Source organism: Chaetodon trifascialis, chromosome 23 (assembly GCF_039877785.1).
Source record: "Chaetodon trifascialis isolate fChaTrf1 chromosome 23, fChaTrf1.hap1, whole genome shotgun sequence".
NCBI lineage: Eukaryota > Metazoa > Chordata > Actinopteri > Chaetodontiformes > Chaetodontidae > Chaetodon > Chaetodon trifascialis.
The window spans coordinates 13,752,892-14,025,391 of NC_092078.1; the positions used below are offsets into that span (position 1 = coordinate 13,752,892).

A 272,500-nucleotide genomic window follows, 5' to 3' on the forward strand; every position below is an offset into this window, starting at 1 on the left:
TATGGTATGTGTATGGTAGAGTGAAACAAACCATTACATTAAATTTTTTCTCATTTATCAAGTCAATCAGTGATGAAGATTCATTTGTTGAACTCTACTGTGAGGAAGTGGAGGACACTCCATCAACACCATGGTCTGACAGGAAGGGTGACTGCCAAAAGACTGGTGCAAGTGGTAATGGTAAGATTTTATGCAATTGATTCTTCAGCAGAAGCTTTAAGTAAAACCTTTATAATTATTAAAAATATTATTCTTATTGTTGTTTCCTCAGTGCCCTGCCCTCCGTTGAAGACAACAGACTATCATATCAGCAGCGTGCAAGTGCCTCTGCATTTGGACACTCCTGATGGTGAGGTGGGGAGCTACACTGTGATCAGCTGCAAGGAGGGAGCATTTGCACAAGAGACGATGGATGCAAACAGCTCAACACTCAGCAACCCAAGGCCAGAGGTCACCCAGGTTTCTGAAGAACCTAAGAATGAAATAAGTGGGCCAGCTAAAACACCTGCAAACACAAGTGAGTAGAAGAGAGAGAGAGAGAAAATACCTATAACAAAAATGGAGAAATTAAGTAAAAGTCCTTCTGAGAGTGCAGATGCACTGACTGCAAAACATTACAAATGAATAATAATGTATAAGAAGAATAGTATGGATAAATGCATACACAAACCTCAAAGTGAAATAATTTTGAGACTGCAGTAGTGATGAAAAGTAGCATTTTGTGTTGAATTTGGATAAAAACCATGGTAATATTAGTTTTATTAAACAATTTCAACTGTTCTAGTCTACTTTGGCGTTGGGCATTGAATAATTTTGATTGCAACTGTATATGTATCCATCCATCCATCCATCCATTGTCTTCTGCTTATCCGGGGCCGGGTTGCGGGGGGAGCAGTCTGAGCAGGGACGCCCAGACTTCCCTCTCCCCGGACACTTCCTCCAGCTCTTCCGGGGGGATCCCGAGGCGTTCCCAGGCCAGCCGAGTGACATAGTCACCCCAGTGTGTCCTGGGTCTTCCCCGGGGCCTCCTCCCGGTGGGACATGCCTGGAACACCTCCCTAGGGAGGCGTCCAGGGGGCATCCGATAGAGATGCCCGAGCCACCTCAGCTGACTCCTCTCGATGCGGAGGAGCAGCGATTCTACTCTGAGCTCCTCCCGGGTGACAGAGCTCCTCACCCTATCTCTAAGGGAGCGCCCCGCCACCCTGCGGAGGAAACTCATTTCAGCTGCTTGTATCCGGGACCTCGTTCTTTCGGTCATGACCCAAAGTTCATGACCATAGGTGAGGGTAGGAACGTAGATTGACCGGTAAATCGAGAGCTTCGCCTTTCGGCTCAGCTCCTTCTTTACCACGACAGACCGATACAGCGACCGCATTACTGCAGCCGCTGCACCGATCCGCCTGTCAATCTCACGTTCCATCCTTCCCTCACTCGTGAACAGGATCCCAAGATACTTAAACTCCTCCACTTGAGGCAGGAACTCTCCCCCAACCTGAAGGGAGCAAGCCACCTTTTTCCGGTCGAGAACCATGGCCTCGGACTTGGAGGTGCTGACTCTTATCCCAGCTGCTTCACACTCAGCTGCGAACCGCCCCAGCGCATGCTGAAGGTCCTGGCTCGAGGTAGCCAACAAGACAACATCATCCGCAAAAAGCAGAGACGAAATCTGCCGGCCCCCGAACCGAACCCCCTCCGGCCCCTGGCTGCTTCCTAGAAATCCTGTCCATAAAAATGATGAACAGAACCGGTGATAAAGGGCAGCCCTGCCGGAGTCCAACATGCACCGGGAACAGGTCCGACTTACTGCCGGCAATGCGGACCAAGCTCCTGCTCCGGTTGTACAGGGACTGTACAGCCCTCAACAGAGGGCCTCCAACCCCATACTCCTGGAGCACCTCCCACAGAATGACGCGAGGGACACGGTCGAATGCCTTCTCCAAGTCCACGAAGCACATGTGGACTGGTTGGGCAAACTCCCATGAACCCTCAAGCACCCTGTGGAGGGTATAGAGCTGGTCCAGTGTTTCACGGCCAGGACGAAAACCGCATTGTTCCTCTTGAATCCGGGGTTCGACTATCGGCCGGATTCTCCTCTCCAGTATCCTGGAATAGACTTTACCAGGGAGGCTGAGGAGTGTGATCCCCAATAGTTGGAACACACCCTCCGGTCCCCCTTTTTAAAAAGAGGGACCACCACCCCAGTCTGCCAGTCCATAGGCACTGTCCCCGTCTGCCACGCGATGCTGCAGAGGCGTGTCAACCAAGACAGTCCTACAACATCCAGAGACTTGAGGTACTCAGGGCGGATCTCATCCACCTCCGGCGCTTTGCCACCGAGGAGCTTGTGACTTCAGCCCCGGTGATGAATGAATCGACCTCCAAGTCCCCAGTCTCTGCTTCCTCTACGGAAGACATGACAGAGGGATTGAGGAGATCCTCGAAGTATTCCTTCCACCGCCCGACAATATCCCCAGTCGAGGTCATCAGCTCCCCACCTCCACTGTAAACAGTGTTGACAGAAAGCTGCTTCCCCCTCCTGAGGCGCCGAACGGTTTGCCAGAATTTCCTCGAGGCCGACCGGTAGTCCTCCTCCATGGCCTCCCTGAACTCCTCCCAGACCCGAGTTTTTGCTTCTACAACCGCCCGAGCTGCCGCACGCTTGGCCTGCCGGTACCCATCAGCTGCCTCAGGAGTCCTATGAGCCAACCAGGCTCGATAGGACTCCTTCTTCAGCTTGACGGCATCCCTTACTTCCGGTGTCCACCACCGGGTTCGGGGGTTGCCGCCACGACAGGCACCGCCGACTTTACGGCCACAGCTAAGGACGGCTGCATCAACAATGGAAGTGGAGAACATGGTCCATTCGGACTCAATGTCTCCAACCTCCCTCGGGATCTGGTTGAAGCTCTCCCGGAGGTGGGAGTTGAAAACTTCCCTGACAGCGGGTTCCGCCAGACGTTCCCAAAAGACCCTCACGGTACGTTTGGGTCTGCCAAGTCTGTCCCGCTTCTTCCCCTGCCAGTGAATCCAACTCGCCACCAGGTGGTGATCAGTTGACAGCTCAGCCCCTCTCTTTACCTGAGTGTCCAAGACTTACCGCCGAAGGTCAGATGATACGACTACAAAGTCGATCATTGACCACCGGCCTAGGGTGTCCTGGTGCCACGTGCACTGATGGACACCCTTACGCTTGAACATGGTGTTCGTTATGGACAAACTGTGACTAGCACAGAAATCCAATAACAGAACACCACTTGGGTTCAGATCGGGGAGGCCGTTCCTCCCAATCACTCCCCTCCAGGTGTCACTGTCGCTGCCCATGTGAGCATTGAAGTCTCCCAGCAGAACAATGGAGTCCCCGGTTGGAGTACCCCTCCCAGGGACTCCAAGAAGGCCGGGTACTCTACGCTACTGTTCGGCCCGTAGGCCGAAACAATAGTGAGAGACCTATCCCCAACCCGAAGGCGCAGGGAAGCGACCCTCTCGCTCAGCGGGGAGAACTCCAACACATGGCGGCTGAGCTGGGGGGCTATAAGCAAGCCTACACCAGCTCGCCGCCTCTCACTGCGGGCAACTCAAGAGTAGAAGAGAGTCCAGCCTCTCTCAAGGAGTTGGGTTCCAGAGCCCAGACTGTGCGTGGAGGTGAGCCCAACTATCTCTAGCCGGTACCGCTCAACCTCCCGCACTAGCTCAGGCTCTTTCCCCCACAGTGAGGTGACATTCCATGTCCCCATAGCCAGAGTCGTTGTCCAGGGTTTGGGTTGTCGGGGCCCCCACCCACGACTGCTACCCATTCCACATAGCACCGGCCCCTTCTGATCCTTCCTGCGGGTGGTGGGCCTATGGGAAGGCGGGCCCACGTCGCTCCTTCGGGCTGTGCCCGGCCGGGTCCCGTGGGCAAAGACCCGGCCACCAGGTGCTCGCCTGCGAGCCCCAACCCCAGGCCTGGCTCCAGGGCGGGGCCCCGGTGACGCCACCGGGTGACGTACGCTTCCTTGATTTGATTTCTTTCATAGGGGCTTTTTGAATGTGTATACATATATAAATAACAAACATCTTCTCTTCATATCCACAGAAACACAACTGGAGAGCTTATTGGAGGATCTGGGGTTGGAGCGGCACTACGCAGAGAAACTGTCCCTGAGCACAATACTTCAGATTGACAAAAGGACCATCAGTGATGAACCTGTCAAATGTAACTCAGATCTTCCGTGGTATTTTCTGAAGAAACTGATGATGGTTAATGTGACAGCTAGGAATGTGAAATGTACATCAGTATGTGAGTCAACCTGTGATGCTGCCGCAGGGAATACAGAGTTAGACATTGATGATCTGTTTGACACTCTACATTTAGGTGACACGCTGAACCCCCTTGACATAATCACTGCTCTCTTTCTGTGTTCTGATGGTTTTGTACAACAGGAAATGGCACTCAAAATGTCGATGTGTCAGTTTTCTGTGCCTCTGTTGCTTCCCAATTGCGATACAAAGCAGTGCACACTCATGCTTTGGGCCATGAGAGACATTGTTAAAAAGTACAGACCTCAGTCACTTCTGGAATCCAAGGGCTTTACTGAAGACAGAGTTGTTGTCTCTGAACTTCCAATGATATCTTTTGTGAGACTGGGTGAGTGCTCCATGTCCAAGTCAGAGATCCTCAATAAGCTTCTGAGCAATTCTCAGCAGTACCATGACACCTTTGTTCACCATAATATGGAGTGTGGTGACAGTCCAAGGAGAATTTCTAATGGACTGACTGAAATCACTTGGTACCTTCCTTGTGGGAACAAAAACATGGATATTTTCAGTGAGCCAGTAGCTGTAGCTAACCTTCGTGGAGACATTGCTTCGTGTGAAACACAATTTTATTTTTTGTGTCAGACATCCGCAGCAGTTTTTGTGTTCTTTGACACTTTGGACTCTGAGTGCGAGCTGCTTACCAACCTACACCACAAGGCGCAGATCTTCTTGGTGGGTAACCATCAAAGCACTCGCTTCAGTAAAGATGCTCTAAAAAATGTGGCAACCAAGTTGAGCTTGACTAAAGACAACATCATTATTAAGACTAATCAGAAGAATGATGCAGACTTTGTCAAAAATCTGCGTAAAACAGTCAGCAATGTAGTTGAGAACTCAAAAATGAAGATGAGAATTGAACAGATGGCTGACATCGCCCATGAGCTGGGAATCTGGGTTGATGAAGACTCTTCAGAGTGTCAGACTGCCAAGGAAAATGCAGATGCTATTGCTGCAGAAATTCAAGATATCCTGAAATACAAAGACGCTCAGCTACCGCTGCAAGGCCAAATATGGAAAGACCTGACTTGCTTAGAGAAGGAAGAATTTCGCCTTCGAAATGTTGGGTCTGAAAACGTAGAAAAGTACAAAAGTGATCTTCAAATACAGAAAGATGACCTTCGAAAACAACAGAACTCTTATGACATATCAAATGCAATGACATGTTTCATCAAGGCAATATCAAGCCCAGGGATAGAGAGGTGCTATTTCCTGAAATGGCTGCGAATGAACCTCGATAACGTGTCTCGAGAAAAACTGTCTGACCTCAGGGAGCAGTACAAAAAGAAATGCAAAGATTCTGAGAACAAAGAGGAGATCAAAGACATTGACAGACAACTTTCCAACAGCTCGCTGGGGACTGAACACTTCTTCCGTGAAATGGGTCAGATCTACGAAGCATCATTGTCCCTTCCAGAAGAAGACAGATCACATCAACAATTACAGCATCTGCCCAAACTGTGTGCAGGATTATTGCTTGATGGCTTCCCCCTTGAGCTTGTAGATGGAGACGCATCGAACATACCTCTCAGATGGGTGAGCGACATTCTCTCTCAGCTCAATGACTTGGTGCCTCCAGAGAGCAAGATCAGGGTAGTCACAGTTCTTGGAGTCCAGAGCACAGGAAAGTCAACTCTCCTCAACACCATGTTTGGAGTGCAGTTTGCAGTCAGCAGTGGTCGATGCACTCGAGGTGCCTTTATGTTGCTCATCAGAATCAATGAAGATGTTAAAAAAGAACTCAACTGTGACTTCCTGATGATCATTGACACTGAGGGCTTAAAGTCACCAGAGCTTGCACAACTGGACAATAGCCATGAACACGATAATGAGCTTGCAACGCTTGTTGTGGGGCTGAGTGACATCACTATCATCAATATTGCAATGGAGAATTCAACAGAAATGAAGGACATCCTCCAAATAGTTGTGCATGCTTTTCTCAGGATGAAAGAAGTGGGCAAAAAGCCCAAATGTCAGTTTGTTCACCAGAATGTGTCAGATGTTTCAGCCCATGACAAGAACTTACGAGACAGAAAACTGCTCTTGCAACAGTTAAACGAGATGACCCAAGCGGCAGCCAAAATGGAACAGAAAGAGGAGAACAAAAACTTCACTGATGTGATGGAGTACAGTCCAGACACTGGGAACTGGTACATTCCCGGACTCTGGAATGGAAACCCACCAATGGCACCAGTCAATGCAGGGTACAGTGAGGCTGTTTATGAGCTGAAGAAGAACATCATCCAAACTTTTGGAGGTTGTGATTCATCTGCTAATAACATCTTGGACTTCACAGAGTGGACGAAAAGCCTGTGGAATGCAGTAAAGCATGAAAACTTCATCTTCAGCTTCAGGAACAGCCTAGTGGCTGATGCATACATGAGGCTGTGCACAGAATTCAACAAATGGGAATGGGAATTCAAAAAGAAAATGTACGCATGGGTTACAGAGGCTGAAACAAAAATTTCCAACTTTGGCAAAATCAAATCGGAGGCATCTGACATGACAGAGTTTCTCAATGATTTGAAAAGTGAAGCTTGCACAGTGTTGACCAAATGGGAGACAAAGATTCTTGAAAATCTTAAAAAGTACTTCAAGCAAACAGAGGGCCATGTCTATCTTGTTGAAGGGTACAGAGAGGACTTTGCAAACAGCGCAAAGAGCCTTCGACGAGAAATGGAGCGCTCTGTAATAAATCAGCTCAAAGCAGCAGCTGACATCAGACTGGGAATGACAGAAGTTGATAGAATCAAGGAGAACCACACAAAAAAATTAGAGGGGAGAGTTTGTGCATTGATTGAAGAATGTCGAGGCAAAAAAGTCAAGATGACAGACAGAGAACTGGATGAAGAATTTGACAAGATGTGGAATAAAACGGTGAAAGAACTGTCCTTTTCAAAACAAAACGCCACCAATGTCATTGCCAGTGTGTCCTACCACTTGAGAGAAAATCTGTCACGAAAGGGGAGTCGTGTGTGTGAATTATTAAGTCAGACAAGGCTGCAAGATTGTGGACTGGTGCCATTCAAATATACAGCTGAAGGATTTTACAACCAGTTTAAACACAAACTCAGCAGGCTCTTCAACATTGAAGACCATGTAATGGCTTTACAAAACATTGCTGACCGTATCATAATGGAGTGCACAGACATCATAACTGAAAAAATGAACAGAAAAAATAATTACCATGACACTTACATCCAGGAGATCCTGCACAAGATTGATGAGAGGCTGCAAAACAATAAGGATGTTAAGAGAGACATTGAGTTTGAAGTTTCTCTAAAACAGCACATCTGTGGAATCGCAGCCAGACAGTTTCAGAAAATGCATGAAGATTTCATCCAGAAGAATGATCCCCAAAGATGTCTGAACCAAAACAAAGAAAAATATCGTGCTGATTTTAAAGATGTGTTCCATAAACGAGACCAGTGCCAGAAGAAGGCAGAAGAATTCACAAAGCGATGCTTGAGACCTGCAGTTGAAGACTTTGTGAACCGTTCCTTGGGTCCTGATATCATTGGTGAAATGCTGTTAAGCTTTGAGTTCAGCACACGAATGTACTTCCAGTATTCAGTTTTACTGGATTTGCTCTCAAAGCGTAACTTTAAAGACTACCTGAGCTTCATTTGTTCATATGAGGATTACGTGACCAAATGGATATTTGACCGCGTATTAGAACACTCTTCAAAGGGGTCTACGATATCAAAGTCTGAGGATCGACATCTCCAGTCAAGTATCAAGAGCATCAATGATGCTATCAAAGGAGCAAAAAGTGGCAACATGAGGGAATTCATTGAAGATGTCTGTCACAAACTCAGTGGTGAACTGGACATGTCCAAGGATGCTCTTGATGCTTTCATGATCCTGAACAATGCTACCCCAGAACAGTTTGCTCACTGGCTCACAGTGTGTGTGAAGGACATGGAACCAGCTCTTAGAAAGAAGTTTAAAGAAACAGACATCCAAGTGAAACTGCAAAATCTATATGTGAAGCCTGAGAAGGAGCTTTTCAACGAAGTGATTGGATGTGGTAAACTGTGTCCATTCTGCAAAGCACCCTGTGAGGCAGGAGGAAAAGAACATAAAGAACACTTCACTTCACTGCATCGACCAGAAGGTCTCGGTAGATCCAGGTGGTTATGGACCGGAGAACTTGTCACTGACATTTGCACTTCCTCGGTCATCAGTGACGCGTCGTTTTGCTGCAATGAAACAAATGGTGAATATCATCCTTACAAGAATTACATCAAAGTTTTCCCAGACTGGAAAATTCCTCCAGATGCAAGTCTTCAGGCATCTGACTACTGGAAATATGTACTGGCAAAGTTCAACAATGATTTTGCCAAAGCATATAGAGCAGAGCCTGCTGATATTCCTGCAACTTGGAGTAATATCACATACAAGCAGGCAGAAGACAGTCTCAAAGTGTCATTTAACGTCAAGTGAGACGAATAACGTCCACTCACTTGCTTTGAGTCTCCAGTACTCAAGATCCTCCTTTCATGGATCGTTTGATCTTTGTTTTATTTGAAACAGAAAATAATCAGAAATAGTAACATAATGTATCTAAGATGACAAAGGTGTAGATATTGTCAGTCCAGATGGACATATTACCACTCAAGCTTATGACTGGCCAAGTCCTACTTGCAAATAATGTTGTAATAATGTGCAATGCAGGCATGTGGTGTGTATGCAAGTGCTTGATAGTGTCATATCAAATAAAAAAAAAAAAATGCTTATGATGCTTAGACCCCGTGAAAACTTTGCTTGCTGCTAAAAAGTGTGTCTACAGCAAAAGCAATAAGACCTAGAAACACAAATTTCGGCAGGTGGGTTGCAAATTCCACCCACGACTGACGCACATATAATGACACACATTGACCTGAAGGTGGCACTGTAAGAATCAAGTTTCCGTTTTCACAGTGAAAAAGTTCCAATCATATAAGCCAATCATTTTTCATGGAAATAGAAAGAAATGTTGTCATGTGAAAGACACCTACTGCTTGTCAGTTAAACACAAAGCCAAATGCTCACAATCTGTGTGGACCCTGATTATTGCTGCTTGCAGCCATATTTCCATTTTTTTTAAATACATCACTCTGTCTGCATGTGATATTAAAACAAAGTATGATGTGTGATTATTATGTGTTTCTGTTTCTGTAAAGTGTCTGATGCAGAATATTTCAGTGTATTAAATGATCAGTCTCAATGCATGCTATACATGACATAAAGTCATATACTCCATTTCCTTGTCTAATGGAGTATAATATGTGATTACCTTATCTCAGAATTTCAGGTCTTTGCTTTTATTTCAATGAGGTATCAGATATTAAATATTAACACTTTTAAAGGACTTAAAATATAATTCAGTCTGGATGTGGTGTTGTCAACATGTATACATTACTGACTCCTATTAACTGATTCAATAAAGAGGCGAAATCGCAGACTGACTATGAGTCTTTAATGTTTCCCAGATCAGAGTAAGTGTACAGTGTATAATAACTTCCAAAGTAAACACGAATGTCTTCACTTATTATATATTTTTACTTTTTCTTTTTTTTTAATTCCATTATTTAACATTTTTCTCCATCTCAAGTCTTGGGTTTCTGAATTCAAAAAGCTAATGCTTTGTCATTTCTGTTAGTTCACTGGGAAAGAGAATCACAGTGATTGATGCTTTCAGTGTACACTTTTAAGTTTCATGATGTTAGTTCAAATTAACATAATTTAAAAGTGGTAATAAAACATTTTTTACTTATTATATTTACTTCTTACTTATCTGGTGTTTTCATGTAAGCTTACGACCCCATTTCCAACAAAGTTGGGACACGGTGTGAAATCTAAGTCGATATATAATGTGATGAACTGTGTTCACAGACAATAGCTTTTGGGAATGTTCCTGGGCCCATGCAGTGACGTCCACTGCAGAATCCTGTCTGTTTTCAATGCAGTGGCGTCTGAGGCCTGAAGATCATCCAATGTTGGTTTTCAGCCCTTGTGCACAGAGTTTTCATTAGAGTCTTTAAAGCTTTCAATAACATCATGTACTGGAGACAATAAAAACCCCAAATTCTTTGCTAGTTTACACTGAGAAACATTGTTCTTAACTTGCTGCACTATTTGCAGTCTGTCAGAGTGGTGAACCCCTCCCCATCTTTACTTCAGAGGGACTCAGCCTCTCTGTGATGCTCTTTTTATACTCAGTAATGTGAGCAACCTGTTGCCAGTTAACATAATCAACTGCGAGATGTTCCACCAGCTGATTTCTGTCAGCATTTCACAACTCTTCCAGGCTTTTGTTGCCACTGACCCAACTTTTTTTTTTGCTGGCATCAAATTCTAAATGAGGGTATAATTTTCAAAAAACAATGACATTTCTCTGTTTCAACATTTGACATGTTGTCTTTTTGATATTTTCAATTAAATATGTTTGTGTGTGTTTTGCAAATCATCACATTCTGTTTCTATTTGCATTTTAAAGTTTTTACACAACTTATTTGGAAATGGGGATGTAGGTTGTCCATTGCTTACATGTCTTACCTGAAAGGAGAGTAATTGTACAGCTAAACTGTTACTTACCTGTAATCCCTGCAAAAGAAAGAAATTTAATTGAGCGTTTCCCCTGGATGTCCAGGAGAAAAAACCTGTGAAAAGACAATTCAGATTAGTCTAAATAATAATGTTTTAGTTGTTATATTCGGTCATGGTGTCAAAGAATAAGTACACACCAGCAGAGTAGAAGAAACTGTCAGTACAACCGTTAACTCTAAAACATCAATAAGGCCAGCCCCTCCCTTCTGAGGGCACATAATGAGTCACCCTGTTTTCACTCTTCCTGATTGAGCAGCTGATCTATCCCAAACCCCCCAGGCAGAGCAACAACAAAAATATCACACACAAAAGGGTGAACTCCTTTCAACAAATCATAATACTATGAAACAATAAAAGAAGCAAATCAAATAAGTGTGTGTTACTGTTAATGCTGGATAACAGCAACCTTTATGACCTTAACTGAGCACATACATACATACATACATACATACATACATACATACATACATACATACAATTTTATGTGTGGTTCTATGCAGTAATCTTTGCTTTGAATACAGTTTCAAAGCTTTTGCTTATTACAAATCTCCTCTTCCATTGTTCCTTATGGATCTTAAATCATTTTTGTTGTGCAACTCTTATTCTGATATGGTTAAAATGTCCTCCTCTTTAAGTTCTTCAGTATTGGGCATATCAAAAGACATAAGGAATCAGTTATTATGGTTCATCTTGAGCGAGATGTGAATGTAGCAGGAACATAGCACACCGGGAAATATGAAAAGGTTTAATGTTCACTCTCACTGACTCACAGGAGAGAAAGACACACTTGTGAGTGAGATGTGCTTTCAGGCTCTGGTTTCATGCACAGTGTATTTGGTTTTGGTTTTCTTTACTGTTGTTTCCACAAAGTCTCCACACCCCTCATTTTGTCAGTCCCAGTACGTCACCGCCACTACCCAACCTTTAACCAGACAAACACACTTTTGCTCTTCCTATATTAAAATGTCCATCATCATTTTAACACAGGTTCAAATCAAATTTTACCATTCGGAGGTTGGACATTATGATAAGTTACTTTATGACATCATATCAGTCAAATATATTGACTTGGAGATTCTGCTAACAGTTACTGTCAGGTTTTTTTTTTTTTTTTGTGCATTAATGTCCTGATCAGCTGCAAAGTGAGGGGACAGAAGGTAAAAAACCACTGGGGTGTGGGATTGGACTGAAACACCTCAACCACACCACCCCCAAAATTTCAACATCATATCAGTGATAAAACATAATGAAACAACTGTGATTTAAGAGCTGGTGGCCATTATATATTCTACTACAAAAACACCTTGCAAACCATTTGCTCCTCCTTCCTTCAGCAAGGGGAGGATACAAATAAGTTTCTCTTTACTGGAAACTGCAACAGTCTGTTTTTGAAAAACAAAACAGAAAGTGATTTCACCCAGCAGAATAAAAGGAGACGTCTGCAGCGGGCTATTGTATCAAGCAGAAGCAAAGGGCACGTGTTGGAGCTTTGTCCTCAGGACAAGTGTAAAAAACACTGGATATTGTATATACAGAAGATAAAAACTCCCGGAGCTACCTTTACCATGAATGAATCTCTCCAACAAAGGTAGGCTACAATCTCTTCATCGTGAGCTGATTACAGTATTTTTTTTTGTTGTTGTTGTTTCAGTCTACGTTTTAGTCTTGCGGGTTGTAGAGCACGTGTAACTGTGTGATGTTTGTGTAATAGCCGTAGTTGTTGGCCCGAAGGTAATACAAGGTTCTTCTCTATGACGTGCAGTGAAAAGCAGTTTGAATAATCTGGACCAAGTGAGTGATGGCTGAGAATGTCATAATGGAAAGCTCAGAGGAGGAGGTAAACAGCTACTTTTCACATCTCTAAAATGAAATAACAATAACGTTACCAGACAAATATATGTTGTCCCATCAACTATTATGAATGGATGTATTCCAGTTTAAACTGTATGTTTTTCTCAATTGCCAAGGACTTCTATGATGCATCTGAGTCCTTCCTCGAGCCACGTGGTGAGGAGGGAACAGACACTCCGCCACAGTCTGACTGTAAGTGTGACTGTATGTAACTGATCCAATTTCTTCTTTATTTATCTTATTATTTCTTCTTCAAGGTCAGCTGGAATAAAATACATATACATCTGTCTACCTGCTTGGCTCTAACTGATCAGCCCCAGTGGACTTTTTTGGATCGTTAATGACTTCATGCTGTAATGTTGAGATACTGTAATGCCCTTCTCTTCTCTTATGACAGATGTTCCTCCACCAGGAGAAATAACAGTTCTTAGTGCTGGCCAGGAGACTGTTTCTCTTGGCTTACCAGTCACTGATTTCTGTGTTGGCTATACACTGCAAATAAACTACTACTGTGACACACTCCTCATGAGAGGCAGTATTGTCATAGAGGACTGCAGCATTGTGGAGGTTGAGGGACTGATTCCTGGTACGGAGTATACTTTCAGCATCGTAAGGATTGCGGACAATGGAAATCGAAGCAAAGAGGCCTTGCTACGTGTCTTTACAGGTAAATCTGGAAAAACAAGTCAATACAAAAAACATGTAGTAAAGTGTTATCTGAATGTAAACTGGAATCATAACGTATACAAATGTACTTCTTATAATGTGGTATGCTCTCAATTTAGAGCCGTTAGCTTCAAATGAAAGAGGTGGTAAAATCTATTTCTACAAATTAAGTACATGAGGTGATAACATGTGGTTTTATCTTTCACCACGCTGCTTTAACTTGGCGGTCAAACAGCACTTTAAAATGCAGACAGTTATAAGTGAAATTGTTCTTTTATTCCTACAGAGCCCAGCCCTCCTGTGCAAATTACTGTTGATGAGGCCAACACTGAGTCACTGTCTCTATGTTGGGACATTCCTGCTGGTGAAGTGGAGCATTACATTGTGACTTGTTGCAGTGAGGGAGAAATTGTGCAGGAGCTGACAACAGACACAAATAACCTGACCATCAGTGACCTGAAGCCAGGGGTGTGTTACTCTCTCCAGGTTTCTGTAAAACTTAGGAATGGAAGAATAAGCAAGCCGACAGTAATATCTGCCCACACAAGTAAGTATAATAAAATCCTAATTGCAATAAAAATGGTTAAGGGTTAGATTAATTAACAAAATGAAGTCACTGCATTGGGGGCAATATAGCTTCTACTGAAAATTTTAACCACGACTCTGAAAATGAATCAAATGAAAGAGTAAGATCAAAGCAAATACAGACCTACAGAAACAATTTAAAAGCTCAATTAAGAGAAAGTTTTGATATCAAAGCCCCTGCACACTCGTGGTCCACCAACACAAAGATCATCTCACAGTGATGCTGGCTTGTAGAGACATGAACTGATGATCAATGAATTCTGAATGACTGCCAGACACAGTATCTAGTAGCATGAACATCCAGAAATCATAGAAATTATGTTAATTCTTATTCCACTGCATTTTTCACAACATAGTTGTGTAACATAGAGTGTTTTTTGGGTCATTGTCCTGTTGAAAAACAGCATGTTGCTGGTTAAGCATGCCTTGAATTTTGAATGAATTGCCAACAATGTCTTACACAGCAATTCAACCATGAAAGCTTGATTCATACAGTCTCCTCCAAATACTTGATGTTGAATTTTCAGTTGCATGTTGTGATGTTTGGGAACCTAAAATGCCGGTTAACCCTGTTCACACGCCAACACATAACCGGTGTTTTAAGAAATCTCCACTTTGGCCACAGTTTTTAAAAAAGATCATTTTCCGTGAAAAAAACTCTGTTTGCATGTGAACTAGAGGCCAAATCGCATGAAAACATATGTGTTTCCCCAAAGTGTAAACGTAGCCTGAGATATGTCTGCTACTTGAACTCTGTAAAGTATTTATGTGGGCTCTTATCTGAGGTGCTGTTAATTGGTGATTTCTGAGGATGGTAACTGCAATGAATTTATCCTCTGCAGCAGAGGTAACTCTTGGTCTGCCTTTTCTGGGGCGCTCCTCATGAGAACCAGTTTTTTCATGGCATTTGAATGCTTCATATTCACACACACACACACACACGCACACACACACACACACACATGCCCTAATCAGGCTCATGCGCCCCAGGTGCACTGCTAGTAGGGTGGAGCCAGCTGAGTGCAGGGACACACCCTGCTAAAACATGGGGAAACAGACAGACAGATTAGGGTCGAGGGATAAAGGAAAGGCAGGGTGTTGGAATGAAGGGATGAGGAGAGAGAGGGATGAATGGATGAGGGGTAAGGTATGGAGGGATGAGGTAATGAAGGGATGGAGAAGAAGGTGGAGGGATGAGGAATGAGGGGATGAAGGGCTGAGGGTTGAGGGATGAAGGGGAGGATGGATGAGCGCAAGGGATGAAGGGATGAGGGGGTGAGGAGCAGGGCTGTGCAGAGACCTTTGGAGGGGTAGGTGCTCAAAGTTAAAAGGGGGCACGTGGAGCATGAATTTGAAACAGGTTGGTGAGGAGGCTGCTGCTGCTGATATGACATTTCATACCTTTTCAAAAATTGTACTATATAGCCACGAATTTAGTCCATTCATAATCTGCCCTTTATTATTCCTAGTGCTAAATTAATAAAATAAAAAATAATTAAATGATATAGAAATCATGTATTTAAATATGTTTGTGCTTTTTTTCAGTTTGACTATCAACTTTGACAGCAAGGTTCTAAAAGTTATATAATTTGTATGCATATTATATTTAATTTGTGTGTAGATGTTATAAACAAACAAGTACTGATATGTTTAAATGAGAGGTTCAGAAAATCAAAATTCAAATTCTTCTATTATTGTTGTATTTATACTGTAATAGTCCAAAATTATGTGAATATGCATATTGCATAGGTTTAGTAAAATAACATAGTCTATGCCTCATTGCCTCTAGAAACATAGGAAAAAACAGCTTGACGGTAAAATAACACTTGATATCTCTCTAATGCACTTTGCCTTTTGACAAGAGAAACATATAGATATAACATATAACCGCTAGTGTGGTTAACTAGCGGCTATAACTTGTGAGAGGTGTGTATCCAGAGTTGGACGACACAGAGGATGCTCATTGCTCTTCACTTCGTCAGTCATCTTGCAAGAATACACTGTGCACAAGCGAATACGCTGCAGAACCTATTTACCAGACCAGTTGTTTACTGCCTCGGGTCTTCTTCGGTTTCGCGAGACTAGCAGTGGCCGTCTCCAGCAGCTTAGTGATTTGCAGCAGGGCGCGTTGGCACGTCAAGGCAGCAACGGCAAAGTGAGGGCACGTTGTGGATCGTGTGACTGACCAAGGTAGATCTAAATTATTATTATTTTGTTTTATTTATTATTATTTTGGGTCACACAGACGGACTTTCGCACACACACTTACACACGCGCGCACGCGCGCGCACGCACGCACACACACACACACACACACACACACACACACACACACACACACACACACACACACACACACAAAATCACTTTGACAAAGGGGCACTTTGGGCATCAAGGGGCAAAGGGGCAGGCCCCCCCTGCACATGCCTGGTGAGGAGTGATTGGTGAAGGAATGAGGGATGGAGGTATAACGGTAGAGAGATTACGGAGTAGGGGGTTGACGGATGGATGGAGTGTGACGATGGACCAGTGTGAGCTGTCAGCATTAGAGATAGGATGGAATTGGGGGAGTTGAGGCTCAGGGTTGGGGAGCCGCCTCTTCGGATGTTCTCAAATTTCAGTAAAAGCTGCAAAGGAACTTCAAGAGAGAAGCTGCTCATGGGCGTTTCTGATATCTGTCTCCAGATGCTTGTGTTTTGCTCTGTCAGCGGTTTGAAAAGTTTGGTTTGAGAGATGAGGGGTGAGGGTTGAAGGTTGGGGTGAGGAATGAGGGTTAAGGGTGAGGGATGGAAGGAGGGATGAATAGATAAGGGGTTCAGTGTGCAGTCGGAGATCATTTTTCAAGCGAGTTACTGTCCACTTGGATTTGTTTGAAGCTGGACAGTGGTCCAGTTTTGTGTGGCAAATGCACATCGTGGTGGTTTCGTCTGTCGCTAAAGAGACTGGACCTAAATCAGCTTGGAGAGTCATTTAGAGCCGAGGATGGAATGTTATTCTGGAGTTTCTGGTTGGTGAGGAACCCATGATGTTGGAGTTGTCGCTGAGTGCAACTGAGTGCACTGGCGGAGATGGATGTTCAGAGATGGAGAGGTCTTTGGGAGTCTGCTGAGCTTCGAGTAGGTTGAATGGAATTGAAGGTTGAAGGGTACAATATGAGCTCTTGGTCCATGGTGTAAGGTGAGCGCTTTGCCATGATGCTCATTTTTCACGTATTGTGCGAAGACAGAGTCAAAGGGGAAATGAATGAAACGGAAGGGGGATGTGTTCAGGGCCTGGTCCTTGTTCCTGAACCTAGTGATTAAATTTCATACATAGAGAATTTAAATGGCACGATAATGATATATGATATATATGATAATGATAAGGAAAAACAAATGGGACCATGGTTGAGATGATTCATACCCACTGTATTACAATTCTTTAATACTTACAGCATCCAAATGCAAAAGCATGCTTGGCTTTACGCTTTGAATCCTCAAAAATGAACATTTTAGTGGAAGTAATTTTTCTCTGCTAATTAGAATTATATTTTTTGTGCAAAATTTTAAATTTTAGGCTGGTTTCACTACCAGATCATAAGTCAGAGGGTCGCCAAAAGATAAGGTTTCATTCCAGAGTGTTGTAAAAGTATCTTCATCTGGACCTATGTGTTGGACAGAGAGACTACTGATTTACTGACTAACATCAACCTAGGCCTTTGCCACAAGTGGGACAACTTGTTATCACTGAGTTCCATGACCGGATTTTCAAACTATTCCAAACTCTCCTTCTGAATGAGGTTTCAGCTTCTTAGCTTTTAGCTCACTCACCACAGAATTTGCCTGTGAAACGCAGTCATAATGTGGTCTTGTGAAAACTGACTGCTGAGCACTCGAACTCTGTTGAAAAGTCTTAACTTTAACCAAGTGCATTTGTTCTTGCAGACAGTTGTTTAGCATGTTTCAAGATGTAATGACAATGGAGATTAGCCTTTTTCATCAAGGTGAGCCTGTCCCCACAAACTAACTTAGGCACACAGGCTTGCCTTTTACTTCAGCCTAAAAATAATGGTTTCAAATTAGGCAACTGAGTATACGGTCAAATTCATTTTGATCCATGCTTGAGAATACTGAAATAACTACTGATGGTTTTAATATACATTGTTTTCATGTCTACAGAGACACGACTGGAGAGCTTACTGGGGGATCTGGTGTTGGAGCGGCACTACGCAGAGAAACTGTCCCTGAGCACAATACTTCAGATTGACAAGAGGACCATCAGTGATGAACCTGTCAAATGTAACTCAGATCTTCCATGGTATTTTCTGAAGAAACTGATGATGGTTAATGTGACAGCTAGGAATGTGAAATGTACATCAGTATGTGAGTCAACCAGTGATGCTGCCCCAGGGAATACAGAGTTAGATTTTGATGATCTGTTTGACACTCTACATTTAGGTGACACGCTGAACCCCCTTGACATAATCACTGCTCTCTTTCTGTGTTCTGATGGTTTTGTACAACAGGAAATGGCACTCAAAATGTCGATGTGTCAGTTTTCTGTGCCTCTGTTGCTTCCTAATTGCGACACAAAGCAGTGCACACTCATGCTTTGGGCCATGAGAGACATTGTTAAAAAGTACAGACCTCAGTCACTTCTGGAATCCAAGGGCTTTACTGAAGACAGAGTTGTTGTCTCTGAACTTCCACTGATATCTTTTGTGAGACTGGGTGAGTGCTCCATGTCCAAGTCAGAGATACTCAATAAGCTTCTGAGCAATTCTCAGCAGTACCATGACACCTTTGTTCACCATAATATGGAGTGTGGTGACAGTCCAAGGAGAATTTCCAATGGACTGACTGAAATCACTTGGTACCTTCCTTGTGGGAACAAAAACATGGATATTTTCAGTGAGCCAGTAGCTGTAGCTAACCTTCGTGGAGACATTGCTTCGTGTGAAACACAATTTTATTTTTTGTGTCAGACATCCGCAGCAGTTTTTGTGTTCTTTGACACTTTGGACTCTGAGTGCGAGCTGCTTACCAACCTACACCACAAGGCGCAGATCTTCTTGGTGGGTAACCATCAAAGCACTCGCTTCAGTAAAGATGCTCTAAAAAATGTGGCCACCAAGTTGAGCTTGACTAAAGACAACATCATTATTAAGACTAATCAGAAGAATGATGCAGACTTTGTCAAAAATCTGCGTGAAACAGTCAGCAATGTAGTTGAGAACTCAAAAATGAAGATGAGAATTGAACAGATGGCTGACATCGCCCATGAGCTGGGAATCTGGGTTGATGAAGACTCTTCAGAGTGTCAGACTGCCAAGGAAAATGCAGATGCTATTGCTGCAGAAATTCAAGACATCCTGAAGTACAAAGACGCTCAGCTACCGCTGCAAGGCCAAATATGGAAAGACCTGACTTGCTTAGAGAAGGAAGAATTTCGCCTTCGAAATGTTGGGTCTGAAAATGTAGAAAAGTACAAAAGTGATCTTCAAATACAGAAAGATGACCTTCGAAAACAACAGAACTCTTATGACATATCAAATGCAATGACATGTTTCATCAAGGCAATATCAAGCCCAGGGATAGAGAGGTGCTATTTCCTGAAATGGCTGCGAATGAACCTCGATAACGTGTCTCGAGAAAAACTGTCTGACCTCAGGGAGCAGTACAAAAAGAAATGCAAAGATTCTGAGAACAAAGAGGAGATCAAAGACATTGACAGACAACTTTCCAACAGCTCGCTGGGGACTGAACACTTCTTCCGTGAAATGGGTCAGATCTACGAAGCATCATTGTCCCTTCCAGAAGAAGACAGATCACGTCAACAATTACAGCATCTGCCCAAACTGTGTGCAGGATTATTGCTTGATGGCTTCCCCCTTGAGCTTGTAGATGGAGACGCATCGAACATACCTCTCAGATGGGTGAGCGACATTCTCTCTCAGCTCAATGACTTGGTGCCTCCAGAGAGCAAGATCAGGGTAGTCACAGTTCTTGGAGTCCAGAGCACAGGAAAGTCAACTCTCCTCAACACCATGTTTGGAGTGCAGTTTGCAGTCAGCAGTGGTCGATGCACTCGAGGTGCCTTTATGTTGCTCATCAGAATCAATGAAGATGTTAAAAAAGAACTCAACTGTGACTTCCTGATGATCATTGACACTGAGGGCTTAAAGTCACCAGAGCTTGCACAACTGGACAATAGCCATGAACACGATAATGAGCTTGCAACGCTTGTTGTGGGGCTGAGTGACATCACTATCATCAATATTGCAATGGAGAATTCAACAGAAATGAAGGACATCCTCCAAATAGTTGTGCATGCTTTTCTCAGGATGAAAGAAGTGGGCAAAAAGCCCAAATGTCAGTTTGTTCACCAGAATGTGTCAGATGTTTCAGCCCATGACAAGAACTTACGAGACAGAGAACTGCTCTTGCAACAGTTAAACGAGATGACCCAAGCGGCAGCCAAAATGGAACAGAAAGAGGAGAACAAAAACTTCACTGATGTGATGGAGTACAGTCCAGACACTGGGAACTGGTACATTCCCGGACTCTGGAATGGAAACCCACCAATGGCACCAGTCAATGCAGGGTACAGTGAGGCTGTTTATGAGCTGAAGAAGAACATCATCCAAACTTTTGGAGGTTGTGATTCATCTGCTAATAACATCTTGGACTTCACAGAGTGGACGAAAAGCCTGTGGAATGCAGTAAAGCATGAAAACTTCATCTTCAGCTTCAGGAACAGCCTAGTGGCTGATGCATACATGAGGCTGTGCACAGAATTCAACAAATGGGAATGGGAATTCAAAAAGAAAATGTACGCATGGGTTACAGAGGCTGAAACAAAAATTTCCAACTTTGGCAAAATCAAATCGGAGGCATCTGACATGACAGAGTTTCTCAATGATTTGAAAAGTGAAGCTTGCACAGTGTTGACCGAATGGGAGACAAAGATTCTTGAAAATCTTAAAAAGTACTTCAAGCAAACAGAGGGCCATGTCTATCTTGTTGAAGGGTACAGAGAGGACTTTGCAAACAGCGCAAAGAGCCTTCGACGAGAAATGGAGCGCTCTGTAGCAAATCAGCTCACAGCAGCAGCTGACATCAGACAGGGAATGACAGAAGTTGATAGAATCAAGGAGAACCACACAAAAAAATTAGAGGGGAGAGTTTGTGCATTGATTGAAGAATGTCGAGGCAAAAAAGTCAAGATGACAGACAAAGAGGTGGATGAAGAATTTGACAAGATGTGGAATAAAACGGTGAAAGAACTGTCCTTTTCAAAACAAAACATCACAGATGTCATTGCCAGTGTGTACTGCCACTTGAGAAAAAATCTGTCACAAAAGGGGAGTTGTGTGTCTGAATTATTAGATCAGACCAGGCTGCAAGATTGTGGACTGGTGCCATTCAAATATACAGCTGAAGGGTTTTACAACCAGTTTAAACACAAACTCAGCAGGCTCTTCAACATTGAAGACCATGTAATGGCTTTACAAAACATTGCTGACCGTATCATAATGGAGTGCACAGACATCATAACTGAAAAAATGAACAGAAAAAACAATTACCATGACACTTACATCCAGGAGATCCTGCACAAGATTGATGAGAGGCTGCAAGACAATAAGTATGTCAAGAGAGACATTGAGTTTGAAGTTTCTCTAAAACAGCACATCTGTGGAATCGCAGCCAGACAGTTTCAGAAAATGCATGAAGATTTCATCCAGAAGAATGATCCCCAAAGATGTCTGAACCAAAACAAAGAAAAATATCATGCTGATTTTAAAGATGTGTTCCATAAACGAGACCAGTGCCAGAAGAAGGCAGAAGAATTCACAAAGCGATGCTTGAGACCTGCAGTTGAAGACTTTGTGAACCGTTCCTTGGGTCCTGATATCATTGGTGAAATGCTGTTAAGCTTTGAGTTCAGCACACGAATGTACTTCCAGTATTCAGTTTTACTGGATTTGCTCTCAAAGCGTAACTTTAAAGACTACCTGAGCTTCATTTGTTCATATGAGGATTACGTGACCAAATGGATATTTGACCGCATATTGGAACACTCTTCAAAGGGGTCTACGATATCAAAGTCTGAGGATCGACATCTCCAGTCAAGTATCAAGAGCATCAATGATGCTATCAAAGGAGCAAAAAGTGGCAACATGAGGGAATTCATTGAAGATGTCTGTCACAAACTCAGTGGTGAACTGGACATGTCCAAGGATGCTCTTGATGCTTTCATGATCCTGAACAATGCTACCCCAGAACAGTTTGCTCACTGCCTCACAGTGTGTGTGAAGGACATGGAACCAGCTCTTAGAAAGAAGTTTACAGAAACAGACATCCAAGTGAAACTGCAAAATCTATATGTGAAGCCTGAGAAGGAGCTTTTCACCAAAGTGATTGGATGTGGTAAACTGTGTCCATTCTGCAAAGCACCCTGTGAGGCAGGAGGAAAAGAACATAAAGAACACTTCACTTCACTGCATCGACCAGAAGGTCTCGGTAGATTCAGGTGGAGGTGGTCAGGAAAACTTGTCACTGACATTTGCACTTCCTTGGTCGTCAGTGACGCGTCGTTTTGCTGCAATGAAACAAATGGTGAATATCATCCTTACAAGAATTACATCAAAATTTTCCCAGACTGGAAAATTCCTCCAGATGCAAGTCTTCAGGCATCTGACTACTGGAAATATGTACTGGCAAAGTTCAACAATAAGTTTGCCAAAGCATATGAAGCAGAGCCTGCTGATATTCCTGCAACTTGGAATAAAATCACACACAAGCAGGCAGAAGACAGTCTCAAAGTGTCATTTAACGTCAAGTGAGACGAATAACGTCCACTCACTTGCTTTGAGTGTACAGTACTCAAGATCCTCCTTTCACGGATCGTTTGATCTTTGTTTTATTTGAAAGAGAAAATAATCAGAAATAGTAACATAATGTATCTAAGGTGACAAAGGTGTAGATATTGTCAGTCCAGAAGGACATATTACCACTCCAGCTTATGATAAGGACATAAGAGAAAATCAATAGTAGTGCTCACCTTGTGGAGATTGTATTCAACCTGTTTCATAAAAACAATCAGCTTTATCTCTAATTTTTGTTGTTGTTGTTGTTGTTGTTGATGAGAACATTTTCAAATGCTTTTTGACACTTTGAGTCAATGTTCACCTTAAGTGCACATGTAAGAAACATGCACGTTTCCAGTTTGATTAAATCTGAGGTGGAATTTATGATTTTGTGTGGCAGGTGAATGTTATTGTGTTGTCACTGAAAAAATCTGTTTCTGAAAAGATCAGAAGGGCAGCAAAGTGACAAAATGTTTTATTTTTTTTTTTCCTTTCATCAAATTAAATTTGGAATCTTGTATTGTTTTGGTTTCTGTGATGTTTTTGATGTTGACTATTTACATTTATTTCATAGACCACTCACTCTGCATGTGGTTTTCTCATACTTACATATAAGATATTCACGTTTCAATGTATTAAAAGATGATTCAGTTGAAATGTCAGCCTGTAGGCTACATGTTTTTTTTCTTATCCAACTGATAGGTGATTTCTTTCAGAATGAACTCATAATTTGAAATCCAAATCCTAAAATTTGAAGTTTTATTTCAATGTGTCTGTTTCCAAGTATTTCTATTTTTAAAGGCTTGATGAAAGATGCATTGTATGTGTGTTGACAACATGCAAAAATGTGACAAAGAAAGTTTGTTGTGATCAAATTAAATATGATATGTGATCTTTTTACTCAGAATTTAAACAACATATTTACATTTCTGGCTCCTGTTCCTAATTCAATAAAGAGACAAAATCGGCAGACTGGCTATGAATGTCTTTAATGTTTCCCAGATCAGAATCACAGCATACAGTGTATAATAACTTCTAAAGTAAACAGAAATATCATCACCTCATTTATTTATATAGTTTTACTATGTTTTTTTTTTTTTTTTTTTAATAATCATCTTTTTTAAAATTCCATTATTTAACATTTTTCTTCATCTCAAGTCTTGGGTTTCTGAATTCAACAAAGAATGTAAAAACAAGACAACAGGTGCAACTTCGCAATGGAGACCAAGCTGAAGATTTACAGTGTGTGAGTGTCACTGTCTGCGTGTTTGCCATTGTGGATGTTAACCATGTGCTGCCATGTGCCACTGAGCTGACACCGGATCTCTAAATAACCTCAGTTTTGCTTGGCTGACTGCAGTTTGGGGGTGTTGAAATAAGAATAAGCCCAAATCCAGCTAACTCTGTGATCCACAGGGCTGCAGTAAGTCACTTCATAACATAGATTTAGATCCAGAATGCTAAGACGATGCTCCACATACATCCAGCTTGACCCAGTGATAAACACACATGCTCAGAGTCTGAAACTGCACTGGACTTTTCAGACTGACTTCATTTTTAAAACATGAAACTCACTGCTACATCACATCAGGTCAACACAACCTCCGTAACCACAATGCAACACAGTGTGTGGAAGGAAAAAGTCTGACCACCTGTGTGATCTCATGAATCCATGAGGATGTGAGGCATCTTATGGTATCAAAGCCCTCATGTCTGTCCCACATGTGATTAAGTGGCTACATGTAAACACTGCTACATGTGAGGTGAGCTAACATTTAATTGACCACACTTATATTTAATGTCTGTCCTGATGATGAATCACTGGCCAGTTCCATCATTACATCTTTTATCAGCGCTCTTATCCTCTGAGATGTTTCCATAAATACTCACACAGAGCAGCAGATTCATCAGGAGTATGGTTGGATTATGATAGATTTCAAAATAAAAGTGTGCGAAGGCTTGAAAAAAGGGGACATCGTAGCTGATCCTTCTACTACAGTCCCAGAACAAAGAGCAATGCAACCACAGACTAAAATAGCTGTCTTATTTAAAATGTAATCACTGGAAACTTGCAAGTGCTCATGACAGCATCTTTGGCCCTCTGCAGTGGAGATGAATTTCTGCTACAGTGACCCTCCTAGTTTAAAATCATGATGCTACAGGATGCCCACACGATAATGGGCAACATGATGACACAAAGTTAAAAAAACGAAACAACAAAACTCATTTTGTAATGGCATGAAACGTGATCTGTGGCATGCATTTTGAACTCACCGGTGAAGTTGAAACTTAGAGCTAGCGACCTTTTTTTTTTCTTTTTTCTTTTAGGCAAACTGCACCTGTTGTCTTTTGTTGTCACAAATTAAGCATTTCATTCATTCCCTCAAAAATAAAAAGAAAAGAGAACAGAAAAACAAACAAGAAACTTAATATTTACAAATATTTTTGTCTGTTTGATTCTTACACTTAAAAATGTACAGTTTTGATCCTCTTCCAGATGTCGTGTGTCTGTCTTTGTCCTGCGACCCAGTTTGGTATTTTTCTTCAACGCATCCAGTTTCGTCAGTGCAGGCAGACTGCTGAATCTGTCACAATGGCGCCCTCCAGTGTTAGCTTATAAAATAGACAAGGAAAAAGAACAGACCAAACTAAATACCTTGTTTCTGCTCTCACCTCCAGTGGTGTCATTGTAGCTGTGTTGTGGTGAGGTTTACTTCACAACCCCTCACTGCATCCTTCTCCTCAGGAGTGAGTGCAAGAGGGTTCATATGGATCTGGTCAGACATATTAGATCCTCCATTGGACAGATCAGCAAGGTTTCCTCCTGGCAAACATTGTGGGTAGAAAGATGGCCATGCCTTTCAGTGTCCTTATTTGCTCGAGTTCATCCTCTCTTTCGAGTTTGATTTCTACATTTAAGGCTGTGAGTCTTTTTCCAATCTCCTCCCAAAGTCTCTTTTCCTTGTACTGACCGTCATCTGTTCCACAGCCTTTATAAACCTGCAGCACGCCAAAGTGGGTTGTTTTGTGTTTTACATTGTGCACATTTCCCTTGCAGTGGGCTTACAAAATCTCTGACAGGAGCAGCCAGGTATATTTCTCCCCTTCCAGCCCTCCCCCACCACCCAGTTAGGCAGTAATAAAATAGAAAACAAACAAACAGGCTAAAGCTAGAGCACAAGCAAAGACAGCACCGGTGACTAATTTCTCTCGTACTGGATGTAGGCTGCCATGTGATTCCTGTGGGCTCAAGCAACAGCACATCAGTTCAGTTAACATACTGCATTCACCAGAGTATTACCCATAATCCATGTTTGAGATCCTTAGCAGAGAATCGGAGGGGGTGGGGGTGGGGGGGCATGGCTGAGCTGTGGGCCTGCACATGTTCACTGGAAACAAAACAGCAGAATCAGAAACAGCAGTTGTCAACTGTGTTGCTTTTACCCTGTTTAGGGGATCCGTACCCCCTTTTCATCGTGCAGCTCTGCACCGCAGGCTGTGAAGGCCCACCGGTTACCCTCAGTGTGCTTAGAGTTTAATTTACAACTGATGAGCTCAAGAAAAGTCACTAGCTTCGTGAATTAACCCTTGAAAGTGACGATAATAGCAGAGCTGTACTGAGGTCAGAAATTGTGTAGAACGGCGCTGACACAGTGAAGTCAGGTGTTTTTGAGTTCTGTGGTCACACCAGGGAAGTTTTGGGTGATCACCGCAATACGGGCATCAGTTTCAAACACAAAGCCAGTGCGCTGACGGAGAGAGGAGACAGGAGGGAGGACGTGATGTTCATATGGAGGGAGATGTTTGTGTACGCAGCTCATTTTGGAAAGTTTTCACCACGGAGGCTGCCTGTCTGCCTCTCTATCTCTTTGCGGTCTAATTAGGGCCTACCTATGCCCATGTGAAACTGCTCTGACATCACGCACACACATACAAACACACAGACACACTCTTTCGCGGGCAAACATCAAACAGAATATGCATGTGCTGGAAATAGGGGTGCAGACAGGAGAAGGAAGGTGTACGTAAAAGAGCAAAGGCTGCCTGTCTCTGCTTTGTTTCTCACCCTCACTGAAATACAAAAATAACTCTGTACAGGCAAGCTACAACAACAGATTTGGTACCTGACGTACCCTAAGAAAACAATCATCTCCACACAGATGGAAAGAGAAAGTAGCCGCTGTAAGAAGATGGGCTTGCTGCTGGCGTGCTGCATTGCCTGGTTGGACAAGTACGTCTAAATAACCTCACGAAGGAGAGAGTGAATAGAAGAGTATGTTCACAGTTGTTACTTTGACCCTAACATCTTCTGAGATTTCAATGACTTTTTCAATAAATGGGTGATGGGAGGTGAAAAGGATTTGTTGGGTTCCTGCAAGATTTTCCGTGATGCTCTTGTTCTGTGTGGTCAAACAAAAAACTAAATATCCAGAGTGGACCGATGTGATTTGATTAGATTTGGGAAACGTGCATTGACAGATACAGTGTCCTTTCCCCCGTCATCATCTTTAAAAATAATTCATGCATAGATCCCCACTGAGAAAACCCATTTATATACTTTCTCCTTTGTACACATTTATATATAACTATATATAATATCATTTCTCTATATCTATATTTTAAGCAAAAATTCTTTCCACAAAAAACAACAATTAAACAAATGCTTGAAAAAAAGAAACAGAAGATGAAAGAAAGAAAAAGAACACAATCGAGGGCCAGTTTGGCACTTTGTCATGAGAACACACAGCTGTTAATTGACAGTAAATAGGAATACTCTAGAATTTTCTTTACTTTTTTCTCCCTCGATGAGAAAGCAAACACAGCAGTACATACTTGGCACCAAGAATGCTGGTAGAATGAAAGTATCAGATATCAGTGTTTTCATCACTATACTATTACTGTATGTACTCTATGCCCCCTCCTATGCTCGGTAGTTTAGGAATCCTTAGAGCAAAGGAGCACTGGGAGAGGGAGAGAATCACATGTCGAATGAGAGGACCAAAGCAGGGATAAGACACAGATGTAGAAAAGAGAACGATATATGCACATAACACACCAGGGAGAGAAAAAAGAGAAGACACCAAGTAAAAAAGGGAAAACAACAAAGGAATGAAAAGAATTCATCCCTTTGACAAATGTCAGGGGTTTTCGTCTGGAAACCGCAGACCTTCTTTGAAAACAGTATCTTTGAAAGATCTAAATCACCCCCAAACTGATCATCTGCTGCTGTGCAGTTCAGTTGCTTCTCCACACACCACCAGTGGAGCTGCTGAGTTTGACAGCACATGATGAAGAAGGTGGAGTTGTTTTTGGAGAAATGAGAGAATAAGAGAACAGAACAAAGGCCCAAATCCAGAGGCCTCCCTTCTAGATCAGTGGCAGAGCCAGTCTTCCTGGTCCTTAGGTGGCACTGTGTCGGGCCAGTCCCTACTATACCCTGGTAGTGGAGTGAGGATGGGGCAGGGTGTTGTTGTGGCCAGTGGAGGGGAAGGTGTTGAAGGCATGAAGAGGCTGCATGCTGGTGATAGTACTGGGGATCATGGTGATGGTGTTTGGTGTCATCAGCGGCACGTCATCGGGGGCACGGCGCAGCGCCAGTGTGTAGTCAGGTGGGCAGGCGGGCCGTAGGATGTCATGGGGCCGGAGTGGCTCCATATCGTGGTGAGCGTCGTGCTCCGAGTGCTTCATCTGCAGGGACATGATCTCCTCCTCCTGGCTGTGAGCCAGGTCGTTGGCAGGTCCGCCCCGCTGAGGAGATAGCCGGTGGCGTCGCATCTCGTGCCGCTTATCACGCTTGTAGTAAAGGGCGGCAAAGGCCAGGATGTTGAGGAAGAGGAGCGATGCCCCTACAGCAACTGTTACACTCAGCTCAGTGGAGTAGTCCCTGGTGTCTCCAGGGAAGAGGTCCTGGCGTGGACGCTCTGAACCATCAGGCTCTGGATCAGAGGGAAAGGTAGGGTAGGGGGGACGAGTGGTGCGAGGAACAGGTGTTCTAGGCCAGGGCCGGTGGCTTCCTGGGCCAGGGCCTGGCGGAGAGCGGGTAGTGGTGGGGAAGAGCTCTTCATGCAAACTATGGAGGTGGGGTACTAATTCCAGCCAGAAGGCCACCTTGTTGGCCCTGTAGTTGTCTCTAACACGAGGTTTTAAGCCAATGTGGAGGTATTGCTTGTCCTTCGAGTTGAACTTGGTCCAGATGACCTCTTCAAAACGGTTGGGCTTGGTGTGAATGAATTTGGTGTCCTGAGGAACTGGCAGATTGGGGTCCCTAGTAGGGGACAGAGGGGACATTTCAGTTATAGGTTTCAAGTCAACGTTTTAATCAATGTGACTCAAAGATTTCTTCATTGTGTTGACATCCAAACACTGAATACACCCTTGTGTTCTAAGCTTTTGTTTATGAAATTAAGGCAAAGTGAAAATAAACTTTAAACAACTGTTGACAACATTTGGTTGGCGAGATCAGCCCCTAACCATAGGGACAACTTTATTATTAACAGGGAAACTAAACCTTCAGGAAGACACTACAAACTCTGCTGCTGAAGAGACACTGCACTAGCTGATTAAACCTGCAGTCGCACCGTAATGAAATAAAATTGTCAGGAAGGCCTACCCAGTCTTGGCAAAGTTGGTCCAGTAAGTCATGACCACAGCGCTTAACATCACATCATTCTTCGAGAAGTTGCAAGGGAACAGGTCTGTGGCACCAATCATGGGCACGCCAAACACATATGGTATCTCATCTCCATGGGCAGCATCGGCCCATTCGGGTCGTGTCTCGGTCTGGCAGTGGTGGTAGAACGTGTAAAAGTAAACTGGGGACTGAAACTCGGCGTGGAGCTTGGCAGTGGCCACTGCTGGCGCCACCCACTGATGGTCTGTAAACAGAGCTAAGAGGGTCTTCCTTCGCATGTCGCCATTGTCCCTGTCTGCCCAGTCTGTGTACATGAATTTAATGGTCTCCCTCAGGATGTCTTTGCCTGGAGGATTACATGTAGAAGGGGAAAAAAGACAAGGAAAAAAGACAAAGGAAGAAAAGAGAAAATTGTGATAAGTTCAGGGGAAAGTAATGACAGAAATAGAACATTTCGAGATGTGAAACGAAAGGGTGGGAAAGATCGAAGTGCACGCTGCTAAGATAAACTGGAATAACAGGAATAAAAAATGAAAGAGGCATCTGTGTTTGTATGAGTGGGGGGTACACCGAAAGGACAGACTGAGCAACACAAAGGGCAATATGCCTTTCAGAGAGCAGAATGAGTGACAGGCACTTGAGAGGGAGCGTGACTGCATTATCCAAATGTGTCTGTATTTTGACTGTGGCCTGCTGTGAGGGGTTTGCGGGCTGATCTGTTTGGAACAACAGTACTGTGATTGGGAGCTGGCTGCCTGGGGGATGATGAGAGACAGCATTAGTGCCCACAGAGCCTCAAAGGCCAAAGCACAGACCCACCATGGTGAAAGATAATCTCGATGATTGGAAATCTCTTTAGTATGCTTGTCTTGATTGATACATTTTGCTGGGCTCACGATCTCTTTTCTCTTTCTTTGCCCAAATAATGTTTTAAACACTTCAATTTACATTGGGAGCTGCAGTTCTGGACAAGGTGTACGTGTATATCATTGTTGCATTGTGATCATAATGTATGTAGATTACTTTTATTTATTCACTCAGTCTTGTGGACCCAGGAAGATTTCATCTTCATCTTCTCAAGAGCACATAAAACAGTGATTCACTGCAAAGCTCTGTCACCTGAGAGGCAGTAGAGGATGTAATATGGAGGCCTTTGAAGCCTGAAAGGAGTTTAATGTTGGCCTTCCTCACCTTCTGGGTAGCCATAGAGGTTGTCTACAAAGTTAGAGATGGTGTAGTCGAATGCTGCAGCCGAGATGCCGTCATTATCCTCGCTGTCGTCCACAAACTTCAGACCCTCTCCCTGGTTCACGCCTATGAGGATGTCATAGTTGAGGAACTCCCCCTGGTGGTGTAATAGGGGAAGAACATGTTGAGTGCTGAAATTGTATTCAAAGAGAAGGGTTTTCAGCCTCTGTACATGTCACCAGTCTAAAATCAGCAGAATCATGCTGCTGAGGGCAATTTTTATTATTATTTTTTCATTTTTTGTACATTTCAATTCTGCCAACAAATGTATATCTGCAGGGTATCGTTGCCTTTATACCACAAGCTCAGCTAGAGATATGATATGCTATCATCAAATGATATGAATGATCTTGCAGTGTTTTTAAAGTCGACAGTGTCAATTAATGCACAACAAGAGCTCAATTAAAGACTTTGGGATGTGGCTAATTTGTCCCATCAAATCAGCAAGGAAGCTTTTGATGCTCAACTCTGATTATTTCTTACAGATTCTGAATTGTTTTGGGGATTTAATAGTCTCGCAGCCTAACAAAAAAGTAGCTACAAACGTCACACTTTCATTCGTCAGCATCTCTAATATACAGAATGTCATTGGACAAATTACAGTTGTTACTTTTTTAGAAACTTTCATTCAATTTGTCTCCTTTTCCCCTTAAGATCTGCGTTATTTCATGAAGTGACTTTCAAATTAGACTTCAGGTATGAGTCATAACAGACCCAATATGTGAAAACAATATTAAGAAAGTGAAAGTATTTTACAGTCAGGAAAAACTGAGTCATGTCCATATATAACATGACATGACTGGCTGTACTGTGTTATAGTCAAAAGTTGTGGTCCCCAAACCTGAAGGTTGTGAACCATGGGTCTAAAATATACCACCAAGGCAATGTGCACCACCAATGCTGCAGCTGTTTTCCACTGTGTCACAGCATTATAAGGTGTAAGTTCACACCAGCTGGTGAACGTCACCGCCAGACTCCAATTCTGCGGAAAGGTCACACTCACACCGACTGCAACAAGTTCACTCTGTCTGGTGTGTCATCACAGCTCAAGTCAGTCTACTTGCATACATGCAATCCATGACAGCAGCGCCACCTTCAATACCGGTGCAAGACTCTCACCTGCTGCATGAGGATCTCAGGATCGTCAGGCACCACGTCTCCGTCCACCACAGGGCCAAAGGCAATGTGGTAGCGAGCCGGCTGGATGTCCTGGTCCACCAGCTCCCTGAAGTTCTTGCGCCTCAGGCAGTCAACCAGGTCGGCTGTCTCTGTGTAGGTGCAGCCCACCTTCCGGGCCAGGATCTTGGTGTACTTGAGGGGCTGGTAGTTCACAGACCAGCTGGAGATGGCAGTTCCACTCTGGGCTATGGCCCTGTGGAACAGACCTGAAAGAACAGATGGAAAAGATGCGGTATTTATATAACTGTACAAAGGGATAAATCTGGCTTTTAACATGCTACAAACGTGGTAAAATGTTGGTGATTTCACGAAATGTCACGTGTATTTCCCACGGTTTTTAGTTTTCGCAGGCAGGATGGAGCTCTGTGAAGCCGTCTGACTGAAGTTCACTTTTGGGATAGGACAGTACGCAGAGAGACTACTTGAAATGTAAATCTTGAATCACTCTCTCTTTTTCCTTTTATTAAAAAAAAAAAAAAAAAAAAACGACCTTTTTCATCTAACCATACTCACTGGAGCAAAGCTGGCAGACACAGGCTGGGACTACAGACCCAAAGCATCTCAGATAGCACATGCTATGGTGCCGTAGCTCGAAATAAAGAAAGAAATAGAGAGAGAAAAGGCAGGAGTGAGAATAAGCTCATCTGAGACGTCCAAAGAGCCATTTTCCTCTGTCTTGTGCTGGCTTTTTCTCCTCTCAGACTCTCCCTCTTTTCCTCTTTGTCTCTCTCTCTCTCTCTGTCTCCTTAGCTCTGCCTGTCCTGTGCTGTTTGAACCACTCAAGTGGCTCGTTAAGGGGCCGCCTGCCTCACTTGTTTCCTCTTGCGCTCCTTTTTTCTTTCTCTTCCCTCTCCTGGGCTGAAGATTGGTCAGTTAATTATTAAGCAGAGCCGCAGAGCCCCCTTTCCCTGGGAAATCAATTATAGTAAGAAGCAGTTTGGAAACAGCTATACACATACCTGTGCTGAGAGAGACAGACACAGAGAGGTGGGAAGGTGGATATTGTTTAATTCGTCTTCAAAATCAGTTTTTTGTCACTCCTCCAGTGCCTCTTGCCTTCATCCCTCTATTTAGCTAATTCCCTTTTCTGATATGCCATATCAGGACATTTTACATCCTCTTCGTTTTCCTCCCTCAACAATGTTATCACCGAACTTCCTTTTACCTTAAACACTGTTAAATGGATATTGTGGATACTGTCTTCCCCTCTGCATCACCCGCACTTCATCATATCAGTATCGCTTGCAACCCCTCCCTCCATCCTGCCTGCCACTTCCACCCAGCCATCCATCCTCTACGTCTCTGCTGTCGCGCTTGATTTGTGACGCTGTGTTGCTGACATGATTGGTGTCCCTTAAGGGTGGGGATGACAGACTCCTTACCTGGCATCCCTGGCGGGGGGAAGAAATGGGAGTATGACAGACAGGTGGCGTCCAGAGGGCTGATGTTACATCGTTAGACGCTGATGAAGACGTGGACGGTGATGACGATGGGGTGATGACAAAGGGGAGGCATGAGAATGGACAGGTGGCAGTGTGAGGGGGGTTTGGTTGTCAGCAACAGGAGACATGGGGTTAATACAGGCTTTTCCCAACGTTAGAGTCCCTCTGCTGCTTAAGTGGGGCTCCCCTGAAAAATTAATGGTTAAACTACAATGACTGTCGATAGTACTGGTTGAAATCTACAAATAAACAAACAAGCATCGGCGGCTGTTCGACAGTGAATGCAGAGAACCAGCGAACAAAAAGTCTGAGAAATAAAATGACTCAAACTGAAAGTGCTGACCTGGGAGGTAATTAGCTTAGCTTAGCACACCATACAGAATGGAAGCTTGTAATTCAAAAAGTTAACCAAAATAACTAGTGCTCACAAATGAACACATATCTTGTTTGTTGGAGACTGGTGCTCCCTGGTGATGCCGTTCACTCTCCCTCCACCCTGGCACCATGGAAAACTACCATTTGTCAGTGTAATGAGTTACTTTGAGACAGACATCAGGTATGCGGTCAAACAAAGTATAAACATACTATTCAATTTCATTTTATAGTGATATTGTGTGTTTAAGGTGTTGCTCGACACTATTTGACAAGTTGGGTCTATCTATGATCGAATTACTTAGCAGTGTGAAATGTGACAACTAGCATTGATGCCTTTTGCCTGTAATGTTGGAATCAGTGAACTTAAAAGAACAGCGCCATCGCACCACAGCAGTTTTACTGCTGTCTCATTGGCTACTTAGTGAATGTTATGCTTTAGCTAGCTCTCTCTGTTTGAGGAAACAGTTAGAGCATCTAAATCCTCCTAAAACCAAGTGTTAATTAGTCCACTTTAGAGAGGTGGTAAGCACATTTTTGAACTTTGGAGAATACCAGGTATGCCATTTAGCTCTGCTTCCTGTCTTTATGATAAGCTCGGCTAACCATCCTGACTCTTAAGGCAAGGACAAGTCAGCAGTATCAGTCCTCTTTTTCCAAAATATGAAAGTATGCATATAGATAATACTTTGTAATACTGAAGGAGTGACTATTCTTCATTCCAGAGATGCTTGGAATTTTAATAGAGCTGATTAGCAGTGCAGAATGGGAGGTCACTTGTAATATTTGCAGTACACATACTTAATTTGTTTTTCAAACAGTCAACATGCTTTGTCTTTGTTATACAAGTCATAAGCATAACCACTATTATCACGACATGAATATGTAACAACTAGGGTCTTGGATGGTGTCTTAGCACTGAGCGGGTCACCTGCCAATAATGGAAAGTAGGTTGGGTATGCCTGTGTTGATATGGAGGGTTAACAGACATCAATAGTAATTACAGAAGCCTTGTTAAATGGACACAGTGACACAGCAGCAGTGCACAGATGCTCATTCAAATCTTGACGACACACATTTGTTCATATGGCACATCTTTGCAGACAGAATTAGTCAAAGTTAGAGGTGCCTCAGACGTCTGCTTGGTGCTTAAGACACACTGATACACACACACACACACACACACACACACACACACACACACACACACACACACACACACACACACACACAGAGCGGTGATTGAAACAGGTGTGTAGTTGTGTGAACACGCTCTCTCTAATCTTTCTTTCTTTTTGCCCACCGTTTCTTCCCTGTTTCTGTCCTGTGCAGTTTGTGTGCGCGAGACGGAAAATGAACAGAGGAGAGAAATATTGAGGGAGAGTCCTCGAGCAGCGTAGAGAACAGAGAAGTTACGATTGGAGGGGGACAGCTTCAAGAACAGCATGATCAAAGGCAGCGAGTGCGTGACCATTTGGCTGCGGGTCGTCAGCCACACTGATCTCAATTCACATCAAAGTCGATTGGTCTATAGGCCTCTCTCTTTTGGTGGTGCAATGTTAACACTTAGCCCTCGGGGTGTGTTATTGGTAATGGGGTGCATGAGGTCAGAGGGATGTAGGTTTTCGACGGAGGGAGAGCCTCTCTGCTGCAAACCAGTGGACTGTTAACAGAGCCAGGAGCGCTGGCCAAGTCAAGTAATGTGGGGTAATGTAGGAGCTCCACTGTCATTTATCCTCCAAAGACATGAACAACATAGCCTGGATCAAACCTGGACTCGCTCATTAGCCACATGACTGCTTAAATTCTTCAGTTCACAGGACAAGAAGTGTTTTCCTTTGAGGATAGAGGTGTCAAGCGAACATCAAGGACTTAATGATTTCTGGCCTGGATGCTGCTAGCTGAGTTTCCGTCTGACCACATGGGGGTATAGCAGGACCTTGCTACTGTGATTACATTTTAAATTAGCCAAAGGGCAAACAAAGGAAAAAATATCTAATATGCTGATCATAACAAAAGTAATTTCAGTAACAAATACAGGCTGATACATTTTTTTAGTTGCAAGTTTCGAAGGTTAAATATAAATATGCATTGAGGCTACTCAGGGTTTAGTGAGTAATGATCTAAGATGAAGACAAAAACATTATTGATCAGGTGGAATTCATCAACGGAGCCCATAAGTCAAGAAATGTGTGGCTCATGAGTGATTCATAGGGCTGTATCCAGACAATTAGTAATGGCAAAAAATTCATACTGTTGCAGGATATCAGATGGCCAGTTGCTGGCACAGAGGCATAAAGAGCGAAACAAGACAAAGCAACAATCGTCAGTTACCTTCTGAGTGGTGCGAGAGGATGAGGAGGTTGACGCAAGACGCCCCAGCTCCGGAGCCGAAGATGGTGATCCTCTCTGGGTCTCCGCCGAAGTGGCCAATGTTCTCGTTGAGCCAACGCAGGGCCTGAATCTGGTCCAGCAGGCCATAGTTTCCTTTAGCGGACTGATCGCCGGTACTGAGGAAGCCTGGGTATTCGTACAAACAAAGATGGGTGTAGGAGGAAGGTGAGGGGGATGTTTAAGAGAGAATGGGGTAGGGATGAGGACAGGTGGGAAAAGAGAGAAAGCAAATGAGGATATAGAGAAAGAAGGGATGCAGAGAGGATAAAGAGAGGAGAGAGGAGATGACGTTAGTATCAGTACCTTTAGTATTTAGTACCTGTCAGGCAAATATTCCCCACTTTGGTCTGTAAATCAGCTTCTGACTGAGAGAGAATTGCGTGACTGCAGAGAGCAAGCGTGTGTGTGTGTGTGTGTGTTTGAGTGTGTGTGCAACACCATCATTCATCAACAAAGAGTGACAGACAGTACACAGAGGAAGCAAAGGGAGCGAGAGACGAGATTGCTTTTCCAGCTCCTCTTTTCATGACTCTGTCTAATGGCGATGAGCAGGGACTTCTCCAAAGAGCCACTTACAGTACTCCAAGAAATACAGGTTACAAGTCACGACACATCATGCCTACAATGTTTTTCTTTTCTTTTTTTGGGACTAACAACCGTCCTTCATCAATATTGGCACGGACATGAAATTTTTGGAAGAAATTGTCTCTCTAACAGCAGGAAACTTTACCTACAGCAGACATCTTGGCTTGTCACAGTGAGGAAAGTGTCACTAATAACATTAAGGATGGCTCTGTTCTATTCAAGCTTCCCAGTAAACCAAGGCAGTGTGACAGTGAGCCAGCATGCACAATACCCTGAAACGGAAACTCAGCCATTGTTCATTTTGTTATTTACACTTGTGCTTTTCCTCCTGTGACATGCCAAAAAAATGTAGAGTAATCTGTATGATGCAGATGCTTAATTTGCATATGTCGTGTGGACTTGACTCTGAGCGTCTGCACATGCAGCACTGTTTGTACATTAATTATTTTCCTGTTTTTCACTGTAATGATAGCTGTTTTATGTGTTTAAGAGAGACAGGAAATGCTGTTTGCAAATCTAACTTCTATTGTGGAATAATGAAGTACTGGATAGTCCTCAAAGCTCCTCTGTAAGACAATTGTTCATTCATCAGAGCATTGTAATAACAGCTCACCCTTTCTGTTGTGAGCTGACATTTGCCTCCCATGATTACTGTTGAGTATCTTCGATTGTTCCACCAAAGACCTAAATCTTTTCTATTTAAGTGCCCATTAACTGGCAGCCTCTCAGATCCTAATGGGACTCCTAATTAAAGCTTTATTAAAGGCAGGTGCACGGGAAAGGTCATCCATTAAGCCTATACAGTAGAGGTTAAACACTAGCATACAGCCAGATGCTGAGATCTGTTGTGAGTCTGCGTGCTCAAGAAAGGATACATAAATTAAAAGCTGAATGGACGTAAACAATACTTAAGAAATAGCCAACTTTTTCATATAAATGTGCAAGTAAACTCCTTTGACAAGCGTTAGTCTGGCTCACACCGCACAAATAAAAATAAGTACAATAACAATTATGGAATGAATATGTAGAGGATGTAACTGTGGCTGAACATTATTGGCATCACAGCGAGAACATGTGAATTGATTGAACATGGCGCCGTTTTAATTAGCGATGAAGCTAGCTGTTAACATTACGCAATTAATGACATTTCTCATATGATGCTAGTCAGCAACAACATACAGCGGGAAAAATAGGAGGTACAGCTCCACACTGAAATGTGGTTATGAAACTAGAAAACTTCTTTACATTAGTCCCACTGCAGTTGTTTGCCAACTGCTGCAAAGAGCTTTTTCTGCACGGGGAGCGGCGGGATACAGCAGATACATATATTGTCTGAGCACTCTTTTGCACATTAGACTGAATTTACATCTGACCAGAAAAGACCACTGTCTGCCTGCAATATGCTGCACTTTGAGGACTTATTACTCAAGTTCATAACATTACTCATTCATTTCTCTCTTCATCCTGCAAGTGCAACCGAAATCGATATCGATCAATATTTATCACCTCAAGTGATTCATAAAAACAAACGGGATTGAAACATTGTCAGTGGGCACATCGCTGGCTTTCGTGCTGCTCGACAGACACCACAAACGCACAAATAAGCTGCATGTTTACGTGCATTAATTAAGCCAAGCACAAACAAAGGTAAATAAGCTGCCTAATGCCCTACTGTAATCATCATGGTATATTAAACATAACCAATTATGCTCATGAGGTCATTAACTGAGTAGCAATACTTCCACGTCAGCGCAGTTTCTTGTGCAAAATATGGGAGCAGTGCCCATATAAAGTTCAGATATTCACATGTGTGATGTAAAACTATCTATTACAATTCTTACAAAAATGTGCATTGTGCTGGTCTGACATCAAAACACTAAATCGACTGAGCACAGAGCCAGCAGACGGCCGAACGTTATCTTGTTACAGCTAAAGCTGTTGTCTTTTCTGCACCTTCACGCTGCGTCCATCTGACTGTGAGTCAGTGTACAACAGCGGGCCACTTCACCCGTCCTCCCCTTCCTCTATAATCTGATAAAAGGCCTGAAAAAACAGAGGAGCCGGTTAAAACGCTGCAATGCAAGATGAAAGTGTGGCTCTGCATGAATAGCCTTTAAAATGGCTGTGGTAAGGAATGGTGGTTGGAGAGAGAGAGAGAGAGAGAGAGAGAGAGAGAGAGAGAGAGAGAGAGAGAGAGAGAGAGAGAGAGAGCAAAGGAAAAGGAGGGAAGGATAGTGGGTGTTCTGTGAGTCCCGGATAGAGGCACAGTGTTTCATCCTGCCTCCAAGACACCAGGGGTTGGCACACACACACACACACGCACACACGCACACACACATCCATACAGATATATACACACTCACAGGGACACTGATCAAAGGCTGACACTACAGAGAAGAGTGCCTCCTTTTCTCTCCATCTCCCTCTCTCTTCTGCACTCACTCACAGACCCACACAGCACATATAGATGTGAGCAGACACAGACAGGGAGGAATAATGCAAATACGTACAGTGCGTACTCTCATTCTCTTCCATCCCAATCGCACATGTAAACAGGGCACACATGCGCACGCACAAACCCTGTGCATAATCATTCAAACATGCTAGCGCCCACACACACACGGCGCACAACCATTTTTATGTGTATTCTGAGCAAACACGCAAACTCTTTTGTGCATCACTCTTGCAGTCACAATGAAGCAGCAATGAGCCTTTTATGTGCCATCAGGGAGCCGCGAGATAATGCTAACAGAAGCCAACACAGGCTGTCTGTGTGTATGCAGCCATACGTATCATAATGATCTGTGTGTGTACGCAGAGGTGCAGGCATCTGTGACTTTGAACGGAGCCATACATGTGATTAGGATTTGTGTGTGGATGACAAACAGTGCTTCTACCACACTATATCCCATGTGAATTCATTGTTAGAGGTTGACATACGTGCCAGTGCGTGTGTGTGCGTGTGCGCGCGCTCCTGGCAGTCATTATTGTCTATCAGAGGAGTGTGCACGTCCTCCAGGGAAATGAACAGATGTGGGCGGCTCGAAGCATCTGAATAATGTATAGGACACACACACATTTTCAACACGACGCACACATACACACCTCAGATTGTGCCCAGTTCTTTCCAAGGTGACGAGAGCCACCTGCCCGTTCGATAGGCTGCACGTTTCCAAACAGTGTCTAAGCGTATTTTTCCAATCGCAGCAGCGTACCTCGCTGTGTATGCCGGTGCCGCCAAACTAGACCCTGCTATCATCCTGCCGCCGCGCTGAACGCTTTGCCATTTCCAGAGGGTCACGCCAAATGACGCAAGCGAGGGGAAGAAGGATACGAAAATGGGAGGAAAGGGGAAATGAGAAACACCCCCCCCCCCCTTTTTTTTAAAGCAAGCTTAAAAAGAGCCTTTTTTCCACAAACACCAGTCTGGCTTAGACACAGCGATTGGCCTTGGGTGATTTGCTCTGCACTTCTCCCTCTTTCTTATTGTGCTCTTTCTCTCTCTAAAGTTGTTATTACTATTGCCTGGCTGTGACAACCAAATTATCCGTGAAATTATTCTGATTTTGTGCCTTCATACTGGGCAGGACCCCTCTCAGTGTGTATGTGTGTGTGTGTGGGGTGGATATGTCGAATGTAAAGCCTTCCCTGAGCTGAAAAACAATGGGATTTTGAGATGCGAACAATCAGCCGTATGAAGGGGAGACCTGTTTGGTGTCAGTAGCAGTCAGCACCTCCTCCTAATCTCCTTCTCTCTTGCCATTTCCCATTTTCTGTTTTTTAAAAAATGACTGTCCTGCTCTTTTTCTCTCTCCCTAACTTCCACATCTTCTTGTCATCTATTTCTTTCTGTGACTTTGACCTTGTGCTTCACAGAGAAAAGAGCAGCGTGTTATTGATTGATTTTTGTAGTGTCCATTCAACGGTTTTTACATTCTGTAATTAAATCTTTATACAGGCCCAGTCATTGTTAGTGGCGGAGTCTGCCATTCCCACAATAGGTTCAAAAGGGATTCCCAGGAAACACTGTATGCATGTAATCTAGCGTTACAGCTCATTGGTATTAGCCTCACTGTTCACTCTCCTAATGCTGTATTAGAGCTGTATTAAGTTAATGCTCATGCTAACCTAACACTTCCTACTACCGCTGTTTCAAATTAAAAGCGTTCAACTGGCAAAACATGGGGTGGCTTTTATTGTGAAGCAGTCACTTAAAAACTCAATCTTTGTCAGCATGATTTGCTGTGTTTATTTGATGTTGCCACCAGTCACCACAAGTGTAGCCAAAATCAACCAGGACAGCAGGAGAAAATGCTTATGGGTCAATTTTTGAACGGTCAAATATTCTTCAAGCTTTTGGACTATTTCCTCGATCTCTCTGTCACTGGTTTTCCTTTTCATTCACTCTTCATTTCTTTATCTCCCTGGTCCCCTGTGGTTCAATCCTTCCATCTTTCAGGGATTGGCTTGGAGCTGAGGCTGCTAGCTTCTGAATGTGTGTGTGTGTGTGTGTGTGTGTGTGTGTGTGTGTGTGTGTGTGTGTGTGTGTGTGTGTACGTGTGTGATTGAAGGCTAGTGGGTGGACTCTCTTTCAAGCCTTGTCACTCTGTCGCTCTCCCTTTAATGAAGTCGCAGGGCCAATTTTGTGTATATGTGCATGTGTGTGCTCACGTCAATATGTTTTGATCTTGTCTCAAGCTGTGTGTTGCCATACTGTATGCTCTGTTTGTGTGGCACATCAACACAGAGATATGGCAATAGCGAGAGAGAAAATGTGTGTGCGTGGATGGAGGCTGGTGTAAGCGAAACCAGGCCAGCTCCCAGCAGAGTACGACCGCGTGTACACAAGTGTTTGTCGGAGTTTCAATCTGCACATGCATGTGTATGTGTGCTTAGCACGGAGGAGTGTGAGTGCTCTCGTTTTTGTCACGGGACAGTCCAAGTTTGTCAGAGGGATGCAGTGGAACACACACGCTCGTTCTGAGAGGGAGGGTGACAGAAAGGTAGAAGGATGAGAGGGGCTGACAGAGACAGAATGAGTCACAAAGGGACAACCAGTCAGAGGAAGTGAGATGATACATGGTCAGGTGTGTGTGTGTGTGTGTGTGTGTGTGTGTGTGTGTGTGTGTGTGTGTCCACAGGGACAAGAAGAAGGACCTGTATCTATTTCACTCTCCTTCTTTAACTAGAGTCTTTATGGAGTGGCTGTGTGTGTCTATCGATCAGGTTTTGTTGCCCTGTGAACACTTTTACAGCCCCAAGGAACAATAGCTCACCATCTTGATCACACTCCCATCATAAGCCTTTTCGTGTGTGTGTGTGTGTGTGTGTGTGTGTGTGTGTGTGTGTGTGGGTGCTCAGAATTGCAAAGCCTTCACCTCCCCTGTCTCCTTTTTAGTATTTCCCTCATCTCTTCCCTATTCCTCATCCTCCTTCCTTCCCTCCACTCTGGTTTATCCATCATTTGGCTCCCTTAGGTGTTGCTGTCCCGGGGGCTTCTATCCAGTCAGAGGGTAATGGCGGGTGAAATAGGGGTACTGGGGGTGAGATCGGACACAATGTATGGCCTAGTGTGGGTGTGTGGATAGCACACGGTAATTGTTTTAAGTCACTGCTGTGATTGAAACCAACTGAAAAGATTTAAACCCCCTCCCGTGAAGCTTTTATAAGATGAGTTATTAAAACAGTATGTATGCTGTGTCTTACCCATAAGACTCAATACCATCAGTTCAGTCCACAAGCTAGAGGTCGTTAGCAAGGTAGTGACACGGCAAAGTGAATGTTGGTGCAAGTGAAAACACAAGTGAAAATAAATCATTTTCAATGTGGATTTTGCCTCATTGTGCTTGTATTTGTTATTGAAAAAGGTTCTGAACTAAGGAAAAATCATTATATGAAAGAGCAGAAGTCAAAATACAAAAACATGTTCAGAAGCTAAAGATTCTCCATTCATTTGCTACTTTAAACTCCCTGAAAACCTGTTTTCACCTTCTTATTACGAGCTGTGTGGTCCTGCTGTTTGGTCCCAAATTGTTCTTTCAACATTAGCTTCATGCCAGATTAACAGCAGTTAATCTTCATCTGTGGCTGCGTGAGGATCCCTGGTGTCCCCTTCGCTGTACGCCAACCTCCCTCGAACATTCTCACAAGGTGTAAAGTCATCCTCACCCATGGACGTAACATGCAGCGTCATAACCAAGTCATTAAGAGCCTCGCCTGTACCCTGAAAAACAAACAAGCTGAAACCCAACTTCCTACCACCAGCAGCATCCAACCCCTGAGGGACAACTACCTTGTCCATGAGGGGGCTAAATTAACCAAGAGCAGCTTCACACCACCAAAGCAAGGCCACCTACACTTGACACCTACGCTTCACAGTTGAAAGCAGCCAATGACTCAGATTTCCTCCGGAGACCGCTACCACCACCCGATGGCCCGATTTGATGATCTAGTCCACTTGTCTCAAAGAAGTCTTCATCATCAATCTCACTGTGCCCTGGGAGGACTCAGTGGGTGAGGCTTACGAGCAAAAACACCTACGCTGTGGCCAGCTAGCTGCTGTGGCACATCATGAGGGCTGGAACTCTGCAGTCTGCCCTGTGAAGGTGGGGTGCAGAGAATTCATGGCAGCATCTACCACCATATTGCTCAGAGACCTGGGATTCTGAGGCCAGAGCCTGCGCTTAGCCATCAAAGCTGCGCCGGAGGCAGCAGAGAGAAGCAGCCAGTGGCTTTGGATGAAGAGGCAAGACCCCTGCTGGGCCAGGATGACAAGGGGGGATTTATGGGATGCCAGATTTCACTGTTGAGCCTTCCAGAGGCTTCATGATAAGGAAGGAGGGCACACACTTGAAGACTCCTCATCATCAGCAGGAAGACGATTTTTTGCTGTTTTACTTACATTACCAGCACCGCCAGTCAAATCAGATCACATCCACACAGTCCAATGACAGTAGACCGAGGTTTTAAGGGTTGGACATTGACTAAATAGCACATAAGAATGCTTGTCTTCCAAAGCTTCACTTTGTTGTATATTTCAGTCTTGAATGTCTAATGTTGCAGAGGATTTGAAACCAGGTTTTCAGGAGTCTTAAAGATTCACTTCACTGATTTAGTATTGCACACTGGGGGACTTGGGGGACGAAATTGGAAGCAGCAGAGGCTGAGGCAGCCTGACAAGCTCCAAAAACACTGGATGCGTCAAGTCAATAAAAAACAGTGACAAAAGGGTCGTCTACTAAATAGATGTAGCATCCAAACCCAAGCTGAGATAGCTCGAGTTGGTGTTGTGTCCAAAACAAACAAAAAAATCCAAAAAGTGCCCAAATCAGCTCGACAAAACCAGTATCCTGGTCCAACCCTACAATAAACTATACAATGCTCCTGAGCAACGGCGGGGGGGCGACAAGTGCTAATGAATCCCCAAACTGCTGTCAATGCCTGCTCCAGCAGCAGTAGCAGCTGCGTGGTGGTCAGGATTTACTGAGCGAAACAAACAAATAGCAAAAATAAATAGATAAATACTCATTGTGCATCTGTAGGGGTGTATGAAAGAGGGTGCATGTGCCTCGGAGTGTGCTCGTCAGCATACAGGTCTTCTATTTGTATGTTTATCTGCAGATGTTGGCCCGTGCGAACGTATGCCTGCGCCATCGTCTCCGCCTTCCACAGCCGCGAGTGGAATGAATGGCTGTTGTTTCTGTGCATCTCTGAAGCTAAAAGTAGACCTCTGCTATTCCACTACGCGCTGGCAAAATGCTGCAATACTTCAAACAGAGCCCATGCTGGGTTGGCCTAGATACTGTAACTCCTCCTCACTTGTTTGCATGGCACTGAATATATCCGGCGTGGTGCAGTTTAGCTGAGCATGGGTTTTGTTCAGCTGGCACTGCTTTATTGGCATCATTTTATTTGCCCATTTCTCGCTGTTCATTACATTCCTAACAATTCTCAGTTTGCAACTTTAAAAATGTGATAATGAAGTGTGGCTCTACCATTCTCTATTATGGTTCCCTTACAAATCAGTATCTTTTAAAAGTTTTCTCCTTCTGTGCTGCAGAGGCAGGACTGGCTAAACTGGGCTTTGATTGAACAGAACGTCTCGGCCTTGCAGGTTTCAAATCAGAACATGCTCAATGAAAGAGGCTGCTCCATTAGAAAAGCCTTTGGATTCATTATTCAGCTGCTAACCTCGCTGTCAACTCACAGGGTCGGCCTCACGCTGGAAGAGCATCTGCGGCGAGATGCTCGTCTCTCTGCTGCATGATTGATACCAAACCTCAACTCTGCTAACACACCACCTCAGTATATGCATCTTTCTCTTTCTCTCTCGCACACACACTGTTTTCCCCTTCCATGGCAGTGTAATTAAAATATGCAAATGATATGATAAAATGCATTTCACTCTGACGCTGACAGTGTCAGTTATGTCAAATGCCTTCAGTGTTGGAAGGCTGTTGTCAGATAAGGCACATCAAAAGTGTGGATGATATGGGCCCGTGTGGCTTTGTGTGTGTGACAAAGACAATTCTCAGCTTTATCTTCAGCGCGTAAAGAAGCCAATCTGACTCGCGCCTTGGAAGTGTGTGGAGGGCAACTTCTCAAATCCCTCTCATCCTGCACGCAAGCCGCTCCCCCAGCGCACTCAGCAAAGCTTTCGATTATTTTGACCTTCCACCTGCATGTATATCGGATAAGCAATTTAAATAAACAGTGTTCTGGAGAAATTGTGCACAAATTGCACTAAAAACTGAACACATGCTTGGACTGTGGAAGAACCCATCACAGTGACAGGATGACACATGGTGATGACACCAAAAGGCTGCTGGCCTCTCGTCTGCTATTTTCGAATGCAGTAGAAGGCTAACAAATAACCCTGCTGAAGGCTTTTACAGAGGTGGTGTTCTCCCTCTTCTTGCCATCACATACAAATGGAAAACACTGGTCCCGGCAATGCCAGATAACACCATTGGTCAACCTTGTTTACTGTCCTGAATGCATGCAGAGAAATGCCCTGAATGAACTGCTCTGACGGAGAGGAAGGAGGCCACGCTCATCTACAATATGATCAACTCACAGGACTCGCCTGTCTTCTGAGGGAAACCCAGTGAAACCTGAAGGATGCTGTTTCCAACAGCAGGGCAATAAGAACAAGTAATAAATGTCATTTCATGCACTATGTAGATAAGCATGACCCTAGTGTCTATGTCTTACCTGCATGAGAAAGCCATACATGTGACATGATAATAACCCATTTATCACCAGAGCTGGACGGGTACTATGAGCAACTGCGGCCAGAGACTGACACAAACTAAACTCATCAGCAGAGACTTCAAGGATAAACTAATAAAAGCGTCTTCATGTCCTCTCTGCCAGCAGACTACAATGGAAAGAAGTGAACAATCTGCGGGGTGAACAGGCACAAAGAGAAAGCACCTGTCAGGCAGCAGTGCGTCGTGTACCGTGATAGGCAGCGTGTATCTCTTCCTGCAATTTTCCACCTCTCTCTCTCTCTCTCTCTCTCTCTGTTATCTGTCCCTCGCCGCCTCTCTTCTCTCCCATTCAGGCAGCTGTGCCCGGACAAGGCCGTGTATTAATGGAACTTTTTGTGTGCGTCCCAGTGCCGTATACAGTGGTATCTCCGGGATTGTCCCTGAGCCGCTGACATCACAACTCTGGTAACAAGCCCGTGGAGCAGATTTCATCTCCTCTCCTCTTCCCTCAGCTCACTGTCATCGCTCCTTTCTCCCTGAGCCTGACTCAACGGTACGGCTGCATGAGCCGCAGCGCGTCACCCGACAAATGATGTGCTGCGCTCAAAAGAAAATTCAATTCACGAGGCTAAACGTTATGATACGAGCTTTCACTAAAAATAAAGATGCCTTTGTCAAAACAGCGTCTCAAATCACTGAAAAGGGTTTCAAACAGGAAGAGCCTTCAGACGGCTGCCAAAGCACGGCTCTTGTAACACTGTAATTAGCTCGACTGATTGCTAGTTGCAGTTAGCTTTGCTGTTTACATCGTGAACGTATCTGGGATCACCTTCTACTTAAAGCTGCTAGCTCATCCCAGCTTTCAAAAAAAATTTTTTTGTGTGTCTTATTTCATTATTGGTCATAATGGCCAATTAAAATAATACATTATTATATATATGCAATATTTAAGTCAGATAACAGTCTAAAAACATGATGGATCCACATGTAATTCTGCTCATACATCCTAAAATTTCAGCGTATTACATTAACATTTAATCAAATCAAGTTCTCTAAACGCCAACATAAGATTTGTTTTTTGAATATGTGGAAGTTTCATCATTTCAGGTGTGCGATTAGTATCAGGCAGGCAGTCAGTCAGCGCATTGGATAAGTCGACCTTGGCCAGAGCATCTCATGTGACCTTCAATTTTGACTGTGCCCACAGCACCAAAATCACAGCACGGTCTGCGCTATCAGGGCTCGATGGTATCTCTGAGATGCCTCCTTCATGTTTATGCTTCTCGGCCTCCTCTAATCTTATTGGATGTGCTCCAAAGGTCAGCAGCAAACAGGGTTTAGGCTCATCCTTTGAACTTGTGAGCGCAGCGAAGAGTTACACAACCTGAGAGGTGGGTAGCTCCGCTGCGCTTTCTCCACAGTAAAACAATGGCTCAAGCTGGTGCTGAGATCTCCCACTGTTCCTGCTTTAGAGAGGGAGAGCTGACAGAGAGAAGAAATGTCAGAAGTAAGAGTCAAAGAAGTGTGTATAGAGTGTGTAGTTGGAGTACTGTCGTGAAATAGAGTGAGATAGATAGAGAAAGAGTGGGAGAGAGAAGTCAAAGTCATTGTGTATGTGCGTGTACCGTGAATCTACAGGCGGACTGATACGACTGCTGAGGCCTTGATGAATAATTCATACAACATAAATAGAAGCAAGGCAACCTGGAAACCAGTCAATGTGCAACATTTTCTTTACAACTCGTTTTATGGTTGTGTACAGCAGAAAATGTCCATTATTCAAAACATTCATCAAAAACCAAGCGATGAAGTCTTTAGGTTTAGCGGACCATAAAAGTAGCAAATTAACAAAAACGCGCTCACAGATTCCACTCTGCCACACTCCAGGTTTTGACAATTATTTACACTTCAGCACAGAGCAGAGGGATTAAATCTTCTGACCCGTCCAAAGTCACAGTTTGGCCGATCAATTTGCTTTTTTTCTGCCTCGTGGAGGTTTTGCCAGCAAAGATTGGCAGTGACATTGCCTCTGCAGGACTAGCACATGAATGAAGATTGTCAATAAGCATCATCTCTTCCGCTGGCAGAGAAACTGCTGCGCTTTGAATGCACACGGACATTCAGCCAACCTGCGACTTCTCGGAGCGCGGATGCTTCCTGCATCCGGGATGGGCCAACGGGGAAAACCAGAAAAAGGAGCTTGCAATTCTTCTGTTTTCCTCTGCTCACTTCCTCACAACCTTTGCTTTCTTCTTCTTAACCCCCACCTCACAGCCCTGACCAAATCCATCAGACTTTTAAGCGAGCCGCAGTCTATCACTCTCCCACAGCATGGGACTATTAGACTTATCTTAGCCAGAGTTGCTCCTAATTTGGCAGCCTCAGAGCAGTGGGAGTAGCGTGTTGAAAGTTATCAGAGCTAGGCCAGCTCCCTATTTGGCAGGCAGAGGGGCAGTGCCACCAATGTCTGTCTGCCAGGTTGATTAATAAGTAGTGGCAGAGCGGCTACGCTAACAGACTGGCCTGCCTGGCCGCTTCCACAGCTCTGCTAAATTAATGCCACACAAACACACAGGAGGTGTGTTTACTCACACAACTACACACGCCGGTACTCCTTCCCTCTCTCATCCACGCGTGTACTCATACAAACACACACACTCAAAACCACAAGCAATAAGGCAGCACAATACGGCTTTGCCGATAACTCAGAACAGACATATCGAGTTGTAAATTAGCATAAACATGAGGGAACAACGCACATATGCACACACCTGCCTCTTCCCTGTCATCTCTTTCAGCAGCGAGGCGTTTGAGTGGCAGCTCATCAGAGCACCGTTATCGCACTGTTGTGAACGCACCATTTCTCTTAAGCAGAGCAGGCAGCCTGGCATAACAGAGTACTTCCTGCTTTTGTTGCCATTAGTTGCCCGCAACATGACACAAGCACACGCAGAGCGTAACATATAACAGCCGATGTGACACAGAAGGACGTATGTGAAATGAAGCTGTTGAGAACACTTGGTTTGGTTTGTTTGCTCTTGTTTTTGGCGCCTGCGATGGCATTGGTTTGTCTGTTCATTTGTCTGTTGGTTTATCCATTCATCTGTCACATGCGATAGCTCAGACGGCACCGGGTGAATGAAACTTGGAGGAATGGCGCGTTTCAGCACCGTGTTACAACATTCAAAAAACATTACATACCAAAGAACCTTGACATATTGGTAAATGACTAGCGACCGCAGACGAGCAGAGCATTCATTTTGAGGAAGACGTGCTCACGGTCGCCTTTTTCGATTTCCTTTTGGGTTTCATTCATGCTGTCATCACAGTACTATCTATATACAGATAATGTAATGTTATATGATATCATTTGAAGTGCCCTCCCACTCAAGGCTATGTTTTGCTTATTGTTACCTCTGTTCGATGTGGAGCTTCACTGTGCAGAATGATGGATGTGCAGAGTTTCTCTGTGCTTGCCTTGAATCTCACTTTGACGCGGACGCACAAACGTGTACGGCGATAATGGACTTTTCAGTGAAGTAGGAGACATCTTGCGTCCAAGTTTTCTATGAGAGGCAATTAATGTAATTTCATGATTTCATTAAATTAGTTATTACATTAAAGTGAATTAAAGCTGCTCTGCACGGACTATCCGTGCCTGTTGTTGACATAACAAAAGGTAAGCACTGTCAGGTGCCTCTTTCTACTCTCATCTGCTGCTACTGAAGGAGCAGCTGGAGGTCTTTTTTCTCCACTCCCACTGTGGGCGTTCGGTGTGTGCGCGCATTTATGTGTGTGTATCAATGGCAGTATTTCCATAAGCTACAGGTGTAAGCAGTGGTGGGTCTCTGTCAAGGTGTTGGCTTGGGGACTAAGAGGGAGCAAAACACGGGCAGGTGGGCTCACACGCGGTGGGATGCACAGATATTCACTTATTCATGGACACAGCATGAGGCAGTGTGGAGTACAAACACGCACATAACTCCAAAACACTGCCTCACTGACATTGACGGCCACATTCCTGGGCTTGGCTACATGGAGTGTGTGTGTTTTTTCTCTTGGCGTGTGTGTGCCACTCTGCTGAAGCCCCTGAGACGGCTGTAAATCTTGACACACATACCTATGCTGTTTTCTCTGTTCTCCCAGTGGTGAAAGATGAGCGCCCTCTTACTGACCTTGTGTGTGTATCAGGGAGAAAGTTGTTTGACATTGGCTACCCACGATTCCTTGCTGCGACAGGAGAGCCGCATCAACTCATCCCCGGCTGTTGTCAAGCACACCGTTGCCTGGCAACTGGCCAAAGGTGGCACATCACAGGAGAAGGCCAGACGGACGAAGCCCTGTCTCTTCATTTGTCTGCTCTTTCTCGTCTCATTCATTCCTGTCCTGTTCCTCCTAGTCCTCCTGCATACCGGTTAAAATGCATCATACAACTGGAGACCGGTCTGACGTGACTTCACCGGCGAAGAGTTCCACAGCAAACTAAATTATAAACTTTTAAAAGTGAATTCAGAACTTCAAACATTTAATATAACTAACAAAACATGAAAAGCAAGACATCCTGCACTGGTATGGATTCTGACCTTGCTGCTGTTCTCTCCTATATTTGTATACTACTCTCCAATTATCCCTCCTCGCTCCCTCCTTTTGTCATTCATAATCTTTTTCTCTCCTTCTCTTTCAAGCGCAATCCTCACCCAACCTTTGTTATGCTCTACTTCCCTTTCCTCTCCCCTTCCACAACCCAAACACGCTTGTGAAGGGGCTGCTGTGCAGAAAACAGCAGACAGAAGCTGGGTTTGCATTTAGCGACTGTTACTCCAATCAGGATGTAAGAAATTAGTTTATGGTGAGAGGAAGTGACATATTTTAATAGCATTTGGTTGAGGCACATCTATCCATTATGAGCTATAGAATTTTAATATCAAAGGATAATAAAAATATGAAGCTGGAATAATAAAAAAAAAATGATATTTAGGTGGTTTAATAATAAGGTGGTTTATAAATAAAAAATAGTCAAATTACTCCAAAAATCCATTAAACATTATTTCTATTATATACAAGAAATCTCACCTATGAATGTTTCACTTTCTACATGATTGCTTTCCCTTATGAACAAGATAATGTATCTCAAGGCATTTCCTGGTAAAATAAAAACAATATAAACATTTTAAACGTTTAAACGCTTCATTTGTAACATCTATAAAGTGCTAAATAAATGTGCAGTAGATGTATTAAAACGTAGGGAAAGATAATGATGAATAATTGTGACACTGTGATCGCGGTCCTGACTAAACCCTCCCGTTTCCTTGTTTCCTTCTCACCCTTCCTTCTTCCTTCTCCTTTCCTTGTTTCTTCCCCATCCTTCTCTCTTCTCTCTGTCTTTCTCTCCACATCCCGCAGACTTGCCTCTCTGGATGCCTGGCTGTGTTTGCGCTGAGGGCAGCACTTTGTCATGTCCCTCATACATATGCAGCACACACTCCAGGTAAGACGAGGGGGGAGAGAAAGAAAACTGAATTGGGGTAATGAGGAGATGGAAAGGTAATGGAGGAAACATGGAAAGGAAAGGCACAGAGGAAGAAGGAGATGGGAGGATATATGGAGATGGAGAGCAAACATTTGACTGGGACGAAGAAATAACAGCGAGAGAGAGCGAGAGATGGAGTGGACAGGAGTCAAAGCCATTAACCTGCAGGCTTGGTGCTGCGTGTGTGTGCGCGTGTGTGTGGTTGGTAGGTAGATGGAGACATAGCTCTATCCCTGGGCCAGACCTGCCAGGTCTCTTGTCGACCCAAGCCCCTCCCGCGCTCTCCACCAACCAAGATGGATGACTGGCAGTTCTAGCTAATCACGCGCTCCGCTGGCTGGGACATATGCACCTGAGGCCAGTGGACACATGCAACTGTACCAGGTAATATACAAGCCTGGGGACAAGTGTGCACCTTTCTGTACCATCCTAACGCAAACCTATGGTGCTTGTTGTTAGTATATGCACTAATGTGTTCTAATGTGCTGAGACAGTAATGAATTCACGCGTGTAGGCCACTGCTAAGCACGCTAATGTTTGCAGCGCCATGAAGTACAGTAAGCGCACAGGCAGATGTCCAGATGTGGTGTCTGTTAAGGCGGGGACACACATTACAAAGGTTCAGTGGATCAGAGCAATGATTTTAGGTGTTATGTCTGATTGAAACAAGTTAGGCAGAGAGTTTGTGGTGCTGCAATGAAAAGTGAAGAAGAAGAAAAAGAAGAAGAAACAAAAGTAGCAACTTTCTCACCTTCACTGCAGAACAATAGTCATTATGTGTGGGGTGTCTGGGTTTTAGTAATACTAACGTCTGTTCCTAGTTTTATTTGCAACAGAAAGTCCAGCAGAAGCAGAATTAATGCAAACACTCAGACTAAACGCGCCGGCTGCTCTCCAAATATATCCACTCACACTTACAGTGCACACTTGTCCCTTTCTCCCACTACCACAGAATAATATTGAGCTTGCTACTGATGGATCTGTGCAGAGAGCTTCCAGAAGAGGCTGATTTCCCTTCTCCTCCTCGTCCTCCTCCTCCCTCTTCCTCTCATCCGTGCAGATGAGAGATTCAAAGTCCCTCCATCCGTCTCTTATTTCAACATGTCAAAACTTGGAGTTATTAGTCTGCTAATTACCTCTCAGAATCCCTCATTTACCCCCAGAATCCAATCACTCTCTGATTATAATGAGAAAATTATGATAGACCGCATTAAAGATAGAATATGGGATTGATTGGTCCGCAACGAGACCGGGGGCGAGAAAAGAGCGGGAGAAGTGGAGGGGATGGAAACAGAGGCAGGGACAGAACATTTCTGGAATAAAGGAGGGAAGGGAGACAGAGATGGGGACGCTGAATGACAAAAGGAAGTTAGACTGACCACAGAAGAAGAACTGAGAAAACACTTAACATGGAGATGTACCTTTAATCTTATACCAGAGCATTTAGCTAACGAACACAATTGAAGAAAGAGAAATAATCCCTAAAAACACTCTAAAAAACACTCACCAATCATCATTATCCTTCTTAATAATATGGCTATGAAAAACAAGCTAAGCTAAGAGACAATGCAGAGCATATATAGTATATATATATATATGTGTGTGTGTGTGTGTGTGTGTGTGTGATAGAGAGTGTCTGTGCTCAAGCCTTGGGACTGAATGGCAGCAAATTGGTTGTGGTGATTTAATCGTAGCTTGTAATTATAGTAAGTTTATTCACACGGCCCTTTATCCTGGCCATTGGCAGGGCTTACACATTTACCATATTCATGAGGAGGGTGGGGGCTACATGTACGCACGCACGCACACACAAAAGAGACGCACGAAACACACATAACCTGTCTTTATCTGACGGTTTCGGGCTAATGTTTCAGCAGCTGAATAACAGCCATAACCACATGCTCGCGTGCACACGCACACCTTTCTTGCTGATGCTATAGATTTCCCATACAGTAATGAAAGTTTGCTATCTCTAAATTCTATAATTCACGCTTTGAATGTGTCTGTGTGTGCAAATATGCAAGGCTGGAATGATATTAGCACGGTGTGTCTCTACAATGGGTGCAGGGATGAAGATTACGGTTTGTAATAGCCGCTTGGAGGAAATTAATCATGTTTTAATGACAGTGTCCATGTTAGGGAAGGCGAGGTTGGTACGGCGGAAATTGACGAAGGAGGTGCTGGCAGTGTTAATGGAAAAGGAGGCTTGGAAGGTGTGTGTGTGTGCGAGACAGACAAAAGCATCCGAAATGGTCTATATGTATGTTTTCAGCCCTGAATCATACAAAAAGAAAGTGTGACGACACTGTGAGGTGTTCCCTGTTTAAGCTGTGAGCTCACACGCTGGAGACAATACATACAATCTGCACATCGATCTCCCTCCCGCCATCCTGCTGAAGTCACCATGTTAACAGCAGCTGATAATAACGGGCCCCCTGCTTTCCGTCTCCCGCTCCATACCTCCTTTCCTCCCTCGCGCGGCCTCTATCACTCTCCCCTCGCCTCCCCATCTTACGATAAGCGAATCTTGAGCACATCTTGACCGCGTTGGGGGGGGGGGGGAAACAAGAAAAACCTGCTGCCGTGGACGTGCTGCCAAACGCAGGGTGGGGATGGAAGTGAGACAACATTGAGATAACACTGGGGAGGTGTGAATGCAGTGTGTGTCGTTTTTTTTTTTGGGGCACGGGTGGGCGGCGGAGGTGGAAATGCTGGGTACTTGTCCGAACAAAAGGCTTTGTGCTCTCATTGTTTTCCTGGCAGGGCAAACAGGGTGTCTGTGGAAAGGCCGATAAGAGCAAAAAAAGCATGATTCCATTAAATAATATCCCTCTCCGACCGGAACCGGAGGTGGTATGTGTGTGTCTACGTATGCATGTTTGTGTATGTGTGTGTGTGACAGAGATGAGAGCATTAAGCCATCTTAATACTGCTGTTTTCTTTGGGGAGTTGGTACCAATACAATGTACATCCACATTTCCATTAGCACATAAGCAGGATTAGGTGTTGTGTGGATGGTATGTCAGTGCAGATAAGATGTCTTGACTGGCATGTTTCATAGGATTACAGCGTACGCTAGCGTCAACCTTGCTTAGATAACCAACCGCTGCCGTCTTGCCAAAACATTACCGTGTGTGAAGTTTGTTCTAAATCCACACAATAGGGCTCCAATTACAAACAACAGGCCAAAATGATTGCAATGTGTGATAGACGCTATTTATTTTTTATTTCCTGCCCGCAAAATGATTTCCGGTGCTGGAGCAGTTACGCTCAGCGTGACCCCGTGGGTGAAAAGATCAGATGGCTATTCGGCACTACGGCTGTTGAAACTGGCCCGTGCCGCAATGGCTATCAGCAGCAGATAACCACAATGATTAAGATGCTAATGATAGGCCAGCCGTCTGTGGGCTGTGGCCTGTGACAACACCCGTTAATCTTGTGCACCGCCAGACAAGCGTCCTTAATCCGCAACAGGTTGGAATGAAACATTTCCTGTGCTGTGGCCTGACACTGTAGCCAAGAGTGATGACCTCACTGTATGGATTGCTTCACCAGGGTGTCCTGTGATGTTGGACAGAGCGTGCTAAAAGGAGGCCGAGACTGCTGAGCCGACGAAAGGATGCAGTCGATGCGCCATTAGACTTGCTAATTGTTTTTGTATCCAGGCCCATGTTATACAACCAGCAGAGGAGCACAGAGGATCACACTTCAAACAACGTGACTGTCTTTGCTTTTGTGCGTGGCCGTTGTTTCTCAAGCCGAGGTGATGAAAAGGCATCTGTAGAGCAGGGCTGGAAATTACAATGCCTATTAGCACGTATTCACTCACTCTGGAAGTGCTCATGTTTTATTGAATCATGGTAAATTGAGTGTGCTTTTGACTGTGAATAAAAAGAAGACCCTTTAATGTGAAGCTGAAAACAGATATCTACAAAGTAATTATCCACTTCATGGTGCAGGTTTTGCAGCAGCACTGACTCAATAAAGAATCTTCCAGATATACGCGCATTGATACGACAATCAACCAAAACCCCTTAACTACACACGTCATCTCCACTGAACTAACGATGTGACTTCTAAAAACAATCAGCGCCACTGGTGATTTGGGAAAGGGGGTGAAGTACAAACATGGATTTTGAGATTTAGATCACTTTGTAGAGATCTGTCTTCTGTTGATCAGTGTGAAAAAAGCCACTTTTAATCGACTTTGATTCAATGTTGTAATACAATAAAACACAAAAACTGGCAAAAATGGCTGAATACTGCTTAGACTCTAACAAAGTGATTTTATTCTTTCACGTTTATTCCTTTCAAAGATGAATGACATCTTGGTCCGGGCAAGATGGACTAGATAAAGCAACATGCAACAACACAGAGGCCCTCAATGTGCTAATTACGTTTGTCGATCCGACTTGCCGACTCATTCTTAGCCTCCGATCAGTCAGCGGGGGCCGATGGGGAGTACGGAGGTTCTTAGGTGTTGTTTTATTAATGACAACAACACATAACAACATGCTTGACTCTCAGGAGGGAGAGAGACAGAGAGAGGTGATCAGGACGCGAGGCCGGCGAACAAGCAAAGTGAAATAAGGAGAACGCGTCGGTTAATGAGAGGACCTGCCATGGTGGGGAAAAAAGCTTTCAGAGTGAAAGAGCTTAGAGGAAGAAACACAGCGGTGTCTCGTTAAGGGAAGCGTCATCAGGTTCACTTAGAACACAATGAGACGGGCCGGCGCTGAACGCTGTCAACCCCACACTCACTTGGGATTGGAGCGTCTGGTCGGCAAAACAAAGTGTTTCAGACGCGGCACATCAGAGTGTTACACTGGACTGGGACTTAATTAGGTAAACATTTTGACCTGAAAAGGCTCTTTTCCGATGTCAACTTGGGGAAACATTCACGCCAGTGTTGTTGCAGCTTGTTCTCGAGCATTTTCTCTGTTCAGCGCTCCAAAATATCTCCAACCTGAGAGGAACTTTGACAGACTCGTCTGTAGGTGCTTTTTCCATGATACCATTTGTCAAGTAAGGCAGCACTGCTCGGGGTGACTCGAGGTAATCTAGTGTCTGGCCGTGGCTGATAGTGATGAAATTTTGACAGATAGTTCGGGCTGTTTTCCAGTGGTTAGTACATTTGCTCAAGCATTGTGCTTACGTAGAAATCTGAGCTACTCGAGTGTTTTCTTTTAATGCCGCTTTCTATTTCGACTTCACTACAATTCAGGGGGAAATACTGTACTTTTCACTCCACTATAGCTTTATTTAGGAGTTACTTTAAAATATAAGATTCTTATACACAAATCATATGCATTACAAAATACTAAAGTACCCAACAGTATGTAAAAATCGAGTTTAAACTACTAATCATTAGCTTGTCTTATTCTAAAAAAAATACTGTTTTTTTTATACATACTTTTACTTAAGTACCATTTTCAAAGCAGTACCATAATAATTTAGTATAATATATATATATATATATATATATATATATATATATATATATATATATTAGTGCTGGCAGGCGATTAAAAAAAAATTAATTAATTACACGATTTGTAATTAATTAATCTAATTAATGCCATTTTAATCTCATATCTGCTAAAGGTCCCCAAATAAAGAATTTGAATGCTAGGACATTACAATTCACTGACATTCACATTACAGCGGGTGAATTCTTTTCATCACTGTAGTTCTCGACGGTAGCTGGAAATTAGAGTCAGATGACTGAAACTGAAACGCCTCTTTTAGGCCCTCGTCTTCCACGATATATATATATATATATATATATATATATATATATATATATAGAGAGAGAGAGAGAGAGAGAGAGAGAGAGAGAGAGAGAGAGAGAGAGAGAGAGGAAAAGGGCCTTTCTGTGTGGAGTTTGCATGTTCTCCCTGTGCTCACCTGGGATTTCCTCCTTTAAAAACCCCCACTAAAAACATGCAAGAAGATCACCACCTGACCAATGGTGACGAAGGAAACTGGGTCCCCGGGCGCCGGTCGGCTGGCAGCCCACCGCTCCTGGTCTGCCGCGGAGGAAGGACAACCAGGATGGGTTAAAAGCGGAAGACAAATTTCACCAATTTGCATGGCGTGCTCAGCGTGCCTGTAAAATGTGAGACAAATAAAGGGGATTGTCCCCCGGATTCTTCTTCTTAATTTCTACCATAGTATTTTCACAGTGTGATATTAGCATTTTTTACTAAAGCAAAGGATATTTCCTTGAGCACTTGCCTATCCCAGCCTGACCTGCCTCCACTCTCTGCCCTCATTACGAGGCAGTCACCTTGTCAGTGAACACACAAAGACGTGCACGCACGCACACACACAGGCAAAATGTCAAACGCACACTGCTCGTCATTGGTGAATTGACGGGGACAAAGTAGAGCACTTTGCCTCAATTTTGTTGATTACACCTCTTTCCTATATTCACTCCCCTGAAAGCGGCTCTCTGTGATGCTATTTTGCCAGTGAACGAGTGAGCCAGTCACCTGGAGAAAGACTGAGGGAAGAGAGGAAGAGGGAGAGAGAGAGAACGTGCATGTCACATGCCACTCAACCAGCCAGTCAGTGGAAAGTTTTTATTAATTCATCAATCCACATTCTGAAATGAATCAGTGGGCAAGGCTGAGGGGCAAACAAATTCCACTCTCAGCAATATTATTATGATTACTAATAATGTGGGATAATTATAGCTATATATTGCTATATATCTCCACCCCTCCAGCGCCTCCCACCCCTTCCCTCCACTCACTGCTCATACCAGTAGAGACCTGAATTAATAAATGGAAAATTAAAACCCGGTGCTTCCGTAGGCGATGTCAACAGCTCACGAGTTTGCCAGGTCTCTCTGCTGCCTGGCTGGATTGACAGTGGCAGCAGCTTCGCCCTGTTCATCCGGGGCCTGATTCATAATTAATGGAGGTTATAATTGCGAGGCGAGAGCATGAGAGACAGACAGCGAGTGAGAGAGAGAGAGAGAGCGAGAAAGAGATGGGAGCAATAATGAAAATTAAAAAACACACACACAGCACAGCTGACATTTTACACAGCTTTCATTTAGCCGTCCTTCCATTTCTTGTGTCATTAACATTTACACACATGTGCACGTAAACATGCACACACACCGTTCAGCGAGTGGCTAATGAAATCACTGTCCTCTGCTCCTCTGTTTGAAGGTCTCTTAAGCAGCGGGTGAGGAGGTCAGCCGCCGAGTGCAAAGTTTAAACTTTGCTCTCAAACAGAAGCTAAACACAAAACCTGCAACACATTTCACTGTCTTGGGGAAGAGACCTTTGCAGCCCAGACAGGAAGTGATTTTTAAGGATTTTGCTCCTTCCATGAATAACCATTCATGAGAGGGATATTATTATCTCATGACGTTGAATACAGGATGCAAAATTAGCCAAACTACACTGCATCAACTTAACTCTGACAACAGCTGTCCTTTTATAGCCATGAGTGGACCTCTAATCTATACAGAGTGACTATGACTGCGAGGGTTTGTTGAGTTTATTACGACCCATTAGCTGTTACCGCGAAGGTATGCAGAGGGGCCTGAACACTATACCTTCATGACGACACGTGTGTAGTTGTATGATCACCCCAAAATGATTTGATTTGGAAAAAATGAGTGTAACTACAGTTACATCCTGCTGAACAGGGGTCGACTCCTGTGCAGTTGCTGTATTTATGTCCATTCGTGAAGGCTGGTGATTGCGGTGAGCATAGCTGGATGTGTGTGTTGCCAAAAAGTGGAAACACACACATGATTACTGAGCTTTTCTTCAACTTCCTTAATGTTGTCTTTACCAGGAGCAATCTCTGCTGCTACCAGAAATGACAGGAGAAAACGCAAGCAGCCAATCACGGTTGTCGCTCCACAGCTGCTGTAGCTCACGTTTGAGGTGGCGCACGTCAGTTATGGTGTTGCCACATAGCCTGTGCACATACCCAGCTTAGGCATGGCTTAACACCTGAATGCAGAAGTAGAAATCCAGCTTCAGACCATCAGAGAAGCCCATTGTTTGAAGCATAGCATAGCTCTAACTTTAAAGGTTATAGAGTGGAATAATAAATACTATCAAACTAAATATATCAGCTTTTTAAAAATACATTCTACAAATGCAAATGAAAAAAAGAAAATCCACAAACACCATGATCTCAAAAGAATATGCCACTGCTGTGAAAACATGTTAAGACAAGAACAGAGGAGGATCGGTTAATTATCACCACGAGAGAGTCTAGTCTCCGCAGCACAATAAAGTGACCTTCGTCTTCCTTGACTTTGCCGTCTTTGCTCTCCCTGAAAGCAATTGAAGGTGGAGACATGGGGGACTTTGGTTAGGATATGAATTAGAGGGATTCATAAGTCATTAGCAACCTTGAGCAGGGGAGACGGAGGTGATGGGAGAATGAGAGAAAGGAGGACAGAGTGAGGGTGGAGGAGTGGAGAGAGGCCAGAGGACACTGATTCCCATCATGTTAGGGTCAGCTGAACACGAACGTGACTCAGACATGGCTAGTTTAGTTCACATCACAGCCTTGTCTTTGTGATTAGAAGTCACCGTGGGACAAGGAGCCAGTGGTAGGGATGTGGAAAGGATGTGTGTGGGAGATGCAGACCGAGCGCTCTGTGCGGCGACATAGATTGAGTGCGTCTCTGTGATTCCAAGACAAGGTAATCAGCAGGTACACATAATTGGGTCAATCTTTCCTCTTTATTGCACCCACTCTTAGTATGGATGGCTGAACTTTGATTAAGAAGCACTCGGAGGCATGTCTCTGCCCTTTGAACAAGATAGGCAAACTCGGAGCTGTCACATTCTTTCCATTACAGCCATAAGCTGTATTTCCACTGGTGTGTAAGGGGTTACAGTGTAGCATGCATGACATGGCGGTGCTGAGATGGCTATGGATGTAAAGCCTGCAACAACAGTGACTGGTCAGCTTGGGGCTGCTTGTGTCTCAACAAGTTTCCAATGTTGGTGGACATTGGACATTGACCATATCAAGCAAGTTGCCAGCAATTACCCCAAAACGAATTGTCCTGCTGCGTACATAGAAGGTTATCTTATGTGAGATTTCATAACAAACTGACCACAAATACAGGTGTATATTCACTTCTTTCCCATCAAATTATGTCAGTCACATCCTCATGAAACAAAGGAAATGGTTATCCATCTACAAATTTACCTCAAGGGGTTTTACAATCTGTACATCAGCCCTCAGAGTCTTCAAGCTCTTGGCACGCTGTTATCATTTTCCCATCCTTTCACTTACTGCTTTGAATTGTATTTGGTGTAAGTAATGAGTTACACACACAAAGGTTGAGTGATTGATGGGTGGACAGATTGGCTGGTACATGCATTTGGGAAAGGAGTGTCTGAGCATTCATTTACTGTCAACAACAACTGAACCAAGCCGAATATAAAACCCGTGCACCATCTTGGCTCATTCCCCCGAGTGGCCTGCAGAGAGACAGAGAGGCGGCGGAAGATATGACACTCCTTTGTATTCTTTGACGAGTGTCTGGAGCGGTTATCTTCCGTCCTCCTGCCCCTCTTCTCTCCCCTTCCCCGCAGATCGATCTTTCCCCTGGGACACCTGAGGCAATCAGGAGGTGTTGATTGGTCTCCCTCCCGCTTGCCTGATCCGTCCTTTCCATTCTCGTCAACTCTGATACTTCCCATACCCGTTCTGACTCTCCAACTCCTCTACTCCCACTGCTGTCCCACATCAACCCTCTTCCCTCTTCCCCTTTGCAATCACTCACTGATAACTCACTCCAGTGGTCCCGTCTCTTTCTTTACCCCTTTACTGTCTGGTCTCTCATGGTCCTCAAGGACCATTTAGCAACATTGACACAAAGCAGAGAGCTCCTTAGAAGTGCTGCTGTTCCTCCACATACTAAATCAATGCATTTATAGTTACTGAAAAATCCTGGGATTACAAGAAACCTGCTTAACAAGCTAGATATCCCCTGGAGAAACATGACTTCTTGGAAAGATATACACTTGTCTGGGTTCCTAGCGAGGTCTGTTGAAGTACACAAATGCAAGACAACGAAAATGTCTGTTGGTTACTGTGGCTCAATTAGGAATTTCTGCCTTGCAATGGGTAACTGCATTTAAAACACGAGTTTCAGTGGAGTTCAGTCACAGGCACACACTGCAATTGTTGCCTTTTCTTATCTACAGAGAGGAAAAAAAAACTCCCTCTTGCAAGTTTGTCTGCAAAAAAAAATAAATAAAAATAATGGACCAAACTGGAATACTAAACCAAATTTCACATCGGTCTTTGTTCAGTGTCTAACTGCTCGATATTAGTATTAGTATATTACAATCCCAATAATTTCTGGGAGAGTAGAATCAATACAGTATTGGTTTTCTCTCACACCATCTTAAACACATTTATCATGAGTTAAAAAATCTAAGCTCCCAAGGTTAGTGGTAAAGGCAAATTTTGCCACTGAGCATGACTCAGGTGTTAATTCTATTTTGGCAGAGGCACAAAAATAACAATCAAAATCCTTTGAACACGATGGTGATGGAGTGTAGTCACAAGGCGCTCAATCTGGCAGCCGCTGTATCAGGACACGGAGACAAGAGACATGACCCAGAAACACTGGATAAAAGAAACACTCTGCCTCTTGTCGGCTCACACCTAAGCTCCATTGGTGGCTATTGATCCTGTGTGTGTTACGTCAGTGTGTGCGCACGTACGTGTCTGCCTGCTTGTAGTAGCTGTCAAGAATACCATGAGACTTAACGGGCAGCTGATTCAACGTGCGCTCCATATGTCATTAGCCGGATTCTCTGAATGAAGGGATAAGGAATCTCATGTTGGTTGCTGTGAAGTGATGCAAGTGTTACATACTCATGTAAACAGAATGTGCTGATGATGATCTCAGCTTTGTATTACAAGAGCAGTGACTTTTGTGTGTGTCATCTGCAAGTGTGGCCTTTCCGCTCGGTGTGTGTTTGAGTGTGTGCGTCGGATGCATAAGCAGAGTGAAATGTGCACTGGTCTGTCGTCCTCTGAGTGCTTGGCTCTCCTCCACCCGGCTGCGCTGTCAGTCACAGTAATGGGAAGGGAAAGCCGAGGCTAAACAGCTGCTAATGGGAGATGACTAGGGAAACCTTAGCAGCGTCCTCGCTAACCGCTAATGCAAACCAATGAAGAGAGAAAACCTAGCACTGTCCCGACTGATGCTAACTGCTAATTCAAAGTAATGAAGAGGGAGATTTCTGGTAATGCTAACAGAAACCAGTAAGGATTGGAAAATTAACACTGTCGGAGCGTATGTTAACCATTCATTTAAAGCAGGGGAAATGTGACACTGGCTAATGCTGGTGTGCGAACTAATGAGGCTGGAAAGAAAACAGCAGCACTGTCCGTGGTAATGGCTGCTGATGACACCAATTAGCATGATAACAATCATGATGTGATGTGTTTTTGCTTCCTCTAAGGAGAGTCTCTTTACTCTTTCCCTTTCATAAGAAAGGCCAGAGGTCAGGGTCAGGTGCAAAACGGTGTAACCTCTTCATTTTTATTACTGTCAGGGGGGCGTTTAAGGCAGAAGGAAGACAAGACTTGATGCAAGCAGCAACAAAGTGGTTATTTTGGGCATCCAGAGCTCAGGAAATAACAGTTGATCTTTGATAAATGATATGTGCCGTTCAGGTTTTTGACAGTGGTTGTGATTTTATGGGGGGTTATGTGCCAGATTAGTTACTGGCCGGGTGCAGCGAATTCCTTCTTACCGTGTCTTTATGCTTGCTAACCATCTCCTGACTTCATATTGAACAGACAGACGCGAAAGTGAAAACCACCCTCAAATTGAATTAAAGACATTGTTTACAAGTGTGAGAAGTCTAGAATTTAAACATAAAAGGAAATGACTCACTGTCATTGTTATGGTTAATGATAACCATAAGAATCATAGGTTATGGTTATTACAGTATGTTTTCTACTCTTGGTTCCGTTAAAAGCAGAGTGAGGAAGAACAAACATCCCCACAGGGAATATGTTGTAAGGTTATGCAGCAAGGTGTATTGAATTATGCTCAACAGTGATTCCATTCCATGTAAAAGTTCTCTTAATTGGACATGTGGACCGATGAATGTTTTTTACAAGGTTTTATCTTTTCCGTGCATTAACTGCTGAAGGCTAAGCCATTGTAGAAAGCATTAATGCTCAATACCTGAAAATAAACACGTGGAGGTAAATCGATTGGGAATATATTTCCTATGGGAATGAGTTTAATCTGAGAAAGAGTGGTTTGAAGTCTGGAGCAGCCAGATATAGAGACAAGCAGATGATAGATAAGATGGAGAGGGACAGGGGGAGTGCTCGAGATTAATGAACAGACGGGCCGCTTGTAATGCAAAAAAAATTAAGATGAACGCTCCCCAGGTTCAGGACGAACAGATCTTTTCATTAGGAAAAGTACAAAAACAGGAGAGAAATGGAGAAAAAAAGATGAGGCGAGTGATGGATGAGGGACAGAGGGAGGGTGATGGTGGTGGTGTGGCACAAGAGGAGAGAGGAGGAGACAGATGAACTGACGGAGACGGAGACAGAGGGACAGCTATTAGGGTTTGAGACATATGCATGGCAACGAGAGAGGACAGGAAGAGCCGGTGATGGATGGGAGGGCCAACGCGGGGTTACATGGGAGGACGAGAAGATGACAACGGCTGGACAGGAGCACGATGTAGCAGAGGAAGAGGACGGTGAAGAGGGCAGGAGTGTGATCACAGTGAGAGAGTAAGGGTGGATCAGGAAGGACTGAGAGGAAGAAGGGTCGGAGGAGGAGGAGAAGCAGGAGAGGAGAGGAAGGTGTATTCACTCGGACAGGCTGTCATAACGGGAGCTGACTGCTCACCCTGACGCTCTGAACTGGCCTGACCCACAGTGTTGAGGACGCAGGGGGTGGTGAAAAAAGAAGGGCATGGAGGGTGGGAAGAGGAGATGAAGATGGAGAGGAAGAGAGGGTGGACATGGAGGAGGGAAGGCAAACTGTGAGAGAAAGGAGGAGGCTTCACTTTGAACTTCTCTGACCTGCCTGGCTTAGGACAACACAGAGAGAGAGAGGAGTATACAGAGGGGTGGACGGGGTCGGCCTGTGTGAACTCATCTACCTCCTTTGTGGCAGAGAGGCAGATAAAGATGCAGTGGAGGGAATTTTCATGTCTTCTTACTTATAGGCTGACGTAAACAGCCATACAGATACACAGTATAATAATACTGGGAATATTCATAGTGTCGCCCTACAGTGGCTCAGGTTCAGCCAGCCACAATGAGGACAAAGTAGTAAAGCAGAGCTACTGCACGCTCTAATTATAGTTGAAGCATACTAAAACAGGACATACAGGAATAGTTACATACTTAGAAAATACGGTGCTAAAATGTTAATTTGAGTGTGAAAGGTAACTCCCCCTTTGAAGACGGTGTGATGCAGCTGAAAGCTCAGAGAAGCTGCTAAGTGAACCTTTGAGCTTAGATTATCTTGTGAAACACGTATTGCATTATGTGTGTGTCATTCAGAGGTCTGTGCTTTACGAACAGGCATTGTCAATGGACAGAAAGCTCAAAGACCCATTCAGGGTTTTAAATCTAGTCCCCAATATATATGTTAGCATATATCATATAATTTCACGACATCATCATCCCTTTATATTTTACACCAGCTTAAGGCAAAATCAGCCTATAATATCAGTCGCGTCAGTGTATCAGTACAGTGTCATGACAGCAACACGCTAGTTGTTATAAAACAGTGGCATTAAATGTCATTTTTGCTGACAGAACCCTCTTTTATCTTTTAAAAAACCTCACTCGTAACAGCAGCTGCTTCAGAAGATCTGACATTATTTCATTCACCAAAGAAAGATTTTTTTTTTTCTCAATTTTTAATCTGCAATTAACTGACAAGTAACAGCTGTGTTAGTGCCATCCTCCCACTTTGGTACCCCAAATTCAGCTTGGAGTAAGTCGGCGTTTCTAAGTGCTGATTTATTGAATCGGAGTTCTACTGCGTGGAACATGATGCTGAATTGAGCCTCAGTAATATATAAAAAGTTCATTTTCTCATGTAATAAATATCATAATAATGCAGGCTGTGACCTTTCCTATAATTCATCACACAGCGCGGTGACAGAGGGGCCCTTCACAGGCTGATAATTTGATTATTACAACATCTGCAACATCAATAACGTCTGATGAGATTGTTTTGCATAACCACACATGGCAAGGCCATGTAGGACTGTTGTGTTGTAGTTACATGCAGAGAAGACTCAAAGTCACTTCCGCCGATGAAAACTAAAAACAAACTCAACTGAAATGTGACTTTAAACCAACTCCAGTTTTCTGTCAGCAACTACGACTGAAACTAAACTTCAAATTCTTGCCAGAATAAACACTGATTTCCTCACTCCCCAGACAAACCACATAACTGGAGAATTTCTATTATTTATTTATCACTGAAGAGAAAGATGGAGGGGGGATTGGTGGTGGAGTTCCTTCGCTGCAGAAGGACGGATCTACAGAAGACGGAGGAAGAGTTGGTGAAAGACAGAAAGGTGTGAAGTCACACTGAGGAATAAGAAACAGGAGGAGGATGGAGAGCGGGAGGCTGGCTGCAGGATGAAAAGGTGGGGTGGGGCCAACTGAAGCTCGGGATTGAAGGAATTCCTGGTGGAGCTCTCTGCAGTCCTGCAGTTCCTCACAACAGAGGAGACGGAAGATTTCCTTCTGTCTCTCCTCACGCACACACACAGAAACGCCAAGTCCGCCAGGAGATCTACCGCCGGCCGATATTGTATCAAGTGTGTGAATAGAGAGTGGTACATAATCACCGTCTTAGCTAGCACCCCCCACAGCTGTATCCATCCTCCCTGGGAGGTATGGAGCAAAGCGCTAAGGGGGGGACGATGGAGAGCTTCCTGCCAGGAAATCAGTTTGGGAATCAAGATGTTCTTATAGCATGAATGTGAATGCGTGCGCACACACAGCCCACACAGTATCTGAATAATGTTGGAGGTCTAGGGGCTCCTTGGAGTATTTCACATCAGCTATATTCATGTCATGCATTATCCATGGTATATCTAATGCATATTTGAACAGTGTGTAGTATGCGGCAAGGGTAAGGAAGCAAAATGTACTGCATATGACACTTAAATGGTTTATGTCATGTTAGTTTTGAATGTGTCTTGTGTGTGTGTGCAGCCGCTCATACAGAAAGGAATGGACAGGCGGTTCAGCTAGTTTGAAACGAAGGCAGCGAAATGTCCCGTCTCCAATTAACTGTCAAAAAAGACTTCTGCAACTCCAAAGGTAGCAGTATTTTGAAGATCTGCTGACATCTACAAACCTGCGAGCGAGCCAAAAAGGAAGGAGGGGGAAAAAAGAAATAAATAAACAAATCCCCTCATCTTATTCCCATACTGGGCTGCACTCAATTTACCGCACTCATATTGAGGACGGGATGTAAGAACACTGCCAAGTTGTCAGATCAGGCGCCAATTCCAATTTGCTTTTTCCACCACTCACATCTGCTCAAAGCCCAATCTCAGCCAGCTCATTTCTGCAAAGTCACCCAGACATCTCATGTTTACATGTGTAAGGCAACACCCGCCGTTTGATCCTATTCTATTCTCTTAAAAAAAAAAAAAAAAAAGCAACAAATAGTCTCAACTCTTTCACTGCGCGAGGATCTCTCCTTCAGGATCCCCCTGCATGTGCAGGAGACAAAATATTTTATTCATCTCGTTTTGCTCATCAGTAGAAATGAAGGTTTTTGCCATTCCGGCGTTCTTTCACTTTTACAGTCAGCCAATTAATGAGCACATTTGTTTCTTTCTAATTAAAAAACAGCTCGAGCAAGCGGGGGAACGTGCGAGGGAGGTCAGACGGAGTAAAGTGGGTAAAAGCTTTGACGATGTGAGAAGGAAGAAGACGCCACGCTTTTTGAGCAAAACAACAATTATGAGATTTTGGGGGCCAATAAGCATTCTGCAAAAAAATAATTATACTTTCACCCGGCATCACAAATGATAGCAATTAATTCTCCTGCATTGTAATAAAAGAGAAGAGGCGTCTGAAAAGGGGAACAAGAGAGCCAACCAACCATTTGTGGGCAAAGATCAAAGACTGAACACGATTAAGAACACGTATCAAAACACGGCGTTCAGGATTCAGTTCCAGCACTGATGCTCTTCAACACGCACTTGACATTATTAAATACCAAAGAGCAAACTAATCTCTTCCCACTTTTGGGTGCTGCTCTGAGACCAAATATTTGACAAACTCGTCCTTTAATCAGTGAGATTTCCACAGAGAGGGAAGCTGGTGCCGTTTCTTTGCTGGCTGGCGTGGGAGTCACAGGATCATACATCACAAAGTCTTCTTGTGGGTTTGGCCCAAGGGTGCTGCAGCACTAGCACTTCAGACAGCGATGTATACGGGCAGCCACATAGCTGAAGGCTGGAATACATTACAGACAACTCTGCACTGTGTCTCAGCAGACAGCTGTGAATCACGAGACATGTCCAGAAGCGGGGATATACACACATATCCAGACGCATTGAAGACTTCATGGCTGTATGTATGGAGTGGGATATTCCATTGGAAAAAACTGAAAAAGATAAGTTGGTTTGGTCATTGATTCATCAAATTTAGGATATTACCCGATTGAACTGAAGTTTTATTCACCTGCCATGTGATTAGACAGTCTTTCTAATGACAAAATGTGCCTTAATTCTAAAAGACAGACTTTAGAAGTCAAGTTTTTTTGCATAAACACACCCACACTCTGAGGAGAAAAACACACACCAAAGATGAAGTGGCTTCATAACTGTAACAATTACTAAGCCAACAGTCAACTGTTATGGACAAACACTGACAAAAGGCAAGCAGAGGGCATTAGAGAGGCCATATGATGCTGCAGCAGGACATGCACGCAGGCGTGCAAATGCATGCACACGGATCACAAACACTCCTTCCTTTCACGTCCAGACTGAGCGCTGTGAATGATGGGCACGTTCGGGGCTACGTTCAGTCACTCTGTATCCACTTCATTAAAATGAAAGCTTGTAATCACTTCTGTATATCGTTCATGTTCCACAGATCATGGTAACTGCACGGCCACCAGGCTTTGCGCGACAGTTCATTCATTTGCTGCTCTTTTGAAATGTTGTCATGTTCCAGAAGCGTTCAGGAAATATACTCACAAGGAGAGAAAAAAGACACGCTTTCATACAGGAGCTCAAGCTCGTTGCGGTACCACTTTAGAGGTACCATCTGCCTCATTCGTAGATCAACAGATTACAGGGCTTTCCATATAAAAACATAAGTTACTTTCAATGTCTGGGTGTGCCCCCGCACACGTCCGTCCAGCAGGCAGCACTGTCTGAGGCACAATTAAACGTTCATTATCATCAGCCTGTCTTTGTCTGAGTGCGAGCAAGCATGTAGGGGTTGCGGAGAGCAAATGTGGGTAAGTGGTGGAAAGACGCAGAGCCGGGCGCAGCCTTCCCTTTAGGTTAGTGAACGTGGCTCGTTTAGGGCCCGCTGATTGGCAAAGGGTTGGTTCCCCAGGATAGGCTGGTTAATTAGTTAATTAGCTCCAGCAGCTTCCTAATGAGATGCCTACGCTGCTTCCTTCTTGATCAGAGGAAGGAGAGCTGCAGCAGCACAGGTGGATAACACACACATCCACTACCCACACCTACATCTACCTTGTGCATATTCATAGCGCATCCCATCAACCGCCACATTTACTGACACGTATGCATAAATTCTTTAATGTGATGAGCTGGGGGATATGTGCAGCTGCACTTTCACACACTTATTAAGCACCTCAGAGAAGCATGTAAGATTTTCAATTAACAGGCCAGGTGGTGTAACAGGTTGAAAGTGAACGTGTATGTAGGTGGTCAGGACAGCAGTTTGTCAATTTTAACTTGAAAGCTCTTCAATCCACAGCCTGGCTTAAGGTAAATTAATAGGACCTTGTCTGCAAACATGCAGATTTCTGAGTTGTGAAGAGAGAAAGAAATGGCAAAGGACAGTCTTTCACCGTGTGTGTTCGGGGTAAATGACTCTATAGCTTGGCCTCTGTGTGGAGGAAACCAGGTGGAGATAAAGAGAGGCGGGGCACTGCTTGGAAAGCGTCCAGGCCGAGAGGTGGCCTGGCTGGGGAAGGGGAGAGGCAGGAACTGTGCTCTCTGGGTCTGGATGTGGGGCCATGCAACAGAGAGGAGGTGGAGCAGCAGTGGAGAGCAGGTGTAGCCCGGCTCTCACACTGCTCACAGCATCTGTTACGGGGCCAGTGAGTTACCACGGCCAGCCTGTGTTTGGCATGTGTGCATTTGTGCATGTGTGTGAGTGGAGAAGAGTGAACTGCACACATGAGTGAACTCTATTTCTCTCACTACTCTCCCTCCTTTGTCCAACTCCCTCTCCCTCGGCCTTCTGCTGTCTCATTTTATTATGTGTGTGCGCATGCAATCTGTGTGTGTGTGTGTGTGTGTGTGTGTGTGTGTGTGTGTGTGTGTGTGTGTGCTCATGTCAGGCCGCCTATCGCCTCTGACATTACCATGCTTTTCCTCCCATCAATCAGAGTTGCCCTGGCTAACCATGAGGCCGACACCAGGCACGCCTGTCCTTGACCTCACCCTCGCTTAAATGCAAATTACTTTCATTACCATTCATATTGCCTGTGTGTGTCTCCGCGCGTGTGTTTTTTTGTGTGTGTTTAAGGTATAAAAAGAGGTGAACACACACACACACACACACGCTCTCCTGGCCGCAGGTGCTGTGTTAGCCAGGCTTGATGGGTTAATGCAGCGGTGATGGCAGGGTGGAGGTGTGGAGGAGTGAGGGTGAGTGGACATCCACGGGAGAAGAGGGCATATGGGCTACGGTTCCCAGCTGTGCCCTGGGAGGACCCGGTGTTTCTGGAACCAAAGAGATGTGGCAACAGAGCAGCCGGGCATGGAGAGGCACAGGCTGGAGTAATGGGCTGAGGAAGTAGCAGCCAGCGAGGGGAGCAATGAGGAAATGATGTGAATATAAGCAGGGATACTTTGTGCGTTGTGGTGGAAACTTCCAGCCATTAAATGACAAATGTTGTCATGATCGCTGTCCAGGGTGCTGAATCTGGGGCGTCCCCTGACATTCAGGCTGGTGATGGCCAATGTGTTGCGTTGACTAATGAACCTACATACTGCCTCACCTGCCAAGCTCACTATATACAGCTTGGTTGCTGAATCTTTGAGATGTCAAACTCCCTCTAATCTAGTTTGCTCTGTCTCATTTAGACATTCCTATCTTGCACTGGCCTAAAAAAACACCCCCCCAAAAAAAGAAAAAAGAAAAAGACATACTACTACTAAAGTAGCTACATTAGCTATAGCATATTAGCTATTTGCTATAGCTAGTCGCTACAGATCCTCCGCAGAGAGGAGTTTCACACAACCTTAGTACAACCTTAGACTTTAGAACAGAAGTTTCTATTTTTTCCACATAACTGACATATCAGTCATCCATGGAAATAAAAAAAAAGCATTTATGGCTAAAAATATCTATTACATGCAGCAGGATTTGTAAATGTTGTGGACTTAAAAACACACCCGACAAATCTAAAGAGGAGAAGGAACAGCAAGTCTTAGACACGTCCATGGCTGTCGTCTTATTGGACAAGAGCAGACTACTCAATTTCTATGCCTCCTAACAGTTCTTCACCTTAGGAGCTGTGCTTTGGGCTACGATAATTTGTTGGCAGCTTCTACCTTTTCTACAATTTAATCTCAGTCTTAAGGAGAAAATTTGAAGGAAATGTCATCACCGTGTGAATTTTCTCCGAGTTTTTACCTCTCGCTCACACCAGCGCCAGACAGCTTAGTGAATGTGGCCCCAGGTTTACGCTTAGCAGTGGTATTTAACAGCCATGCAGGTAGAAATCCACTGCAGGAGAGGCTAAGACACTGACAGCAACCTCAGTAGACTAGGAGGTAATGAAGCCACACGGTGAATGCTTCTCAGGGACAGGCTTGGAAAACCTCTCAATTTGCTCAGCTGACAAACCTCTTGCCTGGTGCTCCTTCCTCCCTAACACATCGCCAACAGGTGTTGGCGTCAGCTTCACACGTCACCATTCTCTCAAGATTATTCAGAATCACTTGGGGAGTGGCAGGAAGTCGCTAGAGGAAGCTGAAGTTAAAGAATAAAGAAAAACTCACTGAGATGCTTCCAAAAATGTTTCGTGGTGGAGTTGTTCTCAACATCTGACCATGTGTCTGTGGGCTATATGTGTTTAGCAAACAATACACACACATCTGTATGACTAACATTGGGAAACAAACACAGCCTACAGTGCCCGACTATTAAATATTCAGTACTGTAGCATCCTGATGCCATATGTTGGTTATTATGTGTGTGTGCCGGCTGCATGCAGAGAGAGCTCAAAGGCTGCGTTAGCTTTAGTCCACACACACAGAAACATTACATGGCGTCACAGCAGATTCTAGCAGAAATGCTGACTGTTTTTCTTGTTTTGTATTTACGTTCCCTAACAGCCTGTCTTTATGGGTGTCAGTCTGAATGTTAAGAAGCAAAGGAGCCTATTTTGGCTCCCCAAACAATCCTGCCATCCCCGGGGGAGAACTAAGTCTCCCAGTTAGCCCCGTAGCGCCGCACGATGATTCAAACGGCTGTCATCCCTCCGTAATGATGATCCATCCCCGGCTATTACCAGCCCATGGTTCCTCACTTACAAAGCTGATTGTTTGACATGTGAACATACATCAGCATAATCTGGCCTATAACTCAGTTTTAAAGAGTGGGTGAAGTGAAGATTAAGTGAAAGAGACGATGAGCAGGGGACAAACATGGGAGGGAGAGGAGGCGAGATGAAGGAACAGAGGGAGAGGGAGTGAGAGTTGCAGGTAGATCAAGGAGAAAACAAGAGAGATCTATGGACATAGAGAGGCAGAGTCATAGTAAGTGGAAAAGAAAGGTTTCTTCACATCCTCAGGGAACCAAACTGGAACACCTACATAACTAAAAGAGCACTTGGAGAGTGCAGACCTCTGCCAGGGCCAATAGTACACTCTTCCATGATACGCAAATCTGCAAGAAGAACCACTATACATGAACGGGTGTATCTCCAAAACTTTCAGCATTATGTCAGAATGTGGCTGTCCCAAGATGAAGCCTCGTCGTCTCAGCTGTGCATTTAGTTCCTATGAATCCCCTGTGGGGTTACTGGTACATGTGAACAACTAGCTGTTTTGCCACTTTGAGCTTTACAACCATCTGCTGAAAGAGCACTAAAACGCTCATCTGGACAGAGAAAGGCACACGACACGATTTAAGTAGATTCTGATATAAATGTAGTTAACTTTAATCAGTACAGTTGATACCGAGCAGCTTGGCCACACGTCTAGCACCAATTCCCATAACTCTGTACAGCCATTAGTACAGGGGAGCCACATGTCCTCATGCATGAACTGTCTGTCAAGGAGCTCTGTCCACAATTAAAATCATCTCGCATCATCATGACATAAGTTTGTTTACAATTTTGGAAATAAATGAAGACTTAAGACTTAAAATAATTGTAATAAGAAATGAACTGCTAAATGAAAAAAGGGCATACAGGGGAAAATGTATAGCGACAACACTGAGAGGAACAAGGATATCCATTGGCTAACTTTGGACAAGGAACGGCTCTTGTTCTGTTGCTGATGCAGGGAGGCCCCAGAAAAGATAAGAGGAGATGACCCTTGAATAATAAGTTCTTTTATAAAGTGATATCTGCTCACAGACCCCAGCTGAGGCCAATGACTTGAATCTGGTGCATTCTGTTAAAGAACAAAGAAATCTTTGGAATTCCATTTATTTTCTTAGTAAATCGCTTCCCTTGTTTGTTTTTCTACATCACTAATAGGAGAACAAAAAGACTTTACACTGCGTGATCAATATCAATTAAATATAAATGATTTTGTATGCATAATGATTGAGGCATAATGCAGTCTTTGGATGTTTTGTGGTGTTTTGTCCCTGCAATTTACCATTATGAGCATTTTAAGGCTTCATTAGTATGTTGTGCATTGAGTGTTTTTAATGATGAGGACATAAATTACATGTATCCATCCTTAACCAGCGGAAATAATTTCCTTGTAGACAGATAGGAGTGTTGCAGTATGTCTGACTGTACTCCACAAGTTCCCGAAGGAGTGAATCCACAGGAGGAGTGATACTGTAATAGATGGAGGCAAGAAAGTAGGAGGCCTGTCAGGTGAGAGAGTATCAAGGCCACGGACAACCAGAGGAGAAACATCGTCTGGGGAGCAATGAGAGAGAAGCTGCAAGAGCTGTCTGAATACATGTCTGCCATTGTGTTAATGTGTGTGTCAGTGCAGGGGGGCGTGTGTGTGCATCTCACCTGCACACAGGAACGTGTGTCAGTCTGTGCGTGCGTGTGTGTGTGTGTGTGAGATGGGGGCCGGCCGAGGTGCTAATCTCCACTCAGGAAATAGTGGACCAGCTTGTCCTCCTTCTCAAAGTCACTCTGTAGCACCCAACACACACACTTAAGACACTACAGTCCCCCCCCCCCCCCCACACACAGAGTCAAGAGGACTTTGCTCATCAATTCTGCCAGAGGTTGCTATGGAGACTAAGAATAGTGTGAGTCTGTGTGTGTTTGGGATGGGTGTGTGTGTCTTAATATCTTCTCTGGTCTTGTCAGGTCACCTTTCACACCGTTGTCCAGTCCTGGGACAGCACACACATGGCCGCAAAAACACACACACACACGCATGCACATGCACGCACACACAGATACACACACATCGAGGACCCCCTGCTGGGGCGTTGAGCAGGCACTTTTCACTCCACACTCCCTGAATACAAAATCGTGGGTTTCACAAAGTAACAGTGTGTGAGGGTGTTTGTGTGTGTGAGGCAGAACCATTTTTAGGAGGATTCTTCCTGAGTGCAAAACACTGGAGCCTGCATGTGTGTGTGTGTGTGTGTGTGTGTGTGTGTGTGTGTGTGTGCCTGTGTTCAGTCTATGCACAGAAGATGTCATGTCTGCTGCGTGCATGTGTGCAGACAGCAGCACAGAGCATGTATAATTGTGCTCTAGATGAACGTCTGCTCCAGTGCACATTCAAAAGTGGCTCTGCAGGTTTTATTTTTAGCATCACAGGCAAACGCAGCCCCCCCCCACCACCCCACCCCTCATGCTCTCTGCCATCTCTCTCCCACTGTCACTTCTCCCATCTCTCAAAATCTCTCACCCCATTCTGTGTGGACGTCTCTCGGCCACAGCGTCCGCAGGCGCGCACACACACCTCCTGCCGATTGCAGTTCGCCGACATAAAGTGCTGCGGCAAAAAACATCCTCCACGCTTTGCAGTGCGCTGTTCCACCTCTCCACTCTCATCATCATTGTTAATGTCTGAATGAATGCATCGTCTCACTTTCATCTCTCCCTCCCGCTCTCATTCTCCCTCCCCGACTCTTGCATTGTTGGCGGAGGGATATAAAAAGCTCATTGGGGCGGAGGTGACGTATGTACTGTAAGCATGTCTGTCGCCAAGGCAGCCGAGGCAAGGTCAAGTGCTCAGTGGCCCGGTGAAGCTTTTCATTACATATTGAACTCTGCAGAATCCCCAGCGGAGACTGCCTGCTGATTCCTCCTTCCCTCCACGGCCACCTCAGCCATGTCTGCTGCTGGAGAATCTCGCCTGTCTGGCTGCAGACAGGTATATGTCCATATTAGCATACGGATGGAGTCAGGCGTGTTCTGCTATGTGAGCGATTCCACGGTGGTTAGCATTTGCGTAGCGCAGGCAGGGCCGGAGAGACGGCTGTTTAATATGGTGAAGGAGCGAGAAAAGATCACGTCTCTCAATCAGAGAAGGTTGATTTCTCTTCCAGGACCTCTATTGCTGCCATTCCTGTCTTTCTCTGCTTGATTTCTTTTTTTTATTGACGTACACAAACATACAGATAGCCTTAAAGCTGCAGTAGGTAACTTGTATAAAAGTAATTTTTTGCCATATTTGCTAAAACTGTCCCTATGCTCAGACAGCAGTACATGAAACATGTAATCTGTGAAAAAAAACGGCTCCATTGGGCCCACCTACTGCTCCTACTGCGATTTGCAAGAATCCACTGAGCCTGACACAAACAACCAATCAGAGCCAGAGGAGCGTCTGACATCTGTCAGTCACTACTGACACATGCTGCAAACCGCCCCCTCCCTCTGCTCATGCTGCCGCTCAGTCAAACAGCTCTGAGAGGCGTCAGGAGGCTAGTGAAAGCTATGGCGGAGCAACAGCCACCCGCAAAGGAGAAACTGCTCATACCGCCGCTGCCAACAACAGCATATACGGCTAAGACAACAAATAACCATAAAGATAATATGGTGATTGTTACAGTAACACTCCGCAGTGCGTATGGTATGTTAGTGACTGTGATGTAGTGGCTGGGCAGAGTTAGCTTGTTTACAATGCTAAGGCTAATGCTACTGGTTGTCACGGCAGCCGCACAGACGCAGCTTTAAAGAGAAGGTAGCAGACACAATGTATGTACAGTTTCCATATTAATTATACTGTATCTATAGTGACTAAATATAGACCCCAAAACTCCTAAATTAGACTGTTTTACAAATAAAAAGCATGAGGCAAAAAAGAGCCAGGCAGAGAAGTTGTTTGTCATTGCAAAAATAAGTCAAGACCGATTCCTTCCGTCAAGACATGATTTTCAGAGGACAGGAAGCAACTGTCTCGGGTGGGGTCGTAACTCTCCAAATGGGACGCTGTGAAGGGTTTAGAATGGATGGATTGATGGCCAAGTCGCCACAGGGGAAAAGGAGATTTAAGTAGGAAAAACTGAGCGGAAAAAAAGATGAAGGGATGGAGGAACAGGTGACTTAGTTGTCCTGAATGCCATTTGTATGTCATACTTCTCTCAAATGTTGATATAAAATAATGGGTTTTTTTAATCTACTGCAGCTCTTAAGAAAACTTTTAACTTTAAATTAAGAAAAGTCTTGAAAAATTCAATTCATTGCATTCTGCTCTGTGCACATACTCTGAGCCCGCTCTATAGGAAGGTCATATCAATTTGAGAATGTGTTTGCACAAGGTTGCCTTTATTTTAACCTGTAATCCATTTCAGGTATTATTGAATTGTGACTGAATCAAGGATATTTTCTTATCCTATAGAGATTTTCTTTCACCTCTCTCCACGGTGAGGGCAGAAGTCACTAACAAGAGTTCTGTGATGTGCTCAAGAAATCAGCCCAACTGAAAACCCTTCACCATGTCTGCACAGCGAACCTGAAACGCCTTTCTATGGCAAATCCGAAGTGAATCGAAAGCTGTTCTTCTGCGTGGTCTTGGTCTCTTTTGAAATCTAACCCAGACGTTTTGTCCCCCAAAAGGCTTTATTAGCTGGAAACACAATGGGACCGCAGCATGAAGCCTGACCCTGAAAAATGAATATTTACACATTTACTTTTACCATATTTATCTAGATAAACATCTGCATTCAGAGGTTTTTAAACAGGAGGATTCTCAGTGCCTCCAGTTGCAACCTATGTAACCTTGCTGCCATTCGTAGGATACGCATGAGCTGTTTTTTCTTCCTATGAAACAACCCATCCATCAACTGGAAAGTCCATGCAGCAGCTTATTCCTCTGTGCAACAGACCACTGTTGTTGTCCAAAAGCCATTAAAAATAGATGAAACACGCCGTTGGTCCTTCATTACAATGAACGTGGACACTTCAGTTTATTATGAGCCGATCAAGCAAATTCCCCTGAACCAAAACCGCGTGAGGTTTAAACTCCACTTGTGCCAATATGCTTATTGTTTACACATTCTCCCCCAGTGCCCTTTATGCATTTCACCAGCCTTGCATTTTGGACTGGCTGAAATCAGCCAATGAAAGACTTTTAAGTGAGCACACGGAAATGTTCTTCGATATTGCTTCCTTTTCTAGTTTAATGAGTGTTTCACACAAATCGCCTCCCTTCTTGCGTGAAAAGCACGCGATTGCAATTCTGAAATATGTTAATTAGTTGATGACCACACTTCAAGTCCAGCAGCAGACAACCCACACTTTCGTTTGCAATCTGTTGCCTTCCAGATACAGTTTGTGCGAGGCGCATTTTAAAAGGCCAGCTTTAAGTTTTAATTAGCAGCAGTGCATTCAAATTAACTCCAGCTGTAATCATTTATATGATCAGGGTTATTAAATACTCTGCCAAATTCAAAACATACGGCGATGCAAAACTTTGCAACCCTCACAGCAATTTATGGTAGTAAACCAAGACCATAACATCTAACTTTTGCACTGCTGACTGAGGCTGTAAAAGACCATATTAATCAATTTGCAAATCCACCTGTAACATCCAATCTGTGCAGCAGGGGTCTGACACACATTGACGATAATCTCATGCAAAGATAAGCATTTCTGTCTGGCAGGCGTACGGTGTTGAGTTTGCATTTCACATGACCACATTTAGCTCCTGTATCAATAGTTCCTGCATTGCCCTTCCAAATCAGCATGTCGGATCGCTGAAGCAAGAACACAAACACAGTAGGAGCCTTCGCTGTGTATCCACCGAGCAGACATTGATATGCATGAATGCATGCAGCTACACATGCTCGACGCACACCTCCGACCACACAAATGCGCATTTCTAACCCTCACACTGGCTTCTCTGTGCGTCTCTCTCCGTCCGAGCAAAATGCCATCCATCATATACGATGCATGGGGCGAGAGATTACTCACATTTCTCCCAATCATGGCCAAATAGCACTGGATGGCTCTCATACAGTATTTGGGGGAAAAGGCTGCAGCGTTCTCTTTGCATACAAATGACAAAGACTCCCACTCAATTTGCTTTCTCCTTGACTCAAAGTAAGTGATGAGAGTGTCGCAGTTAGGGCCCTGAAGGAGGAAAATGCAACGGATGCCACCAGAGCAGTGAAGAGAGAGACATGTAAAGATACTGGGATGAAGCACGAGACAATCTAATACATTAGTTTCATCTCCTTTCTTGGTTGAATCACATTCGGTAAAAAAAAACTTGGAGGAGCTACTGATGCTTCTGAATCGTTTCATCCTCTTTGAAAACCAAACTTCTGTTAGTAATCCACTTATTTGGATTCCTTCTGAACAGGATTATTTTCGTCAATCTAAAACTCTACGTACGAGGCAGTCTCCAGTGTGGCCGAGCTGCGCCGTAACACTTGGTCTTATTATGACGCCCATTTTGTGGCAATTAACTGCTGTCAAATGGATTAGATGATCAGCTGATCCCAGAATAAACAGGACTAAGACACAAATGAAAATTCCAGGATTTCTATCAGTCACGACAACATCGTACTTACCAATGCAATTCCTAGATCACTCGGCATGTCACTACAACAAAGTCAGATGAGGTCTGACAGCTTGAAAACGGTTTAGCCAGAATATTGAAACCACTTCATTTGGAGGTGGAAACACACCCAGATCATGATAATTCCAAACAAGGTTGGCTAAACTGCTATGTTTAGAAAGGCTTTCTTCTGACAACTGTTAAATTAATGTTAGTAATGTTGTATTTACAGATAAGAAAGATCAAGCTTGGAAATAAAAGCTCCTGCAACACGCTGGTTTCCTGGATCTCGAGCAACGGTCACTTTTCAGACTGTATTTCGTTATCCACTTGTAGCAAAAAAAGTGGATGAATTTGATAAAGATGCACTGAAAAGCAAACACTTTGGGCAATTACATGCAAATGAAAATCTGCCATCATCGCAAAGGCCGTGTAAGTGCTCCGAAAAACAACACAGAAAAGTTCTTTTAAAAAGAAACCAAACAAATCAAAGCGAGGCAGCCGATTTTGAAACAGCTTCCAGCAGCCCACTCGCTCTTCAGCTAATGAAATATCTAATGCACTTAGTTTCCTTTAGTTAGCACCTGCCTCCTTACAGGCATGTTCCTCCTCTCCAAGCTAAATTACTCGGTCTCAACGGAGCGAGACAGAGCGCTGTGAGTAACAAAGAGGAGAAGTGGAGTGTGTTTTCAGGAAGAAGGACGACGGGCTCGTGCTGGAGAGCTGAGGCGACAGATGATACTCTTCTTTTTTTTCAAAGCTGGCTAAGGCAGGATCTCCCAGAGACCTGAGCAGGGTTACTCCACACCCACTGCGTCTTTAAATCCACCTTAACTACTTTCCAAATCCCTCTTTTTCAGCATGCTGCATCTGGCGCCAACAGCTCAAAAGTGCATCATAACCGCGCCGTCTCCTACCAAAACAGTCTGTAAAGCTATTTTCCCTTTTACAATCCTTGCTCTTTGTGGAATGAATTACAGAGCTGCGAAATAGACCTCTAAAGGTTGGAGGCACTGGGCGAGGGCATGCAGTTAAAATGAAGAATTGTGAGGTGCATTTCTCTGTCAGTAAAAATGCCAGATCTATATCTGATTTGCATGCTTGGATTGTCTCTCATAAAGGCCTTTCTATGAGAGTTACCGCCAGGGTGCGACTTGAGACTGAATGCAGGACTCAAATAAATAATAGAGTGGTCACACTGTGAGGTCAAAGGTGGCACAGGACCATAAATCTACTGAGTATTCACCTGATATGAGTGCTAAAATGCATATAGAACCTTCACTGCTTGTAATAAGGAGATGCATTTTGTGACCTTCATCTAATTAGATTTTAATGATCATACAGCTACTTGACAACGTGTGAAAGTACTACGCGGGATTATTCATGCTGTAAACTTTTAAAACTAATTATGAGAACAAGGAAAAAACAGGAAATCTTGAGGTTTTTGTTTTTTGAAATCAGTAATTTGTCTGTAATTCACCGTCTTATCTGTGAGCATTTCAGACAAAAGAAATGATGATCCACAAAAATGAGATCAAGACCTTCCAAAAGTTCAGTAACAATAATGCAGTTGGAGACAGAAAAAGACACTTTTTTCCCCAATGAAATTCAAGATTTACTATTGTTTTGTATTGGTGACATGAATGCAGTGATTCTTTAGGGTGGAGAGGGCTTTAAGTGTGAGGGTTTGGGCTTTTAAAGAAAGCAAAACAATTACACAATCAGGGTGTTTAGACTGGATTAATCAACACGGGAAATCCATAAGAAAGTGAGCTCTCACATCAATGCCTGCACTGGTTGTCATTAGATTGATGAATTCAGTCAATGTCATCACCAACTTAATCAATTCAGAAAATAGAAGAAGAGCCTGCTGGGGGCATGTGTGCACAAATGACTGTTCTGTGTTTGGAAACAGGAAGCAAAAAGAAAAATGAGAGGATCTCAGACTGAAATCTTATTATGGAGCCTGATACCTTCACAGTGACACGAATGTCTTATTGTTATGAGAGCACATGCAGCGGATTTGTTCACATAAAGAGGCCGTCGAGCGCACTTACCGAGCACACCGAGCCGGTAGTTCATGGTCACCACAATCACGTTGCCGTAGGCGGCCAGGACGCTGGCATCAAACATGTTTCCGGTGCCTTCCATGTAGGAGCCTCCATGAATAAACAGCATCACCGGCTTCTTCCTGCGGTCGCGAATATCTACACACACAAAGAAGAGACAGCAGGGAATAGAGAGCAAAAAAGAAAAAAAAAGAGTCAATAACTGTATTTACGCCTCTCATATTCTCTTTGATCACATATTGTGTTAGACCGTAATATACTGAGCAAACAGCGAATTGCTCGGCTGGATGGAAGCACAGAAGTGTATTGGAGACGAAGAACTGCACCGTTCCCTGCAGCTGGATGTCAGCTCTTAAACATGAGCTCGAGCTAATTTAGATTTCAGGCAATGATTCCGGCAACAGGCAATAACAAGAGACACCACTGCAAGAATCTAATCCAGTGTTTCCTGGTGATTAAAGCAATAATGCTGGAAGAAAACTGCTGCGTAGTGTAGCATGTTGGAGCTAACCTGTATATCACTTTCTTAAGTGCGGCGGGCAAGACGCCGCATGTGCAATTGATCCCACCTGTAGAAGGTTATTTACTAAATTAAAGCATGACAATGAGGGCAGACACAGGAAATTAGTTCAAACTGAGAACGTGCAAATGTGACAAGGAAACACTGTGCACAGCAGCTCTTTTTAATGTGAAAGTGTTGGTGTCGAAGTCCATCCCAAAGTGCTCTCTGAGGAGAGATGCTTTAACGGTGTGTAAAAAGGCACTCTGGGACGACACAGCAAGCACACTGGACACCACAAGGACAATTTACAGGTTAGAAAAAACTCCGGCATGGCATGAGGAGCCATATTAAAGTCAAGCCTGGCAGGCGTAAAGCCGAGTTCTGTGCGAAATCAACCGATAATAAAAGGCCATGGGTTCTTAATATATCATGTCTGCTCTGGATTTCCATAATTTCCTCATTTTGTTTTGCACCTTGGAACTTGGAACTCCCATAAATGCAAATTGCAACTTGCCCGGAGCTGCAGAGACAGCTACATCAAGCTATTTCTAGGTCAATTCCCCTGTGGGGAAACTCTAGAAAACACTGTTTCCTTGCATGCTATCATTTTGCACTGGCATGAATTGTTAGTGGATCCTGCCTTGAGGCATAAAAAAATGGAAAGATAACTGAAAAGTTGCATGAAAATGTCATCTCTATCACTTGGAAACATGATGAAAAGTTTAAGGTTCAGGTCTGTTCTGTTAATCCCTCTAGCAAGTAAAATTGGCATGAAAACCATCAGATATTAGCTGTCTTCTTTTTGATTTAATGGAGTTATTCTGCTTTTAGATGCATTTTATGTATTTATTTAATTTCTTGAACATCACTGAAAAGAGTCAAATCACTTTGAAATCATGCTTCAACAACTGTCTATGCACTTAAAGAGAAACTGAATTTCCCATCAAACACCCTGTAAATATGGCTATTTTTTAGGCAGGGCTGAGGATCTTCAGTCACTGAACTGTCACTCATTAAAACTATGACGACATGATGATAAAGTCTGGCATCATTCTTTAAAAAATGTATGCAGGACATTTCAGAGCGCCTCCAGTCACTCAGCCTCATGCCTCGACATACGCCTGTTATTACAGCGCTGTGTGCATGCAGGATGGTCCCTGATGGGCCCTCGTTGGCCTTTGAACCAGTCTCCCAGCTGACTGAGAGCAATACTCCTGCCTGCCAGGATCCTACAGTAGCATATGGCACACAAGACTTAGAACTGTGGCACGGTGACAGCCCCTGTTGGCTTCTGTGTGTGTGTGTGTGTGTGTGTGTGTGTGTGTTCGTGTGTGTAGGTTGGGGGATATGAGAGAGCAGAGTGCAGAACAACCACATAAATAACCACTAGAGCATCTGTTAGCAGGGAAGACATGGGGGGTTGTTTGGCTCCCTTTGAAACCGTAGTACCAGCCAGAAGTTTGGACACACAGTCCAATGGTGTTTCTTTATTTTTATTATTTTCAGGTAATCACCTGGAATGCTTTTCAATTAACAGGCGCGCCTTGTCTAAAGTTAACTAGTGGAATTTCTTGGCCTATTCGACGACTGTATTAATTACGGCAAGAACTGCTCAACTAAGCACAGCGAAACAACAGTCCATCAACACTGTAAGACGTGAAGGTCGTTCAGTCCAGATCCAGTTTTTAAGAGCTTTGAATGTTTCTTGAAGTGCAGTCGCAAAAGCCATCAAATGCTCTGACGAAACCTGCACTCATAAGGACCGCCTCAGGAAAGGAAGATAAAACGTCACCTCTGCTGCAGAGGATAAGTTCATTAGGGCTACCAGCCTCAGAAATCGCCAATTAACAGCACCTCAGGCGGCATGAATCAGGCCTTCACGGTCAAATTGCTGCAAAGAAACCATTACGCGAAGAAGAGGATTGCTTGGGTCAAGAAAGACAAAGAATGGACATTCATCTGGTGGAAATCTGTACTTTGGTCTGATGAGTCCAAAATTGAGATTTTCAGGTCAATCCGGTGAGCATTTAGGATAAGTAAGGTGAACAGATAGCACCTGCATGTGCGCTTCCCTCTGTGACGCATGGAGGAGGAAGTGTGATGGTGTCAGGGTGCACCGCCGACACGCTCTCTAGTCAAGAAATGGTCGCAAGTCGGTTATGTTTAGGAAAAGTACCTAAGTCAGGTGCATTATGTTATGCTACTTCTGAGAGTTTTCCCGCTCTTTATAAGATCGGACGGCCCTGCTAAAGGGGTACCCAGTGCCTGGAAAAACGACCCTAAGGGGCACTTATGAAGCATCCACATGTGACCAGTTGGGAGTGAGAACGTATGAATGTGTGTGTGTGTGTGTGTTTCATGTGAAATACCGACTGAAAGATGCATCAAATGTTTCACACGGTACACACACCCCAGGGCATCACACTCACACTCTGTATATGTAATACCCAGCCATCCGTCAGGCAGACACACACACAGGGGAGAGAGAAATTTACAGGCAGCTGCGATGGAGAGTCGCTATGGCAACTGCTTCACTTGAGTCTCTCACTCTCCCTACATGAGCCGCTCTCACGTGGACAAAGTCTCATTGACTGTTGCCGCGGCAACATGCTGCTCGCGCATCTCTAACCCTGCGATGCCCTTCGCCACGCACGTCTCTACCTGAATCTCATTTCGTTAGCGGCAAATGACCACGTACACACTTCCTCTACGCGCGTCTCTGCACCCTGCATGGGGAGATGGAAACTGACAGCCGCTGGCATCACGGGGGACAGAATGCAGATGCACTGATGTACCCACCCACACCCACATATGAGACAAACACACACACCAAGCAGGCTGTCACAGTTGACCTGCAGACTCTGTGTCCATGGATCAGTTACAGGGCGAATCGCTCTGGCACAGTGACAGACAGGACTGAGGCCCTCGAGGGCTACAAGCTCTCTCCCTCTCTCTCTCTTTCACTCAGGCTTTCTGTCTCTCTCTCTCTCTCTGCCTCTGGCTTTGTTGTGTTTCAACCACAACAAAAGTTTAGCATGCAAGACCCACAGATGGACGGGTGGTTAGGTTCCCAGCCTCAGGAGTCACATGTGATCCCCATGTGGGATGAAGTCCTTTTAAAGCTCACAAAAAGCACCGTGCCACCTGGGATTCCATCAGTTATCCGTTCAAAACTGCGTTACGCAACAAGGTGCTTCAAAACACCAATCAGGTGATCAGCTCTCTCTGTGAGAACCGTGGTATTACTGCATGTACAGCGAAATTTGCTTTTCACGTTCACAACGTGAGTGCAGACAGCCAGAACGGATCAGGCGCTGCACGGCGGCCCGTTGTACTCTACTGTGCTTTGAGAAATAGGACAGTGTCCAGAATATACATACAAAGCCATAACAAATCCTCGACATCCCATCCTAGATTATTGGCAGATGGTAAACACTTCCACACAGACTTGAGCTGATGCTGGACAAGGAGAGGCTTATTCATAGTGACATAGCGAGGCAGGCACCGATTTGTGCTGCACTACTGTTTACATGTCCAAGTAAAAGAACAGAATTTATGCAAATTTTAACTGAATCTGCAAAAGATAAAGCAACTGATTGTGAGTTTCCATGCACTACTGTTATAACAAATAGAAATGAAGAGTTGCTTCATCAAGGTTAACAGCTGGTGGCATCATCAAACCATTGCGGATGAACAGGATGCAATGAGAAGATGAAATTAACAGTCCACTCTCAAAAGATGGAGAACGATGTAGAAAGCGTGGTGGAAGTATGACATTTCTCCTGGTTTGATGTGTTCATTTACGCAAGTCTCCTCGTCGCTCCACATAGATCTGATGTCGATCTATCTTCGGTCTCTCCATTGAAGCAGAAGCTTCTGTGGACATTTAAGTCACATGCTTCACGTACGTCATGATTAACTCCCTCGACTGTGTCCGTGTCACTTTGCCGCTCAGCCAGGCGTGTTTCTTCTTGCATGGAAACAGGTAGATGGAAAAGAACGTACTGTTAATCATATCTTATTAATATCATGTTAGTGCCTCTGTGAGCACTGGTGGCGCTTCCACAGCCATGTCAGACTTGTATTTTCAGTGTTATATTGTGAAGTTACTGCCACTAACCGTCATCCTTTACTTTTCCTCTGGGGCATTACAATGTTAGCTTGATTGAAGCATCAGAATACTCCTCACATGACTGCTAGTAGTAAACTCCGACCAAAGAAAGACCTGAATTACTACCGACAAGAAGCGACAGGCTGACAGTCAGGCTCTGTTCCTCTCTCGGAATTATAAAAGCCCCTCAGCAACAACAGAAGACACCTCCGACAAAAGGAGAAACAATAATTAACGAAAAACCAACATTGAAAAGGTGAACAAAACGAAACAACCCGACAATGCCGCCGAAAACACAATCAACAACAGAGACAAAGCAAGATGGCTGAGAGCAGCTGAGTGCCGGTACCCTGAGGAGCTTAGCGTGGCTGCTGATCCTTTCAAGCAGAACGGAGACAATGAGACGATTAGGCCTAAACTTGTGTCAAGTGTTCCAGTTTAGCACACCGCCCACCGGTCGTCCTCAGAGACGCCACCCTCTGGTCTCCGGATGAGACGCGGAGTCCTTCGTCTGCACTGCGTTATCAACCGACTGATTAGTCACACAGGGGTGAAGCGTCGTGCGTCGTCCGCCGTCCCGTGCACGTCACTGGCGGCTGTTGATTTTATGGGAATCGATGTGTGCTGTCGGGCAGCGCCGACACATCCAGCAGAGAGGGAGAGGAAACACTGGTGTGCACTTAAGGGGTAGAAGTGATGGATGAAAAAGCTGAGATACATTACATATTTTGCTTGTTGATTTTATTTAGCAGCAGCTGAGGGTAAAGCAAGGATTAACCCTCAACCACTTCCTGTCTAACTTGGTTGTCCTGGGAGCTACAGCAGCAGAAAGACGCGTGAAGGCTCTGTGTGGAGGACCCGGCGTTTAAGAAGCATTTATTAGTCCTTAACAGAACAGGGAGCGCAGGAGCCTGGTGAGATATCATCTTCCCATACGTTAAACTGAGCGTGGAGAGATGGAAGCGTGGGACCCTCTCTTTACAGAGAGCCGTAATTAAAAAGATACTGAATCACGTTGGGGTGAAACGACAACTCGAGGGGGAATAAAGCGGCATGCGGAGCTTTGTACCTTCCCCAAATTGGCATTTTCCTTTCTCCCATATACGAGGCTTTAACTTTTTACACCATTTCTATTTTCATTTTCATTAGCATGGAGAGGCCAGCCGGAGAGTGTGTGTGCACAGGCACGTGTGGGTGTGAGGTGCAGATAAATATTGACCTTTTACGCTGAGATTCCAAGCTGTAATAACAGGGAAATTGCTCACAGCAAATGATGAACTGTCATTTGAGTGCAAATACACACAGGCTCTTTGTACTAGTGGTCCAATTAACAGAAAGGTTACAGAATGGTGAAAATATTGTAACAGTGTAATGGAAGGAATACATTTGTGGATCTTTTTGTATTTCTGAGACATGTATTTTTAGTCATGATGGACTGGAATTATTTCGAGCGGCTTATCTTCTATGTGCAAGTCAGGCTGTTTAAGAAATGTGTGGACATACATCCCCAATTTATATGGCTGAATAGACACTGGAATGAGGTTTTTCTCTACATATGAAGATTCACTGGAAAACTCTGAGACCAAAATCAAGCAAGAACTGTCCATGTAACTCTGCACATTAAAAAAAAATTCTCAAAAGAGTTTTAAGTTTATCTGTCTAATATCACTGATGGATCCACATCGCATGAATGCTAGTCTGGAGGTGTTTAGTGACTAATTTTGATTAAAATAAAGCCAGTGGTCACCAAGGACCTCATATGGCAAACAGGGACTTGTAAGTCGTGTGCAACCTGAAGTGAAGTGCATAATAAAAAACAACAAACTGTACTGTCATCTAACTGTGTGGGTATTTGTCTAAAATATGTGTGTGCATGTGTGTGTGTGTGTGTGCATGAGTGTTGGGGGTCAGCAGGAGGTCAATGGTGGGCTGATGTGACAGAGTGCTGGAGGTTTATACAGACACAGGGTGATGAATGGGATGTGATGAGATGCACAGCAGCAGAGCTGGCCTATAGGCCACCGAGCAGGGCTAAGGCTTAATCGTTAGAGCACAATGGATCAAGGCAAAGGCCACGCTGATTACATCTGGGACATGTGTGTGTGTCCACGCAGGGGTGTTATAATACTTGCGAGAACCAGCAGTGGATATGAGGAATGAGCTTTTTCATGGAAAGTAAGGACAATTCACTCAGACCCAACTTTAGAAAGAATCTTTTTACATTTGCGCGACAGGTTCCATCTAACGTCGATACAGAATGAAAATCAAACAGCAGGGATGTTAGACCTGCTTTAGAAAGGTCATTCATCACATGAGACACCGTGCCATTTCTGTTTAATCATCCTATTATTTTTAGTCAAACTCAGACGACTGTAACATAGTTAGTATCTTCCCTGATGGTACATTCATGGGCTCACAGAAGACATGCAAGACTCAGGTGTCAGCTGCCAGACAGTACAGCCTTTAAAAAGTATGCTTTCTTAAAATCACACCCAACAGACAAACAAAAGAAGCAAATAAGAGCCTATCCTGTAGGATGCTGGAAGGTGGCTGCTTGGCAGCTGAGTCTCGAGTGTCGGTTCCAGTGTACTGCGAGTCTCTTAACACCCTGATTAAAGTGTGCATAATTATATGAAGATAATTAACAATTATATTGCCTTGTAAAAGATTATTACATCTTTAAGCTTTTTTGCATCAAAAAAAGCCCACTGCAACACTATCAAAACGCTACAAACACCTGTTTCCACACATTGTTTGACACCATTAGAGTTGGCGTCCCACTTGATGCGTCCGTCCACTGCTTCCTGTTTTGCGCATGGACATATGGTATGTGTTGCCTGTCGAGGGTTTATGGGATAATCATATGAAGTGAAATGGACACGTGTGCTGACAGTAAAGCTTTGGCCAGTGTGCATGTTTGTAGACATCCACGGGACATATATAAGCTAAAAGCTCCACCACGCCAGCAGTGGCTGGAGGACAGACTGAGGAAACACACACATAAACACACAGTCCTCACACACCAAATGCTGTTCCTGTTGTCTCTGTTCTGTCTGCCTCAGCTTATAACACTGGGGCTGTGGGGACCAGCATGGAGCTTGGTTGCTGCTGTTCTGTTTGTACTCTGTCTGTACCAACTTTACTGCCTGCGATAGTGAACAAACACCCACCGAACAGCTCAATATGCTTCCAAAGATCAGACCAGAAACCCCACCCGCCCAAAAATAAGCAAGAGCCTCTGTTCAAAAGCATCAGATGTATCTACAGTAGCCATCTAGTACTGTATAACAGAGCTCAGTGGTATACAAGACAGATGTTTTAGCATCATAAAAATAGTATGTTTTACTCTAGATGCAATAACATGCAAGCAGGGGGCTGCTCACAGAACAGGAGTTACATCCAGTAACTATTATTTTCCTCATTATAACCCTGATGCTGATAACACAAAGATGTGAAAGGTAATAATTTGTGCACAGCACACCAGTTTCTTTGTTGTTGGCTGCAAGACCCAGTAGATTATCATGGAAAACTTGTTGGCTACATGTGTGCGCAAATCATCAGACTGCATTGAGGGCCCATGCAAAGGATTCCCTACAAAACTGAAGATCAAGGATGGATCAATATCCACTCCAATCTTAGAATCCCGTTTTTTTTTTTGTGACTTTACTGTGTATTTCACTGGTCGGCTTGTTGAATGTGATGTAAGCACATTCTGTGGCTAATGTGGCTAGTAGCGCCTTTGCTCTATGATCCACATCAGTATGTGTCTGTAGCAGCCGTATGTAAATATACTTGATCGACGTGGCCCGTGATACACCGATTACTGCACTTATATAATAAACTCTGGGTTTGCTGCCAAATAAATGCCGTTGAGAAGCCGAATCCTCCCCCTTGTCCAACTCTTAGAATTAATCACATTGCATTTAATAATTAACCTACATTATGGGGCAGCCAATAAACACATCATCATCATATGTTCCTTAATGCTGTCACTGCACGGCTATCGCAGCTGTAGCCAGCGTCTTATTATTGTGGCTGTCGCGATGTTCCGAGAAATCTGCACCCTTTACTCCCTTGTGTTCCGAGCTCAACATCTCCTGCGTCTACTTCCTCCTTCCCCAAATCAGACAGCGATGCTTCTTCTTCCCCTCAGCAGATTAAGTGTGGGCGAGGTAGAAAGAAGCAGAGCGAGGGAGAGGAATAAAAGACGAGGACCGCTGGGATTAAGAATAGCTGCCCTGGCCTGTCTTACAACAGCATGCTCTTATTAGACTCAATAACATCTCCAAAATCACAAGCACTCCTCTATAATTTTCTCTGGCTGTCCATCTTTCGCTCTTTCTTCTCTCTCTTGCCTCTCGCCCCTGCCACCAGCAAGTGCTCTCTCCTCTCTCTATCTCGCTTCCTGTTGCTCTCCATCTATCTCACATTCTTTATCTTCCACTCCTCACTCTCCGCCACCCTGGCCTCTCTCATCGGCTCCACTTGTTTGTGTTCTGATCTCCATTTTCTCTGATAGCCCCTTTTCTTTTCATCTCTTGCTCTTTCTGCCTCTGTCTTAATCTACCACTGGCTAGCCCTCTTGCTGTGAGAGTCTATTTGTAACCTCTCTCACACCTTGTCTCAGAGCCCAGCATGTTCGAGCTGCTGGTTTTTATTCCAATTGCAGCGTAGTCTTCTTTGTCTCCCTCTCTCTCCATTTGTCTTCCTCTATCGGTTTCTCATCTCTCTGTCATAGGATTTTGTTGCACTTCTACTGTTAAATTATCTCTCTCGCCCTCTTCCCTCTCCCATCAGTGTTATAAATAATGGTTGGATTAGGCCGACTTTTTGTTTTGCTCACTATTAGGGAGCAGATCAATTCAACAAATTGAGTGGATGGGGAGGCGAAGGCACGCAGACACACACACTCACACACACATCCAGGCACACAGCCCCTCTGTCCTCCAAAATGCCACAGTGACAAAGACGACACAAACACAGGCATTGTCCTTGTTTTCCCACTGCTGCCTCTCTCTTTGCCCCTCATGACAGGCTTCTTCTTCTCTTCCATTTTCCACCTCCCTTTCTTTCAGCCTTAAGCCTTTTGGACTTCGGCTGACCCCTCTCCTCTTCCTTCCTCCCTCCCTTCCTTTCCTTTCTCTTTGCTTTTCTTTATCTTAGTCTTAATGCTCGACTGGTAACAATATACCCTCATTTGACGTGAGAAGCAGCCTCTGTTTGGCTACTATTTGCATTTCGAGATAACTGACTCTTGTTTGAAGTACAGTGAAAACACAACAACATACTTAACCACGTAAACGTTTCTCCAAAGATTATCAATGCATTAATCAAAAAATACTACTCACAGTGACACTATGGTCCACGTAACACCACATTTTTAACATAAATACAACAATTGGTGCATTATGTTTGAGCTTAAGCGGGTAAATATAGGGGTAAATATAAAATCAGCATTAGGATCTTGAGTCAGTCTGGCAGTGCAGCCTTGGCATTAACATTCTGTTTTCTATATATATATAATTGGTACATGAGGTAGAAACGATTCTGAATTGGTTCTAAGTTTAACACTATTGTGTTGAATTACCTGAATCACCAATAGAGAGAAGCAATATGGATTTTTGCAAACCGCCTATGCTGCGGATTATTAATTTAGTGGAAGGACTGCCAGTGAAAGGCTCTCGAGCAATCATGCGTGCAAATAAAGGCACATGCGTGTCTACGTGTATGTCTGAGAATAAAATGCAATCAACCAAATTTCAACGCTTCTCCTCATCTCCCTCCTCGTCTGTCCTCATGCAAACTCCCATTACCTCCACTCCACCTCCCTCCCTCCCTCCCTCCCTCCCTCCCTCCCTCCCTCCCTCCCTCCCTCCTTCCCCCCCTCTTGGCCTCTCTGCCCTCGCTACCCTCCCTCCTATAACAATCTGGCCATTACTGGGGCTTCCGTTCCGGCCCTGGTTTCAAGGGGTGTCTGGGGTCTAATTGGGACTGAATGAGGGGGAGTGTGTGTTGCTCTGAGGCCTCATCGACACAGACTGGGATCCAGGGCCCCTATAGAAATGTACGGCAGGGTCTTAACATAGAAAAAACACTACACTCTACACACTACACTACACTTAACGCATCACTATTATACACATGCAAATACATGTATGTTTGAGTTTATTTCTCTACACTCAAAGTGCGTTTACTTTTTCTTTACTTAAGTCAAATTAAACTCAATCGGCAGCTCAATCCAGACCCAGATCATAACTCAGTGACAATTAATCACATCACACAGATTATGAATTCAGAAAGTGCACACATGGAACTGGATGGCCAGACTACAGGAGGTAAGTCTGGAGCTGCCAGAGAGCCGCTAAGCTCGTCTATTGGAAGCAAGAGGCGTCACTTGGGCTTATTTTTGCTGGCCAAATGCTGCACTGAGTCTCAAGCTGAGTTTTGTGTTGAGATAAGGACTCAGTCATTGCTGGCTGAACTGTGTTTCTTCCTAACCCTTTCCTTGTTAAGTATCATGTTATCATTATGGATTTTCCATGTTTTTTAGGAGTCTGTTAACACTGGTGTAGACTCCTACTCTAAAAACAACATACATTTTGTAAGGAAGTCAAAATATTTAGCAATAATTGGCTAATTAGGCCTAAACATCGTTTCGATTTCAGAGTCCAGCCCTCACAGAATCAGCTTGGACAAATGTAGCTGAGGACCCCCGCCACCTCATGCTATGAATAGGCTACAATATGTCATGAAGCGTAACGTTTGAAATGAATTTTCTACTGATCGATACACTGTAGCTGAAGATTATTCACAGCGGCGCCGACGGCTGCAGAGAGGGTCGTGTGTTGTCGCTGTTAACGTCACACCGGAGAGTTGCTATCAGCTCCTTCATCGCAGATACAGAACGGCTCTCCTTTTCTCGAAGACACAGTTTCTACAACGACTGTAAATGTAGCGTTAAGAAGGCGTCTGAGTCAGAAATGAGTATGGAGTAACTGTCTGAGCCTCATCTGCCTCGCCGTCGTGCTGGCCCGATCGCAAGAGATGTGATGCTAATTCATTGATTAGATGCTTTGTTATCGTCAATCGTTTGACCTCTGACCTTGAATCATTGTTAATCAGGGCGGACCTTTGAGTAATAAGTTTGAGAAGCCCTGATGCAATGTATTCTCTTATTGGCGAGTGTATGGGTTCCAGAAGGACGAGCAGAGCGACAACAGCTTGGGCGTGGAGAGTCTCCGCTGTCGCCTCAGTTCAGACACCAGCATTCCCATTAAGTAACACTGGCAGCTCGGCCACTACCCACCGCTCTCCATCTCGTATAAAACGATACCTCCTTAACTGAAACGCCGCTCCGCCCGTCACAGCACAATCCAGGTGAAAACACACAAACACAGCGAGTACAAAGCGAGAACGAAAAGCAGCGGCGAGTGAAAGCGTGGGGAGGTTTTGTAAAAGCAACTTTGCTCAACATGTAACATTAAAGCTGCACCAGGGTTCATCTTTCCTGCTGTGAGCGTGAGCATGAGAGAGCGCGTTTCCTCCGCAGGCATGCAGTCTGAGCTGTGATCTCCGGGATCTGCCGTACGCGTCGTTGCCAAGAGCCTGGCTTTGTTTCACCGCGGGGTGTGTGCGTGCGCTGATGCGAACGCGCGCGTGCAGTTGTTCATCTGTAATCAAACATTTCTGCACGCGTGCAGATCTTCCTGTTTGTGCTCCATGTCACCCCTGGGGGGGATGTGGATTATCAGCAGCCATTTATCTCGCCTTGCCTGTCCTGACAGTTAATCTGATGGCGGAGTAACAAATTCTACTTCTGCTTCTGCTGTCAGACCTTCAGCTGGGATTGGTTTTTGCAACTTTGATTCACCACACCCCCATTTTCTCTGTATCCACGCGACTGAACGAAAATAACCGCTGGCAGCATCAACAGCTTGGAGTTTAAAATCGTCTTGGAATGTGACTGATGGAAATTTTCCACCTGTAGTCCCACTTGATCACATCTGTCTCCTGTGACGATCGAGTCCAAAATTAACTTTTCGGCTCCTGGTAAATAAACATGGCTGCCAAGAATATTTCCACCGGCTCAACTATTTATATACTATACATCAGAAAATCACACCACCGCAACATCACTTCCTGTTTTCAGTGAGTTAGAAATTGGCCCAATTAAATTTTTTCTTCTCATCAATATATGTTGATTGAGTTCACGTTCATGCAGCAGGGAAGCAGCATATTAGTGGAACTGCTTTACTTTGATGACATTACAGACCTTATTCTGCACTGTTTACTTTGATTATATCAGCCACCTGAATCACAGCTAAAGACACATTCATTTATATAATAAAAAGGCATTCAGATATCATCAAAATATCAACACTCTCTCTCTTTAATATGACTTACGTGTGTATATGTGTTCAATATGCAAAGTTCAATACATGAAACTGTTTTTATTCACACTGTATTCTTGTTCTTCTGGAATAAAAGGAAGAATTACTGTTTAGCAGAAGCCTCCCGGGTAAACCGTGAAGCATCTCTTCAGGTTTAGAGATGACAGCGTGGGGTGAAAGGGGGTGATTATGAAAAAATCACTTCAAAAGCCGGGCATGCGTCCATAGCTGCATCCCTCTCCACAGCCTCCTCCATCAAACGCTGTCCAAACACCTCTTCCTCCATCTCATCACTCATCCTAATAGGGCAAATATTCTGTCCATCATGCTTGCTACCATATGTCCGACACAGCATTATAGGGACGGGTAGATGTAGACAGAAGCAGCAGAGTGTTACATTGAGGAGGTCATGGATAGTAGTAGGGGAAACTACACAATAGTTTTTGGTCTGCACACGTCAGAGAGAGTGACATTAAAATGCAGCCTTGTTCCTACCATACAAAGCATGCCTGAACGTACATTTTAGCTTTCAAAGCCGTGCAGCATCCGAGCATTAACCTAGAGTCTAACCCTGCAGTGCTTCACTAATATTACTGATCTCGCTTGTGCCTGCTGGGAGGTCTTCTCTGCAATGCAATCTGACAATTCCAAACTTCATTTGTTTCAGTGAGCACTTTAAAGTTTATTGATTTGGATTAAATAGACCCATAATAGCTCTTGGCTAGCTCAAAGCCAGCATTGGGGCATTCACTGAGTTCCAGGAGTGGAAGAGGAGCTGAGCCAGCCTTCGCCGTTGCCTCCCTCACTCCCGTATAGCCATTACACATGGCGATAAACCCAGCCAAGTGCAAACAAAAAAACTGTGCTGAGCTTTTTCCCATGCGCTAAGCTAGCTGACAGGCGACGCGGCGCCAGCGAGCTCTCTCACTCCCTGCCTCTTCCTCTCTCGCCCGCCGTCCCGCTCTATCTCCCGGTACCTTCCCAGCCTTTTTCAGCGGCATCTTTCCCTCACTCCTCTTCAGTTTCTTTGTCTTGTCAAAGGGTTTCAAGCTCGATAAAATACATTCTGTCAGCGTGCAATGCAGTAGGTGTATTCGACAAGATATTGACACAACCTTGACACGACGTGGGCCGAGGTAACGGGGAGGCAGGGAGCTCCAGCAGCAAATAACCGACAGGCCCACCGAGAGACGGAGTGATGGGAAGAGACAAGAGATTGAGCCTCTGTAGTAATGTTAAAATAAAGTTGGTTTGACAGTCCTGTTGATCCTTTTCCTGCAGAAGGCTCTTTTGTACTGCGCCGAGCCGTACTGTGCTATCTTCTCCTTTGTCGCGCTCGTGTGTGGTTTTCCGCACCAGGCTGCCCCGGTTTGCCGTCTTATTTTGCATTTACACACAGCGAGTCGTTCAGTTCTTGCTCTGTTCTTCCCCTCTCTGCTCCTTCCCGTTTTTCTCTATCCATTCTCCTTTCATCATTTCGCGACATACTTCTCAATCTTGTCCCTGTGCCACCTCGTTCCATTAAAAAAATCCTCTTATAAAGCAATTTGTACTCCATGTAAAAATGCTGGAATAAATAATAGAATGGATGCCGGCCTCCACATTTCTCACAGCCTCCTTGTCCTTTTGTATTTCACAATTTAGAGATTTGGCTGTTAGAATGTGTATTGTACAGTACATTGAATAGTACACTGCGTCCATGGCGAAAAGCCTACAGGAAATAGAGAGATTTAGCAGGAGAGCATCTCCCAGGATGCTCCTAATTAGATGAAAAAAGATGAAACGTGCCAAGTCTCTGTCCTCACGTCGCGCTGTTTTGCAAAACGAGGGGTAGCGAGCGAGCGCTGCGATAGGGGTGAGTGTTTTTGGGCAAACATGCATGTCTGAGAACGCGAGCACAGAAGCCGATACGGAGGGATGCTGCATTGCCCAGAGGCTAGCATCTGTTAGCAGAGTTATAACCACAGTGGAAACAGCACATAATACAGAGAGACAGAGAAGAGGAGGAGGAGGAGAGTAAGTGGCCAAGAAAAAAGAGGAGGAAATTGAGAAAAATAGGTTGATGCAAACAAAACAGAGTGGAGCTTGTCTATGTCTCACATAGACAAGCTCGTATTATTCCCCTGCTTCATCCACCATGTTGCCGTCCAGGAGAGAGCATTGTGAATGTCTTCCATTGTCCCTTGCTGAAGTGTCTCTGTGATAAAGTCACTCCAGCTCTCTGACGTCTTTCATCTAGCTCGCCATCGGCTAACACAAAGCGTCGAGATGCGACTTCCTCCGGTGCTGCCAGCGCTCCAACTCCTGTCCCTTTGTGTCTTTTTTTTGTCCATTTTTCTTGTCTTTCACTCTTCAGACTTCAGCCACTACGGGGTAGCCTTTGGCAGCTGAGTATATACGTTTTTCTTGGGAAGACTGTGCGACATCTGAGCCCTTTTCAGCCATTATGTGACACATTCAATTGAAGGCGTTAATTAAAAGTTGATTCGCTAAAGCGTGCTCACTCATGCAGTTTTTTTTTTTTTGCAGAGCCGGAGTTACAGGCAGTTAATCAGAAGCCTGTTTGATACAGAGCCATTGTTTTGCTTGGAGAATATAGTGGTCAGCAGGGACAGTAACTTTTATAGATAAAGTTTAACAAGCATTTGGTGCTTGGTCTGCTTTAATTCCAGAGCCTGCCTGCCGCATAGTTAAGGATTCCCTTTCAGAATATGCTCTTTACAATATCCTGGATGAGATAAATAATTTCCTTATTATGAGAAACATGAGTCTGGATGCTGACGGCGCTCCACGGGGCTGTAAACACTGCCTCCTGGCCAGTGCTGTTTTATTCATCTATAATAATTTGAGCAGTACGTGTTTGCGCGTACAGCGACGTTTAGCGGCGCAACATCACATCATATAACATCATACATCATATCATGTTATAATAGCAGCTGGTGGGAGCGTAGAGACAATTATTTCAACGGTTCTTTTATCTTTCCTTTCCTTCCAGATATTGCAGAGTTGTGTAACATTAACGCTGTGGGCTTTCGCTGTCAACACTGCACACATACTCGTACTGGACTAATGCTTCATTCTGTCAGACTGTATTATGCTGCAATGAACTAATTTGATGTAAAGCACTGACTCTATGGGACCATATATTGTCCTGTGTGCAAGACTTACTATTAAATTTGAATAAATGATGCTTAAAATTAGTAGTATATTGGTCTTAGATGATGATGGTTTGAGGTTAGTGTTTACCTGCAGCATCAATTCGAGTTAAAATGGCAGATTAAATGAGCTGCAATTAAAAGCACTGACCTCTTTTAGGCAGTGCACACTTGGCGGATATTCTGGTTCATACTTGAAGAATTAGATTAAAAAATAAAAAGTTGACATGGTTTAGTTGTCCCCCTGATAATAACTGAAAGTACAGGCCTGTGGTGACGTCTGCAAACCTTGAAAGCTGCACCAACCGATGTTTTTTCCAGAAACGATGGATCAAATCATGAAGCGTAAATGTTAATCCAACTTTGTATTTGCCCTCAGATCTACAGCTGATAGTTTGGGTTTTCTGGCCCACCACTCCAGTCTCACCAGCTTCATTTTTCAGCCTATGCAAACAACGATTTGCAGAGAAAAAGGTGTTAGACCATCTACTAACAACAAGATATTATTTGACAATAAGTAGCTGTGTTGGTTATCTATTTTAGTTCACCACATCCTTGTTTGATTAAAGAAATAACTTGAATGTGTCCTCAAGGAAATTCCTGAAATTTCTCTGTAAATACTCATAAATATTAATACGGCATAGGGAATTTCAAGTATGCTTAAAAGTCATCGCAGATTATTATATTTCTGTCTAAATGAAGTGTGAGAAACTGCACGCAATAAGACAGCATTCTGCAGCCTTGATTGCCAATTCTCCTTCATTTGTATTAGACGTCTAGAGACTGCATGCGCTGAGCACTGTAAAATAAAAAATAAAAAATAAAAAATAAAAAATAATAAAATCAAGTGATTGTGTAAGCCCTGCAGTCTGGGGAACAGCATTAGTACCTGATTATCAGATAGGCATTACCAGCTAACAGAATCACTGAAGGTAGATCGAAACCTTTCACTGCTTTGTTTGATTAATGACACCCAATATCATACTGTAATTAAATACCCAGTTGGATGGTTCATATTCTTATCATCGCTAGTCATGAAGAAAATTGAGTGCAATATTGGAAAAAGCAAGAAACTCCTTCGATCCATCACGCAATTTACATGCTTCATGTTTGAAAAATGGGGGGCAAAGACATTTCAATCATGATCTTTTGTCTTTTTCATTCTTATTCCTGTTTTATTTCTTGTTTCAGAGACCAAGGCAGCCAGGAGAGTTGTACATCGTGTTCTACAGGAAAAACAAGTCGGAGTCGAAAGTGACTGGACTGACTGCAGACCACCAGAATTTGCCTCTCAAATACAAACCTCCTGCAAACTCGACTTCTTACACCTCATTAACGAGCAGATGCTTGATCTTAGCTCTAGTCTGGTTAGAAATGCGACTTCCTGTCATTCCAAAGTTGTCTCATTCACGTTGTGTGTTCTTGCCTGGCTTGCTGTCGTTAGCCTCGCTCTGTTCGGAGCAGCTGAGGTCAGGGTGTCTGGAGGGCGCTGAGCAGTCGCTGAGGCTAAGCTAGCTGTTGGATGCTCGGGCCTGCCTGCTAGTTAAACCCTGATGTGGGTGCGAAGGGTTTGAAGGCAGCTTTGACATGAACTGGGCTCAGTTAAAGAAAGCAGACGTAATGCTTTAGTTTTAGTAAGCAATGCAGTTACTTTTTCAATGAGTAATGAGTAACTGAAAACTTGCCCAACACTAGTTATGACACCTTAAGTCATGTCCTAATAAGAAAATGGCTTAACTAAAATGTGTATCATCTATCAGTGCCATTTTTATTCTCTGCTGATATAAATCCTAGAACACAGGCAGCAGTTTTATAGCTTCTCCCTGCACTACATTACTTAATGCAATGTGATGTAAATTGTAATGCTATCAAACCGTATTTCATCTGTAAATTTGGCTCTGATGGAACATTTCCTTTTAAGGGCATGTCCATGTTTGTATTGTGTGGCCCTGTCTATATTACTCTGAGGGTGTGTGTGTGTGTGTGTGTGTGTGTGTGTGTGTGTGTGTGTGTGTGTGTGTGTGTGTGTCAGAGAGAGGTGACATTGTTTCCTGGCAGAAATATGTTCCAGGTTTGGGGCTCAGGTGGCTCTGGTGCGTCTCTGATCAGAGCTGACACACAGGATGGCACAGGAACACACTCTCCCTGTCTCTTTCTTGATTTAGCTTGATATCACTCTGGTTTGCAATCCCCCTCCTCTCTCCACACACACGCATACGCAGCGACACACACATCCGCACGGAGCTGCGCCGTAAGCTCTATCAATCTTTCTGAACGGTGAGCAGCGCCGCGGCCCAATAGCCTTTGCTCTCGCACCTGATGCAGAGCAGAGAGCGCGCCGCCGCAGCTGAATGGAGCCGTCTCGCTGGGCGGAGGATGCTGCTTTAAGCCTTTGTTGCTCTTCTTGAGCGTACAGTGCGGACTTTTAACGCGAACACAAAGGCTTATGAATAGGTTTCTGCGTGGCCTAGAATATCCTGCTTCAAAGCACGCCACATTTGAAAAGGTTGTTGATACACGGCTGAAAGAATGAGGACAAAATGGTGGGCAAAACGGATGAACCGACTGTGCCAGCCACCGCTGCGATCAGATAAAAGCTGGCCATGGGTTTTCTAGGTTCTTTCATTGAAAATGATCTGTCGCGTTAAGATGGGATTGTGTTAGTTAGGAAAACAATTAAGGAGCCATCTGAGGAGAGTTTTTTTTCCCAGCGTTGTGTTTGATTAAAACCGTTCCTGCTCTTCTCACGCTGAAATCTATATTTGTGCAACCATTGCAGGTCTTTGACAGATAAGAGTGCATCGCCTGAGGGTGGAAGATCAGCGCGCGTGTCAGGTTTTCGGAGCAGCTTCTGAATGCGAGTGCATGTTTCACAGGCCGGAGTATGTGTATGAATCGTTTCCAGCAGGCAAGATGAAGCCGACAGATCACACCGCAAACAACTGCCTATTGTACAGCACCACTGTGTTTTCACACCACGCAGCCGTTGTACAGCTGCAGTCCCACTTTCGTTTTGATTCTTCCTCGCTTCTTTCTTTTTCGGCATCTAAACGAGCTGTCGATCTATAAAAAAAGAGAATCTGATCTATTTTCTATTTAATCTACTTTCAGGTGGAGCTGCTCACAAGTCACGTTCAGTTGATGACTTCGCTGAAACACGTGATTAGCAGCAAGGCCACGGCCGCCAATGAGGACGCTCATGTGGACTGAGACTAAAAACACTTAAACGTCTCATTCAGACTTCTGCGATGCCACAAACCCCTGTGTGTGCACTGACGTCTGAAACTCAGATTTTAGGTGAGCTGAGAGAAACTTTTGTCCTCTTGTTTCAAACTCTGCTCATTACATAAATCTGCACAGCGAAGCTCAAACATCCAAGCAACAAGTAACCGAAAGACATTTTTGACTCTTTTTAGGCACAATATACTAAAATATAGCAGAATACTCTGGATGGATTCAGCATTCCTCCATTAGAATTCTATCCAGAGAGGACGCTGCAGACCATAATGCAGGGATATACATTAAACATTTGAATTGTACAGATGAATAGATGAAGATTATGAATTAATCAGAACATTGTACAAGCTGATTGCTGATCTTTTAAAGTGACTTATCATCTGTTGGGCATTTGAAGTCACAGCCAAGCACTGGGGTTCTGTTACTTCCAGCTCTTGTCCAGTGGGAAGAGGTTAACTGTGTATCTTGTAGTCTTATGCATCTAAAGCAAGCTGTGCATTTAGCATCTGTAACCGTATCCTTTTAGCCTCTGTTAAGTGGTTCCCCTGTACCTGATCCAAATTCCAGTTTAGGATCGTGCTGCAGAATTAGCGTAATGGGATTAGCATTTCCCGATCAAATGAGGTTAATTGTACGTGATGGTGAGGGATGAAAGAGGAGGGGGAAAGCGTCATGACTGGGCTTGACTGCCTTGACTGCTTGCTGACTGCGGCAGCTCAAAAAGTTGTGTCTGTGCCAGCGCGTTTGATCACCAAGAAAATCCTCTTGTGTCAAACTTCCTCCGACTCCCAACTTCAAAAAATACCCCAAATCAAAGAGCATCACGGAGCAAGAAAAAGATTCACCCGCACAACCCTCAAAATAGCATAAAGAGAAATATGTATCAAAATATCATCAGTCATCTTTTTCTCCAAGAAACAAGTCCAAAAGAACGGGGGGGGGGGGGGGGGGGGGCAGATAAAATCACCTCCACAGTGTATGTGCTGCAGGTAGGAGATAAATTAACTGCAGGCTGTGAGTTCTGTGTCCTCACTGTAGCAGCCGATTAAACCCAAATCTTCCAAAGCGGGGCACAAGTGTCCTTGGATGTCCCCGTTTTTGTTTTTTTTTTTGCTTGCTTGATTTGATGTTATCATCATTGACTTGGAATAAGGCTAGCTTAATATTTGTGTAGGTCCTGACTCAATAGCAATTTCATCCTTGAGCTGGAGATTGAGGCGCAATAATAACACACTTCATTGTGTGAGCGGGTCTCAATAGGTGCTTTGTTGTTCGGTGAGAATGCTGTTAGTTGGCCAATGTATTTTCAAGGGCGCGGTGGCGATGATGATGTCTGAGGCGCTCTCTTATTTGAGAGCCAGACAAGGACCTCTGGAAAACACACACAACTGCCTGTGGATGACTTTATAATGAAGGTATCTGGGTTCCATTAGCCAGGTGCTATGATCATCCAAGGTTACATAAGGCTAATGGTTTGCATAGGAAAGACAGCTTTTTAATTGCAATGGTCAGCACATACACTTACACCAACACATCTGTATGCATCTCATAGCCAAAGTCCCACCTAAGAGATGTTTGATTTGTGTGTGCGTGTGTGCATGTGTGCGTGTGTGTGTTTTCCACTCTACTGTATGTGTACACATCCCCCAAAAAGACTTCAAAACAAGAAAAAAGGAAAAACATGCAACAAAAATACCTTCGTCTCGAGGCTTGTTCATTGAAGATTCATCATGTTTTTTTGTGAGCGGACCTAGGGTTAAGAAAAAAAGGGGGGAAAAAGAGAAAAGAGAAAATTCAAAAAAGATTACTGGCAAAAACGGAAAAAAAAGAATATCAAAAAAAGAAAAGAAGAAAGAGCAAAATCAGCAAGAGTTCATGGTTGCTTATGTTTTTTTTTTCCTTTAAAAAGAGTACAAAAGCAAAAACAAAAGGCATCACAGACACAGATTCATCACAAGAAAAGACACAAGATCAAAGAAAACTGTTTTTGGATGTGATTTTTGGATTCTCTCCCCCCTGCAGAAGAAAACGGCTGCCATTGTTTATAGTCCCCTCTTTCTCTCTCTCCTTGAGACCCTGCCTGTTCCCTGAGCCTAACTGTTTTTTATGGGGGTGGGTGGGGTTGGTGAAGAGGGGGGGAAAAAGGGAATGTGGACATCATAAGACCCCTGCTGTTTGAAGAACAGGACCCAGCCCTTTCCTCCCAACATATGACCAGAAAAAAGACATTTTTGAAAAAGAACAGGCAAAGAAGAGGACACCTATGGGAAGAATGGCGGGTTTGGGTCCTGATGCTCAAACCCCAAAATCTGAACGGCTGACCTTTCAGCAGTGAGAACATTTTATAGACCATTTCAGAGAGACACTGAACACAAAGACACCCTTAATTAAGACATCCACCGGTAAGCAAATACACAATGACCCTGTAATGGTAAAAAGCATGTTAAACATGTTTCAGATAAAATAGGGAACAGGTGCTTTTGTGATTTGGAGTGTGTGTGTGTGTGTGTGTGTGTGTGTGTGTGTGTGTGTGTGTGTGTGTGTGTGTGTGTGTGTGTGTGTGTGTGTGCGCGCGTGTGCTTTTGTCATTATTTATTGGTTAAAGCAGAAAGCTATTCCCCAGGCGGGTAAATAATTACATAGCACAACAGCAGAGTGTCAATTTGAAATGACAAGTAAGCGTGACGCTAATTGCGCAGAGGAGTGCAGGTAAAAGGTGAATGCAATTTGATCCCCATCTGCCCACTGGCTGTTTTTGGTAAATTAAAAGAACGGTGGAGAGGGAAGAGAAGACAGAGAGAGAGAAGAGAGAGAGGCACACAGAGGGGGAAACAAGGAGAAAACCTCCCTCCCTCATCGTCTCTGAAGGCTTTATTTTTTTAATTATCATTGCTCATGTCACACTCAGGGAGCCTGACTGTTCCTGCTCGTCTTCTCATAGAGTCATCATCATCAGGAAGTGAGGCGTTCAAGGAAAAAAACCCAACAAAATCAGCTTTGATCTGCTTTTATCTTCCTCGCACCTGTTCTGTTTCTTGTACGCTTCGTTTGCGTGCGGATATCACAGAAAGGAGACAAGAAGTCACTAGAAATGTGCACTGTTCACCTCATATCCTTCAGAAGGTGAATGTGGCATTCAGAAAGTAAGTACAAAAAAATACTCTCCACCTTTCATTCGCTTTTTTCGCTTTCATCTGATAAATCCACTTTGGGAACTTGAGGTTTGGCAGAGGATCTGGATTGTATTCAGTTAAATCTGGGAAAAAAAACAACTTATATAACATGACACAAACTCACTGAGCAGAAGGGTCCGCTCTTCATCAGGGTGTTGGCCAGGATGAGCCTTAGCATAGCCTACAAGATGGCGGAATATCTGTTCATTGCACAGTGAGACCGACCGAAATTTCAAAATAAAATACACCACAGGAGGATAGAGTTGAAGAATACAACTCAGGTTGTAGTCAAGTGGACATTAGGTTGAGATTTGCTGTGTTCATGCAGACACATGCAGACGTGTGTTAGCATGCTAACATTTGCTAATTAGCCCTAAACCCAGCGTAGTGGTGGGGTCCTGTGGTGTCACCATGAGGACTGAGTGTCTGGAAGCCATGTTTGTATCAAATTTCGTAACAATCCATCAAGCACATGTGTTTATGTTGCACTGGTGGCACTGGGTGTTAAGCCAGAGGATCATCAGGCTTCATCCTCTGCGAACCATGAATGTCTGGACAAGATTTCAGTGCAAGCGGCCCAATAGTTGTTTGAATATTTCAGTGTGACCCAAAGTGGCGCTCCACTGCCAGCAGAGCTAAAAACGACCGGACAGTGAAGAATGCAAACAGGATCGAACATAAGGAACATGTGAATATTAAAAAGCAAAACACCCTGATGAAGACTCTCCCTCTGGATGTTCAGGCCCTAAACGCTGCATTCAGGTACTGAAATAATTACTGGAATTAACAGACTGCTGGCTGAACGACTTCCAGTATGACGGCTAATGGGAGGCAAACGCTTCCTTTGACAGGTAACATTTATGACCTGAAAGCTGAAGTTCATGATCTTTTTTTGATGGTATTTAAAAATTAGAAAGCAGAGATTTGCAGTTGGAGTCTGAGATCTGAGTTTTACGGTATTTTTCAGTAGCATTTACCACCTGAACAATCAGGTCCATGGTTGAGCACTTACTAGCTTCTCCTGGAGCATTTTCACAGTCTTCCTCTGTGACAAAGACCTGAGCAAACTCATTTTGCTGAGGAAGACAGTGAGATGAAGACAGTTGTCAAGTGGACTGTGAGTCAAGATTGTACTTGTCTTGATGCAGCATAAATGTTTTGTAGAATATTAAACACAATTCAACCACAGGCACAAGTTATTGACTGATGCATGTCAAAACAATAACTAATAGTAAATAAAAAAAAGTTTGAAATAATAACCTGCCCATCAAAGAAACCAGACTCAGACATTTTTTTTCTTGGGAGTGTGACACAATGGGGAGAGCAAAAATCAAGCAACCATTACTGGCAACATGCTGAGAAAAAGAGTAAAAACTGAGCTTGATTGACATCTTTTTTTCGCAATGAGCGGGCGAGGAGCCGAGCGGTGTGAATCAAGCCGAGAGGGGGGGAAAAAATAGCTGGTTTTCTTGACATTTTAAGACTCTTTTCCCAATCAAAGGAGCTGAGAACGACAGCAGCATTTGCAAGAACCCTACCCCAACTCCCATCAGCCCCCTCCACACCTCACCCCCGCACACACCTTATCTGACACGACGAAAATAACAGCGAACGCAATTAGGAAACACCCAGAATAGACAGTTGTGGCACATCTGCCTATGCATTATTTAAAACTGAAAAATAAGGCTAATAAGACGTTAGCAGCCGCGTGACGCATGTGCTTTTCCCGACATAACAGCCAATCACTGTGCTACTTTCGCCGTGCATAAAGTGGCTGCTGAGAAATATTTTCCACTTAAAGTTGTTTACGCCCTCTCTCCTCCATACAGTCTCGTCCTTTTATCTTCCTGCCTGTGAAACAGTTTTCTTCTTTCTCTCCTTGTGCTCGGCCGTGTCTGTGTTGCCGGCCGACTGCGGCGCACTTTGAAGCTGGTTACGTAACGCTTCACTTCGGCTCCACTTCTCCCCACGGCCACACACACACACACACACACACACACACACCCACACACACACACACACACACACACACACACACACACACACACACACACACACACACACACACACACACACACACACACACACTGTATGAACATCACACCCAAAAACAGACATACAACATGGAGTGGAATGCAAGAGGTTTGCAGATGCACATTCAAACAAGACAGCGTAGAAATGATCAATATTTGTATTTGGTGTTAATACACCGACTGAACTGTATTTGTGCAGCGGTGTCTGAGATCAAGGCAGGTTTTTTTTTTCCATTACTCTCCTGCTGTGTGTTCCCATACTGTACACTGTCTATGTTCAATCAGAAGAGCAAGCTTCCCACTCACAGGGTGGAGAAAGTGTTTCTCATTCACTTGTTTTTTTCGTTTATGAATGAAGCAAAAGCCAACATGGAGCCTCTTAATAAGGTGTTGGCTCACCAGTCGCCCCTAAAAACAGCCTCATTTTTCCAAAAGTGGCAAGTGTAGCTGGGTTGATATGTGGCGACCATGAGGCCCGTAGCATCATTTTCACATTCATCAATCCATTCAGTGCGCCCTCGTGCCCTGTGTGAAAGCATCTGCCTGAATGTTCTTCCACTCATTTATTCAGATTGCTCCTTTAAAGCTGCAGTAGGTAAGTTGTATAAAAGTATTTTTTTTTGGTCATATTTGCTAAAACTATGCTCAGACAGCAGTACATGAAACATGTAATCTGTGAAAAAAAACGGCTCCATTGGACCTTCCTACAGCTCCTACTGCAATTTGCAAGAATCCACCGAGCCTGACACAAACAACCAATCAGAGCATCTGAGGGAGTGTCTGACATGTGTCAATCACTATTCACACACGCTGCGAACCGCCCCCTCCCTCCACTCATGCTGCTGGCTGCCGCTCAGTCAAACAGCTCTGTGAGCGGCGTCAGGAGGCTAGTGAAAGCTATGGTGGAGCAACAGCCACCCGCAAAGGAGAAACTACTCATAGCGCCGCTGCCAACAACAGCATGTACGGCTAAGACAACAAATAACCATGAAGCTAATATGATGATTGTTACAGTAACACTCTGCAGCGCTTACGGTATGTTAGCAACTGTGATGTAGCGGCTGGGCAGAGTTAGCTTGTTTGCAATGCTAAGGCTAACGTTACTGGTTGTCATGACAGCCACGCAGACACCGCAGGGAGGAGGGGCTTGGAGGCAGGGCATGCGTGCAGCAGAGAGGGAGGGGGAGTGACGTGGAACTTGTGTTGGTTCAAATCTTCAGGCTAAGTCTGCTCTCTTCTCCATCTTACCTACTGCAGCTTTGATTTGAACTCAGTTCACTGCTTTGACACTTGTCATACATGTGTTTGCCATGTCCTGATACACTGAGATAACGATTTGAATCCATGTCATCCGGCCTTATATCACTATTTAGACTGGTCTCATTTGGTAGCATTGTGTGACTTGAGGCAGACAGTAGCCCATGCACAAAAACAGGCCTATGTCTCTGTGTTTATGGATGTGTGTTTGCGTGTGACAAATGTTTGAGCGCAGGCACAACAGTAAGTAGGTGTTGAGTAGCTCATTTAGGCAAAGTGTGCCAGTCCGGCGTGATCTACGAGGAAATGGAACCGCGTCTGACAGCTTGTGAGTGAGCATCAACCATGAATGATGGACGCTTGTAAAGAGCCGTGGAAAGGACGATCTGTCTGTGAGTATGGGAGAGGAGAGAGACGGGGACACTGTCTTTGTCCTAGAGCTGAAGTGCAGTGAATAACTCAATAAGATTTGTGCACGTGCGTGTGTGCATGTGTGAGACCAAGTTGCAGATGGGTAACTGGAATGCACTCTGAGCGAGAGCGAGGAAGAGGGACAGTTTACCATAGAGACAGTGAGGAAGGCAGATAAGCAGAAACGCTATACTGCCAATCTTCTGCTTCATTATCACACACCACTGCTCTCAGTCACCAAACTGTGCGTGTGTGTGTGCATGCATAAGTGCGAGCGGTGTGTGGGCAGGTCACAGATGAGTAGCTAAGATGAGTAAGCTGCGACTACACTACAAAACAACTGTGAAGTTCATTTTGGGATGAATGGCAGTTAAAGAAGGATCCCGTGTGAGCCAGCGGAGCTTCTGTCCATTCAGGTGATGTTCAACGCTCAACCCTTCAGAAACGCTCTAAATGGATTTGTACAGTTGTCATTAGTCACCCTGTCACAATTACTATTCTGCCGCTCTCATATCATTAAGTCTCGATTCAGTTCTCTCAATTAAGTGACGCGATGCGCGGCTGTATCAGACAATATTGCAGAAAACGCGAAGACCTAAACCCAGAGAGGCACTTTGAAATGGCACATTTATCTTAAATGCCTGAGAACTGCAAAAATGAATCAATTCAAAGCTCAGAAATACCTCATGTGCCCTTGTGCACGTGCGGTGCGTTTCCTCCTGTTCCTTTTAATCAAGCGATACAGTGCTCTGGCTCACTTTGTGCTTCTGTTGAGTCACAAGATTTCTTATGAGGACAACAGCGGGGTTTCTTCCTTCTGTCCGTCTCACTCCACACACAGTACCTTGCCTGTAGCAGCATTTGGTGAATAATAGGTTTTTTTTTTTGGAGGGGGGTCAAAGTTATAGGACAAAGACTGATGAGGCTGCAAAAATGACCAAAACATGTTGAGCAGCCTAGCAGCTCTGCCGAGAGGCAACAAAGGCATGACAGAGGCTAAATATCTAATAGGTCTCTGAACATTATTTATCACTTGCTGTGGGCCTTGTGTTGTGTAGCCTTACTGATGTTTGGCTTGAATCAGTCAAACCGTTCACCACACTGTTTCAAAAGGAAAAACACGGAAAAGAGCTGCAGCAGAAGTGAAGCTGCAGCCATTAAAATGTCGGTTACATCTACATATTTTAGAAGCGCTTGATAATTCTGCTGCCCATCTCCTAATTTCAAAAGAGCAAACGCAGTTCTGCTTCGCTCCGTCCTTGTTTTGGGCAACAAGAAGTCGATCCCTTGCGGATGAGCTGGCTTTGGCGGGCTTTAATCTCGCTCTGCGTTCTTCTCTGGGGAGCGTATGCACATAAAAAAGGGAACATTAAATCTGCATGGAGGTTTCTGCAAATGCAGATCTGGATACCACAATGGTCCTTTTTGAGGCATCAACTGCTGGAATAAATAACCGTTCTCCCAGAAATAAAACAAAAAGGGGAAAATTGCTGTAGAAAGAGATTTAAGTTGAGAGTTTTATTCATAAGGTGTTTATAGAATAATAGCTTTTCTTTTTTTAGGTTTTTAAATGTCACGTCTTATATATGTCAAAATTAGTACCCCCAAAGTCCACCGGGCGCAGCAACGCTTCACTCCAGCTCCATCACAGCTGCTGGAGCTGATCTGCGGTGATCCTAGCTTTAAAGGCATAAATCTACTGACAGCTGACCGAAAACGAACACTGAACGATGCCGTTTTCTATGAACGGCAAAGCTATTTTTTCTGTTTATTTCACTTCTCCCTCTGAAGCCTTTAGAGCTGCTGATATACTCTACAGATGAGATGGTGTGCTGCAGTACAGTAATTAACATGATATCCAAATATAAGCAGTATACATACACATATCTTTACAGCCCCACTATCTGAGCAGTGTGAGTATGTGTGTCATATAGCATACATGCCTTCAAGTGTTTATTGCTTAGGGACATTTAGCATTAGCTGGTAAAATATCTATTACATTAAACAGCTACATGAAAAGTTTATTTCGTTCATTTTTAACGTGATTGTTGGATTCAGGTGACCTTAGCCGTGATAAAAAAAAAAAAGGTTTCTATGTAGCACTTACGCTCTTTCTCACCCTTGTTCTCTGTCCCTCTTTCTATTTCTGTCCTGCTTTTTTCTACAATTCATCTTTCTTTTCCCACTACTGCCCCCCCTCCCTTTTTTTTGTACACCATTTTTCTCTCTCTCGCTGTCAACTCTGCCTTTTCATTCTTGAGCCTTAGACTGAAAGCCTGAAAAATATCGCTCCAACCTGGCTGCAGAGGGAGGATTAGGTACAGAATGAAAGGGAAGGAATGGAAAAGAGAAAGAGGGATGGAGACGACGCTGACATAGAGATGTAAATATATGGTGTGTATGAAAGAGAGAGGGAGAAGTGTGCGCTTTAGAGGGGGGTGATAAGATGAAGGCAAAGAGAAAGAGGCAGGTATCAAGGTGGGGAGAGGAGAAAAGTGTGTTTCGGGGGTATTTTTAATGGCAGAGGAAGGTGGGAGACAGATTTCAACGTGAGAGAAGAGGCGGAAAGGGAGAAAAAAGGTAAGTGGGGGAGGAGGTGTGATCCCTAAAAACCCAAAGACACAGACGTGACAGTGAGAAACAGAGACGGAGATTACGTGACGCAGAGAGGAAGAGGTAAACAGAGATGTAGAGAGCGGCGGGGAGGCAGATGTAGTGACATTTACGGAGCGGTGATGATCGAGTAGGCATGAAGGTTAAAGCCATTTTCTCCCCATGTAGCCAGACACACACACACACACACACTTGTAGGCTTATCTGCTCATGCGTTCATGCATACACTACATCGACAAATTATGTGCTTTAGAGTTTAAATTCCAGCCTGAATCTGGATTACTATACACTTACTATGGCATGATTACAGGGTTTTATTACCATACAGGCATTATAAAATTATTATGAGATTGCCAGCAGCCTCTCTCACACAGATTCTGCTCTTCTCAACCAAGAATACTGAACGTGATTGGAGATTGTGAGCGCTTGCATTGAGTTAACGGTGGACTGAGTTGCATGAATTTCAGTTTTTCTCTACCAGGTTTGAACCCTGAGACCTTGAGAACAAGATGCTGTATTAGTAGATTCTATTCATGCATCAGGGTGTGTGTGTGTGTGTGTGTGTGTGTGTGTGTGTGTGTGTGTGTGTTGTGCCATCAATTCCCACTCTCAAAGGCATGATTCCCTCTGCTCCAGAGGTGATAGATTACTGAAGAGACTCCCACTCCATCTCCCATGATCCCCTGTCTGTCAGAACAGCGCCCACTGTCTGCCTCTCCGTGTAAAAGATAAGAGGGAGGCCGCTTTTTAACCATTTTGACATTTGCAGTTTTGTCAGCTGAGCTGTACGCGCTCTTTATTGGACTAACCTTTGAAGAGCATAGAGTCTTTATGTTGTCTGACATGTGGTATGGGGAAGGAGGAGAAGGTAACGGGAAACAAGAAAAATGTGGTGGGTGGTTGTTATGTTGATCTATCAAAATGCTGACAGGCTCAGCTGCTCTGTTGCCATTTCGCGCTGTATTTCATCTCCGAGGTAATCTCTGCGGTATATTGTCTTTACTTGCCTTTGTCCGGGAGAAACACAGAGGAGGCAATCGGTGTTTGTGTGTTTGAACAGTCATTCAACCCCTGGGCTATTTCTGCCCGACACAAAGGCTTGCTGGTGATCTGTGCAATAACCTTCCGGTATGATCCAAGATCACTGTCGCAGTTAATCTGTCCATGTGGGCTTTCAACCCTTCTTGCCGCTTTGACACCAAAGCAGTTTCCGTATGTATCGCAGAGCTCTTCTCTGCTCTTCCCTCCCTCCCCCTGTCTCCCCCTCTCCTTTTCTCAATTAGATGTTTGAATACACACTCGTGGCATCAGATACCACGCTACTAGGAGCGTCTTTATTTAACAGCGCCTCTATGGAAAAGGCTAACAGCTAAAAGTGAAAAACCAAAACTAAACCAAACGCTGAAGCAATTTTTGGACTTTTCACTTAAAGTCTGTTGATGAATTTGTTCATTTCTTAAGTAACTGAAAATCTTTGGGGTTTCAACAGTTGGCCTGACTCTTGGAAGGTGTGATGGTTGGCTATCAAAGCTATTTTAGCTATCAAATTAAATAAAATAACCACTAGTTCCAGTCACATATGGGAGTCTACCTTCTCTCACAGCATGACGTAACTTATGCTGAATCATGTCCTCAAGTGGCACCTGCAGGACAACAGGACACAGAAAATGTCTTTTTATTTTAATGTTTTCTTCACGCCGTGACTTTAAACACATCATCATTAGGTGAGATGGGACTATATATAGCAAACAATACAATGCACGATCAAGTAAGGCTGCAGCAGAATAGCATCCCTCCGTGTTATTAGTTATCACTAATTCATTCAAATTCTATTTGTAAGGAAAAAAAAATCTGTTGTCTCTCTCTCCGCTGCACACCTTGTAAGCTGCAGCCCTCAGTCTGACACTGTAAGCTGAATCTCAAAAAAGACATCACAGCTGATCGTAACGCTCAGATGTGTGTGGTCAGTGGAAACAGCAGTGTCTCCACAGAAGAATCTGAATGTGTTCTGAGGACTGGAACGGGAGCACAGACACAAAGAAATGAAGCACAAAGCTTGTTTACGGCAGACCTTTTGCCACCCCCCCACCCCCCACCCCCCATCTAAATCCATCTCCTCCTCTCAGGCCAGCCTTGTAAGAGCTTATTCCACCGCGGGCTGCAGCACTGGGACATTACTAACCAGTGAGTGGATGAGGCAGAGCTCCTAATGCTGACAGAGTGGAACACTGAGGGAGTGCCAAGATGGAGGATGGGAGTAATTTAGGTCAAAGGCCTGGGAGGGACACCGAGATGCAAACACATGCCCATATATATGCTTTCTTTACTTTCTTTGTGTCCTCCTCCTACTTATGTGTTCCTACCGTGAATATTTCATAAAAGGAGAAGTTTGCTCTCGCGTCTGTCAGGGTTGAGTTCTGAAATCACGAGAGATTTTCCACTTACACTAATTTGTCCCACTAAGGTCTTCGAAAATGGGATCGAAATCCTGTTAAACTCAAACGCAAAAATAAAGGAGGATCCTGGGAAATAAGGCAGAGCTGACAACAGCGATATAACAGAGTACATGTTATTTTAATGCTTTCGGACAGTTCAATTGCCATCTCTCTCTCAAGCCACCTTATTCCCCCCCCCCCCCCCCCCCCCCCCCCCCCCCCCGAGCTGCATCATAGCAAAACACCTACAGTGTAATCTGTTGTGTCACCTTGAGACTAAAGCTGGAGCTGTTGCGTTTACTCTGTTATCAAGTTAGGACCGGCTCTGTGGACTTTTGATTGGATGTTTCTAAAAAAAAAAAAAACAGCCTTGATTAAGATTAATAGAGGCAGAAACTTATGAAAAAAATGCTCACATCCTTGCAGAATCACTTGAGTTTGTGCTGAAGTGCCTTCAAACTTTTTGTCTCTGAGGCTACAGACGGGAATTATTTGAATTTTTTCAACTTCACTGGACACTTTATTTTTGTTTATTCCTGTTTTCCTATGAGATTAATCATCACATGAAACCTCAAATTTGCTTCTTCCTTGTAGAGTAGACTTGAATTATTCCACAGTGAGCAGCTGATGGCCACTGGGAGAAAGTGTGTGTGTGTGTGTGTGTGGAGCGGCTCCTCTGATGCTGTCCATGGTCCTGAAACGCGAGCCAACACGAGTGGAGCACATGCTGCTGTTCTGGGTGCCTTTTTTTATTCCTATTTGCCTCATGTGAAAATGAAGCACAGGCCGAATGAACCTTAGATTGTCCGACTGACTGCGCGACGCAGTCCTTTTCCTTGTACGCTGCAGAATTATTTGAAAATAAGCAGATCTATTTCAGGCAATCTCAAAACAGTGAACCAGCGTTTACATCGCTAAAATTAGCCTTATTGTCTGGACTGTGCACTTCATGAATGTTCTGATTTTGCTAGCTACAGCTATGTTCTGTCATTGCTACAATCTCATTTTGACATTGATTCATTGTTCAGCGGCTGGGTGCGTTCTGGAAGTGCCTGGGTACACTTCTGTATCGGCCAAAATAAAGAACAATCAATCAATCAATCCAAAAAGACTGCTGACATTTTCTGTGCAAATTTACATACAAAACGCGCTGTTTGCCTCGTCTTTGTTACTGGCCTCATAAGAAGCTTTCACAGGAGACAAACTGTGAATCTATATCTGCTTTTCTTTATGCCTCCATATGACAGCTGCTCGTGGTAAATTTAGACGCTTTGGTAAGTCGTTCATTGTTTCAACGCGGTCACGTGCTTCCTTTTTGTGAGGATGTTATTCAGCCTGCTTACATCGCTCCACACACGAGACACTGTGCGTCTTTTGTGAGTATCTGTTTACATCAGCATATGCAATATATGCATCTGTGGGTTAAATCAAGTGTGCATACAAGTGCGTGTGTGCTGCAGCAGCCCAGGTGTTGGAGCTGCACAGATGATTGAACTACTCTGTGGATTAAACTGAACTTCCTGTCGTTAATACTAGCCGTCACCTCAAACCCAGCAGCTACTCTCTTCGCTAACTAGTGATGAACTGCATTGCCATGATGCATTGACTGTTCTCCAACATGGACATATCAGAGGAGGAGGCCTTACCTCTGGATAACCTCCTCCTCCATCTGTCTATTCCTTCATCCCTCCTTTCTTCTCATCTCTCCTTCTTCTCTTTCGCTCTCTCTGCCTTTACCATTCAGTGCTATGGGAGGCACTGTGAGCAGTGGGACCTGGCAGAGGAAGCTGTGTGTGTGTGTGTGTGTGTGTGTGTGTGTGTGTGTGTGTGTGTGTGTGTGTGTGTGTGTGTGTGTGTGTGTGTGCGTGTGTGCGTGTGTGTGCGCGTGCAGGAGGGGTAATTTGCATTCAGTGCCATTGGCCACCTCAGCCTCAGAAGCCCTGAAGAGATGGCCCTTTGAGCTATATTGAAAGAGGAGTGTGTGTGTGTGTGTGTGTGTGTGTGTGTGTGTGTGTGTGTGTGTGTGTGTGTGTGTGTGTGTGAGAGTGTGTGAGTGTGTGAGAGAGAGGATTGGAGTGAGTAAAGAATGAAAAAGTCAACATATCTCCTAATGCGGAATGAGCAGTTCATGTGCATGTGTCCTTGTGCCAAGTATGTGTGTGCAGTGTGTATATAGAGTATGCCAACAAGTGTGTGTGTGTTTGTGTGTGCGTGTGTGTGTGTGTTTGCTTACATGTACATCTCCAGTAATTTAACCTTGGGGCAGACTCGTCATTATTAATGTCCAAACAGCTGAGTTTTGCTTTTCGCCGTGCGCCTCACAGGTCGCTCAGCTCTTTGATCTTCCCATATCTTCTTTTCTCAAGGTTACTTTAATAACAAGCACGCTTCCAGTCTGAGAACATGATCTGTTTCCAATTTCCATGGACAGAGGGAAGAGAGAGATATGATCCTATTTAAGGTCCTGTCTGCAATTTAATCCCTTGGAAACTCGCGGTATAACTTGATTTTCTTGTTTCTCCGAGTGAACGTTGTTTATATCCGGTATAAACGAGAACAATGATTCCTATTTAAAAACACAATAAAAGAATGTCCAATATCAGTTTCACTCAGTTCGATACTACAATTCAATAAATTCTTGCAACGCTGCACTAGCCTGTACTCAAGCTTATCTCTCCCTCGCAGCACAACAACATGGAAACAGGATGGCTGACCACACTGGCCTGAAATGGCTGACTCAGCAGTTCAGAATGTGAACTGTATCAATAAACTGAAGGATTCATTCGAAAAGGCAAACACACAGAGAGCTGAGGGCAATTTATGACCGCCTGCGCCTGCTGTACATCATATGACAAACCTGAATCCTGCTTGTCCTGATCGTGGAAGTCCAGTGATAAAGGGAGCTGAGGTCGTGCTAAAACAGCTTCACTATGAATGAACTAACAAAGCCAACATACCAGAAAAATAATACTAACAATGAGGCAGAACTAGGAAAAATGTTTCCGCAGTGAACAAGCACACTATCCCACCAACATACAAGCAAAGACCCAGCTGTCAGACAGGAGAATAAGGTTACGAGGAGATACTTAATAAGGCAAATATTCTTTCATACTTAAAGCTGCAACTACGACTTTCTCCATGTTTAAACTACAGTGAAGACCATGGAGGAGTCAGCTCGTGTCACACTTGTTAACACACTCTCCCTCACGAGATTGATGAGCAGAACTCTGCAACACCACATCGGACTTCCTCACAATCAGACCCCAGACTGACGGTCACACCTCCTCCACTCCAGTGTTGACCATCGGAGTCCCCCTGGGCTGTGTGCTCAGCCCCCTCCTGTTCACACTCTACTCCCATGACTGCAATCCCAGACATGGAGACAGCTCTGCTGTGAAGTTTGCGGAATGAGTGGTGCGCAGAGAACAACCCGCCGCCCAGTGTCAACAAACCACAGAGTTGATTTTAGAAAAAAGGAGGCACAGAGACACACACCTGTCTACATCAGCGGAAACAACTGCATTTCTTAAGGAGGTAAAAAGAGCGACAGAAAGCATTTGGACTGGAAACATCGCAAACTGGCTAGTGATGCCCAGGACAGGAGGGCTCTGCAGGGGGTGATTAACACTGCCCAGAACATCAGTCAGGGTTTTTCCACCTAGAGAGCTGTTAGGCCAGGCAGCCAAGTGTCTTTATTTTCACTAAAGTGTTAACGACTGGTCCACCTTAAAGGTCAGTTCAGCTGAAGTGAGTTGTTGCTAATTTCAGGGCTAAACACAATCACTTTAAAATGCATGTGGCAGGCAAGACACAGGAGCTTTTCGCATTTATTCAGCAACCAATAGATGTTCCTTAAAAGAGTGCACTGTTTGCTAAACACATTTTAGCTGAAAAACATATAAAAATACATAAAAAAGAGCCAATGCTTAGGCCAGCAGGCTGCCAGGCCAGCAAAACAATTGCTGGTATCTATCTACTGAGGATCAGTAATATCAGTGAGGTGAGTGCCCGAGCCCAAGGGACGCTAAAAGACACCCCAGTCTCAGCCTGTATGTCCTGCTGCCGTTTGGCAAAGAATACTGTATCGCATGCAAAACTGCTACAGAGCAGATTCTTTCCTCAGGCGGAGACTCCCCAACTCATCCTCCACACTCCACCATAAATAATAGTTTATTTTTACGGCGTATTATTTATTCATACATTGTTGTAATTTTTGTTTTGTGAGTAACATAAAGGCACTACAACTTGCATTTTGTTACGTAACCCTGAGTTGTAGAATAATAAATAAATGAACCTGAATGAAGAAGCAGATCAGAAGACTCCAGTGTTCCTTAGCTGTGACTCTGAACCGCTGCCCCACCCACAGGTGGGAGCTTATTTATAATGGGACGTTTAATTGATAGTACAAGGTACATCAGACTTCATCAAATCCCATTAGATGTCCTTCATCAATCCCCAAGTTAAATCAGACGATATCCCAGATTGTTCTGCAGCGCTGCTACAGAAATCAAGCCAAACGAACACGGATAGTCAAAGCCTGAGAGCTTATTATTTAAGTACTGCTGTAAAGTCGATTCACTCTCCTGAGGCTAAAATGATCATTTAAATGGACCGTCTCCAGCTAAATCCTATTTCTGCCTTCATTGCTCATCCAAAGCATATGGTGACGACTGGGGCGCTGTGAGAATTTCAGGCGGGATTGGGGGGATGTGCTTAGGGAGAAGGGCAGAGAAGGCAAAATGGTGGGAATGTAAAGGGAACAGAGGTCGGATGAAAAGCGTGGCAATGCACAATGAAGAGAGATCACATGAGCTGAATGAAGGGAACAGAGAGAAAGAAGGGAAGGGGGGGGCAGGAGAGTCGATTAAACTGATGACCCACATGAATGCGACGCAACACGTAAAAACACACCGCAGAGATTATTAGGATCATGTGATGTGCCTCTACATACATGTGTATGCACACCCACTGAATACTGAAACCAACCAACGTATGCACGCACGCACGCACGCACGCACGCACGCACGCACGCACGCACGCACGCACGCACGCACGCACGCACTCCTCATTCCCTCTCTTTCTCTCCATCTCTCTGGCTTACAGGCTATAAATAGCTGGAACTGAGCCCTTGCTAATTCCTTCATTCAGAGTCTAGTGCAAAGGCAAAATGCATGTGGCCTTTGATGCACACCCTGACAGGAAGATACAGGAAGTGGTGGATGGTTGCCAGGACAACACCTCCGTCCCACTTTCCCCCTTCTTGTGCCTTCAATCTAAATTCTGCTCTCCTTAAACCTCCCTCGTTCTCATCCCTTCTTCATCCCAGTGTCTCACACTAACGACGCTGTTGCTTCTCAGCCTCCGACAGGCTCGAACTGAAGGCCTCACAATGTGATCAATATCATAATCTGGCAGCGTACTCCGTCTCAGTCATGTATTTACATTATGAAACGGCTGCATTCGCCTGCATCCACAATAAGTTGAGACATGGAGAGAAAAATCTTAATAATTTCTCCAACTACACTCATTATCGATATCTCCAGAGCTTGTTTTAACACAGTTACACTGCAGATGTTCCCTGCATTTAAGGAACTCAAACAAAGGCACATTCATGCTGAGGCTGTTCAAGATTCTATAGTCCAGACTTCAGATTTCAAAACTTTTAAAACAGCAACCAATTATATAATTGGACTGCATCCCACAAGGAGGAATTTCACAGATAATCTGCTCCCAAATCCAAACGCATCCTGCTAGCTTTGAAAATCCCATCGCACACTACGCAATATTAAGAGCTCTCCCACACCCACAGACACACACACTCCCGTTCTCATGCCTCACTCTGGTCCTTCTCAGCTCTCCTCTTTGTCCGTGCAGCTATGATTTGTCTTGTAAGACACGTCAGCCTCAGCAGTCCTGGACACGTTTCTAAAAACCTTTGCTCCCTTTCGACAGTCCATCAAACCCACCGGCTACACCAGCTTAGCAGGGAGCAATTTACAAATCAGCTCCTCCTCTCAGCTCATGTCTCATTTTGGATGTGGTAGGTGTGTGTTGGAAGGACTGATGGTACTGTTCGTTCATGGTACTGTGAACTAAATGTATCTTCCCTGGGAAACCATATACCGTATATCTAGAGAATCCAATGGGAAATGAGCACCTAAGAGTACATCTGGTTTAGTTTTGAAGATATTTGTGAACTCATCCGAGATGGATCATCAGTTCCCAGGGGTGTATGTAATCTGATTATCCTGTCTTAACATCAAGTCAGCAACAAACAGAAAACTCCCCTTCTCTAACTCAACAATTGTACTTCAAATATGGATTCATACATCTGTTTTTGACATCTTTGTTAGCTGATGGCAAACATGATTTAATGCGCTCAAGATTGTACAGTCAACAGCGTCACGACCTACGGCTGGATACCAAGCTCGTAAGACCCACTAATGCTGCTGATTGGCTGATCTGCACAGATAGCAGAGGTCTCACTCTGCCATTATTTCCCAATACCACGAACGTCAGGTTGGATCAGGCAGACTTGTCATGTTTCTTTTGACACTTTTCATAAAGTCCAGTACTGCACAGACATTCAAGTTTCTTCATTTCTGTCCAGTTATCAAGGTTGACTGAGAACAAAAATGTTTCTCCAACTGCTCCCACCTCTTTGAACAGCTTCCTCCTTTGAATTGAGTGACTGTACAATAAAAGTAATGCGATTTTCTTTTTGGTAAAATGGATTTTATGAAAAAATTAGCTCAGGAATTGGTTCTGAAGTCAAGGTATTGGTACGAGTGTTGAAAAAGTCTGAACCAGCCCCATTACTGCCTTACACTCACATAAACACAACCTGCCAGTCAATTTAGAAACCAACAGGATTCTACTGGTTTTTTAAGACTTTTTATTGCTGCCTTGAACTGGATTGAAGGCCGATTTAAAAACCAATTACATACACTAAAACCAAGTGAAACCAGTTATGAATGAAAGCTCTCCAGGTACACATGTGGGCTACAAGAAAAAGGTTCCACATGGGATAAATACAATAGTGCTCGGCCCACCATCCAGAAGAGCCTTAAGTTAGCCCAATAATCATCGTGAATTTGTTCACTTCATTCATTCATTCTCATGGCACGTTAGCCGATTTTTGCTCGGAGAGGGGCTTACTTTGCTTTGGCCTAACTATTATCCAACCCGCTCAAGTCGCACTAATACAGAGGGTCGATTTAGGCGATTTCAGAAATGCTCTTTTTTCCCCGTCGCTGTTTTTCATTAGCTAACTAGCAATGCAGGAGGATGTCGTTGGCATTCTTAACCCGGCCTCCAAATTGCAGAATCAACTTCACAATCACTGGACAAACCTGAGATGGAGGCAATTCTGAGTCGACGAAGGCGAAGGACATGGGTTCAAGAAACAACACCACATCTAATTCTACCACGTTACGGTGAAAGCACGTGAAATAATCCATACTTTGATTGGGAGTCCTCTTCCTGTGACTCAGACTCCCTGTGTACAATGGCTGTCAGTGGCCTTTTCTGGGTATCTGCGGGTTTATCCTAGATGAACGGAAAAGATCAAAGCAAGCCACCGACCCTGGCTGATTAGATTCTCTCTTCACCCTCACCCCCTCCCACGCTAAGACAAAGCTGCAGACTGGAGGAGCAGAGAACAGAGAGGAGAGAGGAGGGAGGTGGAGCATGAGAGGAGGCGCAAAAGCAAAGATGATCTCAGTCAGGTTTGATCTGTAAGGCTCGGAGCACAGGCTGGAAGACGCCCTCTGTTCGGACCAACATCAGCTACCTGGAGACGCCTAATCTCAAATCTTTTCTATTATTGAGCGCTCTGTGTTGTCTCCTTCAGTTCTGCCGAGCATGCTCGCATCAAAGGAAACTTTTGGGTATGCGACATATGATGTGTGTGTGAGTGAGGGAGAGAGAGACGGTTTCATGAGTCCTTTGGGAAGCAGGAAGTGTGTTCTGCCTGCAGAAAGATGGTGGTCTATTTTCACCCCTTATTTTTTTTTCTTTCGAGGGTATGAGCTGAGGTTGGCAGGAGAAAGAGATGGAGCACAATAATTAAGGATTTTTCTGGCATCAGAAGCAATACACTATGTCATCTTTCCACTGCTGCACGCTGGCACCTCTCTCTCTTTCCATTATTTATCTGTTTTGTTTTATCTCTTTCATTTATTTATTCGTCTCTGGCTCTTTGGCGATGGCGATGTTGCAGCCATCGGCCGCCATGTGCAAAATCGCATTAGTATCGAACCGCTCCCAACGAATCTCCTCAGAAAATTGAAATATTGCAGAATGGGAAGATGTGGGAGTTTGAGCTTGATACATGGAGATAGATGAAGTACTGGATGGAATAATTTATAAGGCCCCCAGCTCGCACCCTGCAGCTCATCCCAAGAAGCATGACAACGCTGAGGTTAGCAGTTCAAATCCCGGAGGAATATCTGGCAAACCTGATGTATGCCCTCCTCAAACAGGACTAATTGAATAGAACTAGCAGCTTAAAAGGCAATTTGTGAAGGCTTATCAGGGTTAAACCCCAGCCTACCACCAATAAAGTTCTGCCAAGCATGGTGGAGTCTGTCTCAGTTTGTTCAAGATCCATGCTTGTCTGATGCAGACAGCATTTTAAGATCAATAATTCCTTCCTCCTAAATAATTAAGGATTGAGCAGCCACAAGCAGGATGTCAGCATTTAATAAGCAACTCATGTCAGACTCCTATCTGTGCGTTTTGGGCCCATTTTGGCCGTGTGACATGCATATGATACCATGTGTTGGTTGGTTAAAGGGTAACTGGAGGGTAGCAGGGCTGAGCAAACCAGGAAGTGTTACATGTATGGGTGGGAAGTGGTTTGAAGGAAAAAAAAAATGACATCCCAATATAAAAATTCCCTTCAGGAAATGGTTCAATCCAAGTTTGCTTTCCCATGATTGAAAATAGCAAATGGCAAAAAATAGAAAAGGTAATACTCTCAGAGATAATCTCTGAAAGAATGGGATGAAGCGTCTCTTTGGTCGTTCAAACGCCTGTGGCAAAGGCGGCCTGTGGAGGGCTGAGGCCGCAGTGCTGGAGTGGAGAGGCGTGAGGAGAGGTGTCAAGCTGTGAGGGGCTAAAAAACAGCCCAGCCAAGTGACGGAGGCGCTGAAAATGAAGTGTCAGAGTGAAGAAGATTTTCAGGGCGGAAATCAGCGATGTAGTGCATCACTACACTGACATACATACCAATGTGCACATATAGATAGACATAGAGACGGCTGAATACAGACATAAAGCCACACACACACTGATACTGATATCAGTCTGCTGGGTCTACTGACGTAATAAATAAAGTAATAAATTGCCTGGCTGAGGGGCTTTTAAATCAAGCATTTACATGCACAAATGGGAAAAGGTCACGTGTGAATATAAAGAGATGAAGCTCAAGGACGTTACGCAGGCAGTGAAGACGCTACACCGCTGCTGAGCACGCGGCATGACTGATGCTACATAGGCGTAGAAGTGATGCTTTCTCCATCACTTCTACGGCCTCTGTCTAAGTGCACAAAGTTCAGACATATGATTGTTGGTAAACATTTAAAGCGAGTCCATCTACCACCTTAAGTCCTGCTCTGTGCATGTGGCTGAGGCAGCAGCAGAAGCAGCCGGCCGGTCCTTCCCTCCCTTCCCCTGATCCATCGATCCACCGTGACTCTGCAGGAGCCAGATGAAAACCTCTCGCTATGATTTATGGGATGTCATTTCCAGGGGAACCAGCGGAGCCCCTCCCTTCCTTCATTTGGTGTGGGAGCAACCAGTTCCCCTGGGTCCTAAGGCCTGACACACCGTACCAGCACAGGCTGGGTTCATGGTGAGCACTTTACATTGTAGCGGGGCACCAATGAACCATGAATTTAGGCGTTAACATAAAAAAGTTCTTGTTAGATGAAAGGGTCACAACGAGTTCTGTGTATTTTCCAATGAGTCATTGATTCACTAAGTGTGTTGAGAACAATGTTAAACTTGACTGATGAAGAAAGAACTGAGAAATAGTATTCCAGGCAGTAAAACATTCATATAATGAACAGAATAAAAGTCTAAAAGCACTAAATTCCTCATTTACATATTAGATTAAGCTTCTGCTAATCGCATAGTAACAAGTGTCATTTTGTATCATCTATTATAAGGTGATTATAGTTTCCTTTCTTGGTTTGCTCTGAAAGAATTACAAATTCTGAAACATATTTATTCTTGAGTGCCACCGAACTAATGAAAAAAAGACAACACATGGCTAGCTTAGCAATTTACTAAGCACTTAAGTATTAATTAAGAAGCCATGAGTAACCACCAAATGTTAGCGTATTTGTTTATGAACAAACACACACATCCATGTCAGAGTGTCCCACTTTCCTCCATTTGCACTGATGGCAGCATTAAGAAGTAATTCTGGAGGCTTAATCCACTTAAAATTAGAGGAGGTTTTTAAGGATTCTGTCTTAAGGGTGCCCTAAAAAAGGCCTCAAGAGACTCTGAGTGCTGCAGCGTTCAAGTTTGAGAAGTAAGAAGAATAGAAGTCACAGAATCAATGACAAGGCGAGAGGAGATGGGAGCGAATGAGCATATTCAGCTTCGTGTTGTGCTGTGTGACAGTGAGCTGAGCTGACAGTCCCCATGGACAGAAAGTTGTGATTTTTGATTTGCTGCCCAAAAGCTTTCTCCACTTCCCACTCCTCTTGTCTCCTCTCCTCTCCTCTTCTCTCCTCTCCTCTCCTCTCCTCTCCTCTCCTCTCCTCTCCTCTCCTCTCCTCTCCTCTCCTCTCCTCTCTTGTCATCCTCCACTCTCCTCTCTTAACCTAGTTTCCTCTCCTCTCATTTGTTTCCCCCTCTACCCTTTCATTGAGTCCTCTCCTCTCATTTCCTTCCACATTTTTTCCTTGTTTCCTCATCTTGCTTCCCCGCTCCTCTCCCTGTTTCCTTCAATCTCCTTTTCTCCTCTCCTCTGCTTCCTTTTCCCCCTCCCCTTACTTCCTCTCCTCTCTTCACCTCCTCTCCTCTCCTTGATTCCTCTCCTCCCCTTTCCTCATTTCCTTCCATATTTTATTCCTTGATTCCTCATCTTGCTTCCTTGCTCCTCTCCTTTTTTGTTTTAATTTCTTCTTCCCCTCTCCTCTGCTTCCTTTTCCCCCTTGCTTCATCTCCTCTTGTTTCCTCTCCTTGTTTCCTCCCATCTCCTTCTCTTCTGCTTTTCTTGTTTCCTCTCCTCTCTTCATTTTGCCTCCTCTTCTAGTTTCCTCTCCTCTCTTTTGTTTCCTTCTCTATCCTCTCCTCATTTTGCTTCCTCATTCCTCTCCCTTTTTCCTTCAATCTCCATTTCTCCTCTCCTATAACTGCTTTCCCCTCCTGCTCTTGCGTTCTCTATTCTTTCCTCTCCTTGTTCTCCTTCTCTTATCTTCTGCTTTCCTTGTTTCCTCTCCTCTCTTCACCTCCTCTCCTCCCTCCCCAGCAGCACATGTAAAAAATTACTTCAAACCAATGTGGGAGAAGAAGCAGCAGCAATGGAGGAACAAAGACCCTGAATTAACCACCATAAATATACCAGTAATGATGATGAGGGATGAACCAAGAAATATTTATCCTGCTTATACATATGTGCAATGTCTGTATTATATTCTTAATTCAATAAACAAATGTCCACACACTGCCTGATACAGTATTCTGCTAATGAGATGATTTCACATTGATAAAGGAAGGTCATTATTGGAAGTTATTTTACAACTGTGTGACATTTCCACAAAGTGCACCAGTGGGACAGTGTATAAGCGTGTGGGTGCAACTGTGTGTATATCTCCCCGTGTTATTGCATTTCCACCAGGTCATACATCTCAGAAAACAGGAAGAGAAAGGAAAAACAAGCCATGTGGCAGTGCGAAATGACTCAAGACCTGATGTACAGCGTTCTATATGTGCCCGAGGACCTATAAGTGGCAATGACGGGCTGGTGATGGCTGAGGCTGCAGTGTTAGAGTCGAGAGGCGGAAGGAAGTGTTGAGCTGTGAAGGGCTAAAAAAAACAAAAAAACAAGTCCAGTCAAGTGCTGAAAGGAAGACTGAAATGTGTTAGAGTGAAGAAAAAGTGCCTCTTCGCTACTGACACACATATATACAGTAGAATACACATAAATGAATACGAACATAAAGGCACACACACACTGATACTGACAGTGTCGAAGCACATGAGGAGGTGTTCTATCCTGATCTATGATGAGACTTCCATCCATGTGTACGTGTTTATATAAAAATACAGTTACACAAACTGTTGGTTCGATTCAGCTTGAAAGCTGCTTTCTGATGACCTCCAGTTGTTTGCGATCGAACCATGTTAAAAAACACTTTCTGCGTGAGGGCCCCGCCAACATAACGCTTACAGCCCTCGCTCTGTGATAGGTGCTGGCTTTGTGCAGCTTATATTAGAGGTGGAGAAATGAAGAGACAGATGTGAAGCACGTCTTGCAAAACCCTTGGCAAGGAGAGAGGGGGGGCGATGGAAGTTTTTATTCTCCGTATCACACCTGCCGACAAAATGGAAATATTTCTCATTTAATGCTGACACACCTAATAGTGCCCGTGCAGACAAAAACGTCCGCAGTAAGATCTGAGTTGAGAGAAGAGGGTTCTTGATGGAAAAAAGTGAGAAAAGTCAAATGTCACCTAATCCTTTTCCCATAAAGCAACAGAAAACGGCTTTACTGTAGAAACAGGGACGGGTAAAAATTCTTTAACCCTCCATTGAATACTCCACAGACTGTTTCTTTTTCATATAACCCCCCCCCCCCTTCCTCATGCAAAGCCCATATTTCTCCAAAGAAGCATATGCAATATTTATGGTGTTTAAAGATGTGCATGAACCTACAAAAGAAAATAGTCATAAGAATTTTCCAGACATTTAAACTAACATTTTAACTAACTTCCTTAGGCCCCGTATAAGTGGTCCTTATTGACCGTTTGCTAAAACCCTCCCCTGAACAGCGACTGTCCAGTCATTGCTTGGAAACCGTAACGAGGCACAAAAGGCCTGTCAAGCTTTGCTCCACATGCTGGGATACTCTGTATATAAAGGAGCAGTTGTGTTCCCCCACTGCGTGAGAGCTGGCCAGGCATGCATGGATGCTGCTATAGCTGTGTCGGCTAACATTAGCTGCTCTGTGCTCCTCTACATTGGATGTGGGGACGTTGACACTCCAAACTCGAGCCAAACAAGACTATCTGAGATAGTGTGAGCTTCACTGGTTTGTCTTCCTCATAAAATCTTTTCCTGTGTAGCCACCAAGAGAATATTTAAGACCCCTTTACTCAAGAATGTCAGGGAAAATCTGCAAGTTTTCACTGCTTTTTCTACCTATTTTAAATGAAGGGCCCAAAAAAAGAAGTTGGTGTTGTAAATCTGGCCCCATTTTCTTTGGAAACTGCCTACTGTATGTACTATACGAGTAAGGAAAGCTTGACAGGCATAGAAAAAGTCACGAAGGGGTCGGGGCTTAGCGAACAGTCAATTATCTATTCATTGTTCTCCATGTTACCCACTAAATCCCTCGTTTCCCAGCCTCCATCAACCCTTCACTTAGTACTGTCCACTCACCATCCTCCGTGGGCACGTAGATATTGAGGTAGAGGCAGTCCTCGCTCTGGTTCTGGATGTAACCCGCCGCCACGTCCAGGTTGTCTGTGAACCACACGGGCAGCATAATCTCCGGGAGCACGCCGTGGACATTCTGAGGGCAAACGGGGGCAAACTGGGTGGCGTTGCGGATCTCCTGCCAGGATCCCGGGGCTTCGGGCGGCTGGAAGCGTCGGTCGCCGATGGGTGCTGTGGCGTAGGGGACACCCAGGTACTGCTCTACAGGGCCCAGGATCTCATTGTTCAAGTCCTTCTTGATGCCTCTGAGCTTGCCGTAGTTAGTGGTGACTATGGGGTGTTTGGAAGGGTCTATTTTCTGGCTAGAGGCCAGGCTGAGGAGCAGGATGAGGCCTAGCACACCCATCAGGCACCAGTCTGTCATGAGACTAAGGGGGCGTGTCCTGGACAACAAACCCCGCCGACTTTGCTTACTTAGAGGAAGTGGAAGGGGGTACATGACAGGATTCATACTGTTCAGCCACATACTTCTAGTCTGTTTTTTGGAGTCTTTTTAGGAGCAAATGTGGATTATAACCGTCTGGAAGGTAAAGCATAAGAGGAAGATTAAAAAACAAAAGCAGGCAGACCAAGAAAGAATATAAGGGGCTTTTTTGGAGGATTTTTCCAGACCAAGAGCCTTGAATGTAGGTGAGATGGAGGGCAAAGCAGCTGTCGGGGTAAAGAAGGGTCCTTGGGGTGCTGGAGGAGGAGGTTGGACCTCGGTGTGGGTGCCAGTTCAGTGCTGATTCTGAGCAAGGGCGATCCGAAACACTTCCCCGGCCATGCTTCTGTTACGTTCCATCCCTACTGATCTTCTGTAATCCAGATCATTTGACTCGAGCAGCCACTGAATCCTGCAGAGAGAGAGGAAGGAACATATTTAAAGGACAGTGACACATTGAGAAAAAAACAGAGCGAGAGAGAAGGAGGCAAAGGGGGATGAGGGGGAGAGAGAAAGATGAGAGAGATTAGAGCTTATCTCAAACAGAAATATATTCCCTTAAATGCTGTCAGTGCAACACTTTCCCTTCACCTGTTGCCAAGAGAAAAACATTTCTTGTAATGAAAGCTGTGGAAATGAAACGAACCTCGGCAGGCAGTATTGTTGAGATCAAGTCAATAATCATGTGGTGATCGCCGTGTTTCGCTTCACTTGATTACATCACAACCTGAAGAAAACGCACTTCTCCAGCTCGCAGAGGAGCCTTGTGACTTGCTCTGGTCTTGTACATTATCTGACCTGCAGAAATCTAATGTACACTCCATGTTAAGTGCACATTTCTGCATGACTCTCCCCCTCTATTATGGATGAAAACTCTAAATTGGGCTTGTTCACAGCGTCCTGGTCTGACCTGCACCAAATCCCTCCTGGTGAACTGTGTTTAACCTGCTTACTCCTAACACACTCACATCTCTGTAGCGAGCTAATGTACTGCAGCTGATGCAGTCACGCCACCACATGAAGTCTTCCTGTGGCAACACTGCTATTATATGCCTCAATATTTATGGTTATTCGTTTCTTAAAGGCTTCAGCTCCGGGTCTGGAGATGAAAGTACAGTAAACCGCGCAGCTCAAGAGTCGAGGCCACAGATCAGGGCGAGCCTTTCACTGCCCAGTCAGGCCAAAGGTCAGTAATGTGCGCCTGTAAGCAGCTTATAACAGCCCGGGACACTTGCGGGCTCCACGCAGAGCACAATGGCACACACATGGTCGCAGTAAGCCTTAAATGACCCACACATGAATGAGTGCCCACACACTGTACACTCATTCATGTAATCTACTGCGCAAATGTGCAAATCCTCATGTAACAGACCCAGTCAGAAATGCATGAGGCATGGAGATTATACAGTCATAACATTGTTGGGTGGTGTTATGTAATGGGCGGGGATGCACACATAGCGGTGATGAAGACTGTACAGGAAAAAAAGAGTTTATGTTCACACATACACACACGTGCGCTCTATTTCAGTCTTATCTGATTTTTAAAATTCACCATTACCTTTCCCTCTTTCACGCTCTCTCTTGCTTTATCACCACACCATAATTGTCCCATTTAAAGTCATCATTAACCATAATACTGCATCGCCTGCGCCCACTGAAGCGCCTCTGTGCTTTTGTTGTCTTTTTCTCCCCCTCTCCCACTGCCGACAAAGCTATTTGAATTTGAAAGTATGGGAGTTAAGTGTCCTGAGGCAAAACGGCAAATAATTAGAGTATATAGGCTGACGAGCAGGCGAGCAGACGCGCTCAAAACTGATGTAAGACACACAAATAACGAGGCTCATTCATGTAATAATAATGTTTCTTGTGTACAACACAATTTTGGAGGGGAGCGCTCCAACTTGCATGGAGTGAAAAGGCCCGATTTGTGTTCTTCCAGAGAGCGGTAATTGCGAGCAAGTCCGTGGCGGCTGTAATAGCTTATTGTCTTCTTTGGGTACGGTGCGTTCGGCCTAAATATATTGGTGTCTGCCTTTGTTCCTCTCAGTGTGGACTTTGTTGTTCTGCCCACGCACCCATGTGTGCATCTGGGAGCGTATCCTCTCACGGAGAAGCAGGCAGCATGATGTGTGCTCTAATTAAACCATGGAGAGTCTAGAGGCCAGTCTGCTTTGCACTGCACGCAGGGACGAGCCCTCCACCCACCCATCAAACCCCCCCCCCCCCCCCCACACACACACACACACGCACACCACCATCTACCATTGAACTTTCATCCTCCAAAACACATAAAAGAGACTGGGAGATTTGGAGATAGAGAGGCGGGGGATTGAAGAGAGAGTGGGAAAAAGGCAGCAGGGATTGTGACGACAAAAGAGAGATGAGACGTGAGGATGCAGATGAAGAGGAAACAGATCCTGGTGTGAATGAAAACCCTTCAGAGTCCTCAGCAGACGCGACATGAGCCGCCGCTTCACTGCCCCTGGAACCTCTAATAGAGCCACACCCAAAGGCCCAGGGAGGGGGCCAACCGGACATGTCTTGCCATAAACTTCCACCTGAAGCTGGGGCAGGTGCGGAGGACAGCAGGGGCGCACACAAGCCAGAATTCCACAAGTCCTCCAGAATTTCGGGGTGCATCTGAGTGTTTAATTGCTAATTGGCTCAATTAGAGGGCTTAATAGGTCCAGCTTTGCTGAGAGCAGTGGGAAAGCTTAAGTGATTGATGAAGCAGAGAGGGAGAAACGAAGGGGGGGACTGGTGGGAAGAGAGCGGAGCATGGCAACAGAGCCACACAGGAGACATCCATGGCAGTGCACGTGTGGTATTTGGGATGCAGGTAACACACGCTATCACACAGATTAAAAGGAGCAGGAGTTCCAGAAATACTGTATCATGGAGCATGAACGCCACTTTCTCACACACACCGACGCACACTCATCCATGATTCATGTCATCTGGAGTACGTTTTTCCTCAATCCTGCAAGGTGAAGAGAGGGAGGGGGACCACACAGGTCGTTCAGTGGCAGGCCATCAGCACAAACCTCATCTTTCTCCACACCTCGCCTTCATCTCCCGCTCGCACTCACCCGGTATTTCTCATCTTAATGTGCACTGCTGAAAAAACCTCTGGAGGACCATGCAATGCAAAAAACTGTATTTTCCAATTCTTGACCAGCCTGTTTACCGCAGGCTGTGCAGGGCTTTGCTGCTTTGTATCACCGCGGATATGAACACAAAAAAGTTGTTCTAATGGTTTCCATGACTAAACATTATTCAGTTGGGTACAAACCAGGCCTTTAGCAGACATTTATTTCCACAGCAAGGTGCAGTATGCAAACTAGCGAGGTGTTCGGCAGCTCGCCTCAAGGCTCTGGCACCGTTTACAGTCATAGGACTCAAACCTGCAACCTCTGGCTCCCCTACACCGCTGTGCCATTCATCATTATGAGAATGCACGGTTAAACTAGGGCCACAGGCTGTGGGCGAGAGCCAGCCTGTCAAACGCTTTAATCTGACCCACAAATCTGCAAGTTACACAATTTTGTTGCTTAATTTGTTGACCTGAAACGTCTCCTGCCTGTTAACAAATTCAAATAGATGGTGCAGTAATGTTCTTATTATTAGGATCTCAGCTAGACTATAACAATGTCGCCATTGCTCAGAGCAGTCGATATCCCTTCTGCTGCAAAAAAATAAAAGAGCGCTGTGAAAAGGGGAAAGTCGACAGTGAATGCTGAGCATATAACACAGAATGGACAGCTAAATACTTCTCACCAAGGTGGAGAGAAAAGCAGAATGACGGATCTGTCACCAGTCTGGTGAAGAGTACAACATCACACACCATTTCTCCAGCATCTACACTAAAAAGACTGTTCTTAAAGGGAAAATAAGGCAGCTTAGTGTCTCCCGAGCTTGCAAGCTCGGCAAGATAATGCATGTTTACAAAGTAATGCACAATTCAGGAGCGGGGAAAACAACCCAAGTCAGATTTTTGCTCACAACACAGCAAATCACAGAAAACAGTGCATTAAAGGGAAGTCTGGGACCCCAATCTATGAATGAATATGAAACAAGCAGAACAATCTGCAATGACATTATCTCCAGGTGATGTAGTTCAGTATTAACTCTATTTAGCTCTGTTTTTGGTGTCCACCAACTCCTGAGGGAAATATGTGGCTCTTTAGCTGCTAAATGCTCCACTACACTCATTAGCTTGTCGCTAACTTTGTCTGCAGTTTGGTCATTAATCAAAGCTTCTTCACTAAAAACAGCTGTCCGCTCTGAGAGCACTGAGAGTGAACGATGATAGCAGGGCCGTAAAAGCTAAATAATGAGTAAAAGATGCTATGCGGCACCATAAATCTGAGGGGAACTGCAGATCAATCTTCTCATCTAACTCTAAGCAAGCGAGCCAATAAGCATATTTCCCAAAATATTGGACAAAGTAAAGGAGCACTAAACACACGGCTCAATGCAATATTCATTCAACTGGCCTTTGTTGGAGCAGAGAAACTCACTGCAGTGAGGTAATTATGCAGGGGTACATATATTTTGGAAGACGTGAGCCCTCTGCAGGACAAACAGGTCGAGCAGCCCATTAGAGGGACATCACCTCTTGATGGAAATGCAAGACAAAGAAAGTGATTTTTCCTTAAAGTGGCATTGATCAGGAAGCGCTCTGAGGAGCCTCTGCCATGTCGCGAAGCTGTTTGTGACACTTCTGAGTTCTATATTATGTATAAATTGACTTCAATAACAAGAATAAAATCCAATACTGGACCACAAACTGTGACTTGAAACATCTCATTGACATCCCCCAAAAAGACAGGCTTTACAATGTGCTGCACGGGGTAATTAGACCGCAATATACTTTGTAACTTGGTGTTATTATTGTGTCTCGCTCTTGTATATGTGTGTACAATTTTCTCCCTCATTAATTATGACAAGTCTCGCCACAGATCATATTCCACAAATTATTACTCGTCCTTTATTCTGCCGATCTCTACTTCAAAACTGACACCAGACTTTGATGTTGTTGCCATGAGGGAGAGAGAGCTGCTTACTGCTCATATGAAGACCAAAAAATTACACAAGGTGCTTATGATTTCATGTTTTTAACAGCAAGCCCACTTTGTTATCTTTAATTGCTGCGAGGGGCGTTTCGGTGGCGCTTTTATGAGAGGCTTCGTCCAATTAACCCGCCGTTAATCTTCCATAGGAAGGTCACGTCCCTGCTCATGGTGACTGAGTTGTGATCAGGGAGCGGGATGGAAATTTCACTTGGTTTGGGAGGAAAGAAGCATTATTCCTTTATGTTTCCGAAGGATGAGAGCGTAATTGAGTCGCGTGCATCAAAAACGGTGATTTGCGAAACGCTGTTTGAGGCTTTTTCATATTCCACTACACTCCTGTGTGTTATATATTTAGCTCTTCTGCTTGACTTTACAAAGCTGGTGATTTTAAAAGATTCATGAGTTCCAGTTCAGATATTAAACAGAGCAAAACCTTTTTCTTGTGTGCAACAAAAGAAGACAAGTGCCTCAAAAATGAAATGTTGCCTAATGACAGAAGCCATACGAAAACAAGGTCTGCAGAAAATGGGGTTTCGAGCACGAAATAGACCAGAGGATAATCAGACCTCCATCCAAAAAGTGGTGCGACTGGACAGACTTGCAATAATTATGACTTGGTCCGAGCTGTTAGTGATCCACTCAGGTTCTGTTCACATGGCTGTTCATCTGCTTCCAAAAGTTCAATGTGTCTCCTTTGCAAAAAAGTTTTCCCAGTTCTCTTCCAGTGGACAAAATCAGCCTGGAGATCACAGCCTCAGAATCGAATCCATCACCATTCTGCCACATAGCTTACCAACTACAATCTAAATCCCGCTAAAACCAATTCCACCCAATTCTCCTGCTATACAGTCGCAGAATCACCCGCTCAGACCTCTCCTGTAATTGCTTGCCATCTCTCCCTCTGTGTTGTTTTGCCAGTCAGTCTGTCGGTAGACTGGGTTCAACTTAACGACAGATAATAACCTGACTTTGCCAGGCTGCCGGAGCGGGCTAATAGCTGGAATTCAGCGCGTGAGGCTGCAGGATGGTGGAGGTCGACAGATGAAGACGAATCAAAGCCGTCGCGTGAATAAAGTGGATCTCCGCGAACATACGCGGCACGTTGAATATGTCCGTGTGCGGCTGAGCATGAGCACACACATGCGCCCACACACACAAATACATTATGCTCATTATCATCTCAAGGCTTTCAAAGGCTGACAGTATTTGAATCAGCGCAGCTCATTTGTTTTCACATTTGCTAATTAATACATCAAGGCTAAGACATGAAAATTGGACATTTGAAAGTCAATGTGGCCCAATGTTTATATTTGCACATATTCATCTGCATCTATATACATTATCCAAAAATGTGATGCCGTCTGGGGACTGTCTCTATATGTCTGCCATGTGTGCGCTTTTATCTGTGTGACAGCAGTTCTGATGTGTTGATCGCAAAGTAATTTTGAGGGCATGGTAGAGTGGATGGTAAGTGGTTGAACAGAATAGGGCCGTTTCATCTCTGCAGATGCCACATTAATGGCAGTGGATGGGGTGGATGTAAGTGTGTGTTTGTGTTTGTATGTTTGCTGTCCTGCTGACATCCTCTGTGTGGGCTCTGAATAGAAAAAGAGCCGGCGGGCAGGTCACCGCTCACTCGGGCTCCTGTCAATCCCTTATTTTCATTATTTTTCATCCCCGCTTCTCTCGCTCTGTGTGCAGGAAAGAAGGAATCAGAGTCGGGGCCAGAGTTCAACAGATATAGCTGAAGGGGGGAGATATGTTAAGCAGATGGAGAAATTTAAGAGCAATCAACTAATATTTCGCTCTTCTGGAAAATGTAGCAGCAAAAAAAAAAACACTTCCAGGTCGCGGCGGTGATCTGACGTTGGATAAAATCATGGAAAAGGCCTCGAGTTAAACACCACGCTTTCTGTTTTCTGCCGTAGGGTTAGAATATCATCTATCATGACCCCTCTGAGGCATCTGAGGCAGCTCATCATCACTCTATTACACATCATATAGTTTCCACGTCAAATTATCCGTTTCAAGCAGCATTACAGAATGCACGCTACCATCTCTGATTTACTATTAAAAATTGCAAGCAACCAGAGCAACTGAAGTGTACTTTCCGACTAATTTGCTGGCTGATTAATGTGTTGCCCTCTCTACAACCACCATTATTGCATTGGTGTAGTCCAACTGAAGGCAGCGTCAGTGATGCTGAAAGTATGGATGTTTAGATTCTGCAGTCCTCTTTTAGGCAAAGAAGGATGAAGGACTTAATGCAAAGTCTTCAAAACTTGGCACCAACATTACCCACAATGCAACTCAACCACTGACTGTTTGGTCTGACATTCTGGAAGGTTATGCTAGAAGAAGCTTGGAGTTGCTATCGAGAGACCGGCTACAGGGGCCTGGTAGATTCCCTTCTTTCTAACACAAACCCCCATACTGTTTTCAGCTGACTCAAGTGACATCACTCGAGGCAGTTTATTAGATTTTGCACAGCTCCTTTTAAGTCTTTTTTCACATATACAGAGGTATGACTTTTAAACAGACTTTGATGTGCAAAATTGGTGAAGTTCGCCTTTAAACACGGTCCAGTTTTCTTTTTCAAATATCTAGATTACATATATATTATATTTTGAGCACTACGGTTCAACTTGTTACAGGTTCTGCAAGGCCACTGGATGTATTTCTTCACAAAAAAAATCTTTCCACACACAGTGTTGTTGTAACAGTGTTATTGTGTTATTATCGCTTCATTTTATTGTATTTTACTTTATTTTATTTAGTTTGTTATAATTCTACTGACCTTCCTATTCTCCTTCATCATTTTGATTTTATTTGCTCCTGACCGAAAAATGTTCAGCCTATTCACTGGCCCTCTGTTGGGCCCTCTGCTCTGTAAAGCACTTTGTAAACCTTGTTTTTAAAAGGTTCTATAGAAATAAAGTTATCATTATTATTATTATTATTATTATTATTATTATTATTATTGTGTGTGTTTACATGTGAAACTCCACTGCAGCAACAGCAGCACTATATGTCTATATGTCCAGATACTGTGTAGACACTTGAGAACATCCAAAAGCTTTTTAAAGTATGTCTGTAAACATCATTTTGTAAAGAATAAAACTTTTTGGCCTCACAAAAGCATGAAACTTTTCTGCCATATTGAAGAAATCACATTGAAATGTACTGCTTCTATTCAGCCTTTGTATCTTTAAACATTGTACATTGTCTTCCCTCCTTGCCCAGACTCTATTCTCTCATTATAGAGACTAGACTGGGCTGACAGTAGAAAAGAATGGGCTGATAGACTGCTAGCTACAATACAGACACAATAGGAGGACGCAGAGACGGTGGGAGGGCTGGAGGAGGAGGTGAGTGTAGAGGCTGTCAGCAAACTTGTTGACAACACAGAGATGTACACACATACACACGCGCATACATCCGTGGTGGGTGGCTGCGGTATGAGTGTGAAGCGCGTGCATGTGACTGGAGGAGGGGGTGTTGGGGTTGCGGACCACCGGAGCGCAAAATTGGAAACAATGTGTCGGCAAGAGTTAAAAGCAAATATTTACAGGGCTTTAATTTGCATTGGGAGCAGTGAGTTTCCGGCGTGGGTCAGCGCGTCTATGGCAGAGCTGAGGAACACAGAGGGGCACGGGTGGTAATTAGACAGACAGTGGTAGATTAATCACAGGCTGACAGCACAGCCTCGCAGCCACACACAAATATGTTCTGGAGCTACACGCAGCCCCGTCACTTAGCGTGGCATAACACACATCCCGAGTATGCAGCTTTCACAAGCAGGCCTCTCTGTTTTTTCTGTCTTAAAACACTTGCGCAGACTCACTGTCCTGTCGTCCTGCTCTGATCACCTGCTCCTTTATGTTCACTGTAAATCACTCGCTCTAAAATCCACCCCCCCTTCCCCCTCGCCAAAGGACGGCTGCTGAGCTGCACACCCTCCAGTGGGAGAGTCCAGGAGAGGCAGAGGACGGCGTGGTCTTGCCCCCGCGGGGAAGAGCTCTCCTGTCGGCTGGAGGATGCCGCAACAGCTCAGTGAAACGTGAGAAGGAGGAGGGAGATATAGTCGCTGGCTGAGAGCGCTGCCATTAAACACGTTCCATATATCATAAATATTTTACAGTCTTCTAAGTGGTTTTGACCTTGGATCAAACTACTGTAGGTTATACCACCGTATGGGAGAGACACAAGCAGAGTTTTAAAACTTTTAAGAGTTCCTTACTGTGGCAATTAATTTTTTTTTTTTGAAGAGAAACGGACTACGCTTCTTTTATAGTCGAGCATCATCAAACGTTCATGATATGTCTGATGCATTCTGAGCAGGTTGTAATAATAATGTTAAAGGTGTTCTGTAAAGAAAACTGGCTTTGACTTGCAGGACCTTTAAAGTGATTGGTTTGCAATGACTTCTACAATACAGCTTTAAAAGCCTTCTTACTCTACCCTTATGGCCACGTTTTTAGTGCGGTGCTCTCAGTGCAGGCTGATGCACATTAGCATTTGAAAATGTAAAACTTTTACCTGATCCCTGCGAGTGGATCCACTGACTGTGGACTCTCTTGCAGGAACAAGCAAACCTGCATGAATCTTTTATGTCAAGTCCAGCAGCAAACAAAGCTCGAAAGAGTCGAAAATGGAGGATGCTATTGTAGCTAATTAGCTTTTATTTAACCTCATCTGCGCAAAAAAAAATAGTACGAAGTGGGTTAATAGTACGAAGATGTTTTGAAACTGTTTTGTTTTAAACTGGTGACAAAGCTAACTATCCTGCGTTCCCCTTGAGGAGCTCTTCACTGAATTAAATTATGTACAGTCATGTGAACAAAATTCCAGGGGGCTAAACAAAGACAAAAGACAAAAGGCTTAGGAGACCTACTGTCACTCACTAAGCTCCATCCCGGTGGGCTAGCAATGCTGATTGGTCGACAGCAACAGCGGTTCACCAAAAATCCCTACAAGGTGTCCCTATGTCACAAGCTTCTGGAAGAAAACATTTAGCAAAGATGTGCAGATGATTCTGGTGTGACGGCCTTTAACTCAGAGAGTGTCTGCTCACTGTCTATAATGTAATGTGATCTGAACAGATAATAGGGCCTAAAACGGGCTAAATGGAGGGTCATCTATTAAACTGGGCAAGTAGGACACTGATATGCACCAGGATTCAGCCCAAGGCAACGTGGCATACAGCTTCAGAAAACGGCCACAGCGTGTTCGTGAGACGGGGTGAATGGGGTCTAACTGAGCAAATGAATGCTGCTTAAGGGAAATTGACACATAGCAGCGGCAGAACAGAGGGTACATGAGGACAAATGGAAAGGGGAGGGGGGTTGCAAAACACTGTTCCCTGAAGTCAAGCTGACGAATGTCAGTTGTAGCTTACAGCTGCTCACTTGACAAGCAGAAAGGCACTTGGACTTTGTTTACAGTCAGGCAGGGACTCGCAACCTGGGACAGATAAAAGCTTTCCATTAAAATATTTACTTAGAGGATTAGGAAGGTGGGAGAAGTTGTATAAAATGACAGAAATCTGCACTTTTCCAACTGAGGTGCCGCTGAGCCTCGAGAGAGAAGAGATATTAAGACATCACCAGATTAATTGAAAGTTTAATCTGTGTTTGTCGAGCACAATACAGCAAATAATGAGAACATACCTCTATTCACACTCCCCCTGCTAATGCCCTCCACCACTTTTTCTGCGGCTCCATCAGTGAATGAGAGATTCAAGAAATGTGGACAAAAGCTTTTTTGACATTCCCTCGTGTAATGTCGGGACTGTCATCACATTATTAGTGTCTTTCCTGAAAAAAAAAAGATGTTACGAGTAATATTTGTGTGGTCCACTTCGTTAAAAAAGTTCTAACTTAAACTCATGACTTCTAGTTGCAATGCGCTGAGCCCTGGGCGTTATTCCAACCCAGTGAACCTCATTCTAAATTCTAACGGATCCAAAAGTTTCCAGAGTTACCAAATATGTTGAATTTGAGATATCGAGGATATTTAATGAAACGGTGCAGCCGTAAAAGTGTTGGAGTCTTGAATATTTCATTGAGTGTAGACATTGCGGCGTCGGTTAATGCAGAATATGTGTGATGCTGTGAGGCAGCGTGGAATCGGATGAGTTTAACGACCTTAAATCTAAGTTTTTGTGGTGTTACAGAACAGACCCAATGCAAGGTGTTCAGCAGCTGTAGCTGCAGAAATGTAGATCTAGTGAAAGTTACTTGACTATTTATAATAATAATTATCACAGTAATATTCTTCTGAAGACACTGAGGTTGCTGTGAAAGCAGGACGGCAGGGCCAACTGAGGACGTGACACTGAGAAATGAAGTCGGTGTCACCTGGCTGGTAATGACCAGCCATGAACCTTGAGTGAGAGTGATATACATAAAGAGGCATGCCACAGAGAGTGATAAAGAGAGGGAGAGGGAGCGCTTGGAGGGCTGCCATCCAGATCAAGTTGTCCATGACAGATGGCCAGCGAGACATGAGCAGCTGATGTGTATGATTGTCTGCCTTCCAAACAAGAGGGCACGTCAACAGTCGCTGCTTGCCTCTCTCCCCGTTGTTTTCCTCCTCTCTCCGCCCCCGTCTATTTTGGTCTTCAATTATTTTAATTTGGCGCAGAGCACAAGTTTGTGCCGCATCCCTCTAAAGCCAAGGAGAAGGTGAGGGATGGATATCAAAAGAACGGGCACGGCGAGAATAATCCTCCGATTATAATCAGCCTTATTAATAACAAGTTGCAGCAGCTCAAAGCTCTCCCCTCCCTCACCCAAACCTTCCTCCCCCTTTATCTCTCTCTCCTCTCCTCCATCGGCTATTAACATGAGCGATGAATATTCATCCGCCACTTTAATCTATAGCTGAGCTCATCTAGATCAGACGTGTTTGTTTTCCAGCTGGGGGAGAGCTGTAGGAGGAAGATGTGCTCATAAATACGCTGCACATGATCAGGCCGGAAAAATGGAGAGGAAATAAAAAAAGGAAATAAAAACAAATAACAATTGCAGCACCGAGCGAGGTAGCCCTCGTAGTATAGTCATGGCAGGTGACATATGTTACATACTTGGACAAGCAGGACACATTTGGACTGATGCTCGACTGTTCATATTTCCGACAGTCGCAGAAGAAAACGCTCTGATGCTGTGGACTCACTCGTGTGTTTGGCGAACATAACGCTCACGTAACATCTCCGGTAATGAGTCTGCCTGAGGTTGCTGGACTGTAACCTTTCCAAAAGAGCACGACAGCGTGCTAATGTTACCAACGCTTTGATAGAGTATTATTACGTGCGAGTCGTAAATAGGCCTTTTTTTTCTGTTCCTTTTACATAACCCCCCTCCACACACCTTACCAGACATGCTAACATGGACGGATGCCTTTGTGTTCATCCATATTTCTGCACACGCGTGGAGCCGCCGCTGAAGGTGCTGAATTAAGTAGCTACAGGTTTGAATGACTGAATGGGGTCTGCTGGTTTGGACTGGCAGCGGCAAACTGAAAGACTTCCTGCATCACTTCAGCTGCCGCGGTGTTTGCTGGTGAAGTGCGCGCCTGCAGAAACTTTCGCTCTGTTCCTGCCTGCGCCTTTCTTCCACGCTTTCCTCTGCTGTTGCTCTCTTTTCAGCCGATGCTCTCACCCTCTCCGATTCCATCTCAGACACTTTGTCTTCTCCCTCCTCGCCGTCTCTGCCTCTCTGCCACGGTACGACTCCTATAATCTATTCCCTCCCTCGCCCCCTTCCTCCTCTCTTCATCTCTCCTCCTCTGCTGCTACTGTACTTCAATGTGTGTGTGTGTGAGAGGCATGTTTGAGGTGTCACAGAAGTATGGTGCAGCACAGTTGGATATCGAATGCCGCCGCCGCCTCTCTCTCTTTCTCTATTCATCACTCTTTTCTCTCTCTATCTCTGCATCTAAGGAATCGGGAGTCTTTGCCCCTCGGCTCCCGAGGAAATAATGAGGTGCCAGTGGAGAGTGGCAGCTCCACCACTGAACAGCGACTGAAGAGTGAGGAGGAGGAGGAGGCCTGAGAGACTTGTTCCACTTGGTTCTCTGGGGAAGGGGGGGGTCACGCTCAACCCTCAGTGGCATGTTGCCGCAGGTCGCCAGGGGTGAGGGTGTTTGTGCGTGTTAGCGTATTGACACACATTTGATTTTCTCCGTCTCTCTGCCTGCGTCTTGCTTCCACCTCTGGGATGCACAATGCGTTGTTCCTGTGCACCAACTGGTGCAATTACAAGAAAAGTGTTTTCATGCGTGTGTGTGCGCATGTGTGCTTGCTACTCGTTAAGCTTCTACATATGCAACCAGGGACACAGTGCAAAAAAAAAAAACTAGGTTACTCTGTTTTTTTTTTGCTTTCATTCCCTCAGCCCCTCAGTTTTGTTGCCTCTCACTCCTTTCGTTTGCTTCCTCGGTACAGCGGCATGAAAAATGAATAAGACGGTGCAGCTTGTTTGATCCTCTCTCACAGCCCGTGCTGTAATTTCAGATGGATGGCTGAGGGGGGTAGGACGGGTACCACCATAAACCCACTTTTTTAAAAGATGATGCAAATCTGGATGCTGCAGCCGTCAAGCCCTCTCCGTCTCCCTCTACTTTCCTCCCATAACTGTCCTGCTTCTTTTTTCTTGCATGTGTTGGCAGCTGGCTTCCTTTGTTTTTGCCTTCTCTTTAGGCCTCATTCCCTTTTTTTCGTTCTCCCCTGGGTGCAGTTTTCACAGAGATATATTCAACGCTCAATACTCATCTACTTTCCCCCTAAATCTTGCCGCCTGTGTGTGTGTATTGTGAGTCCCTTTTAGTGTGTGGGAAGGGAGCGACAGCCCTTTGACCACAAGGAGAGGACAAATCCCCTGCTCATAAACCCATAATCTTTATAGCTCCCGACAAGAATAATTGCCCTTACAGACCAACAGTAGGCGCTACCACTGACTATAAAGTGTGATTCCCATATTTGACTGCACAGTTTAAATTGACAGCGTAATTCAATAACTACATAATTTGATCAAATCTAAGCTAAATCAGTCATTCTAACCTTGGACCATATGCTGCTCTGCAGTCTTGTGCCAAATCACAATTGAGCAGCGAGTGCTTAACTGCAAACTGTTGTCTTGGTACAAAACCACACTGTGTCCTTTGCAGAGAAGCTGCTCAGAGCGGGATCACCCAGGCTCAGGGACAGCAGCCACACCAGCACAGTCTGAAGCACCAAATGACACCACTGAAGTCAGTGGAGTGATCCTGGATTATGTCTGCCGGCTTCTCTGAGGCTCTGTAATTAATTACAGCGGCCAATAATAATTAGGGCTGGGCACCAGCGAGCAGTCGCTGAGCAGAATGTGGAAAACTGGCTGTTGATCTGGTGTCTGTCTACGGCCTCTGAGCCCTGTGGGTACTGCCATGCCATGCTAGCACCTGCTCTCAAACTGCGGCAGCTAACAGCTTTCAGTGTGTGTGTGTGTGTGCGAGCAAGTGGGTGTTGGCAAGGGAGCTGGGTGACACGGGCTGTTAGGAAAGGGAGGGAAGAGGGGGAACAGCGTGCTCTGACAGGGTGGTTGATTCACAACAATACGCTAGCGTCAGCCACTAGCCTCTTGGGCTTACTGAACTGCGGAGCTGTGATTCATCTGCTTTATTTCACTGGAGCTGTGTAGCTTTGTGGCTGGAAAACAGGCATTCCCTCACACACACACACACACACACACACACACACACACACACACACACACACACACACACACACACACACACACACACACACACACACACACACACACACACACACACACACACACGTGTTGAGTGAACAGGTGTGTGAACAAAGTGCATACACAGGGGCCATAACGCAGCAAACAAGTGCACAATAGCACACACGTTCAGGTAGCAACAGTCTGTTGTTCACATGCAGTCTGGGACAATCTGATCTTGGTGTACTTGTTCGTACACAGATGGAGACCTGAGGATGTGTGACTCCTGCACTGAACACACACACACACACACACACACACACACACACACACACACACACACACACACACACACACACACACACACACACACACACACACACACACACAGCACTAAACATGAGCATTCAAGCTGCTCATACAGGCATACTGGATACATAAAGAGATGTGTGTGTGCTGCAGGATGTTTCTGTCAAAGTGTCCCTTGGGGATGAAGCCTTCTTTTCTTAAATTGTGTTATTTATTCAAACCGTCACATATCAATATAATTATGGATAGATGATTACCAACAGAAACAACTGTTTGATGTGCATAATATTGGATTTTTCTTAACTCAAGAGCATATTTTATTGTTTTATGAGGCGATATGTCTCGAATTTCTGCATGCATTTGCTCATAAGACAATGGAGTGTATCTATTTCAGTATTTATCACCTCTACCATCTGAACATCTGATTAAGTACTAGCTTACTACACAGTTTGCACATCTGCACACACTTCGGTTTCTTCTTGTTATTCTATGTATACAGCTAATTACGTGAAGAGCTAGTGATGCACACTGGCCCATCTGGCCTGTCACATTTCGGCCGCATTACTGCATGCATTCTTTCATTTGCTGCATTCCTTTCAGACTGCCTAGTTGTTGTTCCTGCTCTGCCAATCGCTTTCTCCCGAGGCTGATTATAATTGGTTTTTTTTTTTTCAAACTCCGCAGCCTGCAATCATCAATCAGAATACTGATTAAAATAATGCATTGTACTGTTTTAGATGGATATTCTATTAATAACGCCACATGGAGGTACACAGGAAGAGAAAATATGATATTTCAACAAAAGAATCTATTATATTCCCAAGTGTATTACATAAATACATAACGATCACCACTCGTAATCACACATCAGAATCACAACATATGGCGTGTGTGTGTGTATTCTATCCTTTACGATATACATGCTCATCATTACTGACTTTGTAGTTGTTTAAGGTTGTTCCTCCCTCACAGGGGAGAGCCCACGTGTGATTTGTGGGTGCGTCCAAAAAAACTTTCAGCATCACTTGTGCTGCACTCTGGAATGGCTGGCCGGCGTGATGCTCCATTACAAATGCACCTATCACACCTCGTGCCAAACTCAGGCATCTGCCAAAGCATTCAGTGCTAATCACACCACATTTAAACGCTCTCCTCCAGCCTCCAGCCCCCCCCCCCCACCAATTTTTTCCTACCTCTCCTTGATGAAAGGCCGGGCTCACCAGCATCTGGCAAGCTTGCTCGAAGGCACGTGGAGCACTCACTTGCTCGCTCACCTGATGTGTTTGCAGTCGCGAATGCGGTCATTTGTTTTGACAAATTAGGAGGGGTTTTTTTCAGCTGTTTGGATTCTGTCTTTAGCTATGGGATCTGTTCTCCCCCTTTGAGAGGAGACAGAGAGAGAGAGAGAGGGAGGGGGGCAGATCCAGTGACATTTGGAACATTTGGTCCACTCTGCGAACGCTATTGTGCAATAATGTAATTCAGATAGTGCCTGAACAGCATGGCCTTCCAAACAAACAGTGTGTGTGTGTGTGTGTGTGTGTGTGTGTGTGTGAGTGTGTGTGTGTGTGTGTGTGTGTGTGTGTGTGTGTGTGTGTGTGTGTGTGTGTGTGAGTGTGTGTGTGTGTGTGTGTGTGCGCATATCTGTGTTAGCGTCCTGCCATCACCCCACCCACTCCCACATGGCTACCTTCTGCTCCAAATCATTGAGCCAGGACTCGCCTCAATGTTAACATACAGCCATAAACACATCCTGTCTCATAAACAAAGCAGTTCCATTCAACATGCCTTTAGAGGCGGGTGCAGCAGGGCTGCTCGATTATGGCAAAAACCATTAGGACGAAAGTTTTGGTAAATATTGAGATCACAATTATTTCACAAGATTACTCTTTGGTTCTCGCCCATTGTAGCTGGGATAGGCTCCAGCCCCCCCGCAACCAGGAAAGGGATAGGCAGTATAGATAATGGATGGATGGATGGATGGATGGATGGATGGATGGATGGATGGATGGATGGATACCCTTTGGTGACATCATACATTTACTGATCTTTGAGAAAAATGTCTTTTTTATCAATGGATTTCATAGATCAAGTCATGAATTTAGGGCTGCACGGTGGCGCAGCAGGTAGTGCGCGTGCCTCACAGGAAGAAGGTCGTTGGTTCGATTCCCGGGTCGGGCCTTTCTGTGTGAAGTTTGCATGTTCTTCCCGTGCATGCGTGGGTTCTCTCCGGGCACTCCGGCTTCCTCCCACAGACCAAAAAGGATGGAAGTCATGAATTTATGGGTAAAATCTTATTTCAGTGTTTCAGCACGTTGGAATTTGAAAGTGCAGTGAGTACAGGTGCTCAAACTCCACGCAGACAGTAGTCGGAGCACTCAGGGACAGTGTTTTCAGGGGACAACCAGAATGATTTTAACGTCCCCACAATTGTAACAACCAGATTTGCATATCATAGAAGAGCAGACTATTGGCCTTGGTGGAGGTCTGCGCTCTCCAAATGTCCTTCTATTTTCTCATTTTTTGGGGGTAAACTTTTGCCTGGAGACAAAAAAATCCCAGAGGAAATCCTGGTTTAGCAAAGGTTAAAGGGAAAATCATCCAGCACTCAATTAAGACGTTAAATACTGCAGCTCATGGTAATTAATGTATGACTAGACTTTAATTAGCAAGAAGAATGCCTCACATTTGTCACTGTCATTCAGACTCAACTGTCTGCATAGGTGGATGTGTCAGGACGCAGAGGACGCTACACAGTGTGCACCTTAGACCGCTGGGTCACCAGTGTGTGTTTTTGGAGTCCTTAGTTAAAAGTCATCAAGCTTAACCAGGTCAGGGCTGGGAGAACGTGTGCTTCTATTTTACATGTCTAGCTGTGACAGCTTGTGTGTGTGTGCGTCCGCTGCGTGGGGCATGATGGACCAGCGCTGAGAATAATTAACTCCGATGACCCAGTCACTGCAGCGACGGGGCAACCGCTGTGACTGGAACGCCAGTCAAATAGACTGGTCATCACGCTCCTCAGGCGGCACCGGATGAAGAGGAGCCTTCAAACACACACACACACACACTTACACACACAGAAATACATACACTCGTGCGCACAGACAGAACAGCAGGCTGAGGCATATACAGAACACAGAGCTGTCATGTTTTAATCAACACAATTACCACCTCTATAGGCTGAATAAAAACACACACACACACACACACACACACACACACACACACACACACACACACACACACACACTCTGTCACACCTGTGAAATTGTCTCCATAACCTTCCACAGAGCAGCTATATATACATGTGTACTTGTCTGCTTAGTACACTTGGCACACACTCATTCACACCGTGCTGCAGCAGCAGTACAGACGTGCTGACACATGCGCACACACACACACAAACACACACGGGCATACGGCAAGAAGCTGGCTGTTCGTTAGCACCCCTGACATCTCTGACAAATTGACTCCTTTATGTGAGTGGAAGTGTGCAGCAGAGTGGGGGGGTGGGATGGAGGGAGGGAGAGAGGCCGCAAGAAGGTGGATCATCTCCTTCACACGGTCCAGAGGAGAGCGATATCAGTCTAAGACACACACATACACACAAGCTCCACCTGTGACATCACCGACATGCAAAAAAAAAAAAAACCTGCTTCCACAACGACAAGCTAAGATGGAAGAGCAGGAGAGGGAAGGAGGCGAGGAATGAGCGGGGGGGGGGGGGGGGGTCAGGAGAGGAGGTGAGCTGATGGAGGGAGAGGAGGATGGCAGGCAGGGGCAAATGAAGGACAGGAGAAGAAGAGGTTGGAGGAGGAGGGAAGGTGTCAGAGACGGATGGAGTTCGGAGGATGAAAGGAGGCAAGGAAGAGAGGGAGTGAAAGGAGAGCGTGCTGGAGAAGAAGCAGATTGATAAAGAGGCTATTGAGAGGAGATTTAAAGGGGGTGAGCAGCGGGGATGTACCGGGGAGGGGGGTGACTCCATCTGAGCTCTGTTTACCGAGCTGCTTGGTTATGAAAGGGAGTCTGCTCACCTTCAGTGCGGTGGCACAGCGAGAGGCAGAGAACTTAAAGTCTAACAGTCAAGAAAGGCATTAACTGCAGGTTTGTGCTGGGACACCCAGCCCCTCCACCGCCTCCACCTCCTCACTCACAGCGTCTGCCTCGCTACATAATGGACACACTACTTCCTGTGCTGGCACTGATTACTTCAACTGAACTGAACGGACAAACGGCCAGAGACTGCCACCCATTACGGTGAGACTTGATGGAGGTTTGAGTGCTGCAGGTAACACAGATTGTTCATCAGGTACAAAGAACATACGATGCACAACAGGCACCATGCGCTGTTGGTTGCCATGCAGCAGTAATTTCCACTGAAGTACAAAATACAGGAAAATAAATCCATGCGTGTCCTCCTGCGTGTCACACCGATGTGGCACGCAGCGTCATTTATGGCGAGGTCTTAGCTTGGAAACGAGTCGCAGATATCTCATTTGGTTTGAAAGTTGCTGCTTATTATCTAATTCTCTTGTGATGGGCTCAGCTGCCTGTCCGCTCTCTTTGTGTGTCTTCATCTTCGTCTTGTTTGTAAAGTAAGATACGCGTTTCACCTCTGCGCTGATGACAATAAATTCAAGCGCTAGGGAAAAAAAAAAACAACCTGAGGAAGACAGAGATAAATGAGACCGAGGAAATGGATGAGGAATGGGACAGCCTCACAACTCTTAACTAATTCCTTCAGCAGGGGACAACACAGAGCATGATTCATATCCGGCATTATGAGAATGATGAATCTACTGCCGTCAGCTGTGTATTGTCCTCAGATTACCATAAAAGACTATTCCCAACATCCAGAACAAGTTGTAAGGTGCATCACACAAATGAGAACGCACTGTTCATATCATACTCTTGAATACATTCATGTACACAGGGGGCTCGGGCTGAACGATGAATTGAAATATTGTCAAGATCACAATATGCTACAAGTGCAGTATTCGAATAGTGAGAGCTGCATTTTTTTGGGAAAGGTAAAATATGTCAGTGGAAATAAAAGGCAATAACCACCCTTCCCATTAAAAACGTCAGCCTGATTGCAATCACAATATTTGTTGTACATTTTGCTAGAACGACAGCCTCATTCAGACGCGTTAACAGCTGTTACTCGGGTGGCAATACTTTGCCGAGTGCAGTAAACACCTGCGCACGGGCTGCAAAAAGTTGATGCAGGCGGTCTGGCTGAAAGAGGCTGTTTGCAAGCAGCGAACTCTTTTAAAGTGAGACCATGTTTGAAAAACAACACTTCCTCTTGTAAATGAAAACTCACGGAGCAATAAAATGCACTCATGCTCAACTGAATGCACTCAGGGGGTTTTGCTACAACAGCCTTCCTTGGTCTGGTATGACCCTTAGTTTACGCTTGCTAATGTTAGCTAACCTTTGATAGAGAGCCTTTAAAAATTCAGAAACACTGAGTGAGAATAAAGAAAATCAGATTACTTGCAGCACAGTAGGTTTTAATTTTGAATGTTCTAGGTGATTTTTATCAATTAATATTGTATAAATGACACGTACAATAAAATATCTATTTCTTCCATCATCGATTTTTTGGCTTTTGCGGCCTCATGGCGTGAACTGACTTTTAGAAACCCCCTCCAGGTTGTCACCTCTAACCACCCTCTGGTATTATATTTTAAAGGCAGTGAAAAATGATGCAACGGCCAGTAACACATTGATTTAAATGTCTCCCCTCTCCGTGCCCCCATCCCACCTGCACGCTGTGCCACTTCCCACTCAGACAACACATCAAAAGTATTAAAGCAGACTCTGCGCTTGACGACATCTGGCTTTCTTTATTAAGGTTTTTGATGAGAAGTGTGGCAAGGTCAGCCGGGCTCTGACATTTCCAATTTGTTTGGGCTGTTCCTCCCCCCTCCTCACCACCCGCGGTGGCCCTGGGCTGTTTGGTCGTGGTTAGTGAGGGGGCCTGTGGCTGGCTGGAAAAGTGTTTGTTTGTGGCTGTTGCTTATTGCTGATGCTGTTTGATATCTTGGCTGGAGTCTTATCTGTTTGCTTGTCGAGGTGCTGCAGTTGCTCTGACATCTTGAAAGGCAGCTCGGTTTGGGCAACTGTCAATTCCTGCTTCTTCCTCCCTCTCTCTCTTCATATCTCTCCCCGTCTCTCAAGCTCTCTCGCCCGTTGTAATCATTCAAGATCAAAACAAGAGTGGCAGGAATCTGATAGTGAAATAATTGTAAATTCGCAGCGTTTACGATGTCACGGCAATTCTGGAAATGCCTCAGCAAACGGAAAAACACCTAAAACTGTAGATGCATCTGGTGATTCATTTCCCTTTCTATGAAATTAGTGTTTGAGTCTGTCTATACACCAAAAAGCTGAGGCATTAATCAGGCAGGGAAGAGCCTGATGTTAGCTCTTTGTCTCAAAGGTGCCACATTATCTACTTCTCCATAACATGACCAGCTGTTGAGATATAACCTTATCAAGATTGATCTATTTGAGGCTTTTGTTTGTATCTGGACTCTGTGACAGCTCCTGGCAAGCGTGGAGACTGAACTGTTACAGGCTCTCATAAAAGGCAATCTCTATATGGACTTTTGATTGTTTTCTGTAGGGGAAGGTTTATTTCGTGGAGCACAGAGGACGGACGCTGCAGCTGTTGCTGTGCTCACAGGAGCACCGTTAAGTTCATAGCACGCCGGCGCTAACACAGAGATCTTTAACAGCGGGGAGCTAATGTAGCATATGGTGGACACGGAGGGAAATTAACAAAGCATGCGGCTCACAGGACATGAAAGCGTCCCACAGACTCGTAGCTGGTCAGATTAGTGGCACACTGCTGCCGCTTTTCAGTGAATAAAAGTGGGTGCTGTTGGGTTCTACATGTTCTCAATTTAGGCCAGTAAACAATATCCTCAATGTAGCTTTATACAGAAACACAGAGCTCTCCTAGATAATGTAATTATCACATAGGCTTACATTAGGACAACCACTTTGCCTGATTTTAACTGTGTCTGAGCAATCATGTTTTATCCAGATTTTCAGCATAGTGGAGGGCTCTGAATGCTACAATACCCATGATCTCAGTCACATGACAGTCTATGAGAATCTTAGTTTACCATGTTAGCTAACATTTGCTAATTACTACATACAGCGGAGGCAACTACTGGATGACCAAACATTGCCACTAACATGGTTAAAAATCACCTCACTTCCTGTCTTGATGACGCAGAATGACACTTTCTGAAAATCTCAGCACTGCAGCTCCTAGTTGTTTGATCAACTTATGAACGTGACCATTTTAGTACATACAGCAGCTGTGTAATTGCTCAAACCGTGGGCAGAGCCTCGCTCGGCGAGGCCGCGGTAGCAGGCAGGGCTCTAAACAAAGCAATCAGCTGCTTAAACGTTATCAGAGCACCTCGAGAAAATGAGTGGTAATGCCCCTAACATTTCTCCCCTTATTTCTCTCTCCAGCTGATCAAAAAGCCGTCACGCCACATTGCACCCTGTAATAGTTTTTTGTCTGGACTCCTTGGTATTTAAATGAACAAAAGGACCAGACTGTGGCTGTGTGTACTCTGCTGAGATACGCGCGCGTCGGGGTGCGTGCTCACACTCAGGTACGCGTGTCCTATTGAGAGGCGGAGAAAGCTGCAGCAGCACTGAAAGATTGACTCGTGCAGATGAAGAGAAACAGAGTGGAGAGGGGACACCGTGGACAGGGTGACCGATCAGGACACATCGATAATTATCTGTTTACTCGCTGCAGTCTCAGAATTTAATATAGCCTCCTTGTCCCTCTGATAGTTAGCAATTGCAGTTTATTGGAAATCAGTGTATTACTGTTTGTGTGGATGACTGTGCAGGAGAGACGGCGGGAGAAATATTAAGAAAAAGGTACTTTCAGTCGTCGCTTGTGCCGCTTGCAAATGAGTTTGCGCATATTCATCCAGGTTGATGTTTTTGTGTCTGTGTGTCACAGAGTTTGTTCCATCAAAGTGTTTCTATAAATAGCAGCAACACCGCTCGCCAGCTACGCAGCATGATGTGTTATATAACCTCATCGAAATGCATACTGAGACCACATCAGCATCAACAACCAGGCTGCTACCTGTTCTAATGCTGCAAGGCTCTCTCTCTCTCTCTCTCTCTCTCTCTCTGTCACACACACACACACACACACACACACACCAACACACAGATTACATGGTGTTCTTCATTATTCATGTGGCATTTCTGCCTTTACTAGAAAGTATACAGGGAAAGAGGCAGGAAGGAGATATGAAGCGTGAAATGGCAAAGGTTTACTGCAATAACTCTGTCAGTTAGCTTTTACCTAAATATGCCACAGCATGAGAGCTAAAGTACGAAAAAACAGACGTTTTTTTAGCTGCTGGATTTGGAATAGGGACGATCATGACTTTAACTTTAGCGTGTGTAAGTATCTCCAAGGCTGATGTTTTCAGCTTCGCCACAATGCATTTCTCTGATCATCAAATGAGTTTTTAGGCAGGAAAGCTTAATCCTCTCCAAATTTAGGGGTTTTCCCAGGACAGCAATGATACTTAAGTAAACATCGTTTCCAAATAAATATTGCAAACATCCGGTGAGAGACATTTCAGTATTCATTTTGTCAATTATCTTGTCCTTAAATGCCAATTGCGTGAGATCAGCTCACTTGCTTTCAATTAAAGAAAAATCTTTATGTATTCGAATGATCCAGCGCTCGATTCTGAATTGCAACGGAACGATCTGAGCTCCAATTATCTCGTCCGATCGGCTGATCATTGTTATTTCTTTTGAAGGAAAACATTTCAGGATTCAGTGACTTTCATTCCACGCTCTTAGTGAGCCAACATGCAGCGTGAGGATTAACTATGCACATCCATAAAACACTCTGAAGCACCCGGCCCTCACAGACATGGGGTGACACACCCCCCACCCCCCTTTTAACACACCATTGGCCGCTGCATGATTCCCTGCTTACGGTTAATCCAACGAGGGGTGTAATGGCTGCAGTGACGGGGGATGTTTAAAATGACTGCTGCGGTCACGGCTCGGGAGAATATGGCTCATCTGCAGGAGGCGCAGGCTTTAGCGATAGCGCCATTCCTCTTATCTCTAACCACTTAGCACTGATCTAAAACAGCCCGATAGGGGGAATCTAATTGGAGTAAATGTCACCACTGGGTCATTTCGGAGCCGAGGGGAGCTGAGCTGTGTTTATTATACACGACTGTGACCAGCCCTTCTGAGATGACACATGTAGCGCTGACGCACACACATGTATTTCCACTGTGTGACGAAATCATGTCGTGGGAGTCTGTGTGCGCACAATATGCGCGTGACTTTGGTCAGTGTAGCGCAGACAGATGCTGGCATCCGACAACACCACCCCCACACTGTCTGACTGGGTGACAGGGCCCGCTGACTCGGCAGTTTAACGCACACACAAACACCCAAAAAAAGCCAGGCAGAGAGAGAGCCAAACCGTTAAACTGGAGGAGGGCTAGCAGAGGAGAGTGTGTGAGGTGGACGAGGGTGTGTGTGCTCACGTGGGAGATGTTAAGCACGTGTGTGGTTCTCTGTGTTTCCAGATATGACTCTTACTATATCTGTCTCCACTCACTTCCTCATCCCCTCAAATTCCTCGGTGTGTCCTACTGCCCTCTCTGCAGTCCACCTCATCGTGTACCGCAGCCTTAAATGTCTCCGTGACCGCTTTCATCGCTCTCTCTCCCTCTGTCAACCCCCTTGACTTGCACCTCCACCTTTCCCTATTTCCCCCCTCTCCCCTCCACCCACTCCTTCCTCTTCTAGTTCCCCGTTGCTGTGGTTCAGCACACACTCGGAGCCTGACACGCTAAACCACTGACTGCAATCACCTCAACTGCACCTGGTTATGGCCCGCCGCACACTCAAGTACACACACACTCTCAACCTCCATCTCCATCTAAAAAAAGACCTAAACTTGGCGGTCTTCTGCTGCTGTGCCCATGGAAACTACTTTGAACTCTTCTGCCGTTAATGATCAGCAATCAATTATCCAGTCCAGGTATGTTTAAGCTTTACTCATATAGGGTGTTTTCACAGCACAACCCAAGCGAATTACTCTAGGTATAATCATTTAAATCATAAACAAAAAAAATGAAAAAAGTTGCTGCTTCTGCTCCCCCCTCTTCGTCTGTCATTATTAAAGCAGCAGCTACACAAAATTGAGCACATAATGCATAATAATTCTGCTCAGCTTAACAGGCCTTTTTTTTAGTTTCAATGACTTTGCTGAGACTCAGCATAAAGTCTATTAAGGCGAAGCCTTACTCAAGAGGGCCGTAGCCTGTATCAATTACCAAACCCAAGCCTCTGACCCTCTCGACCTGCGCCTGCATCATTGCCACTGATTTGTACATACACACATTTCCTGAACACACACACACACACACACACACATATCAGATGTTTTAATATTCTTTTCTCTGCATCGAGATCAAACACAGTTGCAAGGGACCGCTGCATTTACAGACAATGGGAAAAGCGCAAATCAAAAAAAAAGGGGGGAAAAAAAACAACACTCAGGAGTGCAGACGAGATCAATAAAGACATGTGTTTATTAGATTGAGGTGAGCGGTGACAGAGGCTGGCCCGGGAGTGGAACACTAGCGTGGTAATCTTGTACTGTTTTCTTTATCCCCACAGAGCGGCAAACTCACTCACTCTCGCCTTGGGCCATAAAGAAGCATGCAATAAACAGCCATCAATCTGGTTTGGGACTATTGACTGGGGAAGAGGAGATGGTGGAGACCGGCTGATGGGAAGAAATCGAGGACCGGGCTGCCGTTCTGCTGCTGTTATTAGAAGATTTGAATCCAGTTTGAGGGGCTTTGGGCACACAAAGGGCCTTTGGTCCTGATATACTGCCAGTATCCTGCTTTGTGTTGTGTTCTGCATTTCCTGTAAACTTCAAATGAAGTATTCCACTCTGCAATGGCAGACAGCTTTCAATAGTATAGTCGCCCAATTAGCGCACTACATTTGTTTGTTGATGTCCATTGGTTGTTAGTGTGGATGCCAGTATTGATGCTTGTGATTATTCCTCAGCTAAATGCACCATTGCTCTCTTTAAACATAGCCAAAGGGCCATTTGTAAAAAGAGACTTTTGGCATGCGAACGCCTCACATTTTATTTGTCTAATGAATATGTGGTGTATTATTCGTTTATTATGCTTGGTATCATTCCCAAAAGTAACTGAGCTGGAATGATAATAGAAGAATCCGGTGATTGAGACAAATGGAGCCCCGCTGCACAATATACAGTAACAATACATCAGCCACAAGCAGCAGGCGTGCCGCTCCAAAGACGATTGATGGAGAAAATAGGGTGGAATTTGTTCTCTCCTTCATTACAATGCTTATTCTACACAGCAGTGAACATGTCTGAGTCTTCCAAGTCGCCTGGAGTCCGGCCCATCGCACACACACAAACATATAGTGGATGCTGCAGCTTGTGACATCTGCCGTCCTTCACAATCAAGTCTTTGAAAGAGGGTGGATGCACAAACAAAATGTCGCAGAATGAAACAGGAAAAACAAAGGGGAGGATCTAACCTTTCTAAAATTGCTCTGTGTGTCTGGGGGGGGGCTGTGCAGCGACTTCTAAATGGACAGGTGCTTTAAGGTAAAAAGGTGCTTTAAGTTAAGATCAAAATGGAAAGTTAGAGACTTAGAGACAAGTTTTTGGAGTGTGCAGCGTTGAGTGGGTACAATTAATTTAACCATAAAGCAGCTAAAAGAGGAAATGCATAAATAACTTTCTTAATTGTAATCATCTTCATCATGGCACTAATGAAAATGCCTCTTATGTAACTGTTCTGAATTCCATTTCTATAATCAATATCACAGGGGGAGGCTGAATTGAAATGTTAATGGTGGAAAGCAAAAAAAAAAAAAAAAAACTCCCTCGCTCTTGAGAAAAAAGTCAGCAGCCGACCGTCCTGCCTCTTGCCATTTTCATACAATCCCCTCTCTAACATAAACAGGTCCTGGCGCTTCGATCGTGAAACATAAACAGAAATCAAGGAACCCACTGAAAGCATTTGTTCGAGAATCAGGAAACAGCTAATGCTCCCCACAAAGACAATTAACTTGAAACAATTACCCGTCTTAAGTCGTTTAGCCTCGTATTGAGCCTTAGTGTTTGAATCTTGTGCCTTTACATAAGAAAAGCATTTGTCAGTATTGAGAGGCAACTTTCATTTACCTAATTGTTGCAGCATATTGTCTTATTAGCGAGTGATTATTGCCACAAAATAACAAAACAGGTGCAGCTCTACTGGAGGTAAGCAGTAAAATGACATTGACTATTATTGTATACTATATTGACTGAATGGCTTGCTGCAATTCGACTGCCCTGTTTAAAAGATCTATAGGACGTGGTTTAAAGTGCATTAAGGGCATAATGTAAGGAGCAAGGCACAAAAGGGTTGCATTTAGTCTCTTAATTAATCAGGTGTGTTTCGGTTGTGACATGAATGAAGCCAATCAGAGCCATCAGAGCTTTGCGCCAGGTGTAAGACAGGGCCCGCAGAGTCAGTATGTGCTGATTAACCAGCTATGGACTGCTTCTTTAAAAGTATACTGACTGCGTTCAAGCACTTAACAGAAGTCACCTGCTTAATGGATGGATTAAGAGCTACACCTGCTATTGAGATGACATATTGCCATTGATCTTGGCTGATAGTAAATTTCTATGAACTGCTTAAGCAATGAAAAAAAAGAAAAGAGCAGAAGAGAAAGCCTTACATCTGCGGCCGTGTCTGGAGTCTGAACATTTATTGCAGGCTTGGTGCTGAAGTGGCTCCACTCCATTCAGCATCTGGTCTGGCTGTACGGGTCTGACACATTGCTGGTGATGTAGGCTAATGGGCAGTTTCCTCTGAATAGGACCAGTGGGCAGGAGCCTGAGCAACCTCATATGCCCCCTGTGTAACTGCAGGTGTGTGTTCCTTATATTTTAGCATAGCAAAACAAAAGAACCAATGCTAGTTCACATAATGGCCCCACGCAGATACACCTACACACGGGGGCCTTGATAAGCAGAACGCTGTTAAACGAGTCCTTCACACATGCACACTACAACAACCAAACACGTTTCATAACGATGTTGGCTTTTCTTGCTTCTCTCCAACCTTTACAAAGATGCTGTGCAGTCACACACTGAGAAGAGATCATCCAAAGCCTTTCACAGTGCAAACCTGCAGCCAATATGCAGATACTTGCTTTTTAGCCAACACAAAATGCAGGCTGTTGTTCAAATTCAGAGAGCGAGCAAGCAAAAAGGCTAAAAGAGACACACCTCTTACTGTTGATTATACATCTATTGTGTGCCTTGAAAGAGCCAAAAGATGTTTTATTCAACCAAAGTGCGTGAAAATGAAAGCAATGAAGGTTAGAAATTAATGATTCACTTTAAGAAATAAGTGTGTGTGCGACAGGTTGCATTTATCTGTGCAGCTGATCTACTGTTAACGAAGCATATAATACATCTAGTCACAGAGAAGGCCATGCACTGGTACTGCAGCACACTGTGACAGTGGCACAATACAAATTAAGTAATGACTTAATGTATTATCTTTGCCGAATTTACAAGACTGGACAAATCATTAAGAATTTTTCATAGACAGCAGCTCACCAGGTTTATAAAGAGTTCCCTGACTCAACAACTCACAAACCTCTGTGATTTTTTTAAGGAAGTCTGGGGTTGATTTGCCGCCAACTCCAAAACGCAGTTTTTGTTCTAGAGGACAGAGATCAGATCTCAACGAGAACGCATTAAGAACACCAGGTCTAAACACAAAGGCAAGATTGGATCATTGATTATCCAGATAATGTGTTTGGGCAGAGATAACATTTAAAACCAGGTGTAAATGGGCTGGATGATTCACAGGCTTCATGGTCTCTACAAATGCACTGATGTCCTTCAGGCCTCTGAGAGCACACACATAAACACGTCTTTGTCGGTACATGGCACGCACTCCGGAAAAGATGCCCTTTCGCCTGTTCCCCTACACGTCTGCCCAAAATGTCTCATTGAATATTTAATATGTGCACCAATCTAATGATGGCAGGGACCCAGAGCATGGCTCTAATTATTCAGGCTTCCACGGCTGAGTCATCGAGGCCACCACAGGGGCTGCGGCTCCTTCCACAGAACCTCCTAACCTCCATTTCCCTCTGCCCCTCCTTCCTCACCGCCCCCCCCAAATCTCCACTCCTCTTGGTACTTGCCTCTTGTGACCTTGTGCTCTCTCACACTGGTTGGAACCTGCTTCCTTCTCCCTTCGCACGTCCTTCTCCGTCTCCTTAAGTCTGCCTGCATGCCAATGACATTAAATGCTCATTGCATGTCTATATATAGTAAATTGGTGTAGGCAGAGAGCAGAGTGTAGTGCAGTATGGGAGAGCAGTATTTAAATGACTGTGTCACCCTGCTGTTAGATGTGGAATGCTGCCACGGCTTTGGCACAAAGCACCTCTATGAATATGCAGAGCAGCTACAATGATGAGTAATTTACACAGAATGTGTGTATGCCTATACGCTTAGTGTGCGCGCATGCGTGTGTTTACGAGAGCGAAAGGGGCAGTGGAGGAGAACATTTTGCTGAAATGGTCCCAGTCTCCTAAATCCCGTTGGTCGAGAGCAGCTCATCTCTGCAGAGTGACGCTGAGCTGAAAATAGACATATAGAACTGGCCTGAATAAAAGATGACAGGACAGCACAGCCTCACCCCAACAAAAGCCACCCTGAGTGCATGCGTGTATAATGTGCGCACGGTCCGTGTGTTCGCGCACACGTCCTAGCATGCTAGCACTTATCATGCTTAAGTGCGCGTTCAACACGTCCCCCTGTCGTATGCCCGTGAGCTAGGGGTTCCTCTTTGCTCTCCCACATATATGCAGAGATAAAAATAGAGAGGCAGACGTCTCAGAAAGCCTCCTCCATCATAGCAGCACGCATGAGTAATTCGCTTTCATCTCCAGCTGACCAATCAAGCGCGGTGAACTGGGAGAGGATAATAATGACAATAATGGAGTTTGTTTTTTTCATTTATGCTTGTTTGTATTAAAAGCAGCAGATAGTGAATTAAACAGAAGGACATCTTGTTTCCCAGAAGCCTTATTTATTCAAGCTCACCTGCACTTTTCTTAACTATCCTCCCTCCAAGAAACTCTGCACAGGCTGAGGTCAACGAGCGCTCTATTGAATGCTTATCCATTCCTCTCCACACATGGCCGACTCAGAGGCGACCATGCTACCAACTTGAAAAGCAGCGTGCGGCGGCTGCTTCCCTCCTGGCTAATCTGTATGCTTTCCAATCGGGAGACTTAAATCCCCCAGTCTGCCTGCGTGCCAGGGAAAACAAAGCCTTCACCTAATAACGAATCCCAGCCATATTTCACACACCACTTTGATTTTGTTTTTGTTACCCGAGCACGATCTCGCTGGCTGCATTTGGGGATTGAGGGGGATTGGAGGCAAGGGACAGAGAGAGTGTGTGTGTTTGTTTATTGGGCACAAGTTAAACAGGTAATTATGCTGATGTTTGTATGCTGGGCTTTGTGTGTGTGTGTGTGTTTCAGTGTTTCTGTCATAGGCGAAATTTTGTGGGAAACTTCGTGCTTCATTTTAGACTCTGTGACCCCAATTTGACTTCAGCTGCACTGAGTAATAAGCAGTTTAAATGTTTCTTAATTAGGGTTAAGTTAAGGTTACAGTAAGGGTTTACTATTATTAGTACAATGACCTCAAGCATCTTTCACACCAACGCGTCCAGGCTGCACACTCGTCTGCCGGCGTGGTTTCCTGTGCACGGTACAGTATAAGCAGTGGTGACCTTTGGCTCAGTCAGAGCGTTTATCTAGACAGACTTGTGCCATGTCTGTGTCTCTGTGGTCTCAAAAGGTTCCCCTGCTTCCTGACAGAATGCCCAATCAGATCGCCTCGCCAGGCAACACATGCTCTTCCAGCCAGAGATCAAATATTTAGATACGAGGCGGCTTAACAACAAAAATGCTCCTGGATTCATACATCTATCTATCTCCATTGCTTGTTTACATTCAATGTGTATCTTTTGATTGGCATTGATACTGTGTTTTTGTTGGCAGCACTGACTCTAATACATTCTGTCGTCAACAGTAGGTGACATGTCTACATCACTCTCAGCTGTGAGGCTCTACTAAGCCACAGTCGCCTTTGAGATAAATTCTACAGTCAGCAAGCTAACATAAATACCCTTGTCACCATCTTAATCTAGCATATTAGCATACTAACTTTGCTAATGAGCACTAAAATCAAAATACAATTGAGGCTGATGAGAATGTAATGAGCGTTGCAGGTATGTGATCATAAACCAAAGTGCAAGACAAATGTTTGATCTGATGGTGCTAAATGAAAAGTTAAGAGATCACCAAAGGCATTACAGTCCATCCTGAGGCAGACATGACATCACTCAAAACTACGGATGTCAATGTCACGGTGGCGCAAGAGGGAAAGTCAGGCGATTATGTAAGACATTACGATAAAACATTAGCGCATAACCAAGATTCTAATTTGTATGGGACAAATTTGGCCCTAATGGTGGCATCTTAGCAGACTGGAAACCAAGGAGAGTGACGAGCAAGGCTATCCAGTTTCCAGTTAGATACATGTATCCACTCTAACTTGGTTTTATCTATATCAGCACTTACGGGAAATCCTACTGTGTATTGACATTTGCTATCAAAACAATGCAGATACTATCTTAAAAAAAAAAAAAACCTAAATGCAATAAATCCACATGATTAGATCATCTCTGCAATGTTGAAAAAACAGAGGGTCTGCATTGGGAGGATGTGACTGCTGCCGACTTAAATAACCTCCGCTGCTTTCAAATCCTCATTTGAAATTTCTGCTATCAATTATTTAGCCAGCAGGATGTTCCTTAACCTTTCAAGACCCATATCAGCAAGCATCTGCTGGATTGTCCTTGAGCAATACACTGTATCCCTGCTCGCTCCAGGGGGCTTTTCCTGCAGCTGATTCTGACCTCTGTCCTCGCTGTGGACGGAGCGAGACAGCGAGACAATTTCCCTACAGGGATCAATACAGAAGGAGTGAGATTTTCCTATCTATTTAAATGTCAAAACTCATATGGTGGATATTTCATTTTGGTATATGACTGAGATTACTGTATGTCTGAACATAGGAGATGCTGCTTTACCCTTTAATATTGCCAGCGGCCATCTAGAGGGGGTGTCACCTTGCAGGACCCACCTCAACTGAGCTTAATTTGTTTTGCAGTTCAAGTTTAAGCAAAGCAAAGTTCGATGTGTTTTGCAGGTCATGCATTCCCTTTAAATAACTATTACACACTGTTCTTAGCTAGCTTGAGCTGTGCTGTGTTGTGCTGTGCTAGCCTGTTTAAATCCAATTTGGAACTACAGCAAGCAGGATAGCCGTCACCTAAAAACAGTCTGCGGCTGCACAGCTGAAGGCTTTTGGATCATAGTGACTGAAACAAGATCTTCCTGAAACGCTCACATAGCGTTTTATTCATTACTGTCAAAATGATGCTGTCAGTACGACAGAGAGTATTCCCCGATCACGAGGTTCGAATTAAACTTGGAGGAGAAACATTTGTGTCTAAATGGACAAAGCATTCTGTTTCTTCCCCTCGCTCGACTCTGGCTCTTTGTAGTGAAGGAGAAAGCCATGTTGGGAGAGAAAAGAGCGCATGGTGAATCTATTATTCCAGGAGACTTCAAATCTTTTGCTTGGAGCAAACGTGACCTCGCAAAAGCCTGTCTTGAGAAAGGCTGGGCTATTTTTAGGTCCTTTTTCCCCCTCCTCCTTCTACCTCCTCCTCCTCTCCTGCCCTCTTCTTCCTCTCCTCTTCACCTCTGTCCATCCCTTTATTATTCTGAGGAGGGCTCTCACCACTGAAACACCCCTGTGCACACAGGTATTACTGAGGCCTCACAGTTCACCTCAACATCCCCATGTGACTGGACGTGTGTCTGTGTGTGTGTGTGTGTGTGTGTGTGTGTGTGTGTGTGTGTGTGTGTGTGTGTGTGTTTTGTGTGTGTGTGTGTGTGTGTGTGTGTGTGTGTGTGTGTGTGTGTGTGTGTGTGTGTGTGTGTGTGTGTGTGTGTGTGTGTGTGTGTGTGGAGTCTCTCAGAGGGAGAACAAGGGAGACGGAGTGATTCAGCTTGACAGGCAGGTTTTTGTGACACAGTAATTCAAATTATATTCCCCCTACACCAACCCGCTCAAGCCAGTTTTTCACAGCTGCTTTTGGGCTCATGGAGGCACGAGCGTGGGTTCATTCACTAAAATGGTCAAACACCACCTTTTTTTAAAACTCCGGTACGTGACTGACAGGCGACAGCTATGCTAGCTGCTTTTTGGGGTTGTTCGTATGCACAGCAGTGCTTTGAGCTGAAGGCTAATATCAGCATGCCCACAATGACAATGCTAGCGTGCTGATGTTTTGCAAGTGTGTTTACATCATCTTAGATTAACGTGCTAGCGTGCTAAACTTAGCAGGCTGATGGGGAATGTGATTATTTGATGAGTGGTCATAAAACAAAGTGAGAAATTCTACCTGGTGATGGAGCGAGATGAATGTTAAGGGGGAAAAATGTCAGCCTCGTGTTTGCCCTGGAGAAAAAGTCTAAGTCTGGCCCGAAGTGGGGGACCAACCGACAGATTCACACTGCCGTTGCCTAATGAGGAAGAAAAAAAATCAAACACGTGCATGACATCACAGGTGGTGGATTAATTCAAGTTAAATATTCATGAAGCTAATTTATTATTTATTTATTTGCTCACCTGGAGAATGGAGACTTTCAATATTTGTGTCTTTTCACACAAGGTCATATCAAGTTATGGAGCAAGCGGCCTGAGTTAATAGAGAAGGAGAGATGGAGAAACGGAGGAGCTGAGCGGTTACAAGGAGCCTAATGGCATGGATGACAAAACAAGCGGAGAGTGGGCTGAGACTGGGAGTAATTGTTATCGAGGAGCTGTGAGAGGGAGTGTGATTATTGGTTTGGGAGTTGTTTAGCAGAGCGAGGAGGTGGGATGTGGGAGGCAGGGTGCAGGTGTGGTAATGTATTGGTCAGGGCCTGCTGCTTCTGAACCCAGGACCCCTGCCATCCACGCCACCTGAGCCAGCCAACGCCGCCTCTCTGCAGCACCACCCTACCATCCCTTTTCCATTAATTTGCTCACAGCTAATTTCAGCTCTGTCCAACAGGGTGAGACACTGCAGCCCTCTGGACCTGAGCTCTGTCAAACTTCATTACAGCCGCATAATGAAGGGTTCCTTCAAAACGGCTACTCTGAACATTTGCAAGTATGCTTATTATTTTCTTCAAATGTCGCTAATATCGAAACAAGACAGATTATTATTATATGCAAATGTAACTGTAACTTTAAAGAACGTCTACCAGCCATTGTGGCCAAATATAACAATTACAAGATAATGGTAAATGCTCAAATGTATTGCAAGAATAGTCAGGAAATTGACTGTAAACACACTTAAACTGCTGCTGTATCTATCTTAAGTTTGCTAAGATAACATTAGCCTCCATAAGCCACCAGTCAGACCAGACCAGGTGCTGCTAGTGCTGAGAGGAATACACCTGAGAAATGGTGCTTTTTATTTGTAACAGGAGAAGTCTTTATTTATTTACTGCATACTATCTTTCAAAAGTTGCGTATTCATGCTTTAAACATGGATTTTCACATATTAGCATCAACTTTATGCAGATCGAGCTAATTCAATCTCCTCTGATCAGAGATGAAATGATTAGTTGATTCATTTACAGTGTTGATAATGAATTCATCTAAGAGAAACACAAAACATGCACTATTTCCAGGTCATCCCATGTCATGACTTCCTCCTATTTAAGTAAGTTTAACATAATTTCATACTGTACATGATAACCCAGCTTGTAACATGCATTGCATTTCTGATGACATCACACATCAGGGGACATATTGCTGCATTGACCACCACTCTGCATGGATGCTGCTGTGTATACCTGTTCTGTGCATGATTTGCTAAATGTTCGGTGGTTACTTGGGGAAATAATGGGATAAATATGAGGATATTTGATCAGCTGAGATCCGATTCAAGCCAACATCTTTACTGCTCCACGAGTCACGCAGCATCCGTCCTTGTTCAATCCATCCATCCCTCCCTCCCCAACACTTATTTACAGCCTCTGAGTCGATCTGTCTCCTTCTGTTTGCTGTCCTTGGTCTCTTTTCTCTGACTCACTTTCCACTCATCTCTCTCCTCTTCTCTCTCTTTTTTATCTAATCCCTCTCCACATGCAGTGCTGCATTGGCTCCAGCCTTCTTAGCGGCAGAGTGAAAAAGGGAGGGAGAGCAAGTGGGTAGCAAGTGGTGGGGAGAGGGCAAAGACGACGCAAAGAACGGGGGGGGGGGGGGGGGGGGGGGGGGGCGAACAGAGGGTAAAACAAAAAGACAAAATGATTGCAGTCAGTCAGAAAAAGGAGAGAGATAAAGCAGGACAGGACAGAAGCTGGATGAGAGAGGGAGGTTGCGTCACAGCTCCAATCAGATAGGGAGGGAGAGAGAGAGAGAGAGAGAGAGAGAGAGAGAGAGAGAGAGAGAGAGAGAGAGAGAGAGAGAGAGAGAGAGAGAGAGAGAGAGAGAGGAGAGAGAGAGGGAGAGAGAGAGAGAGAGAGAGGGAGAGGATTGATGGGTTTAGGAGGCGGAAAGCCATAAAGAGGCAGAGGTCTATTAAAAGTGGAGTGTTGGGACGTATGCGGGTGCAGTGGTGATTTAAATTAAACGTGTGTGTGTGTGTGTGTGTGTGTGTGTGTGTGTGTCTACCTGTGTGTCTATGTCTGACAGTGGCCTTTGTGCATTTTTCTCTATGTGTCACCATGCCGTGTGTGTGTGTGTGTGTGTGTGTGTGTGTGTGTGTGTGTGTGTCTGTATGTGTGCATATCTGTGAGTCAGTATGTGTATTTATTTTTATGGTGCGTGTGTGTGCTGATGAGTCAATAGTCTCACTGGAATAATCAGCCTTTCCATTTGAGACTTTTTGGATTGAACATACAACTGATGGGGGGGGGCTGAGGACAGGCAGAGATGGAGGGGCAGAGTCGTGAAGGAGCTGCAGAGCAACACGGTGCCACTCAGAGTGGCTCCCTGCCAGCTGACCACAGCTCTCCAGGGCTATTTCATCCACCAGTGCCGACTTGAGGAAGAGTGATGAGTGTGTTTACATGCATAGCGTACTCCAGCAAGTTGTTCTTGTTCTGATTAAGTTCTTATTTTGAATGAGCAGTTCATATGGGCCCGCAAATCTCAGAATGAAACATGTGATTCTTCAATATCCCGTGCACATAAATCAACATGTTTTCCAGATTAAAGAAGACAGATGTGCTGGTCTGAGGAAAGTATGTAAAGGTAAAAAACCAGGAATAGAATAGAAAATAGAAAAATGTTCCAACCCATGCATATCTTGGATACAATTCTTTAAAGCTGCTATAAGTATATTTCATTTGCAGTGATAATTATCACCCAGCCCTGCAGTTCCTCTCAGCTCTATGGAGCATTTTAGTGCCTGTCAGCTCACTGTTTGGGTTTTACTGCCAGCAACTTCACTGTTTTGGTTGAGATGACTACCCTAAAATTAGGTCAAAATCAGGTGGCCAACGATCCAATGTTTGTTTCGTGTACGCCACTAAAAATAACTCTCAAACAAACCATCAAACTTAACAACCAGAGCTCCACTCAGTCCACCCTCACACAGGCTTTGGCACTTGTCCTCTGTTTTTGAAAATCACTTAATCACCGAACTCAATTACGATTGGAAAGCAAATTACATCTGAAGCTAAAGTCAACGAAATTCACTGTGCGGGACAAAGGCTGCGCTTGTGTTTAGTTAAGATTCCTCTTTCTAGTCCGATTACTTTTGCATATGTGTGATATTGTTTTTTTTTTTCTGAAATCAGATTACCGGAGCCCCAGTATGACATGTAATCAATTTCCTCCCAAACCTTTGTTGGCAGAAGCAGGTCCCGGCTGTCCTCGCCAGCGTCTGCCCTTCAGTGCCTACTGATGCCCAGCCAAGCTCTGCACCAGCCTGTCCCCACCCCACCCCCCCACCCCCGGGTCCGCTCTGCTGATGGCAAGGCCGGCTAATATCTGCTTATCTCGGTCCCACACTGCGCTCTGACACAGGCACTATTGGTAATATCTGGCCGGGAGATGCCGAGTCAGGAGAAATGGAAGCCGGGCGGGAGAAAGAGGGCTGGCAAAATAAGAGAGTCATCCAGAGGAGAGGAGGGAAAAGGTGCCTGTCACAAGAGAGGAGAGACATGAAGGAGGGCTGTGGCATTTCGTACTAAGCTCTTAGCCTATATTAAGTCTGTCTATCTTTTGGGACAAGAAGTGTCACCTACTTTTATACAAGGATTACATGCACAATATGGAAATACATCATTGTTTTTTATGAAAAGTAGTTAAAATACATAGACAGTATTCTCTATTCGGGGTGTAAAAATCGATAATAGAGTCAGAGATTGGCTGCACTCAAACGCAACCGCAGACTAATGCTTCTTCCTACCGGCCACAGCTCCTTCCAGCTAATGAAGCCATGCACTGTTTTATTTACAAGGAAATACCAAATTCAGAAGGATGACACTAATCCTAGAGCTGAGGTAAACAGTATCCAGTTTGCAGCATTTTCGTGAAAAAAAACAAACAAAAAAAATCCTCCTCTTTGGGGACTCGCCAAAAAGTCATCCAGTGCCTCACGCAGCCTTTGTTTACTGCGGCTCCTGTAGCAGGAGACAGAATTTTCTGGGGCATTTCTGATTCGATAATTGAAATCAAAATGGAGGAAATTATTTGTTTTAATCACACTTTCATTATGAAAAAAAGTTAAAATATATGCAGTTGAATTAAACCATACTGAATTGCACATATATATATCAAGTTGTCACTCTACAAAATTAAGGCGTGTTTCAAAGAGATCTGGCATCGTGCTTATTATAGGCTGCAGCTTCCCTGGCTGCAAAAACAACTGAGCCAATCAGAGCTCTGTCGGTGGAATTAAGAAAAATGTCAATGGAAAAATGTTGCAAGACCCCGTTTTCAGTTAACTTACAACTCTTAAAATGGTAAAACAAAGAAATCTGGAGGAAAATTTCCTTTACTTTACATAACTTATTTCTAAGGTACTGGATGAAGTTGCCTGTTCTGGCTGTGTACAAGCTTTCAGCTACAATTACAGAGAGCCAAAATGCACTCAGAGTGAGAAGCATTAGCGTACACCCACTAATATTTAATTGCCCTCAGTCTTCGCTCTCTCTCCGTGCTTCACTATTCCCAGGAGCGCCCTGGACAACCCACAGCTTGTTAAACAATAAGTTCACCACTGGTGCTGCTAAGCGCCCTTCAACCTGAAGAGCCAAACCTCTGCCCACCAGCCACTCCAGCTCCTCTTCACGGGTCCTCAGCACCAGTCCGCTGTGGCCGAGGGGCTGCTGGAGTTGTCATTATCATCTTTACACGAGGAGGTAAATGCCTGCTACTTCCTAATCAACCAGGGGAATCTTGACTCCGAGGCTCTCTAACTCTTTTCTAAACCACTTGTAGGCTGACAGGTTTGGCATGAAGAGGTAAGAGTGTGTGTGTGTTTATGCCTCACCTTAAGTGTGTCTATGCATCCCTTCCACTGTGGACCGAATTCATGAGGTTTCCTGTGTCTGTTGGTACACGGCGCCTGGATATGCGTGTCGACGCACCCTCCAGAGCCTCCCAGTACCTCTCTCAGTGAGAGTCTGTTGCTAGAGCTGTGCGCCACAGAGCTCAGCTTCAGTTAATGAAGACTGGCAGAGCTGGTTCCATTTGGGCCTCCAGGAGGGCACTCCAGTCACCACACCGCAGTGTGGAGACATCTGTTTTATGAGGCCTGTTTTTAATCAGACACCAAATATGTTTCAAAGTCAAACATATGCATGCACATGGATACTGCCAAGAAGAGGACGCGCAGTTTGCTTCTCTTTTTTTGTTGCTTTTTCGTGTCCTCAATTCAAGTTCCTGTGTGTTTTTTTCCCTCATATAACCGCCTCCTCCAGAGTTCTCTGGAGCCCAAAGCTCGGTGATCGATTGGGAGGTTATTGTTGGAGCGACCAGCATTTGGTCTCCCAGGCGCCGCAATGGCAATGACCCAGCGGAGTCGGCTCATCCAAAACTCATAAAAAAAGCACACTGCCCAATTACTTTAATAGAGCAGAGCCACAAAGAGCCTTGCAGCTCGTAAAGAAACAGGACAATTAATATCAGGGATAATAAAAGTGTAATGAAGAAGCAGGCCCACCTGATGAGATGGACCATAATGTACCTATTTCTTTTTTGTGTGTGCCAATTCATTAGACAGTTAAAGCTATTCTTAAGGTGAGGAATGACAGAAATTCACACAAAAGCATCTTATTATTCCTTCACGCCTTATTCCTATTTACAGGACAGCACCATACTGCAGCGTCTAATTTCCAAGATGGCAGCGTGCGACAATCAAGCTTTGGTGTTCAAATAATGGCAACACTATGCTTCCAGACCTGATGTCCAAAAACTACAGTCTGTGCAACCTGCTGTTTCACTACACTGAAATCAAAATGCCTGCAGTTCCCCCACCATCAGTATAATAAAGAGCAGTGTGTGTTATCATAAAAGCGCTCCACATTCAATGTGTTCCACTTTGGTAGAAAAGGGGAAGCGCTCTCTTAATGCATTCAATGTGGCCTTTCACATTCTGCACATGCACTCCACTTGATGCCTCTATTTATTTTTTGATAACATTTACATTACCTACTCACTTTGCAACATTTGCTGTTACGCCGCAATCTCACGATAGTTTCTCTCCATTAAACGTGTGGATGCACCAAAAGAAGGAGCGATTTCACTCGCCTGTAACACAGTTTCTCCCTTCTTCTTCTTCTTCTTCTTCTTTTCCATTTTCTCTTCTGTTTAAATGTTTAGATTGCCGTCTGGGAAATTAGTAGATTAAACAATACATCAAATATTTTGTAGGACTGTAGAACTAAACATATTATTGCTCCAGCTATAAAGTTATAAGCTGTCGAAATGGCCATGTGCCTCTGGGTATTTAAAAAAAGAAATCATTGCCGGGATAGTGGTTTGTGTTCAGAGTGTGTGTGACACTCATGTCTTCAACATGCACTTCTCTTTCACTTCATCCCTCTTGTCACTCACCAGTCAATCTCAACCTGGCACAATACAATTGTTTTGTGACCAGCAGGGCTCGAGAGACAGCCCACTATGTGGTCCCTTGGATGGCTTAACTGATCCACTGGCACGAGTAATGACTCTAATTGGCTGAACCCCATTGGCCGACGGTTTCCTCGCATCATCATCTCCCTCTCCACTGGCCCGGCCCATCCCTCTCGCTGCCTCCGTGGGCATAAAATGACAAATTCTCAACTGGCTGACATGCTCAGCTGGGAGCGATAATTTAGAGACAAATTAAGCTCTGTCATTTTTCCAGAGAATCAGGAGAGGCGGATAGGGGGCATATAACAGCATCCTTCTTGGCAGTCGCTGAACTGAGCAGATGACACATGTGTGTTTTCATGTGAGAGCTATTACCGCTCTTGCACAAATACATGTGCGCAGTTGAACATGCAGTATTATCACCAGGCTGACATCTGGCGTGTACTCTTTGTCATCCCGCACCCTTTGACCTGAACGTATACATCATGAGCCGGCACAGCAGACCTGCAGGTTACAGTCTACAGTCCGGCCCACGTGGACATTAAAACCAAAACACCTGTTTGGACCACCCCAGCGAGGTTCACTACTCTGTGAACACATGACTGTATGAAGGATATGACCACACAGGCTCAGGATCACTTTGTTTTGATTTACGCTCTACATCGCAGCATCCCAACTCTTTGGGTGGGTGGCATGGGTGGCACGGTGGCACAAGTGGTAACACTGTCGCCTCACAGCTAGAAGGTCCCACTTCGAATCCCACTGTGGGAGCTGTGGGTGTGTCCTCCACCATGCCTTCAGTGCCTGCTCATGCTGTGTGGAGTTTGCATGTTCTCCCTGGGGGTCCTCCTTAAATAACCCCCACTAAAAACATGCAAGAAGATCACCACCTGACCAATGGTGACGAAAAAAGGAGGGGTCCCCGGGCGCCGTTGTCGACTGGCAGCCCAGCGCTCCTGGTCTGCCACGGAGGAACGACGGACCAAGATGGTCCAAATGCGGAGAATTCATTTCACAAGAAGCATGGCGTGTGCATGTAGTGTGTGCATGTAATGTTGTGATAAATAAAGTACACTGTCTTCTTCTTTTTCTTCTTCTTCTTCTTCTTCCTCTTCTTCTTCTTCTTTCTTTTGGAATCTGGCTGGCAACATGTTTAAAAAGCGCCTGTTCATCTCTAAAAAATGTAAGAGAAAGCACGATGATCAAAGTCCCAATTTAACATATTTTATCATAGTCACAGTATGATGATGAAATCTATTTGACTGCAAATATATCTAATTACAGCTTCTTTGAAGTTTATTGCCTCTTCTTTGAATACAATGGGATCACTCACTGCTATTCAGTGTTTGACACTAATTGTCTCCGTGCTCCGCGACTGTTCAAGTCACCTAACTCCCACTCATGTTTGGGTGGCAGGTTTTAATACTTTAATTTAAAAAGACATCAACAGAGACGTTAGACGTTATTTCATCCCCTCTCGGTTTGTGTTCCTGCATTCGCTTTCTGCTGTCGAACAGCAACAGCAGGCTGTGCGCTTTACCTGCTGGCTATATCTGACAGAGGCAGAACCCACTCAAATCCGAATCAAAACAACAAACATCAGTGTGCATTTGTAACCTTTAAAGCCATTTGCCAAACAGCTTGTACCAACACACTCCGTCTTACTCTGATGCTACCACACATTGAGATGTTCTTGGAAAGGTTTCAGGCAACAAAGTAGCTCTTCAGATGCAATCCAAGGTGCTTATACAAGAGCGGACATTTAAAACAAAATGATGCTCGTGATATTGCAAAAGGTAGCCAAGCCCAGTGCCACCCATCATTTCATGCTCAATATTACTGGCCTACAGGGGATTCTTAATGGTTGTTCTGAGTGATTACTGTTGTACTAACAGCGCATAAGCATTGTCTGCCACCTGTGCCATGACCATAACTGAATTTTAATATCCAAAAGCCTTTTTTGCCCCATTTCAATGAGACAGCTTCATGATATAGTTAACAAAGAGTTTTATAGCTGTGGCCAGGTCCTACTTGTGAAAGTGACCCCATAAAACATATCAATAATCTCATGTTTGTCTGACTGTTGATTTACATTCAGCTCTGCTATTTGTCAGTTGTACAAAATAAGAGGCCTAAATTTATAGATTCGGCACGGCTGATAGAAGGCTGTGTTGTGCAATATGGAAGACACTCAAGGGCGATGCTGAGAGTCAGGCTGTAAACCACATTGTGTGCGCTGCACACAGAGCTCGTAAACATCAAGCCAACGCAGGACCAGACAGGACCCCAATCAAATCAATGCAGGTTCAACGTCTTTTGCCCGCCGTGTGTGTGTGTGTGTAGGAGAGCCAGATCACTGGATCAATCCACAGGGGAAAGAGGTTGACAGAATAATGACCCGTCCTCTGTTTTCATCAGCATTTCCATCGCTTTCTCTGTAGCCATATTCTCCACTTTCTTTCCCCCTGTAGCTCTCCTTTTCTGGTCACTTGCACATCACCTTCTTCATTCATCCTCTCTTCCCTGTCTCACTGGTCCAGGAACAACTCCTCTCTTTTGCCTCTAATCTCACATATTTCACCTTCGTTCCATCTTTTCTTCGTCTCACTGCCATCCGCGGTAATCCTCCATTTCTCTTTTGTTGCCAATCGCCTTTCTTTCGCCGTCTTATAAAATTCTCTTTTCAGGCGACCCCCTCCACCCTCACTCCCAGCCCAAGCCCCAATAACTCAAACAGTCCTTTCTTTGATGCATCATTCATGGTTTTGTTCCCTAATGCACTCTCTATCTCTTTCACAGCCACACTATCAAATCTTCATCATCGGCTTTTATCTAGTGTTCCAGCTTTCCTCTTCTCCTCTCTCCCCCTCCTTGTAATGTCTTGGCTTCTCTTGCTGCTGCTGCTTCTTCTTGCCCCTTTTCTATTTCTATCCATGCAGCAAAGCTCAGCCTCTCACTTCATCCCTGCTCTTTCAACCCTTCCTTTTATGCTCCCTCCCTCTCATTCCCTTTTCCATCACTTTCACTTTTCTCTTCCATTTCTTCCTCATTCAGCCAGCCCTCTCCATCTTGTTTTTCCTCACATCCTTCCCTTTTCTCTCCCTTTCTGTCCGCCTGTCATTCCCTGAGGTGAGCGACTGAGTGCTAATGTCCAGGTCTCAGTAATGGGATAATCCTTTACTGGAGTCGCAGCATCGTTCAGTCTATGCGGCGCTCTCTAAAAGCCAACCCCATCATTGAAATAAGGCTCTTATCTCTGCATCACATGCCATTCATGTGCCAAATGTACACACACGTATGCACATACAGCCCGGATGTCTCATCGCCAAGGCTCAACCGCGCTCTAGATCGCATTTTGTGACTTATCGGCTGAGTGCGACTATCACAGAGAATGCTCAGCATGGCATTTACCTGCAGATAAACATGGAGCCTGTAGGATATTTATCTGCCCTACACCGCAGTTCAGAAGCATGTATGTTGTGTGGCATTGCGGAGCAAAATTTCTATCCTGCAAAAAGGTAGATATCCAGCCTGAGGCTATTAAACTCATGTCACCACAGTCTTTAAATGCAAGATAGATGTATTTGCAAGAGCACGTCTGCAGATACAATCATATTATTTTGCTGCCTTGCGCTTGTGATTTTTCTGCAGCATCAGTGTGAAGCGCTTGGAAGACAAATGCGCCTACACGCGCTTGTATGTGCACACATACACACACAGGTCTATTACTGCCAGAGCTGAAACATCTGGGCTCCCGAATGGCAGGATCGTCTGGGGAGCGCTGATGTGTTGCTTTGACTGTCCGTGTCCACCTGTGCCCAGAAATAGCTTGAAAAACACAATCTCTCAGCAACACCTGCTTGGTCTGGGGCCTTACATAACTGTAAGTGGAGACCACACAGATACTAGCAGCCAGCACGAAGGAGGACGAGGCAAAATGGACTGGGAAGTTAGGAAGAGACTGTGAGTGTGTATGCCTGTATGCGCATTAGCGACTTGGTTAAGGTTAGAGAAAGACAGTTATCATGGGTAAAGAAGCCAAAGCAGAAACAAAGCAGGCCAATGCTGTCATTTTTTGGTGAGGACAGTCTTTTGTTGGACGGCTACTGAGACATACAAGTTCTTTTATACCCAATAAAATTGCATTGCAAACAAGTATACAATAAGTAAGGGATAATGCCTGACAAGGTGTCCATTATCAGAAATGAATGGACGACGCGGAGGCTTCCACAAAGTCCATTCATTTCTGATAATGGACACCTCCTCGGGCATTATCCCGCTTATACCATGGTCACTTACGAAAGAAATAAATATTAAATCAATTATTAATATGTTAATGTTGTTTTTACCATTAAAATCGTAAAGTTTTTCACAAGAAGCGGCTGAGTGGACTATTTAATATCTCTCGTTGTGACGCGTTGCCAAGGTAACCGGCTCTGGCCACAGAACCTGCAGCTCGGTCGGCCGCGGCTGTTATATTAGGCCCAATCAGTGGAGGGAAGTGAGATGATTGCTTAACGTTAAGTTACGTGATACAAAGTATTATTTCAGAGGGCAAGTGCACCTCTTACCGCTTGTGTGTATCCAGAGGATGATGCGAAATTTTGTTTCAAAGAATCAAAGTCCACAGATAGTTTCCGAAATTGTTTTTATTGCAAGAAATATCTGGGTGAATACTCAATTCTGACTGGCTGCAGGGTGTCCGTTAAAAAGTGTTGTAGGACACATTGTGATAAATAAACTGTGAAATAACGTATATTAATGTATGTTCTGAGTTTCTGTTGCCACGGTTACCAACTAGCATTTGAGCCAGCGCAATAATTTAGAACAATCAGGCTATTTGACCGGAACTTTTTTATAGGTGTCCTATAACACTTTTAACAGACACCCTGCAGCCAATCAGAATCGAGTATTCACCCAGACCATGGTATAATTCTGAGTATTAATAGTATTTATAATCATGCAGCCACACAGAGGCAGAGAGATTCAGGGGTGATAGCAGTAAAGACAGCCATGCACACAGACAACCTGAAGTAACTCGTGTTAAGGCTGTGTTATCACACTTCACCTCACATCAGGTAGAAGCTCTGATTTATGTGTTTTGATAGAACGGGGTACTTAGGGCGACCTTTCAGAAGAAACCTAATATTCTCCTTGACGACAAAGGTACCGAGGCGTAATGCCTGTGAACTTGTCAGTGTGCCTCACGCAAGAGATCATAAAGCCAGCCATTGATGTGACATTTATGCCACAAAGCGATAAACAGATGCAACACTTCACTTCGAAGCCATTGAGAAGAGGTTTGCGTATGTGGCGAGCGCTATCTGTAGAGGGTGCAGGATGTGTGTTTGTACAAGTATGAGTGCTTATGGTGAGTGTATGTGGCATGCATTGCAGTGTGTATGGTAATTTGATCACATAATGCTTAAAGAAAAAAGTATTGTTCATGCTTGAGTGAGTTCAATGTGCAGTCTGTGTGTGAGCATGCCTGGTGTGTCTGCATACATTCACTGTGCATTACTTTTGCATAAATTCCCAAATGATCTTGAATGATGCAATTCTGTGCGCACACGGCTGCGCGCGTGTGTGTGCGTGTTCAATAAAAGGCAGGAAAGAACCTCGAGGAAATGCCGAGTCTATACATGGACTTTGTATGTTGGAAGTGTGTGTGAGCGTGACATTACAATGTGCAGGAGAATGTGTGTGTAGTATGGAAGTTACAGAGTATTGACAGATAAATACATGTACACAAATTCAAATTGCATGGCTCAAATTTGAAATCCAATCGTCCTTTTTCTTCCTTCTTTATGCATTTTGTCTCCTCTGAGATACTTTCCTGTTTTTCTCAACGCAGGGAACCTGTTTATATGTGGATGGTGCTTCGCTTGTCCTTCATAATGGGACGCAAAAAGCCGACAACAGTCCTGCGCTGCCCAAGATAGTCCATCACAGACGTGGACAGCCAAGTGAATGATGATCCCTGCTTTGTGCCAGGGTCCGTACCCATCGTGCATCAGTTTGCAATAACACAATACAGTGGGTGTTGTTTTCGATTTTGTGTGCTGGCAGCAGTGAGGTGGTAGAGGCCAAATCCTACCTGAACTCTTAAACTACCATTTTGGCTGATGTACAGTAAATTTGATATAAAATTTCAAAGCTACAAAAGAAATGAAATTCACTCATGCTATAGATCAAACTAAATAAACCATGAACAAAGGTAAAATAAATATCAAATGCTACTTAACTAGGTGTTCTCAAATGCTTTGAAGATGGATACTCTGAAATATTTAGGGGGAAAGAGAACTACAGAGATATGAGACTGCAATGAAAAGGCCCTTCCCCCTGGATCCTGGGTACTTACAGCTGGGGTTTCGAGGCTGCAGTCGGTTGAACGGAGCTTTATGATGATGACTGACTGCAAGTCATAATTTACCACCACTTCACCGCTTCCAGGTTGAGGATAATGGTGGGGATTAAGGTACAGTAGGTGGAAGGGGAGGGTTTTTAAAGAATTATGCATCATGAAGTCGGTACTCCATAGCTCACATCTGAAAGAAGGTCTTTCAGATAAGCTCTATATCTTCAAGACTCAATACGTATGTTGTGTAAGAAAGGTCATGGTTCAGTATGTTGCCTTTACAGGGAAGATTTCTTTCCATTAACTCTCCAGTGATACATAAACAGTCTCTCAATGCCGTGTTGGTTAATACACTATATTCTTATCACGCACATTTTTCAAGATCCATATCCAGATCTATCTGATCCACGACTCCGTGTCCACACTGCTAAGTTACATTCCAGACTAAAGGTGCTGAAAGGTCTGGGAGGAGCACCTGCATCATTACAGCCCCGGCATTCGTACGTCTGCAGAGCTGTGCATTGGAGAATATGTCAAACATTGTATTTCCATGGAAACTGAGATGACACAGGTGATGAGAATGCTGGATGTTGATAGGATGAAGCTTTCAAACAATGTCCTAGTAAATAATAATTGTACATAACACTCTTTATACAGTAGAACATTATGCATATAAACATGCTGACTGAAGGACTGACAGGTATGCTAATCTCTGTATACTCTACCACTCCAGGGATGACGTTGGGGCTCTGTTTAATACCGCACCCCCTCCTCTCCCACCCAGCTCTATGTGATAGTGTTATCACTGACCTTGACTTGTAGAACCCTTGGGAACTATTTTACTCTAATGCGTAAAACCACAATGTTTAACTTGTTCTCTGCTCAGCTCTGACTCCAAATCTCTGTCTGTCGTGACTGACCTTGAAGTCTGGCTTTGTCATGAGCAAATGTAATAGCATTATAACTGTTGTACAGAAAAGACTCACAAGCTAGAGAGGGCACTTGGCAGATCAGATTATTCCTTAAAATATATTTACTCTTATGCTGCAGTGACAGTTACAGTGAAATATGCCTGGGGCTAGTAAACCTGCATGTGTGTGTCCTTGTGTGTGCATGACGGGCTGAGCCATGAGAGCCACTTAGGCATATACAAGTCAAAAGTCTTGAAATATACAACACAATATGGTCAGACAGCAAAGAGGACAACCCATCACCACAGAACTCTCAAAGTCCCCCAGATATTAACATCAGGCGATAAAAGCCACTGCTGTGCCTCCTCCTAATAGTCGAAAAACAAATTCATATACACATTTAGATATCTTGCCCCTGCCTCTATGAAAACAAAATTCCCATTACACAGACAAAAAGATGGATATATAGATAGACAGATATCCCCATGGCAGACCCCATGAGCTGGATCTCTGAAGTCACACATGACTATTAGCAATAGCATCTTCTGTAAAATCTTTTCCCTCAAGCCTTAGCAACAGTGGGCCACCACATGAGCAGAAAAGACTCCATTCACCACAACCCTGGGCATGTTCAGCTCTTCTTCGCCCTGCAGGCATTCTGTACCTTTGAATCTTCACTGTCTTTGCCTCCTTTTTATTTGCAGAAAGCCACAAGGGATGGCGCTAGCTCCTGTATGGGTTTATTACTATTGTAAGAGGTATCCTTTCAGACAGAAGTACCGTGTGCCAAGGTTACAAGGAGTCTCTAAAACAACAAACATGCAAAACGGTTGTGTAGCAACACTGAAGCCACAAAACTCATCTATAAGACAGCTGCTTCTGCCATCTTTCTCACTCTCCGTACACACCTATAATGGCTAAGACACGGGTGCCATTGTCACTTCTTACGCCCTCTGATGGTCTAGAGTGGGTTCACATCTTTTAGTCTTTTCAGCAGCAAGTCAAGAGCCTGGCCAAAACGGGCATGATGAGCCCCAAGGTTGACATTACAAGGCCTTATCCCACTCCTCACAGGCACTTGTGGAGCCACTAAGCAAAGACATGGCTCCTGTCTGGCTTGCCTCCCAGTTGGTACCTGTAAAAGCCGTTGATGAAGCACCCTGCGTTGGTGGAAACACCACAGCCGAGGAGCAAACCCCGCTCACTACGGTGGTGTGGTGGATAAGTGTATTTCCTCTGAGCCACCCAGGCGAAGTGAGCTTTATTGTGACAAAGTTCTTGTTGCTATGCTCTTAACAGAAAACATTTCTCTTCAATATGCATTCCCCTATGCAGTTTGCGAAAGCAATCTATATTTAACAGACTTGCACAAGCGCACACATAGCTTCTGGTCCCTGGCTGTGGCCCCAGCAGGAGACCTTGGGATATAAATGAATCACGTACCAGTGAGCCAAGCCTTTAAACAGAAATATACACCCACCCTGAATTGGACCATAGATACATATGTTCCTGGTTCAGATCCATTTAGCACCCCTAAAAACACATTAGGTAAGGATGAAAACTCGACAACGGGCGATGGGTCTGACACACCATGGGGCAAGACACGGATAAAACATTGCGGTGCGAAGGCAGGTATGGGCGAAGATGATTTATGTCCAGAGGGAGTGTAGCGAGCGCTGCCAAAAGGATGACAGTCAGCAGATTTAGGGAGAAACATGGAAGAAAGAAGGTACGGTAAGTGATACTGACAAACAATGAAAGGGGTTGTGGCAAAGGATGAAGACAGGGCAAACTTGTTTAAGGGGTACAAGGATGCAAACAGGAAAAAGAGTACACAGCCAGGACAGAAATGGAAGAAACAGGCAAGATGATGCTGAGAAGCGGCTTCCATAATGATTTCTGAGATCCTCCTAATTGGGCAAATCTCCGAGGAGGCACCCAGCACCCTGCTCTGGAGAACAGGTCAGACAGAGAGCAAGAGAGAGAGGCGGAAGGAAGTGGAAAACATTTACAGACACGGGGGGAGGGGGGTGCTATGAAAAGGTTGAGCTATGTGAGTCTAATGAATTGAGGGGTTGTACAAGAGCAGCATTGACCTCCACCCAACTCCCTGCTCCCCACTTGTCTTAATTCCTCTTTCCGAGCTCTCCAGCTTTTGCTACCCATTGTAAATTCAGCTGAATCGACCGAAATTTTGAAAAATACATTGGGCCTCAGAAGATGACACAACTGAGGCTTAGGGTGGCCCAGGGACCTTGTTTGTAACAGTGCAGCCAATGGAAATGGCTCTGTGTGAGGAGTGTGAGAGAAGGGGAAGAGTGCTCTATGAGGGCCTCTCCAGAGGACTAATTTATGAGCATCCTGATCAATGGGTTAATTAAGTGAAGAGAGGAGAAAATGGAGAGGGCAGGGGCTGGCCTGAGTAGCCAGTAGCAAAGAAGAAAGGGGGAGGAGATGGAAGGGCAAATGGGTGGAGGTTAGGAGGGTGACAACGGGAGAGGTAGGATGTGGCGCCAGCTGTGGGAGCCAAATTCGCTTGTGTGCTTAATTAAATTGACTGGGACCTCCCAATAACTCTCTGATGGGAATCTCTTCATGCTGGAGATGATTATGAACTATTGGCTCGCCTACTTGAATCAATACTACTCCACCTCTTCAGATTTGTCAAAGTCTTGCAAAATAAGATGTCAAGAGCACAATCCATGGGGCAGTCTTTCAGAGACCTTTGGAAAATCAATTCAGATATCTACTTGTCAACAAAATCGTGAAAGGAGAACCACACGTGTCAAGCACACGCATACACATCAACCGGGCTTACACAACGCACACCCTCGCGGCTGCTCCGTCTTCCAGAATGTGAAGCACGTTTTCCGGGGAGAGGGATAGAGCTCATCCTTTGAAATGTGTTTATTGCCCACAAAAGGAGAGAGAGAGAAAGAGGCAGTAGAAAAAAAAAAAAAAAAAACAGCGCCAGGAAATCCTGCTGACTCGCAGCCTTCTCAATCGCCGCCCCCTTCTCCTCTTCCCCTTCTCCTTTCCAAGTCCCTGGAGTTTAAACGCAAATGGGAAGGGATCGTTTCATGTAGGCATCAGGGGAGCTCTGGCTGCTTTCTTCCCAGGTCTTCGCTTTTGCAGAAACACTCCCACCCCACCATGTTCCACCGTCGAAAAGTAATACAAGCTAACATGTAGCCCAGCAAAGCAATCTCATCAGTCATTAGTTGTTAGCAGTAGCATGTGATCAAGGTTACGCTCCCTTTCCCCTGGGTAATTAAGGTGCCAAGACCCTATCTTTCTTCCTCTATGGTGAGCTGTTCCCCTCTTTACATGCCACCCATACAGACACTGCTGTGTCTTTTACCTTTACATTCTCATACTTGTATTTCTAATCTGCTATATTCCTTCCTCACACTCCTAAAATCTTAAATGTGTCCCCACAAAATTTGCATCCTTGTTCCTTACACTTCTTTCTCACACCTTTGGTAATTTCCAGACACTGAGGGGACGCATGAAGGGCACTGCACAGGGAAGATGAGTCATTTTCACGATATGCGATTCAAGATACTGTAGCCTCGGGGTAGCAGATAAGTGCACTCCATAAAGTTCGGTACGAGTCAGAACACTGACATTAATGTTCCTGAGTGCTGTGAGCTGCCTACCTGTGCAAGTATAGTCTACAAAACTGTGTTCATGTAGGCTGTTTGGCCCAGGAGTGATCCACACAGATTGGAATTTAGCCTCTCTTTCCTGCTACCATTTGTCAGCAGAAGAATTGCCTCAGCCTTGAGAGACAGTGTGAAGAGCCACAGATGAATGATTTAACCAACACACATTGTTTTCTATGAAGGATGGAGGATACACACGCTGCATCCTTAAATATTAAGAGAAAACAAAAAGAAAGTGCCTGTGGTTAAAGCACATCAAAGCAGAAAGGCATGCCAAAGGTTTTCAGGCGTTTGGTCTTGAGCTTGTGCACAAAGGCAGAACCTTTCCCTGGTGTGTATATCTTCATGTGAACATGTGTGCGCGTCCCTGTTCATCCTCGGGGTTAGTGTTTTATTTGCTGATTGTGACAATAACAGGGACTATCATTGCCTGCTTGGCATCATCGAGCGCGAAAGTGTAACGCTGCCATTCTGGTGCTCATTCATCACTGTCGTGCCACTGCCTTCGTTCCTAACCAGCACACACACACACACACACACACACACACACACACACACACACACACACACACACACACACACACACACACACACACACACACACACACACACACACACACACACACACAAAACCAGAATCTAGCAAGGGCCTGTCAAGGAAGAGACATCCTAATTCACTATATAAGAACAGGCTTATTCTTTTCATTAGCATCCGCCATTGCGACAGCTAAAGCCCAGCAGCCTAACAATGCATCAACCGGAGTTAGACGGCACACGGAAGCACTTGAAATGGTTCATTTGTTCTGAGGTGGAGGGGCTGAGCCTCAATTCTAAGAGAAAGGTTGAAGCAACAGTACACGCAGGCCTGCACGCACACACATCCCCTACTTACCAATAAATGTCTAAACGGTTGAGTAGGTAGTGCCTATGTTGCTGAAAACAGCTCATCCGGAGCTCCTCCAGGCAGTAGCCCCTGGGAGACCGACAGCAGCGACTGGTACCTCTGCATCCTCAAGTGCTGCCATTAGCTCTGGCCATGCCTCAAACCCAACCAGTGTGACCCACCGTCACTTATGTCAACAGATGGGCATCAAATGGAAAACGGCCTCGCCTGTACTACGGGACAGCCACTGGCTATGCTGCCACCGCCACGGAGGTTCATTATGTTTGACTGACTGAGGCCGGTGCTCAGTGTGTGTGCCAGCACAAGAGAGAAATATGTGTGATTTATAGCAACCCTCATCATTATACAGTGCAGCCACAGTGATAACACTTCAGCATGTTGCCCAACACAGCCACTACTACTGCTGCTTCCGTTGCCAGCATTACCATTCAACTGGTCTTTCCCTAGCTAGCTGTTAGGGCCTCGGCTGACAGCTCATACTAATATGTGTGGTGGTGTGTCAGCCCATACTAATGTGCGTGCAACAGCAGGGATGAGGTAGCATATAGCAGATGTTAGGAGTGCAAAATAGAGATGGTGGTGTTGTAACGTTGTGGCATTCCTCCCCCGTTCTCTCTACCTGTTGTACCATTCACAGCTTGCTTTTCTGGAACCCCCTCCTGTTTGCTTTTCAGCTCGCTATCTCCGCTCTTTTCGATTTCTTGTGACATCCGTGGTCACTTGACTTTCACAGCACATTCTCTCCTCCTGTCTCTGTATGTGTCTGGGGTAAGAGGGCAGGAATAGCAGCCTGCCTACCTGCCTGTCTCCAGACCCATTGACCCGCGGCTTGTTTGTGATGCTGAGGGTTTACTGTGGAGTACTTGCGAGGATGTGGCTAGTCCTGACCTTGAGATGTTGTCAATACCATAACTCACTCAATTTTTCCACATCCCCATTGGTGGCGAAATGTAGCGTAGTGTTTGCTTAAGAGATGCACTGCATTGTGTGTGTGTGAGAGACGGCACAAGACTGCAATGAATAACACAGGACCTGAAAAAAAGGATTTTTCATAAACACATTAATCTCCAAAGTTATGCTGTGGTGAGATTTGTGTATAAAATCCCTGGACTATGAAAAGGATTGCAGAGGGGTATTAAGGACAAAAACAAAGCACGCAGGTAGAATTCCCATGGATGCACCAGAGAAACACAGGGAAGTCAGACAGTTTGCCAGAGGGATGAGCTGCACTGCTCAGAGCAGCGTGGATTCCAACTGTCAGTCAATCTGATTGGCCAGAAAGCAGGATGTATTTAATCCTGGCTGTTGCTGACTCCAGTGCTGTTGATTCCATCAAATCTATGTCATGCTTTCTATTCAGGACCAGGCTCTGCGACGCAGGAGCATGAAATCCCATTGTAGCCTTGCACCTCTCTTATTAATGGAATTATTTGTTCAGAAATCACTCAACGGCAGTTTTAATCTTTGCAGGTTTTCTATTGTCAGACGGAAAGTGGAGCTGTATCCAACCTCCCGCGCTGTCAAACTCCAGAGGGGAGCTAGCAGTTTGGAGCTGGCTGATGGGTGTGTTCTGGGTGGTTTCTCACTGTCTCTGTGACCTCCTTCGGCTTTTATCTCTTTGAAGAAAAGAGGAGAAAATGTCCATTGATCTTGGCTGGTGATCAGCCTGGTTCTAGCAGGAGATTGGGAGGGCGGTGATGTGAAGGTTGCTGCTGCTGTTGGCTGGATATTCAAGAAGCAAAGAATCAGGTTTTTTTCCACCAAAATGTGTCAGAGAGTGTTCGACCTTGATCTAACCTTAATGAGCCCACTGAGGACACTACAGCGGCGTTTGCCTCAGGTTGACGGACGACATGGGGGTTTGAAGACAAATGGAGGAGACGGTGGGAGAAATGTTTGGAGAGTGTGTGAGCGAGAGACACAAGAGGCAGAAACAATATAACATAATATAGAGAAAAGAAGACTGAGGCAGAGAGAAAGTCAGAGGAAGAATGGAGCTGAGGCAAGTAATGGCTCTAACCCCTCGTCTCCATCTTGCACCCCAGAGAGCAAAGATCTCATTCAACAGGCTCAGACAAAGGAGAGAGATGTGCCACTGTGGAGGGACTGTGGGAGACCAGCACTATAAGAGAACTGCAACAAAACAGACAGGCTGGCAGGGAAGATGGAGGCACTTGTCTCAGAGAACAATCCTCAACAATATAATATTATCTTTTACCTTTCCTCTTTCAATAACTCTCAAAGAAAATTGGCAGATTAATAGCCTCCACCACCACGTACGCAAGAACCGTATATTACAAAAAAGGGATATCCAACTTTCCCACATGCTTTTTTCTCCAGCTGCAAAAACTTGACAGTAAATAAGACATGCTAATGCTTAGGTTTGCTCGTTTTCAATGTAATAAAATATTTGGCCGTAACGATTTCATGTCGGGATTCTGCACAGCACCAGAGAACTGGATTCACGGACTTTATCATAAAGGGAAAAAACGCAGCCTCCAGCAATTCAGACGTCGCAGCAGTCGATATGGCGATGTCGGATGCTTTTTGATTAATTTTGCAGCTTTAATAGACGTAGACACATGCTGGAGCGCACGACTTACAAACCCGGTAAAAAACAAAACAAAAGCTTCGGGTTTAAAATCTTTGCGAGGCTTATCCTTCCAAAAAGATGCTGCCATAGCAACGACACACACTCCTCACACAAAAAAAAAAACCAGACAGGCTCCATTTGAACCAAACGAATGAGTCGGCCACAAATGGATGGAGAGGAGAAACAAATGAATACGCGAATGAGGAACGACGGCAATGAAGGAAGGAGTCGTGCAGAGTATATGCAGTCTTACAAAATCATGCCATCTCTGGCGAGGAGCCCAAAAATCTGATTTATTTCATGGGTGGAAAGTGGTAGCCTACACATGTTGAAGACCAGAGCTCAAGGGAAAAGGAGAGGCATATTGTGAACAGCTTGCTGTCAATTACCAAGCTTTGCTATAAAGAAAAGAGCATCCGTTGTGGAGCTATTCCATCTAATCAGCTTCATTTTCTACTGGAGAAGACCAGAAAAACAGGGTTCGGTCGAGCTTAACACAGATGAGATCAGAGCAACAGGTACATGTTGCAGATTCTGCCGAAATACTGACATCCACTCAGACTCGAGTGGTCCCATTTCTCTGTTAGCTGCATAAATAAGGTGTTCATTAAAGATGTGTACGTCTGCTCTCTGTTGCTTTTTCCAAACAGATCCTTCAAATGTACAAACAGGTCCCCACAATTATTCAATGTCCCATCAATTACCACACACTGCACTGTTTGCAACCTTCAAGTTAGCTGACAAGTGGTTGACAAATTTTTGCTGTTGGGCGAACAACATAATGCCAGCAGTCCTGAAAACACATATCTGCACCTTCAAAGCCTTAACTGGTCTTGTTTCCTTCCTCAGATACGAACGACGGTGCCTCTCCGAGGACTCGTGTGTTCAGCCAGCCTCGGCTTTACTAATTCATTTCAACTTTGCTTAAACAAAGATTTAATTTCACCAGCATTCATCAGATGAGTCTCCAGTTCTCCAGTCAACATGTCAGCTGCCATGTTGAATATTGCCACGCTGAAGATTTTTTTTTTTTTACACAGATGACATCTCTCACCTAAAATTAGCAGCAAGCGCTGTCATCTTCACAGTCAGAAAACATCCCAGCGCACCGGGGGACCTGATGTCACTGATTTATCCGCAGCAAAAATAAACAGTGAGGGATAAAATTAGCAGCAGTAAACAGAAAGGTAGGGGTTTTAAGGACTGTGAAGGTGTGAATGCGCGTGATGGTGATGGCTATTTCAACCCACCCTGTCACAACACTAGCCAGCATCTGCTGACTGCCTAGCGACACACACTAGGAGCCATCAATCTACCCGACAAGACGCTTTGAACGCTTCGGGCCCATCTGCCTCAGGCTTTGCTGCACCATGCAGGAGATGGATGGCTGAGCAGTGTTTTCAGGAGCCCTGCATGCATTCGGCTTTGGACACGCACAAAAACACACAAAAAAAAGTACAAATTCTTGCTCACGCACATGAAGTAGTGCGCAGGCCTTGCAAAGGCAACCCGTCTTGTGGTTTTGTAAGCTTATTGTAAATCAGCCACTGACCCCAAAAGAATAGAGAGAATATGCTGTATTGCACTGCTGCAGAAATTCCTTTTTTTTTTCAACCAATCAATGCATCCACGTTTCTCTCACACACACAAATACCTGCAATCACTCTACACACTACATTAGTGCACTACCTTTATATTCACCCCTTAAACATCTCCACAGGTCTTCAAAGTTTCACGCGAGCCACCATGGAGATAAATAACAACTCCTTCCTGACAACATCTATTTAGCACAAGGACAGTCGCACATCTCCCCCTGCCCCAGCTCCATTAAAATGCTTTCTCTGCACAGAGGAGATGTCCCTATCTGCTGTGCGGGCAGGCTAGCTGCTTAAACCAAGGAGAGAGGCCGAGCTGAGCCGAGCGGAGCTGCTTTCCCCTTCTCGTCGCCGCAGATAAGAACAGAGGTCTTCTTGTCCCTGCTGAATTCTATCATCTAGCAGGCCCTGCTGATCCGAATGCCCCACAACACCAGCCACAGCATATAAATGCGCCCCATTCTTCATGCTGTGTGTGTGCATCTATTTGTGTGTGTGTGGAGGGGAGCGTTTACGGGAATATGTTCTCATGGTCATGGCGTTTCCTGGGTCCTTTGAGTACAAAGACCTCATAACCATATGCCCAAATTAAGTTGAAGGATTGTTTAACTGTTGAAGGGGGACTTTTGTGAGTGCGTGTGTGCATCATTTCAATCATCTGTTTGCAACACAGGGTGGTTTGCTGGCAAAATCTCCTCTCCATTCCAATTCATTTCACTCTTATTCCAGACTATGCACAATGAAAGAAATCACAATGATTGCCATATGCGCGGTGACTGATCCAGCACTGATGATCAGTGAAGCACTCTGATTAATAAGCTACAAATTCTGCATGTTATGAGGACAGAGAAATGAGATCAGGCCGAGTGAATAGCTGCCTCTGTTTCTCTCATTCCACCAGAGGAGCTCAGAGTCCAAGTCCTCATTATTGGTAAAGAGGATACATCTTCTCTGTTGTGAAGGAGCAGCAGCTCGTCTGCAAGAAGCACCAATCATTTGCAACAAGCACGCATACAACATACAAAAAACACGCTCCAGCAGACCGGCCAAAGATCTGATCAAATGCAAGCTGCCATTCATTCCAGACATGTTTTGCATTTTGTTCAGTGGGCAACATATGCATCATCACTCATTTTCCAAAAATTTGAAATGACATGGAAGCAACACATGATCAAAAATAACAAATAGTTGCACAGAAAGAAACAGCAATTTTAGGCCCAATTTACTATTCAGGTGCTCATTTTTTTTTCTTTTTTTCCCCCACTTTAGGTGTCAAAGACAACCTTCCTGCATACACACAAGCGCTCAATTAAAAATGCTAATTAAAATGAAAATAAAACATCATCCATTGAACATATTTTGGGATCTCACTCATCTCTTGAGCTGAAATTAGCACAGAGCATGAACACCTCAGCCTACCTGTTAATGTGTGATCCACTGGTGCTGGTAGGGGGCCAGATTCCCACTGTTTTTTTGTTTTTTTGTTTCCTGAGATTTCGTCCTTCTCCTCCTTGTCCTCTTCACTAAACCTTCCTCCGGCAGCAGTAAATGTCAGGCGAGCAAAAAGTGCATGTTTCTAAAAAAAAAAAAATACAAAAAAAAAAAAAAAAAACCAACACACAAAACACAAAAACACCACCTTCGAAAATGCCCCCCCGACAGCACTACCACGTTCAATGCAGCCGGGCAGGCAGGTGGGACTTCATGACTGGAGACAATGACTGTGGAGGCTGAATACCAAAAATAAAGCTGCTCTACTGCATTACACACCACATACAGCAGGATTTAGTATGATTCCCCATCTGAGCGAGCAGGCTCGGCTCGGCTCGGCTCGGTCCCCGTCTTCTCCAGCACGGCAGTATGTGAATTAATTTCTCTTCTGACAGTCCGGTTTGCCTCAGGAAGAATGTCTTTTCTCGACGCCGTGATACGACAAAACAACCCCAAAAACACCCGGACGTGTCTGCAGGATTTCGGTGGATCTGACAGCCGGGTAAGTGTCACCTGTGTTGACCAATGGTCGCAGCTACTCAGTTTTTGAGCGTTTTTTGGGGACGTCGTCGATAAACCCTCAATAAATCCCCTCCGGAAGAACTCCGACACCGCCGAGCACCGGTCCAAGTCACGGTGGAAGCCTCGGCTTGCTTTAACTCGTCTCGTTAACGGCGGACACAGGCTGCGCGGTCGTCCGGTAGTCTTGTGCGAAGATGTTGCCGCTGCTGCCGCTGCTGCCGCTGTGTGGATGCCGTGACCGCCTCAGCTAGCAGTCGCACACGCGCGCACGTGCCACCGTCGCGAGTACGCACGCTCGTTCCCGGCGAGTGACGCGCGCCGCAGTGTCCTCCCTAGCAAGCCGGTCGCCCTGGCAACGCTTTCCTCTGACCTCAATATGGTCGCTTCTATACTAAAAAATGTGACGCGTTTACCGCAGTTTCTGTCGCGATGACAGCGGACTCACATTCACTCAACGGCGGAAATGCGTATTGCTCCGCTCCTTTTGTACAGAGGTTACTGTTGGCTGGTCTCCATCTTCTCCCGCAGAGGGATGTGAAAAATTAGTGCTGAGGAGTTTCATTTTTCGGCATCCCTCTCTTCCTCTCCTCCTCTTGCATCCAGCCGGGCACATCTGCATCAGCGTGACGTCAGAGGACGTTAAAGGGATACTCGCCATTTTTTTCCACCTCCTCCCCTCATCCATCCCTCCACCCTGCATCTTTTCCTTTCCGCTATCCCTCACCATTCAACCAACCACCTCAGGCATCCATCCTTACCTCAGCTGTCCCCTCCATCTCTCCATCCATCATATATAGTTTATCCTTTCAACTCAGAGAGCGTGTAATTCTCTATTTCTGCCTGGCTAATCCGTATAGGAGGTTAACCATGTTAATCATTGAGGGATAATATCACAGGGGTATTTCAAGCGCCAAATAGCATATTAAATGAATTTTATAGTGATACCACAGCAGATAAAAATGATATAGCATACAATAAGAGTAGGATATGCACTCACTAATCATCACTGCACGTCCCTCAAGTAATATTATCCAGATTTTTTTGGGGGGGGTGAGTTGCTGACCTGACCAGCTTGCACATTTATTTATTTTGTTTTACTTTAAGGGATAATAACCATCTAACATCCAGAATGGCTGAGTCCCTGATCTCATCAGTGCAGATGGTAATGGCTGTGCGGTGGCAGCACCTGCTCCTCTGGATGCAGGACAGCCACATGTCTGTCTTTTTACCAGGGTCATAACACAGCCAAACATCTGCCTCAGTCACTCTCCCACTGCACAGCCATGTATCCACAGTCGGTGGGCTGGCACCTGCCAGGATTTCCCAGCTCACAGGATGAAAGTCTCCTGGAAAAATTTGGAATGTCGCTCCATCATTGTTTGCTTTCATGCTGCTATCTGCAGTCACTTAAGCTGAATTAGGCTGAATTATAATGAGCGTCATGCCCAGTCAAATCCAAATGACGCCCATGTGCTCTCAGGCAGCATCCAGATCTCGCTGCAGAGAAGATTTACTGCTTAACATCCATGTGCCAGTGTTCATTCGGTCCCTCGTATAAAACCCTCGGCAGGGAAACAGGCTGCTTCTCCGCTCATGTGGGGAGCCAGCCTGTCGTCAATCAGCCAAAACACCGTGTCAGCCGGTCGTGCTTTTTACCTTCGGACACATCCAGCTACCTGAGGGACACAGATGAGGCAGGGAGAGAGGAAGAGGGAGATCGCTACGGGGTTACGATCTCAGCTATCAAGACAAATTGTCTTTGGTGGTGGATGTACATTCCCCCAGTGATATCCCATCAGGCCAAGGTGAGAGGTAGAGGGCCTGTGTGCGTGCCTTCATGTACAGGGTGCTGTCCTACACTTGATAGACCCTTGCCAAGCGTCAGCGGAAATGGCCCACCAGGGAGACCTGACAGCTGAGCCCACATTCACGCACACACACACACACACACACACACACACACACACACACACACACACACACACACACACACAGACAAACATTCATCTCAATGCCTGCTCCATGTAACTCCTTGTCACTGATGGACTACACTGATGCATGGTAGCAAACACATGCATCATGACACGCACAGTCCCTTTTGCTTCCCCTCTACACACACTAACACACAGACACTCCCAGCAGTGATATATGTTGCGTTAGAGGTCAGTTTACCACTGCAGGGCCCCAGGGGGAGCTGCCAGTCCGTGGAGAATTCCTCTGCGGTGTTTATGTATGTTCTTATCCCTCCACAACACCATCACAGTGGGTTGTGCTTGAGCGGCGCTGTTCGAAGCATAAGTGACCAGTAAAAAGTCCCTTTGATGTGGCCCCCGAGGTCCTGGGCCTCTGCAGACTCCCACCACAGGCTCTCTTTTTCTATCTCTTGGCTTTGAAAGGAGGCCGCAACAGAACACCCACAGGGGAAAATACTGTGTTAAGACTTACATAAGCACACACAAATGCACATAAAAGAGTACACGGTCACACATGTAAATGCATGCACATACAAGTGTCCATGCAGCTGTCAGCCGTTATCGCACGCATACACACGCCTGTCAGTTTAATAACAGGCTGCGGCGACTGCTACAGTCCGCAATATTGCAATCACATAATTTGTTTGCTTGGAGGTGTTTGCAGTAATATGTCACTGCAATCTCGTAAAGCCATTAACCTTTCTGTCTAAGGCACCCGAAGTATGCAGATATCCCATTTTCTCTCCACCTAATTTACTTTTCCTGCAACCTGACCTATTGAGCATGCCCACAAATCCCCTCGGTGTTTGCAGACTGTGAGTCCAGACTGTCACAGAGATTGAAATAGGATATCAAGGAGAAACAATTATTTGTTTGTGTATGACTCATGCTTGGGATGGTGGTACTGTACACGCTCACCTGTGCACACGTACACCTTACGCGCATAATGACTGACTATTATTCCTCGGTGTGAGAAGAGGCCTGCAAAGATGTCATTCCAAATAGCTGAAAACCATCTCCAGCAAGCGGATGCCAGGAGCTTTTAATTCGCAAAGCTGTTTTGGCGAAAAGAGACTGGGCTTCAGCACAGTTGGACGCCAGCTTGCCAGGAGAGGCAGAGGAACTGCGCGGCACAAATAGACTTTCAATGAAATGTGCTCACTCCCCTCCACTTCCTGCACGGGTGATTATTTTTTAACCGCTTCACACTCATCCGGGACGACACTGGAAGTTGAAAACCTCACCCCTCTCCTGCTCGCCCCCGTGTCCTTATCTCATCCTCCGTGTTCTCACCCTCACGCCTTTAAACCTCTTACTCATCACACCCTGTCTGAATTCCTCACACCGATTTGCCCGTCTTCACCGCTACCTTCAACACTGGTAATCGCTCTTGTCCTCCTTGTAGCTTCACATTCATGCTCCCTTCTCTTTCTCTCATCATTCTTTCCACCTTCCTGTCTGCCACGAGGCACCAGCCCCCCAGGTTGGTAACTGGCGCTCTTCCAGCTTCCCTCCCACCTGCTTTCCCGCTCTTTACCTCCTGGCATCGTGTTCTGTCTCTCACATGCTCACTTATCACTGTAAGGCTGGATTTATGTTTGGGCACAGTGTTGTTTACTGGAACATTGCTTTTCGTGGGGTGAGGCAGCTACTGAGAATGTTTGGTATGAATCAGGTATGAGACAGAGTGATAGCTTGAGCATTGTGTCGCTCAACAGAGTGCTGATGGCATGTAGGCCTAGCAGTGAACAATGGCTGTCAGCTGTTAAGTGTGACCTTTGCCGTACTTTGACCTTGTCATTTTTCATCACCGCAATGTCGAGAAAAGCTGAAACAAATTGAACCTTTAGGTAAATATGTGGGGTGCATTAAGAATAAAATCTTTTGCCTTCATAACAAACAACAGAATGATGCATTACTCTCCTCTAGACGCTTGGTCTCTGCGGGAAAAAGCTGTTATTTTTTCAGTCTGACAGTGCTGTTGATATGTTTCTGATTATGCAGTAAGATGACTGCACATGCACTGATTTGATCCAGGATCATTAATGCTTCTTGCGAACCAAGGCCAGCATTATTTCCTTGGCTGCGAGCATCACAAAAGGAAGCTAGATGTCACAGAAAGATGCTGAAAAGAGGACCTACACTTTCAGAAAGCTCTGTTTTCCCTATTCACTGCACACAGCAGGGCTGACATTTTCAAACCTATCCAGCTTAAAGCTGTACCAATCACTCTTTTTATAGCAAATATAGTTCAAATGACTTCATGTTATAAGAAAGACGTCACTCATAGTGATGAACCCATAGTGGTTTTTTACCTTACTCTGCTGTTCCGCTCAGCTCTACAGGACCTCTACAGCATCTTTTAGCTCATTGATTTTACTTTACAACCCAAAGCTTTACTGTTTTGGTTCACGTTCATCGCTCTCATCAATGCCATTTTGAGCTATAACTCACAGTTCGCCACTTGCCCAGCACAGCAGAAAGACAAAGTTAGCCACTAGCTTTTGAGCATTTAGGTGCTAAACAGACAGATAGACCAAAACAAGGCCCAGAGTAAAATGCTCCAGGTTGACAGAGACAGGACTCTGAATGAGCGCTCATGTTGCTCTTGGTGTGGTGGATGTGTAAATAGGTAGCTGTTTGTTAAGCATTCGCCTTATCAGCTCTAGGTCAGTGTCGTGTTTTCAGCTTGCTATGCTGCCCAGACAATTACAGACTGACAATAATAACGCTGGTGAATGAAAGTGAGTCATTGAAAAGACGCTTTATCAAATTTTTCCACATAACTGTGGACACAGTGAGGCGGATGTTGTCTTTAATGCTTAGTGGATTGAACTCCTAGCCGCTAAATCGTTAGATTCAAGTCAAATGCCATTTAAAGGTAAATTCATTCTATGGCACACGTCCTCCACCCAGGTCAAACCAGCGTGCGAATTACAAAAAAGAAGTAATAACTGTCAGGATGCCAGTACTCCTGCTCACACGTGCTCTCCACTCCATCCACCTGCAGCCGCTAGCATGTGAGCATTTAGGTGATAGACCAAAACAAGGCTAACAGGACCCAGTGGTCTCCCAGTGGTCTCCCAGTGGTCTCCAACCCCTCTTCCACCCTTATTTAACAGTCAGTAAGCCTGCCTTTCTCCTCAGCAAACATGTGACCCAGTGGGGTTCATGGCGATCTCTTGACCTGCTCTCCACCTGCCTTTGTATTCCCAGCTTCGCTCAGAACTCCTCGACATTGCACGCTTACCACTGCTCTCCTCCATCTCCCCGTTCTCGTACATTTCTGCTCCTCAGCAAGTCTTCAGCCCCTTGCGGCCACCGATCGTATCCTTCGTCTCTGATCTGTAGCAGCAGGGAGCCTAGCAGATTAGTGCTTAAGTAGCTCCACTTTTATTGGTTCCCATCATATGCCACCCCCTCTCTTTCTGTCTATATAACTCATCATCCCCCTACCACACACAAATACACATACACAGCCCATTAGCTAGGGTGGCATCTGCTTTTAATTGTACCCATCTGAGCACTGGCATGGTCTCCACATCCATGAATCGGCCAGTACTAATTGCAGCGCCACATGTCCCATTGATGCTGGCTGCCATAGTGAGGTATACAGAAAGAGAGACCTGCACAGTGTGACTTTGCTTTTTGCTTTACTTATGTTCCCTGGCCAAGAAACTTTGGCTTTGCAGCCTTATGATCATATATGCACATGTAGTCATTATTAACATTAATCGGCTCATATGCCGTGTCTACGTTTGTGTGCCTGTGTGATGTGTGTGAGTCCGTATGCGTGGGACCCCTACTGAGAGAGGAACCCAGGACTGATGTATTATTCATGGCAAGGAGATAGTCAACTCACATAAAGTGAAAATGTGCTTATTTGATATAAACATGGAGGAGCCCTCCCCTTTAAACACACATCACACTCTTTGCAGTCCATTTGTACTCTTTGTTGTTGGACTCATCGCAATTTTCATTGCCTTAACTGGACTTTATTCTCCCCACAGCCCTTTAATTGGGCCTTTAACGTGAAAAATAACAATTTCCTCTATTTTTCCCATTGATGAATGCAAATTTGCTTCATCGTTGGCCTCTATTCTTGAGGACATTAGAGCAAAAATATCACATACTCACTCATAAAATGGTATGCTGCTGAGCTTTCACCTCAGTCGGCCTGTCATGTTTGATCCTGTTAAGGAGAATTTATTTCCGCATCTGTCTTATTTTTGTAGTTTTTGCCATCATTTCTATGATGATGATAATGTTTTACTGACTAAAACTAGTATTGAAATCTGAGAAAATGGGGACATCGCGAAGCCCGATTGGTGGTTGGACATTCAGGGAGGTTGTTAACAAGTCAACAGTTGAGACAGATTAGTGTCCCATTTTATTTGATGGTTGATGTTTGTAATAATTCCTCTTTCTCTCTTTGAGGATTGCCTTTGTAGTGTGTACTACCTTAATTTGATGTTGCATTCGTTGATAAAATGACGGGGCACCACCTTCCTCAGCTAAGAAGGACTGCAGAGATTAACTGCTATAACGCTGATAAAATACTAACGAATGAACTAACAGTAAACCAGTCTGATAACCTGAAGCGTAAACTTTGGATACAGGGATCGTATATATTCAGTTCAAAAGGACACCGTCTAACCAGGACTTAAATCAAAATATAATTTATTAAGCAGAATTATGGATAATGGGTAATGTACCATGAATAATACAACAGAAGATATGAGGTGATGTGACAGAACACAAAAGAAACTTATGGCAACACAATGGTAAAACAAGTTTGGCGATAGTGAGAAGTAGTTGTAAAGGGAATAATGGGAACGCAAACGTAAAGTTAAGGGATTGAACGAGCAGTCGAGAGAATTTGGATAAATTATCAGTATCTTAACCTCACGGACCAACTCTTATTCAAACCCGCTTGGCATGCCTACTTGACTGATGTCGTCCCGGTGTGTTCTGCTCCGAACTAACTCGAAGATGCCCAGATGGTCGTCCTTGGCTCGATCTGCTCAGTGGTCTGGTGAAGGCCAAGCGCACCAAGGTGAGGAGCTGATGTTGGGCGGTGACGTCTCTGGAACTGGTTCTGCGGTGTCGGTTACAGATGAGGGACAGCTCCAGATGGTCATTAGTCGGACCAAGGATCAACAGCTGGCTGCAGGGTTTTGGTTCGGTTGAGTCCGTGAAGAATTATTTTAGACTGATAGTAACAAAATTGATAGTCTCTTCGATGGCCGGTCGAAGAGGGTCTACAAAATTATTATTATTTGACTAAAATTTACAAAAAGGAAAAAGAAAAAGGAAGGTTTACGGCAAACTATAGAAACACGTCTTGGGAAAATTAAATCACGCTACTCGGTTTGGCTTTTGAGTAGCTCGAAGACGGGAAAAACTTAAAGAGCAAAACGACTGTACAAGACTAAGACAACTAAGAAGTAACAAACAAAACTAAGACATAACATAACATAACTTAAACAAGACAGAGTAACGCGCACTGAATTCATGCTGCGGCTGCAGACATTTAAATCTCGCTCCGGGGCGTGTCTAATGGGCAGGCCGCCACAGACGTGAGACGGTTTGTGACGCACGATGTAATCTCGCCTCATGGAGCTGGAATTAATTAATGATTCATACGAGGGGCTCATCTGCTTCTCACTATGGTCAATCACATATATTTTGAATGGACGATTTTCAATGACATTTCAACATTGTTCACAACATGCGTTAGGCAACTCCTGTGATTGGATGACAACATTAAATGATAATCATGGTGACAATTTATAATACTCGTCCTAATATGAATAATGACTCAAGGTATAACTAACACAAAATAGAGAAATAAAGAGAGGCAGACTATATTCGCCCAAGATGATTATCACTATGACGGTTACTTATTAATAAATGCATCACGTCAAGCGTATTGTTATGAACCTCTAGATGGCAGTATGGTTATATGATAAAAATTCAGTCAAACTTTATAAAACAGTTAAAATCACAACTTTGTCATACTTCAGGTGAGAGATACTGGGAAAACACCAATATTATGCATACAATGAGTCCTGTAGGGTGAAAACATCAAAAGTTAAGTTTAACATAGAAGTTTGATTATCCTGGAGTATTGAGAAAAAGCACACAAGCATAGATAAGTTGCTTCAAGAATGTCCAATTTACAACCCATCAGCATTGTCTGATTTTTGGAGGTTCCTCTGAGGCATGGCATTTGTCCCTCCAGACAGTTTTATTGTCTTGATCTCTCTTGGGACTATCAGGAGAGAATTAGCATTGCCATGAGAAACATAGTGAGGAGAAGGTGAGGAGAAGGCCACCTTTGATGTTGAGGTGTCTGTGTCCCTGGCTTCCCTGAAAAGAAAACATGGAGGAGATGTCTCTTGTCCAGACATCTTGTCTCTGAAATTAACACCTTCCCTGTAAACAGTTCAAATGGTCAATAGCTCTTGAAAGTTGGGATGCTTTACAACTCCATTTCTCCTGAAGGAATGCAGAGAGGGTAAGAGAAGGTCAGTTAGAGGCCAGTTCTGCTACACCTTGTTTTCTGTCTTACCAGGAGATTGCTAAGATAGTGTATTTCTGTGAACCAGGAATCATTGTTCTATGTTGTGACAGAGCTGTGGATAAGGTCTGGTTGGGTTTAGGAGCAAAAAAAAAAATTTGATTGCAGCACACACAGCTGGAAAATATCTAATTAAGATTACAAGTAACTTTGCCAACACTGAGGATAGAAAGCATAAATAAAACTACAACGATAAAACCCGAGTTGTAATAAACATTGGTAAAAACAGCACACACAGGCACCAGTACAAAGTGTGTTTGTGTGCATTTGTCCTGCATACTTGAGCGCCTATGTGTGCTTCTGTGTGCACATGCACACTGCATTATGAATAATAAGCAGAACAAGACATCATTTTACATGTTATTAGGCCGGCTTATCTCGGCCTGACGTTTCACTGACTGTAATTGTTTTTGATATATTTAATTCATCCGCTGCTCACATTTCGTTTGTTCCCGTTGCAGCTTGTTGCCTTCTGAGCAAAACATTTGGAAATGGAGAGGCGACATAAGGAGCAGAGCTAAATCAACATAATGAAAGCAGAAAATGGCTCCTCTGGGACGCGTATCCAAATGACAGACATCTCAACGACTCTATCACGAGCGACATCATTGTTCCAGATGGGTGACGTTAAGCTTAAAGCAATAGTTTGCTTGCGATTTGTAGAACACTTGAACTTTTCAGCATTATTAGATTAGGTGATTAGATGAAACCTTAATGGCCCCCATGGGGGAAGTGAGCTTGTTGCAGCAGCAGAGAGGAGGATCTAGATAAGAATTAAACAAATAGAAAGTAGTGAAGATACAACTGCATGCAATTTGTACAACAGAGCATAATGACTGATAGATTAGTTTGTGGATTTGTAATGGACACAGAGGGATGAAGCACTAGCTAGTTCATTAAAGAGGGTGTAGACGCAAAGAAATGCATTAGTCGGGGACTTTTAGGAGGGGCTTGCCTACTTGCACAAATCAATATTTTTAAATAACAATGGATCAAATGGCTGCGTGGTTTCAGTCCTATAGTGACCAACCTACAGAAAATGATCACCCGACAGTTCAGTTCCTCTCAGTTATATGTTGTTTTTTAGCTTCTTTTCGCTCATTGATCTTAGTGAAAAAGCTATGATAAACCAACTTACACTGTCACCTTGGGCCAAGCAGCATGTAGACAGAGTTAGTGTCCAGTTGGTGGCTGTAACAGAACATCTACTGAGCTCCATAGGAGACCAAGCCAGAGCTAAAAACACTGGACTTCAGTTGTTATGTAACATGATTCTAAAAGAATGCTAATGTTGATGTGTGACTGCTGCTTCACTGGGACTACTTTGTCAGCAGGACATGGTTTAAATGAAATCTTCCCACTCACCTTTGTTTCCCTGTTGCATTAATTTGTTGAATCTTCATTATTTTTTTACAGCAGAACGAGCACAAATGTTTCACAAATGAAATCTCAAAAACTGAGCAAATTATCCAAATGTATCTGCAGAGCTTGATTATACTGCAGCTCATAGGCAAAAAAAAAAAAAATATATATATATATATATTTGTAATTTGGCTGAATAGACCCTTTAATTGGTTTACAAGGGGAAAGGAGGCCATGAAATTAACTTATGTAGAACATGAGGAAAGGAGTTTGGGAACCCCTGGTCCAGATCTACATGTATGCGGCTCATAAACGCTATAACATTTGCTATAGGCAAACTCCAGAAAACAAAAATCCAAAAAAGAAAGAAAACGTGACAATACATCAGAGAGTGATTGTACGATCTGTAGAAACATACTTCAGCAGTGACAAAACAGATACAAAACAAAGGAATTTGATGGATTGCTTAAGAGTTTTATCTTGAAATTGTCAATGCTGCCTCTTCGGTTATTTGTCGTAGCACAGAATAACACAGTCTCTTCTGTTTTCATAAAATATTCTCCAAACTCACGCCCTTGTGTCCTCAAACATAAGTGCAACTCTGAAAATATTACTTTCAAAGTATTTGTCTGTCTTCCGTGCCAAACTTGGCCAAAGGTAATTATGTCTTTTCTGCAATTATAGATAACAGCAGAAAAAAAAAAAAAAAAAAATAGCCTTACTGTGAAAGCTGCATACAGATTAACTTTATAGTTAAGGCAGACTGTGGATGCACTCATTTTAAGGTGAGTGTTTAGAAAATGAAAATGAAGGGAGGAAAAAAAAAAAAACTCTTCCAGAGTAAAACATGTGCACGCTGCCATTCAAATTAGCCACGGTGGGTGGATGCATGGATGGAGGTGTAGCATAGCACTGGTTTCAATGCATTCCCTTGCACATGATGGGAGCAAGGGTTGAGCAGAGAAGCATTAAATGACGGACCTGCCAGTCACCTATGGAGCAGATTTACGGATGTAAGACGTTCCAGTGTGAAAACGTTGCTACGATACTATCCTTTGAGAAAGTACAAAAAAATAAAACACATCTCCTCTTTCATCTCTAACTTTTCTCCAGGTACATGACTAATGAGCCCAGAATTATACTGTGTGTATATAAAAACCCAGCCAGAAGCTTTTCTATTCTATTCCTCTTTGCTCGCTATTCTTCCACACAAATAGGACTTTTTTGTAACCTATAGAAACCCCGATGCTATCTACATCTCTCACTGCTGATTCTGGTAGTCCAAGAGGGCACTGGACAGAAAGCCTGAGCCTCCAATAGCCTGTCTTCTCCTTCCATATCAGATGTCTCCAGAAACCCTCAGAGAAGGTCTTCTCCTCTGCTAATGAACACCTCTGATGGAATTCAGGCTTGGAGGGATGCTGATCACCTTTTTAGCCAACATCTGCCTTGTTAGAATATTTAAACCCTCATAAAGTTGAACTCGCAGACACAAACATCCGTCCCTCGCCTCTTATTCTGAGCCTTGAATTTAGCTCCCGGCGTCTGCATGTCCATCAGCGAGGTGCCATGGAGATTCAGGCGTTGCTGCAGAAAAATAAGCATTCAGAAGGGGACTCATTAGAGGTGTGAAAACAGACTGATGGAGCAGGTAAAGTGAATGAGATGGATGACCTGAGCCGCGGCAGCCCCTAGCACGAAGCCGGGATGTGACTGGTATGCATGTTGTGTGACAGCATTGATTAAGATGCTCGCCGGCTTATCTGCTCCCTCTCTGTCTCTCGCTTTCTGACTCAATGCAATGGCGGAAAATGGCGAGGACAGAAGGAGAGGAAACATCCACCAATCGAACGCAGCACGATTCCACGCCGGCCCCAGAGCTTGCAGCTCATGCAGTATTTGTTTCCCCTTTGAGAAAGATTCATTCCATTATGCAAAATCTACAAAACGAGGTAAAAATCTGGACTTTTTCTTACTTGGTGGGTTGAATTCTGTTAACAGTGAGAGGAACTCAAGCACACTGTCTCGCTGACTGCTGAAGTATTTGATTAAAGCGTCTTGGCCTGTGCGACCTTCATCAGGTATGGGCAGCGTCACAACACTACAGAGGACGACGGAGACTGGTTTGACTGATGATCACCTTGAACTTCCTCAGAGCATATGGCGTAGAATTAATATGTTTTATAGCACTGGAAGATTTAGGATGTTTGCTCTTAAATTCCCTCCTTCTTTTCTATTGTTTGCTCTTTGGAGTGCTTTGAGGTTACATGGAGGCTGGTATCGTTCTATTGAGTCATTTTGTATTTTTTAATTTCTTAATGCTGTTTTCTCACTGGTGGCACATTTAGTTTGAGTTAAGGTCAAGGTGATCATTGGCCAAGCCAGTCTCTGCTGTCCTCTGATTGGATGGCTGAGGCAGCTCGTGTGTGTATATGCTGTATATATGGGAGTGATGTTACCTAATACCTGATGTTGTGGTCAAATAAATAGACTCCCTCATACAAGGACAATTAACATTAAAAGCATGAAATGTTCCTCACTTGGTGTAATTAAAATGTTTTACGGCCATTAGTCGAATAATAATACTTCCATTTTGCACATACAGCATTCACGTTAGTGGGGTCAGAGCAAGAATAATTTGATCATCTACAGCTCCATGATAATTGGACAGCTGCATTTGTGAAGGAAGATGGTGTGACACAAGTTGAATAGACCAGGTGGATTATTATTATTATTATTATTATTATTATCATTATCATTATTATTTGGTCAACTCCAGGCTCCAGGGTTGGTTATACCAGTCTGTCATCAGGCCACCACTTCAGTCCAGAATGACCAATATCTTAACAAGTACTGGAAAGATTGCCATGAAATTTGGTCCAGACAAGTGTGGAGCCCAGAGGATGAAGCCACTGGTGCCAAGAGGTTCTTGCTATCAACAAATCCCATGAAAAAAGACAACTAAGTGAGTAATACTAGAAATGAACTACACTAAATGTGTTTATGTTAATGAAGGAATGTGTCATCCAGTGCAACGTGTGGCTCAGTTATGTGTTTTTAATAGTTTTTGGACAGTAATGGATCTCTATGGCACAGAGGAATAAGATAAATTGGTGGCAGCGCAGCATTTACCAAATGAAACTTCATTCTCCCCTAAAGCACTGGATCATGTGGTAACCAGGAGGGCTGGTACCTAACGTGATTAAGCAGAACTTGATTTGACATGAGAGTAAATGAAAGCATTCGTGTTGGATTCCATTATGCGTTGAGTGCAGGGGCAGAAAATGCATTTATTCCCTGCGACGAAGCCGACTTTGCCTCGCTGTAACCGAGTTTCTCCAGCTAGGATATTTTTTTGGCCTAATTGCCGCCACTGGCTAAATCCTATCCATTTGCATCGATCTCCTTTGAAGAGAGATGCAGATGAGCTTAACGAGTGTGCTAATTATGCTCGCTCGGCGTGGGGAGCCTGCTGTAACCGCAACTTTGTGTGTGTACGTGTGTGTGTGTGTGTGTGTGTGTGTGTGTGTGTGTGTGTGTGCATATTTGAAATTTTATGCTTGTGAATGCCTGAGTGTTTGTTTGTGTACGTGCATAAACACTGGGGACAAACAACCTGACATTAAGAAGAGAGTGACTTAGTTTGAATACCATACAGTGGATTAATCCGAAGTCTCAATGTGCTTTGATTGCTTTGTTTGGAGCTGCACGTGTAGTCAGCTTAGTATAGTAGCTCGGCCTTCCTATCGACAAAAGAAAGAAAATTGAACGATTTTGCTGAAAACATCCACAGAACAATGTTTTTCAGTGCTGACATGAGAATGGAGACAAATACTATTGTGTGTGTGCGTGTGTGTGTATGTTTGTGTGTGTGTACCTGAGGCTGTTTTGGTCCAGTGTATGTGTGTGCATGCTGCTCTGCCAGCCAGTGCAATGGCAATGACTGGTGTTGTCTCCCCCAGCACACAATAGCCTGGACACCCAGACAAAATGTCACTCGACAGGCCTGTCTCTTCTATCTCTCTCGGCCTCCCTTCCTCTCTCTCTCTCCCTCTCTCCCCTCATTCTTTCCTCTTCGCTGAAAGGGATGTAGTGACATGGACGAGTGACAGAGCTGGAGCATGAAAAGCTGTGACACCGGGGCACAATACGTACATTTGTGACTAAACATCTCGGAGACATGAAAGCGCCCTAACAGATAGATAATTGGCTGCGGCTGCGGCTTCTCAAAGCGAGCCGAAGACAGTGAAGGGCTGCAACCGTCAAAACACATCAAGGTTAATGGAGAATCTCAGAAATGTTGGGTTCTTTTTAAATCTCGGGATCGGGGGGGAGGGAGCACACCACCCAGCAGGCGAAGCTTTCGGCGCACAAAGGATATTTCTTCACTCGCAGGATGGAGCTGTCCTGTTTTCGATTGTTGCCGTTTCCCTGCTGCATTGTCACTCTGAGACACGAGAAACTCAGTGTGACAGTGGAGGAGATGGATGACACTTCTGACATTTTCAACAGTATGACCATGCAAGATTCCCATTTCCACAAAGCATCACTCAGAGTGAAGCTTATTTCTTTAAATAATGACAGCGCTGAGGTCTGGCTGCGGTGGTTCCATCTGTCTCATTACCTGCTAACTACAAACAAAGCAGAATTTTCATTTTTCTGGTGGCAAGGCAAGCTGTTTCCACCTTATTTGCCATGCATTTAAATTCCCTCGCAGAACAAAGATGCATCGCCACCAGACACACCTAACATTATAGCAAACAAGAATAGGAAATTGGATTTTCAAAACAACCCACGGCAGTACATTAAGTTGAGAGATTCCACATGTGCGTACACTTGTTTGAAAATGCAGAAAAGTGAGGTAACATTCCTTGTTTTTTTTTCTCCTGTGCATCTTTCATGCCATTGTCATACTCCTGCAAAAAGGTTGCACCAGGATGACATAAAGTGTTCAGCAACAGCAGCTGTCATGTAAACGTGTAGGCAGCGAGACAAGCACAAGCAGTTCCCATTTGCAGGATGCGCTCCCTCGATTTCCCCGTTTAAAGCGAGCTGCGTTCTCCTCGTCGTGCGAGAGCCCAACGTTTTCCTCGGACTGCGGCTCGATCACGAGACAGGGCCAAACAATCTGAGGAGATCAGACACATACATGCGCTTGCTTCTACTCAAACACGCCGAGGTTTGGCGGAGAGTAAAGCAGCCACTAGAAAAGAAAGGAGGAGACAGGCGGGCAGGCGGGCTGGCTGAAGTGAGATGGATGTTGGCTCTTGGAGGAACCTCCCAGCACATGGCTTCTGGGACTTAGAGATAATTTGCTGCTTGTCTGTGAAAACAAGATGTAAAGCCATACTTCATTGTTGTCCTTGCTGTCCCGTCTGCCACGGGCCAGAATGAAAATGACCTGTGTTTATGTGTGTGCGAGAGGATTCTGTGCAGCATCCCTCTGCATACAACCCAGCGCAGGCAGTGCTGCAAATCAGGCCAAATTAAAGTCCACACATCCACAAGCACACACACGCCTAACGGAGACACGCTTATTGTGTCAAAGCTCCCTAGCTTGCACACAAACACCCACACTGGCTACGGGTTCAGTTCACAGTTGATGATGAAGGTTTGTGACTCATCAGGCTTATTTTTAATTAGCTACATGGTCATTAAAATGTGTTAATTGTATGCATTGTGTTAATGCTGTGTCAAAGTCAGCTAAGGACGAGGCTGGACGGAAACTGTGGTTTAGCAGCTCTCCAGTAATGCAGTGTGACCCTGTGTAATTTCAATATGATAATTGGAAGAAGTCCCCCTGCCCCCTCTGTGTGTGTGTGCACGTGCGCATGCACACACACAGCCTCTCCGGGCTAACTTTGGCTGATGAGAAAGCAGTAGAGCACCCCCTTTTGGTGGGCTCTCTGCAGAGATTAGTATACTTTCATCAAAGGGTAACAACAGCATTAGTCCCCAACACCTCTGCTGGCTGGAAAACACATCAAACATTAGGAGTAATTCACTAAAGCAACAAAATTCACCAGTGTTTCCCAAATTGCTGTGATGGACAATTGCAAAGTGCTGCACACTAATGCACCGGCCACGCCGCTGAGCCTATCATTCAGTGTTATGTGGCAATTTGGTGCATACGGTGATGCTGAAAATGGGCAGCCTAAAGCCCTTTCTGAAGCCAAGCAACCCCTCTGAGAAGGAAATTAATTATTCATACAAAAGCGGCACAATAGTATAATTCGGCCCTTCCATGAATAATGCATTTCAGATGTGAGGTCTTAAACAAAGCAGAGGTAAAAAATAAAAATGTGTTTCATTTTCTTTTCCATTTGCGAAGTGGGGGTCAGTGAATTATAGTGACTTTTGAGCCTTTTCTGTCCTCCATGCTTAGCTGTGATAACACCAGAGTTATCACAACATGGAATAAAACCATAATATAATAAAGTGCGTACTTTGCCACAGTTGTACAGCATCTGTTCTGCAACAGATACATGAGAGCTTTGAAAGTCAGAAATGACCAGCCATAGGATTATAAATACTCCTACACTCACACATACATAGCCTCAGTAATAGCCTAAAGGCACCACAATGCCTGCTGAAGTGTCATGTCAGTGTCAGATCTATTTGGTAGAGTTATGAAATTTGCCCGTGGGCTGAAACTGTAGCACGGCAGTAGCCATTTTGGTTCAAGCCTCCAAACGGATAACGGATGTGCTTGGTTAAAAGGTGGTGCTGCTTTCACTGACGCAGCAGAATGTCGTAATTAGGACAAATGGCGACTCAAAAAAATGCTGTCATACCAAAGAACTAAAGTGTGACGTGACGGGCGTTAGTCTGAATGTGATTTGTGATTTTAGTCATTGTATTGTGTGTTGACGTACTGGCATATGTATTCTGCTTTAGGCTACTTCTTTTCATATAATTGTGTAAAACAGTTGTACAAGAATTGTAAATTGTTTTATACAATTATATTTAACTGATGTATGCAAACGTTCATGACATCATATTATTAAAACCCGTTAGCTGAGATGAATTTCCGCTCTACCCCTCTCATAGCACAGCTTTTTACAGTGCATTTCATTTTCTGTAACATTTTGTTAACATTTTTTGATTTGTTTTGTTACCCTCGTGCGCGGGATAGTCATTATCGATAACGCCGGAGATTGGAAGTAGGAGTTTACAGAATGACAGTGAATGCAGCATCGCCGTTGGTCTTCCGCTTGTCGGCTCCACACGCAGCTACTAAACATGACTGCTTCTGTTATTGTCCGAAGGTTAGCAGCTCTGTCAGGGGCTTCGGCGGTGGCAGCTGGGGCATACGGGGCTCACGGTAGGGACGCTTTATGAGCTTATATTGCCTACGCATGCACGAGTCTTTCCATTGGGCTGGATAGTAAAACATCGTCAGGACAGACTGCCAGGTCCACCACTTACTACGCGAGCCTCCTTCCTGAAAGACGCCAATTTAAGATTGGCTTCCTTATCGACACAGTTGCATAACTCCTAAATATTAGCTGCGGACATGTCTTCTTCTTCTGTAGTCTAATGTTTAATTCGGCATCCAAACGATACACAAAGCAGCAAGTTTTAGTAAAATAAACAATTGTGTAATGAAGGTGACCCGCCTTCACCATATGTCATGAGGGCAGGGGGCTTTTTTAAGCAGTGGGTGAATGGTTAAAAATACAGTATACATAATAAACTATATTTGTCTAGTACCTTTTGTGAAAGAAATGCAGCCCAAAGTGCTTTACAACAAAGACATACAGCTTCATGCAATTCAGGGAAGAAATTACTACTAAAATGTGTAGAGAGCGCGAGGGAACCTTAAAGAGAAGTATGCCGTTAAAGTGTGTGTCATTTTTCAGATTGTACGTGAAAGTGACATTTCAAATCACCTACTGCATTATGTCATTTTTCTATTCTGTATTTCTTGTTTCAGGTTTCAAAAACAAGGACCCTGATGACTACCAGAGAGTGGTAGGTAAATACAACTGTGAATTGCAAATCTGGATATTAAAATTTATTTGAAAACGTTCCACTTAGTCTCTGCCGCAGTCTCCTAATACAGCTTCTATTTCAGAGATCTTGTCGGAGATCATGCTCTTGATTATGCAGCTTTGAGATTGCTTTTAGAAATACCGTAACAGTGTGTTTTTACTCATAGTATGACTGGAAATTTTCTGAAAGTCAAAAGACAGCAAAGAGGTTTTAAAAGAGTATGCTATGCCTTCAAACTTACCTCCTCCCTGGGTTCACCTGTGCTGCGGCACCTGGTCGCTGCCTTTTTTATAATGTCCCGACTTCAACGTGTGTGCTGTTATCGATAAAGAAGAAGAAATTCTTCAGTCCCTTAGATTCACCCTTTCTCTGAGAGCTTTGTCTCTGCGTCTCTGCCTCTGCAGCTATATGAAACTGCCAACAAGTACCACTTCTACCACAGCCTGGCCCTGCTGGGTGCTGCCCACTCCGGCAAACCTGCGGTGGTGAGTATGGAAGCCTAATACCTCAGACCTGGGTGGCTTTTCAAGATTTTCCGTTGTGTGTGTGTGTGTCCTGGTTTCATCACATTATGAGCAATAGAATTTCCAACACAATGCAAAAACATGCACTGCCAAGTCTTTGCAGTGTAAAGGCTATTTATAAATTCATTAGCCACAAAATATCTGATTGAAAGCCACCAAACCGCATGAAAAGGAGATGCACGCCAGATTGTGTGTGAGCTATGTCGTGGCCAATCCAGTCAGGATTTCGTAGATGCCGCATCTAGTGGGAGCATTTGGAGGAGATAATTTGGGCTGGACTCCAGTGATTTCCAGCTTAGGGGAACGTCAGCTGTAGCCAAGGAACATACGCCAAGACTGGGAGCAGCTCGGCTAATTTGAATTTGAAGGAGCAGAAATTATGATCTGGTAATGTACAGTACAGAGCAGTGACCAATAAGCTACCAGCTCCAACATGCTGACTGCACAGGACACCTCCACCAACCTGAGTCATCCGTAAGACCTGAACACCATCTACTGCTTTGAGTGAAAACTAGTTATATAATTTTGAAAAAACAGCAGAAATAGAGAAAAAGTGACAGTTTAAAGCTTCAGCCTCAGCTACAAGTGGTAGTAGTACAAATGCAGACCTTGAAATCCAGAATCATTGTATGAAAAAATATTATTTAACAATGTTAAATAACATCCAGTGAAATAATAATAAAAAAAAAACTACCACACATTATGAACAGGGTGAGGGGTCCTGTTGAAGAGGTACTTCAGCTCATCTGACTGGACTGTGGAGGCACATTGGAGCAAAAAGGTTGCTGTAGTCCAAACAGCATTGAATTTGGTGCATTACGAGAGGCAAAAAGGTGGCTTGCAACCAAAGTGGAGCGAAACATTAGGCCTCGACGGCTAAAATGTTTGGACAGGCTGGTTCACCATCGTCCCCTGCAACTGTTCAGCCATATATACTCAGCTCACCTCCATTGTGTTTGCGTCTTGTTTTCAGGATGTTGTGCGCTCCCATTGTAATGTTGTTTGCAACATTGTTGGTTTTGTAACAGCCCTTGAGCTGAAGAATACAACAATGTACAAAAATACAGTCGCATAGATGCCAGATCAGCCCACCCACCCCTCCATCCCACATATCACCCTCCATTACCCAAGCACATCCACCCAGTCATTTCTTCAGAAATTCTTCACACCGATTCAAAGAAAAGGGAATAAAAACAGCCCATAACATATATAAAATCAACAATAGTTGCGGAGCGGGAATAGATAATATCCCTTGTGTATCACTTTAGTTTAAAGAGCAGGATAAAAAGAAAAGAAACAAACCTCTGAGTCACACAACAGTTGGATTCAATATTTATTTGAATATAAAAGGAGGTCTATGTTGTGGAGTCCATGAATGTGAGAGAATCACCCTGAATCTTTTTAAACTGGTGTACATTAGTCCATCTAACAGATGTGCTGTGGGTAGTTACTCATCTTTCCATTGCATGATTTTACATTTGTTTGTTGTGATAAGGAACCTTCTAATGAATTTGATTTTGTTTTTATTGACTCTTGAGTCCGTGACAATTTGAGAACACGCTACGCTTCATTTAGCTTTCCGTGCAAAGACTTTCTTACATCAGACTGGTTAAAAATAGACGATTAAAAAAAGTTTCTTGTGTCTCCTCTCCCTCCCCTCTGTGCAGGCTGGTACCCTCCTGGTAGCGGGCATGGGGATGTTCTGTGGCGCTCTGTACCACCAGGCCCTGACAGGGGACCCCAGTCTAAGCAAGGTGGCTCCCACAGGGGGCATGGCTATGATCGCTGGCTGGCTGGCCATTTTTCTCTGAACTGTAATGGTTTGCAACCCCTCCACAGGGCCAGTACGTGACACTAAGCTGTCAGATTGCTAATGGATGAACTGGAGAGTTTGTGAGAGTTGGCTGAGAGGTTTAAAGTGTAGAGTTATATCGCACATCTGACCGCTGCCTGTCATGGGTTGTGGGTGTCAGCAGGAGATAAGGTCATGACAGGATTATCACTTTTCTGCTTTCGCTGCCTGTTGACTGGTGGCCTTTGACAATTTTGTTTCAGTTGAAATAGTAAGCAAATGAATACCTTACATCATGCAAGCACAGTTTTGTACTGGTAAGAAAATCACTAATGAGCAAATAGAAATTCCCAACGCTAATGCATAGCTTTGACTGTGAATAATATAGTAGCATATCTTGTTTCTTCATTTTTACTATATTTTCCCTTACTGCAGTAAATACAGTTCATATTTCTGTACATTTATACAGCTTAGGTATGGCAAATAGAGTAAAATTAAAGAAAGCAATATGAAGGATTTAAAATGAAATAAATACTTTTTCTTACACATTGTTGGGTCGTCCTCTCCTTACCTCCAATGGCTCAGCAGGTACAGCATGTGATCAGCTCCGTCCATTTGTTCGTCAATGAATATCCATACTTTAATCAGTTTTTTTCCTCACAAGCATCTCAGTATGCAGGAGTTCAGTGCAGATCGGCTGCTCCACTACATTTACTTGACAGTAGTTCCTCTGCGGATAGGCATTTTTCAGACAAAACATATCTATCTATAGCTGAAACTGACCAAGTACAACTATAAAATGCTATTTGCATGTTAATACATCAAAAATAGTTCCTAATAGCAGATTTCCAAAAATAACTATGACATGAATGAATATGATATTCACAGTATTCATATTCTTGAGTACAGTCTTTCAGTACTAGATCTGGTGTTCCCAGGAATTCCCCTGTAGCGCCACCAGCAGGTTGACTTTCAAATTTTGCGTTTAGTGATAATTAGCATATTTTCGCATATTCACACTGTAAACTAAAATGGTGAACATGGTAAACAAACACTGATGTTAAACAAACTTGCTTAACATCAGTGTGTGAGCGTTTTAGCATTTTAAAGTTAGCTTAAGTTTTACATTTGTCATATTACTACTTTTCTTTATGTGATGGATCTGACTGCTGCTTCAACCACTGATACTGGACTCTTCAGGTGTTAATCCTATAGATATACAGTTCATTATATATATTTTTGAAAAGCTTCTTGTCTGTACATTATTGTTTATTTTAAATCCTTGCATAGTAGTTACCAGAAGAAAGTTTACTACCCATAAAGTTCTCTGCAGACCACCTTCAGTGCTAATTTTGGACATTTCTCCCAGGTGGATTTACAGCTCTTTTGGGATACCAAAATGCAAACCAATCACAATTGACTAAAGCCAAGGCCAGCTGAACAGGAGTCCTCAGTGTGTGTTTTTTTGTTAAGAGTGGATAAACCCATAGGATTCACTACCTATGGCAGCCAGAGTAAATCATCTCTCTCGCAGTGCTGCATGTCTCCACAGCCTCAAGCATTTGATCCTCTTAAGTGGTAGAACACAAAAGAGTTCATTACCCACGGCCTCCCCTTCGCCGGGGCCATGTTCCAACCACTCCGCGTTCAAATTGAAAGTGAAATCCATTGAAACACTAATTTGCCTTCCTGACTGTAGGCCCACGAATGGAGACCTTTAGAAAATAGCTGGGTAAATCTCCGGGTCAATTTGTTGGGGTCGGCACATAAGCCGAGGCTCTGCTCAGAGAAGAAGGCACCATTGACTGAACTCGTTGCCAATGAGCTCTCGATCATGACTCATAAAACCCTCATTACAATTTAGTAGCTATTGGGAGGCATTCTGCTGTTCCAAGACCGAGCAACCGCACGGCACAGAAAGCTCCGACACCCCGTCACATATCTGACTCTGATGGAGCTGAAGCTGATGGGAGACACCTGACTGGAAGTTACAGGATGTTCCGCGCTGTTGGATGCATAATTGAGGCGCCATCATCAAATTTTCAGCTCCGTGTGAAACAGTTGACGGGGAACTCGTGATTTTCTGGCATGATGTGAGCTCTGCATTTTGACCAGTTTCACAGAGGAGTCTTATTTTTGGGCTATTTACTTCTCTCCTCTGCAGTTGACAGTCAGATGCGTGGATGCCGTTGCTGCCAGCACAGCACCTCTGTGCTAAAAATCCAACCGGAACACGATGTTCTGCTCAGGCAGATCACATTGAACGCATGAGCACGAGAGAGGGAGGAACGGAAAGTGAGATAAAAACACTTGTGTCAGTCTGTTTTACCATAACTTTCCAGGTTATTCAGACAAAGCTGGTCAGTCGCTGTTCTCAATGCATTATTTTTTCCTTTAAAGTAGATTTAATGTGGCTATTTTCATGCTGATCTCATTTCAAAGTGAGTAAAGATCTCCACCAAGTGATCACAGTGACATTAATTACACATAAAAAAGACAAATTGCATGTTTCTTCAGTATTAAGTGTTTTGCCACTTTCATTTTACCATCTGAACTTGCTGTTGTCAGTTTAGGAATATGCAACATTTAAGCACAGTCTACTTTTTCTGTGCTTTCGACCACTTCACACGGCCTTCATATGCAAATGGTGTAATGAAAAAAAAATCACTACAGCCACTGAGCTCACGTTTTAACATCTCCATGACAACTGAACAGACTCCATTCCTGATAAAAAAAAAAAACTGCGATATGGTTGAAAGCTGGAGCAAAAAAAAAAAAGAAGCTTGTAGGTGGACCTTGAGGTGGGATTTTAAAAATAACAAAAGATCTTAAAAGCTGGATTGACATGCAGCAAACCTGCTACGCTTTGACTGGATTGGAATTCAGCCTTCCAGAGTCTGCAGCGGAGATGAATCCCCACAGCGTGAAGCTGACACCATCATGCCTCACGCTCAGGATGGTGAATTTATTATGATGTGCCAAACATGGTGGTGTTTAGTCTGATGGCTGAAAAGCTCAATGTTGCTCTCAACATGCCATAGAAGCTTCTTCCAGCTGACTTCAGAGTCTCCCATCGGCCTTCTGGCAGACTGTAGCCCACATCAGGCAAGTTTTTTCTTTCAGATTTGTCACTAGCATGAGTGTCTGGTTGTGTTCTTAAATGGGGGAGCAAAATTGCTGCATTTCTACATCATCTGACCGCGTGGATTAAGTCAGGAAACAGCCACCTGGAATAAGTCTAAATTAGTTAGATTGAAGGTGCTATGAAAACCAAGAATTCATCAAGAGGAGTGTATAATTGGGTGGGTCGGGAGAGGAAATGATTATTAGAGGAACGGCTATTTCTAATTTAAATAATATTCATAAGAACATTATGGAGCTTATGGTGGTAGTAGGTTGCAGGCTATTCTATTTCCAAAATTCTAGGTTAGACTGCTGTTGTGTGGGGCGAGGGAGAGAGCGGGGCAGAAAATTAGCTTGAAATATTAAAAGCATTTAGATAAGAAAACACCCAGGGCATGTGCGTAGTGGTGAAAATAAAAGGTGAGTAAACTGTAAATGTCTGGCTGAACTGTCCAATGTTAAGTAAAGGTGAAGCCCTAAAAAGCAGGAAAACTGCCTTTATGTGCATTTAGCCTCCACCACATCCCACATAATAAAATGCTAAATATTAATAGCCACGTTACACTTACAGGCTCCTTCACGAATGTCCCATCTCCACAGCCAAATTCTGTCCAATCTTAGTGCTAACGTTACGTGGGCGGGCTGGCAAAGTTACTCAACGCTGACTCGCAAATCAGTTTGGCATTTCAGCAACAGTGCAATCCCACTATCAGCTAATTTAACGTTTGCCTGGAGTCAGTGGGCCAAGCGGGTTCATGTGCTCGCCTGTCTTATGTTCTATTTTCACTTCTTGATCACAGATAAGCTTTATGCCTGCGGAACTGTATGATGATACGTTTATTTTTAAAAAGGCAAAAAGTGAGGTAGCAAAACCTTAACTTTTTGCTTAACGCGGGTGCATTTCTCTGACAGCCACATTCTTTCTATTTCCTTAAGAAATAGGTCAAAATTTTGGGAAATACACTTGGACAAGAAGCTTGATCCTTTTTAATATCTGTCCACAAATATAAGACTGCAGCCAGCTAGCTTAGCATAAAGATAAGAAAGAGGTGTGAACAGCTAGCTTGACCGTTCAGCCCATTTGTTTCATCCTTTAGTTGAGCAGTTGCCCAACAAGTTGATTTAACTTTAACCTCAAGGGATGATCAGCGGCTCTGAATTTGTCCCGTATCTACCCCCCTGAGCTGCTTGAGCATACTCCTTTTCCTACATGGTGCAGGTTTTTGCCACATTGCTGACTGAACAAAAGCTAAACCTTCCAGCTCCAGGTGAAATTATACTGCAGTCAAGTGAAACAGGTGTTCTCCATGTGACCAATTACGGGACTTTTAAAAGCAACAGGTCTTTTTCACAGCAGACTCTTGGACCTGCCGGCGTAACAAAAGCACAAGTGTTACTAATCACGTTAATGATGGCTCTGTTCAAGTGTCCCAGTAAGCTGTGACACAGACGACATTACGTTCACTAACCACCATTATTCTGAATATCCCCCTGAGACCCAGCCTATTCATTTGTGTCCTCTGTAGTGGACATTTGGTTTTAGTCTATATCTTTTGACTCATTTGAGCTACCCAACTAAATTGGTGTTCAGTTAAACTTTTTGTTAGGTAAAATAATAGCAATGTTATGAGTGTTTGATAATGTCAATTTTGTTCAGTAGTTCAACAAAAGATACAGGCCAAATATTCAGTTTCATTTAAAAAAAAATGGACTGACATTCTTGTTTGCTTGTCAAACTATTATGATTTCGTTGTGTTATGCTAAAATTGTTCTGTTAGTCCACTACAGTGGACATGCTGTAAAATCTAAGCTAAAAATATTTTTTACAAAATTCTAAATTGTGAGTTGTTGTTTTAGCTCCAAAGAGGCAGGAAATCACACACAAAAAAATTAAATTTAAACATACTTTTTTCCCTCGGTTCTCAGGAGACTGGTCATATAAACAACATATTTAGTTTAAATATTCTGAATGAAGCATTTTCTGTTCACAACACACAAATAAGTAAGTAAGTAAGTAAGCCAGCATGCACAATACCCGGACCCTGAAACTGAGGCAGCTGTGGTGAAAAAAGCCTATTGGCTGAACCTGGGATGATTTAGACGTATCCTGTTAAAGGGTCAGCGATCAGGATCAGAGAAGCCAATGTCAAATGATTTGATTCAGCGTTGAAAAACAATGAAACATGAAAACGTTCAAGCGAGGTGATTTTTTTAGAAGCTCCGTGTTGCCGTTTAATCGGCAGACCATAAAGCAGGACGGTCTGCAGAAGCAAACCCACCAGCAGAAAGCCTGTCTGGGGTTTTGCCTCTGCGTCAGTCTGCACTGTTGTGAGCATGAGAGAAGAAGCACAGATACTAACGGTAGATATTGTTAATTATACCTCCAGGGACTTCCCCTGCACTTCACAAGCTTTCCTCTCCTTTATTTCTCTTACCCTGCAGACGGATTTAATTACATCAGCTTCTTCTGCGGGAGGGGGGGGTGACTTCTTGTACCATTGATTTCTTGGTCTGACTCTGTTTTGGTCAAAGATGAAGAGAGTGTTTGTGTGAGAGTCATCAGTCATGACCGAGTAAGGTGATATATAGCTTATAGGAGCTGATGGGCTGACTGTGGAAAGACACGCTCCTCCAGAACCTGGAATGAAACTCTTTGCCCAGGCATCTTACATGATTACCCACAGAACCAGGGCACACATGAGGATCTCGCAGCAGACACGCACACAATATATTAAAGTGCATGCTGTATAATACACACCACAGCAGTGCCAAATCCTCTCTCAGGCATCAATCAGGCGGCAGCAGCTCGCACAGTGAAGCGGAATGACTGTAATGGCCGTCCCGAGCGCTCCCACATTTCAGTCCCTCCGCTGACCTTTTCAAGCCACTTAAATGATGGTCAGCACTATCACACCCTCGGATAGATTACTCCTTCACTTCATTGGACACTGAGGCCCCATCGCTACTGCCCCCTTTTCACGGCTTTATACCCAATCATTTCACTTCAATCTGCAGCACAGTGATGACGGCCATGCATCAGGGGAGCTGAAGGGATGACACCGGGGGGAGCTGCCATTGTTACCACATCACCATAACCACTATCAGCAGCAGACGTCTCGCAGAGTAATGTAACGTCTGGGAACTGTTATTAGGCAGCTGGGAGATGGTAGACAGTGGCAGTGATCGGAGGTTACGCGGCGTAAATGATAACTGTCTATAATGACACGGTGAAGTTTTACCTTTCCTCCTGTGACACTTTAGTACTCTCTCGTCAGTGCTAATTACTGGGAAAAAGTGTGTTTTTTCGGGACTTTGAGCACAGACAGGAAGGTGCAGACAAGTGTGAGTTTCAAGTTGAAGTTAAACATGTTGCACAACCCTCTGGCCTTATTCTCCAGAGCTCTTCCATAGCTCTGAAAATGATTTCTTGTTGGTTCATCTCCCGGTTATTTTATGCAAGACTTTCTAGAAAGAGTAAAAAAATCACTATTTTGCACAGCAAAATGAAGCTACAACCTGTTTGCCCACTGAAGGCTTAAGATGACGTTGGCTGTAGTGTTGCTATAGCTGTATCTTGTATTCATAGACATTTGTATTTTTCTGTGGCGACCCGACCCCGGGTAAGAGGTTGAAGATGAGGATGAGGATGTATTTGTATCTAAAAAGCCATTTTTACTCTGTTTGTACCCTGATGAAGGCAAGCTGGCTGAAAATGTTTGGCAAATACAGCATTGTAAATTAATGGGGTGCCCTTGATGAACAAGAATAATAACTTTAACCTGCTATTAGAGCTCTTGAGGCTCATTTCTTACTTCCTGTTTGTGCATGAGGATGACTGCTATATTTTTATCCTAATTTCCTTCTTCCTATGTTCATTTTACCTCCATTAGGCCTTTGTTTTATATTCTTTTATCACTTTTCCTTCACTCGTTTTGCTGAGCTAGCGCTGACTTGCTGTCAGAGATTGAATCTTTGAATATCAGACCCTCACTTGAAACATTTCCACCACAAGCCTGCAGTTTCAGCCTGATCTGACTTGCAAAGAGCAAGATTTTTATGGCGGCACCAATTCTAGACAGGGGTGATGTATGGGGGGATGACAAGAGAGCTGGTAATGCTTTTCCATCGCTGCACTTTCTGTGTAAAAAGAGGGCAAAGAAAGAGAGGACGAGTCAAAAGCGGTGAGTTTAAGAGACATTGCACTCATTTTTTTTGAAGTGTCTCAATGTGTCTGTTGAAGGCCAGGGTTGTCTCTTACCTCTTATTTGGCAGGCAGGTGGTGTCACTCCCTCAACTTGCTCATTAAGTGCTGTTTGGTACAGCATTATCTTGATAAATGTCCCACTTACACCACAGAATAGGCTGATGAATCAGACGCTGTATGGCAGTATACGGACAGTTCTTCTCACAGTCAGTGAGATTGCAGTGTGGAGGGCTGTAATGATCCATCGACAGGCTAAGAGAGAGGTCTGACAGGTTATTCCAGACACTATCAATCCAACGAAGTTTAGCAGTGATGCAGGAAATGAATAACTTGGAGTGTGATCAAGGAGGTTTATGCATGTATATTAACAGCAAGCGGTTTCCATATAGGGGGGACAACTAGCAGAGATTCAAGGGTGTCCCCAGAGGACAATCAAAAGTTTCACTACACAGGAGGAAGTTTGAACTTTTTTTCAGCAAGATGGATTATTTCAACCAATTCAATGTCTTCTTTGAAAATATGGAAATTAAAAGCAGAAGAGCAGGATTTACAGAAGCTGCTCCTTAAGGGGTTTTCTACAAGTTTTCTACACAAATATGAGGGGTGCTATTCTGCCCGTTACTTGTCCTCTGTGATGTCATATAAAGTCCAATGCAGTGGTCCTTACTTGGAGTCCCTTAATAAGAACTGCTCTGTTTGTGGCCCCATGCCATGGCAGGTAGGAAACAAATCCCCTTAGATTAATCTTATGACCTCTTACCCAACATGTAAATAGGTAGCCACTGGTCCAGTGAAACTCTCCGTTAACTTTATGTAAATATAATAATAAAATGCTGGAATAGCTCTTTAATATAGAGACATTTTGTATTTCTAAAGTTGGCACTCTATGTTGGACAGCTTTAAACGACGAACTTTCATATGAATTGACTTTTTTGAGAATACAGATGAGGTCAACTATAGATTTACATCTCAGTTTGGTTAAAATTATTCTGGTCCACACATAAATGTTAAGAGAGAAGAGATTTGAGAGTTTTTTTTTAGTTTTTTTTTTAGTTGGCTCTGCAGAAAATTTGGTTAAGAACATTTGGGATACAGTTTTTTTTTTTAACTGAAAGACTGAAATTTATTGAATTCAATTCAAAATTAAGCTGTAAAAAAATATTCAGATAGAAAATGGCTGTGACATTGCATTATATGTTTTGTCAATATTATAATTCTTTTGTAAAGTCACGTGGTTAATTGATGGATCACACAGGTCATCAAACAAAAACCTCATGTACCAACAGCCAAAAAAGTTTCATGTGTTTAATGGACTTTATAAATAAATCTTGCTTATAATTAACACCGATGAGCCACTACTGACATGTCGCTGCAGCTACAGGAGGAAAGGTTCAACTTTTATCTTCAGTTGGAAACCATCACAGTATCATTATAGAAACCGTGTGTAATATTATTTATATTATGCACCACTATCCACCATCTGTTCTCCCCCAGATGGCTAATAACAACTCCCAGACATTCAAACCCTCTATGATGGCCAGTAATAGTTATGGCTTGATGACCTGCCTCGCACCGCTCTGCTTTCCCCTCTGTGTGCTTAACGTTATAATTCCTAACTTATCACATTAACGACATACAATACCGCGATTAATGCAAAATAACACTGAAATGAGTAACAATCCTCAGTCCATAAGCCCCCTCTATCCCCATATATTATTAACAGAGGGCACAGCGTCAGCACCCGCTTCCACATGCAGCGCCCTGCTCCACTGGTGCAAAGACACCGCCGCTCTGCTGCACTTAAACACGACTGCTCACATGCTCATGCATCAAAACATTGACTGTGCAGTCGTGAAACCGTGGCACAGCCTCATCTTCTCTGCGAGGACACGGGCACACATTTTAATCATAAACCTGACCTCCCAAATCCGTTTGTAGTTTTGTTATGTGGGGCGTGCGTGCCACACACACTACTAATCCCTGGATCCTCCGTGAAGGACCATGATTTCTGGGACGGTGTTGCCAGGGGGAAGGTGGCGCCTGGGACCTGTTGGAAATGACAGCGAAAGAAGGCGGATTGAAGCACAGGGATCACAATAACAGTAAACGTAGAAGATAGCGAAGAAACTCCCTCGCATCACTGTATAAAGGGTGTGTGTCGGTTTGCTATATTTGTCGGCTTTAGCCTGATAGCTAATGACTCCACTGTGATCCGCGACTCGCAGGCTAACGAGCCCAGAGCTGAGTGCATGTGGGTGCATGCTTGTGTGTGTGTGCGTGAGTGAGTGTGTGTGTGTGCATCTATAGATTTTAGTGTGAAAACGTGTTTGTGAGAGTGCGTTTGGATACGAGGAGGTGTGTCGCTGCACTTTTCTTGGCTGTCCCCATCCGTCATGTTAGCTAGCATGCTAATTTGACAAAGCTAGTTGGCTAAGATTGGCTAATAGAAGAAATTAGCTGACCGTGGGCGAGGGACCACGTCGACCTTATTAGCGGCACTGCAAGTCAAATGGTCTGCTAATACGGCGGTACAGCAGGCACACGAGTCTATCTAATGCAGCTTAGGCTTATTTGTTATCTATGACGAATGATATCTAATTAGGTTATGTTAGCTGTCAGACGGCAGGCTGGCTAATTTGCTCGGCTATTAGCTTAGCGGCTAGACGCAGGGGAGCTCTCTCGCTAATTGACCCAGTTTGGAGGGGCAGAGGCCATGTTGTCATTCCACTCGACTGAACTTTGTTTACATCACAGGTTTGTTGGCGTATCGCTTTCAGGGCACCCTATTTTCTATGATTATTTAAACATGTAAATAAGTAGTCATTTATTTATAAGAGTATACCCTACCACCAATGTAATGCGCTTCCACTTACGCTAAATCCGTAGAGTCTTATCCTGGAATGCTAAACATTCCCCCCGTCTGCAGGAAATGTGCGTTTTAACCCATTTCTAAAGACACGATTAGACCAGTTTAACCCCTTTGACACATTCCAGGTTACAAGGCAGGATAGAGGATATGTTAAAAAAAGAGAAAGAGAGAGCAATTCCTTAAGTTTTGCATGGCTTGCAGGTTTATTTTTGAGACCGGCAGTGGCTTAGCTGTGATTCACATCTCAGATGGAGCAACAGTGATTACATGAGAGACCTTCCTCTGAACTGGTTACTTGTGGCTGCTAAACACCACACTTTAGAATGATTAGTATTGATCATTTTGATCAATTAGAAGTTCATGTGGTTAAACAGGTGTTTAGGTGTACAAAGTTCTTGTCAGAATAGTCCCAGTGGTCTTTGATCAGGTGACAGATAATAGCAACAGATAATAGCCATATACGAGCTCTTGTTATTATCATCAGGTTGATCGAAACTAGCTGCTACCACATTAGCATCGCATTGCCTGCTGTTAAAGTTTAATGCGAGTTGTAGCCTGATATGTTCCTGCAGAATTGCCCCACAAAGTCTCATGATTCACAGGAGGCTGTTGAAAACAAAGCAAGCATTATACAGCAGTGAAGACATGAAGGAACAACAACACATCAGTCTGAACAAACAGCAGGCTGCGAGATAGATCCTGAAAACAGGTTAAATATAGCTGTGTTTTATTTCGGGGCGCTACGCTGTATCCCGTAAAAGCAGTAGTCATAGCTGTGACAGCATAATTCATCCCACGTCGACTGTCAGCCATGAAGGTAGGCCTGCTGTGATGTTGAAGATATAAGCTAACAAGCCGACTTTTCCTCGTCCTCACCTTGTAGAGATGGAGTCCCTGATGAGTGCGGTGGCGCCGCGCTCCCCAGCCCCCGCCAAGAAGCTGTCAGAGGTGGACTTCCGGTCGGGGGCCACCCTGGATCAGCTGTCGTCCCAGGTGTCTGAGCTGGTGCTGCTGGAGCAGGGAGAGTTTGGAGATCAGACCGCCTTAGAGGTCCACACTGCCAAGGACTTTATCTTCAACATGCTCGGTATGTCTGCAGACTAAACGCAGTTTGTCGCACAGTGAGTGGAGTGATGCTAACACGGGGAAGATCAATCAGAATAGCCTCAGTTAGCAGCTGTGGTCGACGTGCAGAGATATCCCACAGTTTATTTTGGATATTGCATGCTGACAGTATGTGCCATGCCAACAATGAAAATGTTTTTCATCATAATCATGTTAATGGAAAGTGATTTTAATCTAAGCAGAAGCCACTGGGATATTAATTATTTATCGCCCAGAGTTCAGTTAACTATTAATATATTTGAAAATTCAAATGGAAGTCATGAGCGTATCAGGCTGCACGCACAGATGATTCAGCTTGTTATTTACTCATGAAGCTAAACCACGTTGTCTGTTTTTTTAGCCCCTTTTCCTTAGTGTGCAGAAGTGCATGTTTCTTTTTCCGTCACTTAAAGCGACGAGCTGCTCAGCACAACCGCAGTCTGATCGGTTGGCCACTAAACATGTCTGAATATGCTGTGCTTGAGCTTGCAGAACATTTTAACTAGGACATCATGCTGTTTTTACAACTAATACTTCTCAGTATTAGTTACAGTGGTGAGAGGGGTCTTCAGTAAGTGTCCACTACATCAGGCGGCATTTGCGGTAGACCGAAATGAATGAAATGCATGAAAACACTGTGCAAATTGAAGAGAAGATAGAAGCGAAAGGCCTAATGTTGGCGAGTCCTGCCTTATTTGGAGGTGCCCTCACGTGCTGCTTTGTTTGACCTTCTTTCATTTTCATTTATTTCTGAGACTCTCAGACTTCAATCTGCAGCATCTTTGTGTTTGTTTTGATGCCAAATTCAATGTAGGCAAAAGGGACAAAGGTGCAAGATCTCATTGAAATGGGATGGGACACGGTTCTCGTTTGCAGACCTGTTTTATGACTCAGGTTGTGAGGCAGCATGTGTGACAAACGCGATCAACACTATAGATGTAGCCTGCAGTGAAATGATGGACCAAGAACAATATCTTCAATTTAATCCTCTGACAGACACATTATCACATGCTTGTTTTTTTTTTGTTTTTTTTGTTTTTTTGTGCAACAGTAGAGGATTACAATTTGTGGCAGTGTGGATGTAATGAATGAAACTAAAATTTACTGTCTTTCAAATGCAAATTTGGTCCTAAATGACATGTTGGAATTCAAACCCATCCAGTGTTTGGTTCTTCCATTCACTGCGTGTCGCTCGGCTATCTGCGTCATCCAACCTCGGTGACTTTCATGCACAGTCTGAACCACCGAGAAATGGGTTTGCTAAGCGAGACATGAAGCTGTCTCAAATGCATTATTTTTTCATAGTCAGCCAGCAGTGAGTGAAGAATGAAGTGTGTTTGTTTGTCCAATAGGTGGCACTCTCCCCCCTCCCTGCTGTCCCCTGTCATTTGCTCTCTCTCATGTACCTCAGCCGATCCGTGCATTCTGGAAACAAAACATGTTTGGCCAGCATCCTGAAATTTCAGTGTCTCTTCTAGCGTCTTGCTTGACTCACTTCTGTTTTATTTCCCAATTTAGAGGCTGTGCGTCTCTTGTCAGTCTGTGAGAACAGTCATGGCAAGAGGTCTGCAATCTGCTAAGCCCTGACAGTTTTACTATTGCTGTCAAATTAATAGTATTACACTGGTTGACTGACAGCTCCTGGAGATTTCAGAATGCCTTAATCAAACAGGCAGCCTCACCCAGGGAGACATCACGCAAATCAAAATGGCAGCCAGGCCTGTTTTTCTCAATCCACTGTATCACCACATGCAGGCAGAGACTCCATGTTTCCGAGTGATCCTTTTTTTTTCCTCCGCTGTTTTTCCACGTTCGGATTTCATTTTCCGTGATTCTGGTGCAACGCCTTCTGCTTTCCTCTTTGTATGCACCCACCCTCTCTTGGATTGAGAGTCTCCCGGTAACTTTTTCACTTTTCAGGCTGCTTTCTGCGGCATAATCACCAGTGGTTTTGCTGGTATTTTTATATCCTGTGCCTCACCGCCCGCTGCGACAGCTCTGACTGTGAAATGGAAAGAAAAAAAAAAAAAAAAAGTTTGGTGCTTTCAACAAAGGGAGGACGGCTTTGTGTTGGCTTCTAGGAATATAAAGTTAAGTATGCAGGGGTAGCTTGCATTAGGAGCTATGCCTCCCAAGGTCCTGCGGAGGATGAAAGGCAGCACTGAGAAGCCAATATCATCCTTTTGATGGAGGGGCCTTGTTATAGCATGCCGGCCTGCTGGAGGAGGCTCGTCAAGGCTGCACAGGTGTGTGTGTGTGTGCGCATGTGTGCATGGATGCTGAACATGAGTAGCTGTGGCTGTTTTTGCCAGGTTTGTGTAAAGTTTGAGCTGCAGAGGGATCCCCACTGGGCTTTTTGCACACTGTCAGGGAAAAGGAAAAAGAAAAGAGATTAAACTGGGGCGCGCACACACACAGATACACTCACAAGTGCACCCAGTGAATTTCTTCACTGCCTGACAGATCCGAGAAGAGGCTCTTATTTACCCTCCGTTTGAGTAAACACTGTGGTTTGCCTTCAGGCAAGCGTGGTGGGGACTACTGTATATATCTTTTTGAAAAACAAAAGTCTGATGAAGGCAGAAATACATCCACAGTGCCGGTGAAGCAGGATCTGGTGCGAGGCCCAGACATACCCCGAACCCAACTTTTTCAGATCTCAAAGTTTGTTAGCCAGCTTGAGAGAGTTCAGTTTGGAGTTCATCTCCCCCCGCGCGTCGGCGAGAGTGGGTTCTTTTGATTTGAGTTTAAAAAGTCATGAGCGCGGTTCTGTCTCGGCACAGGTTTTGACGTGTCTGTCTGAAGACGAAAAGTAACCTGTTGCATGGTGAGGTTTTGAAGAATTTGGTAATTGCTATGACGCAATTGCTCAAAAGTGAGTTTTTCTCTCCATGCAGTGCACCAGATCTTCACTTTGCCTCCACTTCTTGCCTTCCTGTTGGGCTTCTTACATCAGCCCCTTTGTTTTCCACTATTCTTCACACTTAGGCCACTTAGCTTGATGCACATTTGGGCTCAAACAGTGATGAGTGGAGGTGGTTAGGCGGAGAACAGTGATCAGCATATGAGTGTGTTTCCTCCAAGTCAGGGGAGGCATGTAGGGGAAAATTAAGCTGCAGTTTGCAGAAATGGAATTTATTAATCATTTAAAAGGCGTTAATCAGAATTATTGGGTGGAGCTGCTGTAATTATTCGTCCAGCGGTGTAATTTCATAGTCAGCCTAGTAATACTGTTCTCTTGGTGATCAGGCATGGGTGTCTAATGCACAAATTAACTTTGGGAACAAATCAGCTTGAATTCAGGAAGGACAAAGAAAAAGGAATCAGCATACGTGAAGGGAATGAAAGACAAGGAGGCAAACTTTTATTACGACACTGCTAACAAAGAATGAATGAATACAGTTGTGGTGGAGATAGCACCAAAGATAGCACACAAAGTTCATTGGTCATTTCAGGTTGGACAGAGAGCAAAAATATGGCTGTATGATAAATTGACTTACAGTATATGACAGAATGATAACCTGTGTATATCAGCGCAAACAATGAAAGATGAGAAGATATTTTGAAGAACACAGACGACTAAGTGGAGGGAAATTTGACATTAAACCATAAAAGGCCCCATTCGGCAGCTGAGAGGAGTGGAAAGCCAAGAGGAGAATCTCTGAAGTCAATATGATAACTACGTTGGTGGGAAATGCTATTCTTGATCTAATGCTTCCTGAAGCGCTCTTATTGATCTGCAGCATCACACCGGCAGATAACATCTTCACACACCCCAGTTGACAGGGTGTGCTGGATTCAGACTGTCTACAGGTCTGATTTGGTTTTATTAGAGCGCCAAAGTTGAACTGGCTGCTTTCAGAAAGTTTTCAAAGTTTTGCTGATCTTCCGATCCCTCTGTGCAGCTCAGGATGCGTCTGAGATCAGCATGGCCTTGCTGGTCAGCGGTCCAAAACGCAAGGGTCGAATGAAAGAAAAGACACAAGAACCCAGAGATTACCTGATGCAAGGGTCCTTCTTCTTTTACACTAATATACCTTCACACACACACACGCACACGCACGCACGCACACGCACACGCACACACACACACACACACACACACACACACACACACACTCTCTCACACTCACACAAGTGAGCAGGCTAGTTGTCTGTGATTCTTCCCCGATGTCCTCATGGGGTCTTTTTTCATGGCCTGTTGTGTGCCCTGATGGGCGTCGTGTACTGGACAAGGCTGGGGGAGAAGTTCATTAGTTCAGCTTTAAAATAAAAGCATCTTGATCTGCACCCTGTAGACATGAGTCAGAAGTTCACCTTGAGCTGTGATGAAAAATGAAAAACAAAACCAAACAAAACAAAACAAAGCCTGTGTGTGTGTGTGTGTGTGTGTGTGTGTGTGTGTGTGTGTGTGTGTGTGTGTGTGTGTGTGTGTGTGTGTGTGTGTGTGTGTGTGTGATGCTGCGTGAGGGCCTGCATATTGAGATTGTTCTGTGATTGTTGTGCCTCAAAAAGACTGAATTTACATTTTTTTTCCAAAACATGGAGATACAGTTTCCAAGTATTGTTTTCTATTAAAGAATTGGCATAATTGTAAACTACTAGTCAGTACTTGTGCTCAATGAAAATCATTACAGCTCTTTTATTACTGACTCCCTTTGCCTTAGAATAGGGTTGGGCTGTATAGATAGTCTTTGATTACAAAATACATATTGAAATAAACGCCAGAAAAATCTATGTACTTCATCACATGAATGTGACAGCTGAGTGCCGTCCTGCTCCCTGATATGAAACATTGCTGCAATAAAGCTGCAGCTTCATTGTTATCTCATGGTGTGTTTGCATGCAAGCATCTGCGAGTGCACAAAATTCCTGCAAAGACTGGTTTATTTTCTGTTTGTTTAGTTGTAATCCTTCATGCAAGTGCATTCAAAAAGTCAGGGTGGAGAGAGTTCTGTGCTCTGTAGGCTTTAATATTTATCCAGCACTGAATTTCTCAAACGTTCTAACCTTTCTAAGGCTGCCCAAACTTTTATGCGATGTGGTGCATATTTTATTCTTGGGGGGTGGGAAAAAAAAATCCTTCTAGGTTAAATTTTAACCATCAGAGTGGCTCACTTAGCCAGGCTAGCCGCCGGCCTGCCAGACCGACACGGTGGCTGGCTGGTCTCTCACTCCAGCCCATTAAAGCTAGTGGACTTGGTCACAGACTCACAGCTGGGTGCTGCCTCCACCGCCGTGACTTCCTGTCTCATTGGAGGAGCCCTGCTCTGACGCTTGGAGCTCAGTTATACTTTTCATGGCAGGGTTGGGATTGGGGGCCCAAATGGCTGTTCTGACTGACTAATTCTCTGTTAATGCCATTTTGGATTCAATGGCCTGTTTTCATGCAGAAGCCAGGCCAAATCCATGGCACTGCAACAGTAAATGCCTGAAATATTTGTGTTTGATTAGTTAGGCTTTGTTCAGTTTTCATCAGCGCGGGCACACCAGCGCCAAGCAGCACAGATGAGATGCATCTTGCCTGCCATGAACGTTGGCCATTGTTGCTCACTGACACCTTTTTTGTTTTAGCACTTAGCAGCATTAAATCTTAATTGTTGGAAAGCTGGCACATCAGTGAAAGTTAATGCAAAACACAATGTAGTTGATGTTGATTTAGCTCTGTTCACAGCCCCCGTTACATGAGGCTCTGTGACAAATCAACAACTGTGTGTGATTTAAACAGAAGAGTCGCCACCAACAGATATCACATCATTCATTAAGTGTCTTTCGTGGTATCTAATTAAATTGGACTTAAGGAATGTGGCATTTTCAGTGAGAAGTGTTTTGACATTGCGTGACATATTATCTGCTGTGCGACTCATTTTAATAACCGAGGCTGACATTGTGATTTTTGCTCTTTCATAATCACACTTCGGCGCATCCTGAGGCGAAGAGGGAGGAATCGTTTGGGTTGCAGCTGTCAACTGATAACAGCCTCTTACGTGCAGACTGTAGCTGTCTGGGCTGCTGGAGAGAAAACATTTAAAAACTGGATGTTTGCCACACACCTCGTCATTCACACGCTGACACTTTTCAGTTATCCTTAAAAGAAAAGTTTCTTTCGTGACGCGCCTTGGGATGTTGGAGGGCACCGACTGACAGACGGTTCCCCTTCCTCCTTTCAAATAATTTAAGTTACATTTCTGAAAGCTCATTAACTTCAAATAGCAACATTTCCAAATACTGGGTGTGCTAATGGACAGAGTGAATAAGTCTTAATATAAAATGCAGGTCTGATTTCTGCAGTGAGTGCGAGATTGAGCAATATAAGATAATAATATAAGATATAGGTATGCTTCCTGATTGCTTATAATAGTGTATATTAAGGACAAGGGCAAATATAAGGTTGAGCTAATGGCTTAATAATGAGTTAATTTGAGACATAATTGATCTCCTAATAGGACGATCAAAGGTCGGGATCAGTTGTACACGGTGTCTCAAACGGCGAGGCTACCCTGCTGCCCTGAACTGTGAAAGTAAACCTGCAGTGACACTTTCCTCTTTCAGTGATAATTGCCTGTCATTTAGCGGGACATGGCATCACAGTGCAGCTGGCATCAAAGCAGCAGTGAGGAGCTGGAAGACGCTGACAGCTTCCCGCCTCCTCTCTCTCTGTAGGTGGTTTATACACTCTATGTCTGTCATCACTCTGAGCCCTGTTTGTTGTATTAAACACATTCACGCACAGGCATACACCTGGCTCAGTGGTCTGACACCCCCCCACCCCCCCCCCACCCCCAGTCAGATTAAATTGGAGCTTCTCCATTCCTCTTGACTAAAAGGCCTATTTTCAAGCTAATCTCCTGCCTTCATACGAAACTCATAAACAGCGAGCAGGCGGAATGGCTCACCTTTCAGCGGCCGGGCTGTCTGAGTTTAATCCTGCTATTAGCGTGCGAGGTGAGGCTGCATGGAGCGCTGGTTGAACAGCACTGATAACATCCGGTTGAGACTATAACAGTCAGGAGTCATTTGTAACGGATTGAATTGCTCCCTTTGGGATGAGGCTGCTTTTTAAGATTATTGTTATGGCGTGCTCTGTGGCTGTATTAGAGTTTTATTGTCTGAAACAACAGAAAGGTCACGCAGAGGTAGGGGATGTGCACCACCACCACCAAGATACTCATTTTGGACTATTCAAGTGAAGCTTCTCGGTTCTTTAAAGTAGCAGAGGCAGTCCAGCTATAGGAGCTAGAGAAAGTTGTAATGGTAGTGACCTGCAGGCTGAACCGTGAGTGGTAAAAGGTTACATGTCAGCCATCATCGAGCATATTTCCTGTTCCTCTGTTGTAGATGGTTCAATGTTAATGTGTTTGAACAGTGAAAGATGAACCAAAAAGGTTCGTTTTGTTCAAATGAAGCGTGTTTTATTATGGTAAAATTAGCGTTTCTGTGAATGGAGGCTGGTGGCTTTGATCTAACAGCTACTTCTGGTTAAACAAAAATGACCTTACTCTTTAACAAAAATATGTCTGTGTAGGGATCCTTTCCATAATATCAGACACTTAAAAGAACGATCTGAGCCTGTTGTTGACAAAAACAAACACTTTTAGTGGACGTACACTGACGGCGTGCAAACACCCGGAGGGTTATGCAGCTGCCAGCTGATGCGCTCTCATTCAATGCACAAAAACATAGGAAAATAGGATCCACAGTCAGATAATATGTGACTGGAATTCCTCCTGTTTGTCTCGGACGTTGACATCTTCCTGGACACGTGGACCAGCACCAATTGGAAACTGCACACAACAGCACTTTCATTGATTGAAAATGAAATGTAGGTCAAGCTGAAACAAGGGAATAATTCAGCAGCACAGTATAGGACATGATTGTATTTGTTTATTTTGCCATTTGTATGATATTTTGTGGTACGTCAATCTTTTGGCGCTCAGTTTTGTGTGCAGACAAATGACATAAATGCAAAAGAACATGATCACTGGCTTTGCCCGCATCTTTTTTCCTCAGAGTCCCAGTTTCAGACCCTTTCAGCAGCCCTCTCAAGCAATAGCATATAGAAGTCATCGGCTTATTTAGAGGAATCCCATTTTCCAGAGAGATTTACGCAGCTATTTTTGGAGTCTATCAAACTCGAGGTGTGTGGCAGAATATTTTCACTCTGCTCTGGCTGTGATGAGAAAGGACGCCTTCACCGCGATGCTGCTGCGCCGCTTCAGGGGGATTTCTCAGCAGTGTCACTTTGTAGCTTCATTTTGAAAGCGGGCATGTCTGAATGCCCTGTGAGGGTAGAGTATAGTCTGTCTATTCGGTATAGACATGCGTCTGTGCAATTGCTTCATTTTCAGGAAAGTATAACTGTATTTGTACTTGTAAAACATTGTAAAACCAGCCTCAATATAAAGCAGTCATAAAACTGAAGCAATTCAGACACCAGGGACGTCACAGTCAGATTTAATATGTGGGCCATGCTGTATTGATGCAGTGTGTAGTATCACACGGTTGTAGCCACAGTTGGAACTCCACAAATTAATTTTTCAGTGTGCGACTCAAGCTGAACTTTTACTATTAAATGTAAGACAAACTGAATCACCAGCTAACAGAGCAGCACAGCTAACAAAACACGCTAAGACACCCTCTCCCTTCATGGACAGCTAACAGGGCGTAGCATAGCGTAATGGGGCATGGCTAAGCACAGGGCTGCGTGACTCTTGTCAGTGTACATTTGTTGAGTTGGTGTATTCACAGAGTTTTATTGTTGTGATCTCTTTGCATGGTTAGGTTGCAGGGTGACTACACCGTGAAGCTGACGTTAGTTATGCTTCATGCACGTACTCACAGAACTGCAGTTACATCCAGTAACCACTACACACATTCAATTAGCAGAACAGTACAAAGAAATCACAAGAAGCAATGCAACAAGTGGGCAACAGTCACTCTAGAAGTACAGCTTCAACCCTACTCGCTATTCATATTGTTGTTTTAATTATTAATGTATTATTATCAGTGTTCCAGATTGATAGTGTATAATGTATAGGACTAAATCGATTATTAATTAGCTGTCATTTTCCCTCCTTTAAGGCTGGACCCCCGAGTTGAATTCTACTATTTGATATAAATATTGATTATTTAATATTGATGGTAACCCTGCTGCACCTCCACAGTGCTGTGCAGTGCAGCATTGTTATCAAACACCCAGGACAGATGACAGAATAGAGCTCCTGTGCAAATAAATGATCTATTGATTTTGAAATTAAAGTAAATTGGTTTTTAAACATTTTCACAATAGATTTGTTCAGGTTTTGAGGCAGGACAGAGTTATCAGTGCTGGTTTGCTCTGCTGAATGCATTGAAGGGGAAGCCCTGCTGAACATATTTTTTTGTTCACATTTCCCCTAAACCTCATTTATCTTTGTCTAAAGGAGGGTTGTTGCTTGTCCTCCCTTCCTTTTCGCTTTTGGTGTCCAGAATAGAGCGTGCCCTTGCTCGTCCACACTAAACATGCATGTTGGTAGCTAGAATTGTGCAGAATGGATTAAAGTTCTGCATTATTAAATTTCTGTGCAGTTCATAATATAGAACGCAGCGTGGAGGTCGGCAGCGGCCGCAGATCTTCCTGCTGTTTGTTTATGGTAATCATAGTTGTCCCCTAGGATTAAAGTTGTGATGATTTATTGATGTTAAAATCAGATATTGAATTTTTTTTCCCAGCCTCCTCTCCTGGGGCAGGTCATTTCAAAGACTCCACCAGCAGCCTGATTGCTGCCTGATTGCAGCACTCGCGATTTTTAACCTTGAAAGTTTGACTCGTGATTTTACTGCGACTGGAAGAATGAAACCTTCTCTCACTTATTGTGATGCTTTTTGAAATTTGAGTTTTGTAAATATTCAAATGGTAAACAACAACAGGTGAAGGGACCCTGTTTTTTGGTGAAATGGATCGGCTCCAGGGTGTAGAGTCGTGTGCGACAACATCCCATACAGGTCGTTAGACTTAACTGTACCACACGCTCAGACCAATGGAGTAACCAATAGCCATCAAATAGTCAGAATTGGGACTAGTCTGAAAATAGCGCTTATCGGAAAACTTCTCTCTAATGAAAATCTACATTCAAAGAGATTTCTTACAGGATTAGGTTTAATCCGTGGCTGTGAAACCAGCCTAAACTGTCTCTACTCCAGCTCTGTTCTCAGACAGAGTGTGTCTACAGGCATATACGTTTGTGTGTGCTCATGCGCGCGCGCGTGCCTGCATGCGGGCGTGCTCGCTGGCGGTTGCCCAGTGAAGCAGTGTGCGACTGTCGGTTTGAGAGTTCGGATTAAAAAGTAGGCTGTGTTCCTTGGAACAACCTCACACTTCCTGCTGCCAGTGTGGCAATTGAAGAAGCCTCGCTAATTGATACAGTTTTTCCTCTGCGCCTCGCCTCCCTAACTGAAGGCCCTGCTGGAGAGATAAGATGCTCTTTATTCTCTTTTTCATCACCCCTTTCCTTCTCCTCGCCCATTTTACCCAATTTATCAGTGGCAGATAAAAACCAAACAAATCAGAGCAGTCGCAGCTTCAAAATCGTCGCCCTTTGGCTGGCGCCTGGTCCGTCCCTCCCTCTGACACGGTCTCTTCTTCTCTTTGATCTGCCCATCCGCTGTTTCTCCTCTTTCTTTGTCCCTCCAGCTGATCAGATCTCATGTTCTGATAACTGATTAATCATAATTTGGTTTTCAAGTTGCCTGCCCAAACAATAATGTCAGAGGAGAGTTACAGTGTGTGGACTGTTATTTGTCACATGCTCACTTTTGCTGATTGATAATGTCTTTGTCCTATCTGCTGTGTTCTTTCCTCTGCTTGAAATTAGTAACACTTGGATCAAGTGAAACATTTGCCACATATTTGAAGTCGTGCAGATGTCACGGGAAAGTTTAGAGGCTGAAGATCCCAAAGAACTTCAGCGCTGCGGATAAAGACCGAGCTGCTACTGCACGTCACGAGATAAATGGAGCTCGTGGAGCTGATTCTGCTGAGAGATCCAAACATGTCACATGCTTTTTTTTTTACTTTTCTTCTTCTCTTGGATTGCTCCCCCAGTGGTCGCGTCAAATGAGGCACTTTCATTTTGCTCCGTTTCAAAGCAAAGCGCCGGGGAGAGCCCCGTCAGCACATTTGACTTTGACTCCCACTTTAGCGGCTCGTTCATTTTCGGTCTCTGGATGTTTTCCCTCCTATTTCCCACCTGTGTTTCACACTCCGTCAAACTGCTCGACCTGTTTGATGTGAAGCAGCGGATGATCGTGTGCGATGCTGTGGGTGGGGATGCTGCTCTCGCGAGGGGATACGCTGCTCAGTCACAACGTGATTGGTTGGTCATAATTTATTAACGCGGATACTTTCAAGGTGCAAAACAGCCGAATCAGCTGTCTCAGAGTCCATAGTTTTATCACTAAAAATGTCTAAAAACTTTCCTCTGATTCCACTCTGTCAGTATCAGTTTTTCCTTTTTTTTGCCATTTTGTTTATAACTCTCAATTTCTCACATCCAAACACACACTTAGGTACACACACACATGCCTTGGTGAAAACATGTCACCAAGTGTGCCCATGTAATTGGATCAGAGGATTCATGTTAGGAGCTTTGTGCCCCCAGCCATGGCCTGCCGGCTTGGTCTGGTGCCCCTGTTTCAGCCCCCTGCAGCCACTTAACCACCCTGCAGGGGATAAACACTTCAGCTCAAGCTCTCGCAATCTCTCCCCAGCAATGGGTTTTTAAGTGTCCATGCTTTACCTTTGACCTTCCGTAGGCGCAGTAGACGTTCGCTCCAGACCAGCACAGGTTTGGCTGCAGGATCAAGCCTTTCTCAGTCGCTCTTTAAAGCTGGCAAAATGTAATTTACTTGACTCCAGTACTGCGACTCCCATGGGCCCCCGAGCCTGGGAAGTTTACAACACAGCTAAGTAGCCATAAAGGGATTTGGAGGCTCGGGTTTCTCTCATATAAACTGTCTAGAGAGGAGAGTGAGGAATGCGTTTTAGCACTCTGGAAAATGATGGTGCAGCCGGGCCTAAAACATAATAAGAATATAACAAGATGATCGTCTGATTACTTGTATTTCTTGCCCCACCAGACTTCCATTTAGTGATTGCCAAGTTGCCAGAGCTCAGCAATTAACTAACCAAATTGCAAAGATATGACCCAAGTTGCAATAAACCAGAATTCTCCTTTAAGTCATTTTCCTTTGCCTCTTTCCTGCTGATCTGTAATAGGAGAAAAGCTCTGCCGGCCGTGATGTAGACGCACTGTGTCTTCAGGAAGCTGAAATGAAGGCTCAGCTGAGCACGCATGTCAGCGAGCCACTGGAAGTGTCATTACTGTCTAGTGGGCAGCTGAGGCTGTTCATTTCACACTCCTTCTTGTGTCAGTATCACTGCAGCTCATAAATGCATGCAGCACTTTCTCAAAACAAACAAAGCCAGAATTTTCCCAAGCTCACCCACCTGCAGACCTGCTGTTTTATGTCCCTGTGCGTTCGGTGCGCAGACTATAAGCATGTCCGTGCATCCGACTGTGAAATTTGAATGTGTGTGCGTCTGCGAGCGAGAGAGAAAACTTCTCAAACCCTTTCTGCTCATTCCCCCCAGGAGCAGTTCTGCTGGCGGAGACGTATTCCCAAACATACACCAAAGGCTCTCAATTTGAATTTTGCTGAGTGTGATTGATTTCTCTTCCTCATCCAATTCCAGGCTTAGTCCAGAAGGTAGACCAGCGCCTCCCAGTGGCCAATGAGTACCTGCTGCTGTCAGGTGGGGCCCGGGAGGGAGTCTTGGACCTCAACCCAGAGGACCTGGGGGACTACGCCAAAGGGGCCGACTTCGACCTGGACTTCACTCTGCTGGTGCCCGCCCTGAAGCTCCATGACCGCAACCAGCCCGTCACCCTGGACATGAGGCACTCGCCGCCCTGCCACTCGTGGCTCAGCCTTCGCCTCTGCGACTCCAACATCCTGTCCCGCTGGAGCGTCTGCTGCCAGGAGGAGAATGGACTTAATGCTGAGGAAGACGAGGAGGAAGAGGGAGAGATGGGTAGGTAGAAAAAGGAGGATAGTCATTGCAAGGGCAGAGGAAGAACAGCAAAGGAGAAAGAGATAAAGAGGAAGAACAGAATTGTTTAAGTAAGAGAAGAGGTAAAATTCTTCAGATGGGTGAGGTATAAAGTATAAAAGACAAAGATTAAGAGATAAGAGAGAGGAGAGGAGAGGAACGGACATGGATGAAGGTGCTGTCGCAGTGCAGAGTGGAAGAAATGGGAGCTGATTGAATTTTGTCCATGATTTACTGAAGTAATTTGATGCATGATGTTGTGATACAATTTTGCCCGCCAAAGCCGCCACTGTAGCGGCGGCGGTGGTCCGTTCTTATAACTCCTCAGATGAAATGAGAAACGCCTCACCAGGAATAACACGCTGAAACATTCGAGTATAACTTCACAATCGAAAGCTCAAGATTACACGGCGGCTCCCAGAATGCACCGCGACATCAATCTGCCACACGCTCTCGAATGTGAAACTTCCAAGATGAGAAAAAGTAATGACATTTATTGATATGAATCTCTTTAATTTTCAGCAGTTTAAAAAACAGGCTTGCCACATTTTCCGGCCATATCGTAACATTTCCCACAAGCTCTTATGTTGCTGTGTTTGTGGTGTTCGGATGGGGTAAACGTGCTCTGTATGGAGAGACCCAGCATTCATCCCTCTCTTCCCTGATGCAGGTAAAGGCTCTATCCCTTCCCTGGGCTCTCCTCAGTCTCTGGACGGATGCTACTTCTCTCCCACTCTGGTGACAGACTGGTTCTGGGGCGTCGTGAGCGAGGCCGTGGAGGAGCTGAGGCGCAGCCCCCAGAGAGGGATTCCCACCCCGGACCGACTGGAGAGGAATGGACCCCTCACCACGATCATCCTCCAGGTACAGATTGGAAACAAACATAACACTTCATGAGGTAAAAAAGTCCCAGGCTCAGTATTGGAGCAGCAGCCAAAAGTAATTTTCAAGAAGGCGGCTTGCAATAATGTTTGTTAGCAGAACAGAAATTCAGGACAGAGTCAATGCGACTCTAATATTCCACCATGCTGCTCCCTGCAGGCAGGCTCCAGCCGGGTGCTGTACGACCTGCTGCCTGTGGTGTCATTTCGGGGCTGGCCTGCTGTGGCTCAAGGCTGGCTGACCGCCAACCACTTCTGGGATGGTAAAATCACAGAGGAAGAGGCCATATCTGGCTTCTACCTGCTGCCCTGCTGCTCCCCGCTGGGTGGTCGACCCGACAGGGAGTGGAGGCTGGCGTTCTCACGCAGTGAGGTAAGGGGATTGTTAATGTAACTTCTACTCCGGTGTTATGTCTGGTGTCTCCTTTTCTTTCTTGTCACCCAACAGCCTTCTTCCATCGATAGAATATTCATGTTTATCATTATGTCTTTAATCCTGGTCCTCTGTTTCTCTGTATGACCAGGTTCAGCTGAAGAAGTGCATCCCCTACCCCATGGCCCAGGCTTTCCAAGCAGCCAAAGCCGTGCTGTCTCGTATCCTTGCCCGTCCACGTACGGGCCTCAGCCTCTACCACCTGCGTACTCTTCTCTTCTGGGCCTGTGACCGACTTCCTGCCGCCTACCTGTCCTCTCCTGATGCTGACACCCCTGGCCGCCTCCTCCTGGGTCTCCTGGATGACCTTGCTCATTGCATCCTTGGTAAAAATTGCCCAAACTACTTCCTGCCCCAGTGCAACATGCTGGAGCACCTGACGGACAGCCAGGCGCTGCTTGTTGCCAGGAAACTCGCCCACGTGCGCTCGGATCCCAGCGAGCACCTCCGTGCCGCTCTGGACCAAGCTCAGCAGGCGGGCCAGCTGAAGAAGGAGCTCACAGCTGGCACCAATGGCCACAGCTCCCCTGGGCACCAGCCATCCAATGGCATCATCTCGCCTTCTGAGGATAAGCTGGCGCAGCGACTGCAGCAGCTGGTCACCGAGAACCCTGGGAAATCCATATCCGTCTTCCTCAACCCGGACGATGTCACCAGGCCACACTTCCGCATCGATGACAAGTTCTACTGACGCAGAGATGCTGCAGAGAAGGCGCGTGGAAACGTGTGCGTTTCGCATGCAAACGCTCTCTGAGAATGCTCTGAGACGTCACATCAGAGGGTACGGACACTGAAAACCAGGCATGTGTTTTTCCTCCTAAACACTGCAGGTCTGGAACTGAACACACTGCTCCCGTTCAGCATCCTGAGGCTGAACAACGCAACCAAGCCTTGCTGCTCAACTGACTCTTTAAACCAAAAACACACTATGTCCTACTACTGACAAATGACGTCCAATTTGGCGGGCGCCGCACAAAAGACCTGATGTCACCCAGCTGTTGCCACGGAGACGGCCCTCTCCTAACGAGTTGGCCTTAACAAGACTTATCAGCCAGGGTTACAAAGACAAGGGCCGGCTTTAGTCATGTGAAATAAGTGCAGTGGAGATCAATAGAGCGAGTGAGTGTGTGTTTGTGTGTATATGTACGCCTAAGGGTTTTCACGTAAAAAAGCTTGTTGATTGCTGCATTTCTCCCCTTTTATTTCAGATCAGAGTGGGCGAATTAGAAAGGAAAAACAAGGTGTGGCTGATGTAACTGAATGTAATATTGTGAGGAGAGCCGCCGAGCCTTTGAACAAAGAGTCTCCCTTTTTCCGTCAGCTGCGCTTTCAGCCCTCTTTATTTGATCCCCACGCCTCCATTTATGGCATGTTTTTCATTAAAAAAAAAATCTTTCTCAGGTATTCATTATACTTCCCTTACTATTTTTAAATGGCGCTTACATTTCATTAATAATGATGGTGGAATGTACCAAAGAACCGCGTTTGAGCGGTTTTGCGGAGAAACGCACGTCTTGCATCTCCCTGAACATCTCATTTTGATCCGACTCGATGAATCAGCCGAGTCGTGAGTAACTTTCTGAAGGCCTGGGTAAACATTTGCAGAAGAATCTCTGAATTCCAATGGAATCGTTGTGTGGATTTGTTAAGTAAACGCTGACGTCTGAAGGGAGGGTGCATCCAAAATGGGGGAAGCTGTTAGCTCATTGGCTGTGTTGCATTGTCCACGTATATTTATTGTCCTCTGTGGGAGTTTAAGCGCTCCACAAAAGATGGTTTGCAGACATTTATGTGATAGATACATCTCCTGGAAATACTGTGCAAACCTATTGTTCCATTAGCAGCCGAGCTAATGAGCTTGGTGAGCCGCTTTAACTGACTAGCGCTAGCATGTCCTGGCTGGCTCGTGCTTTACCGGTTAGCGCGGGAGCTGTACATGCTCATCACATAGTTATTTGAAGATGCCATAAAAACAGCCATTTTTTCTCATAGTTCTCTGATATTTTACAGACAACTTTGTTTCAGTAATAATAAAAAAAAGTGAGTTGCATCCGTCAAGCTTCTAGAGCCACATTTTGCTAACAGACGCAGGCTAACTTTGCTGTGCTGCTTTGTGTGTAACCAGGCCTTGGATAACGAGTAAGACCAAAAAGGATGAAGTTAAGTCAGTTCATCTGGTTACTTGTACTACAATGGTCTGACTGCACAAAGATGGAAGAGTTGTTACAACATTTGAGAAACCCTTGGAGCTTCTTCACGTTTTTGATCCCTGCACATCCTGTAAGCACGTCCATTAACTCGCCGATGAGGAGACTTACAGTTGCTTGGGTCTCTCATGGTTCTGACTTGACTGATTCTGATAATTGTACGCCGTCTCCTCTGCTTGGTTGGTCTTTTTTAATGAGCTTCGCGTGCACGTGTATGTGTGTGTTCATGGAGAGATGAACCACGCAGCAGGACGCAGACAGACGCCCAGATGCTGCCCGTTGAATTATACCCTCAGTGGGTGCGTGCTCGTCGCTGGGCCCTATCGTTTCTCACCAGATGGGAGTCATCCGTGGGGGGGGGTGGAGGGAGTGAGGGAGGGAGGGAGACTGGTCCTTTCCTCCTCTGGTCCTTTGAAGAGGGATGATGGGCCTTGCGGGGCCTGGGCGGCTGCCTCTCTCTGGAACTGTCGCCATCTTCCTCTGCCTCATTTCTTTTTTTCCTCTCTCTCTCTCTTCTGGTCTCAGTCTTCTCACTCTTTTTCATTTTCCATCCCACTTACGGCTCCAGTGTTCCTCCCTCCTCCCAGCGTCTCCTCAGAGAGGCTGCCATCTTTCGTTCTTTTAATACTGGAAGTCCAGAGCAACGCTAAGCTAAAACCTGGTACTAATCCTACCTTATGTTTACACTGATCTGATTGCTCTTCCCTCCACTTGCGTTCGATTTGTGGGTCTGATTTGTCTCACCCTCATGAATTTAAGACTAAACACTATCTGCAAACAAACTGACGGGTAACCTTTGAGTCATTTGGGTTTACTCAGGCACTAAAATGCTGCTCCCAACATTAGTGGACAGGCAGGGTACAAAACGCTACAAGCACACGATTGGTTACGCTTTATGAAAATCTCATGGCGATGAGGTTCATTCTGGAGAGTTTTAAGCTGCTTGTGGATCGTTATGAACATTTCTGAGCCTGCCGTTGCAATATCTGCTCTCAAAATTTGCAAATGTCACGTGCTTAACTACTGAATGAATGTTCTACAGCATCTGTCTGTACTGGTGGCGTGTGTGTGTGTGTGACTGTGTATGAAAACCAAAGCATGTTGTTGTGTTGTGGTGCAGAATGTCTCAGCAGGATGTGTATTCAGGTGTGTTTTCAGCACTTTTTTTCCAAAACAGGCTCACAAGTTCTGAGTAGTCAAAAAGAAAATGGCAGCATTTATCGACTGGAACATGGAGATAGCATAAAGGTACTTTCTCATCGCCCTCTTTTGTATTTGAGTGTTGGAAGTGTAAAGCGTGTCTCACTTTGTACCTTAATGGGCCTAGTTAGAGATTTCGAAGCACTGGAAACAATCAATGTTTGTGGTGGAGAAAATCAAATCCCGCATTTTAACGAGTGTCAGTTTCTAGATATGCAATCGAGCCCCCTGTGGAAAGGTTTACATCGCCCGCTCTAATTGTACATCAGTGTAGATTTACTGTGTTTGTGAAAGCGGGAGTCACCATCTGCTGTCCAGGGAATGTCCGAAACACAGGCGACGCTCCCGAACATCGGCCTCTGCTCTGCGTTCCTCTGTTTATAATCGCCGCTGGTTTGTTTTTGTGTGCTGAAACTGCGGATGGTTCTAAGGTCCGTTCAGTCTCTGTGGATAAACAGCTGACCAAAAACACTGAATGTATCCACCATATCTCTCCCATCCACTCCCCGCTTGCGTCAAATCTGATTTCTCGCCGCTGTCTGAACAAATGGACTCCGGGCTGTACTCAAGTGCTGAGATAAGAGTCTGCTCTGAATCACTCCACCGTTTGAGAAACTGAATTTCATATCTGTTTTATTACTCTGGTTCTGCATTTTTTTTTGTTTTTTAAATAAGTACAAATGATTTTCTTCTGTATGACGATATCGCGACTGATTTGCCGTATTTATTACTGTTATTTTCTGGGGGTTTATATTGATCAATCTTTAAGCTTTAGCATGAAATAAATCACTACATTTCAAATCACATTGTTTGGAAATGTCTTCGTTATTCATCCGGCATGTCTGTTTTTCACCAGGAGGGGGAATAATTAAAAGGAATATCACTTCCTGTCTGTGGATCATGTGCACAGCTTCCCAGGCAGGGTTTCATTTGAGCTGCAACATGTATTCAGTCCAACAGAGGGCGCTCTAAGACAGCGTTTGCACTGAGGAGGGCTCACCTTAGTCTGTTCTGCTCTGTCACGCTGTGTTTGAGAGCGAGAGGATGCTCCAGGCTGACAGAACACAGATACACATGCTGTCAGTATCAAAATACTGACTGTGCGAATGTTACTGCAGGACTGCTGCTCAGACTATGAGACGGAGAGGACAGGAAATCTTTTATTCTGGCTACCAGCAAATTCTCTTTTTCTTGTCCATGGACAGGCTGAAAGTCCCTTTTCTTTTTTTTAAGGTTCGTAAAATTTTTGTAATGAAACGCTGTGCAGCCCCGAGGCGATCCCTGACATTTAGAAACATTTACTCGTTGTCTGTCATTAGTTATGTGATGATGGCACAGATGTTTTTGGTACAAACACACATCCTATCATTTTTTATTCATACCCCAAACCTCATGCACGCGCTGACAGCTGCAATCTGTTGAAGCAGATTATGAAGCGAGGAGTTCGCTGGATTGTGGGAGTTACAGATGTGACTGTCTGCGAGCTCACCTCATGAGTGAGTGAGTGAGACGATTAAATGTGGACCATTTCACTGGAGCCCAGCCTCATATTAGCTGGGGTTTAAACTTCTCCAGACTCTCCTCTCGTGCATCCTATTCTCTGTCTTTGTTCTTAACATTTTCACTAGTGGCTGGTCGGTTATTGACCACTTTTGTTCAGACTAACTTTCACAATAACATCGTATCAAATGACTTCATGAAAACAATGTCATGATGTGAAAGGGCTGTAAAAATGCTATAAAATCCCACCTTACACCACCTGCTCAGCACCATACGAACATGATTAGCAGCTAGCTGTTGAACATAATTGAGCATGTAGCGGCTAAAAAGCCAAATATTTCCCCCTTAGAAGGTGGTAGCGACCAAAAACAGAGCAAAAAGAAAGTGAAGTGTGGATATTGTACAGGTCAGTTGATCAGAAACATGACTCCAAATGACTCCTGATGTTGCTCTGTAGCCTCTGAATAACTTGATTTAGCACCATCATCTGATCTGTGACCAAGTGTTAGCATGCTAAAACGCTAACGAAGCAAAGATATTCATACAAAATGGTGCTAAAATTGGGAAAACAAACCTTGAAACTAAAATGCATGCAAAAAACATTTGTTTTTTCATTCATAAATCAGCATGAGTTCCATAAACGTGGCTTTTTGCTGCTTCCTCCGTTGCATTTGTGCATCCCCATTCTACCTGCGTGTGCCCCCATCAGCGCCTCTTGCTGCTAATTGTGACCAAATCTCCCTCGTAAATAGGCCACTGTAACCTCAGCCCTCGGGCGGCCTCGCCGGTTTGTGTGTGTTTGTGGGTATGAAGTGGCGTGAATGAGGCCAGGCTGTAACTCTATAGCGCTGGGCTGTCTGTCACTGAGAAACTGGGGCTGAACTGGGGACGTGTTCACCTGACAAACACACACACACACACATACACATACACACATACACAGCAGTAACAGTAGTCAGTGCCAGTGGGCCATTGTAAGCTCATCCTGGCATCCTCGTTACATCCTGCATAAATGAAGAGGTTGGTGTCTGTGTACCGTCGTACGTGTGTGTGCGCGTGTGGAAGAAAAACATCCCACAATGCTCAGTGGAGCTATCATGAATCCATAACCTCGACCTAGAAGCGTTTAAGCAGGCGAGCTGGATGCTGCAGCCTCCTTACCGCCCCGCTTGCCTGATGGAGTTCACACACAATCTGTGGGAGTGTGTGTCCATGTGAGACTGCTACGGCCACAGTGGTGTAATCCCAGTGAGTTTGAGGCGACTGGTCAGTGCAGCACTTCCCTGTTTCTTTCATCTGTGTCCTCGTTTCTTCCTGCCCGCTCAACACACACTCTATTGTTTTCCATTCACGCTCTCTCTGCCTTTCGCACCATCATACCCTCTGTGTGTGTGTGTATGTGTGCTCAACTTGTTCCCGTGCCAGTGTGCATTAATCTCCATTACTGAATCACGTGTATTAAGAGTTTGGAGGGGGGAGAGAAAGGGAGGACAAGCAGGAGAGCGCTCTGCATCTATCCCTGCGTGGTTTTCATGCAGATCACACATTACGGGTGTCTCCCCACCTTTCGCCCTTGCTTCAGCTGGTCCTTTCTGGCTGAGCTGTGAAGCCGCACGTCCTTCTAATGGCCCCATCATCGCTGATTGGAAATCCCACATCATTAAGCTGATAGTCCTCAGCTCTCATTGACTGACATGCATTAAAGTCTTTGTAAACTTCCTGGTAAGCGCACTCTTTTTGACCATGTGACTTCATCTGTTCTATAGCTGCTGCACATTCTCCAGCAGGTTTTAGGTTTACAATAGAATATCTGGTCTAAAATCACTGTAAAAAAAAAAAAAAAAAAAAGCTTAAGTAAACTTTGGTGTAGTTTCAATCAAAAAAGAAACCACAAGTGGACCAAAATGTGGATGCTTCATATTAATATCCTACCTATGCTTTTTATTAAACAAAGAGACTTGTTTGACCCCGTCAGTTCCATCAATTTGGGATAAAACCTCATAGATCATAGCCATTTAGACATTAAAGAGCCATAAACAGGCTATTTACACTGTTGGTGTTGTGGTGATGAGGACGCGAATCAGTAGAGACTGCAAGGACAGCAGAGAGAAACTGATTTTAAACAGCTAATTTGAAAACTCTTTGATTCTGTTGCTCAGAACCCCCCATAAAACCACCACAGTGACTTTAGTATGTTAGCATGTTAGCATTAGCACATCAGCTCCTGTGCAGCAAAGGTGTTGTTGCTCTCGAGTTGACTGGTCTAAATCAGCGTGGTCTTACTGTCTTTCCATTTATTCAGATGGTTAAAGGCTGATCTTGAGGCTTTATTCATCACATAATAATTGCCTTGATCGTGAAAGGCTATTCCTGTCACTTGCGGGGTGGACAAAGGGAGTGGCTGACGCAGATGATCAACAACATTTGGACAGGAGTCAGCGCCAGGAAGCTCCAGCTCCAGGTTCTAGCAAAGGTCAGCTCTGCTTTAAATTCTTTTGGGTACCTGGGGCCTCAGCCAATGTTGTGCCACATCGGAGCAGCGGCTCTGATTTACTGCTCTGAAATATCAGCGGGTCACATTTTCACCTATTGTGTGTGTTAAGCTAAAACTAATCTCCTTCATTGTGGAAGCTATGAATGCCTTATACAAATGAGGCGCCATATGTTTGGCTGTAACCTGAAGCAGAGATGCCAAAATGATTTTTGCGTTCATTGATTTTTGACACAGCAGTCGATACTGTTGACTTTGTGGCTTGGCCAGAAAAAAAGCCTCCAGCCTCAAATTTTCCCGTCTCAAGACTCAGGAGAGGAGAGAAAACCAAGAAAACACAGAGAGAGTCTTTGGCTAAGCACGTCCTCCTCACGCTGAGTGTTCCCCCTGCTGTTCTTGACATAAGCACTTTTTCTGTTGGGGTTGTCATTAGTTTGCTGTATCTGCTGCATCCGTGTGTGTGTGTGTGTGTGTGTGTGTGTGAGGTTTGCTTCAGACGAGTGTTTGCACAATTAATCTCCGTCACTCTCTGTTCCTTCATTATATTGTCCAAACCTCTTCCTCTCTTCTCCTCTCATGTCTCTTGCTCTTTCTCTGTACCTGTCAACGTGTGTGTGTGTGTGTGTGTGTGTGTGTGTGTGTGTGCGTGCGTGCAGACAGCTCCTGCAGAAGGCGCTCGATGACGTCACCGTTGATTGCGATGCTGGCAGTCATGTCTGTCATTGGACACAATTACTTTTATTGATCAACATCTCTTCCTCCTCTCCTCTCCTTCGCTCGCCTCCTTAACTTTGCAGATGCTGCTGTTGGCATCAGATGTGTATGTGTGTATGTGTGTGTGCGTGTGTGTGTAAAGACAGAACATCACCTGTTGAAAAATGCTGCACGAGCCTGCAGGAAATGTTTTATGATGTCATTTGTATTTTCTTTTTAATCTTAAATCTTTCAGATGAAAAGTTCAGGATTTTTCAAACTGGCACCAACATCCTGGTAGTTTTGTGTGTGCTTGTGTGTGTGTGTGCGTCACTTCCTCAGACACAGCTCTGATGTAACCTCCAGTGGGAGGCCTTATGCTGAGGAGAAACAGTATGACTGCTCTCAGCTCTCACTTGCACTGGCATTACTAACAAATATGCTGCTGACAGATGGCACGCACTAATTTGCCACATGCAAAAGCACAGACGTGCAAGTTTGAGCGTCGTCCCATAAAAGAGGATTTATTCATTCATTTGAGGCTGGCGCATTTGTTCGCGTGCTCTCCCTCAGCAGATGTTGTCCAGTTGTTACAGAACTGCTACGGTCTTCTCATCATCGCGTCTCACCACAGGAAGCCTTGTGTGAAATACCCATCATGTGGGTGTAGGATCAACAGTGCTGTAGGTTTACAAAGGTAGCATTCATGGAGCAGCTTCGTGTTTTAATTTGAGGCTGAAAAAGTCATTTATGAGGTGAATGCATTATTCATAAGCCACTTCTGAGTCGTTCACAAAATGAGGCATCTTTACTATTGCTTAATAATTGCCCATTTTTTTTCATCCATGGATTATGGAAAGTTTTCACGTAACTTTGTAAATTCTTATTGGCTAATATTGCCTGTATGGGACTGGAAGCTATTTTTTCTTCAATGTCATATCATATATCATCGACATATCGCTCTCACTTGTGCTGCGAAATAGTTGCTAATTGCGAAGACTTGAGAGGAACTCTGGGTCTTTTAACAAGCCATATATGCAGTATTAACAGAAAGCCACACACAGGCAATGTAAAGATACTAAAAATTGGCGTAAAGTATTGTGGATCATTGATTTTATTCACGGTAGAAGGAAGAATAAGAAGAAGAGAAAGAATTGAAGAAGATGATTTCCCCATATTCTGACAAAGGAAGCCTCCTTCCTCTTCTGTTTCCCCATGTTTCCCCTTCCCCTCTGTGTCATGTCAGTCTTTCCTTGGGTTTGTCCACGTTGCTTTAGAGTTTGTTAAAACTATTCTCCTTGTATCCCAGGATCCTCGTCTCCAGTCTGCCTCCTCTGCCCAGCTCCGGTCGTCTGGATCAACTCGGATCACCTCTGCGTCTGAAATGACCACACCCCGTCTTCGAGAAGTTTATGCAAATTCTGCACTTCTAATTTTTCATTGTGTGATCTCACCTGAATGACAGACCACCTGCATGCAACCCCCCCCCATCCATCCAACCTCTCTCCTCCTCATTCCCCTCCATCCCTCATTAGCCCTTCGTCAGTGCTGAATTATCCCGCCGTTTTATTATTCTCCAGAGGAGGCCGGTGCTGACGCAGCGTTTAGGAGATGTCTTGTGCCGTCTGCTTTTCTTTCTCCCTCCCCTGATTTCCGCAGCCGAGGAGAAAAGGAAACAAGGGAGGAAGGAGGAGAGGGAGGAAAGCCGCCATCCCCGCAGGGGCCTCGCGCAAAGGTAGGCCAACAAAGGCACGTGTGATGGAGAGGCGAACGGGACGCATTAAACTTCCAACGAGCGAAAGATTTGACAGAAGGGACAGATGGATAAAGGAGCTGACAGAAGAAAGACTGACATATTACGGATCCACCAGAGATTCTTGGCCTAAGCTCTGGCACACATTTGCCATCTAAAATAACTCATTCTGCCTGCGCTCACTAATCTCTCCCTCCTTTTCTCTTTTCCACCTCTTTCTCTTTCTACTCCAAACATACAGTTCAAAGACCCCCCCCGCTCCTCCCTTCCTGTTCCCACATTAATTAAATCCGTGTGTAATTACTATCGTCGAGAGGGGAATCTGAGGCGAGTAAGAAAAATTGGTCACGGCCTCGAATCTTTGAAGTGAAATTACTTGAGCAAAGTTTACCTCCGGAATACAAAGACGCTACACTGTAACGGTAAGAAGTCCAGTTTGGGCTGCGCTACCTGAGCTCACACCTGTTGTTGGCTCAACCTGATGTCTGAGCGCACTGTGAGGACACTGAAGGGTACGAGCTGAGGCCGAGAGACGGGTCGCTAAAGAGTGTGTGACGATCCGTTTCAGAAAATCGAGGCTGCTTGTCCTCATTTCGCGACCTTACAGCAAGTGTTTCCCCTTAGCATCTTTTATAGTTTATTTATGAAAACTGCTTGTAATTATTCATCAGCTGCTACAGGGACTGGGAGGCATCTATGTGAAGCCCTGACTCTGTGGTTGGGCACTGGTGAGTTAAACCGTGATGGAAGTGATCGATGATTCCACAAACTGGACCAGCATGTTCTTAAAGCTTCCCTCATCAGTACATTTATATGAAACATGCAACAAATGCTTATGTGAAAGGGGTTGCTTACTGTAACAAACCCAAAGAGAATTAGCAAAAGACTCACAGATCTCACATTTCCAGAAGCAACAGGCAGCAAAAAACCCACTTTAAACTTCCTGCTGTGGCACGGTGGAACAAGTGGTAACACTGTCGCCTCACAGCTAGAAGGTGCGTGTCCTCCACCATGCCTTCGGTGCCTGCTGCTTGAGGAAAAAGGGGCCTTTCTGTGTGGGGTTTGCATGTTCACCTGAGGTATCCTCCTTAAAAAAAAAAAACATTAAAAACATGCAAGAAGATCACCATCTGACCAATGGTGACAGGAAAGAACTGGGTCCCCGGGCACCGCTGTCGCCGCTGGCTCCTTTCGTTCTCTTTCCACCAGACAACGTTAGCAACTAGCTGTTGGAGCATTCAGCAGCTAAAGACACAAACAGGACTCCAAGGAAATGGTAATTTAGCTCCTCCCTACATGTAAAAAGCCAGTGTCAGTGTTGTTCTTACAGCTTCTTGTGCTGCCCTGAAGAGGCCGAAAGATAAATGAATGCCAGTTTGATAACATGTAAATGGAAATGTGGTCATTTTCTGAAGCTAAAATGACTGAACGCTTGTCTGCACTGTGGAAAAGTGGGACAAAGTGAACAGTGGTGTGCTGCAGTGTTTCATCATCACTGCGGTCAGAGATCAGGTCTTTGACCCCGTCGCTGACCCCTCTGACAGCAGTAAGATAGCTGCTCTCAGATGTATATCATACAGTCTCACGGGCTGTTGTCTGCAGCGCCATTTGCCTGAATTCATGTTGTCATATTCAGTAGCATTATAGCTCTCTTTGGGATTTCTTAGTGGTAGTGGTTATTACTATATTATTGCTAATATTACTACTACTAATAATAATGATAATAATAATAATAATAAGAAGAAGACATTGCATCTTTTACTGTATTAATTAATGTAAAATTGTGGTCTTGACTCAACGGCAACACAATATACCTCTTCCTCCGCCTCCTGTAGCCTCATGTGCACCCTGTCGCCTTCCATCCTCTTCATCTTTGAAGATGCTTCTTACATTTACAGCCTTCAAGTCATGCTTCAGCTTGCTACCGCCAACAATGACAAGTCCTGTGCACCCTCTCCCTCTTTTTCTCTCGTGCTCTCACAAAACGCTTGTGTGTCACGCAGTGTGAAGTAGATCTGCTGCTTGAAGGAAACACAGAGGACCTGAACTGTGCTTGTGTTTTTGATCCACAGTATCATATCAGGCCTTTAATGAATGACACATGAATAAACCTTGGAACATTTTTTTATCACGCTTTTTATCTTTTGAGATCAGGGGATGTTCATAAAATGTCCTAACGACTGGAAATCAGTATCAAGATATCAAAATTCCAAAGCCGATCTTCAGTGTTTGCTTTTCTTTGTTTCAGCATCACGGCCACCTGCCATTCACCGAGTCGCCACGGCCTCAGACTGAACCAATAACCTTTGAGCTGTCAGTCATCGTCTCTGCCTCCAGGCTAACCTGCTGCCATCATCTTTTCTTCATTCTGTGATTATCCTTCCTTCCTCCCTCTGCCCCTCTCTCCCCCTGCATGGACTGCTCAGGCCAGAGAGGGACAGACACATGAATAATTCTACAACAGAGCTGTGTTTATTTTTGCACTTAGTTTGATACGAGCTGGTGAATAATACCTGTGTGTGTGTGTGTGTGTGTGTGTGTGTGTGTGTGTGTGTGTGTGTGTGTGTGTGTTGGGAAATGATTGTGAAATCTCCTCAAGTTCATCCATACCTATTTCCTCTATCACACCTCAGCAAAACAGCATTCTGCATCCTTGCACATGTAAAATGGATGTTGATATAGATGGATATGCAAACACACACACAACACACACAAATCAATTATACATTTGCACAGACATGTGCACTTTAAGCTAAACACAATGTGTACACAGTGTTAAAGATCCACACACATGCACACACACACGCACACACACACAATGCAAATGAAACACATGGTGAAGTTAAATGGATTTCTAATGTGATGCCCACTCCCTCCACTTTCAGGCAATGTGTGTGCGTGTGTGTGAGTGTGAGAGAGAGAGAGCGAGAATGATTGAGTGATGCAGGGCTTGGTCAATGTGTGTGTGTGTGTGTGTGTGTGTGTGTGTGTGTGTGTGCGCGCATCATCTTGCAAAATTGTTTGCATTTACGCCCAAAAATGTACATGTGTAGTACAGGTTTGTGCATATATTTGCAGACATGAAATGCACTCAGGCACACACACACACACACACACACACACACACACTATTCTATTATAAGCTTATCCTGCAGAGATTTAATTTGGGCTCAAAGAAATATGTTTCAGAAATAATTCAAAAAAACCAGGTAATACGTTTTTGCACACAGTTTTTTTTTTTTTTGCCTTTGGCCAGGTTTAGGGGAGAGGATGGGAGGGTGAAATGAAGAAGGAAAGGGGGTGAAAACAGGCTGATTGGGGAAAAGGAGAGCACTCCAGGGAGAGATAATGGAAACAGATGAAGGGAGCAGAGAAGAAGAAGAATGTGGAGGAAATGCAGTAATACTCTGAATCTATTGCTTTTTATGTAAGGCCACTGCTGTGAACTTCTTATTAAAAGAACAGCAAGGAAAGAGAAATTGTGCATTTGTGTATGTGTGTATGTGTGTGTGTGCATACATATCTCCACATGTGTTTTTGGTTTGTGGGCAATCAATCATTTTAGGATCTATACTTAGAATACAAAGCACCCTCACAACACATACATACACAGAAATTATAGCGCACACACAGCAGATCCAGGACAGAAGTGCTATTAGAAATCCTCTCCGTAACACACACACACACACACACACACACACACACACACACACACACACACACACCCTGTATACTAAGTGCAGAATGCTTGTTGTTCTCAAAATACAATGTATAAAAATGCCTTATACGCACTGGTTCAGCAAAATAAGAGTGAATGGTGTGCCCTAACTTCACCCTTAATATTTTATTGTTATGATTATTGTCATACTTTTAGGTTTTTTCCCTTTTTTACATTTCATCAGCAAGGGAAGCTTGTAATGAAATGTATATTTGGTGTATAAGAAGATGAAAAAAACCTTCCTGCGTCTCTCTGACAAAGCAGAAAGAAAAAAAGATTGATCACTTTCATACAGTCCCTAAGCAGGTGAAAGTCTGCAAGTGCTCTAAGTATTGAATTTGGAACCTTATGTTGTTTACACAGTCTCGCATTTGCATAATATAAATTCACCAAATCTGAATTAATAAACCATATTGTCTTTTTTGCTATTTTAATTAAAAAAAAAAAAAAAGAAGAAGAAGAACAGAGAAAGTCTCCTTCAGATATATTCAGATATTTGCTTGTTACACTTTTGGGTGCAAAACTTCTATCCATCCATCTATTGTCTATGCCCGACTATCCCTTTCAGGGTTGCGGGGGGGCTGGAGCCTATCCCAGCTGTCAGTGGGCGAGAGGCGGGGTACACCCTGAACCGGTTGCGGGGCAACATACACAGACAAACAACCATTCACGCTCACACTCACACCTAAGGACAATTTTAGAGTCACCAATTAACCTAATGAGCATGTTTTTGGTCTGTGGGAGGAAGCCGGAGTGCCCGGAGAGAACCCACGCATGCACGGGAAGAACATGCAAACTTCACACAGAAAGGCCCCTGACCGATCCGGGGATCGAACTGGCAACCTTCTTGCTGTGAGGCACGCGCACTACCTGCTGGTCCACCGTGCCACCCGGTGCAAAACTTTTGTCTTTGAATTCAGCGTTAAGTCATTCTATATCATCCTGCGCTCAGGTAGTCGAGCATGATGTATTATGCGGCTCAGCAGACCAGACGTGGACATATCAAAGCAGAGACGGTGCTTTCATGCAGAAGAAATTCCCCATCTCCTAAACAGAAAGGAACATCTGTCCCTCACGTTGAATATGAATAAGCTTTTGAGGGCACACATGCCTTAAAAACCTATTCGACGAGAAAGTGTGACACTGAATCATAACTGTGCATGGATTCAGTACCAAGGGTTGCACAGCTACCAGGCGTGGAGCTTGAATCAGGAGCCACAAAGGGGCCATACATTACACAGCAGGGCCTGGCGTTACGCAGGCACTATGGGGGTCCTCCCTCAGGAAAATTTGAGTATTAGACTTAATTTCCTGCTTTTTATGCATGGAAATAACAGCAAATCAGCTTGGGGAGGAATTGTCTTTGGAAAGGTGAACACGAAATTCAGATAAAAGCAGAATTTCAAAATTCAGCCAATGAAGTGCTCTGAAGCAAACAGGTGCACTTCAGGGGTCAATCTGGGCAGCACTACTATATGTGAAAAAGCTTTTTTGTGCTGATAGTCTGGTGAATTGCATCAGTTGGGGCTAAAGAGAAGTTTGAAAGAGGAAAAAAAAAAAGAGTTAGAACAAGATGACCTGCTCCCAGCGGCCGCTCAGGGTTCGTGTCCCGAGGCTCACGACTCAAAGCTCGCCGCGACTAGTTTAACACACCCAAACCTCAGACCAAACTGTGGGGGGCGTTGTGAAGAAGGATGCATGGGATAAAACTGGAATAAGGCTGACAGGTTACGCTCCATTCAAACAGTTTCCCAGCCCTCGCTTTAAAAATCTAAAAGAAATAATCCCATCCTCCTTATCACTGGCAACCCTCCGCGGAGGCACCAGTCTTCATGAGAGCGGGGGTTTTGTCTTAGTCAAAATGTGAGCACAAGTTAACTGTGAAAGTAACAGGACTCGGACTGTCGTGTCCACGCTGTGGTGCTGAAGTGTCCACTGATGTGTACAGTAAGAGTCCGTTGTAGCTGGCTGACATGAGGTGACTGTCAGACAGCTCTATCTGCATATATAACATGTGCTCCTTTGTCGCAGCCACTTACTCCCCCTGTCCATCAACGTCCGCGTCTGACAGAGCCGAGCTACGGATCAGTGCCTCATGGAGAGGGGAGTGGAAGGGGGAGGTGGGTGAGAAGGTGCCGGGGAAGGACGGTGAGAGAGGGAGACGGGAAGAGGCCCAAGCGCCGGGATGAACACAGAGAGCAGTTCACGTCTTTCACACCGTAGGATGAGTCATCTCGCTCGGCACTGCGCTGTGAATGAGGCAGAGCGGGGAGGGACACCTGCAGAGAGAGGCTGGAGAGAGTGTGAGGGAGGCAGAGGAGGCCTTACACGCTCGCTGAGGGGGAGAGGGGAAAAAAAAAAGACAACAACAAGCACATGATGTCTGCCTCAGATTCTGTCAATGAAAGTGGGAGGAGGGAGGAGTGGCAGGCTCAGCCAGGGAGGGAGGGAATGAGGAAGAGTGAATTCATGCAGTCCTGCACAGTTCCCACACTGATGTCACCGATCTGTGTTTACAAAAACAGTGAACTTAAAGCTACTGATGTATTAAAGTTAACTCAAAAATATGTAAACAGACTAAGAAAGAAGAAAAAGCTCTGCCTTATCTGTCCAGCACCAAGAGGCAGTCAGAGAAATATGGGGGCAGATTGTCCTTATCTCTCCTCTGCTGCTGGTCTGGATCCAAATAAAGGGTCTAAGCATGGAGGGTGTTTATGCTGTACACACTGGAAAGCCCCTTGAGGCAAATTTGTGATATTGGGGCTATATAAATAAAGTTGATTTGATTTGAGTGGTAGTCCACGGTGATTGCAGAGTGCAGTTGCATACGTGGGCAAAAACAAATACATTTGATGAAGCACAAGACAAGAGCAAGGACTTCTTCTGTAACAAAGGCAAACTGACTTCTCACAAAAATAAACCATTAAAAAGTGCTTCCTCTTCCCTGTGGTGTCACCTCCCAGTGGTTACTGTTAGTCCAACCATGTCCCCGGGCATTTGTATGTAACACTCAACGGCTAATAATGCACAGAGTCCCTCATGGGGTTTGTGCATGTAATGGCTCTGCGTCATGCTTTCCACCAACAGCTCCATTATTTCTGGTGTTTTGACGCCTTTGCATTGTGTTTTGTTGGGGAATTCAAATAATAAGCAGGTAAGAATGAGAGAGGTTAGCAGGGAAAGCTCTCCCTCTGCCACATGCGCTTCAAGACATACAGTCAAAGAGGACATTCCTGTATGTTCAGGCCTTCAGTGGATTCCCATGAAATTATCTGCTGGTGTATTTCCATAGCTTTAGGTGTTTAGCCTCTGGGCGTGCACCAATTCTCAATTAGAGGTCAATGACTGGATCAATCAACCCTTCAATCGGTTATTTTAACCAATCACTTGTAAAGTCATTTGTCACAGCTCACCACCTCTAATGCGGCGCTGAGGGAGATGGTGCCGAAGAACAACACGAGTTGAGGGGAAAGAACAAAGCAAAGTCAAAGGATGGCGGTGATGGGGCTGTTTTGCATTGAAATAAATCAAAGCAAAGATGTCAATATCAAAATGCCAATGGTTGCGTCCGTTAAGGCGCAAAAAGACAATTGAGAGATCCATAAAACGAGCTGAAATCTATTGCTGAGCCAGTGGTTGGGTGAAAGACTTGAAGCTAGATTGAGATCAATGGATCTGACTCGTTTGAAGCTGGACCCACAGGACCGCAGATCTGTAGATAAGCGCTCCTTTACAATTTGTCCACTCAGTGCTTTCTGTTGTTTTGTTGTGTGGGATTAAATATGGCATCTCAGACACCACCAGCGTGAACACTTGGACGGATGATCAGAAATCAGAAATCAGAAATACTCCTTACAAGAATAGAAGAAATAGAAGAGATGAAGAAGAGATAAACATGTAGTGCAAAAAAGAGAAAAAAAAATAAAACAAAAATATATATACAAAATATATATACTGATAACTAAACAAAATATATATACTGAGATAAAATCACTTTCTCACTGAAGGTACTGTTGTGCCTGACCAGCACATCATGAAGTGGGTGTGAGACGTTGTCCAAGATAGTCCGTAGCTTACCGTCAGCATCCTCCTCTCTGACACCACCGTCAGAGAGTCACACTCCATCCCCATAACATCACTGGCCTTGATGATCAGTTTGTTGAGTCTGTTGGCGTCTGCCATCCTCAGCCCGCTGCCCCAGCATGCAACAGCATAAAGAATAGCACTTGCCACCACAGACTGATTGAAAGTCTGGCCCTTCCTGTAGAGAGCATCAGTGTTCTTTGCCCAGTCCAGATTATTGTCAATATGAACCCCCAGGTACTTGTAATCCTCCACAATGTCCACACCGACCCCCTGGATGGAAACAGGGGTCACCGGTGCCTTGGTTCTCCTCAGGTCCACTACCAGTTCCTTAGTCTTTGCCACATTTAGTTGCAGATGGCTCTGCTCACACCATGTGACACAGTTGTCCACAGCAGCCCTGTACTCATCCTCATCGCCCTCACTGATACATCCAACAATCGCAGAGTCATCGGACAGCTTTTGAAGAAGGCAGGTCTCTGTGCAATAGTTGAAGTCCGTGGTGTAGAGGGTGAAGAGGAAGGGAGAGAGGACAGTCCCCTGCGGGACCCCAGTGTTGCTGACCACTCTGTCTGACACAGTGTTGCAGGCGCACATACTGTGGTCTGCCAGTCAGGTAGTCCATGCATCTTGTGTTCAAGGAGGAGTCCACTTTGTTTCAGCTTGGGTCAAATTTTTTACATCATCCACGTGCACATCCACAGTAATATTGCCATGAAGACATAATAAGACAAATATACAAAAGGTACACACCATATAAGCCATTGCTGATTGATGTTAGACAGATGTTGGAGTCATGGGTCGTGGGAGTTGGCTCTGGTGCATCGGTACATTACACTGAACGCTGTAATTAAAGGTCAAAATTTGAAAATGTGAAACGCTACACCTGAGGAATGATGCACTGACCAACCCAGGTGTGTGTGTGTGTGTGTGTGTGTGTGTGTGTGTGTGTGTGTGTGTGTGTGTGTGTATGTGTGTGGTCACTGGTAAGAAGAAACTCAGGTGCTGGAGAAAACTCGACAGCCTCAGGTAAGAACTCAGGGAGGACGGCAAAAACTCAAAAGCAAACAGCACACAAAAGAAAACACAAGCGCTGGAGAACAACTCGACAGACACTGAAACAGAAATCTCCGCAAAGGGAAAGCACTCAGGCAGGAACAGAAATTCACAAAAAAATCACGCAGTGTGCACAAATGCGACAAGGCTGGATAACACGAGGCAGAGGTCAGGCGATCGGCACTGAGACATAGACACGAGCATAAGCACGGGTATCATCTGGCACCAGAGTGTGGGAGCAGCATGCTTAAGAAGGGGAGTCCTGATTAACGACAATTAGTGACAGGTGTGTCAGGTAGACGCTCAAACCCCAGCACGATCAGCCCCGCCTTGCTCCAGCCCTGAAAAAATACACAGAGCAGTCAGAGCAGATCACTAAACCACGGCCACAACACTAATCCCCATGCGAATATTAGTACTAACATACAGATGAATCCACACAAAGGCACACACACACACACACACACACACACACACACACACACACACACACACACACACACACACACACACACACACACACTCCTCTGCCTCTTCTGCTCACAGTACCCCTGTAATATAGAGCCATTCATCAGTGAGTTTTTCTGCTCTGATCCTCAGGCGAGGTGGCACTGCTGATGAAGATTTAGGACCTCAACCCCAGATGTGTGTGTGTGTGTGTGTGTGTGTGTGTGTGTGTGTGTGTGTGTGTGTGTGTGTGTGTGTGTGTGTGTGCACCTCCCTTTGCTAGCTGTTACTTTACTGTGTATGTCTTTTTCTATCTCGCTGCACCAGCATAATGGAGGCTCACACAGGGAAAGGCAGATGTCACAGTCACAACTTATGGAGTTATCTAACATCACACACACCAACTGACCTTGGGGATGCTGTCATGTGTGCAGGCTGCCTCTCATACTTAACACACATATGCATGCCCATGGTGTGTGTGTGTGTGTGTGTGTGTGTGCCAACATGCATATGCATGAAAGTGGGAGACTGTTTAAATTAGTGATTAACTTGTTCATTTAGCTGATTCGGTGCACGTCTCTGTGTATTACTGACGATCTTTGAATGCTTTACTCATCTGTGAGTGTGTGTGTGTGTGTGAGTGTGTGCGTGTGTGTGTGTGTGTGTGTGTGTGTGTGTGTGTGTGTGTGAGTGTGTGTGTGCGTGTGTGTGTGTGTGTGTGTGAGTGTGTGGGTAGAACCCTTGATGTATTAGACTGATTGGGTTAGAATTACATCACAGGGAAATACTCTGCTGTGATTGGATAGCTCGAGGCTTCTATTCAGAGGAGGGGGTGTGATGCATTTTGGTTATCAGTCCATTACCCTACAAGGAAGATAAGGGTGTTTTTGGATGTGTATGTTCAGGTGTGTAGCTACAGTGCATTAGGACGTGTGTCTGCACACACGCACGCGCAGACACGCACAGTTCACCTCCACATACAAAGTGTCCCATGTGTTTTCCACGCAGGAGAAGGTCACGGGAGGCATCTCGAGTGTTTCTCCAGGTAGGCAGTCAGTCATAGCAGAGCTGCTGATCCACTCACCACTGCAGAGGTCATATCTGCGGTCCCCAAAGCCCCGAGGCCTCTGAAGGAACATCAATCACTACAGACCTTGGACACACGAACACACACCTCTGCTTTAACACTATAGGACGATAATGTGTTCTAAGGACAGCCGTGGCCACCCCTTTCATGGGTGAACGCTGTGTTCTTTTATCATGTGAGATTGTTTCACAAGGATATTTTAAGGGGAATTCAGTGTTTTTGAAGTTACTGTTGCCTATATGCTTAATTGTAATTGAAGGTAAGACTTGCTATTCATGTGCTAGTTTGGGAAATGTCACAGCATTTCATGTAGAGATCAAGGTTGGTGCTGATGTCTTCATCAGTCATACTAACCTCTCTAAACCCCTCCCACCCTGCGGAACATAATAAAAGCATGCACAAAGACAAAAGGGGTGGCGTGTCTTTTAGCCTGCATCGCTACTATATCGCTAAAAAATATTAGTTATCTTTTAATTCATTGAGCCCTATGTTCATCAGATTAGTTAAACATTTAGGGAAATATGTTTGTTAGTTGGCTGAGGAGAAAGTATTGCAAGGACATGATTCGCTTAGCTCGGCATGAAGACGGGAGACAGCTGGCCTGGTGCCATCCAAAGTTAGAAATCCACCCATCAGCACCAGCAAAGCTCACTGATTAACTGATTACACGTTGATGGTTTCGTGGTCAGGTGCTGTAACTTGGTGAACCACAGCTGGTTCACAGAGATGTGCTGAGCAGATGGATGAATTGAAATGATGATGAAATGAGTTTTCACCAAAATCTCAGACAAAATCTTAAACAAAATAAAAGCTGATTTACATGAAGGGGCCAAACTTTTCTTTGGCCACTGGGCTGCACGAGGTTCTCAAACTTCACATAGTAACTCGGAGAGCAAAGCAAACAGAGACGATCTGGCCTAGATTGTGTGAGTCTTCTTTGTGCCTTCCAGCGCAGCATCAGCAGTACAGTTACTTATGCATGCATAGCCTGGTCAGGGCTGCACAGATGAGTCTGGCTCAGCTTAGCACAAGCAAAAGCCATCTTTCGGTGATAACAGCAAATACTCTTACGGTAATTTAGATTTTAATGTTTTGGGGTTTTTTTTAACATTAAAATCTCCCACCTTAACACACACAAGCATTGAAGCAAAACTTTATGGCAAGTGTTTAGCCAAAAGTTAAAATGTGAAGCATGAATACATCAACTATATGTATTATATTTATATTCATCTAAAAAATACTTTTAAATTAAAATGTATTTCATAACGCAGACTCAGGTTTGGATTTCAGGAGACAAACTGCACTTTGACTTGGCAGCACATGGTGACTGACTCCAAACTGTGACAGCAGATCCCAACCTGTGATCCTCTGCTGCTCGGAGAGACATTAGCTCTCGTCATGTAAAACAGATGTTCCTCCTTCCTCAGCCCTCGCTGCAGCTGCTGCTCTCCGCCCGAAGAATACAAAATGGACCGGCCCTGCAGGATATTTATCATTAAGTAATTGCACGTGAATCCAAGCGAGAGTCATTATGCTGAAAGTGGAAAATAACCTGGGTGATTTGACGCCTCCCCCCAACAGCCTTCCTCTTTATTCACCAACTTCTTTTCCTCCTTCCTCTTATCCTCCTCCCCTTCATCCTCCACCTTTTGCTCTCCCCCTTCACATGCCTCTCTCCTCTCCTTCACCCTCTCTCCCCCTCTCCCCTCAGAGTGACCAGATGCTGGCAATTTCACGACTGTTGACTTATTTACATTTTTGCAATCATGGGAATGTATGAATATTTATTGGCTGTGGGGCATCTGCCTATACAGCCTGCTTTTTTGTGTGCATGTATGTGTGTGTGTTGAATTCTGTGTGTATTCACAGTTTGATTCTGTGCAGATTTTTGTCAGCAAATAAAGAGGGTGTAAAAGCTGGTCGGTGTGTGTGTGTGTGACCAATGTATTACTCGTGTTGTGGGGACATAAATCTGTTTACACAGTCACATTGTGGGGAATTGCCCTACTTGTGGGGACAAAATGCAAGTCCCTGTAATGTAAATCATTAAATTTTAGACTGAAGACTTGGGTTAAGGTTAGGCTACGTGTGTGTGTGTGTGTGTGTGTGTGTGTGTGTGTGTGTGTGTGTGTGTGTGTGTGTGTGTGGCACCATACCACAGATCCCTCAGCCTCTGAGCTGAGGTTTCTTCCCTCCTCTCCGGGAAGACATGCGGTGAGTACGGGGAAAGACCAGATGAAAAAAGCCAATCAATATTTTATGAGAGCTCAAACCTCGAGGCACACACATTTTCTCTATTCTCTCCCTGAGCACTGTTTATAAATGGATTATTTGTGGAGAGCTGAAGGATGTTCGTGGAGTGAAATACAGGACGGTTGAGGCAGTAAGTATGCCCGCTTGATAGATGAGGGAGCGTCTAAGTCTGTCTGTTGACACAGTTTTATACCATCAGAGCCTCTCTAAAAGTCTTCTGTTACTGTTCTGTGCTGTAATCATATCATTGAGACAGTGAGTTTCTTTCTTAGCTCAGACATGTTCCTGAATAAGAGGGTCCCCATCAGACAAATCTAAATTCTGAATGTTTATGTTTTCCTCTTCCTGAAGTGATTGAAGAAATAGTAATGATAATAAACTTTATTTGGATCGCACCTTGAAGTGTTTCACATAGAAAAGACATAAAACATAAAATAAGATAATAATAATAATAAGCCCACCTGATGATGATAGAAAATGTAAGATTGAATGAGGACGAAAATAAAGATAAAGACAATGCATGAAACCACGGGAAAATAGTAATAATAATATATAGGTAAATAGATCACATCATTGTTTCAACTACGTGGGTGCACTTTTTGTGCTAAGCTAACAGCTGCTAACAGATATGAGAATGGCATCAGTCTTCCCATCTAACTCAGCAGCACGGTCTCATTTGATTCAATAATGACACTCAAATATCACGTTTAGCTCCTGCAGATGCTGTTCACTCGCCCCACCTTTGCATCCACCTGTGCACCTTCAGGAGGTTTCCACAGCCTTTGCCTTCACTTATTTGCGAGTGCAGTTTGTGAATTTCCACTGGTCAACTTTCTGCAGCACATCCAGAAGAAATGTACTGAAGTCACCTCTCTGCTCTACTGTGATGGGGAAATTGTTACTAAAATGATTATTCCTATTTCTATTGAGCGGCAGAGGCGACAGAGTTTGATCCATTTGATTAGATCAGCATTGCATTTCTGTAGAGTTGCGTGGCGATTTTTATCTCTGTCGACTTTTAATAGACACTGACGAGCGTGATTTATTTCGGCGACTCAGTCATTTCATCTCCATGCTGTTAAATCCCTCAATAAAGGTTAAAGACTGTGTGCACGTGCTTTCATATGGTGCATGTACCTGATCCACAGACTGAGTACCCACATGGGCCTTACAGCCTGTTGCACGAGAAAAACAAATGCATTTCTATAGAGCCAATCACACACACACACACACACACACACACACACACACACACACACACACACACACACACACACACGCACGCACACACCAGAGGAAATAACTCAGGCTTAACTGAAGTTGACTATAAGGTTGACAGCGTGACCCCCAGCCCAGTAATCAACTGTCTCTAACAGGCAGCAGATTGACAGGGGTCACAGCTGCACTGCATCTCATACCCTTTATTACCCCTTTAACCATTGGAAAGCTCCCAGCCGACTCCCCCTGCTGTCCCACCAGCCCAGGAGACACACTGTGACTCACTACAGCTGCATGATGTACTATATTTAACAGCTCCCGCTAAGTCCTTTTGTTTTCATTATACCACATTAGACCTAAAGGGCTCTTTCCATCCTGGGAATTATATTAATACGCAGCTGTTTTCTCGTCATCTGAGGGGTCACTCTGATCCGGAGGGGCAACACTGTGCTCACTGTGACACTGCTCCATGAAGCATTCGAAAGGAGGATATCACTTTCAAAAAGCAAGGAAATTTGTTGTCTATTTTCAATTAAACGTGGGGTTTCAATGTTTTCTCATCATCACATTCTGTCCCAACAGTTTTGGAAATGCGTCACAAAAGTTTACTGTACAGCCAGTGTTGGGGCCTAAATACATAAATTAAGTAACTAATCTGAATTATCTTCTTGAAGTCTTCTTGTTAGAATGAACCAGAATTTGAATTAAAGCGACAAAGAAGCAAACAAATAAATCCAGCACACATCAGAGAAAGCTTTGTCTTCTTCATGCTGAAGATGCTCACGATCCTGAACTGAATTTGATCTCCACACTTCAGCTTTCACCAGCCAGCCAATCAGCTGCCGCTTGCAACTTTTCCGAGCTGCTGTTCGCCTCGGGGCGCGGCCCACTCAGTGCGTGGGCTTCACATGACAGAGCTGATCGGCTGTCAATCATGCTATATGGAGGATTGTCCCCTGGCTGCTGCCATCAGATTTGTAATCCTCAGTGATAATGGCTAATCCAATTTAGCAAATCCCTGCTGTCAAAAACTCAACTATACAGAGGTTCATACAGTATAGGATCACAAATATAGAATACACATAGGATATCATGCTGTGAGAAAACTCTTGAGCACACTCATATAGCAAAGAGCTTATACCATCAAATGCTACTCTGCTGTCTCTCTCCATGTGCAGGCAGGCTGGAATATACTGAACCGCCTCCTATAGGATGATGAGTGCACGATGGGAGCAAAGAGTGAAGGAAAAGAGAGAAGAAGAAGAAGAGGACGCTTCATACCAGGAGATGTCATAATTGTTGGGATTATGAAATAAAGATGATCTGAACAGCAGGGAGACGCTTCCATATTTCTAATGAGGGCTAAATTACCCCAAGGGTCGACCGGGAGGCGTGCCTGCCTTGTCAAGGCAGTGCAGAGGCGAGATTACATAGTCGCAGAGCCTGAGGCGAAACCTCAGAAGAAGACAAAGGACAGGTGATAAAAAGAAGAGGACATGTTGGGAAAAGAATTGAAATAGATCCAGTTCTGAACATGTTTGTGTTTGTTGCAGTGATACAGGGGACATTTTCCAAACATAGGCAATATTGGGATGCAACCAAAGTCCAGTTGTGTGAGTAGAGAATGCAAAAAAAGAGGTCTACTTTAGAGGACTCTCCTACCGAATAATCAAAGCTGCTCTACAGCACTATCTCCGTTTCCCTCTCCATCCCTCACTTCCTCTTCCATCCCTCTTTTCTCCTCTGTGGATCATGGCAGGCTAATCTCAATCTGTTTCACTGTGATATCACACAACAGCTCTATAGCTGCAGCGGTGCCAGCCTATTGGGCGCGCCTGCCCCAGCGCCAGCTCTCGCTGTCTGCCAGCCGGCTCGCAGCTCTGGCGCTCCACACACTCCACGGTTTAGTGGGGTTTTCCGTTGGCTGCATCCAAACACTCAGCTCTGCTGCGACAAGAGTCTGTCCCAGCCACTGTGCTGCTTGTTGTATCCCCGTCCTTTGTCATATTCTACATGCTTAGCTGTCTTTGAAGTGCACGTTACATTGAGGTGTCACGCTCCACTTCCTAATGACAGTGAGAGCATTTAAGAGAACAAGAAGATGCTTCTAAGCAGGCCTCGAGCACCACTGTCACTTTCCCAACAGCTTAAATGTGATCAAGCATCGGTAATGAAGACGCAGTCAGGAATTGATTAGGTCTGATGGATTAGATTTAAAGTGGCTATGTTTTAAAAATTCCATCAGTTTTTAGTGACAATGTCACGCTGAGTAGTTCAGGTTAATGCATCACCAGTGAACCAGCGCTCGATGGGAGCTCCTCTGTGAACAATTGCTTAAACCTTTTTAATTAGATGTTACAGTGTGTTTATCAGTGTGAGTGTGTGTGTCGTCTCTGGATCCAAGCAGCCTGTTAGTGTGAGCGCAGTGTGTGTGCCTGTTAGATTTCCCACATGTGCACACCTCAATTTCCTCCTGTTCTATTGCCTCATTTTATTCCCGTTGACCACTGCAGACTGCTAATTGCAGACTTTTTCATGCCAGATCACATCATTGTCATAAGCTCATTCGATCGAAACCAGTTTCACGACTGCACCAAACTCTTTTACAGTTTCTAAAACTTTGAGTTTAAGTTTTACTGTATTCTATTTAAAACCTTTGGGAGGCATAAACTAAGTGACCCTCAGTCTATGAATGGTAGCCAATTAAAACAGACATTCATATTGTTCTATTTGAGTACTTTTTGGGGTCTGAATATGTAAAATTATTCAAGCAAAAGTGAAAGATTGGAAAATGTCAGAAAAATAATCATCCTCAGCCCTCAGTTAGAAAGGCGATGCTAAAGTCCTCAGGCTTTCAATATGACCCCTCAGATGTATCATGTGACCTCAGGACGGGATCTAAGGGAATGAGCGTGTCCAAAATCATGTTATATTGTGCGTTATCCTGTTATCTTCAGTGTCTCGTAAAGTGGAAATTGCTCGGGTCAATGTCAGGAAAAGATAGAAAAGATAATACCCCAGGGCTGAACTGCCAGACTGGCTGGTAAAAGACTCAGTGGAGAAATGAACAAGAAACAGCCTCTTTCCTCACATGAAAGTGCTTCTGGGCTGCCCTTGAAAAAGTCACTGTACACTAATTTGAAGGTCTGCTACTTAACACAACCTGCTGTCAGCTGTGCCGAGTGTTTGTACAATAAAAAGTGCTTCATGTCATTCTCAAAGCTGAGGACTGAAGAAGTTGATCAAAGCATTTTTGGAGCCTGACATGTACTAGAGATTAAAAGTCAAGATGTCTTGGCCTTTTCTACGTCATGTTTGCCAAGGAGCATAGTTTTGAACAGCTATTGGATGGACTGTGTCCTAATTTCCCCGTGAATTTCATCTGTCCTGCATCCATCTCCCCAGCTGTCTGTTCATGAAAACAGCGTCTCTGGATATTAATAGCATCACACGCTGCTGGTAATGCCAATGCATAAGAAGTCATCAAAACTCTGACTAAAATTTAAGAAATAAAGCTGAGAGGATGGTGCACTGAAAACGGTGGGAAAAAGCCAAAGTTTTTATTCGCTGTGTACTGCGTGCCCCACTTCCTCCACAACTCTCAGAGGAAGTGAAGAAACTTCTAATGAACAGAACGAAGGCTGTGGAGCTTGCGGAGGCTGCGGAGCTGAGTCCTGTGCTGCGGAGAGATTGTCCGCTTTGCTCGACTGGGTGTTGTATCTCCACAAGACAACGGGTCAGTTCTCTCCCTCTCTCTCTGTCTTCCTCGGCCCGCCGTGGCTCTTTAAGTATTTAGAGCTGCTAGCCTTTTCTTCCTCTCTTCTGTCGGTTTGAGTGGGTCTAATGCTCCGTCCCTTGTCAGCTTCCCCTCCTTGTCTTTCTGTTTTTTCATCTCGTCCTTTCATTTCCTCTCATGTCTTCTTCCCTTCATCAGCACATTTCTGTCTCTGGACATAATGTCAGCGTCCCCTCTTGCATCCTTGCTTCTCTTTACCTTTTTGGATTTATATCAAATCTGTGTTGCTTCTCTGTTGTCCCATGCTGTCATGTCCTGTCCTACCCTGTCTCTTCAATTAAACTTCACTGAACCCCTCCTGTTTTTAACCTCTGCTTATGAGTCCAGACTTCTTGTCTGCGTGTGTTTGTGCACACACAGGAATATTCATGGTTGTGTCTGCAAAAGGGACACATACAGAGGGTGATAGCCTGCATGTGTGACACTGTGTGTGTGTGTGTGCAGGAGAGTGACTGGTACACAGATGGAGCAACTGCTGCTCAGCTCAACACTATTGGACATACAGTATACTCAGCAGCAGGAGCACACACACACAGAGACACACACTCACACAGCCCTGCAGATGAGAGGAAAGGGCTGTTTCTTGATCCGTGTATTGTTTCAGAGATTGCCAAAGAGCTTCTGAACAGAGTCACTTTCATTTTGCTGTACAGAGGGGGTTTGGGGGAGTAGTGGCTTGTAGGATCCTGCCTTAATTGGCTTAATTCTTTAGGTATATCAAGCCCTTTGTTCTTAAGTGTGTGTTCTTACACGAGAGGGGGTCCACAGAGATGTAAAGTGCTGCATGTTAGAGTGTTTTTACGTGCCGCCCTACAAAGAGCAGTGACTGCTGAAACAATGGGAATAAAGGTCATAAGTTTTGAGGCTAGCCACACTGTGTCGCACGGGGGTGGGGGGGACCTCCACCCTGGGACATATACAGTCCGCAAGATTGTTTGTTTGGGCTAGCGAGGCAATTCATAGACACAAAATAGCAATTACTTTAATTGTTTTTTTCAGCAACAAAGAAAACAACAAAAACTCGAAGACTGGCACGTTTGTCCGAGCGATCCCTGAACGCAGCACACGCATCGCGGTTAATATCACCGTCACGTCATTGCATCATGGCGCCTGTCAACAAAGCGGAAATAAGTAAGTGCGTAGTGACGCGCTTTTCTACAGAAATGGACATGCAAGTATTTTTATTTTTTGTCCAAGTGAAAGGCAAGCCAGTGTGTTTAAGTCAGTTTGTGGGGACGAGCCGGCAGTGAAGTAAACTCGAGCGCCATGACAGCTACAAACATGCTAAACTGAATGAAACTTAACTCTCTTCAGGGGAGTTTGGGAGCCCAACAAGCAGCTTTCATAGACCACATTCTGACAGAGACAGAGTTCTGCAGGTAGGTCTTGTTGTGAGAGAGCTAATAGCTGAGAGGCTAAAACCTCATTCGAAAGGAGAATTGATAAAGGAGTGCCTTGTTGCTGTTGAGCTGCTAGCACAAGACAAAGTAAAATTGTCAATTTGTTTGGAATGATTCATAGAGATGAAGGAAAGCCTGACGTGGAAACTCAGTGAAAGCAAGTTTTTTGTGTGATTTGGCCTTCATGATGGACATTACCAAGTTCCTCTCTGAACTGGACCTCAAGTTCCTTACTCTGACTCATGCAAAGACTCAGTTCTGCTCAGGACTGACTGACCCAAACCTGGAAAACCAGCTGCCATCATCATCATCATCATCATCATCATCATCATCATCATCATCATCATCACTACTATCATCTGGCATAAGATGCCTCGCCAAAGAGAAGCAGGCCCAGTTAATGCAGAGGTTAGTGGTGCTATATTTATGCACAATACGCTCACTTCCACATGGTATTTCCCAAATATCTTAAAGTTGATGTGGCTCTCTTGGTATAGCATCTCAGTTTGTCTGTCTCTCTGTGGCAGAGCTAAACAAACAGTCAGCTCACACACTGAACGACTCCAGTGCCCACTATCACACCCATTGATTGATTGATTGATTGATTGATGATTGATTGACATCGGAGCCCCGCAGTAGTCGAGCGGTTTGTGTATTTCATGATTTGCTCACTTTTGGCCTCTGGTTTGGATGTGTGTTCATGCTCCTGTTAGTTCAGATGAAATGATGCCTGCACAGCTCGAGTGCGTTTACTTTAGTCTGGCTTTTCCTCTGTTTGTTACTTCAAACTTTAAACACTTGTCTCAGAAATGACTCTTTTCCTTAATGAGACAAGATGAATAAGAACACACTCCCATCCACAGCAAGGCTTTTAATGCTGTAATAGGCTAATATATTCTGGGGCTCTAAACGAGGGCCAACCAGCTGTCAGCTGAGGAAGGTAAATGTGTTTAGAAGTACTGTTTCCTTGTGTGATTTGTGAAAATATAACAACACAAGGAACAGAGGAAGGAGGCTTTGAAACATGAGATTTTTTTATTACTTAAGCTGAAAGTGAGGATGTGTCGGCCTTATTACAGACCTGCCGCCACCTGAGAGCGTCTGATCCGGAGCAGATTCAGTCCCAGCAGCTCTGAATCACAGCGTCTGGCTTTTAATGTTTTTTTTTTTTTGGTCATAATGGAGATTTTTCTCAAACATGAGCAAAGAGGCGGAGGGATGCTGTTGTTCCTCGGTTTCATTGGAGCTTATTTGTGAGAGGGCCAGCTCACTTTGAGTCATTTCCTGTTTCATTTAGTGTCTTGTCCTTCTGTAATGAAGGTCCTCCATCATTAAATGGTTCCCGCGTCCTTTTCTGTTGTGCGTCCTGTTTGTCCTTCCCCATTCGTTTGTCTCTGCTGTCTGAATGGACAAATCGCCGCGGTAAACACTCAATGGCAGCATTTGCTCCTTGGAAAAATACTCCTAAGTGATCTTTCATCCTGTTGTATCTTCACGTCCTGGTAGCTGATTGGTTTGCTAGGTTACTTCTTGCCGCGGGCAGGAAAACAACCTTGACCAGGCGTCATTACACCTTTCGTCCCTCAGTAAATATGCAATGTCACAGAAACAGTCTAAGGTGTGACAGAGGGCAGTGCAATATTTATGACAAGCACATAAATAACAGATCCGGCCAAACCTCAAAGCTAATGAAGCTCTCAATAGCTAAATGTTGACTCGAGGCGAAAGAGCTGTGTTGGGTTGAGTGTGTTACTGTTGATGTGGACGGCTGTGAATATCGGAAAAATCGGATTTTAATATCAGGCTTGCTCCCACTTTAAATTTAGTTTAGCATTTTCATACTTTTTTGAAAGTGTAAAATCTATATAAGAATCATTATTTGTAGGAGCCTGTATTTTTACAGTGAAGGAGCAAAAAAAGCGATTCAGATTCAGAAAAATGTTATTGATCCCCGCAGGGAAATTGCTTTGTTACAGTAGAAGCTGCTCAACACACAGTTAGAAAGAGGGATAACATACTTAAAAAAGGTAAAAAAAACCTTTCAAAGTTACAATGTGTTCAGTGTCACTTTATTGAGATGGGAAGACTAATGGCAAAAATAATATGATAATCCAACAAACTGATGCATAAAGCACGTCACGCCTTGCACTTCTCTCTTTAACTGAAGCTAACAGCACCTCTACTCACGTTAACCATCGTCTTAGTTCCAGTCTGCAGCCCTGAGCTGTGTACAGCAGCCTGTCAGCTTCTTCATTGAGTCTTTATTGCATTTCTGTGGGCTTCTGTCTTGTTACTTGTCTTGTACTGCAGACGTGAGCGGAGGATCGCTTTACCCACAATCACTTTGGTGTGCAGGAAACAGGGTTTCCTTTCCCTGCACAGCCACTAATTAGAGAGGATTTGATGGGGCGAGATGAATGATACTAAAAAGTCAACAAAGCAGATAGTTGCTTGATTTTTTTTTTCATTTTTTACACCCCAACCTAGAGGTCTTTCACCTCTTGTGATTTTTACTCTGCACCTTGGAGTAATATGGCGTTATTGTGCTTGAGGCACTGTGCGGCTGGCAAGCTTTGATGTGGGAGAAAATACAGCTCGGCTTCAGAGACCCTGCTGCATCTGGTTCGACCTGGCTGGCTGGGGTGTGGATGGTAGCAAGTTTCGCTGTCTGTTTAGGTGCATGTCGGGTGGTTGGCTGGTGTTTGGACCACTGACTGACGACTTGAATGGCTGTACGATCGGCTGCAGTCAGAGGGAATCACACAGAGGTTGAGCTCTTGTCATTACTCTTTGAATATAAATGGTGTAACTTCAGTTCAAAGACAGAATAACTCATCTCAGTTTACTTCACACCTGTGCTCATAAAAAAGCCCTCATCACTTCAGGCTCTGCAGTATATTCTTCTGTCTACAGTAACTCTAAACAGTCAGTATTTAAGTACTCTGTATTGCAACTAATATTTATTTCCATTATGCTCCACTTTTTTCATTATTTTGCTGTTTCCATACATTTCAGTAACCATCCCTGAAACGCATTTGCATGTGATGCAAATTAGCACGTCTCTGAATAAATGCCGCTCTTATTAGGTCACCTCAGGGAACAGGAACCTATTAAACAATTTACAATATCATCTATATTATTAATGCTAATATTAGCATGAGGACGTAACGCTGGGAAGTTGCTAATCTTCAAGAAATAACACCAAGGTAAGTCAGCATTTAATGAGAGCTCTCAGAAGTCCGGGCGTCATCTGAGTTCTGCACCCTACTTTGGTTTTCATGTTTGCTGCTGCCTAAAACAGTGGTTTTCTTACTTTCTTTACTCTTCATCTCACTGTTTACTGTGGCTACGCCTTCTGTTTCCATTGCTACCTTGCAAAAATTGACGCATTTTTAATGAACGATCGTCGTCAGCACTATCACATTTGCCTTTCCCATGGCTGCTTCACAGTAAAAGCCTCCGTGTTTCACCAGTTTAATGTGCAGCAGGAGCAGGAGGGTGGTCTGTTTGCATTAGCAGAAACTTGACACAGCTCTGACATGGTATAAAGAGAACTGTGTAGTGAGGCTGCTATTAATGAGATAAAATTGCGCTGGATTACATCACTGCATCGTTTTCCTGTGGATCGTGCTTAGGTAGGCATCCAGCACGGGAACGGCGGGCTCCACAAAAACTACTTCATAGAAAAGTAATTGCTGAATGGAAATACAGTTAATCGCTATTGCCAAAAATAAGGTTTGTATTCATGAGAAATGTATGTGATCTGGTCACTGAATCACTGTGGTCCAGTCTCACCTGCTGTCTCCAGCGTCTAGGGAGGCCAAAGTGGCGGATACCTGCAAGATGTGTTCATCTCAGTCCCCCACAGAAAAGCCCTCCATATCAATCCCAATTTGGGGCATATTTGTCTCAGGCTGGAGCCGGTTAACAGGCGCTGACTGACACAGAGGGATGGTGCATTATTGCATTATTTGAGGCAGCACAGCGCCGCTGAGCCATAATTTACTAACGTCTAATCCACAGCTGTATCCAGGGATTTAGAGGTGAGCGGAGGGTAACACACAGACACCTACAGACACACACACGCACAAACTCGGTTCAACACAGTTCATAAAACACGTAAATGATAAACATGCACTTTTCAGCCTCTTGTATCAGCTTTGACACGACTCCATTTGCGGTTTTATAGATGCACCATGTGTGTTTTCTATCTTTATTGGGCGTATTTATCTGTGACACCAAGTCTTGGTAGGACATACGCTGATATATGAAGTCATAATGTATTAGCGCCCTGAGCTCCCCTCATGCAATTGCTGATGTCGAGATGACAAATCCTGAGCTGTATGTTATATAGCTGTGCTTGCACAGCACAAGTGTGATTTTTTTCAATATGCGGTGACTGCTTGGATGTATAGAATATAGAGAACACACACTTTTGTGCATTTCATCATGTATCTGTCACACCTCCATATTCTTTCCTTTGCTTCCTGTCTTCATACTCATCCCCTCGGATCTGTGCATGCTGTCTGTCCCATGCTAATCTACACCTCATCTCGTCTTCTGTCCTTCTGTCCGCACTCGTCTACCACACCCTCCTCCAGCCTGCTTTGTTTGACAGTAGGAACGATTATATTACATAAAAGTCACACATACATACATACTTACTAGGTCGGGCCTAACATTTCCGCTGTGAACACGACAAGGGCTAAGCTCAGACTGAACTGATTGCTGTCTCTGTGCCAATCAATATTTTGGTGGTCATCTGACAGTGAGACTCAGTGTCCCTCACACTCATGATGGTCATTATTGAAGGTTTCAATGGCAGCGAAGCTTTAAAATCCATCACTGATGCAGCAGAAAGAACAAAACACACGTCTTGATATTAGTTTTCAGCTCAGTGCCGAGCTCCAACAATGCCACCATGGTATGACTCACCTTTGGACCCTGGCCTTCGCCCCTCAGAGGTCTTTTTTGCTCTTTATACTGCATCTCCTTGCTCTGAACATCTAATATTGCCACAGATTGGTTTGCAGTGGAGTTGGTTGAAAGCCCAGTACATCTCAGGGGGGAGTGACAAAACATTAATGTGAATGAGGCTCACAGTTACGGATCAACATCAGCGTTCATCGTGTTTCATGTCATGTTTGAGGCCACCTGCTTCACTCTCTTTTCTGTTCTTGCTCTCTACAAACTCCTTAGGGAATATGTGGCTTTTTAGTTGTGAAATGCTCCACTGTGTTCACCTGCAAGCAGCAAACTGTGTCTGATATTATAATAGCAATGAGAGTGAACCAAAACATTAAAGCTGCAGGCCAGACAGCCAAACAATGAGCTGCGACTCACTATAAAGCTCCGTAAAGCCGAGGGCAGCTTCTCTTTTCGGCTTCATCACGAGGACTGACCCCTTTCGCATGAATAAAAAATCATTTTAAAGTTGCCAATCATTCACAAGTTATGACAAATCAGCTGTTAGCAGGAAGTGTTGCGAAATCTCACTTTAAAGGACGCTCTTGAGATTTAAGAGCTGGCTGCCAAAGAGCAACTTTTTATGCAAGAAACAAGCACATTCACATTAACCTTTGGAAGACATCATTGCAAGTTTGTCCTCTTTGCTGGATTTCCTGAACGTACTGCAGTTGCTCATAACCTTTAACTGTCAGAGCACTCTTTAATGCACCTTCCAGGACTGGTGTCACTGCCACTACTGGTCAAATTTACTCTCCAGTACAAAATAAAAGTAACTGGTAACAGTACAGCAACACCACCCATCACTGATCTCCAGGGCTTAAAAGTACCTGCTTTTATTTGCATTAAATAGAGCAATTTTTAAACTTTCCCTTTCCTGCTGCTCCTGTGCCGCTTTGCAGCCCTCGCTGCACCACCGAAATCTGAATATCTGAGCCGCCCACAGCGAAACACTCACTGTGTCATTAGTTAGAAGTGGGAGTTTTTTTTGAAGCTAAATGCTTCCCATCTGTTTCAGGGGAAACAAAACAAAACAAAAAAAAATGCCATCACTCCTCAATATCTGAACAGATACGATTTTAAAAGACTTTAAATGCCACTGTGTTGCTATGAAAGCTAGCTTGTAAATTAGCATAACTAATACGCTTGCAGGTTAATGTGTGAGTCACTTATCTCATTTTAGAAACAAAGTGTCTGTGTTATTGCAGAACAGAGGGGAGGAACCCTCCTCAAAGAGGGGCAGCGTTGCTATCATTAACGTCGCCTGATAGCAGGACGGTGGAAGGAGGCTGAGAGAAACAAGGAAGAAAAAAAAAACAGCCTTAATCAGGGTTATTGGAGCCAGAAATAACAAATGAGCCAACACGCCTTTACATAATGAGTCTGAGATTAGACTGAGAGGCAAAACAGGAGCAGTCACCTCTACAGTGTCAGAGAGAGAAATAAAGAGGGTTACATGAGGAGAGACGGCGGGAGGGGGGACACGCGATGAGATGAGTAACTTGAAGAGGAGGAGAGAGATGAGGATGGGTTACATGTGGAGGGGAGGAAGACAAAGACAAAGATGATGATTGATGCTTGTTTTGTTTTTTAGTAATTATATGAGTAGTGCGACACATTTCAAAGCAAAGCTGTAGTAGTTATCTCCATATTGTTTCATATGCTTTGGCGATATTCTCCTCACCAAAGGTCATTTCAAGTCATTGAGCTGACTCACAGTTAGCAAATTAGTTTAGTCCCTAACAGGACAATAACACAGTTTACACCACAGAGGAGGTTAAATAAAACTGATTGGTGCAACAATAAGCTACAGCTTCCTTCATTTAGGACCCTGTCTCTCTGTTCCACTCGTCACCACTGAAATGATTTGGTCACACTTTTCTCACTATTATGGCTCAGACTTCAGTCATGTAGTTTGCTTTTTTGGTTCTGCATCATTACTTCAAGTTAAACAGAAGTTATGCAGAATCTTTCTTTGCTAATGCTCCCTGTGTTTTATAGGTAGTGTAGAGTTAAAGCTGCCCCTACGATACCAATAAAGAACCTTTCGAGTTGAGCTGAACTCAGAGAGACATGGGGACAGAACTGGGCCAGTCTGTCTGGATGAGGGGTGGAGGGTGGAGGGACAGATGGAGGGATGAAGTGGAGGAAAAGGAGGGCGGAGCGGAAAACAATGCCGTGGCTGCCCTGTGGCTGGCAAGGCCAGATCATGGTGTCACCCTCAGAGGCATTTGCCGATGGAAACTGACTCGCTCAGAAAACAAATTCGTGTCCAGCCACCCATGGATGGCATTGGCGCAGGCACACGTGTGCGCCCGCACACACACATGCGCGCTCATACATGCACACATGCGAGCGTGTGCACAGTTGTTACACAAGTAAAAGCAAGCACGCAGACACCAACTGACTATACATCATTCCTTCTCTTGCCCTCTCTGTCCCTCTTTGTTTGATTGTCTGTCTCTGTGTCTCTCTGTCTTGGCCAGTGTTCTTGTCTATCTCCTTGGCGGCTCTGTTCTCCCTCCTGGCACTCTCTGTACCATGTCTTGGCTCGCCTTTGCAGAGTGATGTCTTCATTGCGATCCACCAGCGTCTGTTTCTCTACACCCCCCTAAACCAAATCTCGCCTCCGCACCAGTCTCCATCCTCCACTTGCTTATTGAAACGGCGTCCTTTAAGCTGCCAGGCTTTTCCCACAGTCTAGTGGACTGTCTGCCTCAGCGCTGGCCCAGTGTGTGATTTAAGCGGCGGGGGCTGGAGCGGGAGATTGTAAGGTAACTTCCAATCTAGGTGGTTTGGTTTTGTAGAGAGGGGTGAGGGACGCCCTTGAGTGAGGCGCTGGGAAAGATAGCCATGGTGCAGTAAGAGGACAGGACAGGGAGAGAGAGAGAGATAATTACATTATTTAACAGCTCAGGAAACTGCAATACGGTGGTGATAGGTGATTGAGCATGTGTGTGTGTGTGTGTGTGTGTGTGTGTGTGTGTGTGTGTGTGTGTGTGTGTGTGTGTGTGTGTGTGTGTGTGTGTGTGTGTGTGTGTGCGAGGAGGGGAAATCCTGCAGGGTTTTCTCTTCTCGCCTGCTGCTAGGCCAGCAGAAAGGGAGCGACCAGTAGCAGGTCTGCCTACAATCACAGAATCCCACTATCATTATTTGCTTTCTCAGGGGAACGCTGACTGCTCTGGGGGCCGAGGCACTGTTGCTCTGCTGTCATCGCAGTTTAATGCAAACCTTGTATCCCACGCAGGAGGGGAATCGTTCTTTCCTTTATTTCTTTTACAGCAGCGGGCAGTTTAGCCTTGCAACTGGCCTTTGTAATTCTAATACAACTCTTACCTGCCTGTGGGAGAGATGTTGGCTTAGCTTCAGATGTTGTTAACTTCGCCTGACAGTCGTCATTTCATCGTTATTTTTCTTGCCCTTTTTATGTCGTGATTTCTCTGCCGGTGGCCCAGGACAATGACGTACACATCCTTAATCCTGCCAACGAAGCTCTAATTGGATTGGGTGTTCTTCCAACAGGGAAAACAGTCGTCAATGACGGCACCAAACGAGTTGAATGAATTTTCATTTTTTGGTTTTTCGTGTTTAAATGAGTTAGCATGTTGAGACACAAATGGCAGGACATTAGTGTTCATTTATGTCCTTCTTGTATCGACCGCAATAATATAACATAATTGTGCCTTATTTAAAATGATTATTGGGAAAGAAAATACTGCAATGTGCTACTGTCTGATGATCAGTGATGGATGGGCGGATGGAAGGAAGGGAGATATAAGATGCTTTTGGCTTGATTCACTGTTGTAGTCTCACTGTGCCGCTACGTCTTTGGCCACAGGCTGATGAAAATCTTAGCCTACTGTTGGCTTATTACCAGTATTACTCAGCCCAAGCATTTACAAATCTGCCCTCGCAGACCAGATTTTGAATAGAGGCCAATGGAAAAGTTATAGAGATGTCAGCCGAAGTCAGAGGAAATACCACCACTCTCAGAAGACTAATTTGCCGTCGAAATTTGATGCTGGTATTACTTCTTGCAGTTGCTGGCTCGAGCCCCTGCAGTGTTTTACTTGTTTTTATTTTTTTTTTCATTTTGGTCTTAATTTAGCCAGGATGGTCTCTTGGGAATGAAATCGTATTTTTTGTGAGAGTGCTGGAGAGTCCTGGCCAAAAAGGCAGCACAATTACAGTGTTACACGAACCAACACCGAGCAAACATCCACTAACAGGAGAGTGTGGAGTGTTAACAGTTCACTGACTTACATCAGCCTCACTTCTTACTTACTAATGGTAACTTTTCCTGACATTTGCTATTTATCGCCCCGTGGACAAATACATATGTGGTGTTTTAAGAGAGAAATCAGAGGGACAATTCCCCAGCAGGCACCGAAGGCATGGTGGAGGACACGCCCTCAGTGCCCACAGCGCCCCAGGTGGGAATCGAACCCAGGACCTTCTAGCTGTGAGGCAACAGTGTTGCCACTATCCCGCAGTGCCACCCTAACCCTTATGCAACATACCTGCCATTCGTTATGTTTCCTGTATTGAATGAACTGATCATATGAATGACGGATTATCCTCTGACTGACTTCCCCCTCCATCCTTTGCCTTCCTTGTTCAGATCCATGCTCACCTGTAGAATAAGTACTTAACAAATCATTTTTATTGCCGTGCTGCATATCAGATATATGCTTTATAGGCTATAACATGAAAAAGAATTGACAAGTCATCTGTGCACTAAACGTCTGATGAGTGGAACCTTGGAAATGGTCAAACCTGCAGCGGGAATTTAGCTTTAAGTTTAGCAAAAACATTTTGGTCTGTATTGAGTTCATTTAGCTAGCTCACAGCACCTAGCATGCAACCATCCATCACTGACCAACTTCTTGGTTCAGTTTTGACCTATCATCCTTGCTGTTGTTGTTGTGCCTGCACACAATTCTGCTGTGCAATTAGGGATCATTATCCACATTTTGGGTGCAAACACTTTCGGTTTAACCTTCAGATAAAGTGTTTCAGACACTCTGGCCAAACAGCTTATTCACAGTTGATCTGCCTCCTAGCTTCTCACTCTGTTTGTGACTTCAGTGTGCATTGTATGTTCAGCGTATGAGTGTGTTTGTGTGAGTGACTGATGCATTTATAGATGATGTGACAGTGACGCAAGGTCCCGACTGACTCACACTGTGTCACGGCATCTATACGTCCTTGTCTTGGCTGAGAGCACAGCACTGACAACCTCGCATAGTTTGTCTCTTTAAGCCAACATCACATCAGAGATGGTGGGGTGGGGTGGAAGAGCGGGAGGGTGAAGTGGGGCGGCGGGGGGGCGCCCCATCTCGGACCCGGCCTGGCTTGGTACGGTACCAGTGAAGTAACGGAGAGGGGAAACAGTGGAGGACGGGACTTTGAACGGTAGACATTGAAGGAGGGATTAGAGTGACGGGGGGAGGAGAAAAGGGAGGGAGGATGAAGAGCAAAGGGGAGGGTTTAGGGAAATAGATTTGAGAGAGAGAGAGAGAGAGAGAGAGAGAGAGAGAGAGAGAGAGAGAGAGAGAGAGAGAGAGAGAGAGAGAGAGCATATGAAGCATGCTGCCAGTGCTCTCTCTGTGTAATGCACTGTGAACAGGGACAAGCAAGAGAGCGAGTCACACACACACGCGCACACACACATTCACACATACATGCTGCCTCTGTCACACACCCTCACACTCGTACACCTTCACACTGTGCTGCTTCCTCACACACATATACACACTCCCTCACACGTGCGCTGAGGCTGAGAGGTGCCTCGCTCGGGAGACACACTTTCTCCCTGTCTCTCTCTCTCTCTCTCTCTCTCTCTCTCTCTCTCTCTCTCTCTCTCTCTCTCTCTCTCTCTCTCTCTCTCTCTCTGTCTTTCTCTCTCTGTCTCTCACATTCACAAACACAGACACACATGGACACACACTGTGCAGCTGGACTCTCCAGAACCGGACCGGACCACTGTCACCCACCGGTGGAGGCTTTCGCACAAGCAGCGGCAATACAGCGACTACCGTAAGGCACGGCTACCTGCCAGCACAGCCCCCTCCTCTATTCCCCCTTCACCTCCTCTCCTCTCCTCTCCTCTCCTCTCCTCTCCTCTCCTCTCCCTCCCTCCCTCCCTCCCTCCTTCCCTCCCTCCCTCCCTCCATTCATTCATCCCTCGTTCTCCCAGCTGCGAGGCGGCATGAGTGGCTGAAGGACACAGCGCTGCGCTCTGCTGTAGTGAAGCGCGCTGCCGAGAGTTGGAGAGCCTGATCCGATAGGGGGGATAGATAGACTCCCTGCGCTCCCTCCCTCCCTCCCTCCCTCCTCTTTCTTCGCGTCCCTGTCTGTCTCTCCATCCCCGCGCTCTCTCGTTCATGAATGTCACCTCTATCTCTGGGAAATGCTGGATTTATCAAGCCCCTGTCTTTTTCCCGTCTTCTCTCAGGGTGCGGGTGAATGTGAGGGGTGATGCCAGGAGAGCTTGAAAGACAGCGAGGAAGCAAGCCGCACTCTGTCCAGCAGCGTCCGTCCACATCCCCTCATCCTTGTCCCAGCTTGCGGAGCTGATACCTCAGGTCGGACGGTTCCTACTTCTTCTTCGACTTCTCTGTCATTGTTTCGGATGGAGAAATTTTACAGGTGAGGGACAGAATGAGAAGGAGCTGCAGTGTGCCCCGACAGTGTCACTTGTCTTATTTTGGAGAGTTGATATTCAGACGTTTTTCGTCCCACTGAATCGATTCAGGCTCCTGATCTGCGGGGCTGAGTGGGTTAAGAGGACTAAATGTGATTTTTGTTTGGGTCTGGTTTCATCATGCGGCGAACGGTTCCGATGCTGAACCGTTTCGGACGGGATTGAGTCAAACTTCACCGGAGCACTAGGAGAGGGGTAAGGGACTGGGACTGGGACGGAGGCTTTGGTTTTTGGGTGGATAACAACATGACAATAGTGACGTATCAAGGCTTCACCTGAACCTCACTCCCAGCCAGACACAAACAACCAGAAGGACATTTAAAGGCTATCGCTCAACAATCCAAACCCCAACAGGCACCATTTGTCAGTTTTGGGTGGGCCTTTCAGGGATCCACCCTTATTTCCTCCACCTCCTCCTCTTCTTCTTGTCCTCTCCCTTTTTTTTTCTGCCTTTCTCCCCGTTGCTTCGGCCCATTCTCAGAAGCTCCCTCTTCAGCTCTGTACCCCTCCCTCAGCGGTGCTCCGTCGCCCTGGGTGAGTGGGCAGGGGGGTGGCCCACGGTACCCCCCGACACCTGGGCGCCACCGAGCTGCCAGAGGCTGGTGAGGCGGCGGCAGGGTCAGCGCTGGGAAGATGGCCGCTCTCGCCAGCTCCCTCATTCGCCAGCGCAGGGAGGTCAAGGACCCCCAGGCAAACCGGCAGATCGCCAGCAAGCGAAAGCCCTGCCCAAAGAGCAACAAGTCACTCTGCCAGAAGCAAATCCTCATATTAATATCAAAGGTTCGACTATGTGGCAGTCGAGGAAGAAAAATGGAGAAAAGACCAGGTGAGTTCCCACAGACCCTCCTACTCAAACCTCCCCCTCCTCCTGTCTCTGCCCTCCTTCCATCCCGCAACCCTCTTCATCTTCTATTCTTCGTTTTCTGCCTCTACTGGATAACTGGATTTTGATGGTTGACTTGCCAGACTACAGATTAATCCTCAACCGTAAAGCCTCAATAGAGAACATCCCCAGCCTGTAATTTCCAGTTCAGGACTTAATCTGAATCTGGGAACCATCCCAGCCCATCTTCCTGGTAGCTGTACACAACATGGCCTTTGTAAATTCCGGCTTAATGCACACAGATTTGTACCACTGACCACAGACGTGACCTAGCCTGTGTTGTGACTGCAGTGACGACTTTGTTGA

The 272,500-nt window shown here is 44.5% G+C and overlaps 6 protein-coding genes across 8 annotated transcripts in view; 5 read left to right on the top strand and 1 right to left on the bottom strand.

Moving 5' to 3' along the window:
- Positions 1-9,736, top strand: part of LOC139351180 (interferon-induced very large GTPase 1-like) — a 13,023-nt gene extending 3,287 nt beyond the window's left edge. Inside the window, exons 3-5 of the mRNA XM_070992940.1 lie at positions 63-180; positions 272-517; positions 4,079-9,736. Coding sequence (XP_070849041.1) covers positions 63-180; positions 272-517; positions 4,079-8,745 — 5,031 coding nt within the window. The 3' untranslated portion in view covers positions 8,746-9,736. The remainder of the gene's footprint in view (positions 1-62; positions 181-271; positions 518-4,078) is intronic.
- Positions 9,737-12,423: 2,687 nt separating this feature from the next.
- LOC139351179 (interferon-induced very large GTPase 1-like) lies at positions 12,424-22,922 on the top strand. The gene is made up of 6 exons (XM_070992939.1): positions 12,424-12,478; positions 12,653-12,727; positions 12,858-12,933; positions 13,139-13,408; positions 13,694-13,954; positions 18,150-22,922. Exons 2-6 carry the CDS (start codon positions 12,689-12,691, stop codon positions 22,814-22,816), a joined length of 5,313 nt encoding a protein of 1,770 aa, XP_070849040.1. The 5' UTR covers positions 12,424-12,478; positions 12,653-12,688; the 3' UTR covers positions 22,817-22,922.
- A 2,244-nt stretch (positions 22,923-25,166) lies between these two features.
- nlgn2a (neuroligin 2a) lies at positions 25,167-185,061 on the bottom strand. 2 transcript variants are annotated; one of them, XM_070992948.1, is made up of 9 exons: positions 184,212-185,061; positions 125,847-126,739; positions 102,001-102,054; positions 80,898-81,047; positions 36,047-36,232; positions 31,839-32,104; positions 30,663-30,816; positions 29,451-29,817; positions 25,167-29,105 (listed from the first exon to the last, which is right to left on the bottom strand). In XM_070992948.1, the coding sequence occupies exons 2-9, from the start codon at positions 126,367-126,369 to the stop codon at positions 28,271-28,273; spliced, it is 2,535 nt and encodes an 844-aa protein (XP_070849049.1). In that variant the 5' UTR covers positions 126,370-126,739; positions 184,212-185,061; the 3' UTR covers positions 25,167-28,270. The 2 variants fall into 2 exon arrangements, with proteins under 2 accessions (XP_070849049.1, XP_070849050.1); XM_070992949.1 differs by lacking the exon at positions 102,001-102,054.
- Positions 185,062-201,930: 16,869 nt separating this feature from the next.
- Positions 201,931-205,580, top strand: tmem256 (transmembrane protein 256). The gene is made up of 4 exons (XM_070992951.1): positions 201,931-202,047; positions 202,660-202,697; positions 203,123-203,203; positions 204,910-205,580. The coding sequence occupies exons 1-4, from the start codon at positions 201,966-201,968 to the stop codon at positions 205,051-205,053; spliced, it is 345 nt and encodes a 114-aa protein (XP_070849052.1). The 5' UTR covers positions 201,931-201,965; the 3' UTR covers positions 205,054-205,580.
- An 8,569-nt stretch (positions 205,581-214,149) lies between these two features.
- On the top strand, positions 214,150-234,949 carry tmem102 (transmembrane protein 102). 2 transcript variants are annotated; one of them, XM_070993527.1, is made up of 6 exons: positions 214,150-214,512; positions 216,116-216,317; positions 229,068-229,406; positions 230,095-230,288; positions 230,466-230,678; positions 230,830-234,949. In XM_070993527.1, exons 2-6 carry the CDS (start codon positions 216,116-216,118, stop codon positions 231,427-231,429), a joined length of 1,548 nt encoding a protein of 515 aa, XP_070849628.1. In that variant the 5' UTR covers positions 214,150-214,512; the 3' UTR covers positions 231,430-234,949. The 2 variants fall into 2 exon arrangements, with proteins under 2 accessions (XP_070849628.1, XP_070849629.1); XM_070993528.1 differs by lacking the exon at positions 214,150-214,512 and adding an exon at positions 214,969-215,115.
- A 36,144-nt stretch (positions 234,950-271,093) lies between these two features.
- The window catches only part of fgf11a (fibroblast growth factor 11a), a 69,165-nt gene continuing 67,758 nt past the window's right edge, over positions 271,094-272,500 (top strand). Inside the window, exon 1 of the mRNA XM_070993124.1 lies at positions 271,094-272,137. Coding sequence (XP_070849225.1) covers positions 271,945-272,137 — 193 coding nt within the window. The 5' untranslated portion in view covers positions 271,094-271,944. The remainder of the gene's footprint in view (positions 272,138-272,500) is intronic.

Excerpts from the sequence above, each read along its gene's own strand:
- LOC139351179 (XM_070992939.1), top strand. The coding sequence starts at position 12,689 with ATGGCTGAGAATGTCATAATGGAAAGCTCAGAGGAGGAG. Across the intron at positions 12,728-12,857 it reads TGGAAAGCTCAGAGGAGGAG|GACTTCTATGATGCATCTGA; the intron begins GTAAACAGCTAC and ends TCAATTGCCAAG. Across the intron at positions 13,955-18,149 it reads AGTAATATCTGCCCACACAA|AGACACGACTGGAGAGCTTA; the intron begins GTAAGTATAATA and ends TCATGTCTACAG.
- nlgn2a (XM_070992948.1), bottom strand. The coding sequence starts at position 126,369 with ATGTGGCTGAACAGTATGAATCCTGTCATGTACCCCCTTCCACTTCCT. Across the intron at positions 29,818-30,662 it reads CCTCTATGGCTACCCAGAAG|GCAAAGACATCCTGAGGGAG; the intron begins GTGAGGAAGGCC and ends GTAATCCTCCAG. Across the intron at positions 29,106-29,450 it reads ACCAACTTTGCCAAGACTGG|GGACCCCAATCTGCCAGTTC; the intron begins GTAGGCCTTCCT and ends GTCCCCTACTAG.
- tmem256 (XM_070992951.1), top strand. The coding sequence starts at position 201,966 with ATGACTGCTTCTGTTATTGTCCGAAGGTTAGCAGCTCTGTCAGGGGCT. Across the intron at positions 202,698-203,122 it reads CTGATGACTACCAGAGAGTG|CTATATGAAACTGCCAACAA; the intron begins GTAGGTAAATAC and ends CTGCCTCTGCAG. Across the intron at positions 203,204-204,909 it reads ACTCCGGCAAACCTGCGGTG|GCTGGTACCCTCCTGGTAGC; the intron begins GTGAGTATGGAA and ends CCCTCTGTGCAG.
- tmem102 (XM_070993527.1), top strand. The coding sequence starts at position 216,116 with ATGGAGTCCCTGATGAGTGCGGTGGCGCCGCGCTCCCCAGCCCCCGCC. Across the intron at positions 229,407-230,094 it reads GGAGGAAGAGGGAGAGATGG|GTAAAGGCTCTATCCCTTCC; the intron begins GTAGGTAGAAAA and ends TCCCTGATGCAG. Across the intron at positions 230,289-230,465 it reads TCACCACGATCATCCTCCAG|GCAGGCTCCAGCCGGGTGCT; the intron begins GTACAGATTGGA and ends TGCTCCCTGCAG.